The following is a 288358-nucleotide window of genomic DNA, read 5'->3' as shown; positions in this document are numbered from 1 at the left end:
TAATCATAAGAATCTCCAACATCACATTTGTCAATAAGAACCAAGAATGAGCTGCTACATTCTTTAAACAGAATATCAACCATTATAAGTTTTAGAGTGGCTGTAAAAATAGATTAAACATTTTTTTTAATCACTGGCTTGTACAAACAGTTTTAATGGCAACTATCAATATTTTGAAAAGATTGCCATTTTTTTAAGCAAAGTGTGGACAGGATTTTCTCAAAGACATTTTAAGTTTAAAAATTGATATCAAAAAGTTATGTTCTTATTCAGCAGTAAAGGAATGAAGTGCTGATACCTGACACAACATGGATGAATCTTGACAACATTAAGCTAAGTGAAAGAAGTCAGATACAAAAGACCATATGTTGCTTGATTCCATTATATGAAATGTCTACCATAGGCAAATCTATGGAGACGGAAGGTAGATTCATGGTTATCTAAGGCTGAGGGGTGGAGAAGATAAAGGTGATTGCTAATGGGAACAAGATTTCTTTGTGGGGGTGATGAAATGTTCTAGAATTGATTGTGGCTATGACTGCACAAGGCTGTGAGTATGCAAGAAACTATCGAATTATATACTTTAAATGGGTGGTTTATAGGTATGTATACTTGTTTTCCTGCACTGTTGTAACAAATCTGCAAACTTGGTAGCTTAAAACAGCAAAAATGTATTCTCTCACAGTTCTGGAGGCCAGAAATCCAATCAGTATCATGGGGCAAAATCAAGGTGTTGACAGTGCCATGCACCCCATGGAGGATCCAAGAATTCATCCATGCCTTATCTCTTAAAGCTTCTTCTTCCAACTGGCTTTCCTTGGCTTGTGTCTGCATCAGTCCAGTCAGCCAGCATCTTTACTCTCTCCATCTTCATGGAGCCTGTGTGTGCGTGTGTGTGTAGTTGCTCAGTCTTGTCTGACTCTTTGCGACCCTATGAAGTGTAGCCCACCAGGCTCCTCTGTCCATGGAATTCCCCAGACAAGAATACTGGAGAGGGTAGCCATTTCCTTCTCCAAGGGATCTTCCTAACCCAGGGATTGAACAGAGGTCTCCTGCATTGCAGGCAGATTCTTTACCGTCTGAGCCACCAGGAAAGCCTCCTTCATGTAGCTTTCAGTGTGTCACATCTCTCTCATAAAGAAGCATGTGACCTGCATTTGGAGCCTACTCCAGGATAAATAAAGGATAATCTCCAGATTTCAATATCCTTAACTTCATTATATCTATAAAAATTCTGTTTCTGTACAAGGTAACAATCATCGGTTCCAGGGATTAGAACCTAATGTCTTGGCAGGAGGTAGAAGGGGTCATTTTTTCAGTCTATCATGGTATGTGAATTACATCTCAATAAAACTATTTTAAAAATACATAGACTAAAATTTGGGAGTAAATAAAATTTAGTATACAGAAGAAAATCTATGTCCGTGTATACAAGAATGGAGGCTTAAAAGGGATATTAATCAATTGCAAACTTTGTTTTGATTTTATTTCACACAGACCAACAGTTAGAAAAGAAAAATTTTTTAGACAAATGAAGAAAATCAAACATGGACTGGGTATTGGATAATCTGGGGAAATTATTTTAATTTGTCGGAGGTCATAATGGTATCATGGTTATCCTTTTAACTCCTATCTGTTAGCAATTTATACTGAAGTATTTTCAGATGAAATAAAATGATGCCTGGGGCATACTGTTAAAGATTCTGGCAAAAAAAGGAAAGGTGGAATAGATGAAATATGAAAGGCAAAATGTTGATAACTATTTCATATAGGTCCTAAATATGTGATCGAGGAAAGTTGGTCATTTTACTCTGTTCTTTATTTGCGCATGCTTGACATTTTTCCACAATAAAAGTTATATTCATAGAAATAAGCTCAACTTTCTCATTTAAATATTTGAACAGGCTTTATTTTGAAGTTTTAAATAAATAACAATACATTCTCTAATACAATGTATACATTTTTATCACAATTATGTAACATAAAAATTAATTTTTTAATAATCCTCCTAGAAATGCTATCAAATTCCCTCTGGTTTTACCCCCAAATGTTCTTCAAATAATGTAATTTTTTGTGTGCCACGACGTAAAAAGATTGGAAACCTCTGCCCAGAAGAACTGATTTTGTGCAAAGGGCAGATAAATACAGGCTTTCAACGTCCTCCATTTCCAAAGCGCTCAGGGCTCCCTCTTCAGCATCTCTTTAAAGCACTTACAGAAAATGAAATGCTTGAGAATTAAACAGTCCCTGCAGCTGCAGCACCAGTTTCAAATGCCCACTATTTTGAAAGAAGATCCCTTTGTGCTGCTTTTTGTTTCCCCAAGGAAAAGCTAAATCCACCCCAGTGTTTTCATAAACTGAAAATGAATGGCTTGAGGGCTGCCGTTGAGCGGGACGGAAGAGGACATTTGGCAGAGCTGGCCTCTGTGGGGCTTTGGTCCCCCCCAAACCTCAGTCAATCAGCAACCTGCTGGGATGTGAGCCTGAAAGGGGACTTCAGAGGTGAAGCTCTGATACTTGTGGGACTGCCCAGACTGGGGAGCAACATGCAAGGTGTTCAGGGTGGGGGCTTGGTGGCTGCAGCCCCTTTGCTGCTATAGAGTCTGGCCAGACAGGGTGCACATCCTCATGGAAGTCCCCAGGTTGCACCCCAAGCTAAGCTGCACTTGCTTTTCCTCTGCATGGTTGAGTATATCCTCATCTCTGAATCTGGCTGTTTGGTTGTTTATTTAAATCTATAATACACAAAGTGAAAACATTTCAAAGAGGGCAAAAAGATATCCAATAGAAATAGTCAGTCTGTCAAGCTTATTTTCGGAGAAGGCAATGGCAACCCACTCCAGTACTCTTGCCTGGAAAATCCCATAGACACAGAAGCCTGGTAGGCTGCAGTTCATCAGGTAGCTAAGAGTCAGACATGACTGAGCAACTTCATTTTCACTTTTCACTTTCATGCACTGGAGAAGGAAATGGCAACCCACTCGTGTTCTTGCCTGGAGAATCCCAGGGATGGGGGAGCCTGGTGGGCTGCTGTCTGTGGGGTCGCACAGAGTCGGACACGACTGAAGCAACTTAGCAGCAGCAGCAGCAAGCTTATTTCTCCCATCAGTCAGTTCAGTCACTCAGTCATGTCCAACTTTTAGCGACCCCATCGACTGCAGTACAGCAGGCTTCCCTGTCCATCACCAACTCCTGGAGCTTACTCAAACTCATGTCTATCAAGTTGGTAATGCCATCCAACCATCTCATCCTCTGTCATCCTCTTCTCTTCCTGCCTTCAATCTTTCCCAGCATCATGGTTTTTTCCAATAAATTGGCTCTTCGCATCAGGTGGCCAAAGTATTGGAGCTTCAGCTTCAGCATCAGCTGACTGGTTGGATCTCCTTGCAGTCCAAAGGACTCTCAAGAGTCTTCTCCAACACCACAGTTCAAAAGCATCAATTTTTGGTACTCAGCTTTCTTTATGGTCCAACTCTCACATCCATACATGACTACTGGAAAAACCATAGCTTTAACTAGACAGACCTTTGTTGACAAAGTAATGTTTCTGCTTTTTAATATGCTGTCTAGGTTGGTCATAACTTTTCTTCCAGGTAGTAAGTGTCTTTTAATTTCATGGCTGCAATCACCATTAGTTTTCTGAATGTTGAGCTTTAAGCCAACTTTTTCACTCTCTTCTTTCACTTTCATCAAGAGGCTCTTTAGTTCTTCACTTTCTGCTCATACAAATCGAAAAAGGGATCTAAAGTTCCTCTTAACAAAATAACCAAAGGAAACCTCATGTAACAATCAGATAAACCCCTCCAATAGCAACTATGGACAAAAAATGCTTGATTCATTGACTTGAAAGAAAGTGGGCTTAAATTAATAAAATGTCAGGATAATGGACTATGAAAGAACTACAAAATGCAATCCTGGTGAACACTGAACTAGGGTAAGTTGTACCAACACAGAGCTAGTCTTAAGAAAATATGCTTTATATGAAAACTAGCATGTTTGAAGTCTTTATGAACACTTTATCCTATCAAGCAGATTAAACATTCCCAAATGAAATCCTGCTTATTAATTTGAGCCACAGATATCTTTCCTGCCCATTTTATATTAATTAACTTATGTTTCAAGTCTGAAAATACACGTGGTTTTAACCCTTTCATACGGTGGGAAATTTCCAATTCCCTAAAGACAGCATTTTGTTTGTTTGGAGGGATATTATCTATGTGAAAGCTAAGTACATAATATTGTGATCATTTGTAACTTACTGAGAGTCAAAGTCCAGAGGCTGACCCAGCTGTTTTCTTAAAGGCTACTCAAGACAAGGGTTTTCTTATCAGATACGGCCATCAGACGCATGCCCTTTTCCCAGACTGCTGTGGTTTAATTCATAAGAGATTATACATTGGGCTTCCTCCCAGGAATTCAGGTACATGGAATGATGTCATGTCCTCAGCACATGGCTGCTCTGTCCTCCCAAAGGGGTTCACAGAGCTCACAGGGGAGGCAGGAATGAGAAGAAGCCTCAGAACTTCAGAGGCCCGAGGGCTTACAAATATATTTTTTTTAATTTTTATTGGAGCAAAGCTGCTTTACAGTGTTGTGTTAATTTCTGCTGCTGCTGCTGCTGAGTCACTTCAGTCGTGTCCGACTCTGTGCGACCCCATAGACGGAAGCCCACCAGGCTCCCCTGTCCCTGGGATTCTCCAGGCAAGAACACTGGAGTGGGTTGCCATTTCCTTCTCTAATGTGTGAAAGTGGAAAGTGAAAAGTGAAAATGAAATCGCTCAGTCGTGTCCGACCCTTAGCGACCCCACGGACTGCAGCCTACCAGGCTCCTCCATCCATGGGATTTTCTAGGCAAGAGTATTGGAGTGGCTTGCCATTGCCTTCTCCAGTGTTAATTTCTACTGTACACCAAAGTGAATCAGCTCTACTTAGAAGCCTCCTGGAATGGCAGAGCAAGTTCAGACCTGCCAGGCTGTGACTCACAAATACAGTACCCCAGAGCTGGCAGGAGACTTGCAGGTCACCAATTCACCCCCTGCCCACACTCAAAAGCCCAGAAAGCATCACAGAGTTGGGCAGAGGCAGAACTTGGGCTAAAATTCAGGTATCTAGACAGCCTATTTCAAAGCAGAGACATCACTTTGCCGACAAAGGTCCATAGAGTCAAACCACACTAAAAGACAGACGTGGTAGGGACGTAGCAGAAGATATTAAGAAGAGGTGGCAAGAATACACAGAACTATACAGAAAAGACCTTAATGACCTGGATGGTATGATCACTCACCTAGAGCCAGATATCCCGGAGTGTGAAGTCAAGTGGACCTTAGGAAACATCACTACAAACAAAGATAGTGAAGGTGATGGAATTCCAACTGAGCTATTTCAAATCCTAAAAGATGATGCTATTGAAATGCTGCACTCAATATGCCAGCAAATTTGGAAAACTCAATAGTGGCCACAGGACTGGAAAAGGTCAGTTTTCATTCCAATCCCAAAGAAAGGCAATGCCAAAGAATGTTCAAACTACCACACAATTGTACTTATTTCACATGCTAGCGAGGTAATGCTTAAAATCCTTCAAGCTAGGCTTCAACAGTATGTGAACTGAGAACTTCCAGATGTTCAAGCTGGATTTAGAAAAGGCAGAGGAACAAGAGATCAAATTGCCAACATCCATTGGATCATAAAAAAAGCAAGAGAATTCCAGAAAAAAAAAATCTACTTCTGCTTCATTGACTACACTAAAGCTTTTGACCGTGTGGATCACAACAAACTGTGGAAAATTCTTAAAATTCTTAAAAGAGATGGGAATACCAGATCACCTTACCTGCCTCCTGAGAAATCTGTATGCACATCAAGAAGCAACAGTTAGAACCAGACATGGAACAATAGACTGGTTCAAAATTGGGAAAGGAGTATGTCAAGGCTGTATATTGTCACCCTGCATATTTAACTTATATGCAGAGTACATCATACAAAATGTCAAACTAGATGAAGCACAAACTGGAATAAAGACTGCCAGGAGAAATATCAAGAACCTCATGCATACAGATGAAAACACCCTTATGGCAAAAAGTGAAGAGGAACTAAAGAACCTCTTGATGAAAGTGAAAGAGGAGAGTGAAAAAGCTCAACATTCAAAAAACTAAGATCATGGCATCTGGTCCCATCACTTCAGGGCAAATAGATGGGAATACAATGGAAACAGTGACAAACTTTATTTTCTTGGGCTCCAAAATCACTGCAGATGGTGACTGCAACCATGAAATTAGGATGCTTACTCCTTGGAAGAGAAGCTATGACCAACCTAGACAGCATATTAAAAAGCAGAGACATTACTTTGCCGACAAAGGTCCATCTAGTCAAAGCTAGGTTTTTATAGTAGCCATGTTTGGATGTGAGAGTTGGACCATAAAGAAAACCGAGTGCAGAAGAATTAATGCTTTTGGACTGTGGTGTTGGAGAAGACTCTTGAGAGTCCTTTGGACTGCAAGGAAATCCAACCAGTCAATCCAAAAGGAAATCAGTCCTGAATATTCATTGGAAGGACTGATGCTGAAGCTGAAGCTCCAATACTTTGGCCACCTGATGCAAAGAGCCAATTTATTGGAAAAGTCCATGATGCTGGGAAAGATTAAAGGCAGGAAGAGAAGGAGATGACAGAGTATGATATGGTTGGATGTCATCGCCGACTCTGTGGACATGAGTTTGAGCCAACTCTGGGAGATGATGAAGACTGAGAAGCCTGGTGTGCTGCAGTTCACGGAATCGTAAAGAGTCGGACACGACTTTGTGACTGATCAACGAATCTTAGTCCCCAGGGTTGTGCTGCTCAGAGTTTACTGTGCTTATCAATCACCTGGAAGTTTGTTAAATGTGAACTCTGATTCAGCAGCCCTGGAGTAGAGTCTAAACGTTTGCATTTCTAATAAGTTTCCCCGTGATGCTAATCTTGCCAGTGGAGAACTATGCTGAGTAGCATTTTCTCACACCTCTAGTCTCAACATTTCTCGATTACAGAAAATCCAGAAAATAGTCCCTCTTGCAGTGCCTAGGAACTGATTAAAGAAAGTTCTTTTCTTAACTCTTCTTTACCAAACATACCTCAGACAGAGAAGTCTCACCTTCAACCTTCTCCACTGGAGACCTCCCAAATTACCACCCAGCCATTAACAGGTAGGGGAAAGGAAATCAGAAGACCTCTGATCCCCTACTCTCTAATAGGTGAGTTTTGGGTAAAACTGTTGTTCTCAAAGTGTGGTGCCCATACCAATAGCATCAGTGTCACTTGGGATCTTGTTAGAAATACAAATTCAAAATTTCTAGGAGTGACTCTTTGTGCGGCGAACAGGCGCAGAATGAAGATGGTACTGAGGTGGTTCCCTCGTCGTGTGCTACACAACCTTCCCCAAACTAGGGGGAGGCTGCAGCCTGTGCCGTCTTTGCACAGCTACCGGCATGCAGGCTCCTGATTCTCGAAGGAGGGTCCGAGGCACCACGAGGGAGTTAAAACGTCCACCGGTGTATTCTTAAAAGAAGGCCTGAGAGCTTTGGAAGCCCAGCCAGGGCAGTACCCCTTCACAGAGATTCCAGGCTAGCCTGGTGACTGAAGACCTAAGGTTTGGAATTCTCTTGGAGAAGCACTTTTGGGGTGGCTGGGATGTTCCTGCCACTTTAGCAACAGGCTAAACAGGACCAGGAAGTGGAGAGCAACGTGCCTTCTGCCTGGGTCCTGTGTTTTAGGATTTTGCTGACGCAGAGGATGTCCTACCTGGTGTTGGTCAGATCCTTGGAATTTCACGTGTTTCCTGCGTGAACCCGTGTGAGCAGCTGTCAAACTCCGGTGGAGATGGGGCGGGCTGCCTAGAAATTTGGGGACCAAAATCGATTAGGTGATCTTGATTAGAAAGATTGCAATAAAATGTTTTAAAGCAAATAAAAATAGGTGGGTCTGAGTAAAAACAAGAGGGTACAGAAAGATTTAGGGATGTAAAAGTGAATGAGCATCACCGTTGACATCTAGCTGTACCTCTTTCCAGCTACATTACAAAAAACTAAAATTAGGTTTGTCACATATTGACACCAATGTTGAGGCTTTCTAGATGGAGTACCATAATATTTTTAATATTTGAGGTTTTAATAATACTATTAACACAATCATCCAGTTTTCTTTTTTGATGAATTGGGGAAAACATAGGTTGTTTGGATATATTTTTAGAAGAATAATACTCCTGGTCATTGTCTGGAGCTGGGAATGAGGAAGTGAAGTAGTATTTAATGGGTATTGTTTCAGTTTTACAAGGTGAAAGAGTTCATGGGGTTGGATGGTGGTGATAATTGCTCAATGTTATTAACATAGTTATTACCACTGAACTGTATGCCTAAAAGTGGTAAAGATTTGGGGAGGGATAAATTGGAAGATTGGAATTGTTACAAACACACCACTAAGTATAAAATAGACAACTAATAAAGACCTGTGTAGCACAGGAAATTCAGTCCTCTGTAATAGCCTATAAGAGAAGATCCCAATGTGTTTGTATGTATAACTGATTCAGTTTACTGTATACCTGAAACTAACACATTGTAAATCAACTCTACCTCAATAATTTTTATTTTTTAATGGTAAAAAAAAAAAATTTCTAGGAGTGAACTCAGCAATATGAAGGGTTTTTTTAATTAAAGTATAGTTCGTATACAATATTATATAAGTTACATGTGTACAATATAGTGATTCACAATTTTTAAAGGTTATACTCCATTTATGTGTGTTAGTCACTCAGTCGTTATTTGACTTTTTGTGACCCCATGGACTGTAGCCCACCAGGCTTCTCTGTCCCTTCTCCAGGTTTCTTCCCAAACCAGAGACTGAAGCTGGGTCTCCCGCATTGCAGGCAGATTCTTTACCATCTGAGCCACCAGGGGAGCCCATACTACATTCATAGCATTTATATTACATGAAATATAGCAAATACCTATTTGCTATGTTATAGGGAATATAGCAAATAACTATAAATGAAGTATAGTTATTAGAAACATTTGCTATATTCCCTGTGTTGTACAATATATCCTTGTGGCTTATTTTATACATAATAGTTTGTACTTCTTAATCCCCTACCTCTATCCTGCCTGTCCCCCACTTCCCTCTTCCCGTTGGTAGCCACCACTTTGTTCTTTATATCTGTGAATCTGTTTCTTTTCTGTTATATTCACTAGTTTGTTGTATTTTTAAGATTCTACATATAGTGATATCATACAGCATTTGTCTTTCTCAGTTTGACTTATTTCACTAAGCATAAGACCCTCCTGGTTCAGCTATGCTGTTGCAAATGGCAAAATTTCATTCTTTTTTATAGTTGAGTAATACTCCATTGTATGTATATGGACCACATCTTCTTTATCCATTTGTCTGTTGGTGGACATTTAGGTTTCTTCCACATCTTGGCAATTGTAAATAGTACTAACATGAACATTGGCAAGCATGTACCTTTCAAATTAATGACTTTGGTTTTTTAGATATATACCCAGGAGTGAAAAATAATCTAAGTTTTAACAAACCCCCAGTCAATTCTGATGCAGGCTTAAATTTGAGAATCACCAAGACAAGACTCATGGCCAAGAGCCTATCAGTACTCACAGCTTTGTATCCAAAATAAAATGCCTGCAATATAATCATTCCCCTGTCCTAAGTCATGGCCTACTTGAACCAACAGATGACATATCATCATATCGTACACCAATCGATTTAGACTATGTTAGTACATGATTGTATGACCTGCATATGGCATCTCAAAGAATCACACAGACACTCAAATTTACTCCCTCAAGCAGGATCCCTCTCAAGCTTCCTGCCCTGCCAGAAGGCTCACCATAGTGCCTGGAACCACCTGCACAATCACTCTGCCTCTCAACCTGAAGAGATGATTTGTCTACCCAACTCTTTCAACCAGGTAAGAAGACATCTTCTTGTCATGTTCCTGTCGTGGGTGGGCGGGGGGGTGGGGGTGGGGGGTGAACTCCTTGACTATATATTTGAAAGAGACCATCTCAACCTGTCTTATAAGAAAGGTTGGGATACCAACATATTAGGCTTAGGTAACAGATCTGTGCTCTAATGCAATAATATTATGGCTATAAATATAATTCACAGCTCCTACCCTCCTTTGCACTTGCTTTGTTTTCTTTGAGAAAAACAATAAGAAAGTCTCATTAAACTGTTTGCTGTAATTTTTAAACTTCATAAAGCCAGCCCTAACAGGATAACATTTGTTTCTTTGTCTTGCATGGAAAGTCGTGATTCATCTACTGTGCAATTCCACCCTGTTTGTAAAAATGTTGTCATGGCAACATTTTTCAAGAACCAAGTAAATTGTGGAAGAGCATATACAAACAACTATAGGTAAACACTTCATTACTATCTACACAAACATTTCATTCATTGTACCCACTCTCTCCCCTTTCCATAAACCCAGCTCCATTAAGATCCAGTTTTGAATTCTTTCCTCCCAAGGACATGTGAAGACCTTGCCTCACCAGAAGAGATCCAAATCAAAGCAATCTGGGTTTGAATATTTTAAAATAGTTTTCCTTTTCCCATGGTTCAACTGGGCTATGATATAATAGAAGTTTTAAAAATCAAACAAGAAGTTAATAACCAGACTTCCCTTGTGGTACAGTGCACAACAACCTGCCTGCCAGTGCAGGGGACACAGTTTCGATTCAGGGTTTGGGAAGATTCCACATGTCACAGAGCAACTAAGACCTCGAGCCACAGCTACTGAGCCTGCATACTGCAACTACTGAAGCCCGAGTGCCTCCAATGCTTTGGCCACCTCATGCGACGAGTTGATTCACTGGAAAAAAATCTGATGCTGGGAAGGATTGCAGGTGGGAGGAGAAGGGAACAACAGAGAATGAGATGTCTGGATGGCATCACTGACTCGATGGAAATGAGTTTGAGTGAACTCCGGGAGTTGGTGATGGACAGGGAGGCCTGGCATGCTGTGATTCATGGGGTCACAAAGAGTCGGACACGACTGAGCGACTGAACTGAACTGAACTGAATAACAAAGTCCTCTGCATTCAAAAAGCAAAAATTCATGCTTTCCTTCTCCATGCAAATAGCACAACTCTTAGACTACACAGCAGTATTTTGAGTTGATTTCATAGCAGTTTATACCTGATAAAGTTAATTCATCTATCAATCAGTCAGTCAGTTCAGTTGCTCAGTCATGTCTGACTCTTTGCGACCCCATGAACCACAGCACGCCAGGCCTCCCTGTACATCACCAACTCCCAGAGTTCACTCAAACTCATGTCCATCAAGTTGGTGATGCCATCTAGCCATCTCATTCTCTGTCGTCCTCGTCTCCTCCTACCCCCAATCCCTCCTAGCATCAGACTCTTTTCAAGTGAGTCAACTCGTCACATGAAGTGGCCAAAGTATTGCAGTTTCAGCTTTAGCATCAGTCCTTCCAATGAACACCCAGGATTGATCTCCTTTAGAATGGACTGGTTGGATCTCCTTGCAGTCCAAGGGACTCTCAAGAGTCTTCTCCAGCACCACAGTTCAAAAGCATCAATTCTTCGGCGATCAGCTTTCTTCACAGTCCAACTCTCACATCCATACATGTCCACGGGAAAAACCATAGCCTTGACTAGATGGACCTTGGTTGGCAAAGTAATGTCTCTGCTTTTTAATATGCTATCTAGGCTGGTCATAACTTTCCTTCCAAGGAGTAAACGTCTTTTAATTTCCTGGCTGCAATCAACATCCGCAGTGATTTTGGAGCCCCAAAAAATAAAGTCTGACACTGTTTCCACTGTTTCCCCATCTATTTCCCATGAAGTGATGGGACCAGATGCCATGATCTTAGTTTTCTGAATGGTGAGCTTCAAGCCAACCTTTTCACTCTCCTCTTTCACTTTCATCAAGAGGCTTTTGAGTTCCTCTTCACTTTCTACCATAAGAGTGGTGTCATCTGCACATCTGAGGTTATTGATATTTCTCCCAGCAATCTTGATTCCAGCTGGTGCTTCTTGCAGCCCAGCGTTCCTCATGATGTACTCTGCATATAAGTTAAATAAGCAGGGTGACAATATACAACCTTGACGTACTCCTTTTCCTATTTGGAACCAGTCTGTTGTTCCCTGTCCATTTCTAACTGTTGCTTCCTGACCTGCATACAGGTTTCTCAAGAGGCAGGTCAGGTGGTCTGGGATTCCCATCTCTTTCAGAACTTTCCACAGTTTATTGTGATCGACACAGTCAAAGGCTTTGGCATAGTCAATGAAGCAGAAATAGATGTTTTTCTGGAACTCTCTTGCTTTCTCCATGATCCAGCGGATGTTGGCAATTTGATCTCTGGTGCCTCTGCCTTTTCTAAAACCTGCTTGAACATCTGAAAGTTCACGATTCACATATTGCTGAAGCCTAGCTTGGAGAATTTTGAGCATGACTTTACTAGCGTGTGAGATGAGTGCAATTGTGCGGTAGTTTGAGCATTCTTTGGCATTCCCTTTCTTTGGGATTGGAATGAAGACTGACCTTTTCCAGTCCTGTGGCCATTGCTGAGTTTTCCAAATTTGCTGGCATATTGAGTGCAGCACTTTCACAGCATCATCTTTCAGGATTTGAAATAGCTCAACTGGAATTCCATCACCTCCACTAGTTTTGTTCATCGTGATGCTCTCTAAGGCCCACTTGACTTCACATTCCAAGATGTCTGGCTCCAGGTGAGTGATCATGCCATTGTGATTATCTTCATCGTGAAGATCTTTTTCGTACAGTTCTGTGTATTCTTGCCACCTCTTCTTAATATCTTCTGCTTCTGTTAGGTCCATACCATTTCTGTCCTTTATCGAGCCCATCTTTGCATGAAATGTTCCCTTGATATCTCTAATTTTCTTGAAAAGATCTCTTGTTTTTTCTATTCTGTTGTTTTCCTCTATTTCTTTGCATTGTTCGCTGAGGAAGGCTTTCTTATCTCTCCTTGCTATTCTTTGGAACTCTGCATTCAGATGCTTATATATTTCCTTTCCTCCTTTGCTCTTCACTTGTCTTCTTTTCACAGCTATTTGTAAGGCTTCCTCAGACAGCCATTTTGCTTTTTTGCATTTCTTTTCCATGGGGATGGTCTTGGTCCCTGTCTCCTGTACAATGTCATGAACCTCCGTCCAGAGTTCATCAGGCACTCTATCAATCAGATCTAGTCCCTTAAATCTATTCCTCACTTCCACTGTATAATCATAAGGAATTTGATTTAGGTCATATCTGAATGGTCTAATGGTTTTCCCTACTTTCTTCAATTTAAGTCTGAATTTGGCAATAAGGAGTTCATGATCTGAGCCATAGTCAGCTCCTGGTCTTGTTTTTGCTAACTGTATACAGCTTCTCCATCTTTGGCTGCAAAGAATATAATCAATCTGATTTCGGTGTTGACCATCTGGTGATGTCCATGTGTAGAGTCTTCTCTTGTGTTGTTGGAAGAGGGTGTTTGTTATGACCAGTGTGTTCTCTTGACAAAACTCTATTAGCCTTTGCCCTGCTTCATTTCGTGCTCCAAGGCCAAATTTGCCTGTTACTCCAGGTGTTTCTTGACTTCCTACTTTTCCGTTCATCTATAGGGACCTACAAAATGGAGTTTACCTCCGTGGCCCTGTGCATGTCACAAACCTATACTTAAGACAGCCTCAAGCATGAAGGAACAAGATGGCGGAGGAATAGGATGGTGAGACCACTCTCTCCCCGACAAATTCATCAAAAGAACATTTGAACGTGGAGTAAAGTCCACAAAACAACTTCTGAATGCTGGCAGAGGACATCAGGCACCCAGAAAAGCAGCCCATTGTCTTCGAAAGGAGGTAGGAAAAAACATAAAAGATAAAAAGAGAGACAGAAGAAGTAAGGATGGAGCTCTGTCCCGGGAAGGGAGGCTTTAAAAAGAGAGAAATTTCCAAACACCAGGAAACACTCTCACTGGCAAATCTGTGGCGAGCCTTGGAAGCTCAGAGGGCCACATAACCAGGAGGAAAAAGAAAGAAATAATTAAAACCCACAGATTACCCACCAAACGGTAACTCCCAGTGGAGAAGCAACACAGATGCCTGCATACGCCATTAGCAAGCGGGGGCTGGGCAGGGAGGAGCCGGCTGAACTGCTTAGAGAGAGGACTGGGCTTGAATGCCGCGAGAACAATCTGAGAGAACTGGGGATAGCAAAGCAGACTGGGATAGCTTCCCCACGAAAAGGCGAAAAGCTCTAACCTAAGACTCCGCCAGCCCTGCTCACAGAACAAAGGACTGAGCAGAGCGAGCCGGCTGTGGTCGGCCCATCCCCCTTCTCCCCTCCGAGACAGGCAAGGGAGGGCAGCCAGAGCTGTAGGGGGCAATCGCGGCCCCAGAAAGGCATCGGATACCAAACTGCAGGCAGGTTTTGTTGCTAATCAAGACTTCTTGGGCTCGGGCCAGTCAATATCCGCCTGAGAAGGTGCGCCGGTTGTACACCCAGAAAACCAAGTGGCAGGAACTGGGGAGGCAATAAGTCGCAGCAACCGCGCTCACCAAACACCTGGTCACCTGAGCTGCTTGGACCAGGGAAGGCACAAAACACAGGCCCAACCAAGTCTGCGCCTTTGTGGAGTATCTGAGAACCTGAACTTGAGCCGCTCAGACCTGGGAAGTGCATACAACCCAGTGCCAGCCTCAGACAGTTCCCGGCAGAGCAACCTAGAGCCTGTGCAGTGTAGACTGGGACAGCACACGTGCTGTGAGTGGGGGCAAACCCAGTGTGGCTGAGACGCTGCGAGCACTCCCCACAGATGCCAGAGATATTTGTCTGCATTGTTCCTCCTTTCCCAGAACAGGACTGAACAACTGAGCCTTAAAAAGTGTCCACCCGCACCCTAGTGTCAGAGCGGAAATTAGACACTGAAGAGACCAGCAAACAGAAGCTAAAACAGAGGGAACCACCTTGGAAATGACAGATAGAGTAGTCTAGAGGCTACTCCAAGAATAAGACCAAAAACCAGAGGCAAGAGGCTTAAGTCCGAATCCTGAGAACACCAGAGAACTCCTGACTCTAAGGAACATTATTCGATAGGAGCTCATCAAATGTCTCCATACCTACACTAAAACCAAGCACCACCCAAGGGTCAACAAGTTCCAGAGCAAGACATACCACGCAAATTCTCTAGCAACACAGGAAAATAGCCCTGAGCTTCAATATACAGGCTGCCCAAAGTCACTCCAAACCCACTGACATCTCATAACTCATTACTGGACACTTCATTGCACTCCAGAGAGAACAAATCCAGCTCCACCCACCAGAACACCGACAGAAGCTTCCCAAACCAGGGAACCTTGACAAGTCACCCGTCCAACCCCACACACAGCGGGGAAACTACATAATAAAGAGAACTCCACAAACTGCCAGAAGAGGGAAAGGCCACCCCAAGCAAAGCAATATAAGCAAGATGAAGAGGCAGAGAAATACCCAGCAAGTAAAGAAACAAGATAAATGCCCACCAACACAAACAAAAGAGGAAGAAATAGGGAATCTACCTGATAAAGAATTTAGAATTTTGGTAGTGAAAATGATTCAAAATCTTGAAAGCAAAATGGAGTTACAGATAAATAACCTGGAGAAAAGGATTAAGAAGATGGAAGAAAGGTTTAATAAGGACTTAGAGGAAATAAAAAAGAGTCAATATACAATAAATAATGCAATAGATGAGATCAGAAACACTCTGGAGGGAACAAACAGTAGAATAACAGAGGCAGAAGACAGGATAAGCGAGCTAGAAGATAGAATTGTAGAAATAAATGAAACAGGAAAAAAGAAAAACGAATTAAAAGAAATGAGGACAATATTAGAGACTTCTGGGACAATGTTAAACACTCCAACATTCGAATCATAGGAGTCCCAGAAGAAGAAGATAAAAAGAAAGACCATGAGAGAATACTTGAGGAGATAATAGTTGAAAACTTCCCTAAAATGGGGAAAGAAATAATCACCCAAGTCCAAGAAACCCAGAGAGTCCCCAGCAGGATAAACCCAAGGCAAAATACTCCAAGACACATATTAATCAAATTAACAAAGATCAAACACAAAGAACAAATATTAAAAGCAGCAAGGGAAAAACAGCAAATAACACACAAGGGGATTCCCATAAGGATAACAGCCAATCTTTCAACAGAAACTCTTCAGGCCAGGAGGGAATGGCAAGACATACTTAAAGTGATGAAAGAAAATAACCTACAGCCCAGATTACTGTACCCAGCAAGGATCTCATTCAAATATGAAGGAGAAATCAAAAGCTTTACAGACAAGCAAAAGCTGAGAGAATTCAGGATCACCAAACCAGCTCTCCAACAAATGCTAAAGGATCTTCTCTAGACAGGAAACACAGAAAGGGTGTATAAACTTGAACCCAAAGCAATAAAGAAAATGGCTATGGGATAGTACTTATCAATAATTATCTTAAACGTAAATGGGTTGAATGTCCCAACCAAAAGACAAAGGCTGGCTGAATGGATACAAAAACAAGACCCCCATATATGTTGTCTGCAAGAGACCCACCTCAAAACAAGGGACACATACAGACTGAAAGTGAAGGGCTGGAAAAAGATAGTCCATGCAAATAGAGACCAAAAGAAAGCAGGAGTAGCAATACTCATATCAGATAAAATAGACTTTAAAACAAAGGCTGTGAAAAGAGACAAAGAAGGAAACTACATAATGATCAAAGGATCAATCCAAGAAGAAGATATAACAATTGTAATATTTATGCACCCAACATAGGAGCAATATGTAAGACAATTACTAATAAGTATGAAAGGGGAAATTAACAATAACACAATAATAGTGGGAGACTTTAATACCCCACTCACATCTATGGATACATCAACTAAACAGAAAATTAACAAGGAAACACAAACTTTAAATGATACAATAGACCAGTTAGACCTAATAGATCTCTATAGGACATTTCACCCAAAACAATGAATTTCACCTTCTTCTCAAGCGCACACGGAACCTTTTCCAGGATAGACCACATCCTGGGCCATAAATCTAGCCTTGGTAAATTCAAAAAAATTGAAATCATTCCAAGCATCTTTTCTGACCACAATGCAGTAAGATTAGATCTCAATTACGGGAGAAAAACCATTAAAAATGCCAACATATGGAGGCTGAACAACACGCTGCTGAATAATAAACAAATCATAGAAGAAATAAAAAGAGAAATCAAAATATGCATAGAAATGAAAATGAAAACACAACAACCCAAAACCTCTGGGACACTGTAAAAGCAGTGCTAAGGGGGAAGTTCATAGCAATACAGGCACACCTCAAGAAACAAGAAAAAAGTCAACTAAATAACCTAACTCTACATCTAAAGAAACTAGAAAAGGAAGAAATGAAGAACCCCAGGGTCAGTAGAAGGAAAGAAATCGTAAAAATTAGGGCAGAGATAAATGCAAAAGAAACAAAAGAGACCATAGCAAAAATCAACAAAGCCAAAAGCTGGTTCTTTGAGAAGGTAAATAAAATTGACAAACTACTAGCCAGACTCATCAAGAAACAAAGGGAGAAGAACCAAATCAATAAAATTAGAAATGAAAATGGAGAGATCACAACTGACAACACAGAAATACAAAGGATTATTAGAGAATACTATCAGCAATTATATGGCAATAAAATGAATAACCTGGAAGAAATGGACAAATTCCTAGAAAAGTACACCGTGATGAAACTGAACCAGGAAGAAATAAAAAAACTGAACAGACCCATCACAAGCATGGAACTAGAGGCTGTAATCAGAAATCTTCCAGCAAACAAAAGCCCAGGTCCAGACGGCTTCACAGCTGAATTCTACCAAAAATTTAGAGAAGAGCTAACACCTATTCTACTCAAACTCTTCCAGAAAATTGCTGAGGAAGGGAAACTTCCAAACTCATTCGATGAGGCCACCATCACCCTAATCCCAAAACCTGGTAAAGATCCCACAAAAAAAGAAAACTACAGGCCAATATCACTGATGAACATAGATGCAAAAATCCTTAACAAAATTCTAGCAATCAGAATCCAACAACACATTAAGAAGATCATACATCATGACCAAGTGGGCTTTATCCCAGGAATGCAAGGATTCTTCAATATCCGCAAATCAATCAACGTAATACACCACATTAACAAACTGAAAAATAAAAATCATATGATTATCTCAATAGATGCAGAGAAAGCCTTCGACAAAATTCAACATCCATTTATGATAAAAACCTCCAGAAAGTGGGAATAGAAGGGACATACCTCAACATAATAAAAGCTATATATGACAAACCCACAGCAAACATTATCCTCAATGGTGAAAAACTGAAAGCATTTCCCCTAAAGTCAGGAACAAGACAAGGATGCCCACTCTCACCACTACTATTCAACATAGTTCTGGAAGTTTTGGCTACAGCAATCAGAACAGAAAAAGACATAAATGGAATACAAATTGGAAAAGAAGAAGTAAAATTTTCACTATTCACTGATGACATGATCCTCTACACAGAAAACCCTAAAGACTCTACCAGAAAACTACTAGAGCTAATCAATGAATACAGTAAAGTTGCAGGATATAAAATCAACACACAGAAATCCCTTGCATTCCTATACACTAATAATGAGAAAATAGAAAGAGAAATTAAGGAAACTATTCCATTCACTGTTGCAACGAAAAGAATTAAATACTTAGGAATATATCTACCTAAGGAAACAAAAGACTTGTACATAGAAAACTATAAAACACTAGTGAAAGTAATCAAAGAGGACACTAATAGATGGAGAAATATACCGTGTTCGTGGATTGGAAGAATAAATATTGTGAAAATGAGTATACTACCCAAAGTAATTTATACATTCAATGCAATCCCTATCAAGCTACCAATGATATTTTTCACAGAACTTGAACAAATAATCTCACAATTTGTATGGAAATACAAAAAACTTCGAATAGCCAAAGCAATCTTGAGGAAGAAGAATGGAACTGGGGGAATTAACCTGCCAGACTTCAGGCTCTACTACAAAGCCACAGTCATCAAGACAGTATGGTACTGGCATAAAGACAGAAATATAGATCAGTGGAACAAAACAGAAAGCCCAGAGATAAATCCACGCACCTATGGACACCTTATCTTTGACAAAGGAGGCAAGAATATAAAATGGAGAAAAGACAGTCTCTTTAACAAGTGGTGCTGGGAAAACTGGTCAGCCACTTATAAAAGGATGAAACTAGAACACTTCCTAACACCATACACAAAAATAAACTCAAAATGGATTAGAGAGCTAAATGTAAGACCAGATTCTATAACTCCTAGAGGAGAATGTAGGCAAAACACTCTCCGACATAAATCACAGCAGGATCCTCCAAGACCCACCTCTCAGAATATTGGAAATAAAAGCAAAAATAAACAAATGGGACCTAATTAAAATCAAAAGCTTCTGCACAGCAAAGGAAACTATAAGGTGAAAAGACAGCCTTCAGAATGGGAGAAAATAATAGTAAATGAAGCAACTGATAAAGGATTAATCTCCAAAATATACAAGCAGCTCCTGCAGCTCAATTCCAGAAAAATAAGTGACCCAATCCAAAAATGGGCCAAAGAACTAAACAGACATTTCTCCAAAGAAGACATAAAGATGGCTAACAAACACATGAAAAAATGCTCAACATCCCTCATAATCAGAGAGATGCAAATCAAAACCACAATGAGATACCATTTCACACCTGTCAGAATGGCTGCTATCCAAAAGTCTACATGCAATAAATGCTGGAGAGGGTGTGGAGAAAAGGGAACCCTCTTACACTCTTGGTGGGAATGCAAACTAGTACAGCCACTATGGAGAACAGTGTGGAGATTCCTCAAAAAACTGGAAATAGAACTGCCATATGATCCAGCAATCGCACTCCTGGGCATACACACCGAGGAAACCAGAATTGAAAGAGACACATGTACTCCAATGTTCATCGCAGCACTGTTTATAATAGCCAGGACATGGAAGCAACCTAGATGTCCATCTGCAGACGAATGGACAAGAAAGCTTGGTACATATACACAATGGAGTATTACTCAGCCATTAAAAAGAATGCATTTGAATCAGTTCTAATGAGGTGTATGAAATTGGAGCCTATTATATAGAGTGAAGTAAGCCAGAGAGAAAAACACCAATACAGTATACTAATGCATGTATATGGAATTTAGAAAGATGCAAATGATAACCCTGTATACAAGACAGCAAAAGAGACACAGATGTATAGAACAGTCTTTGGGACTCTGTGGGAGAGGGTGAGGGTGGGATGATTTGGGAGAATGGCATTGAAACGTGTATGTTGTCATATGTGAAACAAATCACCAGTTCAGGATCGATGCATGTTACAGGATGCTCAGGGCTGGTGTGCGGAGATGACCCAGAGGAAGGATAAAGGGAGGAGGGAGGTGGGAGGGGGGTTCAGGAGGTGGAACTCATGTACAACCGGGGCAGATTCATGTCAATGTATGGCAAAACCAACCAATATAATATTGTAAAATAATTAGCCTCCAATAAAAAAAAAGAGAGAGAGAGAGAGAAAAGGACAGCCTCACCTACAGGAAACACCTGTCAAGGATACTTAACACACACCAGTTACAATTCTCCCAGTCAGCTAACTCACTTATCCTAAAATCTGGGACCTGTTTGCCTTAGAAAGAAATTCCCAACCTCCTGGCCAGTCAAGCCCCGGTTCCCGCTGCCTCTTCTCACACTCGAAAACTCAGTTTTTGCCCAAAACCTTCAGGAAGAGTGCTGCACTGCTTGTGAGGTGCTGTACTCCTCCCATCCATGAATTGTCTTCCCTTAAATAAAGGACATCAAACTTGCTACAAAACTGCTTTAGTTTCATCACTTGATACACTTTTATTGGGCATTTATGTACTTGTCTAACAACCTCACTAGTCCCAAGCCCCTAACAGGTAAGACATCTGTGTTACCCATCATCACTTCTGTATCAAGTGGCAAAATGGTCCCTGGATGCCCAGCCAAGCAGAGATGCATTAGAATTGCCCCGGAACTATCAAAAGTAGAGTCCTGGGTGTCATGCAAAGAATAGTTCCTGCTTGACAGCGAAGAACTGCTGGGAAAGCATACCCTAAGAACGGCACTTCTAAGAGTGAAAAGGGTGCTATTAATAATTTTACAAGGACATAGGCATAAACCAGAAGTTTCCTGGTAAAAGGGTTGCACAATGTTCTTACCAATAATTCTTCTTTGTATTTAATAAGATCTACCTGATTAGGTTTCCACGAATGGAGTTGGCTGCTTGTTTAGGTGAACATCTGATTGTACCATCTCTTTGGATAGATATGTTGATGCAAATCTGATTTCCTACTGTGGGCTTTTATACACTGGAAAGTGTATAGACTGTCACCAGCATAAATTGTAAAGACAAAATCGAGTTAATTGACTGCTGAGCTAAGGGAGAACATGAGCTTTGCATTACTTTTTGTCTAGGGTACCGGACGGTAGGTTGGAATTTACCAAATATTAGAAGCTTAAAGTTTAAGGAGGGTTTGATTAGGATTAAGTGAGTATCATGATACAACAGTCTAGCATCGGTGGAAACAGCAAGGTGAGTTGAAGAAAAGATTCAAAGAATCTTAGAGTACTTTTCACTGAAGCATTTATGGGTCTTTCAGGAAGTCCCTAAAATGAGCAATCAACTCATTTGCCTGGGCTGGAGTCTCTCTGAGTAGTAAAATGTTAATGAGGACAGTCGGATAGCACAATCATGTTAATGCAGACAGTGAACTGTATGAGGGATAGTCTGTTCCAGACCTCCGTGTCCTATTTTCTAGAAACAAATTTGCAACGTGTATAAATAAGTCTTAAAAACGTTCCCACCTTTTATATTGCAATTCTGTTCCCAAGGAGCTAAGGAAATAATGTGAAACCAGTACAAAGATTTATGGAATAAAGATGCTCATTATGAACTAAAATAGTTTAATAGCCCCAAATTGGAAATAATCCAAATGTCCAATAGTAATTAATAAAAGTGGTATATATAATTTCATGAAAACGTCAAAAGTTTATTTTTTAAAATGTAGCAACAATGGAATATACATGCTCTACATTTCCTAAGAGAAAAGAAGCCAAATTATAGACTCAGATAACAAAGAAAAAAGTTACTGAAAGAAAATATCCCAAATACAGCAAATACACCAAAATTATAATTCTGGTAGTTAATTAATAGACAGTTTCAATGTTCTTTTCAGTGTTTTACATATATATGTCTATATATATATATATATGTACACATATTCATATATATTCTCTGTTAAAAACATTTTAACAGAGAATATATATGTAAACAGAATATATCTTTATTTATAATAATTAACAAAGAATGTATTGCTTTTATAGTCAGAATGTTTTTGCATAAGCAGCAATATCATGATGTAAAAATAGAAAATATAGGCAAACACAAAAGAGAAAAACGTGAATTAAAATTATCTGTAATCCTCCCTCTCAGAGGTAATTATATTTCACCTTGTGTGAAAAGCCCTTTCTTGGTCTCCAAATTTTCCTTTCTTATAGCATCTTGTCGTTATTTCACTAATGCAATTTTATCTGCCTGTCTTTGTTTCCTGTTCCTTTTTCTCTTTTAATATCAGTCTCTCACATTAAATATTTTCACTTTAAGATATTTCCTTAATTACATGAATGATTCTTCAGTTCAGTTCAGTTCAGTCACTCAGTCGTGTCCGACTCTCTGCGACCCCATTAATCACAGCACGCCAGGTCTCCCTGTCCATCACCAACTCCCGGAGTTCACTCAAACTCATGTCCATAGAGTCGGTGATGCCATCCAGCCATCTCATTCTCTGTCGTCCCCTTCTCCTCCTGCCCCCAACCTTTCCCAGCATCAGAGTCTTTTCCAGTGAGTCAACTCGTTGCATGAGGTGGCCAAAGTATTGCAGTTTCAGCTTTAGCATCAGTCCTTCCAATGAACACCCAGGATTGATCTCCTTTAGAATGGACTGGTTGGATCTCCTTGCAGTACAAGGGACTCTCAAGAGTCTTCTCCAGCACCACAATTCAAAAGCAGCTACTCATTAATCTTTTATTCTCAAAAAAGCTTTGTGTTTGTGTTTCTGTTTGTGGATCAAGTTTGTAGAATGGTGGCTTTCAGCACAGAGTCGTTGGCACGGACCCAGCCATGACACTGGGGAACACAAATGTCTATTTCTATAGGTCTTTTCTCCTTACCTGGTCATTTTTCCCTCATACACCATTCAGTGTAAATGTCATACCTTTCTCGTCTCTTTAATTTATGTACCAAGAAAGAAACAGTCCAAACATGATCTCTAATAGCCTCTAGGGCTTTAAAAGAAAACCAAGGTCCCTTCCCACTGGAAAGGAATTTTCATCAGATGCCAAGAGGAGCAATGGCAAGCCACTCCAGTACTCTTGCCTGGAAAATCCCATGGATGGAGGAGCCTGGTAGGCTGTAGTCCACGGGGTCGCTACGAGTCAGACATGACTGAGCGACTTCACTTTCACTTTTCACTTTCACACATTGGAGAGGGAAATGGCAACCCACTCCAGTGTTCTTGCCTGGAGAATCCCAGGGACAGGGGAGCCTGGTGGGCTGCCGTCTATGGGGCCACACAGAGTCAGACACGACTGAAGTGACTTAGCAGCAGCAGCAGCAGTAGCCAAGAGGAAAACCCCTAAGGGAAGCTTCCAGCTACTGTTGCATGTGAGTGTGTGTATGTGGGTGTTTGTAAGCTAGAACATTAAAAGAAGCCCAGCAGATGCCTGAAAGAGAAATATGAGTGACAAAGGTGATAAATCATGACACACATCCAAGCAACAACTGATTTCCTGCCCCAACTCTTCTGGGCCGTTGGGGTCACCTGTTTCCTGAATGTGAATTCTTCCCAGCACACTCTCCCCAGTCCACTCATCTCTAACATCACACCCCAGAAAGGGAGGGCCTCTTTGTGGAAACTGAAAGTAGTCATTCAGAATTGGTTTTACAGAAAGGTTATAAATAAACTCAACATATGAAATGGCAACCCACTCCAGTACTCTAGCCTGGAAAATCCCGTGGACAGAGAAGTCTGGTAGGCTACAGTCCGTGGGGTCACGAAGAGTCAGACATGACTGAGTGACTTCACTTCACTTCATGGTATCATGAATTTAATAAATGATGTAGTTAAGAATTTACTTTGGTTAACCTCTAGTCTAGCACTGACCAGTAAAAAATACAAGGTAAGCCACACATGCAATTTAAAATTTGCTAGTAACCACATTAAAAAATATATAAAGAAATAGGTGAAATTAACTTTAATAATGGGCTTCCAAGGTGACACAGTGGTAAAGAATCCACCTGCCAACGTAGGAGACATGGGTTCGATCCCTGGATAGGGAAGATTCCCTGGAGGAGAAAATGGCTATCCACTCTGGTATTCTTGACTGGAAAATTCCATGGACAGAGGAGCCTGGTGGTCTACAGTCCATGCAGTTGCAAAGAGTCAGACATGAATGAGTGACTAAGCACACACACACATAACTTTAAGAATATCTTGATTAAACCCAGTATCTCAAAATATTATCATTTTAAAGTTTTAATATAAAAGATATTAATGAGATATTATCTTACATTATTTTGTACTAAGTTTGAAACCCCACGTGTATTTTGCTCCCACAGCACATCTAAATTCAGACTGGCCACATTTCAAGTGCTCCATGTTCACTTGTACTTGAAGCTTCCGTATTGGATAGCTCAGATCTAGCCCCTAAATTAAGAATAATTCAGGTGTGGTATACAACTCATTTCTCAAGTTTTAGAAGAAACTGAGGAGATGAAAGTCCATTTCCTGCTGATTAGAGTAAAATTTGTATTGGCGGTGTTCCAAATTCCTCAAATATCTAGAATGCATGAAATGAGATGAAAGTGTTCTCTGATCCACATATAGTAAACAACAAAAGCTTTAAAAAAATACTTTTTCCTGTGTTGAGGCAAAGTCTCTGACTGTGGCCAGGGAACAGTTCAACAAGGGCTGCAAGCTTAAATGCATTTAGGAGCCAGACAAGTCACATAAATTCGTGGGAACCAGCCGTGTGTGAGACATCAGGGAGTGTCAGCAACTGTGCCAGACTGGAAAGTGCATACTTTGTCTAAACATGCTCAAGTTGAAAATCTGCATAAATACCCTGTATGTCCAACAAAACCCATCTGTGAACTAGATTTGGCCTGCTTGCAACACCTAACTCAATGGCACCAAAAAAGGGAACATCAGAAAGGAAAGGCTTGTTTTATCCCCTGAGTGGAAGATTCTGTCTCTCTGCTTACACTGCCAAAAACAAAATTTTCTCCTCCTAATGATCAAGGCTTTTGTGATGTAAACGTGTCTCCACTTAGAGTTGCCTGTTAGAAGTTCAGACTTCAGAATTTTCAACGAACAGGAAACCTATTAGATATAAGTAAGTATATAAGATTCATAAGTAAGATTCATTACCATGAAATGGCATGATGTGTACAAATATCCTTGCTTGCTCTCCAGACATGGATTGGAGCGTTATGAGGCCACTCCCTAGTCTGGGGACTTCCGCTGTGGTCCAGTAGCTAAAGATTCCATGTTCCCAATGCAGGGGCTCAGTTTCGATCCCTGGTCGGGGAACTAGATCTCACATGCTGCAACTAAGAGTTTGCATGCCACAGTTAAAGATTCTGTGTGCTGCAACTAAGACCCGACACAGCCAAGTAAATAAATATTTTTTTTTTAAATGAACCCAAGTTGATCACAGCTATGATACTGGTCTTCTGCCCCCACTGACCAGCCAGGCAGCATTCACTGTGTAGCTGTGCTATTCAGCACAATGTGCCCTTTGACTACCTTCAACTCTGCTCTAACTAGAAGCATTCTTTGAAAGATGAGGAACATTTTAAAAGAAAAATTAAAAAGAAAAACCTAATCAACTGCCTTAGAACAATATTTTTAGTTCTGAAAAAAAAATCTTAGAATATATGACAAGATGTGCGTTCCAACACTTATTATTTGCCTTTTGGAAGGATTTACTAGCAGGTGCGTGCATGCTTGCTCAGTTGCTTCAGTTGTGTCCTACTCTTTGCGACCCTATGGACTTAGCCTACCAGGCTCCCCCGTCCATGGACTTCTCCAGGCAAGAATACTGGAGTAGGTTGCCGTGCCCTCCTCCAGGGGATCTTCCTGATCCAGGGCTTGAATCCATGTCTCCTGCATCTCCTGCATTGCCAGCAGATTCTTTACCTCTGAACCACCAGGGAAGCCCCTATCTAGCAGGTAATCAAAGATATTTCACCTAAGAGCACAAATGTGTTACAGAAGTATCCTCAATAAGAGAAAGTGAATACAATATTGTAAAGCAACTGAACTCCAATTTAAAGAAAAAAGACTTCCAAAACAAAACAAAACTTCTCACTACCAGCTCCAGGTTGGGACACACAGTTTTGAGGGCACTAGCCCACCATGGTCCTCTTTGCCTGGCAAAGCAATAAAGCTATTCTTTTTTACTTCAAAGAGAAAAAGTGACTGCCTTTTAAAAAATCATAGTACCCTTTTCTGAGTGTTCTGAGTGTTCATGAGATCATTCCTTTTGATGGAGTGACTCTAATCTGGACGTTGTCATCATAGCAAAAAGAGCACCCTCTTAAAAAAAAAAAGAATAGCACCCTCCTAATTCCCTTATTAGGAGGAAACAGTTTGGACATTATCAGATCACTCTTTTTAGGGAGTGCATTAGTTTACTTGGGCTTCCATAACAAAATACCACAGACTGAGAGGCTTAGACAAGAGAAATTAATTTTCTCATAGTCCTGGAGGCTAGAAGTCCAAGGTCAAGATGTTGGCAAGGTTGGATTATTCTAAGGCCTCAATCTGTGACTTGCAGGTGGACAACTTCTTGATACCTCTTCTTATAATTTGTCCTCCCGTGCCTAGGCATCCCTGGTGTCTCTCTCTCTTTTTAGAAGGACACCAATCATATTTGATTAGGGTCCATCCTAACAGCCTCATTCTAACTTAGTCGCCCTTTACAGGCCTTATCTCCAAACACCATTACTTCCTGAGGTACTGGGACTTAGGATTTTGACAATGAACTTTGGTGGGACACAATTCAGTCTATAACTGGAAGTAACATTTCCTAATAACAAAAATAGCTAACACTTATTGAACAAATCTTACATGTTATTAGCCATAATAAGCACTTTACATGTTTTAACTCATTTCATCCTCCCATCAACCCATGAGCTAGATACTTTTATAATCTCTGTTCTGCAGATACAAAGATTGGGCAGAGAAAGCATAACTTACCCAGGGTCTCATAGTTAGCAAGTGGCAGAGCAAGACTATGAAGACAAATACTTTGGCTACAAAACCCAAGCATTTGGCCACTTAATAGATAGAAATGCTTTTTCAGCAGAAAATCTACTTCAATCTATTTCAAATTGGTTAACAATGGTTCAATATTCTTTCAGGGACTAAATTATGTTCCCTAAAATTCTTATGTTGAAGCTGTTACCCCTAATGTGACTATAATTTGGAGAAAAGACCTTTAAAGAGGTAATTAAAGTCAAAAAGGGTCATAAGAATGGGGTCCTCATCCAACAGGACTAACATCCTTACAAGAAGAGGAAGAGACACCAGGGATGCATGTGCACAGAGAAAGGCCATGTGAAGAAAGCAAGAAGGCAGCCATCTGCAAGTCGAAGAAAGGCCTTGGGAGAAACCAACCCTGCCAACACCTTGATCTTGAACTTCCAGCCCCCAGAACTGTGAGAAAATTTAGTTACCATTGTAATTAAGCCGTTCAGTCTGTAGTATCTAGTTAAGACAGCCTGAGCTAACTAGAACATTGTTTTAATCTCTTTGTTAAGAGCTAGTGTGGAGAGAGACTGATTATCACAGATAACATATACAATTTTGGTTATAAGACATTGTCGAATCAGCAAAATTTTCAGTTAAGTGGGCTTCTCACAATGCTGGACCCTGGACGTAGAAACACTTTACAGAAAGCCCTGGGTTCTGCTTTCCACACCCAGGTTAGATATGGGTTTCTAGATTCTGCATTTGAATTAAGGAGCTATGAGAACATGATGCTGGTAAATATCATGAAAATTGAAGTACATTGATTGGGACTGAAGGGTAAAAGGAAAAAAAAAAGAGAGATTGAGAATGTTGACAAAAGGGCAATGGAAAAATAAGAAATTGAGTTTTTTAGGCTTGGTAAGATTCTACTTCAGAGGAATGCTTCAACTACCCATTCTGTTAGGGATTCTGGAGTCCAAGGGAAGCCATGATGAAGGCAACTACATCTGTTTTCAATGAATGTGAGGACCTCACTTCTAATAAGATCTATAATCCTTTGCTGGTTAAGTTGGACACTTACTCCAAAACTTCAAATGCTCGTGGATATCCACACCCTGCAGAACTGAACCAAGAGTGTTTGTGCATGTTTTAAACAATTATTAGAAATCAAGACAAGGGTTTGAAAAACAAAGTTTCACAACCTGCTGTGAGATAAAAATGTGATAAACATTGTCATCTATAAACTTCTAATTAATGAAAAGTGAAAGTGTGATAGTGTTTAGTCGCTCAGTAGTGTCTGAGTGACCCCAGGGACTGTAGCCTGCCAGGCTCCTCCATCCATGGTATTCTCTAGGCAAGAATACTGAAGTGGATTGCCATGCCCTTCTCTCAGGGAATCTTCCCAACCCAGGGGTCAAAATCGTGTCTCCCGCATTGCAGAACTTGGATATGGGGACAAATTTTTATCAAGATGATCTGGTATTTTTGTTTAAACAGTTTAGTAACCTGACACCCAATGAAATAATAAATAAATCAGTGAAAGACCCAGTGTAGACCATGCCAGAAGATTCAGCCTTACGTAAGAGAGCATTCATTCAGTGCATTTACTCAGTGACAATTGTTAGCAGACCGTTGCGTACCTCTGTGCCAGGTACTGGCTAGCCTGAGTTAAATAAGACATGGGAAATAGAGAAAAAACAAACAGAAAAGAAAGTGAACTCTTAAGATATGGGAGTGAAGGCAACAAGTCCTAGGAGTAATAGAAATAGCTTGACATTGAGGTACTTGGAAAGGAAGTCCTTGTGAACTGTTTAGTAGCATAAATTAACAGAGAGAGCAGACAGCCGGGCTTGCCAAATAGAGAAGAACTTGAAATAGTTAGGAAGAAAATCAACCCAAGCAAAAAGAGAAAAATGGGCTGGGTCACACCTAACCCTCCACGCTTGAAAACTTTATCAATCTGGGGATAAAAAAAGAATGTGCATGCTTACTTTTTTATTCACACGAGCTGATTACCGAGAGATCTCTGCAGTGAGTTCTATATGTTTCTCCCGATCACTCTGTAAATCTCTGTTGTGTTTTGAGCAAAGCAATAATTTGCTTTCATTTAAGATCTTCTTGTGAACCCAAAGAACACTGTATTGTTTATTACAGAAATACATAAATCCAGGTATGTCTTACCAACTTGCACACCTCCAAGGTGAGTGTGTATAAAAGGGGTGGCAATTGAGTGGTATTAGGGGTGTGTGCAAGGAAACCATGAACTGTAAGTGGGAGTGCATGCGTAGGATGCTGTGGTCAGATATAATAATGTTTTGAATGGTGCTGACAAGTCATGAGTCACTGAGTACACCCGGGAAGATAATAACTTTCTGGAGGGAAGAAATCACTTGGGGAAAAAACTGCTTCTGCCTTTGCCTTGCTGATTAATTTGCTAGAAGGGCAGGCACATGTCGAGCCCAGGGGTCGGGCAGCTGTGCGTGCCCCACTCTCTCTTCTGAGGAGATAGCAAATGACCACAAGACTGGCTGACATCAGGGACTGTTCAAGAAAACAAGTTCCAGGGCCTCTGGGACAAGCAGTCTGTGGCTTCATTCCCTGAAGCTCATGTCTGACATGACAGAACAGCCCTGAGGTGAGTTATGGCTCTGGGAGGGCCTGGAGATGAAATAGTGGTAAAGGACTTGGACTGGCCTGCAGGGAGAAAAATGCAGCAAACTAGGGATATAATAGGAGTCTGATATCTCTGTCTCTAGAAAACCAAGTTTATTGTATTTGTATAAAGACAAAAGAATAATTATTTTATCAACTCCCCCTATAACCAGGATTTGTTTGATTTGGGTTTTTTTGGACTTAACAAAAGCTATGTCATATTCACACCAATCGCAGCAGTCATTAAGTGGGCAGGGAAGATAAGTGTAAAGGCAGCTTCCCCACCAGCAACCCCTCCTTTCCACCCACTCCCCACTGCTGAGACTCATGGCTGTAAATGAGGCAGAGCTAAACTTTTCATCAGGAACCTGTCCATCCAATGGAGTCTGACTCTTAACGTGCTTGCGTGCATGCTAAGTCGCTTCAGTTGTGTCTGACTCTGTCAGCCTACGGACTGCAGCCTGCCAGGCTTCTCTGTCCACAGGATTCTCCAGGCAAGAATACTAGAGTGGGTTGCCATGCCCTCCTCCAAGGGATCTTCCTGATCCAGGGATCAAATCCATGTCTCCTATGTCTACCTGCAGGGACAGGAGCGTTCTTTAACACTAGCACCACCTGGGAAGCCCCCGACTCTAACAGGCATGTGCGCTTAATTCTACACATTTAACAGAGACTTGAGAAAGGGGTTGTGTGAACTGAGGAAAGGCACTGTAGGGGGTGTGAGAAAATATCCTATGGACCCCTGAGAAAGGAAAGCTCACAGTCTGCAAAAGGCTCAAGAAAGAGGAAGGCTTTGTGAAGCTTGGCAAGGAAGGAACAGACTCCTCAGTGCCGCAGGACATTAGGAAGCCAAGAGATGGAGTTGAACTGGACTAGCTAATACAAGACATGGCCAGAATTAGCTGAGACCTGAAATCATGTACCACTTCAAGCGGAGGATGCCCCACACAGTCATCAGGGGGGTCTTTCATCAAGAACTTATTTATCACAATGTGCCTCCTCATATGAGAATTTTTTAACAGTTAAAATTAATAGCTGGTTAAGATTTAAAACTCCGGTGCTGTGAAAGACAAAGATCCTAATCCAAGTTGCCACCCTGCAGTTTCATAAGCAATCATATGAGATTGTTGTTTTAACCCACTTAGTTGTGTTTTGCAGCTACAACTTACTAATACAACTTTACACCTAAAGTAGCATGGCTTCTATTTAAGAAACAAAGAAAGAGAAAGAGAAAGAAAGAAAAGGATATAAAAAGTACACTATTGGTGGGAATGTAAAATGATGTGGCCACTGTATGGCAGTTCCTCCACATACTGAAAACAGAATTACCATATGATCTGGCAATTCCAAAATAACTGAAAGTAGAGTTTAGAAGCCTGGTTGGCTGTAGTCTGTGGGGTCGCTAAGGGTCGGACACGACTGAGCGACTTCACTTTCACTTTTCACTTTCACACATTGGAGAAGGAAATGGCAACCCACTCCAGTGTTCTTGCCTGGAGAATCCCAGGGATGGGGGAGCCTGGTGGGCTTCCGTCTATGGGGTCACACAGAGTCGGACACGACTGAAGTGACTTAGCAGTAGCAGCAGAGTTTAGAAGAGATGTCTGTACACCCATTCTCATTGTGGCATTATTCACAATAGCCAAAAAGTGGAAGTAACCCAAGTGTCCAACAAGAGATACATGGATAAACAAAATATGGTGTGCATACAATGAAACATTGTTTGTTGCTGTTTAGTCACTAAATTTCTTCCCAGTCTTTTGCGACCCCATGGACTGTAGCCCACCAGGCTCCTCTGTCCAAGGGATTTCTCAGGCAAGAATACTGGAGTGAGTTGCCATTTCCTTCTCCAGCAGATCGTCTTGATCCAGGGATCTAACCTGTGTCTCCTGCACTGCAGGCACATTCTTTTACTCCTGAGCCACCAAGGAAGCCCAGCCACCAATGAAATATTGACATTGACATATGAAATGTTGACATATGCTACAACATGGATGAACTTTGAGCACATTAAGGGAAATAAACCAATCACAAAAAGATAAATAATGTGTGATTCACTTATATGATATACTTGGATAGTCAAATTGACAAAGACAGAAAAATAGAAGGGTTGCTGTCAGGGGCTAGAGAAAGGGGGAAATGGGTATAGAATTTCAGTTTTGCAAAATGACAAGAGTTCTGAAGATCGGTTGCCCAGTGTTAGCCACTCAGTTGTGTCCAACTCTTTGTGACCCCACGAACTGTAGCCCACCAGGCTCCTCTGTCCATGGAGTTCTCCAGGCAAGAATACTGGAATGGGTTGCCATTTCCTTCTCCAGAGGACCTACCTGACCCAGGGGTTGAACCCAGCTCTCCTGTATTGTAGGCAGATTCTATACTATCTGAGCCACACAGGGCCACCAGCCCCAGTGTATCTGTATAATGGAATATTATTTAGCCATAAAAAGGAATTTTGTTCTGAAATACACTACAATATGATGAATCTTAAAAACACACTAAGTAAAAGAAGTCAGTCAAAAAGACTTCATATTATGATCCCATTTATCTGAGAGAACAAAAGAAATATTTCTAAGAGTGCCTAACACAGCCCGTAACATCTATTAGTTACTGATCAAATGAATGAATGAATGAAAAATAATTACAGTATTCCATTATTTTGCATTGAATTTAAAAGAACCAATTGGATATCCTAGAAAATAAATGTTAATTTATAACATATTCCAATTGTTTTGGCTAATAAAAATAAACTGCAATCTGATGGGGGGAATATGTTAAGATGGCATGCATATTTTATGATATATATATTTTACTATAACTTTTTTACAAAACTAATTTTATAAATCCCAAAGTCTCTGTTCAGTATTCTCATCCCTTCTCACTCAAACTTGACCTCACAACATCTTTTGTCTTCAATTCCTCAGAGAAATCTCTACTCGGATACCAACTTCCAGTTTAAAGTCGGAAAAAAATAGAACACATGAAATTGTTACCCATTCTACGCAGCTCAGGCCCCAGGCACAGAAACTGGGTTGTTGTTGGGGGTTTTTTGCTTTTTTTTAACCATACAGGTCAGTTGTGCTTTGTCAGCAGGATGCCATACCACAACTTTACCACAAATTTATGGTAAAATATATATAACATAAAATATGCGTTCCATCTTAACATTTTCCCCTATCTGACTGTAGTTTATTTTTATTAGCCAACACAACTGGAATATGTTATAAATTAACATATATTTTTCTAGGATACCTATCTGGTTTTGCCTGTGACAAAACCAAACTGAACTGAATACATCCAAGATGACACACAAAGTAGATTGAGGATCACCACTTTCTTTGCCTTGATTTATTTCTGTGTTTCCAAACTAACCCCTGAGAGCAGAAGAACACTTGCCTGATTTATCTCTGTGTTTGCTTCCAAAGTACCTGGTGTTTGGCAGAGATGCTCTGCAGCTATACTGGGGGCAATAAATGCTTGGAGAGATACACAGTGGTCAAACACCCAGAGCTGGCTCTGACGTGACCACAGGAAGGCGCCTGCACAGATGAAACCTGGAGGTCTCCAAGGGTTGCCTTTGCTTCATCACCATGCTAACGTCTCCACCCAAAGCGGGGATTTGTACTCTGCTAGGTGCAACTGGTCCATTCTAAAGGAGATCAATCCTGGGTGTTCATTGGAAGGACTGATGCTAAAGCTGAAACTCCAATACTTTGGCCACCTCATGCGACAAGTTGACTCACTGGAAAAGAGTCTGATGCTGGGAAAGGTTGGGGGCGGGAGGAGAAGGGGACGACAGAGAATGAGATGGCTGGATGGCATCACCGACTCTGTGGACATGAGTTTGAGTGAACTCCGGGAGTTGGTGATGGACAGGGAGGCCTGGCGTGCTGTGATTCATGGGGTCACGGAGAGTCGGACACGACTGAGCAACTGAACTGAACTGAACTGAGGTGCAACTGGTGCCCATGCAAAGGAGTGTGGAAGGCTGCACATGACCAGCTGCTCCTGGAAATCTCCACCCCTTTCTAGAATCTGTCTCCTGACCCTGGAAATTCCCTGACTGCCCTCCCTCCGGGGAGAAGGTGCCTTTAGAGCATGAACTCCCCCTCTCCATTCTCTAGAGGTTGAATAAAAGTCTGTCTTGCTTGCACCAAACTCAGTTTTGTTATTGGCAGCATGAACTGGGATGGGAAAGAACTCCCTGACCAAGCTAGGGGAGCTTCAGTTCAGCTAGGGCCCCAACAGAAGGGCCTCACATCTAGTTTGGTTAAAAAAAACAACAAACCCTCTATCATATTACAGACTAACTTAATACAAGAAATTAAAGTTATTCTAGAAGTTTCCTCCATCATTTATTTCACCACCCTCAGGAAATTACCGCCCCATAGAACCTTTACTACAACCTCTTGAATTATATCCTTTCCCTCTTTTTTGCCTGACCACCTCTTTTAAATCTCACCAGTGACCTCACAGTGAAAACCAAAGGACACAATGAATTCTAAACAACAGAGACTCAAGTCAAATTACGCTTCTACAACACTATGATACTCCAGATCATAGAAACATTCTCAGAAACACAGTCCTTTTTAAAAAAAGTAATTAAAAACATTTTTAAAATTTGTTCTGCCCTCCCCGAACAAAAACTTCTTAAAGCTTTTCTAATATAAATCTTATTGCCTCTCCTGCTGCTTCTGCTCTCTGTGCTGAGCTTTATAAAATAAGGCCCAGCTGGGTAAGGAGGCAGAGGAAACTGTTTGGTGGCCAAGGCCACAGGTTTCTTTTTTGAGGGGTGGTGCAGATAGAGTATCCCTATATAACCTGCATGGCAGGTCTGATTCTAAGAAAAAAGACACATGTGGGGAAGTGAATACAAATTTTTAACTTACATAGTTCCTATGAAATAACTTTTAGATGAGGTTTATATTTAAACTGTACAAATTTCAGTTCCCAGAAAGTGTGGCTCTTAACATGAAAGCCCAAATGAGTTTGATCAAAGGTGTTTTCAATGGAGCACGGTTTGACATTTCTCATCCCAGAGAAAACAAATAGTGGAGTCTTCATTCATGGAAATCAGTTTCCCCCTCTAGCTCCTTCAGAGTCTTACCACCTCACTGCAATAGCACATGGCCTCCTCTCTGCATCGCAGAAGAAAAGTAAACCTCTTTCTCTGACATACCCAAAGGGTGTGCTGCTGGAGGAAAGGCCAGCTGCCTCCCAATGCTTTATAAAAAATATTAGCTAGAAAATGAATTTTTTAAAAATTCACTTTCATTTAAAGTGGCTGCTTGATCTCATTTCATAGAGACATTGAAATAATTACTAAGACAATGTCATCTGCCACCTCCCATTCTTAGCTCGCCAAATCTCCCTCTCAGGCTCTTCCTATATATTCCATTCCAAAAGTAAATGGCTTTTGCTTCCTAAACCAGAGTACCAACTTGAGTGCCACAAATGTATTGCATTACCCAGTTCTTGATGTTTAGTCACTCATTTGTGTCCGATTTTTTGCGACCCCCTGGACTATAGTATGCCAGTCTTCCCTGTCCTTCACCACCTCCCAGAGCTTGAGCAAATTCATGTCTGCTGAGTCAATGATGCCATCCAACCATCTCTGTCTCTGTTGCCCTCTGTCTTCTCCTACTCTCAATCCTTCCCAGCATCAAGGTCTTTTTCAATGAGTTGGCTCATTAGCTGGTCAAATTATTGGAGCTTTAGCTTCAGCATCAGTGCTTCCAATGAATATTCAGGACTGATTTCCTTTGGATGGATTGTTTTGATCTCCCTGCCATCCAGGGGACTCTCAAGAGTCTTCTCCAATACCACAGTCCAAAAGCATCAATTCTTTGACATTCAGCCTTCTTTATGGTCCAACTCGCACATCCATACATGACTACTGGAAAAACCATAGCTTTGACTATACAGACCTTTGTCAGCAAAGTGATGTCTCCGCTTTCTAACACACTGTCTAGGTTTGTCATAGCATTTCTTCTAAGGCGCAAGCATCTTTTAATTTTATGGCTGCAGTCACTGTCCACAGTGATTCTGGAGCCCAAGAAAATAAAGTCTGTCACTGTTTCCATTTTTCCACATCTATTTGCCATGAAGTGATGGAACCAGATGCCATGAGCTTAGTTTTTTGAATGTTGAGTTTTAAGTCAGTTTTTTCACTCTCCTCTTTCACTTTCATCAAGAGACTCTTTGGTTCCTCTTCACTTTCTGCCATAGGGTGTTGTCATCTGCATATCTGAGATTATTGATATTTCTCCCCTCAATCTTGAATCCAGGTTGTGTTTCATCCAGCCCAGCATTTCACATGATGTACTCTGCATATAAGTTAAATAAGCAGGGTGACAATATACAGCCTTGATTTACTCCTTCCTCAATTTGGAACCAGTCAGTTGTTCCATGTCTGGTTCTAACTGTTGGTTCTTGACCTGCATACAGGTTTCTCAGGAAGCAGGTCAGGTGGTCTTGCAGTCCCATCTTTTTAAGAATTTTCCACAGTCTGTTGTGATCCACACAGTCAAAGGCTTTAACATAATCAATGAAGCAGAAGTAGATGTTTTTCTGGAACTCTCTTGCTTTTTCTATGATCCAGAGATGTTGGCAATTTGATCTCTGGTTCCTCTGCCTTTTCTAAAACCAGCTTGAACATCTGGAAATTCACAGTTCACGTACTGTGGAAAACTAGCTTGAAGGATTTTAAGCATTACCTTGCTAGCATATGAAAAGAGTGCAATTGTGTGGTAGTTTGAGCATTCTTTGGCATTACCTTTCTTTGGGATTGGAATGAAAACTGACCTTTTCCAGTCCTGTGGTCACTGCTGAGTTTTCCAAATTCGCTGGCATATTGAGTGCAGCACTTTCACAGCAGCATCTTTTAGGATTTGGACTAGCTCAGCTGGAATTCCATCACCTCCGCTAGCTTTGTTTGTAGTGATGCTTCCTAAGGTCCACTTGACTTCACACTCCAGGATGTCTGGCTCTAGGTGAGTGATTACACCATCATGGTTATTCGGGTCATTAAGATCTTTTTTGTATAGTTCTTCTGTGTATTCTTGCCACCTCTTCTTAATATCTTCTGCTTCTGTTAGGTCCATACCATTTCTGTCCTTTATTGTGCCCATCTTTGCATGAAATTTCCCTTGGTATCTCTAATTTTCTTGAAAAGATCTCTAGTCTTTCCCATTTTATTGTTTTCCTCTATTTCTTTACATTGTTCACTTAGGAAGGCTTTCCCATCTCTCCTCGCTATTCTTTAGAACTCTGCATTCAGATGGATATATCTTTCCTTTTCTCCACTGCCTTTCACTTCTCTTCTTTTCTCAGCTGTCTGTAAGATCTCCTCAAACAACCATTTTTCCTTGTTGCATCTATTTTCCTTAGGATGGTTTTGATCACTGCTTCCTATTCTTCAGGCACTCTGTCTATCAGATCTAATCCCTTGAATCTACTTGTCACTTTCACTGTATAATCATAAGGGATTTGATTTAGGTCACACCTGAATGGCCTAATGGTTTTCCCTACTTTCTTCAACTTAAGCCTGAATTTTGCAATAAGAAGTTCATGACCTGAGTCACAGTCAGTTCCAGGTTCTGATTTTGCTGAACTGTATAGTGAAAGTGAAGTCGCTTAGTTGTGTCCAACTCTTTGCAACCCCATGGACTGTAGCCCACCATGCTCCTCTGTCCATGGGATTTTCCAGGTAAGAGTACTGGAGTGGGTTGTCATATCCTTCTCCAGGGTATCTTCCTGACCCAGGGATCGAACCCGGGTCTCCCTCATTGTAGGCAGGTGCTTTACCATCTGAGCCACCAAGGAAGTCACCAGGGAAGCTGACTGTATAGAGCCTCTCCATCTTTGGTTGCAAAGAATATAATCAATCTGATGCCCATGGTGCCTTGCAAATGCTACCTTTTCCTCAGGAGTCATCACTTGCTAAAAGTTGGGAAGAGCTGTCCTTTACATATTGTTTCTAGACTCAGCTTCCCTAGAAGCCTGGAAAGCCTTTTATCTATGTGATTTATACCCATTTTTTCAGATCCAGCTCTGGATATCTGACTTTTTCCTCCAGGAAGTCTTCCTCATCTGACCTAATCCACCATTTGGTATAGGTTATGTACTTGTCTATACTATGAAATACCCTCTGCACTAAATTCCATCTCCACACTGTAGTTATATGTAGCCTAGTAAGAAGTAGTTATATGTAGCCTAGTAAGAAGTAGTTCCCCCACTATGTCTTGCTTTGAGACCAAAGTCCTCATAACTTGTTATTCTACCCTTCAATGGAGTTAAGTCTGAATTTTTCAGTAATTTCTGTTAACCATCTCTAGGGCAAATCTCTATCCTTCAAGGCCCCATACAAAGGTATTCTCTGATCCTGCAACTAATACCTATTTGCCAAGAAGAGCCATAATTCGAATAAATTGCCAAAGAGTAAAGATACGTCAACATTTTTCCTTCTTTTATAAACTCTTAAATAAAAAAAACCTTTTGCTCTATGTTGTAAACCAGTGGTTCCTGACCTTAGGACACATCAGTGTCATCTGCAGAATTTGTCAAAACAGATTGGTGGGCCCCACGCCCAGAGATTTTAGCTCACTGGTCTAGGGTGGGGCCCAAGAATTTGCCTTTCTAACAAGCCTCCAGGTGATGATGACTTTGCAAGTCCCTAAATTAGATTTTGAGTAACCCTGTGCAAACGTAAGCCACCAGATAACCCAAATAGATCTTTGCCAGGTCTTACCTCACATGCACCTCTGATCCTGGACTGAATGAATAATCTTAAAGAGAAATGTATCATATAGCACTTACATGTCCTGGACCAAAAGGACCATTATTTTGTATCTAGCATTTTTATCAGTCTTCATTGCTGTCATTTTTATAAGATGGTCCAAAGGGAAGTAACAGTCAGTAAAAAGCGATGATGATAAATGTCCAGAATAGAGGTTAAGGGCACAGTCCTGGAGCCAGACTCCCTGCTACTAAATCCTGGCTCAGCTTAATCTCCGTGTTTCAGCCTCCTCTTCTGAAAATTAGGAATAATGACAGCCCTCCCTTGCATTGCTGCTGTGAAGCTTCAATGAGTTGATAGATGTAGCATGCCTAGTACAGTGCCTGGCACATAGCAAATGCTCCAAAAGTATTGGTTTTCATCACTATTAGTACTCTTAAACATTACTGTTTTTATACACAATATCAATTTAATCTTCACTAGCAGAAGATATTAAGAAGAGGTGGCAGGAATACACAGAAGAACTGTACAAAAAAGATCTTCACAACCAAGATAGTCACGATAACATGATCACTGACCTAGAGCCAGACATCTTGGAATGTGAAGTCAAGTGGGCCTTAGAAAGCATCACTAGGAACAAAGCTAGTGGAGGTGATAGAATTCCAGTTGAGCTATTTCAAGTCTTGAAAGATGATGCTGTGAAAGTGCTGCACTCAATATGCCAGCAGATTTGGAAAACTCAGCGCTGGCCACAGGACTGGAAGAGGTCAGTCTTCACTCCAATCCCAAAGAAAGGCAATGCCAAAGAATGCTCAAACTACTGCACAATTGCACTCATCTCACACGCTAGTAAAGTCATGCTCAAGATTCTCCAAGCCAGGCTTCAGCAGTATGTAAACCGTGAACTCCCAGATGTTCAAGCAGGTTTTAGAAAAGGCAGAGGCACCAGAGATCAAATTGCCAACATCCGCTGGATCATGGAGAAAGCAAGAGAGTTCCAGAAAAACATCTATTTCTGCTTCATTGACTATGCCAAAGCCTTTGACTGTGTCGATCACAATAAACTGTGGAACATTCTGAAAGAGATGGGAATCCCAGACCACCTGACCTGCCTCTTGAGAAACCTGTATGCAGGTCAGGAAGCAACAGTTAGAACTAGACATGGAACAACAGACTGGTTCCAAATAGGAAAAGGTGTACGTCAAGGTTGTATATTGTCACCTTGCTTATTTAACTTATATGCAGAGTACATCATGAGGAACGCTGGGCTGGAAGAAGCACAAGCTGGAATCAAGATTGCTGGGAGAAATATCAATAACCTCAGATATGCAGATGACACTACCCTTATGGCAGAAAGTGAAGAGGAACTCAAAAGCCTCTTGATGAAAGTGAAAGAGGAGAGTGAAAAGGTTGGCTTGAAGCTCAACATTCAGAAAACAAAGATCATCGCATCTGGTCCCATCACTTCATGGGAAATAGATGGGGAAACAGTGGAAACAGTATCAGACTTTATTTTTTGGGGCTCCAAAATCACTGCAGATGCTGATTGCAGCCAGGAAATTAAAAGATGCTTGCTCCTTGGAAGGAAAGTTATGACCAACCTTGATAGTATATTAAAAAGCAGAGACATTACTTTGCCAACCAAGGTCCATCTAGTCAAGGCTATGGTTTTTCCCGTGGTCACATATGGATGTGAGAGTTGGACTGTGAAGAAAGCTGATCGCCAAAGAATTGATGCTTTTGAACTGTGGTGCTGGAGAAGACTCTTGAGAGTCCCTTGGACTGCAAGGAGATCCAACCAGTCCATTCTAAAGGAGACCAATCCTGGATGTTCATTGGAGGGACTGATGCTGAAGCTGAAACTGCAATACTTTGGCCACCTCATGCGACGAGTTGACTCACTGGAAAAGACTCTGATGCTGGGAAAGGTTAAGGGTGGGAGGAGAAGGGGACGACGGAGAATGAGATGGCTGGATGGCATCACCGACTCTGTGGACATGAGTTTGAGTGTACTCCGGGAGTTTGTGATGGACAGGGAGGCCTGGCATGCTGTAATTCATGGGGTCGCGGAGAGTCGGACACGACTGAGCGACTGAACTGAACTGACAGCACTATAACCACAAGCATAAAATGCTTTTGTGTGGATCTTCCCTGGTAGCTCAGCTGGTAAAGAATCCGCCTGCAATGAGGAAACCCTGGTTTGATTCCTGGGTCAGGAAGATCTGCTGGAGAAGTGATAGGCTACCCACTCCAGTATTCTTGGGCTTCCCTTGTGACTTGGCTGGTAAAGAATCCAGCTGCAAAGAAGGAGACCTGGGTTTGATCCCTGGGTTGGGAAGATCCCCTGGAGAAGGGAAAGGCTACCCACTCCAGTATTCTGGCCTGGAGAATTCCATGAACTATATAGTTCATGGGGGTCACAAAGAGTCGTACATGACTGAATGACTTTCACTTTCTTTCACAGCTCTATAAACAGCTTGCCTAAGGTCATACAATTTAAAAGAGCTAAAACTGAGATAGAAATCAAGGTTTGGCTCCAAAATTCACATTTCTCTTTCTACTCATTCGTATACTTGAAAGCTTATTATAAGCTCAGATTTCTGAGCCTAGGCCAGTGAGCTAAAATCTCTGCTCAGATTTTTATCCCAGTCCATGAGGGACCCAAAAACCTGGATTTAAACAAGCATCTCAGTTTCTAAACTCTAAGTCTAATGCTAGTAGCTTAGGGATCATCTTTTCCACACACTGCCTTGCAGAATGGACACTAGGATTAATGAGAACAAGTGTAGGGCAGGGCTTTAGAAACTAAGCACTAAATAAATACTTTTGATATTATGAAAATAAATTGTTTTTCTTCAAATGTTAGAGCTATATCAAAATAAGAAAAAAAATTGTGTTAGAACACAGTTGAAAACTAAAAGCTGTTGCTCTAATATGACCAGGTAAATGAAAGCTAAAAATTCTCTGAAATAAAATGATTTAACAAAGGTTGGAACTTCTGTTTCTGGAGTCAGAAACAGTTCAGTTGGATTCCCAGTTTTATTTCTTATTACTGTGTGATCTCAAGCAACTTATTTCACGTCTCCAAACTTAAATTTGCTGAATGAAAATACGTACCTCATAGGATTATTACAAATACTAAAATAAAGTAATACATGTAAAATACTTACCATTGTGTCTGGAATAAATCAATAAGTTGTGCCATGATTATTCTTATTAATGTTAACAATTACAGGAGTTGCACAGAAAGAGTATTTGACAATACCACAGCTTTAACCATGGGCTAAAATACAATGCCTTTTTTAAAAACAGGGTAGCTCAATGGTATTTTACAAAATTTAAATGTTTAGGAAATTTGAGTGTTCACCATAATCTCTAACATATATGTGGAAATCTCAACATCACCATGTCTTTATAATACTTGGAGAAATGTGAGTGTGTCCACTAAAGTTTTTCTCTTCCCAAAAAGTTTTTCATAGTCCCCAGAATCTGAGGTAGAAATGGATGCTTATACTTGCTCAGCAGCTGTAGAGAAGTGAGAAATCTTCTCAGAAAGTTTTCCACTCACTGTAAAGCTCTCCTTATTAAACAACCCCATTCCCACAACCACCATCACCAACTCGCAGATTTCACAGGCCTTTGGAAAGAGCCTGCGGCCCACCCTCCTCCAGGGTCTGTCTTGGTTTGCAGGGAAAGAACAGGAATAAACAAGAAAACACATAGCACCTGTTTGGTTAACACTGCCTGTAAGCAAATTCTGAACCCGGGAGTGTGTATATACATGGGTGTGTTTCTTTGGAAAACAGAAATGTGGAGGTTAAAACTAATTCTAAATGCTTCAAAAGCATGAGCTGAAGTTACCTAGACACTATATTGCTGCTGGCATGTCATCAACTTGATTTGGTGTGAAATAATTCTTAGGAAACACTCCACCACAGAAAGAACAGAAATGCACAAGACAAAGAATTGCTTTGTTAGATCTGCTCATTTGTCAATTGAGTGAGTTGTGTTGCTCACTGGGTATGAAGGCCACTGTCAGCCCTAATCCAGAATTCTAAGATTCTATATATTCATATAGATAGATAGGTGCACACACACACATATATATATATATACATCCGTTCCGTTCCGTTCCGTCGCTCAGTCGTGTCCGACTCTATGCGACCCGTGGACTGTAGCCTCCCAGGCTTCTCCGTCCATGGGATTCTCCAGGCAAGAATACTGGAGTGGGTTACCGTTTCCTTCTCCAGGGGATCTTCCCGACCCAAGGATCGAACCCGGGTCTCCCGCATTGGAGGCAGACGCTTTAACCTCTGAGCCACCAGGGAATGTAAAATAGAAATTGTAATTGATTCCAAGCATATGATAAATGGTTTAATATTCTTAACCAGAATTCTCCATTCTTAGCATTAAGCTTATAATAAAAATTTCCTACCAAATGGAAAAATGGATTTTAACAAAAGTAAAATCACCCCCAACAATCATCACAGGATTTTGTCAGGTTAAATGTTAGATTGTTGTTGTTGTTCAGTTGCTAAGTCATGTTTAAAATCTTGCAAGTGCTGTCATGGTGAAACTTGGAAAATGTTACTCCATGTTTAATTAAACTTAATATGCCATGTGATTTATTTACTCATATTTTATATGCAGATTTTGTTTTTAAGGAAATGTCCTTCTTCTAAACCACACACAATCTAAAATTGGAAGTGTCAATGGAAAAAAAGGAGAAGGAAAGCTCCAAATACGCTTTCTAAAAAGGCAAGAAAGACCGTGGATCCATCAAGCTCAGGTTGTCATAGCTTTGTAAACAAGCCCTCTCTTCTTCCTCCTGGGCGGACCAACTCAACCCTCTGTCTCCATTCGATACAAGAAAGCGTTTTTCTTTTTTAACCAATGAAAGAGGATAGGAAAGTGCCTGGGTGGCTGTCAGGCCTCTCCTGCACCGCTCACCCGCTGGCAGGACGCGTCTCTTTCCTTCCCTTTCTCACTGATCCGTAACAAAAGAAGAGCAGGGAAGGCACAAGGGTAGCCGCCGTCATGAGTTTGGTCTCTGGGCTGCGGTAGCTAAATATCAGGGTGGGAAGTGCCAGCCCTAAGGGTCTGCTCAGAGTTATCTGCAACCCAAGCGGAGCAGGCACGTTAAGGCTCGGAAAGAGCAGGAAAATAAAAGCGCTGTAACAGGACGATGGACACGTTTTGCTCTCAAAATGGAGAAACTTCAAGACCTAATCCCAGTGATTTCCATGCTCACAGAACGCCGCCTTCTTTCTAGTGGTTTGCAGACAGTCCCTGCCTGGTGCGGGTTGGTTTTCCGACTCACAGCGATTCCTGTCCAGAAGAGGTTTGGGAACCGCCCCAGACTTCCAATTAGCCCTGTGAAGTTTCCCTACTTTGTGGGTGTCAGCCGCTCCCCTGTCCAACCTAACTCCCTCTTAATGGGGTGTGAGAGGAGGAGCTAGACAATAATGTTACTACTGTTTATATTTTTTAATTAACCCAGGAGAAATACAAAATAAAATAAGCCTTTAGGGGGCTGGGAGTGAAATGAATTCCCAAGGCAGATGTTACCCTGCTCTTTTTTCAGTGACCTACACCGAGGTTCTGACTTCAAAAGGTGCCTAAGCATTTGCTACCAGAGACTTTTTTTGGGAAAAAAAGGAAGGAAGGAAAAAAGGAAGAAAGTAACCTACAAATTAGCCATAGTCTCTCTTAGAAGATGAATAGCACAGATATCTTTGTTTATGTTTTTGCACATTTTCCCATGAAACCTCTCATAACCCTCTCCCTACCCCCTACTTCTCAGCAAACAAAATATTTGAGTAAGGAACAGTCATTTCTTAATGTGGGAACCCAGTTTTATTTATGAACATGAGCTGTGCTCCCTTGCCCTAGGGGATGCTTGCCCTAGGGAACCCTTTAAAGAGAGCCAACCTGGTCTTTGAGCAGGCCTGACTAGAAAGTGAATAAAACCTGAGTTCTGTGTGTACACAGAAGCACATGTTTCAGAAAACATGTGCTGTTGTGTTCCACATGCATTTGAGCCCTTCTTTTCAGTCCTGATTATCCACACCTTGTGTTTTCTGGAATGTTTGACACTGTCGACTTAAAAAATAGTCACTACTTATAACTTAAGAGTTGTGTTTTATTTGGTGGGAATTTTTAGGACTTCAAGCCCAAGAGATAGCATCTCAAGTAACTCTAACAGAACTGCTCTGAGATGGGGATGGGGAGCAGAGTCAGGTTACACAGAAGTTTGTAACAAAGGGCACATAATCTGAACATCAAAAGGTTATTGTTAATTAAGGAAAACCAGAAAATTAAGGAAAAGACCCTGATGCTGGGAAAGATTGAGGGCAAGAGGAGGAAATGGTTGGATAGCATCACCGAGTTTGAGCAAACTCCGGGAGATAGTGAAGGACAAGGAAGCCTGGTGTGCTGTAGTCATTGAGGTCACAAAGAGTCAGACACAACAGATATATCAAGTTAAGAAATTTAGTGCTTTTCTATGTATGGGAAGATGCAAGAGTCTGGGCTTACTGAAATCATTCCTTTCATATGCATCTCAGCTATCTGGGGCCAGAGTCTTTTGGTTTTCAGAGCTCACCTTAGGTAGCAGCCGCAGCCTGATAACTGTCGGATCACAGGTGTTCTCTTTCCTGGTTTCCCTGGAGAGCTGGAATCACTGATAACTGTTTACTGATATGGCAGGAAATATTCCTTTACTCAATACATTGGTGGTCTGCACTTGCAGATTATTTCATTAAATGTTAGCACTGGAAGGGACCCGAGAAGGTCATCCATTGAGTTAACCTTCTTATCTTTGCAAGGAACAGAGACCCTGAGAGGCCGTGACTTGGAACTAAATTCAAAAGATATAAACCCCTGAAGATAAGGGAAACCTAGAAAGTAACCAGCAAGTAGCAGAACTGCCATGTAAAATCCTCAAGGCAGCGAGCGGCCCTTTCACAGGGACAATGAGGTTTCAGGGCGGCGGGGGTGGGGATGGGGGGGAGCCCTACATCAGCATAAAGCACTGCACTGAGCCCTCCCCTCATCCTTTCTTCTTTGCTTCCTGAATCCTAGCCTTTCAGTTTTCTAATGAGTCCTGTCTGGGTACAAGGGGAGGAATAAAGGAACAGGAGAAAGTCTCATATGCACCAAATGCACAATGTCCACTTCAGCTAAACCCTCTTTACTTGCAAGAGGTAGCAAGCTTCACTTGAGTGTTAATACCATATGTGGCCCTGGTCAGCAGAGGGAAACAAGAAAGAGGAATGGCACTCAAATCAAAGCAAAAGCCAGTTGCCCCTTCGTTTCTCTCTGTAGACATAAACCAACACACAAGTAGGCTCTGTTTGGAGGCAGGAAAGGAAGTCAGGGAGAAAACACAAAAGAGGAGCCCTCTCCAATGGCATTCTATTTATTTATTTATTTTTTTTTTACAAAGGTGAAACGGCTTCTTTTGAAAGGTGAGCCTAGAATTTAAACCACTTCCCCAAATAAGATATGACTATCCGCAGGCATCATCTAATCCTCCATTGTGAATTTATCTAAAAGAAGTTAGTTTCCTCTTTAAAGAACCAACCTTTTTTAAAGTGTTTAAAATTTAGATGATTTTAGTTCTGCTAATGAGAAAAATTAGAACTTGTTGGGAAAAAAAAAATGGTTTCAACAGATTTATTGGTCTTCTCTGCTAAGATTTTTGGTTTAGAAATTTGGACTTCTGCTACATAAGACTCTTTGACTTTTGAGATGCCAAACAATGTTTACCTGATTTGGAGTTGGGAATCAGGTTTCTTCTCATATGAGGCTAAGCTTTCTCAGCCTACAACATTCCAGTTTCCAGCACAGGCTGCCTGAATCTTCATGTTTTCCCTATGAAGCTGGTGTGGAAGGCACAGTTTAAAGCACACCACTGTTAGAATTTGCACTACCTCAAATTCATGACTATACTTAATTTAGAAATGTAATTCAAATATTCACTTCTTACAATCATTGACTGTACTGATTGACAAAGTGAAAATGAGTCAAATTTCCCTGTACCTCATGTCAGTTCTGCTAATTTATGCCCTGAAAAAATTAAGAATAATAAACTTTCATCTGAGCACTCCCAAATGTTACATCCGAGGGCAGTTACAAAGCAGAGAGATTGATTAATCATGTGAGTCAAATGCAAAGATTACCAAAAGTTCAAAATGAATGATGTTCTATTCCGAAGGAAAACCTATTTTGAGCATCACAGCCATGAACTGGTAAAATTCTGATTTAGTTAATGAGTCCAGTTATATTTGAAATGTAGATTAATTCTCCTAAAAGCATTAATCAGTTTGGCAAGGACACCTCAATAAAGATACAGTCTCTTCACTGCTTCCATAGTAAGACTGTGCCCCCACAATCATAATCAGCTTATTGATACAAATACCTCTTTCCTTCAGTTGATTCAAACAGAACATTTCATAGGTACTTTCAGTTGATGGGATGGTAAATAACTTTTAGACTAAAAGTTGAAGTGGATTGATTAGAGGCAATTTTTTCTGTTTTGCACAATAAAAAGAGGAACTACATGGTTCGACAAGCCAATTTGCAGAGCAACCTCTCCTCTCTAATTGCTGCCAGACTAATGTAGTAGAAGCCGAGAGCTAGGAAGTAGAGAAAGCCATTTACCTAGCCATGACATTTAAGTAGCAAACACAAGTACTGGATTTTTCCATTATCCTTCATTTCAGCCCTGCTACGTTCCACCTGTGACCCTTATGTGATGAGGGCAATGTACTTTCATACAATTTGGTAACTGTAATAAAGGTCTACTTCAAAATGTTTGAGTGCAGACTAAAATCATTTTTTAGAAAAGCATAATTAAGTCCATAATCAATCTCACTAATTCCTGATAGTGTATTAGAAAACCAAGTTATTTGATAAACACTCTATAAATTTACATTATGCCGGGGGGAGGGTGGAAATTGCCTATTTCCTCTATCACACAGAACACAGTCTTTGTCACCAAAAGTCCCAATCTTGAATAGCACTTTTATTTTATACAAGACTTTATTTCAACCCAAGAAACAGCAAAGTTCTCCCAAAACAACCTGTGCTTCTTTGTTGTGTCTCTTCCAGAAAGAAATGGGAAAGAATCTTCAAACAGAGTCCATGTTGAAATATATGTCAAAAAAAAAACTGTATTTTTATTTTTCACAATTCTCCGAAGACATTTTCGTCTCAGCCAGTTTCCCCAGATAAATTATCATTGAATGGGAACAGAGAAGCTTCCAGGGATGTGTCATCCGGAGTATAGTTTCATACTTCGTGGTACAGGAAATAATATGTGGAAAGCAGTAGATGGCCCATAAATGTTGGCTGAATGAAGGATCAGTGTTTACAGGGCCCTTGGACTTTCAGGGTGAGAAAAAGACCAAAGCAATATTTTTAAATAAAGCAAAGTAAGTCAGTTGTATTTTGGGTTATTTTTTTCCCCAAAAGGAGATACTCTTGTCCTTCAAAAAAGAAATTATTAAAGAGAATTTAGGATTTTTACCTCAAATTGAGATTTCTTCAGTAATTCATAAACACTGCACTTGAAGCCAAAGCATTCGCTTCAGGGTTGAATTCGAAGCTGATTCCACATACACATAAAAAAAGAAATCAACCTCAAATATAGCATCTTCCACTTCAAACAACTCTGTGCAATGCCACAAAAAATAGAGGACAGTCCTTGGAGAATATGCTATCTGAAAGCTAAAAGCTTTACCCTTTTCTTTATTTCTGTTGTTTACTTAAATTGCTTTGGTAAAAGATTTATCCGCCAGTTCTTCCCAGTGTAAATTTAATAGCCCAGATATTAAAACCATCAAGTTCGAGGTTAGAGAGGAAAATGCCAACCTTGCTTTTTAATGACACCAGCCCACCCAAAGACGCTTAAATAACCATCAACAATATCCTTGATGCTTTAACAAGGGTACTTAAAAAGCAATTAAGTATGCCAATCTCAGGCTGAAAACAATTTTAAAATAACACACACATTAAGTTCCTGCTTCTTGACAAAGTAGTGATTTGCACTGACATGATTGAGATATTGTGCATTGTTTCAGCAAAGTAATTTCCATAAGGCAGGGAAGTGCATGCTTAGGAAGATTCATGTTATGGTAGGTTTGTTTTTTTCTTCCCGTTAAAAAACAAAACTGCATACAGTTGACTAACAGTTTGGAATCACTACCAAAAACTTCAACACTATAGGAAGCATTGATATTATCTAAGAACTAAAACTTAATATTTATTGGCCTTTAACTCTGTATTAAGACACAGGAAAGTAGAGGATAGTAGGCAGTCCAAGTCCAAGTGTTAGTCACTCAGTCATGTCTGACTCTTTGCAACCCCACAGACTGTAGCCTGCCAGGCTCCTCTGTCCATGAGATTTCCCAGGCAATAATACTGGAGTGGGTTGCCATCTCCTTCTCCAGGGGATCTTCCAACCCAGGGATGGAAACCAGCATATCCTTTATTGTCAGGTGGATTTTTTTTTTACCACTGAGCCACCTGGGAAGCCACTTGGCGGGGATGAGTAGCAGCTAATCCAGGATGTTGAAGTGAGAGGACAATGAGAAGATAGCTACCACCTGGACAGCTAAGTCTCCACAATAGGGTGATTATAAAGCCCACCAAGAGATACTTCCCATCCTAGGACTGACTGAAGACCTGTATTTGAGGGAAATCATTTCACAGGGATAATACAAGGCAAGGAATTCAATGGCAAACAGGAAGGAGCAACTCTCGATGAGGACTTCCACAGCCAGGTACTTTGGTCAAAGCAAGACCATGTGAATATAAAGATATCTGAAGATTTCACACTTTTCTGGAACTAGGGTGTCTGGGCAATCATCAAAGATCTGGGATTCCACTTGTTTTCTCAAAACTATTCTGTAATATGGTTACAACTCCTTTCTCAGATGGGATAATTTGACATCAACAAAGCCTGCTTCCTTCCTATTCAATGTCGACAATGCTTCAGGCTCTGAGAGTCACTTGAAAAATACCCAGATGTTTTTAATAAAAAGCAGTCATTGTGCATACCTTGTCAACAAAATCAGAGGCAGCAGGGTGGAAGTGTTAGGGACATAGGCATGAAAGCCACACAAATTAGCTTCCACCATGTATTAACTGTGTGACTTTGGGCAAGGTAATTAATCTTTCTGAGCCTCATCTGTGAAATTAGAACAACAAGTAATATGAGGATTAAATGAGTTAAACCACATTAAGAATTTGGCATAGTCCTTGACACTGTAGGCCATCTGGACAGAGGAAACTGGACAGAGCTAGAATCTTATATATGGGCCTCAAAGGCATAATCCTCCCAGTGTAAACCACAACTATTTTTCCATCTCAAAAAAAATTTTTTTAATATAGGAAGGAATAAATAAATAATTGACTAAATGTTGAATCTTCTGATTCTGAGCATTTTGCCTTTCCCTGTGGCCTCTGCCCATGTTCCAACTATTTCTAGACTGCTCTCCTTAGAAGCAGTTTGATGTATACTCCAGAGAAGTATTTCCTTAAATACAAGTTAAAACCAAATGTAATTAGTAAAAGCAAGCTTCTGGGAGAAAAAAATTGTATTGTGCATTCCAATGCGGATTTTCAAATTATTTGTTCGGTTGATGACTCTTATGCAGATAATTAAGCAATAGCTGCATTCTAAGCATAGACATTCAGAAACTAAAATGTGTCTATTGTCCACTCAAATGAGACAATGCCTACTCCTTGAGGGAAATGTCATTCTTCTTGGAATGTTCATAGCTACTCTAACCTAAGTCATTCCCATTGGTGAATTATTACATTCATAAGTGCTAGTTCTATCAAAACCTGTTTTTTCTCAAAGTAAATGATATACAGCTAGGGCCTTGAAGGAAAGGTGAGTTCTGTATAGGAAAATAAATTCAGAGAGGGAAAGAAGATCAGAGGCAGAGAGAAAAGGAACAATAGAAGATGAAGAGGGAGACGGCTAGATGATGGTCAGGCCGGGTGGTGGCTTTAGTCCCAAGTCCCCAACCTGGAAAGGCAGCAAATTCTCCCCATGCATCCTTTTACAAGTAGCTGTACCTGGATCCAGAACAATGCTGAATAATATCCAGGGGCTGCACATCAAAATAAAATAAGTCCCAGATGTGCAGATACCAAAAAGGGATTATTTCTTGAAAGGCCCCTTAGACTCCAGGTATAGGCACAATTCTCTAATAATTATCCAAGAAGCTGAATACAAGTTTCCCCACTCTTCAAAAGTAGAGAGCGCCTATCAAACCTTTCGTAAGCCAAAATGATGTAAATTGTATGTGTGTTCAGTCATGTCCAACTCTTTGCGACCCCATGGATTATAGCCTGCCAGACTCCTCTGTCCATGGAATTCTCCAGGCCAAGAATACTGGGGTGGGTTGCCAAGCCCATCTCCAGGGGATCTTCCCAACCCAGGGATCGAACCTGCATCCCTTGCATCTCCTGCATTGGCAGGCAGGTTCTTTACCACTGAGCCAACCAGGGAACCAAAATGGTGTAAAGCAAAGAATCAATTACCTTAGGACACATCTTATTGACAGGGACACACGAAATAAATGGAGATCAAGCACAGATGTTCACAGACATGGTTCAATCAAAGCCATGGCACCTTGAAGCTGAAATTCAGAGTGTAGCTCCTGGGGAAGGATCTCCGGGTGCTCCTCTCACCACTCAATGTGGAGTACATGCAGCCGCTATAACAGCTCATTGCAAAACAAACACTGGCACTATTTTTACTTTTCACCATTTTTAGAAAAACAAGAATACTCTTCAGATTTCTTTTGATTAACAAAAATGGGTACTAATGTAGGTCTTTTGTGATGTGGCACAAAGTGAATCCTGAAAAGCAGGGGATACCTATATGTCCATATTATTATGGACCCTGAATATTTCATTCTCTTAGACTTTCTTTGATCTTGGATTTTGGCTTTGTGTCTAACTGCCAACAGGTTTAGTAAAAGTGAAAGGAAGCTGGGACTTCCCTGGTGGTTCAGTGGTTAAGAATCCACCCTGCAGTGCAGGGGATGCAGGTTCAATCACAGAATCAGGAGTTAAGATCTCATCTGAGCAACTAAGCCCGTGCACTGAGCCCCAGTGCTGCAAGTAAGACCCAACCAATGGAGCCAAATAACTTTTTTTTTTTAAGTGAAAGGAAGTTTGCCATTGCTACTGAAGAGGAAGTTGGAGTAGGAGGTGGGCTAGCACAGTCAGGAAAAAGAATCTGAAGGCTGTCTTAGTTTCAGAGCTCAGGGACAAGGCTCTTTCCATTGCACATTATTTTAATAAGTTTCGGGAAAGGAATGTGTTTCAGAAAGGCACTGTAGAAACAAACAGTACTCTTTCTCAGTCATGTTACATACAGGTAGAGAGGACAACTGTTTTCAAACGTCCAGTCATATACATTAGCTTGAGCTCCAGACTTTAATTTTGAAGGAAAACTAGATCAGACCTAAATAATTGAAGGCAAGCAAGCAGAGGAAACATTTTAATAAAACTTTGTAATTTGACTCACGGTTCCTTGAGCCATTAATGTTCACTCTCATTAGATGCATGATTACCAAGCGATTGGTAAGTATCAGTTAATAATCTGAACAATTGCAGGGCCCTTTTATCTAGCTGAAAGCCGATTATGTTTATCAGAACTACATTCATCCTTCTTCCCCAACCTGAATTGCCCATTTATCCTCTGTTATTTTCTATCTTTTTAAAATATTATTTTTATATTACAATGCATGCCCAAAAAATGCCATACATTTGTATGGTGCTTCCACAGTTACTATCGAATCTTTATTATTTAACTTCAGTTTTAAATTAAATCTTTCACTGTAGATCCCCAAAAGATAGCGGTTGAGTTTGTATAAATTCTCTTGATACAGTTCATAATCAATAATATTTTTGATAATGATGCTTTTTTCTTAGGTAATGATATATCTGATTTTTAAAGTGTACCATAAGCAAAGACTTGTCAACTCTGTTCACAGCATAAATTTAAAAGACCATGACTCTTACAATCACACAGGACAGAATGGTTAATATTAATGAAGAAGATGAATGAACCAGGCCAAGGCAGCTGAAACTGTTCAATATTTGCAATTCTATAGTTTAATTTAATAAGTTTAATTAATTTGGTGAATAAGTGAGCTGTGGGCAAATCACCTGTTAGTCCTCTGAAACAAATTTGCCCTGAAATTATTAAGAGATGTTTAACTGATTTAACTGAAACTAAGAGGTAAAACACTTTGCATCACAACAGAAGCTTCACTAAAATGATTTGATGCACCCTGAGCCCTATATCCTGAAAAGAAGATGAACAAAAGCACACTAACCTTTATTGCCTGGTCCAGAAAGCCTCCTGAATGAGACGGGACCAACCAAGGAACTTTGTCTGATTCGGCTGCTGCTTCTGTCACCTTCCATATTATTTCTGCAAACACATAACAGCTATACCAATGACTGATTCCCCTAAGTGGGTATAAATCCAAAATAATTTTCATTTCTTTATTGTACCCACTAACAGACTGAGAGTATTTCTTACAGGAAATATAAATGTTATCATCATTTATATTTTGTATTTTATTCAGTTTTAATGACATACATTCATATGGTATAAGAAGCAAATAATATATGAAAATATACAGTGAAAAATGTCGCACTCACTCACCCCAGTTCCCATCACTACTCCAACAGGTAATCATTTTTATTAATTTAATTCTTTTGGAGTTTCTTTTGTATCTAGTAGCAAACATGAATATGTATTTTTATTTCCTTTTCTTTTTTCCACAAAACATTGCCTGTTATATAGTCTGCTCTGCACTTTTTTTAACAATGCAGTTTATCCTGGAGATCTTTTCATATCAACTCTTTTTTGTTTTTTAATGCTGTATGTTATTCCATTGTAAGAATTTGCCATAGTCAGGTTTGTTTGTTTGTTAACCATGTCCCTATTGATTTACATTTGGGTTGTTTCGATCTTTTCTCTTTTTTTAAGATTTATTTGTTTATTGTTGGTTGTGCTGGGTCTCCCTTGCTGTACTTAGACTTTTCTCTAGTTGCAGCGAGCAGGGGCTACTCTCTAGCTGTGGTGCACGGGCTTCTCATTGCAGTGGCTTCTCTTATGGAGCACGGGCCCTAAATACATGGCTTCAGTAGCTGCAGTGCGTGAGTTCAGTAGTGGCACACAGGCTTAGTTGCTCCAAAGTATGTAGGATATTCCCAGGCCAGGAATCCAACTGGTGTCCCTTGCATTGCAAGGTGGATTCTTAACCACTGGACTGCCAGGAAAAACTGTTTCCAATCTTTTGCTACCACAAACTGCTTTAGTGAGTAATGTTGATCCATTGCAATATTTATTCTAAGGCCATGGTTAGCCATCTAAATGTTTTAACCATTTTATATACCATTTCTCCATAACAATTCAGTATGGCTCAATAGATGCAGCCATGAGAATATGACAAGAACTAGAAGAAATAAGCACCTTTATGCTGTGATGTGAATCTTTTGTATCAGTTGCTAGATGCAAACCACCAGCCTCAGTAAAGGCTAGAGTTCTCATATTCATTATTTCCTTCTTTTGACAAAAATTTTCAAGAGTCTGTGATAGGTCAAGGCTCTGTCCTAAGCACTGGAGTTACTTCAGTGAATAAAGAAGGCAAAATCCTAATTTTGTGGTACTTATACCCTATTGGAGAAAGAAAATTTATAAATAAGTACATAGCAGCAGCCCTTTCTCCCTCATGAAAACCAGAGGTGACCAGGTTCAGGTTAAAATTTAGAAGGTCCTGATAAGTAAATTGCCCTTCATGCCCATGAAAGAGACAAGCAGTAGCCATTAAACCTCTGGCTCCCCTAAAGCTGTAACCTACATTTTCAAGTTACTTGTGGACAAGTTTTATCTTACCTGTTTATGACCATATTCCCAAATGAGAAAGCCCCATATTATAGGGATGTTGATTCTCAAAATTAATCTATACAAATATAATGCAATTCCACTCAAAATATCAACAGGATTTTTCATAGAACTTGACCAACTGATTTTAAAGTTCATCTTGCCCTACTTGATATGAAATATACTGCAATGCTACAATAATTAATACTATGTTACCAATAGGGACAGAGAAAGGAAAAAGGTAGGTGATTAAATAGCTAATCTCACTAGGGAATTATAAGTAGAAAAATCAGGGCGATCCCTAGAAGTGAATGATTACTCAAAAAAAGCAGGTTTGCTTAACCACAAAACCAAGCAGTCTGGTTTAACAACAAAACATGCAACAGAAGCCCCAAAACAATAAAGCAATGGTGGCATGAGTCCCACATTCTGTCCAGTGAGCTCAGTAAGTTAATAATCCTTAGGACATGCTCTTTCCACACATAAAAAAAAAAAAAAACCCACAATAATTTGTGAACCTAGCTTGACCATGGAGGGACAAGAAGACTCCCCTGCTCAACCTGGAGCAGGACGTGATGATGGAAGCATGACATCTACTCAAGAAAGACATAGAAATTCTTCTCTCTCCTCCCAACTTTTCTTTTTATTATAAAACTGTAGCTCAGTAAGTTCTCTGGGCATTGCATTTCTCATCTGCCCACTTGTAAACCTCAAAAGAATCATATTTTAATAAATTACTTCTTATCTATCTCTTTGCCTCCTGCTGAATTCTTTTCTGAACTGAGACATAAAGAACTGTAGTACTGGAGTTCACTGGAGTCCCTGAAATGACACCAAATGGCTTCATTATTGGTAAAGGAACATAGCTTGATGGGCAAGGATAGAAAGTTTATAAACATTCTAATATGTACAAGAAAACTTAATATTAAATTGACAGAAACTGCTGTTTTTAGAGACCAAAAATGGCTGAAAATTTCCAGTTGTATGTGGTACAGTCAAATATATGATAAGGGTAACATTTTAGATAGATAGATAGATAAAAGACAAACTAGCCCCCAAAATCAACTGTCCATTCTGGGAAAGAGGAATTTTAGTTAGATCTTGATCTCATACCAAGCATAAAAATAAGTTATTTATCAATGGTACTAAATATGTAAATATTAGAAACATATGCAAATATATATTAGTTAAGGTATTTAGTAGCTGTACTAACAGATAAATCCCCACATCACAGTGGCCTAAAAGTCTCCTTAAACTCAAAACACATATTTCTGATCAAGCAGCTCTTCTCCAAGGGGTGATTCAGATTCTAGCACTTTTCATATTATGGCTCCATCATCTTCAATATGCAGCTCCCCATTTCTCCCTGGGGGTTATATTCCTTACAAACAACCAAATGGGACACACAGGCAAATCGTGGAAAATGGCACACATTCCGTTAGCCTCTGTCTGCATCCTATTACTCAAAACTCAATAGCATGGCCATACCAGTTGCAAGGAAGGTTGGGAAATAAAATCTGGCTATGTGCTCAGAAGGAAAAGGGAAAGAGTTACTTGAACAGCTAGCCTGTGTCCACCTCATCAACATATATTATGCAGAAGAAAACTAGGAGCATATTATTTGTGAGCTTGTGGTAAGTAAGATTTTCTTAGGCCAAAAATGAAAAAGATGAAAGATTGGCAGACTTGACTTTATAAAGTAGAAAAACATAACTATGAAAGATACCATAAGCAAAGTATAAAGAACAAATGAGAAACAGGAAGAAAATATTTATAACATATAAAGCAAAAGATAAATATTACAAAATACAAAAGTTATAAATCACCAGTAAATATGTAAATAACTCAGTGAAATTGTACTTGTAAAACAGGGAAAGGATTTTTTACCTATCAGATTTGTAAAAAATCTTCAAATGTTTAAAATATCTAGTAATTCGTCTTCTAAAGAAGAGAAATGCTTCCCCAAATGTTCAAAGTGAAAAGAATTTTTTGCAGTATCATTTATATTAATAAAAAATTCAAAACTATATAAATGCTCATAGAGAAAAGAACAATTAAATAAACTTCAACATAATGGAATATTATATAGCAATTTTTAGGTAGATATGGACACACCAAATGGAAAATTCTCTAAATATGTACTAAGTGAAAAAAATAAGTTACAGAATAATATACATAGCATGGTCCTAATTTTGATGTATACACATGTGATTCCCATGTGAATATTAAATGTAAATATGTGGAAAATTGGGCTTCCCTGGTGGCTCAGACAGTAAAGAATCCACCTGCAATGAGGGAGACCTCCATTCAATCCCCGGGTTGAGAAAACCCCCTGGAGGAGGGAAACCCACTCCAGTATTCTTAAAATCCCCATGGACAGAGGAGCCTGACGGGCTACAGTCCATGGGGTTGAGAAGAGTCAGACATGACTGAGCAACCAAGCACATATGGAAAATTAAATATCTTGAAGGATACACACCAACCTGATAGATAATTGTTTTTTCCCAAAGGTGGGAAGTGAAATGACAGCACAGGAGGAAAGATTAAAAGGGAATACTTTCCTTACATAATTTGTATTCTTTGGATTTCTTTAGAAATATATAATGTACTATTTAGTTTTTTTACTTTAAAAAAATTTTCTTTTATAAACTATACACAAATAAGAAACAAAAAATTTGCTAAAACTAGAGCAATATGACTGAACATCTTTGTTTATATTTTTATTGAGATATAACTGACACGTAACATTAATTTCCAATGTATAACATAGTGATTGGTATTTGTATATGTTATAAAAGAATTAAAATAAGTCTAGTTAATATCTAACATCATACTTACTTGAAATTTTTTTCTTGTGATGAGAATTTTTTTTAACTTTATCAAAGTATAATTGATATACAATGTTGTGTTAGTTTCAGCTGTACATCAGTGATTCAGTTAGACACACATATATATTGATATATGTGTATATACATATGTGTGCACACATGCTCAGTGACTCACTTGTTTAGGTTTAGTTGCTCAGATTCTTAACTACTAAGCCACCTGGGAAACTGTATATACACGAGTTCAGTTCAGTTCAGTCACTCAATCATGTCTGACTCTTTGTGACCCCACAGACTGAAGCATTCCAGGCTTCCCTGTGCATCACCAACTCCCAGAGCTTGCTCAAACTCATATCCATCAAGTCAGTGATGCCATCCAACTATCTCATCCTCTGTCGCCCCCGTCTCCTGCTTTCAATATTTCCCAGCATCAGGGTCTTTTCCACTGAGTCAGATCTTTGCATCAGGTGGCCAAAGTATTGGAACTTCAATTTCAGTATCAGTCCTTCCAAGGGATATTCAGGACTGACTTCCTTTAGGATGGACTGATTAAATCTCCTTGCACTCCAAGGGACTTTCAAGAGTCTTCTCCAACACCACAATTCAAAAGCATCAATTCTTTGGTGCTCAGCTTTCTTTATAGTCCAACTCTCACATCCATACATGACTACTGGAAAAACCATAGCTTTGACTAGACAGAACTTTGTTGGCAAACTAATGTCTCTGCTTTTTAATATGCTGTCTAGGTTGGTCCTAACTTTCCTTCCAAGGAGCAAGTGTCTTTTAATTTCATGGCTGCAATCACCATCTGCAGTGATTTTGGAGCTCAAAAAAATAAAGTCAGCCATGTTTCCACTATTTCCCCATCTATTTGCCATGAAGTGATGGGATTGGATAGTGACCATCTGGTGATGTCCATGTGTAGAGTCTTCTCTTGTGTTGTTGGAAGAGGGGGTATGCTATGACCAGTGTGTTCTCTTGGCAAAACTCTGTTAGATTTGCCCTGCTTCATTTTGTACTCCAAGGCCAAATTTGCCTGTTACTCCAGGTATCTCTTGACTTCCTACTTTTGCATTTCAGTCCCCTATGATGAAAAGGACATCTTTTTTTGGTGTTAGCTCTAGAAGATCTTGAAGGTCTTCATAGAACCATTCAACTTCAGCTTCTTTGGCATTAGCAGTTGGGAAAATAATAGAATTGGAAAAAATAATAAAAACTAGAGCAAAAAATCAGTGAAAATGAAAACAGGATACTGCAGATTCTCTGGCAGTCCAGTGGTTAAGATTCCATACTTCCACTGCAGGAGGCATGGACTCAATGCCTGGTCAGGAAACCAAGATTGTGCATGTGGTGAGGCTAAAAGAGAGAGAAGAAAAGAAAACATGGTATCAACAGAGAAAATCAACAAAACCAAAGGGTAGTTTTTCAAAAGATCAGTAAAATTGATAAGACTCTTGCCAGGTTAACTAAGAAAAACAAAGAGAGAGAGGATACAAATTACCAATATTTGATATCCAAACAGGGGCTATTATTACAGACCCCACGGAAAAGGATATTAAAAGAATACTATATAAAACTTTATGCCCAGAAATTTGAGAACTTAAATGAAATGGACCAATTCCTTGAAAGACACAATCTGCTAAAAGTTCACACAAACAGAAATAGATGATTTGATATGCCTATATGTATTAAAGAAATTGAATCCATAATCAATAAATTTTCAATAAAAGAAAACACCAGGACCAAATGGATTCACTAATAAACACCACCAAACATTTAAGGAAGAAATTATACAACTCTCTATACTCCCTTTCAGATGATAGAAGCAGAAGGAATACTTCTTAATTCGTTCCATGAAGCCAGCATTACCTTAAAACTAAAGCCAGACAAAGACACTATAAGAAAAGAAAACCACGAGCCAATATCAATCTCATGAAAACAGATGAAAAAAATCAACAAAATATTAGCAAATCAAATCCAAAAAAGAACAAAAATAATTCTATGCATGCATGCATGCTCAGTCACTTCAGTCGTGTCCAACTCTTTGCAACCCCATGGACTACAGTCCACTAGGCTCCTCTGTCCATGGAATTTTCCAGGCTAAGATACTGGAGTGGGTTGCCATTTCCTCCTCCAAGGGATCTTCCCTACCCAGGAATCAAATGTATGAGAGCAGGCAGGGCTAACATTTGTTGAATGACCCAATGAGTAAATACGCAAAGGACCTAGAACCAGACATGGTGTATCACTGACACTCAGTACAGGTTCTGAGTGGATCCCATAGGTTCTGCCTCCAAAAGGCATTCTTGGTCTGTTTTTGTTTCTCCATCTTCACCAACTTTGCCTCATCCATGCCTCCATCACCTCTAGCCTGAGCAACTAACCAGTTTCTAACTGGCTTCCCAATTTCTACACTTGCCCTTATGGCTCATCCTGCCCACAATAGCCAGTCATCTTTGCAAAATGTGTACTGGAATTGTGTCCTTCCCTCCCTAAAACCTTCTGATAGCATCCCATTGCTTGTGGCCATGGCCTCCCAGGTCCTGAATGATTTGGCCCTGCCCAACCCACTAACCTCTCCTGGGGCTGTTCTGTCGCACTGGCCTCCTTGCAGTTGTTGGAAGAACCAGCTCTCTCCCGCCTCACGACCTTGGCCCTAGCAGGTCTCTAAGTCTGGATTGCTTTTCTCCACATCATCACATGTGGCTCCTTCCATCAATGTAGGGCTCAGCTCAAAGGTGTCACCTCTTTGGATAGGCCTTCTCTGAATCCCCTGTCTGAAGCAGCCCATCTCCCAGTCTTCTGTTTCACTTACCCAGGCATTTACTGAGCAACTACTGGATGCCAGGAGCTGTTCTAAGTGCCAAGGAAATAGTAGTGAACACAATTGGGGATGTCGCACCTTTCCACATGCCTCTGGATCGCTCAAAAAATCTCACAGCGTTGTTTGGGAACCTGCTTGTCTTTCTCATCAAGTGCCAAGAGGCCTGAGTCTGAGTCTGTCTTGCTCACTGTGTTCATCCAAGCACACTAGGTACTGGGTAAACATCTATTCAATAAAAGAACAAACCGATAGATGGATGGCAGGCAGGCCGGCCAACTGGGTAGGTATGCAGAGTAGCCAACACATGCTCCACCCTGGCACTTGGCTCTTGCTAAGGCCTCCCTGAGCTCAAATAAAGCTTTCTTCAAAGAAATCTCACTATCAGCCCACCAAGTTGACACTGCTGTTATGTCCTGCCCACCTTGCATCACCCTCCGACTGTGGTCATCTAGGTTAAGATAGGCAAGAGGAAGGAGTAAATGCATACCACAATACCAATTCTGATTTGTGGGTTTTTACTCTACACCAAGCAATTTCTGACACCAGCTGGGAGTCCTACAGGTCAACTCAATTCTAAAATAACTCAATTCTAACACTATCTACCCAACGATATTAATAGCATCAGATTCCACAAGCTGAGAGCTCAGTCCCACAAGACAGCCCCCATTTCAGATGACAGTTCCAAGTCCAGATTGTTACCTGGCCTTTCTAGGTTGCTCAGCGGTAAAGAATCCACTTGCAATGCAGGAGACACAGGTTCGATCCCTCGGTCAGAAATATCCCTTGGAGAAGGAAATGGCAACCTACCCTGGTATTCTTGCCTGGGAAATCCCATAGACAGAGGAGCCTGGCAGGCTACAGTCCACAGGGTTGGACATGACTTAGTGACTAAACAGCATTGTTACCTGTGCTTCTGACAGACTGTCTATAAATCAGTTTCCCATGCCTCTCCCTTGGATTTGATTAATTTGCTAAAGTAGCTCACAGACTTCAAGAAACCAGTTTACTAACTATATTACCAGTTTATTACAAAAGATAAAACCCAGAAACAGCCAGATGGATGACATACATAGGGCAAGGTATGAGAAAGGGGCAAAGCATTTCCATTCTCTCTGAGCACACCATTCGTCCTGAGTCTCCACATGTTCAACAACTCAGAAGCCCTCCAAACACCATTATTCTGGGTTTTATGGAGGCTTCATTACACATACATGGTTGACCAAATCATTGGTCATTGGTGATTGAGTTCAATCTCCAAGCCCTGTCTCCTACCCAGAAGTCTAGAAGGTGGAATTGAAAATCTCCAGCCTCTGATCACATGGTTGCTTTTCCTGGGGAATAAGCCCCCATACTTAGGTGCTTTCCAATTGTCACTTCATCAACAAAACAAAAGACATATTTTTCATTCTCATCACCTAGGAAATTCTGAAGGTTTTAGGATTTCTGTGCCAGAACAGGAACTAGGACCAAATATATATTTTCCTTATAAATCATAACATCACAACAACCAAGTAGAATTTATCCCACTTATGCAAGTCTGATCCAACATTTGAAAATCAATTAATGTAATCCATCATGGCAACAGACTAAAACAAAGAGAGAGAGAGAAATCATTAGACTAATAGACACTTGCCTCCTGAGAAAGCTGTGTGCAGGTCAAGAAGCAACAGTTAGAACTGGACACAGAACAACAGACTGGTTCAAAATTGGGAAAGGAGTACATCAGGACTGTATATTGTCACCCTGCTTATTTAACTTATATGCAGAGTACATCATGCGAAATTATAGGCTGGATGAAGCACAAGTCGGAATCAAGATTGCTGGGAGAAATATCAATAACCTCAGATATGCAGGTGACACCACTCTTACAGCAGAAAGCGAAGAAGAACTAAAGAGCCTCTTGATGAAAGTGAAAGAGGAGAGTGAAAAGCTGGCTTAAAACTCAACATTCAGAAAACTAAGATCACGGCATCTAGTCCCATCACTTCATGGCAAATAGATGGGGAAACAATGGAAACAGTGACAGACCTGACTTTCTTGGGCTCAAAAATCACTGCAGATGGTGATTGCAGCCATGAAATTAAGACTCATTCCTTAGAAGAAAAGCTATGACCAACCTAGACAGCATATTAAAAAGCAGAGACATTACTTTGCCAACAAAGGTCCATCTAGTCAAAACTATGGTTTTTCCAGTAGTCATGTATGGATGTGAGAGTTGGACTATAAAGAAAGCTGAGCACCGAAGAACTGATGCTTTTGAACTGTGGTATTGGATAAGACTCTTGAGAGTCCCTTGGACTGCAAGAAGATCCACCCAATCCATCCTAAAGGAAATCAGTCCTGAATATTCATTGGAAGGACTGATGTTAAAGCGAAAACTCCAATACTTTGGTCACCTGATGCAAAGAACTGACTCATCTGAAAAGACCCTGATGCTAGGAAAGATTGAAGGTGGGAGAAGGGGACTACAGAGGATGAGATGGTTGGATGGCATCACCGACTTGATGGACATGAGTTTGAGCAAGCTCCGGGAGTTGGTGATGGACATGGAAGCCTGGCATGCTGCAGTCCATGGGGTTGCAAACAGTCAGACATGACTGAGCGACTGAACTGAACTAAATACCAATAGATGTAGAAAAAGCATTTAACAGAATCCAACACCCACTCATGACAAAAAGTCTCAATAAACTAGGAATAGAGGGAAACTTCCTCAATCGGATGAAAATTATCTGTTAAAAATAAACAAAAACACTACACTTAATATCATACTTCATGGCGAGAAACTCAAAGCTTTCCCACTAAGATCAGACACAAGACAAGTGTCCCCTCTCACTACTTCTTTTCAACATTGTACTGAAAGTCCTTGCTAATACAACAAGACAAGAAAAGGAAGTAAAGGGAATACAGATTGGAAAGAAAGACAAAAACTATCTTTGTTACAGATGACATGATTATCTAGAAGATCTGAAGAGATCAATCAAAAACTCCTGGGATGAGTGATTACAGCAGGGTTGCAGGACACAAAAAAAATGAGTCACTTTGCTACATACTAAACAATCAGTAACTATAATTTGAATTTAAAAGCACAATACCATTAACATTAGCATGCCTAAAGTGAAATTTTTAGGTGAAACTTAACAAAATACATATAGGATCTATATGAGAAAAAATACAAAATTCTAATGAATAAAAACAAAGAACTAAATAAATAAAAAGACAGACAGTCAATGTTCATGGGTTCAGTTCAGTTCAGTTCAGTCGCTCAGTCATGTCCGACTGTTTGCAACCCCATGAATCACAGCACGCCAGGCCTCCCTGTCCATCACCAGCTCCCGGAGTTCACTCAAACTCATGTCCATCGAGTCGGTGATGCCATCCAGCCATTTCATTCTCTGTCGTCCCCTTCTCCTCCTGCCCCCAACCTTTCCCAGCATCAGAGTCTTTTCCAGTGAGTCAACTCGTCTCATGAGGTGGCCAAAGTATTGGAGTTTCAGCTTTAGCATCAGTCCTTCCAATGAACACCCAGGATTGATCTCCTTTAGGTAGGAAGACAATATTATCAGGATATCAGTTCTTCCCAATCTGAATTACAGGCTCAATGCAAACCTAATCAAATCCCAGAAATTTATTTTATGGATGTCAAAAACTGATTCTAAAGTTTATATGGAGAGGCAAAAGACCAGAATAGCCAAAACAATATTGAAGAAGAGCACAATTGGAGGACTAATGCTACTCAACGTCAAGACTTATTATAAGACTATAGTAATCAAAACTGCAGAATCAGCAAAAAAACACAAATAGATCAATGGAACAAAGTAGGGAGTCCCAGAATAGGACCACATAAACATAGTCAACTAATCTTTGAGAATGGAGCAATACAATGAAGCAAAGAAAGCCTTTTCAACAACTGGACTTAAACCTGTAAAAAAAAAGGAATCTAGACATATACTTTACAGTTGTTACCAAAGGTTTGGCCTCTCTGTATGTACATCAGTGCTGAATCAAATACTGAAGACAGAGTTTTGGGTGAAGTACAAAATGATAGCTTTATTACTTTGCCAGACAAAGGGAGACACACTGGGCTTCTGTCTCCAAAAACTATGTATCTCTACATATCTCTCTATACATACACAGAGGATTTGATGAAGGGTTTTCTAACAGTGTTTCAAAGGTGGGGTCTCTGATAAAATTAGGGTGTGAGAAGGGCTTGTAGTCCCTTAATCTCAGGTGGTCTGGATCTCAATCTTCATGAGCTTCTCTGGTCCCTTTAATCTTGTCTCAGGTGGTTTCTTGGCTGCTTCTCCCTTGATTAGCAACTGTTGGAATCCACCCTTTGGAACTCAGGGAAGGTCAAGGAAGCTGGAGTCTTACCTACAGGAAACGGGGGAGAGAAAGGGCTCTGTGCCTGGGAGCCCCTCAGGGCCCTACTCACTTTCACACCCTTCACCAAAAATTAACTCAAAAGGATAATAGACCTAAATTTTAAATGCAAAACTCTAAAAGTCTTAGACAATAATATAGGAGAAAACCTAAACGACCTTGGGTGTGGTGATGCATTTTTGGATATAACATCATAGGCATGATCCACAAAACAAATAATTGCAAAAGATTTGAAGAGAATGAGAAGACTAGCAAAAGGCTGGGAGAAAATATTTACAAAAGACATTTCCAATAAAGGATTTCTACCCAAAATACACAAAGAACTCTTAAAATTCAACAATAAGAAAACAACTCAATTATAAAATGAGCCAAAGAGCTTAACAGACACCTCACCAAAGAAGATATACAGATGAAAGATAAACATATGAAGATATTCCACATCATATATGATTAAGGGAAATGCAAAAGTAAACAACAATGATATACTACTACACATATGTTAGAATGGCCAAAATTTGAAACACAGAGAACACTAAATGCTGGTGAGTTTGTAGAGCAATAGGAACTGTCACAAATTGCTGGGGGGAATGCTAAATGGTAAGCCACTGTGCAAGACAGTTAGGTGGTTTCTTACAAAACTAAACATACTTTTACCATATGATCCAGCAATCACACTCCTTGGTATTTACCCACATAAAAATTTGCACATGAATGTTTACAGAAGTTTTATTCATAATTGCCAAAACTTGGAAGCAGCCAAAATGTTCTTCAGTAGGTAACTAGATAAACTGCAGTACATCCAGACAATGGAATTCTTTCCAGTGCTAAAAGAAGTAAGCGACTGAGTCACAAAAACAAGTGGAGAAAAATTAAATACACGTTACTAAGTGAAAGAAGCCAATCTGAAAAGGCTATGCTGCATGATTCCAACTCTATATGACATTTTGGAAAAGGCAAAACTATGGAAATAGTAAAAAGATCAGGGGTTGGAGGAAGGGAGAGATGAATAGGCAGAGCACAGAGGATTTTAGAGCAGTAAAACTACTCTGTATGATATTATAATGGTGGATACATCAAACCCATAGAATATGCAACACCATGAATGAACCCTAATGTAAACTAGGGATGTTGGGTGATAATGGTAACAAATGTACCACTTGGGTAATGGGGAAGGTTATGTGTATGTGGGAGCAGGGAGTTTATGGAAAATCTTTGTATATGCCCCTCAATTTTGCTGTCAACCTAAACTGCTCAAAAAATAAAGGTTTAAAGAAAACCATATATATATACATAACTTGCATACATATTTTTCAAAAGATAAAAGGCAGATTGGGAAAAATATTTGTAAGATGTTAAATGTGATTAATACCATTCATATCAAAGTACATCTATACATCAATAAAAAAGAAATTCAATAGAAAAATCAGTAATAGATTAGAATGCAATTTCACAATATAAGAAGTATAAATGGAAAATAAATATGATACATGAAAAAATATTTCCATGAATAATAAGAAAAATAACTTCCCAAGTTGTCTGCCCACACCTATTGTCCAACTGCCTGACTGAAATTTAAGACGATAACAAGCCACCAAGGACCCCAGAGGAGGAGATGGAAGCTTGGGGCCATCAGAAGATGTTTAAAGAAATGGTCTCCAAAGATATTAGGATTTAGGAAGGTGAGAAGCAGCAGCTAGCCGCAGCTTCAGGAGTAAGATATCAGAAAGGGCAGGGGTTAACAAGATGAGATCTTAGGGAAAAAAAAAAAAGATGAGCCCTTATATGTTAGCTAATATTTCTGGCTTCATTTTGTTGATTCTCCCCTTGTTGGTCTTTCTTTTTCACTCCTGGTTTGGTTTTCATAGGCCACTTTATGGTATCTTATTAATCTATAAACTGCCTTCCATATTTGCAACATTTTTAGAATGGTCAATCTAATGAACTTAGAATGTAGAATAAAATGAATGGATAATTTACTCATCAAATGGTGAAATGAATGAGTGGTTGAATAAAAAATGCGACCGAAGATAAATTTCCTCAAAGTGATTTGGTGGAATGGAAATGCCAGAGAGTCTGAGAAAGAACCACTTTAGCATTACTGGACAATAAGCAAGACCTCAGATCTCAAGAGAAAAGGATGCATGAGGATTAAGCGATATACCAGATTGCTGAAAGGAGTACTGGCCCTGTGTCAGCAGAACTCATAGCCCTGTTAAAATATATATTGTGTATGTAAGTGTAGAAAAAGCATAAGTTATAGTTAGCATAGGGCTTCCCAGGTGGTGCAAGTGGTAAAGAATCTGCCTGCCAATGCAGGAGACTCAGGAGACATGGGTTGGATCCCTGGGTTGGGAAGATCCCCCGGAGGAGGAAAATGGCAACCCACTCTGATATTCTTGCCTGGGAAATTCCACGGACAGAGGAACGTGGCAGGCTACAGTCCATGGGGCTTCAGAGAGTCAGACAAAACTGAGTGACTAAGCACACATGCACACATAGTTAGGATAAGTTAACCGCTATAGTGAATAAGCTCCCAAATATGTAATGGCTCAAACTCAATAGAATTTTATTTCTTATTCATGAAACAGGACTGAACAAGTGAGCATTTAGGGAGTCCAAGCTGATGGAGGTGCTGCGGCATTCAACAGAGGCTTCCAAGGTTGTTCTAGAATCAACTCATTCTAACCAGCCAGAAAGGGAAGAAGCATGAAACTTGCAAGAGGTTTAGATGAAACACCCTGGAAACATCAATTTCAGATAAAACTCAGGCACATGACCACACCTAACTACAAAGGAGGCAGGGAAACATAGTCTAGCTCTGTGCCCAGAATCAAGAGGAGAATGTGGATTTGGGTGAGTCCCTATTATTTCCTGTCACAGATCATTCAGTTCAGTTCAGTTCAGTTCAGTCACTCAGTCGTGTCCAACTCTTTGCGACCCCATGAATCACAGCACGCCAGGCCTCCCTGTCCATCACCAACTCCCGGAGTTCACTCAAGCTCATGTCCATCGAGTCGGTGATGCCATCCAGCCATCTCATTCTCCGTCACCCCCGTCTCCTCCCACCCCCAATCCCTCCCAGCATCAGACTATTTTCCAGTGAGTCAACTCGTCACATGAGGTGGCCAAAGTATTGGAGTTTCAGCTTTAGCATCAGTCCTTCCAATGAACACCCAGGATTGATCTCATTTAGAATGGACTGGTTGGATCTCCTTGCAGTTCAAGGAACTCTCAAGATGTCTTCTCCAGCACCACAGTTCAAAAGCCTCAATTCTTTGGCGATCAGCTTTCTTCACAGTCCAACTCTCACAGATCATTTGCAAGCCTAAAAAGTCAGATTTGAAAACAGAACCTCAATAAATACTGAGCTCCACATTGTGGTTCCTCTTCTCAGGAGACTGGGAACATGCGTAAAACAGCTGTTCAAGAGTTACTTTGGTAATAAATTCCGGATGAGAATTCTACCTCCTGAAATTCTACTACTGGGGGCTTTTTCAGGGAACTTCTCCCAGCCCAGTAGCTGTTGTTGTTTGCTAAATTGAGTCTGACTCTTTGCAACCCCCTGGACAGTAGCATGTCAGGCTTCCCTGTCCTTCACTATTTTTCAGAGTTTGCTCAAATTCATGTCTCACTGGGGCTTCACAGGTGGCACTAGTGGTAAAGAACCCACCTGTCAATGCAGGAGATGTAAGAGACACAGGTTTGATACCTGGGCTAGGAAGATCCCCTGGGGAAGGGCACAGCAAACTACTCCAGTTTTCCTGCCTAAAGAATCCCATGGACAGAGGAGCCTGGCAGGCTGCAGTCCATAGGGTCTCACAGAGTCGGAAACAAGTGAAGCGACTTATCAGGCAAGCACGCATGTCCATTGAGTTGGTGATGCCACCCAACCACCTCAATCTCTGTTACCCACTTCTCCTCCTGCCCTCAGATCAGTATAGAAACACAAGGAAGGCCCAACCCAACAGTGATGAAAGTGAAAGAGGAGAGTGAAGAAGTTGGCTTAAAACTCAACATTCAGAAAACTAAGATCATGGCATCTGGTCCCATCACTTCATGGCAAATAAATGCTGAAACAATGGAAACGGTGACAGACTTTATTTTCTGGGCTCCAAAATCACTGCAGATGGTGACTGCAGCTATGAAATTAAAAGATGCTTGCTCCTTGGAAGAGAAGCTATGACCAACCTAGACAGCATATTAAAAAGCAGAGACATTACTTGGCCAACAAAGGTCCGTCTAGTCAAAGCTGTGGTTTTTCCAGTAGTCATGTATGGATGTGAGAGTTAGACCATACAGAAAGTTGAGCACCAATTGATGCTTTTGAACTGTGGTGTTGGAGAAGATTCTTGAGAGTCCCTTGGACTGCAAGGAGATCCAACCAGTCCATCCTAAAGGAGTTCAGCCCTGAATATTCATTCGAAGGACAGATGCTGAAGCTGAACTCCAATACTTTGGCCACCTGATGCAAAGAGCTGACTCATTTGAAAAGACCCTAATGCTAGGAAAGATTGAAGGTGGGAGGAGAAGGGGATGACAGAGGATGAAATGGTTGGATGGCATCACTGACTCAATGGACATGAGTTTGAGTAAGCTCCGGGAGTTGGTGATGGACAGGGAAGCCTGACATGCTGCAGTCCATGGGGTCACAAAGAGTCAGACACCACTGAGCGACTGAACTGAACTGAACTGAACTGTGTATTTTAAGAGAGTCACCATGGTATGAAGGAGAAATCAGAGCTGGAAGATTGACTATAGTTGTCAATAGGGAAGGTTATTCTGTGCAGCCTTGAGGATTCATGGAGAGAATGCCATGCTGATGTCGATCTTTGTTAAACCACTGATCAATCTTTTGCAGAAGCACATTTTTTAAAAAATATTGTCTATTGTTCACTTCTGCCTTGCTGTGGTAAGGCTATTTCCACGCTGAGTGGGAGAAATAAAAGAACAGCTGCACCACATCTCTTAACCATGAACTTTAGTAGGCACCCATTTTGCTAAAAAGAAGAAATCAATTTTTTATCTTACAAGAGAGATAAAGCCCATTTAAAATGAAATACTAGGAATGCCTATTTAAATGCAAATTGAACTACAGCATTTATATGTGTCAATTAAAACTCCTCAAAGAATTTTCCTGAAATATTAACATTTACTTAGGTGAAATTTTTGTTTTAAAGAAAGAGATTCACAATTTAAAACTGTCCTGAATTTCATGGCACTTTTTAAAAAAATAAATCATTGTTAGTTCTGGTAATGACTTAAGGAACTGATTTAGTTTCAGCATGAAAAACATAACTCTTTGGCCCATCCAAGAAATGCCATACTGAGGATTTTGCCCCTGGTGGGCACCCTGTCAGAAAAACCAAGGTGAGCAGCGACTGTTGACACCCACAAGGCCACCTAAGAATAATGAAAAGCTAATATTCACTGAGTATCTACTGCTGGTGCCAGGCGTTTTCTTCTTCGGATTATGTCAGTTGGTCTCCACAGTCACCCAGAGAGAAAAGTGAATAAATGTTTCTATCCTATTTTAACAGATGAGGAAAACAAGTATCAGAGAAGTAGCAGCTGATCCTCAGTTTCACAACTAATAAGTGGTAAATCCAGAATTCAAAGTCGTGTGTGTTTTTTTACAAAGCCCATAGTTCTAATCACTCTTCTAAGCTGGTTGAATATTCATTGGAATGACTGATGCTAAAGTTGAAGCTCCAATACTTTGACCACCTGATGCAATGACTCAACTCATTGGAAAAGACCCTGATGCTGGGAAAGATTGAGGGTAGGAGGAGAAGGGGGTGACAAAGGATGAGATGGTTGGATGGTATCATCGACTCAATAAACACGAGTTTGAGCAAACTTCAGGAGAGAGTGAAGGACAGGGAAGCCTGGTGTGCTTCAGTCCATGTGATCACAAAGAGTCGGACACGAATGAGCAACTGAACAACAACAAAGCTGGTTCACATATGTCTAGCTTAGTGTCTTCCCAGTCATATGCTCTTCCTATTGTGTATGGAGGTCAAGACTCCTTGGACTGCCCTTGCAAGCTGTGAGTCTTTTTCAATGCTGTAATAACATTGAAATAACAATTGATCCTGCTAAGAAATTCCATCTGCTGACTGGAACAATATCATTTGAATGGTCTGCCATTTGAGCCTGTTAATCTCCTCTTCTAATCAAGGAAAGCTTTTATATTTTTACATACACAGACATGATTGGCCTTACTGGATATACAAGGAACCACAACTGGATTCTGCCTACCAGCACTCACTACTTTCCTCTCCCCAGAAGTTGCTTACAACTGCTTACTGACCCCAGCAATTCCTTTAAAAGATGATTAGGCCTTTAGTCCACAATTGCAGCATAGAATGATGGTAGAACAGATATGAGATAAGGGAAGCAAATTACCTTAAATTTATTAAAAAAAAAAAAACCTACCCTGACTATAGCAGATCTTTTTGCAGATAATACTTTTATGTGAGAATAGGAAAATAGTTAGAAAATAATACGATAGAACATCAGCTGGCTCTGCCTTTTCCCAGACCATAACAGACATCACTAATAGAATCCAGCACAATTTCCTTCTAAACATGACAATCTTCTCAATACAGCATCCTAATAATAGTTGATACGTATGATTGGACTGAATTTATCCACTCCAGGTATAAAAGGATACAGGAATCCTTCTGCATGAAAAAGTGAGTGTTCTGGGGCTACTGAAGCTGGCAAAAGCTGTGGAAAGGAAAGGCTGAAATCCCCATGACATATTTGACTGATTTCCCAATTTTGTCTTTAATCTATTGAGGAGTCATAACACTGCTCATGAAAGGCATCACTGAATTGAATACTAAACTATGTTCAAATAAGCAAAAACAAAAAAGGAAGGGAAGGAAAACAGGAAGGAAAAAACAGAACACAAATAACAAAATGATTGGTCCAAGTTCAAATATATCAATAATTACATTAAATATTCAAAATATACCAATTAAAACACAGAGGTTACCAAATGGATGATGGATTTAGAAAGAATAAAAATATGAGATTATATGCTGTCTATAAGAAATTCACCTCAAATATAATGACATAGCTAGGTTAAAGTGAAAGAAAGGAAAAGCGTCTACCTTATGAAAATGTTTGCAAAATACAAAATTAAATACTAGCAAATGGAATCCAGCAGTATATATACGTGTGTGTGTGAGTGTGTGTGTGTGTGGGGGTTTGTGTGTGTGTGTGTGCGCTCAGTCGCTTCAGTCATCTCAAACTCTTTGTGATTTTATGGACTGTAGCCTGCCAGGCTCCTCTGTCCATGGGATTCTCCAGGTTAGAATACTGGAGTGGGTTGCCATGCCCTTCTCCAGGGAATCTTTCTGATCCAGGGATCGAACTTGCATCTCAGCATCTTCTGCATTGCAGGCAAATTCTTTACCCCCTGAGCCACCCGGGAAGCCCATATACATTTTTATTTCCCAAAAAATCACTTCAACAAATTCAATATTCATTCATGGCAAAAGCTCTCAGCAACTGAAACAGAATAGAACTTCATCAACCTAATAGAAGGTAGCGTTATTGGCTGAATTGTATCCCTCACAAAATTCATAATTGGGAGCTCTAACCTCCAGTACCTCAGAATGTAACTACATTTGGAGACAGGCCTTTGAGGTGGCACACCATGATCTTATAGTGGTTAGTACTCTGCACTGTGGAGATAGGCGATTTAAAGAGGTGATTATTTTAAAATGAAGATAGGATAGGCCCTTATCCAATCTGGATGGTGTCTTTATAAAAAGAAATTTGGACACACAAAGAAACACCAGGGACGTGCACACAGAGGAAAGACCATGTAAGGACACAGAGAAAAGGCAGTCAGGGACAAGACAAGGAGAGAGGCCACACAAGAAATCAGATCTGCTGACACCTTCTGAGACTTCCAGCTTCTAGAACAGTGAGAAATAAATTTCTTTTGTTTAAGCCATCCAAATCTGTGGTATTCTGTTGCTGCTGCTGCTGCTGCTGCTAAGTCGCTTCAGTCGTGTCCGACTCTGTGCGACCCCATAGACAGCAGCCCACCAGGCTTCCCTGTCCCTGGGATTCTCCAGGCAAGAACACTGGAGTGGGTTGCCATTTCCTTCTCCAGTGGTACTCTGTTACAGCACCCTTAACACAAGATACCTACAAAATAATACAGGAACCTACAACTAACATTGTATCTAAGGATGAAAGACTGAGTGGCCCCCCAGCCTCCAGCCCAAAATCAGGAACAAGAATGTCTGCTCTCCTAATCTACTATGAATAGGCGTATGAAGAGGAGAGTCTGTGATTTATCAAGATAATTCCATAGATCTTATTCATCCCCTCACCTCAATCCCCTCCACCAGACCAACTCCAGTGCCAACACATAAATATACACACACAGACACAAATCATGCCTATTATTTGAATGTTCTTTTTAAAACTAATTTTCATCCAGATTATCAAAATAGTTGCTTCAATTCGCTTTGAATGGACATATGCCATCTTGGGCATAATGAGAAGAAGGAAAAGGGAATCAAATTAACAGCAAGATTGTGAGGTCTGCAAAAGGAAAATTCTTTAAAGAAAAAAGAATTTTAATGTGCTAATATATGAAAATTGCAACCCACACATCCCTGCCATGTTGGGAGGGTCAGGGTACATTTCTAACAGCACTATGTTCTCTGGTCATAATGTTATTATCTGAATCATAATTAAAGAAGAATAAAAATATAATGATTTAAAAAGTATAAATCTTCTTAGAAATCTCAGTTTTGGGCAATTTATTTGGAGGTTTCTTTTCTCCCCACATATAAGGTATCTGAGAAATATAAAACTGTGTCTACCAAGTCCCACTTCACACCTACTCTTACAAAATGTGAAAACTGCAACTGGAGACATAATATGTAGGCTACTTAACCTATGATTGAGCAGGTTTACACACATGTTACTCTAGATGGACATTGAAAAGGTAGTTTAAAAGAAAATAAGGATTGTGTCCTGAGATTATGTTTTCCCTAGAGGTTTTTTAAATAATGCCTTCATCTCGTCCCCATTTTCCAATTGTCTTCTCCAGTGCCACGACCATAATTTAGCAGTATTATGTGCTGTCACTTCTGTGTTAGTAAACACCAGGACTTGCTGAGCAATTATAAAATAACCTCATAATGAAATGCAGTGAAGAGTTCTAATTACATCTTAATGTTGCTTAACAACTATTCTACTTTAAAATGCGAATTTTCCAACCGTGTATCCTAATGAGTTATCAGAATGTATTATCTCTCTCCCAAAATGCACAAATGAGAAGGCAAACAGACTATTACCACCAGCATGCATGTGTGTGGGAACATTTATATAGTCAAAATTAATGTACTATCTTAAAAATTATTAAAATATAAAAGCACATCAAAATGCTGCAACAACTACAGGGCATGATTTTTTTTTGAAAACTCATATTTCACTTTGAAGGAGGAAAAAATGCGAAATTATTCTCCAACGCAAAAGATTACAGTTAAAGCTGTCTTCTTCAAATAGAGGACAAATACAAGTTAAACTAAAAGAAGTCCACACCTTTTCATAAAAACACAGAGCTAAAAGAACACTCACCGTGTGATCGAGGAAATAAGACTTCCCATTTACTTTATTCTTTAAAAATTTCCAAGAAGGACTCCTCCCATATTCTATTGTTCTGTCTTTTCACAGCATCCTTCTAAGCATTTATATAAACCCCTTAGTTATTGACATAGGAAGACATGGTAAAAACCTGTTACCCATCTCTTTACAGGAAAAACGTCACAATCCTCTCTTCTTCCCTTGCATTTCCAGGATAGACAAGTCTAATCCATTTTGTTTTTGGAAAACAACAATCCCCCAACTCTTCTACCACTACCTCCTGAAATCTGCTCTAGTTCCTCCTCACATTTCTTTTCATTTTATTTTTAAATATTTTATTTATTTATTTTTGGCTGTGCTGCATCTCCATTGCTGCTTTTCTCTAGTTGTGGAGAGCAAGGACTACTCTCTGGTTGCCGTGCACAGGCTTCTCATTGCAGTACCTTCTCTCATTGCCAAGCACAGACTCCAGGGCATGCAGGCTTCAGTAGTTGCGGCTCCCCGGCTCTAGAGTGCAGGCTCAATAGTTGTAGTGCCTGGGCTTAGTTGCTCTTCGGTATGTGGGATCTTCCCTGATAAGGGATCGAACCTGGATCTCCTGCATTGGCAGGCTGATTCTTTACCACTGAGGTACCAGGGAAGCCCCCCTCCTCATACTTCTGTCAAACCATTTAAATTGCTACATCTACTCATAAGGCCTAATTAATGCCCTTTCAGATAGAAAAAAATTTTAATGCAATTACATTGAGCCCAGTGAGGGTATTGCCCATAGAATTCTGCAAAATGTGCTCCAGTTTTGCACTTCCTATCAGCTTATGCAGAGCTTGAACATAAGTGTTGCCACTGATTCATTAGAAGTCTTTATTTCCATTATCCAAGTTTTTGGGTTATTAGAGATATGAGACCCTGAGTCTTAAATATCTCCCTCCATGTGGTTGTGTTCCCCACACTCACATAAGTTGTCAAAGCTGCTCTTAATGAAGGTATTTGTTTACAGGTGATTCTAACAAGATACACTGGAAACTTTGCTTCTCGGCCTACGCCAAGTAAATAGAAGAAATGACATCTCTTAGTTTTTTTGATTCTCTTTGGTCAAGTCTATGACAGCAACAAGACTAGAAGTTCTAAGAACACATTCTAAACACATTCAGTTGATGGGAGAAGGAAGGAAGGGGAGGAGAGAAGACACCTGGGGCCTCACTCAGACTTCTCATGTTCATTCCCTTAACTTTGCAGTGCGACAGTGGCTGGACAGGGAGCTTTCTGTCTGTGTGCAGAGAACTGTCCTCGTCATGCAGAACCAACATGATGTTGAACTCTGCTAGGCACCATCACCAGGCAGTTTTCAGCATCACAGTGCTCCAGGACACAAGCTTTGGAGTCACACTGGAGTTGAAGCTCAGCTCTGCTGCTTGCTAATTGCGTTACCTTGAGCAATATGCTTAGTCTCAGTCTCCATTTCATCATCTATAAACTGAGACTAATAACACTCACCTCACAAGATTATTGGAGATTAAACTTGAACAATGAATAAAAGTCGGGGGAGACATTTCAGTCTAAGAAAGCAACATAAGCAAGGGCAAACCTGTAGGAAATATATCATGTGTAGAGGATGCTGAGATCTAAGATGGAACTAGAGGATGGAGTGGGAAGGACAGAGCAGCAGACAAGATGGAAGCACTCAGGGGACCATTCAAAAGCAAGAGTCAGGCAGCTCTTCTTCAAATTCTGTCTCCACTCATAAAAGTCATGAGACCACAAACAAATTTCTTATCCTCCCTGAGACTCACTGTCCTCATTTGTAAAATATGGGCAGTTTGTGCTTCTATTCAAGCTGTCCTTTCAATAAGACTACCCATTCCCACTGCTCTCAACCTAAATCTAATAAGATCCTTTAAGGTCTAGGATGCCTGCCCTCCTTTGAATCTCTGTTGCTCGTACCCCTGGTATATCACAGTAATTACCTCTTAAATTCTAATTAATTAAGCAATTAACCAAACAAACTTTATGCCATTATAAATCATAATTTATAACAGATCAATTTATATCTCCTCTGTGCTGTGCTGTGCTTAGTCACTCAGTCGTGTCTGACTCTTTGTGACCCCATGGACTGTAACCTGCCAGGCTCCTTTGTCCATAGGGATTCTCTAGGCCATAATACTGGAGTGGGTTGCCATGCCCTCCTCCAGAGGATCCTCCTGACACAGGGATTGAACCCAGGTCTCCCGCATTGCAGGCAGATTCTTTACTGTCTGAGCCACCAGGGAAGCCCAAGAATACTGGAGTGGGTAGCCTATTCCTTCTCCAGAGGAACTTCTCAACCCAGGAATCGAACCGGGGTCTCCTGCATTGCAGGTGGATTCTTTACCAGCTGAGCTACTAGCTGTCTTCTCTACTAGACTACAATGATTTCAAGTCAATTTTTGTGGCCTTCACATTACATGTCTCATAAGGCAAGAGACAGCTAAGTAAGCTAAGCTTATATAAAGGAAGAGGAGAGAGAGAGACAGAGAAAGGGGATTGGGGGAGCAGATGTGTCCAAGAGGCAAAAGGAATCACCTGAAGTGAGTGTGCGTTGTGAGTTTGGCTGCAGTCTCCTCTCCCCACCAAATCCCTATAGAGTCTCCATCACTCATTACCTTCCGATGCAAGAGAATTCTCAGCAGTTCAGGGTGAGGCACTGGATTGGAAAGATGGTGGCAATAATTATAATCATAGCTATTATCTGTGGATGGTGTATCACATATCAGGCCCCAGGCTACAGTACATCTTTTCAGTATTATATACAATGTTCCTTTTTTAATCACCAAAATGCATGTCTTTGGTTGGTATAATGCTGTTATTTGAGTATTTTTTAAAAGTCTGAACTCTCATTCTGAGACTTAACCAGAGAATTACATACTGCATTAAAATAAGTACTCTAGTTAAGAAGCATTCATTTAGAAAATTTTCAAACTATATCCCTCCCATTTAAAACCTATAATCAATTATTTAACTGTTGTTTTAAATCCCTTTTTTTTTTTTTTTTTGGCTAATAACAAGGCCAAGCAACATTTTTTATATCATTAGTTATTTATACTTGTCCCACCAGTCTGTCAGAATCACTGGGGATGACCAGCAGACAGTGTGTGAGGGGGACGCAGGGAAACTGGTGTAAGGAGGGAGATCCCACCAACATGCCCAGCCCCTGGCTCAGAATCTGGATCCTATTTCTCCTTCTCTCCTCCACCAAGGCCAGCCCCTACCTCTCAGGATATTTTAACTGAAAACTTTCCAACAATTCAACCTGGAGATACTTAAGCCAGAGGACAAAAGATCCATGGTAGCAATCCTGGCCCACTTACATGTGAAAAGGACCTGGGGACAAAGTTTAGTTAACCAGAAATTCCTGGTTACATGAAATAAATACACAAATTACCAATATCATTAATCGACTTTGATATTTCCAGTCACTAGCCAGGCCTCTTGCTGAAAACTTTCTCTGAATTATCTATTTTGGTCCTCATGTTGGGGATGGGGAAGGTAACTGAATAATTACTACGTCATTAAGCAACAGAAAAGAATAAGCGGACACTTGTCTCTAGATGACCCAGGGCACCGAGAGTTCTGTTTTAGTTTTGATAAAAGGAAAATAAATTTTGTTATTCACGCTCACCCAGTTTAAGAAAAAAAGGAGGACTAACACTTCTTATTTGGGTTTCCCAGGTGGCTCAGTGGTAAAGAATCTGCCTGCCAATGCAGCTGAAGCAAGAGACACAGGTTCAATCTCTGGGTTGGGAAGATTCCCTGGAGGAGGAAATGGCAACCCACTCCAGTATTCTTGCTTAGAAAATTCCATAGACAGAGGAGCGTGGCAGGCTGCAGTCCATGGGGTAACAAACAGCTGGACAGGACTGAGCACAAACACATGCATGTATGCATGCACTTCTTATATTTATCAATATTATACTGATTTAAAGGAACCCCAAAGCCCTTTAGTACCAACAAAGTATAATTTCTGGGAACTTGGGAATGACAGTGAGGCTGGCACTGCAGGCCTGCTACAGAAGGCCACATGTGTGTGCTAAGTCACTTCAGTCATGTCTGACTCTTTGAGACTCCATGGACTGTAGCTCGCCAGGCTCCTCTGTCCTTAGGATTATCCAGGCAAGAATACTGGACTGGGTTGCCATTTCCTCCTCCAGGTTATCTTCCTGACCCAGAGTTGAACCTGCGTCTCTTATGTCTCTTGTATTGGCAGGCAGGGAGGCCATAGGGGCACTTAAAAACAGATGAATCCTATCACATCTCACAACGTACCTGGCAGAGAAAACTGTTCTTTCTAGGCCAAATTCCAGAGTCTATACCAAGCATTCATTTTGTTCTAATGTTAAATGTAAATAAAACTGCTCCCAGTAATAGACTTGCTTGTTTTTTAAAGTCTTCATTGATTTTTACTGCCAAAGCAAATAAACCACTCATTTACTCTTGCCGTGCATGACCTGAAGTTTCTTACTGGGAGCCCCTCTAGCCCTCTGCCCTCCAGCTTTCCTGACTGCAGGAGTGAGCTCACCACTGCGCAGACCAGCCTGGGAGGGAGATCATCAGCCAATTACTCCCTCAAGACAAATGGGAGATGAAACGTGAACAACCTGCTCAAGCTCCCCACAGTGGGACCATCTGAGGTGTGTTCTTCATGGTCTTCAGAGGCCCACAGCAGAACTGGGTCCCAGTTGTCCCCAGAAGCTTTAGATTGATCTCCTTCCTTTCCTTCTCAATTCCTTCTGCCTTTTGGAGTTTCCTGGGATCACCTCCCAGATAAATTGCTGCTGCTGCTGCTATGTCACTCCAGTCATGTCCGACTGTGTGTGACCCCATAGACAGCAGCCCACCAGGCTCCTCTGTCCCTGGGACTCTCCAGGAAAGAATACTGGAGTGGTTTGCCATTTCCTTCTCCAATGCATGCATGCATGCTAAGGCACTTCAGTCGTGTCCAACTCTGTGCAACCCCATGGACAGCAGCCCATCAGGCTCCTCTGTCCACGGGATTCTCTAGGCAAAAATACTGCAGTGGGTTGCCATTTCCTGCTCCACTCAGATAAACTATTGATGCGTAAATCCCCATTGGTGCATCTGGGGAAGTCCTACCTAAGACAATGCCCATGTATTTCTCAGCTCAGGCTGCCATAACAAAGGATCACAGCCTGGGTAGTTTAAACAATAGAAATTTGTTTTCTTACAACTCCAGAGGCTCAAGATCAAAGTGTCAGCAGGATTGGTTTCTTCTGAGGCCTCTTCTGTGGACATCTTCTCCCTGTGTCTTCACATGATCTTTCTTCTGTGTGTTTGTGTCCTAGTCTCTTTCTTCTTAAAGGACATTAGTTATAGTGGACTAGGGCCATCATTAATTTAATTACCTCTTTAAAGGCCCTGTCTCCAAATACTGTCACGTTTTGAGGTATTAAATGTTAGGGCTTCCCTGATGGCTCAGATGGTAAAGCATCTGCCTGCAAAGCAGGATACCCGGATTCAATCCCTGGGTCGGGAAGATCCCCTGGAGAAGGAAATGGCAACCCACTCTATTAAATGTTAGGACTTCAAAAATATGAATTTGGCGGGTGAGAAGAACATAATTCAGCCCATTAAAACTAAAACAAAAATAAGTACATAAAGTTAAAACATGTGAGCCAAATTCAACCGCCAACCTCCTCCAAAGGAAAAAGAAGAGAAAGAAAAGAAAAAATCTATTGTGTTTATTCTTCAGGCTCTTTCTCTGTGTGTAGTTGGAATGATGTTATAATGACAAACTCAGGCAAAGTAAAGATGACATCAATTTCCTTATTTTCCCTGATTCAATTTAAATGAGAACGCTTGTACTAGACAATTCAATCTCAACTGATCCTAGACACCTTTCCTTTCTTTAAGTCACCCAAGGAACTCAGGGACATGTGAGATCCTAGGAAAACATTAACAATCCTCACCTCAGTCCACTGTGGTCATTCCTTCTCTCTCCAGGTTCAGATTCTCAAAGACAGGCAGCTTTCATACTGGGCTTGGGACACTAGCTTCTCAGGGCCTCAGTGTAGTAATAGTGTTAGTTTCTCAGTTGTGTTGCCATTGCCATTTCCATTTCCATCTCCAGGGGATCTTCCTGACCCAGGGATCGAACCCTGGTCTCCTGCATTGCAGGCAAATTCTTTATCATCTGAGCTACAGGGAAGCCCCCAGGGCCTCAGTATCAAAGATCTAGTCTTGCCGACACATCCACTCCCCTTTAAGGTCCTGCTGGGCCAGGACTCAAAGCCAGTCAGAACCCAGACCAAGACTTGAACCCACGGTTTGTTTTGTTTTGTTGTTGTGCCACACAACATGTAGGATCTCAGTTCCCTGACCAGGGATTGAACCTGTGCCCCCTGCATTGGAAGCATGGAGTCTTAATCACTGGACCACCAGGGAAGTCCTGACCCCATGGTTTGGTTTTTAAATTGAGATCACACACCTGGTCTCAGGACTGAATGAATTTCAGTTTCTTCAGTGAGAGACAAAGTAAAGGTAAGAAGTGGACTACTTTAGAGAGAAGCACACTCCACGGACAGAGTGTGGGCCAACCAGAAGCCAAGAGACCCTGAAATATGGGGTGGATAGTTTTATGGACTGGGTAATTTCATAGGCTAGAGCTTCCCCAGAGACTCTGTGGTAAAGAATCCACCTGTCAATGCAGCAGAAGTGGGTTCAATCCCTGGGTCTGGAAGATCCCTTGGAGAAGGAAATGGCAACCCACTCCAGTATTCTTCCTTGGGAAATCCCATGGAAAGTAAAGCCTGGTGGGCTACAGTCCATGGGGTCACAAAGAGTTGGACACAACTGAGCACACATACAATGCATTATAATGTATTACAATCAGCATACAATATGGCTCACGGTCCACTGGAAGTCAAATTTCCCACCACCTTGGATTTAGTTGGTTCTTTGAGTTTGAATGAGCTCCGGGAGTTGGTGATGGACAGGGAGGCCTGGCGTGCTGTGATTCATGGGGTCGCGGAGAGTCAGACACAACTGAGCGACTGAACTGAACTGAACTGAACTGAACCAGTTTTTGTCAAGTCCTATGGCTAAGAAATTTTTAAAGGCTGTGCCCTGTCCCCTTCCCTCCTGTTTTACTACCATTCCCCCAGGTCACAGGCCCCACTGCCAGGAGGCAGTAGAGAAAGTAGCAATTAAGAGTATGAATCAGGAGGTTGGGCCACTGGGGAATCAGTACTGGCTCTACACTTTGCTAGTTATGTGACCTCGGGCAAGGTGCTTCCCTCTTGTGGTTCAGTTTCCTCATTTGAAAAGCTCTAAATAAAAATAATGTTTAGAAAGATAAATACTATATGATTTCACTTACATGTGGATTCTAAAAAAAAAAATGACCAAACATAACAAAACAGAAACAGATAATGATACAGAGAACAAATAGGTGGGTTGCCAGAGGGGAGAGGGGAGGGGAGAGGAAATAAATAGGTAAGGAACATTAACTTCCTGTTGCAAAATAAATGAGTCATGAGTATGAAACACGCAGTGTGGGAATATAGTCAATAACTGTAATATATTTATATAGTAACTGATCATAACTAGACTTATTGCAGTTATCATTTTGAAGTGTATAGAAATACTGAATCACTGTGTTGTGTAACAGGAACTAACATACTGTTAAAGGTCAATTACACTTCAAAAACAAACAAACTCATAGAAAAAGAGATTGTGGTTACCAGTGGGAGGAGGTAGGAGGGAGTGGGAATTTGACAAAGGCAGTCAAAGGGTAGTGCGTGTGTGCTAAGTTGCTTCAGTCATATATGACTCTTTGCAACCCTATGGACTGTAGCCTGCCAGACTCCTCTGTCCATGGAATTCTCTAGGCAAGAATACTGGAGTGGGTTACCACGCCCTCCTCCAGGGGATCTTCCTGACCCAGAGACTAAACCTGCATCTCTTAGGTCTCCTGCACTGGCAGACAGGTTCTTTACCACTAGCGCCACCTGGGAAGCCCAGTCAAAGGCTACAAACTTCCAGTTATAAGATAAAAATTAGGAATGTAATTTGAAGCTCAACATTCAGAAAACAAAGATCATGGCATCGGGTCCCATCACTTCATGGGAAATAGATGGAAAAACAGTGGAAACTGTGTCAGACTTTATTTGGGGGGGCTCCAAAATCACTGCAGATGCTGATTGCAGCCAGGAAATTAAAAGACACTTACTCCTTGGAAGGAAAGTTATGACCAACCTAGATAGCATATTAAAAAGCAGAGACATTACTTTGCCAACCAAGGTCCATCTAGTCAAGACTATGGTTTTTCCCGTGGTCATGTATGGATGTGAGAGTTGGACTGTGAAGAAAGCTGATCGCCAAAGAATTGATGCTTTTGAACTATGGTGCTGGAGAAGACTCTTGAGAGTCCCTTGGACTGTGAGGAGATCCAACCAGTCCATTCTAAAGGAGATAGATCCTGGGTGTTCATTGGAAGGACTGATGCTAAAGCTGAAACTGCAATACTTTGGCCACCTCATGCAACCAGTTGACTCACTGGAAAGGAGTCTGATGATGGGCGGGATTGGGGGTGGAAGGAGATGGGGACGACAGAGAATGAGATGGCTGGATGGCATCACCGACTCGATGGACATGAGTTTGAGTGAACTCTGGGAGTTGGTGATGGACAGGGAGGCCTGGCGTGCTGTGATTCATGGGGTCGCAAAGAGTCGGACACGACTGAGCGACTGAACTGAACTGAATGTACAATGTGATAAATATAATTAACACTGCTGTATATAATATATGAAAGTTGTTAAGTGTGTAAATCTTAAGAGTTCTCATAACAAGAAAAACAATTTTTTATCTATATGAGATGATAGATGTTCACTAAACTTGTGAAATCATTTCATGATGGATGTAAGTCAAATCATTACACTGTACACAAACATACAGCGCTGTATGCTAATTATATCTCAACAAAACTGGAAAAAATAGTCTCTGTTTCATGACTAATATTCGTATTTACCCATATAATCATTGCAATTAATCTTATCATGTGTCCAGATGAGAAAAATAAAGCCCTTATTCAGGGTCATACAGCTAGTAAATGACAAAGCTAGGATCTGTACCTGACTCTCAGACCACTGGAACCAACCTCCTGGAGCCAATAAATATCTGGAAGTTGATGTAAAAGTTGTTAAATATATTCTATTTTTGTGTAAAGCAACTTTATTACTAGACCATAAGAATCTGTGATAATGGGAAATTCTAAGAAAGTTATGTCAAATATTTACTACTAACATACGCCCATGATGACTTGGCCCAGCCTGTGGACAAGACAAACCCAGTAGGCTATGGTGAAATGCTCATTCTGAATTTGCAAAGGTTGGGGGCTACCTTGGATTCAGAGACCCGCTCATGTCTGGCGGCATAAAGCAGCCACCAAGATTAAGAGGTTTGCCCACAGTAAGGAATTTAATCTAGGTTGCATAATTCCAAATCCTTTTCCTTTATCCTTGAGTGATCAATTCATCCCAATAGGCTGCAGTCCATGGGGTCGCTACGAGTCAGACATGACTGAGCAACTTCACTTTCATTTTTCACTTTCACACATTGGAGAAGAAAATGGCAACCCACTCCAATGTTCTTGCCTGGAGAATCCCAGGGACAGGGGAGCCTGGTGGGCTGCCGTCTATGGGGTCACACAGAGTCAGACACGACTGAAGTGACTGAGCAGCAGCAGCAGTCCAGGTATTAGCACTAGGACATCCCCCATTCTCCAGATATCAGCACTAGGATAGTAGATCAACACCAGGATAGTTAATCACCCTTAGTCTCTCACATTCAAGGAATGAGGATGGGGAAATTGGGGTAAGTGGAACATGAGAAAGCAGATGACTGTTAAAGACTGGCTCACATTTGATGATTTCTGAGGTTGTTTCCAGTCTAATCTGTGCAAAGGAGCAAAGATGTTATCAGTTGCTTAGATGTTAATTTCATAATTTAGTAACTGGTAATATCAATAACCACAGATATGCAGATGACACCACCTTATGGCAGAAAATGAAGAGGAACTAAAGAGTCTCTTAATGAAAGTGAAAGAGGAGAGTGAAAAGTTGGCTTAAAACTCAACATTCGAAAAATTAAGATCACAGCATCTGGTCCCATCACTTCATGGCAAATACATGGGGAAACAGTGGAACAGTGGCAGACTTTATTTTCTTGGGCTCCAAAATCACTGCAGATGGTGACTGCAGCTATGAAATTAAAAGACGCTTACTCCTTGGAAGGAAAGTTATGACCAACCTAGATAGTATATTAAAAGCAGAGACATTACTTTGCCAACAAAGGTCTGTCTAGTCAAAGCTATGGTTTTTCCAGTAGTCATGTATGGATGTGAGAGTCGGACCATAAAGAAATTTGAGCACCAATTGATGCTTTTGAACTGTGGTGTTGGAGAAGACTCTTGATAGTCCCTTAGACTGCAAGGAGACAAAACCAGTCAATCCTAAAGGAAATCAGTCCTGAATATTCATTGGAAGGACTGATGCTGACACTGAAACTCCAAAACTTCGGCCACCTGATGTGAAGAACTGACTCATTAGAAAAGACCCTGATGCTGGGAAAGACTGAAGACAGGAGGAGAAGGGGATGACAGAGGATGAAATGGTTGGATGGCATCACAACTTGATGGACATGAGTTTGAGAAAGCTCTGGGAGTTGGTGATGGACAGGGAAGCCTGACGTGCTACATTCCATGGGGTCGCAAAGAGTCGAACACGACTGAGGGACTGAACTGAACTGAACTAAAGAAAGTGAGACCACACCTAAGAAAATCAGTAACTCTAGCAGTACTGTGGAAGGTCACTCTGGTGAAAATAACTCTATTCTGTCTTCACACTTCCAAACAGAATAGACTCTGCCATCCTGTCCCGATTCCCATACTGTACTCTATGGTCACATATGAAATCATCTACTGAACTTGTTTGCATGCTTCTTTGTCTTAATGGACACCAAAGTTCTTGGACAGACTGAGTACAATCCATCATTAAATACCCTGGCACACATCAGATATTTGTTAATTATTGGTTGATTAATTGAACAAATTAATGATCACCTTTTTCTTCTATATTTAATTCACAATACATTTTGCTACTGAAAGCAGCTTACCTCCAGTGTGTATCATGAGTATCTTGAAAAGAACATTATGTAATGACAGTATCTTCCACAGTAATCAAACTAATCCCATTAGTGGTAGAATTACTGATTACTGATGCCCTTCTATATCTGAAAGTTTTGCATTTTTATAAATCTATACTGTAGCTTTCCACATGAATCATGCAAGATCGAGTTGCACCATCATTACATTATAACCATTTTTCAGACAGGTGTGTCTCTGTTACTTCAAACTATATATCTAATCTAACAAGTAGAGGATTTCTTTACCCAGTGTCTTGTGTCTCTGAGGTTTTCTAATGTTTTTGATGGATCTGGTCAACATTTATTAAGTACCCACTAAATATTCTGTATGAATGCCACTGATTTTTCAACATACATTTTGTTGAATGTTCAGGACTAATAGAGTCTCAAAATGGTATAATGTAATCTCTGCCTTCTGTCTATCAGATCTAGTCCCTTAAATCTATTTCTCACTTCCACTGTATAGTCATAAGGGATTTGATTTTTGTCATACCCGAATGGTCTAGTGGTTTTCTCCACTTTCTCCAATTTCAATCTGAATTTGGCAATAAGGAGTTCATGATCCGAGTCACAGTCAGCTCCTGGTCTTGTTTTTGCTGTCTGTATAGAGCTTCTCCATCTTTGGCTGCAAAGAATATAATCAATCTGATTTCTGTGTTGACCATTTGGTGATGTCCATGTGTAGAGTCTTCTCTTGTGTTGTTGAAAGAGGGTGTTTGCGTTCTCTTGGCAAAACTCTATTAGCCTTTGCCCTGCTTCATTCTGTACTCCAAGGCCAAATTTGCCTGTTACTCCAGGTGTTTCTTAACTTCCTACTTTTGCATTCCAGTCCACTATAATGAAAAGGACATCTTTTTTGGCTGTTAGTTCTAGAAGGTCTTGTAGGTCTTCATAGAACTGTTCAAATTCAGCTTTATCAGCATTACTGGTCGAGGCATAGACTTGGATTACTGTGATATTCAATGGTTTGCCTTGGAAACGAACAGAGATCATTCTGTCATTTTTTAGATTGCATCCAAGTACTGCATTTTCAGACTCTTTTGTTCACTATAATGGCTACTGCATTTCTTCTAAGGGATTCCTGCCCACAGTAGTAGATATAATGGTCATCTGAGTTAAATTTACCCATTCCAGTCCATCTTAGTTCGCTGATTCCTAGAATGTCAGTGTTCACTCTTGTCATCTCCTATTTGACCACTTCCAATTTGCCTTGATTCATGGACCTAACATTCCAGGTTCCTATGCAATATTGCTCTTTACAGCATCAAACCTTGTTTCTATCACCAGTCCCATCCACACCTGGGTGTTGTTTTTGCTTTTGCTCCATCCCTTCATTCTTTCTGGAGTTATTTCTTCACTGATCTCCAGTAGCATATTGGGCACCTACTGGCCTGGGGAGTTCATCTTTTGGTGTCCTATCTTTTTGCTTTTTTATACTATTCATGGGGTTCTCAAGGCAAGAATACCGAAGTGGTTTGCCATTCCCTTCTCCAGTGGGCCACATTCTATCAGACCTCTCCACCATGACCCATCCATCATGGGTGGCCCCACACGGCATGGCTTAGTTTCACTGAGTTAGACAACACTGTGGTCCATGTGATCAGACTGACTAGTTGTCTGTGATTGTGGTTTCAGTCTGTCTGCCATCTGATGTCCTCTCAGTGCCTACCGTCTTACTTGGGTTTCTCTTACCTTGGACGTGGGGTATCTCTTCAGGGCTGCTCCAGCAAAATGCAGCCACTGCTCCTTACCTTGGACGTGGGGTAGCTCCTCTCGGCTGCCGCCCTCGACGCCACTTCTCTGCTGCGACAGTGCGGATCTGATAGACAGAATGCCTGATGAACTATGGACGGAGGTTTGTGACATTGTACAGGAAACAGGAATCAAGACCATCCCCAAGAAAAATAAATGCAAAAAAGCAAAATGGCTGTCAGAGGATGCCTTACAAATAGCTGTGAAAAGAAGGAAAGCAAAAAGCAAAGGAGAAAAGGAAAGATACCCACTTGAATGTGGAGTTCCAAAGGATAACAAGGAGAGATAAGAAAGTCTTCCTCAGGAATCAATGCAAAGAAATAGAGGAAAACAATAGAATGGGAAAGACTAGCGATCTCTTCAAGAAAATTGAGATACCAAGGGAACATTCCATGCAAAGCTGGGCTCGATAAAGGACAGACATGGAAGGGATCTAACAGAAGCAGAAGATATTAAGAAGAGGTGACAAGAATACACAGAACTGTACAAAAAAGATCTTCAAGACCCAGATAATCACGATGGTGTGATCACTTACTGAGAGCCAGACATCCTGGAATGTGAAGTCAAGTGGACCTTAAGAAGCATCACTACGAACAAAACTAGTGGAGGTGATGGAATTCCAGTTGAGCTATTCCAAATCCTGAAAAATGATGCTGTGAAAGTGTTGCGCTCAATATGCCAGCAAATTTGGAAAACTCAGCAGTTGACCACAGGACTGGAAAAGATCCATTTTCATTCCAACCCCAAAGAAAGACAATGCCAAAGAATGCTCAAACTACCGCACAATTGCACTCATCTCACACTCTAGTAAAGTCATGCTCAAAATTCTCCAAGCCAGGCTTAAGCAATATGTGAACTGTGAACTTCCAGATGTTCAAGCTGGTTTTAGAAAAGGCAGAGGAACCAGAGATAAAATTGCCAACATCTGCTGGATCATTGAAAAAGCAAAAGAGTTCCAGAAAAACATCTATTTCTGCTTCATTGACTATGCCAAAACCTTTGACTGTGTGGATCACAATAAACTGTGGAACATTCTGAAAGAGATAGGAATACCAGACCACCTGACCTGCCTCTTGAGAAACCTGTATGCAGGTCAGGAAGCAACAGTTAGAACTGGACATGGAACAACAGACTGGTTCCAAATAGGAAAAGGAGTAGGTCAAGGCTGTATATTGTCACCCTGCTTATTTAACTTATATGCAGAGTACATCGTGAGAAATGCTGGGCTGGATGAAGCACAAGCTGGAATCAAGATTGCTGGGAGAAATATCAATAACCTCAGATATGCAGATGACACCACCCTTATGGCAGAAAGTGAAGAGGAACTCAAAAGCCTCTTGATGAAAGTGAAAGAGGAGAGTGAAAAGGTTGGCTTGAAGCTCAACATTCAGAAAACAAAGATCATGGCATCTGGTCCCATCACTTCATGGGAAATAGATGGGGAAACAGTGGAAACAGTGTCAGACTTTATGTTTTTGGGCTCCAAAATCACTGCAGATGCTGATTGCAGCCATGAAATTAAAAGACGCTTACTCTTTGGAAGGAAAGTTATGACCAACCTAGATAGCATATTAAAAAGCATTTATTAGAGAAATGTAAATCAAAACTACAATGAGGTATCACCTTACACCAGTCAGAATGGCCATCATCAAAATAATCTACAAACAGGGATTTCTCTGGTGGTTCAGTGCCTAAGACTCTACACTCCCAATGCATGGGGCCTGGGTTCAATCCCTGGTTAAGAAACTAGATCCCCACATGTCTTCAACTAAGACTTTGCTTGCAGCAACTAAAGATCCCACATGCTTCAACTAAAGATCCCGCATGCCAAAATGAAGACCTGGCACAACCAAATAAATAAATAAATATTTTTTACAAATAAAATCTACAAACAATAAAGCTGGAGACAATGTGGAGAAAAGGGAACCCTCTTACACTGTTGGTGGGAATATAAATTGGTATAGCCACTATGGAAAAAGGAGCATGGAAATTCCTTTAAAAATTAAAAATAGAGCTACCATATAATCCAGCAATCCCACTCCTGGGCATATACCCAGAGAAAATGTAATTCAAAAAGATACATTTACCCCAATAGTGCACTGCAGCACAATTTACAATAGCCAGGACATGGAAGGAATCTAAATGTCCATCAAGAGAGGAATGGATAAAAAAGATGTGGTACACATATACAATGAAATACTGCTCAGCCATTAAAAAGAATAATGCCATTTGCAGCAACATGGATGGACCCAGAGATTATCATACTGAATGAAGTGAGACAGAGAGAGAGAATCATATAATATCACTTATATGTGGAACCTAAAAAAAAGGGGGGGGGTACAAACTTATTTACAAAACAGAAGTAGAGTCACGGATGTAGAAAACAAACATGGTTACCAGGGAATAAGGAGAGGAATGGATAAATCGGAAGACTGGGATTGACATATATACACTACTATATATAAAGTAGATAACTAATAAGAACCTGATGCATGGCACAGGGAACTCTACTCAATATTCTGTAATGGCCTCCATGGGAAAAGAATATTTTTAAAAAATGAGTGGACATATGTATATGTATAACTGATTCACTCTGCTGTATAGCTGAAACTAACACATTATAAATCAACTATACTCCAATAAAAAGTTTTTAAAAGAAAAATTAAAAAATGAAAAGAAAAATAACTTGTATATTTCTAACTTAAGGAATTGCAATGATAATAGCAATAACAACTAGCATGTAATAATCACTATAGGCAGTCACTGTGGCCAGGCTACCTCAACAACCATGCCCAACTTTCTTCTTTTGCACTCGTCTCCCATTACAGAGGCCAAAAACTAAACAGTTTCTTTCACAGCCTCTCTTACAGACAAGAGTGGACAGGTGACTTATCCTTGGCAATCAGATGTAGAGAGAAGTCCTTTGAGAGACTTCCAGGAAAGCTTTTGTTTTCTTGATGAAAGAGACAGTGGATGCTGGGCCTGCCCTTCTCCTTTCTTGCCTTGTGTGCAGATATGACATCTGGACCTGCAACACCTGGTGACCACAATGTGACAACCATGAAGATGATAAGTCAGCATCCTAAAGACAGCAGAGGGGAAAGTAGAAAGAAATGGGGTCTTTGGTGGCACCAATGAACTGATGCACCAAACCTGGAACTACCCACCTCTAAAATTCCAGTTATAAAAGATAATTAAACATGTTTTTTTACCTACAGTACTGTTAATTGGCATTCTGTTACTTGCAACATAATACAACCAAACTGATATAAACACCGACTATGTGTCGGGTACTGATCTAAGAAATTTAACTCAATGCTTTACAACAACTTGATGAGGAATGTGTTATTATTATCCCAATTATGCACATGAGGTAATTAAGGCATCAAAAAAATCAAATAATTTGGCCAAGGCCACCCATCTCATAAGTAGCAGGGCAGGGAATTAAAACTAGACAGTCAGCCTCCCAAGACTTCACCCTTTACCACTATATATCTAGTTTCTCAATATTGGTGAGAGTATAGATAGAAATAGGATGTTGGAAAAAGGTGTTAACAGCTAGAAATCCAAGTGGAAATGTCCATCAGGCAGTTGGAAATGCCAAGTCTGCAGCACAAGAACATTGAGGACATTATTTAGAACAAGGAGCCACCTCCATTGAAATGAGTTGATTTAGAAGCTACAAAAGTTCCAAATTGTCTATATATATATGGCAAACCTAACTTGGCCTGAATAATGACACTTTGTTGACAAAATGCCTTTGACTAGTCAAAAGTTGCCTCCCTTGTTAGTGCAGTATTTATGTTCCAGCTTAGGAGTACATTGTTTAAAGGAATGCTTATTGAGTGTTACTCTTCACTTTGTATTGCCAGAGAAGATTGTTGGTGGTGAGGAGCAATTTCCCAGTGCAGGTCAAGGCAGAATATGACCTCAGTCTTCCAGACAGCTGCCAGTTTGCAAGGCTGGGCTGACCTAGCCAAATTACCTGGAATCTGGAATAGGGCTTCCAGGACCGCTGATTGTCGTACCACCTTCAACATCAGGGCAGCCTGTTCTCAGAAAATAGAATGAATGTTGTTTACCTTCATACCACTGAGGTTCAGAATAAAAGATGTTTGTGAGAACCAGAGTGGGAGAAGGAGGGGAAATAGGTGACATTCCTTCCAAATAATGGTACTAAGAGCTTCACTTACTGAGCACTGGCTCTGTGCTGAGGGAGTGCCTTTTGTGCCTTATCTCACCCAAAGCAAGGTAATTTCTGTTCTGCTTCTATTTTAATGGAATCACAAAATGTCCAGAGAAAATTGTTGTTAATCACTGATAGTACCTTGGCACTTGCCAGTTGTTTTTCGTTGTTTTCTATCATTCCTCAAAGGCCTAATAAAAGTAAACCGCAACTAATGCCCATGACACAGTGATAATTCTCATACAAGGCTGATAACTAGGAAACTAGATCAGCCCTGTGGAAAACAAATTGGCCTGTCTGAGAGATCTGAGAGGTCACCTATATGAAAAAGATATACCTATGAAGTTCCCGCTGCCAACTTTGAAAAGTTGGTATTTACATGGTCCTAGAAATGGAGCCAACCTACTCCTACTGATACAACATAAGGTTATAAATACTTTGCTGCTTTGGAAAAGAACTAAAGAAGGGAAAGATATAAATTACACAGTCCAGGTACTGGCCAGAAGGTTTTGTCCTTTTCTTGGTGATGAGCTTCAGTTCTGATCTAGAAGTTCTGATCCTCATCACAAACCACAGATGACACTGGAACAATTTTATTATTATTAAATGCTTAAATGATGTGACAATCACTTAAGTAACTAGAGTACACATATTAAACCTTTAATTTATAATCTTTTTGCCAAGGCACTTCTGTTAGAACTTAATTTACTATTTCTCTAGATTCACACTCCAAGTCTAATCATTACAATTAATTCCAATCTCCTTAATTAAGGATGCATGTCTTTACTTATTCTCCCTAAAAGTAATAGAGATTATAAATGGATGGATTTCATTACTGTTCATGATTGTGGTCAGTTGTTCTCAGGTCCTTGGTCTGGCACCATTTCCCTCTGGGATGCTCTTTGGAAGCTAAACAATCATAGATTTAGCTGCTAATAACAACAACAAAAGGGAGACGGGGGAAAAAATACACATCACACTTACTGCAGAGATAAGAATGAAAGAGGCTGAATCACCACTGAAGGGGTCAGTAGCCCAAGGCTACTCATGCCTCCTGATTGGCAGCTGCAAAGGGTTCCCTCTGCCAAGCCCACTGTCCAGAGGCCAAGAGGTCAGAATAGCACAGATGCTGACTTGGAGAAGTGGCTCACCCAGCATTAGTGGCTAAAACTAGGCAGACTGGAAAAACACCAATAGGCGGGACCTAACCTATGTTTTTACATAAAAACATACAGGGCAGTAACTAGCAAGTCCTTCCACAATTCTGTAAAAGTTGATTATTTTGGGGACTTCCCTGTGGTCCATTGGTTAAGAGTCTGCCTGCCAATGCAGGGGACACCAGTTTGGTCACTGGTCTGGGAAGATTCCACATGCTGTGGGGCAACTAAGCCCATGTGCCACAACCACTGAGCCCACGCTCTAGAGCTGGTGTTCCACAAGAGGCAGTTCACTTGCAGCAAAAAACACCCAGTGCAGCCAAAAACAAATATAAATAATTTTTTTAAGTCAATTATTTTATGTCCCAAAAAAGAATGAAGAAGTAAATTACCTCTTAGACTTCAAAATCCTCCAAGATACACACCTAGTAGAGTACTACATGCAGAGGAGGAGATTAATAAATGTTTGCTGGAAGTTAACTGACATGTCCTATTGTTGACTTTATATGTCATAACTCTATGACAAAATAGTTACTGTTGTCCCCATTTTACTGTGAAGAAACTAAGACAAGTTTGGTAACTTGTTTAAAAGGAATAAAGTCAGGACTCAAACTCAAGTCTTTGTGGTCCCAAAGCTAAAGTTCTTTCTCTTGTGTCAATTTGCTGCAAACCATCTGCTTTTCTAAATTAAAATAACTTGGCATCTTTTCTAATTATAACTTTTCTAAGACTATGCTATATATGTAAAATCCCCTTCTATCCAGGTCTCCTTATTCCCCGCAGATGACCTCTTTTATTACTTCATTCAAAATGTGGACAGGCTTCCACATTAACACCACTTCTTTGTCTTTTCTCCCATCCTCCTTTCCTTCACTACTGTCTCAGAGAAAGTGGTGACCCTCCAGTTCTGGGTGAAATTTTTCTATTCTAGAACCAGGGCCCACGTTGTCCATAATCTCACAGAGAAGGCTCAAGCCCTGGTCAATGCTCCTGTGACTTCCTTGAAGCCTTGACTGGCCATATTTTGGCACTAGGTTAAAGTTGAGTTGGTTCCTCCAACTCTGCTGAGATCCCTATTGCTATTCAGAGGTTTAAAAAAATAGTCACTAGTGCTCAAACTAGTGGCTTCAAATAGCTCACAGTTAAATTAAGGAAGCTCCACTGAATGGTCTGGTGGCCACTGAATTGTTAGTGTGGTTTTATGTTGGTGAGATCATAGGCAAGTGCAGCATAATTGGTTATAATGTTTGAAAATCAATCTTTAACATCTGATTATATTTGGTTTATTATTTGAGTGTCATTGAACCATGTGTGACCAGACTGCTATTTGAATAAAGGTGATGTGTCAAAAATCAGTGTTTTCTCTATCAAACACTACATGACGGTCATGATATTTCTTGGTACTAAGTTAGGTTGTCTTTTACTTTGATACATTAATACAGCTCCAAATGTATATCTTTGCTTAGTCTGAAATTGGAAAAGATATGTGCAAATATAACAATGTAGTATATATGTATATGAGGATAACATTTTAATTTGATGATCTGAACTATATTATAATGTATATATTAAATCATGTCAGTAGTCATAAAGAATAAAATTTGGACTATTTCTTCTTGCAACATCACAGAAATACCCTTTCGATAATAGCTGTGAAGAAGGCTGATCACCAAAGAATCGATGCTTTTGAACTGTGGTGTTGGAGAAGACTCTTGAGAGTCCCTTATACTGCAAGGAGATCCAACCAGTCCATTCTAAGGGAGATCAATCCTGGATGTTCATTGGAAGGACTGATGCTGAAGCTGAAACTGCAATACTTTGGCCACCTCATGCGACGAGTTGACTCACTGGAAAAGACTCTGATGCTGGGAAAGGTTGGGGGCAGGAGGAGAAGGGGACGACCGTGAATGAGATGGCTGGATGGCATCACCGACTCTGTGGACATGAGTTTGAGTGAGCTCCGGGAGTTGGTGATGGACAGGGAGGCCTGGCGTGCTGTGATTCATGGGGTCGCGGAGAGTCGGACACGACTGAGCGACTGAACTGAACTGAACTGATGTCTATAAATGTTGGTGTACTTCTTATCAGTTTGAAAATAGTCTTGAGAGAGAGTAGCAGGCTGGTCTTCTAAATGTGTATCTTTGCAACATCTTTAGCAGTAGGACAGAGTCAATGAGAATCCTGATCTACATTTTAAATCTAAGTTTGATACATATTATATCATTAATCTATTCAGTCTTATGATTTTTAGAACCTATCTTGGCAAAATAAAATATCTAAACAGGGTTATACTTTAGTACCATGCATGGGTCTAAATAACATATTATATCCTGAAATAAATAGATGTGATTGTTATGAAGAAAAAGGAAAGAAAAAAGAAGTGATCTTCCTTTATCTCAAAGTGAAAGCTCCCTCTGTGTCCCTCATTCTCGTCCATTCTCTGGGGTCTAACTTCATCAGGAATCCCCACAACTTGACCAGATTTAACTACATCTCATTCCTTCTTCTGTGACTTCTTCCTGCCAATGTATAACTGTTTTGAAGTGCTCCCCATCTTAACACACACACACACACACACACATCCCCTCCACTCACCAGGCTACTCCTTGAATTACATTCCTGTCCCACTTCCTTTCCTTTACCACCAAGTTTCTTTGTCAGGGTTTCCATTTCCTCACCATCTAACCATGTGCACCCTCACCAGGTGCAAAAAAATTCTCTCTTGATAACCACCGAAGGATCAAATTCCATAACTTTTCCTTTGTTTTCATCCTCCTCAGATTCTCCGCAGCCAATCACTATCAGCTTCTATTTCTTCACAGTGTCTTCTCCCATGATTTTCCGTAATATGTTCACTCTCAGATCTAGTTCTCATTCTCCGATTCCTCTTTCTCCTTCTGACCCCAAAAGTAAGTACTCCCTTTGGTTACGTCCATGGTTCATTTCTCTTCTCTTCACATTCCTCCTTTGGGAATTTTACTCAATCTTTTCTACTAATCTTACGTCTTGACTAATGCTCAAGTCCACATTTTCAACTGCCTGTTGGACATCTGCCTATCCTCCTGATAACCCAAACTCAGTATGCTTAAAACATAGTGATCTTTCTTTTTGTACATATCTATTAATTATACTGTAAATACTATCCTCTCAATCACTGTAGAAAAAAATATTCACAAGCTAAGGCTATAGATGTCTAATGCTACAGACTCCAAATACTAACCATAGGAAGTCTAATATTCAAATAGGATTCTTCTTTTGTTTAAAAATTATTTTTCAAAATTAATGCATATTTTTCTTTAAAAAATTGTTCTTTTTATTGCATGCATCTTATGGACAGAGGAGCTTTGCAGGCTATAGTCCTTGGGATCACAAAAGGGTCAGACACAGTTGCACCTAAACAACAACAACATAAAACCTTACCCAGAGCTCATTCAGTGCTAACATTTTCCTTACGGGTGTTTGTAAAAAAATCAGAGACAAAACAAACAAAGAAAACAGAAACAGACTCAGATCCAGAGAAAAAGGTTTTGGTTACCACAGGGGAGAGGAGAAGGGGAAGGGGCAAAATAGGTAAAGGGGATTAAGAGTACAAACTAGCAGTTATAAAATAAGTAAGTCACGGGGATATATGTACAGCAAAGGGAATTTAGTCAATATTTTATAGTAACTTTGTACAGTGTGTAATCTATGAAAATATCAAATAGCAATGTGGCATCCGGTCCCATCACTTCATGGCAAATAGATGGGGAAACAGTGTCAGACTTTATTTTCGGGGGCTCCAAAATCACTGCAGATGGTGACTGCAGCCAAGAAATTAAAAGACGCTTACTCCTTGGAAGAAAACCTATGACCAACCTAGGTAGCATATTAAAAAGCAGAGACATTACTTTGCCAACAAAGGTCCATCTAGTCAAGGCTATGGTTTTTCCAGTAGACATGTATGGATGTGAGAGTTGGACTGTGAAGAAAGCTGAGCACTGAAGAATTGAAGCTTTTGAACTGTGGTGTTGGAGAAGACTCTTGAGAGTCCCTTGGACTGCAAGGGGATCCAACCAGTCCATCCTAGAGATCAGTCCTGGGTGTTCATTGGTAGAACTGATGTTGAAGCTGAAACTCCAATACTTTGGCTACCTGATGCAAAGAGCTGACTCATCTGAAAAGACCCTGATGCTGGGTAAGATTGAGGGCAGGAGGAGAAGGGAACAACAGAGGATGAGATGGTTGGATGGCATCACTGACTCAATGGACATGGGTTTGGGTAAACTCCGTGAGTTGGTGATGGACAGGGAGGCCTGGCGTGCTGCAGTCCATGGGGTCGCAAAGAGTCAAACACAACTGAGTGACTGAACTGAACTGACTTGATACCTGAAAATAATATAATATTGTAAGTCAAATATATTTCAATTAAATCATCTTTTAAAAAAAAGAGGCAATTTTTAAACATTGTAGCTGCCTGAGGTCATAGATAAGTTACATTAAAGTGAAAGAAACCAGACACAAAAGTCACATATTATATTTTTCCATTTATATGAAATGTCCATAATAGGTAAATTCAAAGAGATAGAAAGTAGATTACTGATTCCTTGGGGTTGGGAAGAAGAGGGAATTAGAACTGACAGCTTAATGGTTAAAGAATTTATTTTGGGAATAATGAAAATTGTCTGGAATTAATATGACACTCATGTAACTTTTGAATATATAAAAACTACTGAATTGTTCACTTCAAGTCAGGAAATTTTACGATATGTGATGTCCATTTCAATTTAAAGATAGCAATTTTGAAAATTATATGTACCCACAATTTCAATTGTTTAAACAAAAGGAAATTCATAAAAATAGTATTCATAATCCCATTATCCAAATATAATCACTATTAATATTTGGTGTAATTATTTCTAATCTTTCTCTACCGCATCAGTATTAGTACGCATTGGTTAAGAGTCCTCAGTTTGGACCCTCAGTCTGAGTTAGAATCCTGCACTTACTAATTGTGCACTTACTAATCAGGGCAAGCTTATTAACCTCTTGGTTTGTTCCTCATCTATAAAATGGAGATAATAATATTGAATTAGTTGTGAGAATTAAGGGGGGTTGAAAATGTAGAGCCCTTAAACGTGACTGGCATATAATAAGTGTTCAATATATGCTGGCTATTTTTATTACTGAAGAAAAAGCTTTGTGAATATCCTTGAATATATGAATATATCTTCTCATTTTTAAAAATTAATTCCACAAAGTGAAATTGCTGTTTCAAAATATAAGCACATGAAATAAAAGTGTTATTTTAAGGTTGTTTGAGAGTTTTCTATTACTGGAAATGGATATACTACTGAGTGTTCAGAAGTTTGGAAACGTGAAAAAAAATCAAAATAAAGAAGAAAAATAGCCCTGGAAGAAACAAAGACAATCAAGGAAGAATAAAAGAGATTTTTAAAGTTATATTTGCAATTCTCAGAGAGATTTAAGAAAGTATGAGTCCATAAAAATAAGGATGCTATAAGAAGAAAACAAGTTGTGAAAAGGAAATAGCTTTCGGAAATTAAAAAATACAATTTTCTAAACTAAAATTTATTAAGGTGATAGAAGATAGAGTTGAAGAAATCTCCCAGACTGAAAAACAAAAGGCAAAATAGAAAAAAATATGACAGAGGTAAGACACAGAGTCAATCTGAGACCCATCACATTTGACTGATAAGGCTCCAGCAAAAGAGAAGAGGAAAAATGTGGGATTATCAAAGACCCTGTACGATAGGTTTTGCCAAAAGAAGGACATTATTTTGAAAAAAAAATCGCACCAAGTATCTCACGGAATGAGTGAAAACAAACCTAGAAACATCGCTATGAAATTTCAAAACTCCAAAATGAAGGAAAGATCTTAAAACCTCCCAGAAGGGGGAAACGTATGCACCAGCCTGCTTATCAGCAACCCAGGTTTCTAGAAATCAATTTCTAGAATTGATTTAAATTTTAAATTAATTTTCAACTTAAAGTTCTATACCCAAACTTTCAGTCAGTATAAGAAAATAAGGATATCATCAAGCATACAAGTACTCAAATTTTGTTATTCTTTTTACTTCATATATAAAAGATAACTTCCTTGCAAATTATCTGAGGATGTACTCCAGCAAGATGAGGGAGAATAATAAAGCAAACAGAAATAAAAGAAGAAAATTTTTTAAAATGTTTAATATGATAACCCTACAGTAACTGTAGACATCGATCAATCTAGACTGGATCAAGAATATAGAGGCCTCTGAGAATCAGTGGTTTATTAGGGCCATCTCCTACCAGCTCACAAAAGCCCACTGTTAATTTTCAGGAATACTGCTGCTGCTGCTAAGTCGCTTCAGTTGTGTCCAACTCTGTGCGACCCCATAGATGGCAGCCCACCAGGCTCCCCCATCTCTGGGATTCTCCAGGCAAGAACTTTGGAGTGTGCTGCCATTTCCTTCTCCTACGCATGAAAGAAAAAGTAAAAGTGAAATTGTTCAGTCGTGTCCGACTCTTAGCAGCCCCATGGACTGCAGCCTACCAGGCTCCTCCGTTCAGGAATACTACAAGTCAGCTATTTAAAACATTTTAACATTTGTTATTAAAAATTAACTTCTGTAAATTTAGTTAAATAAGCTATATCAAAAAGTAAAGAAAATAAAAATGTAAAACTCAATTCCTAATTATTTTTGCTATTATCTATGCTTTTGAAAGCATTATATCTACTATGGGCAGAAATCCCTTAGAAGAAATGGAATAGCCATCTTGGTCAACAAAAGAGTCTGAAATGCAGTACTTGGATGCAATAAATGACAGAATGATCTCTGTTCATTTCCAAGGCAAACCATTCAATATCATGGTAATCCAATCCTATGCCCCAACCAGTAAAGCTGAAGAAGCTGAAGTTGAACGGTTCTATGAAGACCTACAAGAACTTTTAGAACACACAAAAAAGATACACTTTTCATTATAGGGGACTGGAATGCAAAAGCAGGAAGTCAAAAAACACCTGGAGTAACAGGCAAATTTGGCCTTGGAGCACGGAATGAAGCAGGGCAAAGGCTAATAGAGTTTTGCCAAGAGAATGCACTGGTCATAGCAAACACCCTCTTCCAAAAACACAAGAGAAGACTCTACACATGGATATCACCAGATGGTCAACACTGAAATCAGATTGATTATATTCTTTGCAGCCAAAGATGGAGAAGCTCTATACGGTTAGCAAAAACAAGACCGGGAGCTGACTGTGGCTCAGATCATGAACTCCTTATTGCCAAATTCAGATTGAAACTGAAGAAAGTGGAGAAAACCACTAGACCATTCAGATATGACCTAAATAAAATACCTTATGATTATATAGTGGAAGTGAAAAATAGATTTAAGGGACTAGATCTGATAGAGTACCTGATGAACTATGGACGGAGGTTCGTGACATTGTACAGGAGACAAGGATCAAGACCATCCGCATGGAAAAGAAATGTAGAAAAGCAAAATGGCTGTCTGAGGAGGCCTTACAAATAGCTGTGAAAAGAAGAGAAATGAAAAGCAAAGGAGAAAAGGAAAGATATAAACATCTGAATGCAGAGTTCCAAAGAATAGCAAGGAGAGATAAGAAAGCCTTCCTCAGTGATCAATGCAAAGAAATAGAGGAAAACAATAGAACGGGAAAGACTAGAGATCTCTTCCAGAAAATTAGAGATACCAAGGGAACATTCCATGAAAGATGGGCACAATAAAGGACAGAAATGGTATGGACCTAACAGAAGCAGAAGATATTAAGAAGAGGTGGCAAGAATACGCAGAACTGTACAAAAAAGATCTTCACGACCCAGATAATCATGATGGTGTGATCACTCATTGAGAGCCAGACATCCTGGAATGTGTAGTCAAGTGGGCCTTAGAAAGCATCAGTATGAACAAAGCTAGTGGAGGTGATGGTATTCCAGTTGAGCTATTTCAAATCCTGAAAGATGATGCTGTGAAAGCACTGCACTCAATAATACCAATAAATTTGGAAAATTCAACAGTGACCAGAGGACTGGAAAAGGTCAGTTTTCATTCCAATCCCAAAGAAGTGAAGTGGAGTGAATTGAAATCGCTCAGTTGTGTCCGACTCTTTGCGACCCCATGGACTGTAGCCTATCAGGCTTCTCCATCCATGGGATTCTCCAGGCAAGAATACTGGAGTGGGATACCATTTCCTTCTCCAAGAAAGGCAATGCCAAAGAATGCTCAAACTACCGCACAATTGCACTTATCTCACACTCTAGTAAAGTCATGCTCAAAATTCTCCAAGCCAGGCTTCAGCAATACATGAACCGTGAACTTCCAGATGTTCAAGCTGGTTTTAGAAAAGGCAGAGGAACCAGAGATAAAATTGCCAACATCTGCTGGATCATTGAAAAAGCAAGAGAGTTCCAGAAAAACATCTATTTCTGCTTTATTGACTATGCCAAAGTCTTTGACTGTGTGGATCACAATAAACTGTGGAAAATTCTTCAACAGATGGGAATACCAGACCACCTGTCCTGCCTCCTGAGAAACCTATATGCAGGTCAGGAAGCAACAGTTAGAACTGGACATGGAACAACAGATGGGTTCCAAATAGGAAAAGGAGTACGTCAAGGCTGTATATTGTCACCCTGCGTACTTAACTTATATTCAGAGTACATCATGAGAAATGCTGGGCTGGAAGAAGTGCAAGCTGGAATCAAGATTGCCAGGAGAAATATCAGTAACCTCAGATATGCAAAAGACACCACCCTTATGGCAGAAATTGAAGAACAAAAGAGCCTGTTGATGGAAGTGAAAGAGAAGAGTGAAAAAGTTGGCTTAAAACTCAATATTCAGAAAACTAAGATCATGGCATTCAGTCCCATCACTTCATGGGAAATAGATGGGGAAACAGTGGAAGACTTTATTTTTGGGGGCTCCAAAATCACTGCAGATGGTGACTGCAGCTATGAAATTAAAAGACTCTTGCTCCTTGAAAGAAAGTTATGACCAACCTAGACAGCATATTAAAAAGCAGGGACATTACTTTGCCAGCAAAGGTCTGTCTAGTCAAAGCTATGTTTTTTCTAGTAGTCATGAATGGATGTGAGAGTTGGACTGTGAAGAAAGCTGATCGCCAAAGAATTGATGCTTTTGAACTGTGGTGCTGGAGAAGACTCTTGAGAGCCCCTTGGACTGCAAGGAGATCCAACCAGTCCATCCTAAAGGAGATTAGTCCTGAATATTCATTCAAAGGACTGATGAAGTGAAACTCCAATACTTAGGTCACCTGATGTGAAGAACTGACTCATTTGAAAAGACACTGATGTTGGAAAGATTGAAGGCAGGCAGGAGGAGAAGGGGACGACAGAGGATGAGATGACTGGATGGCATAACCATCTCAATGGACATGCTGCTGCTTCTGCTAAGTGGCTACAGTCGTGTCCAATTCTTCGCGACCCCATGGACTGCAGCCTACCAGGCTCCTCCATCCATGGTATTTTCCAGGCAAGAGTACTGGAGTGGGTTGCCATTGCCTTCTCCACACAATGGACATGAGTTTGAGTAAATTCTGGGTGTTGGCGATGGACAGGGAGGCCTGGCATGCTGCACGCAGTCCATGGGGTCGCAAAGAGTCAGACACGACTGAGCAACTGAACTGAACTAATGCACATTTCCTAAGTTGTTTCATAGATGTGAAAAGCCCCTACCAAACGGAAGATGTTAACTATCTGATGACCATGAACCCATAGCCCCAGGCTTCCCAGAGCCTAAGGACTGATAATGTTAACCCCTGTGACACCATCCACCAATCAGAGAAAATGGGCAGTAGCTGACCACAAACCCTGCAACATACCTCCCTCACCTGGCCTTCAGAAATGCTTTGCTGAAAAGCTTCAGAGAGTACAGGGTTGGGGGTTAGGTAGATGAGCAAACCATCTCCTTGCATGGCTCTTCCATAAACCTTTCCCTGCTCCAAACTTCAATGTTTCAGTTAGTTTGGCCTCACTGTATGTCAGGCACACAAACTTGTGCTTACTAGCAAGATGAGATAGCCAAACATACATATAGAAAAATTGTAAGAGACATGCAAGTAGCCTGCAATCCTAATTTAGATTTATTATTTCTATTACTTCTATGGGTGAACACTCAAAATTGGTGTGACCCCCTTGTGGAATTCTCCAGGCCAAAATACTGGAGTGGGTAGCCTTTCCCTTCTCCAGGGTATCTTCCCAACCCAGGGATCAAACCCAGGTTTCCTGCATTGCAGGCAGATTCTTTACCAGCTGAACCACAAGGGAAGCCCCAGATAGTCTAGATGCATATCAAAAAATGATTTCAGTAAGCCCAGATTCCTGCATCTTCCCATACATGGAAAGCACTAAATTTCTTGAGATATCTGGTTTTCTTTTAGTAACAATAATCTTTTGATATTCCAACTATCTGGTATTTTGTTGCAAAAACTTATATCCTGGCTCTCCCTCTGCCCCCTGGCCCCTGACCCTTCTGTGCAGTCTCTTAGAGTTATCTGAGATGCTGTTTCCTGGGCTTGAACTCCTAAGAATGCCCACCAAATAAAATATAACTCTCAACCTTTAGGTTAAGCATTTTTTTTTTCAGTCAACAGTTTATTATTAGTGGGTTATCAGTCAGTGAACAACCACAAAAGAGTTGAAAACTGAATGTCTAACCATTGTAATTTACATTAAGTAAAAGCATTTTAATAGACTAATTCCTTAAATCTCTAGGTTGGAGGAAAGGGAAAGATTTCATTTTGTTTTGTTTTGATTCATTTTGGACATATATATGATAATTTGGGAGGGAGAAGCTGGTCAGGAGGTACCTTCTCATTGCCCCTTAGCTACATTACCACTCCATCATAGAAGACTCCTGTCTTCAGGAGTCTTGTTCTTGTTCTTCAGGAACTTGTTCTCCCTTCTAAACATTTGTGAACTCCAAGGACAAAGCCAAAACAGAAACACTTGATGTGCTTCTCTTTCAGTCTCCTTCCACCATCTACTCTTACTTCCCCTACCACCACTCAGAGTTAAACATGAAAAATTTTAAAAGCTCTTAACTAAATGGCTTGATTACATATAGTGATGTTCATAATATAAAATTACCAAGTACAATCTGTCACTATGGATTCCCCAAAAATGTAACCTAACAAAAACATCTCAGCTCTCTGGTTCTGTTTCAGAAAACAAAAAAGAAGAAACAATCAGATTAAATAAATTTGAGTTTATGCAGCTCTGTTTCATTTCATTAGCGGTGAGGTAGCTTCCCTGGTGGCTCAGAGGTTAAAGCGTCTGCCTCCAATGCGGGAGACCCGGGTTCGATCCCTGTTTTGGGAAGATCCCCTGGAGAAGGAAATGGTAACCCACTCCAGTATTCTTGCCTGGATAATCCCATGGACGGAGAAGCCTGGTAGGCTACAGTCCATGGGGTCGCAAAGAGTCGGACACAACTGAGCGACTGAACGGAACGGAACATAAAAATTGGCATAAAAACCAGGCCAACATGGAAAAGTAATGATGTCAAATACATACTTAAAGTTGATTTGTACTGAATCTTTTAAATGCACTGAGTTTGTTGCCCTGAATCTCAAAGCCACAATGAATACCAATAGCATAAATTCACAAATATAATAAAAATACCAAATTTATTGAATTTACTAATGGGATAAATCACCTGTCTTTCACTCCTAATTGTTAAAGACCTTCCTATTAATAAATAAAACCTCAGTGTTCTGTTGTGACTCTACCATAGCTTACACAGTAAAGAATCTGCCTGCCTATTGCTCATCTCAGTGTCTGAGAATTATTTAAGACTATAATCAAAGAAGACAATTCACAAAAGAAGAAATACAATGATCAGATCCGCAGTAAATTTTTTTCATAATAATTAACTTATAAGTATCTGAGATGTTGAGAAACCACAAACTCTTAAACACTCCAGGTAGGAATATGAACCAGAGAAACTGAAAAGAAAAGAAAAGAAAATAACAGCTATCACTGAGTATTTACCATGTGGTAGGTACTATGCTAACTGCTTTAAAATAACATTTTTACATTATCTCTGTTTTATGAATGAGGAGATAATGATGCTCAGAAAAGTTTACGTAACATACCCAAGAAAACAAAGATAGTGAAAAACAACAGAGCTAGAAGGCAATTTGGCAATGAATATTAAATATCTTTTAAATGTCTGTATTTTTAGAGAGAGCAGTTCTCCTTGGAGTTTATCATAAAGAAATAAGTAGTGAAATAAACACTATATTAATGTAATGATGTCCATTATAACATTATTTATAAGGGGAAGAGGCAACAACCTAAAGGTCCAATAATAGCCAAATGGCTAGTTTCAGTGTATTATGCATTGATGCAATGGAATATTGTATGGCCATTATAAATGATGGTATAACTCTATACTTATTGAAATAGAAATCTAGTCCATGTTTAGTGGGAAAAGTGAAATACAAAGTAGTATATATAGTACAACTATTACTAAAAATAGTGTTAAGTATGGATGGTGACTAGACTTACTGTAGTGACCGTTTTGTAGTGTATCAAACATCAAACCATTGCGTTATATATCTGAAACTAATATGGTATGTATCAATTATATCTCACTTTTTAAAAAAGCCTATTAAACCATAAAAAATTAGCATATGTATTTAAAAAACTAGAAGAACATATTCCAAAATGTTAACTTATGATGTCTTGTAGTAGGATTTTGAGTGATTTCTTTTGTTTACTCACATGTTTTTAAATATTTCTACAATAAAAATGGACCATCTATGTAAACATTTGTTTAAAAAGCCATAAGAGAATTCTAATACACTGCTCATGGGAATGTAAAATAATACTACCACTGTGGAAAACTGCTCAAGAGTTTCTTATAAAATTAAACATACATCTGCAATATGATCCTGTCATTCTACCCCTAGGTGTGTCTCCAAGAGAAATGAAAGCACATGTTTACACAAAGACTTGCAACAAATGTTCAAAATAGCTTTATTAACAATAGCCCAAAACTGAAAGCAATTCACATATGCATCAACAGGTGAATGAATAAACAAAACAGAGTATATCCACACAATGGAATACTAGTGAGCAACAAAAAAAAGCAGTGAAATACTGATATGCCTATATACACACCATGGATAAACCTCAAATTCATTATGCTGAGTAAAAGAAGCCAGACACAAAAGAGCACACATTATATGACAATATTTACATAAAAAGCACAAGAATGCAAACTAGTTTATAATGACAAAAAAAAAAAACAACAGATCAGTGATTGCCTGAGGCCAGGAGCAAGAGGGATAGAACTCACAGACACAAGAGGAAAATCTGCAGGGAGGATGATGATGAAAATGTTCTGTATCTTGATTATGGTAGTTTTTTTAAAGGTATATATAAAATTCATCAAACTGTACCCTTTAAAAGCATGCAGCTTATCGTACATACATTATACTTCAATAAAGTTAAGTTTTTAAAAAGCTTATAGAAGCTTAATTCTTCAAAAAAAAAATATATATATAATTTTTTCCTATACTCTGTATACAGGAATTTCAGGTCACCAAATTGATTTTAAACTTAATATAAGAATAACAATAGTTACAGCTTACATTTATAGTATTCAGAAACTATCCTACCAAAATCCTAATTGCATTTTCACAGAAAGAAAGAAATCTATTCTAAAACTCACATGGAATTTCAAGAGACCCCCAAATAGCCAAAACAACCTTGAAAAAAAATAGGAAAGTCAGAGGTTTCACATTTCCTGATTTCAAAACTTACTGCCAAGTTCAGTAACCTAAATAGAGAAGTACCGGCATAAAGATATACATGCAAAACAACGAAATAAAATAGAGACCCCCCTCAACTCCCCACCAAAAAATCCTGTATTTATGGGTTCTTGAGAGTCCCTTGTACCGCAAGGAGATCCAACCAGTCCATTCTAAGGGAGATTGATCCTGGGTGTTCATTGGAAGGACTGATGCTAAAGCTGAAACTGCAATACTTTGGCCACCTCATGCGACGAGTTGACTCACTGGAAAAGACTCTGATGCTGGGAAAGGTTGGGGGCGGGAGGAGAAGGGGACGACAGAGAATGAGATGGCTGGATGGCATCACCGACTCTGTGGACATGAGTTTGAGTGAACTCCGGGAGTTGGTGATGGACAGGGAGGCCTGGCGTGCTGTGATTCATGGGGTCGCGGAGAGTCGGACAGGACTGAGCGACTGAACTGAACTGAACTGAACTGACTGACAGGAATGTCAGGAATGCCAAACGCTTTTTGACAGGAGTGCCAAGATCATTCAATACCATTCCAACAAATGGTGTTGGGAAAACTGAATATCCACATGCAAAAGAATGAAGTTGAACCCTTATACACTATACAGATCATATGTAAAAATTAACTCAAAATAGGTCAAAAAACTAAATACAACGTGAAACTCTTAGAAGAAAACATAGGTGAAAAGCTTAATGATATTGATTTGGAGTTCAAGAATGATTTCTTGGATATGACACCAAGAGCACATGCAATAAAAGAAACAATAAATTAGACTACATCAAAATGTAAAACTTCTGTGCATCAAGGGACACAATAAATAAAGTGAAAAGTCAACCCACACCATGAAAGAACATATGTGTATCTTATAAGAGATTAATGTCCAGAATATGGAAAGAACTCCAGGGACTTTCCTGGTGGACCAGTGGCTAAGACTTCATGCTCCCAATTCATGGGGCTGGGGTTCAACCCCTGGTCAGGGAACCAGATCTCATCTGCCACAACTAAACAGACTGTATGACACAAGGAAGAGCTTTCATGCTGCAACTGAGATGAAATAAATATCAAAATATTTTTTAAAAAGAACTCTTGACAATTCAACAACAACAACAACAACAAAGCCAAACTAAAAAAATGGACAAAGGACCTGAATAGACATTTCTCCAAGTAAGTTATGCAAATGGCCAATACGCACATGAAAACATGTTCAACATCACCAAGCACCATAGGTCAAAAGAAATAGGCAACCATTTCCATTTATTATTAGCTACACTCAGAACCTAGTAGCAATAATTTGCATGGTATCTAACACATGACACCGGGTCTCTTAAAAATGTAGGTTTCTGTAAGTTCACTGGAATGCCTAGAGCACCTCAGCAAACAGTTTGGGAACCATGGATATAGATTATCACTAAGAATAGGAAAGAAATGTAAAAGTGAGGTTAAATACAACTCCAACTAAATTACATTCAAGGTTTTAGACTTGTCTGAAAACTGTGAAGTTTTTTAAAAACGTGTAGTCACAGTTTTAATAGTGCTACCATAATATGGGAAATCTCACTATAATATTAAACTGTGTTGCTCAGTCTTCGGCTTTGCCCTCTAAGTCATAAATTATTCTATTTTCTTCTTTAAAATGTGCTTGATTTCAGATTTCTACTCTACAAGATGTAACCTTAGGAGCCATTGATTGAGATAGTATTAAAAGCACTCAGATTTTTAGTTTACAATTTAAATTTAGTTTATAATTTAGATTTAAAACTCCCTGGGGTATAGTTGCAGTTATGAGCAGAAATGGTATCTGTCAGTTCTAGACAAAGTTAATTAAGAAACAGGCATGTCTTTACCACCCTTTCTTACTCTGCTGGCTACAAGCAGAGAACTATGAACTCTTGAAAGATATGGAAGAAGCCTGGGTCTCTGAATGAGTTCTAGAATAGTCATCTGCTGATGAGGAACATCCACATTGTACTGTTATATTAGCAAGAAATGTACTTCTATCTTGTTAAGCTACTGATATTTTGGAGTTGGTTTCTGACAGCAATTACACTCCAAACTAAGGTCCATTCCTGATATAATTGAGAGTGCTTTTCAAGTATTACTATTAAGTATGACACATGCTAAATTTCATTTGATACATCCTTATCACCACCTTGAGTAAATTCTTCATATTCCTAGGTTGGCTCAGTTCAGTTCAGTCGCTCAGTTGTGTCCAACTCTCCGCGACCCCATGAATCACAGTAAGCCAGGCCTCCCTGTCCATCACCAACTCCCAGAGTACACTCAAACTCATGTCCACAGAGTCGGTGATGCCATCCAGCCATCTCATTCTCTGTCGTCCCCTTCTCCTCCCGCCCCCAACCTTTCCTAGCATCAGTCTTTTCCAGTGAGTCAACTCGTCGCATGAGGTGGCCAAAGTATTGCAGTTTCAGCTTTAGCATCAGTCCTTCCAATGAACAGCCAGGATTGATCTCCTTTAGAATGGACTGGTTGGATCTCCTTGCAGTACAAGGGACTCTCAAGAGTCTTCTCCAACACCACAGTTCAAAATCATCGATTCTTAGATTCTTTTTATAAACAAGTGTATATGTTTATTGAATGTCATTTTGTCAAAAACTGTGATAGGTCTGAGGTTTTACATTATTTGCAATGGAATACTACTCAGTGATAATAAAGAATGAATTACTGATACACACAATAACATGGGAAAAATCTCAAAATCATTACATTGACTAAAAGCCCCACACTAAAGAGTGTATCAGTACTTCTTTCCTTTTTATTGACAAATAGTATCCATTTTATAGGTATACTGTATATTGCCAATCCATTCATCGGTTAATGGAGATTTGAGTGGCTTTCACTATGGGCTATTATGAATAACACAGCTACGAACATTCATGTACTTTAATTATAAATCAAACATAACGTCTGATTCCATTTATATTATGTTCAAGAAAAGGTAAAACTAATTTATGGTATTTTTAAGTCAGAAAAGTGGTTACCTAGGGGCAAGAAACTGATGTTGACTGAGAAAAGGCACAAAAAACTTTCAGGACAATGAAAATGTTACATTTCTTTATCTGGGTGAGGATCATGAAAGTGTAGATGTATAAAAAGTCATTGAACAATGAGATACCACTTCCCTCATAATAGAAATGGCTATAATAAAAAGAACAATAATAAAATTTAGTAAAGATATAATAAAGTGGTAGCCCTCACACATTTCTGGTAGAAATGTAAAATATTACAAACACTTTGGAAAATAGTTTGGCAGTGCCTCAAAATGCTGAACATAGAGTTACCATGTGACTCAGCAATTCTTCCAGGTCTCTAACCCAAGAGAAATATAAATATATGCCTACATAAATGTTCACAGTAGCATAATTCACTGTAACCAAAAAGTGGAAAAAGCCTAAATGGCCACCGTCTAATGAAGGGATAAACAAAATATGGTATATACATATTTTAGCAACAAAAAGGAATGAAATACTGACACTTGCTGCTGCTGCTGCTGCTAAGTCACTTCAGTCGTGTCCGACTCTGTGTGACCCCATGGACAGAAGCCCACCAGGCTCCCCCACTCCTGGGATTCTCCAGGCAAGAACACTAGAGTGGGCTGCCATTTCCTTCTCCACTGTGTGAAAGTGAAGTGAAAGTGAAGTCACTCAGTCGTGTATAACCTCAAAAACATTATGCTAAATGAGAGAAGACAATCACAAAGACTACATGTTGTAAGATTCCACTTAAAGGTCCAAAATAGACAAATATATAAAGATAGAAAGTAGATTAGCAAGTGCCAAGGGCTGAGGGGAAAGAGAGAAAAGGAGAATTGGCAGTGACTGCTAATGTGTATGAGGTTTTTCAGGGGGATACTGAAATTTTTCTAAAATTAAATAATGGTAACAGTTGAAAAATCTGTTAATAGACTAGAAATCATTGAGTTGTACATATTAAACAGTTGAATTTCATAGTATGTTAATTATATCTCAATAAAACTGGGTTTTTTGATTATCAAGCAATCTTTTAAATCTGTGTGTTAAACCACATGTAAACTATAATAAAGTATTGATCAAAAGGTATATTGCTTGTGCTCAGTCACCTCAGTCATGTCCAACTCTTTGCGACCCCATGAACTATAGCCAGGCTTCTCTGTCCATGGGATTTTCCAGGCAAGAATAGTAGAGTGGGTTGTTATGCTCTACTCCAGGAGATCTTCCTGACCCAGGGATGGAACTCACGTCTCCAGCTGCTTCTGAATTGTAGGCAGATTCTTTGCCGCTAAACCATTGGAGAAGCCCAAAAAGTATTAACATATTAAAAACCACCAAAAATAAGAAGAGCTGAATAATAGAATTAGAATTCTGTGAGAGGTAAAGATCTTTGAGATCATCTGGTCCAGCCTCTTCACTGTATATGTAAGGAAACTGGGGTTCTGAGAAACATGATTTGCTCATTCTCAATGGCAAAACAGGATGGAAAATCAAGGAGTCAACTCAATGGTCAGTGCCAGGATATACACTGAATATTCAAAACCAAGTTCTTGGCATTCAATATATAGGTTCAGTTCAGTTCAGTTCAGTCACTCAGTCATGTCCGGCTCTTTGCAACCCCATGAATCACAGCACACCAGGCCTCCCTGTCCATCACCAACTCCCGGAGTTCATTCAAACTCAGATCCATTGAGCCGGTGATGCCATCCAGCCATCTCATTCTCTGTCGTTCCTTTCTCCTCCTGCCCCCAGTCCCTCCCAGCATCAGAGTCTTTTCTAATGAGTCAACTCTTCGCATGAGGTGGCCAAAGTATTGGAGTTTCAGCTTTAGCATCAGTCCTTCCAATGAATACCCAGGACTGATCTCCTTTAGAATGGACGTTCAAATATACAGATCTCATCTAGAGTTTATAAAGTAGTATTTGCTGGTGTTAACCAGATCTCAGCATGGCTAGCTGGTTTTGGGTTGGCCAAAAAGTTCATTTGCAACATGTTACAGAAAACTTCAAAAAATCTTTTAGCCAACCCAATATATTTGTTTTACAGAGGTCCCTTAAGAATAAGGCTTTAGGGAAAATGATGTAAACAAACTTATGCTTAATGTATGCCACTTTAAGCCACCCCACTTCCACCTTTGCTACTGTTCATGTCTCCAAATGATACCTACTTTTTTCCATTGCCCTTCTCTGATTAAAAAAAATTTTTTCAACAGATTAAATAGCTCCAAATAAATCAAATAAAATGAAACAACTAACAACTGAATAAGGGGATGCAAAGTGGAATAATCCAGAACAAACATACTTTGATACATTTTAGAATCATCTGCCAAATACAGGCAATTTTAAGTCACATACTTAACTGGGTGTCTTCTGGGTTTTTTGTAAATAAAATCGTCCTAGATATAATATTTCTGCTATCTCCTAGGATATTTCTAAATGCCTTAGGATTTCATAGTAGTGAATCTAGTGAGAAAACAAGGATATAAAGCTCTGGAGTGGAACTTCTGGGAGTTTATTCCCATTCCATCACCAAATAGCTTATTTGTCTTAGAGAAATCTATTTAACCTCCTTGTGCCAATATTTCCAAATCTGTAAAATAGAATGGTATAGGGTTGTTCTAAGAAGTAAATAATGTGTTCCTCTTCAAGATGATGAAGAGCCGAATGCTTTTTGTTAATCCCTCTGAAAACCTTATTTAAATACATTGAAAATGAATCTCTAACCCAAGGGAAAAAATAAAACTCAAAAAAGCTTTGTGTAAAAAACTAAATAAATAAGCAACATTGAAAGTTATTTTCAGGGTTTCAGTTCAGTTCAGTCGCTCAGTAAGTCTACAAAATTTAAGAGGAAGAAAGGAAAGTCATTAGAAAACATGCTATTTTATTTATTTTTAAAAAAGATTTATTTGACTATGCCAGGTCTTCGTTGTGGTATGTAGAATTTTTAGTTGCGGTATGCGGGACTGACCAGGGATCAAACCAAGGCCCCCGGTGTTAGGAACATGGAGTCTTAGCCACTGGACCACCAAGAAAGCCCCAGAAAATGCTATTTTAACTAAGTTTTAGAAACAGAAAGAAGATAAAAGACTGATGACTAATAAAGTAAGACCAGAGGAAATACTACTTAGAATATGAGCAGCAAAGAATGTAGTGCACCAATCTTACTAAAGAAACCCAAAATGCTTAGAACCAGGATACTCTAACTAGGATGGACAACAGGAACTGGGCCTGAAAGCAGGGAAATTATTTAAAGCCTGAATATGGAAAGCATGGATTCTCCTCCCAAAAACCAGGGAGCAAAATATCCATCAGACAGGTGATTATTTTTTGGAGAAAAAATAATAATAATGAGGGAAGTGGTAGACACTAGCAAGTATGTTCTTAATCATGAATACTGAATGTGTTTTTGTTTTGTTTTGGTTAACTTTCACAAAAAAAGGAGGTGAAAGACCTGCAGAATGCAAACTATAAGACACTGATTAAAAAAAACTGAAGACACAAATTAATGGAAAGATATTCCACACACATGGTTTGGAAGAATTAATATTTTTTAAATGCGTATTTTACCCAAAGCAATTTATAGATTCAATGCAATCCTTAGCAAAATTCAATGGCATTTTTCACAGAAATAGAATGACCCTAAAATTTATATGGAATCACAGAAGTCCCCATATAGCCAAAGCACTCTTAAGAACAAAGTTGGAGGCATCATGTTCCCGGATTTCAAACTATATTACAAAGTTATAGTAATCAAAACAGTATTGGCATAAAAACAGACACATTGATCAATGGAATAGAACACAGAGCTCAGAAATATACCCACATATATAGTCAATTAATTTACAACAAAGGAGCCAAGAATACATGATAAAGAACAGCCTCTTCAATAAATAAGTCTTAGGAAAACTGGAAAGCAACATGCAAAGAAAGGAACTAGACCACTATTTTATAGCATACAAAAAAATTAACACAAAATGGATTAAAAACTTGAATGTTAAGACCAGAAACCTTAAAACTCCTAGAAGAAAATATTGATAGTATCTCCATGACATCACTCTTCGAATTTTTTTTTTTTTTAATCTCACTCCAAAGGCAATGGCAACCAAACCAAAAATAAACAAATGGGCTGACATCAAACTAAAAAAGTTTTTGTATGGCAAAGGAAATTATCAACGAAACAAAAAGACAATGAATAGGAGAAGCTATTTGCAAATCATACATCCAATAAGTATATCCAAATAAATATAGAACTCATATAGCTCAATACAAACAAAAAAATTCAATTTTAAAATGAGCAGAGAAAATATAAAAAAATTAAAATGGGCAGAGGATCTGAATAGACATTTTTCCAAAGAAGACATACAGATGGCCAGTGGATCATATCTATATGAGATACACATAATACACATATATATCTGTTATTTATACACATAACATGTTCAGTTCAGTTCAGTCACTCAGTCATGACTGACTCTTTGCAACCCCATGAATCACAGCACGCCAGGCCTCCCTGTCCATCACCAACTCCTGGAGTTCACTCAAACTCATGTCCATCGAGTCGGTGATGCCATCCAGCCATCTCATTCTCTGTGGTCCCCTTCTCCTCCCACCCCCAATCCCTCCCAGCATCAGAGTCTTTTCCAGTGAGTCAACTCGTCGCATGAGGTGGCCAAAGTATTGCAGTTTCAGCTTTAGCATCAGTCCTTCCAATGAACACCTAGATTGATCTCCCTTAGAATGGACTGGTTGGATCTCCTTGCAGTACAAGGGACTCTCAAGAGTCTTCTCCAGCACCACAGTTCAAAAGCATCAATTCTTCGGCGATCAGTTATCACCACTACCTAATTTCAGAGCATGTAAATCATCCCCCAAAGAAACTTGGTATCCATCAGCAGTCATTCACTGATCATCCCTCCTGCTCTGGGCAACCATGAATTACTTTGTCTCTATGGATTTAACTATTATGGATACTTCATGTAAGTGGGATCATACACCGTGTGGTGTTTTGTGTTGCTTTTTCCAGTTTGAATAATGCTTTTCAAGACTCATCTATGTTGTTCCATTTACGAATATTTCATTCCTTTTTATGAATGGTTTTCTATTGTATGTACCACATTTTGTTTACCCATTCATCAGTTGATGAACATTTGGGTTGTTTCTACTTTTTTGTTATTATAATGCAACTATGCATATTCATATACAAGTTTTTGTATGAACACTTTCAATTTTCTCAGGTAAAAATGTAATTGCTAAGTCATATCACAGGCTGTTTTACAAAAAAGCTGTACCATTTTATAGTCCCATCAACATATGAAGGTTCCAATTTCTCCACATTCTTGCCAAAACTATCATTGTCTTTTTTATTATAGCTAGTGAGTATATAGTATCTCACTGTGTTTTTCACTTGCATTTCCCTAATGACTAATGATGTTGAGCATTTTATGTACTTACTGGACATTGACAGATATTCTTTGATGAAATATCTATTCAAACACTTTGCCCATTTTTAAATTGGGTTGTCTTTTCATTGATGAGGAATTTTAGATAGTAGTCTTTTATCAGATATATAATTCAAAAATATATTTTCTCACTCTTGAAAAAGTTTTTATTTTCTTGATAGCCTTTTGAAGCACAATTTTTTAAAAACTTTTACTGCTTCTACGTTTGTTGCCATATGTAAAAAGCCATTGTCTCATTCAAGGTCACAAAAACTTACAACTGTTTTCTTCGTTTTAAGTTATAGTTCTTACATATGAATATTCAATCAATTTGGGAGTTAATTTTGGTATATAATGTGAGGTATAGGTTCAACTTCATTCTTTTGCATGTGGCTATGGAGTTGTCCCAACACCATTAATTGAAGACTATTTCCCCTTGTCAAAAATAACACTACTTTAGCAAATATGGAATGGTTCAGATTTGTCTTTCTTCTGTCTGTAGTTTTCCAGGTATTTGATCATTTCATCTAAACTTCAATGCCTCAGCATTGTTATTCATAATATCCTCTTAGATTTTTAATGTATGTAGAAGCAGTGATTATCTCCACTTCATTTCCAATATTTGTGTCTTCATAATTCTCCCTTCATTTTAATCTTCTCAAAGCAGCAACTCTTAGCTTTGTTAATTTTATGTCTGATTCCTATTTCAGTAAATTAAGTTCTTCATTTCTTCCCTCTTCTTTGTGCTTCATTTGCAGTCTTTATAACATACTAGGATAAATGTTCAACTCACTTAGGACTTCCCTGCTGGCTCAGACAGTAAAGCATCTGCCTACAATGGAGGAGACCCAGGTTCGATCCCTGGGTTGAGAAGATCCCCTGGAGAAAGAAATGGCAACCCACTCCAGTACTCTTGCCTGGAAAACCCCGTGGATGGAGAATTCTGGTAGGCTACAGTCCATGGGGTTGCAAAGAGTCAGACACGACTGAGCAACTTCACTTTCTTTTTCACTGACTTTTAGCCCTTATTCTTTTCTAATAAAGATATAAAGTGCTTCTCTAAGCAGTTTTATCCACACCTCATAAATTGATACTTTATTTTTAAATGAAATATTTTCTTTCATTGTGGATTCTTCCTTAACCCAAGGTTACTTTGGAGTATGTTTTGTATTTTCTAAACATATGGCATTTTCTACCCTCCCCCCTGTGTTGTTGTTTTTTAATTACAGTCAAAGAATTATGCTCTGGTTACAAATGTTTTAATCTTGTTTAGATTTGCTTTCCAGTATAGAGAATTGTCATTTTTGTAAATGTTCCATGCGTCCATGGAAAACTGTATTATCTATTTGTTGAGTATAGTAGCCTATACATGGTTATTAGGTCAATAGTATTTTCTGTAACTCTACCAAATTTGGTTACTATGTGATCTTCCTCTATGATTGCAGATTTCTCTATTTCTCCTTGCAGTTCTCTGATAAACTTAGAAACAATATATTGAATTCTATAAATTTAGAATTGCCAAATCTTCCTGTTGAACTAGTCTTTTCAACTCTCTTTACTACTAATAAGTCTTTGGCCCAAATTTGTTTGATGTTAATATAGCCATAGCAGCTTTTTTCCAGCGTTTATATATATTTTTATATCCTTTCTTTTTTTGCATCCTTACATTTTATGTGTCTCTCTTGTATATACAAGCATACCTCAGAGATACTGTGGGTTCAGTTCCACACCTCCACAATAAAGCAATTATCACAACAGTGAATCAAATTTGTTTTCCTAGTACATATAAAGGTTATGTTTACACTGTTTAGTTGCTAAGTCATGTCTGACTCTTTTGCAACCCCCATGGACTGTAGCCCACCAGGCTCCTCTGTCCACGCAATTTTCCAGGCAGTAACACTGGAGTGGGTTGCCATTTCCTTCTCCAGGGTATCTTCCTGACCCAGGGATTGAACTCACATTTCCTCCATTGGCAAGAAGATTCCTTACCACTGAGTCATCTAGGAAGCCCATGTTTACACTGTACTGTAGATTATGTGTAGCATTATGTCTAAAAAGATGTATATACTTTAAAATAAGTCAGAAAAATGGTGCCAAAGACTTGACACAGGGTTGCCACAAACCTTCAATTTATAAAAGCTGCAATAAAGCAAAGCACAATAAAACAAAGTATGACTGTAATTGGATTATGTTACTGACAATGTTTGTCTTTTATTGGAAGACTCATTTACATTTAATGTAATTCCTGATCCATTTGGATTTAAATTTACCACCTCACCAAATGTTTTTCCTATACACCATTTCTTTCTCTTTCTTGATTTTTGTATTGAGCACACTTTTTGTTGTTGTTATTCTTTTTCATTCCATTAGTATATAGTGATAAACTTTTATAAGTCTTTCAGTATAGATACTCATTATTATAACATAAAACTCTGAATATTCAAGTCTAATAAAAAACTACAACTTTAACCTTTTCTCAGACATAGGACCTTAAATACTTTTATTCCTCACCCAATTTAAATGCTGTTGTTTTCATGTAGTTTAGTCCTTTAGGTTTTTCTGGATTTTTTTAAACCCTCAAGACATTATTTCCATTTCAAAATCACTATTCATCTAATCCATATATTTACCCTTTCAGTTGTTCATTCCTTCTTGCATCTCTAAGCTTTCATCTGGTTATCATTTTTCCTTCTGCTTAAAGACATTTTTGTGTAGCTTGTTAGGGGAAAAAATTACTTCTGGGTATGAAATTTTCTTAATTTTACCAGTTTCATCCTTACTGTTAAGGGCATTTTTGTTTTCTATAGAACTCTTTAAGTTGGTACTTATTTTTTGTCACTTTGAAAATGCCATCCCGTCTTTTGATTCCCAAATTTTTTAACTGAAGTAAAATTGGCATGTAAGTTTCAGGAGGACATCATGATTCACACTGGGTGTTTTTGGTGCTTTGAAATATGCCTTCTTTCACAGCTCTGGATTCTGGATTTTTTTCTTTTTTTAGCTTTCAATGGTATTGATATTTGCACAGGTATGATTATTCTGAATATATTCTGCTTGAGGTTTGTGGGACTTCCAGAATTTGCAGCTTGATTTCCCTAAATTTTAAAATTTCTTAAGCAGTAACTCTAAGTATCCTCTATTTCCTCTCTTTTGGGGGGGACTACAGTTACATTAATGTTAGCCCTTCTTGGTGTTATATCATTTTTTGGTTCTTTTCTATCCTCTTGTCTCTGTATACTCTGAATTTTTTCTTCTGACCTAATTTCACTGTCTTCAGCTGTGTTTCATCTGGCATTAAACTCATTGACTTTTCAAAATTTCAGCTGTTATAGTCTTTTAGTTTTTTAAAATACCCAATCCCCTGTTGATATTTTCAATCTTTTCTCTTTTGTTTTCCTCTTGCACATATTAAGTCCATGCGTGTCTGAGCATTTCTTTTATTGCCTGCTAACTCCAGAATTGAGCAGATATACCCACCAATCACAAGCAGTGGTGGACTAGTGATCAATACATATAAGATATACAGAATGTAGGAGCAAAGAACATACACGCTCTGAAAGCAGATTCACTCCTAAGAAGTTAATCTGATTATGCCCATTTTTCCCCTTTCCATTTGCTTCTGCCAGGTTCCCACAGGGTCATTCTTTTTTATGTTAAATTCTCGGTTGGAGATTATCACACAGGTAACTTTAAGTGTCTGCTTAGTCTCATATAAGAACAGACCAAGTTTTCCTGGTAGCACAGTGGTAAAGAATCCACCTGTCAACCAACTGGACCTCAGGAGACACGGTTCAATCCCTGAATCTGGTTAGATCCCACAGGCCGCGAAGCAACTAAGCCTGTGAGCCACAACTACTGAGCCTGTGCTATAAAGCTGCAAATACTGAGCCCACGTGCTGCAACTCCTAAAGCCAACGCACCCCAGACCCCATGCTCTGCAACGAGAAGCCACTGCAACGAAAAGTCTGCACACCTCAATGACAGAATAGACCCTGCCCACCAGAACCAGAGAAAAGCCCGCACAGCAGATGCAGCACAGCCAAAAATAAATAACAACAACAATAAAGAACAGTCCTATAGCTACAGATCCTCAGAGAAAACTGTTTTTCCCCTTCTATTAGAATCTAGGTGAAGTTAACCAAGTTTTTTTATAGCCTCCCTTTGCTATTGGGCAGATTTTTCTAATTTATTCTTTCACTGAAGATACCTGAGGAGCCATGCATAGAGGTTTGGGGGGCTTTAAATACCATGCTATTGAACACATAGAGAAATCACTGAAAGATATTAAGCAAGGGAACACAGATGACATGATTCATTTATAGTAACAGTAAACATTTAGTGGAGTTACAAAGGTAATGAATTAGCCACACCCTCAAGCAGCTTATATTTCACTACAGTAATGGTTCTCAACCCAGGGCAATTTTGTCTCTCCATGAATATTTTGTTATTTATGGAAAGATCTTTGCTTGTCACAACTGGAAGGATTGTTTAATTGGAGGATTATTGTTTTACAATGTTGTGTTGGTTTCTGCCATACAACATAAATCAGTCATTTTGTTGTTGTTCAGTCGCTAAGTCTTGTCCAGCTCTTCAGACCTCATGGGCTGTACTCAGCCTGCCAAGTTCCTTCTGTCCATAGGATTTCCCAGGCAAGAATACTGGAATGGGTTGCCATTTCCTTCCCAAGAGGATCTTCCCTACCCAGGGATAAATATACATATTTCCCCTCCCTCTCACCCTCTCCCATCCTACCCTTCTAGGTTGTCACAGAGCACCAGGTTGAGCTCCCTTTGTCATACAGCAACTTTCCACTAGCTATTCTACATATGGTAAGGGATGTTTCAATGCTACTCTCTCAATTCATCCCACCCTCTTTCCCCCAGTGTCCACAAGTCTGTTTTCTGTGTCTCTATTCCTACCCTGCAAATAGGTTCATCAATACCATTTTTCTAAATTTCATTCTGTACATTTTCAGTTCTGCTCAGTTCAGTCGCTCAGTTGTGTCCGACTCTTTGCGACCCCATGGACTACAGCACGCCAGGCTTCACTGTCCATCACCAACTCCTGAAGCCTACTCAAACTTATGTCCATCGCATCGGTGATGACATCCAACCACTTCATCCTGTCGTCCCCTTCTCCTCCCACCTTCAATCTTTCCCAGCTAAAGGGTCTTTTCCAATGAGTCAGTCCTTTGCATCAGGTGGCCATAGTATTGGAGTTTCAGCTTCAGCATCAGTCCTTCCAATGAATATTCAGGACTGATCTCCTTTAGGACTGACTGGTTGGATCTCCTTGCTGTCCAAGGGACTCTCAAGAGTCTTCTCCAACACCACAGTTCAAAAGCATCAATTCTTTGGCGCTCAGCTTTCTTTATAGTCCAACTCTCACATCTATACATGACGACTGGAAAAAACATAGCTCTGACTAGAGGGACCTTTGTTGGTAAAGTAACGTCTCTGCTTTTTAATATGCTGTTTAGGTTGGTCATAGCTTTTCTTCCAAGGGGCAGGCATCTTTTAACCTCATGGCTGCAGTCACCATCTGCAGTAACTTTGGAACCCAAAAAAATAGTCTCTGTTTCCACTGTTTCCCCATCTAATTGCCATGAAGTGATGGTACCAGATGCCACGATCTTAGTTTTCTCAATGTTGAGTTTTAAGCCAACTTTTTCACTCTCCACTTTCAAGAGGGTCTTTAGTTTCTCCTCGCTTTCTACCATAAAGGTGGTGTCATCTGCATATCTGAGGTTATTGATATTTCTCCTGACAATCTTGATTCCAGCTTGTACTTCATCCAGCCCAGCATTTTGCATGATGTACTCTGCATATAAGTTAAATAAACAATATAAAGCCTTAACATACTCCTTTCCCAATTTGGAACCAGTCTGTTGTTCCATGTGCAGTTCTAACCGTTGCTTCTTGACCTGCATACACATTTCTCAAGAGGCAGGTCAGGTGGTCTGATATTCCCATCTCTTGAAGAATTTTCCAGTTTGTTGAAATCCACATAGTCAAAGGCTTTGGTGTAATAAAGCCAATAAAACTAAAGTAGATATTTTTCTGAATTCTCTTGCTGATCTAGCAGATGTTGGCAATTTGATCTCTGGTCCCTCTGTCTTCTCAATGTATGTTTTAATATATGATATTTTTCTTTCTGACTCCTTTACTCTGTATAACAGGCTCTAGGTTCATCCACCTCAGTCCAGCTGACTCAAATTCATTCATTCCTTTTTATGGCTAAGTAATATTTCATGTGGTATATATGTACCACAACTTCTTGATCCATTCATCTATAACTGGAAGGATTCTACATCATATGTAGAGGCCAGGATGTTGCTAAAGGGTGCCCATGACAGCTCTCTACAAAAGAATTATTCTGCCCAAAATGTAGCAGTAGAATACAGGAAGCAAATAGGTATAATAAAACATAAGTAATAGTCTATACAATATACAAAGGGCATGAAAGTGGATAGGGAAATTCATGAAGCACTTCTATGGGCATCTAAAGCTTAAGCTGAGTGGAAATCTGCGAGGTAGGGTTATTACTATGAGCTTAAGTATGAGAAGTATGAAGTATATTCCCCACATCTGGGGAACAACTACGACTAAAATTTTACTGGCAGACGAGGTAGGAGAAGAATAAGGAGGCAAGGCAAGGCTAGGCTGAAAAGGCAAGCAAGGACCAGACTGTAAAAGGTCTTACATACTAGATGAAGAGTTTGGAAAAGGTTGATATCAGAGGGCAACAAAGAGTATAAAACAAGAAGTCTATTAATAAACAAGACTGGTCAGAAAGATCATTCAGGCAGAATTATGGTTAAAGGCTAAAGGACAAAATAAGGCACAGGTCAATTAGTAATCCTACTGGAAGACTCCAGACCAGTCAAGACTAGAGTCAGAAACAAAGCTCCAATACAGAAGAAAGGATTGATAGTGGGGAGGTGGGGTATGTGTGGTGTGTGTGTGTATGTGTGTGTGCGTGTCTGTGTGTGAAGAAGCTTCAGTCGTGTCTTTGCAACTTTGACTTTTAGCAACCATATGGACTATAGCCCACCAGGCTCCTCTGTTCATGGGATTCTCCAGCAAGAATACTGGAGTGGGTTGCCATACCCTCCTCCAGGACATCTTCCTGTCCCAGGGATCAAACCCACACCGTTTATGTCTCCTAAATTGGTAGGTGGGCTCTTTAACCACTAGCGTCACCTGGGAAGACCGTTAAGTACTATACCCAGTCTTCAGTAACTGAATATGAAGAGAAAATAAAATTTAATAACAGCTTTCAAGCACTACTCACAGAGACAGAGTACAGGAGAACACTTAGAAGAAAGATAATGAAAGATAATGCCATCCATTTAGACCTCTTGTAGTAAAAAAGCTATGCAAGGACATAGAAGTGGTTATTATCAGAGGATATAGCAGCAAAATCCGGATTGTGCCTTGAACTCTGATAATCATCCTTCAACCAATAATGACAAAAGATTTTTAGAATATTTTTCTGCTATATATCCATATCATATTTTTATATATGTATTTATCTTACTTCCAGGTATTTCCTATTATGTTACTTTAAAAATGCCATGTGTTCATTTTATTATTTAATGTTTTAAAAATCAAGGTACTTTAATTTACATTTTAAAAAAGAATATAATAAAAATAACGTAACCTTTCAAATATGACTTTTTAACAGCAAAATGGGAAAGTGGGAAACAGCCTCCCTTAAAAAAGAAATCAGCACTTCCAACAAAACTAAAGGAAGACTTACATGTAAAACTAATCCAGAAAGGAGATAACAACTAAAGACATAGATATACATCTTACTTTAATCCCCCTAAAAGTTAACTGGATCTTCTTAATAGATTATCCTTGAAAATCAAGTTTTTAACTATTCAGTATAATCTTTGAAATGGTATCGAGTTAAGACAGTAATTGCCTTAAATATACCAGACAAAATATTTACAATCAGCAAAATAAAAACCAGCAAAACAATTAACATCTGAAAGTCTAACATTCTACTTCACTGGATTTACATTCTTTCCTAAGAAAAATATTACAAACAAATCTTTTGGGGAACAAATTAGAAGTACTCAACTACCTATTTATAATTGTTAACCTTCTTTCAGCAGTATGACTCATCAGTAAACACCAATACAATACTTTACCAGTCACCTTATGTGAAATAACAAGTGGAAAACAAAATTTCTCAACAATAGTGGGTCATCAGCAAACACTTACTATAAAAAACTTTATTAAAAAAACTTAAACACACAATCATGATTAAGCATTTTAAAATTAAACTGAAATCAGTTATGAAACTTCCTTTTCAAAAAGTTGTGAAAGTAAAAGGACAAATTTAATTCTAAATATTTCCCTGCTTATTGAAATTGTTTTAAAATACTATTTCAGTAAATTATTTCTTTAATCTCCTCTTTAGGTTCTCAAGGTGGTCCATATTAACGTCTTGTAATGCCAGTACCATCGCCTTAGACAAGGAGGGATTAAATGAAATAGTCATCAGACAGCACAAATCTATTAGATCTCTCTGACATTTCTGCAAACCTTCCAGGAACCTTTGGTATTTACAAGGATCCTTTTTTAACCGTTTCATTTCTGATACTGAAAACCCTATCAGACTAGTAAGTATTTCATCTACAAAGTCTACATCTAGATATGCAGTACCATCAGAAATTTTTGCTCTGACACTCCAAATGCCACCAGAACTTGAGAGATTTCCAGTTAAGGTTACAATAAATGCTTTGACTTTCACTGTTGTAACCTCCTTTGGTTTGCTGGCCATTAGAACAGACAAATAGATAAAGGGTGGAGAATTCAAGTCCATGGTGATAGAAAGTCCAGTGCTATTCTCTGACAATCGTAAAGAACAAGTCTGTAAATGGTGTTCATCTTCATTAGGAACGTCTGAACTCCTTTTTGGTACATTACTGACCAGCTCTCCATTGAACATTTTATTATTTAAGGAATGTCCATCTGAACTGCTAATTTGTTTTATTTTATATGTCTCTGAGCTCTTATCTTTATTTGTAAAATCATGGGGTAGGGGTACATTATGATTAACTGAAAGACTACTACTGTTTTGGTCTCTAGTAGATGGACAACTAACAGATTTGTCTTCACTAGTCATTTGTTCAGATAAATTTTTTTCACTCCAATTATTATTTCCATTTTTGCAAATAAAAGAAAAACTATTTAGAGTATTAGATCTATGTGAAAACCTCTCTATACTTTCTGTAGTTCTGTTCAAAGTCAATAGTTGTAATTCTTTGGTCTCCATTTGTTCTTTCTGGACAGCTTCTTCTAAAAGCAAGGCCTCCTCCAATGAAAAGTCATCTAATTCCTCATCAGTAAAAAGCATAGATTGGTTTCGTGGTTTCCCCTTTGGCCTTGGAGAAGTAATAAGTTCTGGTTCAAAATCTGACTGTCTGATGGGAACAGTATTTGAAGAATTACCTATGAAACAACTTCTTTCCAAAGAGGTAGTATTATTTGCTGCAAGCTCATCATTTTCATCAAGACTTGCCAAGAGTTCTTCATCAGAAGGTCCCAACGCAGGATCTAGAACATCCGTAATTCTGGGGATGCTTTGGTTAGAATTATTTGCTATGACTGAAACTATAGGATTAGGTTCCCCAATTAATCTTGCAAGAACTTTTTCTTGGGCATATTCCTCTAAAAGAGCATCGACTTCTCCTCCTAACACTTTCACATTTTCTGGTTTCAACAAGAGAACACCAAGACGGAAAGAAATATTTCCATAAATCAAAATTTTTGTACCTGGAGGAAGATCACTATGCAGAGCTGGAATAGACTGATATTCCATTCCTTGTATTTGTACAATTCCATCAGTTAGCTGTAGCATCAACATCCGTGAAGGCTTTGCTTCCCAAGGTTTGGGGGTTACTTGTGTTTCAGCTGTAATTAGGTCATTGGTTGTATTCTTTCCTCTCAACTTTTGTATCTGGGCATATGCAGGCTGACTTACATCAACCAATGAATTAATCTGCAGAGCAAAAAATCCATTCAGTTCTCCTTTCGGAGTTTCTAAAATGCCAGTAGGTAAAAGACGATGCTCTAAATCTCTCAGATCGGTAAGGAGCCACTGCTCAAACACTTGTTTATTCATTTGTGCCTGACTCAAATTAACATTATCATTGTCTTCTTGGATCCAGTTAATACAAGCTTCTAGCCACGTTAAAGGCACTTTAACATGCCATGTAGCTGAAAGCCAGGTTTCAACTCTTAATGCAATACTAGTTACACTCATTTCTTTCACAAAAGGAAAATATTAGGCATCTATTACCTGAAAACAAACAAAAAAATTATGGTAATTCAGTACATCTAAATAGAGTTTCTATAATTCTCTACAATGCACAAACAGGAGTAGCCAAACCTTTAGACTTTCTCTCCAGCATGTCTGTAATTCTTTGACTTTCTACATAGCAAAAATTCAAATGCCACAAGTAATCAGATGGTATAATGAGAAAAGCAAAAATGTGAGGTTTAAAGACTAGCTCTGTCAATTATAAGGTCTACAACCTAGCATAAATTTCTTAACTTCTTCTAACCTAGCTTTTTCATCTATAAAATGTCAATATCACCTCCTACCTAATGGGGTTGTTGTGAGGATTACATGATTAACATTTGTAAAGCACAATGTTAGACTTACGCAATACATACAACGTTAGTAGTTATTAATATAATAATCAGGTAAAATTATAACAAGTAAGATTCTTAGCTGATGTAAAGCATCTTATTTATCTAAATGATTTTCAACATTCGTATCATGTAAATATACTTCTGATTTTCTCAGTATGATAAAAAAAGTAGCAAAACACTAAAAAGACAGCTTTTCTCACAAATTAAATTTTTTCCTTCAAGAGAGGAAGACTTTGAATTTATAAAAGTTTTAATATGCCCATAAGAAAACTTACCATTTGGAATAGGATTTGATGAAAGGATTTAGAACTGGTTGTTCAGTGGAGTACTTGTAACCTCTATTGCCCAGAAATGGCCTGAGAGCTAAGACAAAAAACAGTAAGGGTTATAAGAGGAAGGTGCAGAAACAATCACTGGCCTATTTTCATAAGTGCAAGAGTTTGATGATATGGTTTTGAAGGTTCCTATTATCAATCAGGGTAGAGTGGAGGTAGTACACAATAAAAACATGAGGTTTGGAATGAAATAAACAAAAGCAAGTGACCACAAGAAACTCAGACACTGTACCTTAGCTTGCTTCTTCGCCTATATACATACTTCAGAGGGCTACTGTGAAAATTAAAGGATAGGAGAAGATGTCGGAGGTTCACAAGCAACCTAAGGCCAAAGCAGCTGAAATTGAAACTGATCACTTACAGAGGGAGAAGGTCTCAAAGTCAAAGAAGCCAGAGCTCTGAATGCCATGGCAGCTGCAGCAGTGAGGTGGAAAAGGAGACCCAGGGATGCCTATCCTTCAGGTCTACTTCTGGTAAAACAGGGATGAATCCTAGATAACCTCTTGGCCTTTGTCTGCAACATCTGGCAGATCCATAAAAACTACCACATAAATGGACCAGGAAAGAAGTCCTCTCCTATGGACTAGTTCAAGATATATTCTTGTGAAAAGGCATTAAATTATTTCTGTATATTATATAATAGGTCCTCTCGTTTTCAGAAAATAGTAAATCTAGCTTCCTTGTAAAAACTTAGAGCTTATCCAAATGCTTCATTTTTTTTAACCTTGCATTTCTTAGAAATTTAATAGACATATATTGTCTGGTTTCCTACATCTTTTAGCTCAAGCGACAAATATGTGACTATACATATACATATGCACACACACTGACTTTTTTAATATGTATAGGTTTTTTTTTAATTTTTAACTTAAAAGGGGGGATTAATTTTTTTCCCCTAAAGCTTTCTGAAGGCCAGGGGCTTTATCTATGAAAAAATAGTAAGTAGTTATTTGTAACCTGTACTAACCAGCATCTAGCCTTAAAACAGTCCTTTCTGGCTAAAAAAACAATGAATGCTAGTAAAATTGTTTGGGCTACTTTCAGCATTTTTTAATCAAAATTAGTAGATGACAGAATTCAAGAATTTGTTAACATGTTACTATTTGATATACTGATAGTCATTTAAAAGTAAAAACCCTTTATGGTGTTAAAAAAATGAAATAAAAAAAGGAAACTAATATATAATCCAGAGGTTCAGTGCACAAGTCTGGTAAGTAAAATTTCTTTTACTTACAAGCTCTGTGACCCTAAATAAGTAGTCACATTACTAATTCAACAAATGGTTAAAATTTAAAGGAAGAGTTACAGTTATTATGAGAAATACAATAATAACATTTTAGGAGGAAGAATTAAGAAGGTCATAACTACCAAACTGATGTATCTTTACTTTGAAGAAAAGAATTAAGAGTACAGATACATTTTAAATCATATATGAAAACCAATGTGAAAATATGCAGGAGAGGTCCATGCCCATTCTGATAAAAATGAACCATGTAGAGTCAAATCAGCATGTCTCTTTAACAAAGAAACCAACAATCTCTACACGAGCCCTCTGATTTATGAAATGGAAATATTCTCCAACTTGTTGCTAAGAAAAACAAAACACAGTATGCTAACTTTTGTGTACAAAAGAAAGGACAATAAGCATATTCTTGTTAACTTTGTACATATAGGACCTCTATCTAGAAGTATATACAAGAAACAAGATAAAACTTTAAATACATAGCTACACTCAATAACAAAGAGTAAAATCTTGTGGGCCAGGAACTCAGTAAGATGCCCTGAAGAAGGGACAGGCTACCCACTCCAGTATTCTTGGGCTTCCCTGGTGGCTCAGCTGGTAAAGAATCCACCTGCAATGCAGGAAACCTGGGTTCAATCCCTGGGTTCAGAAGATCCCCTGGAGAAGGGAACAGCTACCAAGTCCAGTATTCTAGCCTGGAGAATTCAATGGACTGTACAGTCCATGGGGTTACAAAGAGTTGGACATGACTGAGCAACTTTCACTTTAGAGTTTTAAGTGGGCACTAAAGCCGCCAGGAAAAGGGGACTTGCAGGCTAAAGCTCCAAGGCTCTAAGGGCCCAGTGTGCCAATTATAGGGCACAACAGACTACTCGCTAGAATTGTGCCAAAAAATGTTCTACTCAGCACCTACCTATGGCCTATGGACAGAACAGAGATAATCTAAGAATAGATTATATAGAGTATACAACTTGTATAGAATACAGCATGGTCCAGAACGAGGCTATTCACTAAAGTAAATACCCAAATCTCTAAGGACACAGCTGATCGAGACCTATGCCGGTCAGAGGGCAGGTTGAAGCAACTCCAAAACACACCAAAGGGAAAAACACACATGGAAAAAACCTCTATCCAACATGAGCTCTCAAGCCAAAACTATATTTGAAGAAAATTACCACCATGAGCCATACCAGCACACACAACCAAGAGGAGAATTGATACCTGGAGGTTTGTTTTTAAGTGAAGAATCTTAAATGTTTAAAAAATTAGAATAAAGCAACTATGAAAGAATACAAAAAAATTAAAAAAATAAAAACTATTATTAATATCCTCAGAGAGGTAGGGTATCTCCATACACAAAAACATAAACCGCAACCAGTACCTCATACCGTATACAAAAATTAACTCTAAGTGAACCACAGATATAAATGTGAAAACTAAAAAAGGTAGGAGGAAAAAAAAAGCTCATATATGACAGAGAACAGATTGACAGCTGCCAAAGTTCAGGGGTGGGCGAAAGGGGTCACAAGGTACAAACTTCCAGTTATAAAATCAGTAAGTCATAGAAATGTAATGCACAGTATGGTCACTGTAGTTAAAATACTATATTGCATATTTAAAAGTTGCTAAGAGAGTAGATCTTAAAAGTTCTCATCACAAGAAATATAAAATTGTGTAAGTGTGGTGACGGATGTCAACTGGGCTTAATTGTGGTGAGTTCTGCAATAATAGGGATCCCCTGGTGGCTCAGCTGGTAAAGAGTCTGCCTGCAATGTGGGAGACCGAGGTTCGATTCCTGGGTCGGGAAGATCCCCTGGAGGAGGAAATAGCAACCCACTCCAGTACTCTTGCCTGGAAAATCCCATGGATGGAGGAGCCTGGTAAGCTACAATCCATGGGGTTGCAAAGAGTCAGACATGACTGAACGACTTCACTTTCTGCAATAATACAAATTATCAAATTATTATGTTGTGCAACTGAAACTAAAATGTTATATGTCAATTATATTTCATTTTTTTAAGGGGAAGAAAAGTTAGGAGAATAATCTTTATGATCTTAGTTTCTTAAAAGTTTCCTCAGATATAACACTAGAAGCAAACATAATTCATAAAACAAAGTAACTAATAAATTGAGCTTCACCAAAATTTTAAAATTCTGCTCTATGAAAGACTGCTAAAAGTATAAAGTCAAGCCAAACAAACACAAAAGACAAGCCACAGACTGGGAGAAATACATAACTAACAAAAGACATATTTAGACTACAAAAAGAATTTTAAAATTCAATAGGGGGACTTCCCTGGCAGTCCAGTGGTTAATACTTCACCTTCCAATGCACAGGGCATAGCTTTGACCCCTGGTGGGGGAGCTAAGATCTCACATGACCCACAGTCGAAAAAAGAAAAGATAAAACAAAAGCAATATACAACAAATTCAATAAAAATTAATTAAAAATTGTCTACACCAAAAAAAGAAAAAAATCTTTTAAAAAATTCAATAGGAAAACAAACTAATTTTAAAAGGAGCAAAAGAGCTGAACAGACATTTCACCAAAAGATATGCAAAATGACAAGACATTAGGGAAATGTAAAATTAAAATCATAGCTAAAAGAAAAAAACAACTGATAATTCCAAGTACTGGAATTCTCATACATTGCTGGCTGGAAAGCAAAATAGCACAATCACTTTAAAAACCGGTTTAGCAGTTTTTTAGGAAGAAAAACAGTTTAGCAGTTTATTAGGAAAAAAACAGTTTAGTATTTTCTTACAAAGTTAAATATACACTCAGCATGCAACCCAGCATTACTAGGTATTTACTCAAGAGAAATGAAAACTTACACTCATTAAAAATCTGTATGTGAACATTTACAGCAGCTTGTTTCATAATCACCAAAAATCAGAAACAACCCACATGTCCTTCATGAATGGACAAATTACAGTACATCATTACAATGAAATGTTATTCAGTATTTAAAAAGAATACACTACTAAAAGATGCAATAACAAAGATGAATACTGCTACAGATACTATCCCTCAGAAAATTCGTATGTTGAAATCCTAATACCCAATGTGATGGTATTGGGAGGTGGGGCCTCTGTATAAGATTATGAGAATGAAGCCCTCATGGAAATTCCCTGATGGCCCAGTGGTTCAGACTTCCCACTTCCACTGAACGGGGCTTAGAGCTGTGGTTGGTGTATAAGATCTTGCATGCCACACAGTGTGACCAAAATAAAGAAATAAAGTCAGAATTCTGAAAAGATATTAATAAAAAGAAAGAACTTACAACTCAGTAACAAAAGAAAGAAACAATGGAGATGCTTCCACACAGTTACCTGTCCCTTCTGCCACGAGAGGTTACTATAAAAAGACTGTCATCCAAGAACCAGAAAGCATGTCCTTATCAGACACCCACAAAATCTGCCATCACCTTGACCATGGACTTTCAGTTTTCAAATAAATTTCTGTCATTTATGAACCACCGAGTTTATGCTATTTTATCACAGTAGCCCAAATAGTGGAGAAGGAAATGGCAACCCACTCCAGTGTTCTTGCCTGGAGAATCCCAGGGACAGGGGAGCCTGGTGGGCTGCTGTCTATGGGGTCGCACAGGGTCAGACATGACTGAAGCGACTTAGCAGCAGCAGCAGCAGCCCAAATAGACTGAAACAAATAGCAAATGCAGCATGCTAGGTAAAAGTTCGACAAAGACTGTATAATTCTAGTTACATGGCATTAGGGAAAAGGTATCACCAACTTCATGGACATGAACTTGAGCAAACACCAGGAGACAGTGGAGGACAGGAAGGCCTTGCATGCTGCAGTCCACGGGGCTGCAAAGAATCAGACACAACTTAGTAACTGAACAACAACAAAGGAAAAGGCAGCACCACAGTAACAGGTGACAGCAACAGTCATGCGACTGACGTCTGTCGAGGTTCGCAGAACTGTGCATCAGAAAGAACACAAATCTTACTGAATGTAAGTTACATCCTTAACAAAAACACTGAAGACAAACACCGAAATGATAGAAATACAACAACTGACTTTCAAATTTGCTGAGAAAAACACAGAATAAAGAAAATAATCCACAAGAAGGCACAAAGGGAACGGGGCTGTGAAAGTGCTGCACTCAATGTGCCAGCAAATTTGGAAAACTCAGCAGTGGCCATAGGACTGGAAAAATCAGTTTTCATTCCAATGCCAAAGAAAGGCACTGCCAAATACTCAAAACTACCGCACAATTGCACTCATCTCACATGCTAGCAAAGTCATGCTCAAAATTCTCCAACCCAGGCTTCAACAGTACATGAACTGTGAACTTGCAGATGGTCAAGCTGGATTTAGAAAAGGCAGAGGAACCAGAGATCAAATTGCCAACATCCGATGGATTATCAAAACAGCAAGAGAGTTCCAGAAAAGCATCTACTTCTGCTTTATTGACTATGCGAAGGCCTTTGACTGTGTGGATCACAACAAACTGTGGAAAATTCTTCAACAGATGGGAATACCAGACCACCTGTCCTGCCTCCTGAGAAATCTGTATGCAGGTAAAGAAGCAATAGTTAGAACTGCATATGGAACAACAGACTGGTTCCAAATTGGGAGAGGAGTACGTCAAGGCTGTATATTGTCACCCTGCTTATTTAACTTATATGCAGAGTACCTCATGCAAAAGGCTGGGCTGGAAGAAGCACAAGCTGGAATCAAGATTGCCAGGAGAAATATCAATAACCTCAGATATGCAGATGACACCACCCTTATGGGAGAAAGCGAAGAGGAATTAGAGACTCTTGATGAAAGTCAAAGAGGAGAGTGAAAGAGCTGGCTTAAAACTCAACATTCAGAAAACTAAGATCATGGAATCTGGTCCCATCACATCATGGCAAATAGATGGGGAAACAATGAAAACACTGACAGACTTTATTTCTGGAGGCTCCAAAATCACTGCAGATGGTGACTGCAGCCGTTAAACTAAAAGACGCTTGCTCCTTGGAAGAAAAGCTATCACCAACCTAGACAGCTTATTAAAAAGCAGAGACATTACTTTGCCAACAAAGGTCCGTCTAGTCAAAGCTATGGTTTTTACAGTAGTCATGTATGGATGTGAGAGTTGGACTATAAAGAAAGCAGAGTGGGGAAGAATTGATGCTTTTGAACTGCGGTGTTGAAGACTCTTGAGAGTCCCTTGGACTGCAAGAAGGGTCAACCAGTCCATCCTAAAGGAAATCAGTCCTGAATATTCACTGGAAGGACTGATGCTGAACCTGAAACTCTAATACTTTGGATACCTGATACAAAGAACTGACTCATTTGAAAAGACTCTGATGCTGGAAACATTGAAGGCAGAAGGGGATGACAGAGGATAAGATGATTGGATGGCATAACCAACTCAACGGACGAGTTTGAGTACGCTCTGGGAGCTGGTGATAGACAAGGAGGCCTGGCGTGCTGCAGTTCATGGAGTTGCAAAGAGTTGGACACAACTGAGCGACTGAAGTGTACTGATAAACAGAAATAAACAAGATGGTAAAAATAAATCTATCAGCAATCATAATGAACATAGATTAACTCACCTCTTAAAAGATACTCTCAAACTGAATAAACCAAGTTCAGCTGTATGCTTAAAAGATGGACCTAGAACAAAATACCATCAACACATGAAATTAATTAAAATAAGACATGTTAACATCTCCAAGCATGATTTATGAGGCCATAGTTGAGTGACATCTTATCTTCAAGACACAGATCTATACTTTATAGATCTATTTTTATCTGTTGACATTATTAACCTCAAAAATTAAGCTACATCCAAGGCTCTCAGTTGTACTCATTCAGTAAGTTACTTTATTTTCTTCATTGAAATTTAACCAGCACAACACTGGCAAATGGGCCTAGTATAATTGGCAGGGGTGTTGTAATGAGATGATAGTCATTAAGTAAACTGAAATCAAGACAAAGTGTACTTTCAGTAGTTAGAATTATTTAAACGAATTAGCAAGTATAAATGCCGCATCAATTAAGTTGTTTGCAGAATGTTTTGTACTATGAATTACTCAGGATATACAGTATAGTATATACCCATATACACTCCTAACTTATTACATGCAGACACTTAACACAAATGCCATTTTCTACCTGAACCTGTTAAATAGTAGGAGTTAATATTGTTAATATTTCTAGGAGGAGGAAGAAACCAATAACAAAGGAAGACTGATTGACTGTGAATTGAAAAGGTCAAGGCTGGATAGAAAATGAAATGAAAGAAATGAATTTCAGTGGTGTCAATTCTATATAGCAGCAGTATAGCTGTATAAACAGAGAACTGAAGAAAAGGGTTAGAAAAAACTAAAACTTCTTATTTGTAAGATTTTAAACTTTTTCAAAATACATTAATTTACATCTGTAATATTACCTAAACCTCAAAATAGTCATTTATGATAGAAAGGGTAGGTACTGTCATCTATTTGGGTGAGAATGAAACAGGCATGAAGATTAAAGACATAAAGATCATACACAGTAGCAGGCTGTGAACTAGATTCTGCTAATCTGCATTCCTATATCTTTTTCTAGATACTGTTTGACTCCAAGTGAAGAGAAAGTAAAGTCAGTCTCTCATTTACATATACCCACTTGCATATAAAACACATTCATAAATGGCTAGTTTATAACAGCACTACAGTATTAACAATCAACAGATTTTGATCTCATATAAACGACAAGCTCACCTAGTACATTCTAAATTATTTCATTTACAAAGTTAAAGTAAAGAAACACATCTACTGCATCTATCTTTGTAACAGCTTCAAAACAGTGTTATAAGTATTACTTTTCCTTTTGTTATAACTCTACTAAAGTACCACATAAAGTAGTTTTAATTTTTAAATATCACAAATTGATATTTTAAGACTTATGTATTATTTTTTTAATTTTGTACTTATTTCAAACATGCATTTCCTTGTTTGTGTTGTTGAACACGGCAAGTGACAAAAATTCTTTCAGACAGTAGTCTGGACAAATTCCTAATTAATAATTTTCTCAAAAAATACTACCCTTAGGATTTGGATCTCCACTTCCAGAGATGTACTATATTTTTATAATAACGTTACCATAACTAAATGCACATTTGCATAGAATATGCATAGAATTCTTCATTTAACAGCAAAGAAAGTAAGGTGGAGGCCATATTGATATAAAACATAATTTACTGCATGTTAAAACAATTTTATAAAAAGATGCTTCTAACATATAAATTTTTTTTCTACAGGTAAAAAAGAAAAGCTTATTAAATTGCTAAATGGAAAAAGTATTACCATATGAAATTATAAAGTTTAGACTGGGTTTCAATAACTGAGCTCCTTAATAATTTAGTAAATTGTATTACTTGCATCTATTCCTTCAAGAGAATTTTTAAGGTTTTTGTTCCTCCTTTTCCTGAGAAATTGAGTAACCATGGTCACTGCAGGTAAGCAACTCAGAGGGGAGGTGTCAGCTAGAGCACCGCAACTTCCTAGCCCTTGATCCTCAAGAACATCAATGTCCATGAAAAGAATATAAAAACAGTATACATTGCTGAAATTGTACAGTAAGAAATGTTCACACCATATGATCTACTTCTTTATTTTCAAAGGTTAATCTTAAGAAAACAATCAGAAATAAGGACAAAGATTTATGTGCCAGAGTGTTTATCACAAAGCTTTTACAGTGTGGAAAAAACAAACTAAATGTTCAACAGTAAAATAAATAAATACATAATCACACTGGATCCAGGAAATAGTTTTTTAAAGAAACATTTTTAAGGACTATTTAATGACATGAAAATGTTATTTTATTTTGTTAGGAAAAAACACCGTATGTAAAACTACATTAATCTCCATTAATTTTATAATCATTTTTTTTTATTTTACAATATTATATTGGTTGGTTTTGCCATACATTGACATGAATTCGCCCCAGGTGTACATGAGTTCCCCCTCGTCATTTTATTTTGTTAGGAAAAAACACCATATGTAAAACTACATTAATCTCCATTAATTTTATAATCATGAAAAAATTGTTTTTTGAAAAACTGAGTTACATCTTGTTCCTGCTTAACTTGGCTGACACAGCAATCTACATTCTAGATCTTGGCTGCAGGAACTGAGCACAAGAGAACAGAGTAGGAAAATTCTATAATATCATTCATCACTACTAAGATTTACACAAATTTCACCTATAAGTTAATTTTCAGTCAGCCTCACATATTCCAATTCTTTAACAAATAGAAAAAGAGGCAGAAGTACCATCCTTTTAGACATGGTACGTGGCATTCATTCAATAGTTAAGACTTAGAAGCACTAACAAATATTTAAGTTATAACCGTTTCATGTTTCCACTGCCTTCACCTTAAAAAATACACATAAGTCTGTTTTTAACTCTTGGGGATAACATTAAGGTAACACAAGAATTTTGAGAAGACACTTTCTGAAAATTATGGAGAAAAATTTACATTTAATGGCTGAAATCAGAAAGAAGTAATTAGTGGAGCTGCTTGTGGATCCTCCATAACCTAATGCAACAGAAAGACAAAAAACAGGTATAGGAGTCAAATTCCCATCTCTGCTTTGTGACCTTAGCCTTGTTCCTTAACTTCTCTTTGTCTTATCCACAATTTACACACAGAACTGTAATAAGCATTAAACTGCCAGCACAAAGTCTGGCACAAACTCAAAAAATAATAGTTACAAAATTTAAATAATCATCCAGCTGACTAGAGTACAATCTCAATTATATTCGTTTATCTAATGTAAATTCCACAGCTTAAGTAATACCAGCCTTAAATTCATCAGGAGTCCAAATAATCATACAATTAATTACCCAAGAGCCACAATATGTCAATCAAGTTGGTAAGTCCTTGAATAAACACAGATATTAACAGCTTGGCTGAAAATAACAACGGATGAAAGAAAGGTTGGCGAAAAGACAGACCTTCCTCAAACTGGCAAGTCTCTGAATGAAGCAGGTATAAAATAGTTTGTTTGAAAACACGGTGAAAAATATAGTCTTTCTTGTTACTTAACAAGTAAACCTAAACAGCAAATTTTAAAAGGTAAAGGAAGAAAACAATTAGAAAAAGAAAAAAAAAATCTAGAAAATGTGAATAAGAGCTTTCAGCTTTGAGAGTCCAGTCAGAAGACAGTGAAACCGGGAAGTTCTTAGAGCTGCTTACTTTGCGTTCCTGCTCACCAGTCATCACTGTTTATCAAGGCAGAAAATGATGGTTTCAACAGAAATACTAGTTTGAAAGAAAGCACCCTTAGTACATTATCCTATATGTTCCTATTTGTGTTAGTGCAGTGTCCCTGGTTTTGAAAGACAGACTCTATTACATGTTGCAAATCCTGACACGCATTTTAAATCTCTATAACCCGAATACCCCCAGCCCCTTCATACACTCAATCAACTTTTCTTGAACATTAAATAAAAATTTGAACTATGTATCATAAAACCAAACGCACATTAAGTTTTACTTCCCAACAAGACTATAATATTCTTCATGATGGGGGCCATTAAAAAACTACAACTCAAAGAGCCTTTTATAAACCCCACAATCCCCGACACTATTCTCCAACAGTACTTAACTACCCTTCCCGCCAGTAAATATTTGGTGCTTCATGAAATCCTCTTCAGTCGTGTCCGACTCTGTGTGATCCCATAGACAGAAGCCCACCAGGCTCCCCCTTCCCTGGGATTCTCCAGGCAAGAACATTGGAGTGGGTTGCCATTTCCTTCTCCAGTTCCCCCTAAAAAGAGTTTTCTTCCTAGTTAAGCAAGTAAAATAGATGGTCAAAATCACAGACACTTTCTAAAGATGCTGGTTACATCTAATTTGCAAAGTATTCAAGAGAGAAATCAAATTACAATGGAATGAATCAGCACAAATTCATCATTAGCCAAAAACATGTGTATTCTAACGGTAAATTTAGCTTCATGTGTAACTTATAACATTTTTCACTTTTCAACACAAGTTTGGGGTTGTGGGTGAGAGCTGGAGGGTTGAGTCGGGATGCGAAGACTGGGTACTGCTACTGCTGCTGCTAAGTCACTTCAGTCGTGTCCGACTGTGTGACCCCATAGACGGAAGCCCACCAGGCTCCCCTGTCCCTGGGATTCTCCAGGCAAGAACACTGGAGTGGGTTGCCATTTCCTTCTCCAAGACTGGGTACTGCTACTGGCAATTTCCGAGGTTTGTCACCGATTCTGGACCTAAGGGCCTTAACAACAACGACAAAAAAATCATCAAAGCCTGACAAAGAGGCCTTAGAAATAGCCGAACACAAAGTAAGTTCAACCTGAACGATAACATATCTATATGAGGGCGAGGGGTTTAGTCTAAGTCACTGCCGACATACCGTGGGTGATTTAAGAAGGTGAGTGAACGGAAAGCGGATGTCTCCAATTCATTTTGCGATTTGCATTCATCGTAGGAGATGAAAGCAGTACTTTCAGAAATTTTTCACATGGAACTACAGCAAAGACACTATAAAATACTCGGATCACAGGCCCCATTAATAAAGAAAAGAAAGGAAAAAAAAGTTTCATCAGAACGCAGAGCCCGGTAAAGACCCTGGGAGCGCAGGCTCCCGGCCGGAAGCAAAGGGGGCGAATAGTGCAAGACTCTAAGGCTCGACCGCCAGAGCCCGGCGGGACTGCCGGCGTTTCTCGGAATCCCGCCCGAGCCGCCAGCCGACCGCGGACCGCAACCTGCCGGCTGCGCCCCCTGCCCGGGCCACGCCTGAAGAGCGCTGCGGCCCGTTACAGACAGCGGGTTAGCGCGGCGTGGGCCGGGCCGGCAGGCTGGCTGCACTTACCAACGCGCAGCTCGCCCTGCAGCCTGGGCGGGAGGGGAGTACCGGGGAGGGAAGAAGACGCGAATGTGGGCTGTGGAAACGGGGGCATTCGTCTGGCCCTACACCGACCTGGGCGTCCCGCCTTCCCCTCGCGCAACAGCAGTTCCCGGGCACGCAACCGTGAGACTAGGAACCGCCACAGCGCGCGCCCTAATCCTTTTTCGCTGCTTCCCGCCCGATTTGCCGCGCGCTCACGCCCCTCCTCCCACCCCTGAAGACGCCTTCAGGCCCAGAGGCGCCCCCTACACCCGCCCCTCGCTGTGCGCGAGAACGGGACAGCCTTTAGTTCTCGCGAGAGGCTCCCTCCCCCCACCAGCCAGTGAGTGCGCGAACGAGAAAGGAGGAGGGCGCTTCAGGCGAAAGCTCTGCAGACGCCATTATCCTCTGTTTCTCTGCTGCACCGACCTCGACGTCTTGCCTACTTCCCGCCTATTTGCGGCCTATAGGTAATTAGAGTTATTGGGGCTTGGGCATTGCGGGTTTGGGCAGGGGTTTGGCCTCCCTAAAGGCTGCGTTGACTTTTTCGAAGTCTGATTTTTCTCGGGCCCTTAGCGGCCTTACAGCATGAAGGGAGGCGCCGGCGGGGGGCGGGGTTGTCGCCTACCGACTCCTTGATTGACGCGGCCTAGGGCCAATCGCTTCGCTCTCGCGCCACCGCTGTAGCCGGTACAGCCAATCGGGCCCGGCGGCGGGGTAGGAGAGTGCGTGGAGGCGGGGGAGGGCAGTGGGGGCCTACGCTTGTTCTCTGTCTAGCTGTGACCGGCTGAGGAGGCGCGGCGGCATAGGGACGGTACCCTTGCCGGGTGAGGAATGGGGCTGGGAGAACGGCGCGTGGGGATGAGGGCCGGAGAGTACTTTGTCCACTTGAGGGAAGGCGTTTGGGGGCTTGGTGGTGGTTGGCGGGATCTGGGAGGGAACGTTGCCGGGTTTCCCCTCCCCCCCACCTCCGCCATTTCCCTGAGCGTATATCTGCAGTCCGCGTTGTGGTACTAGAGGCTTCGGAGAGTCGCGAGCCTTGTGCCCGTGAGACGAGTTTTGTTGTGTTGGGAACTAGGCCTTGTGTGGGAAGGAGAGGGAGCCGGAGGGCGGTAGAGAACGCCGCCGCTCTCTCTGTGTGGGGCCCGCCGCACTTAGGACTCCGGGCCTGGGTCTGGAACGGGCGAGCTGGAAGGGTCGGGGCTGCCTTCGTTGCTTTGTCTCCCGCGGTGGGGGGAGGGTGCGGGGGACGAGGTCTCGGGACCGCGTGGTGGGTGGGGGAGGGGGTCCGCGCTCGGCTCCGCCTAGTAGCACGTAGTCGCCATTACGCGGGCCGCCATTTCCTGTCGGATCGGGCTGAGGAGAGGTGCGGCGCTGGTGCTCTCGCCTCGGGAGCGTTCTCAACTCCTGTTGCTTGGCGGTTGCCGATCCCGGTTTTGGGCGTTGAGGGAAGGAGGGCATGTTTGCGCTTGGCTGGTCGCGCATACACTTAGCGATTTTTGGGGTCTGGCGACTAAAGCACTTGGAGGATATTGGGTTTATCATTATAAACAGCCTGCTGTTTGTAGTCAAACCACTTTATCTAAATCTTCCATAGCACCTCTGTATTTGAGTGTTGGGCCAGATTGGCGTTTCAGTTACTGGGAAGAGTGGAAGGCGTAAATACTGCCATGACTGTGAGCTGTTGAGCTATTTCTGTTATAACGGGAGCCGCATGTCGTCAGGAGAGGGGAGCTAAAAGGCAGTTCACAGTCATATCGCCAGTCTGGTGGTGCTGAAAGAAATTGTCAGGTTATACAGCTTTTAACGTAATTTGAAATATCCCGCTAGAGATGTTATTGGTGTTCAAGGGTTCTGTTAGTCGAGTAGTACAGGCAGTTTGGGTGTACTCCTGTTTCAGGTTTGACTGTTTATCGCTCGAGTAGATTGGGCAGACGGTTGGGTATGACTTGAATTTAACTATATATTTCAAGTCACCGGTGGAAGGAAACCCAGAAGTTCAATGTAAAAATAATTTGTGTCTCTTTATAAATGTATACTTTCGGAAACATTACTCGAAACTTATTACTCGGGGGCTTAAATGCCTTATGCGTCTGGTTTCTATGTATTTATATAAAACATTGTGGTGGAACCTGATCCAAAATTACGGTGTTTTTGCTTTTACAGAAAAATCAGATAGGTCTTTTGGATTGTGTTTAGGGCGGTCCTTTGGAGATTTAAGATCCTAAAACAAGTTTTAGAAATGGCTCTTTTGTTGTGTTCAATTCTGTAGTCATTAGTATTCGGTAATAACCAAAAAAGAAAAACTGATTTGTGTTGGTTTTCATAGGCTACTACAGCACTAGGGTGTCAGTTGGTCCCGCCCAGAACACTTCAGTTCTGCCCTGGAAGGATATATTTAATAACTGGTACGTTCTGGAAAGTCATTTCTTTCCCGTGTCTTTGCACGCTGCACAGCCTACTTTCCAAGAAACCAAGTGTACTAGCCTCTTTATTTTTTAACAGATTGGTGTGTCCCTTAAATACAAGAAAATGGAAACTGAACAGCCAGAGGAAACCTTTCCCAACACCGAAACCAATGGCGAATTTGGTGAGAAAACATTTTAACAATTTCTTTTTGTTTTGTTAATTTCATCATTACTTTCCCTGAGATCCTTATTAGTTACTTTTTTGAACTAGAAGTAGCTGTCATTTGTGTAGGTGAGGAAACCGATTAAAAGAAAGCTAGTAAATACAAAACTTAAGTTTTTTTCTTGCATTTAGAAATTTCTAATCCTTTGATGTGCTGTCACAATAAATCTCGTGTTTAGAAATTTAAGGGAGTATTTTGATTTAAAAGTTGAAGATTGAGTGCCTTTTTTTTAACAAGCTTCAACAACTAATCCCTTCAAAGGGAATGGAGTTAAATGTTAATCTCTAGGTTAAAACTAAAATGTAATTAAAGGTACCCTTTCTTGAAGATGCTGGTGCTCTCTGAAACCTAAACTGTTAATTTTTAGGCAAACGCCCTGCTGAAGATATGGAAGAGGAACAAGCTTTTAAAAGATCTAGAAACACTGATGAGATGGTTGAATTGCGCATTCTGCTTCAGAGCAAGGTATAGATTTTATTCTTGAAACTGGTTCTTACTCAGAGTAGAAATTAAAACGTTTGATTGAGCCTTCTGGGAAGCCTTCAGAAGGCTGCAGAATGTAAAATATTTGTGTGGCTCTTTCTAAACAGACTTAGACTTTTAGGCCATGGTAATTATTTTGCTAATGATTAAAATGAAAGCCCTTAACATAGTGAACTGCTGCAAGCCTAATGAGGAGATGGGTGTGGATGGTCCTTATAGCATTAATGCCTTAAAGATAGTATATTTTATTACATTGTGGGTTCATTAGATAACATCCTGATTGGCAACTTACCTGACTGATAATATAGCTTAAAATGTGAGTATCTGCTAGAATTTAAATCAATTGACTTGCAGAGGGGAATTGTAAAATTGGTGCCAGTGCTTAAGGTTTATACTCAGTATATTTCTGGCATTGAGTATTTCAAAGCTCTGTCTAGGTATTTAGTCCCCAGAGCATGTAACATAGACTCTTGGTTTTAAACCTAGTGGTTTTAATATCACCAAATAGATTTCCATCGCTATAACCAAACAAGAGGTTAGATAGGCTAGACTTGTGTGGTGTTTTTGACTAAACAGTTAAGAAAACACACTAAGTTTTTTTTATCTTCTCCAGAATGCTGGGGCAGTGATTGGAAAAGGAGGCAAGAATATTAAGGCCCTCCGTACAGACGTAAGTATTAAAGAGTTTAAACTAGTACACAGGCAGCTTCAGTTTATGTGTTTTTAGAAATTTAAAGATTTGCATCATAGAAATCATTTAATAGCCTAGATACAAGCCTTTTATAATAATTGAATACATAGATAATTCTAAAGATTTGCCATTCCTAACAAAGCCCAGATTGAGTTGGGGAGGGTCTATATTAAACCTCTTCACTTTCTAATAACTTTACACCAAATTATTCACTTCAAGATAACATCTTAATTAGAAATAACAGTATAAAACCCCTTAATTGCACCATTTCCCATGTGTGAATCAAGTATAGTAGTACTGAAAACCATTGCAGGTGGCTGATTAAACTCCAAATTTTTATTCCCTTTTTTCCCCCCCGACTTGCCCATCTGTTCTTGAACAGCTTGCACATGGAGCACAAAGAAATTGAGGTTGCATGATTTAGATATGGGTAAAGAATAGAGTAGGCACTTAATAATTTTGTAACTGGGAGACCGTCTGTCAATGCTGATAATTTGTGTCTTCATATTTTATAGTGGGTTGACTCTTGTGATTAGACACATTAAATGTTGGTATCACCAGAAGTGAGTGTATTTATAGGACTTGGCTACACCAAATTTCTTAATTTTTTTTCTCATGTTACACACTCTTTTGATGTTTCCTTGCTGAAGTTGAGGCAAATAAGAACTTTGTGTTGAAAACTTATTTGATAGTATTTCATTTCTCTCTTGGTCGCAGATCTTTGTATGTTCCTCTTGATTACTGTAAACTGAACTTAAAATTTTAAATTTTACAAACTTGCCTGTTAGGATCTAGGAATGCATTTTAAACCTCCAGGAACCAAATTAGTCTTTTAAGTTTAGGATTTTTGGTGGTGTGGGAATTTTTGTCTTTTATAAACCTCTTTCCTCTTAATCCAGATGTTCTATATAATTATCTGGGTTAATAATTTCCCCATTTCCTTAAGAATTCAAGTCATGACAGGTTTTGTGTCTACCCTCATGAGCCAGCCTGCTACTGAAACATCGTTTGTTTTTTAAAAGTACCATCATTAAAGGTCCTTAAATGTTAAGCCACAGTCAGATATAGAGAAGTCCATTATTGTGTTAGTCTTCAGAACAACTTAAGCTTGTTTCATTAATTGAGAGTATGAGTATAGTTTGTATTAAATTAAAATTTATTGCTTTTCCCCCTTTTCCCTCTCCTTGTTTTTTTGGCCATATATCTCCGTTGCCCATGTACTGGATCGACTTACCCCTGCGTTGCCCACCATGACGTTGGCCCATCCGCCCCTGAACGCCCATGTGAAAACCCTGGTTGGCTATGCCCAAAAATGTGCTCGTTGCCAAACGGGTACCATACTTGACAACTTCTGATTGAATGCCCATGCCCAATGCCAACATCCACGAACGCCAATGACCAATGCAGTACAATGCCAGTGTTTCAGTCCCAGACAGCAGTGGCCCCGAGCGGTATGTCCCAACAGTTTATGCCTCACTGCCTGATTAGAAAGAGAGAAATGTATTTTATTACCTGCCTTTTATATAATTAAATAGTATCCCCTTTAGACGGTGTATTGTTTTTCAAGTTTCTGTCTTATTTTCCCCATTAAGTCTTTTTGTCACTGAACTTTTACCGTGAGTTGCCCACCCAAACGATCCACTAATTTTATTTCAATGGAAGGAGCACAGCTTCAAGTGTTGCATATTTGCTGCATTGTAAATCAAATTGTTACCGAAACAGTCTCTCGCTCTGTCTTTGTGGCCCACCTTGCTTCCCAACATTGCCTGTTCATAATTTTTTCTGATGAAAAGCTAACTCTGGTTCACTTTCCTTCACTTCTCATTTGTGTTGTCTTTGTTTTTGTCTCGCATTTGTATTTGTTTTCTTGCAGAGCCCATTAGTGATCTAATTTCTAACTGGTATCCATAACCTTACTCCAAATACAGTGTTTACCACTTGCATATTCCCCTACTTTGCCTGAGAGAAGGTGTGCCAGTTTTTCCAATGTAACAGCGAGGGTATCCTTAATTAGTGGTGGCGGGGAACATAAATATTCAACTCTGCTTCAGTTCTGGTCAATTTACTGCCCACTTAATCTGAGCCCTTCCAAGAGCCCATTCTCTCTGTCTCTCTGCAAGTCTCCTAATATTGTTACCATGTTTGTATTGGGCATAAAACAAAATGCATGTGAAAAATGTATAAATAGGCTACTTTAAATGGGGGCTATTAAATAATTGTATGTTCATCTCTGTAAAAGTTTGACTACTGATGATGACCACAAAACTCATTTATCTTTTCCACCTTTTTTTTGTACTATCTGGTATTTGTGGTGTTTGACAGCATATTGAGTATCAGTGCTGATATTGAAACGATTGGAGAAATTCTGAAGAAAATCATCCCTACCTTGGAAGAGGTAGGCTCATTTTTTAAATGTATTTCGCAATGGGGGGTGCTTAATATTTAATGGGACAAAATGGGGGAGGCAGAGACACACTGGATCTAATAGTTCTTTAGCAGCAATGTGTTAACACTCTGCTGCTTAAAGCACAGAGTTCTTTCACATCCCACATTACTTGTTTAAAAATGTAGTCTAGCCATTCTGGAGTTGATAGGAAGGAACTACCTGTGGTTGTGCACGTTCGTGGAGTTTAGCATGTATATTACGGGCTTTATTTTTAGAAGAGGTTTTGAGTTAGACTACTGGCTGTGAGACTGTTGGGAAAGGACTATGTTTGATCTCGTTTGAGTATTTTTAAATTCTGTGTAACCTTGTTTGCTTAGGTGTACAGAGAAAAGCATTGTATGTTGATTGTTAGTGTAGATGAGCAATTTCTTGTTATTTAATGATAGTCATGAAATATGTTGTAGTAGCTTTACCAATATATGCGACAATAGCCTGATCACACTAGACACTTAACCTATTACTCTTATTTTTCTACTTTCAGGGCCTGCAGTTGCCATCACCCACTGCAACCAGCCAGCTCCCGCTCGAATCTGATGCTGTGGAATGCTTAAATGTATGTCATAGTGCCATTGAACCCCACTGAAGTATGGAGCCTGGCCCATAGGATCGATTTTATTTTCAACATAGTGTACTTTTCCCGTCTCTATAGAAAAAGGCTTAAAAAGATGATAAATGAATGGTCTTACAACTCACTGTTGACCCTGCTCCATGCTGCAGTGGGAATTAACTACATTTGCAAAGTGCTTTGCAGTCATTTTTATTATGGTGTTATTTGAATGTTAATAATAATTTTGTGGTAACAGCGACATGCTAAATGGCTGCAGTGTGGGTATGGTGTTGCAGGACCTGAAAATAAAATAGTTTTTTAAGGTGGTGCAGAATGTCCTTTTTGGGCCTGGCTATTGAGGATAATAGCACATAACTGGTAAAGTTATTGAAATATAAATTCAGGTTGCTCACTGCAACAGTATATTGGTATGCTTATAGCAGATAAGTGTGTATTGGGGAATCTTTGATTTGGAACTGAAATTCTGTAACTCCCTCCACAGTACCAACACTATAAAGGAAGCGACTTTGACTGCGAGTTGAGACTGTTGATTCATCAGAGTCTGGCAGGAGGAATTATTGGAGTCAAAGGTGCTAAAATCAAAGAACTTCGAGAGGTAAAGCCAGTGTTCTGTTTTCTCCTGCTGAATTACTGGAAAATAGTTGTTTATAAGGATTTGATAGGCTTTTCTCATTCCCTCTTTTGAGTTTCCTCCCCCTAAGATTATGTAGTTTGCTAATTAAAATATAGCAGAATGGCTTGGCCATTCTAGACAAGTTTAATTTACCAAAAGTGTATTGCAAAGCCCAACCCTTACTAACAAGGTTTTTACATTGGGGGGGAATTTTACTCAAATATAAATTAAATCTGTCTAAGCCTGGAACTTTTTTTTCTTCAGTGCATTTCTTTTTTTTTCTGATAATTAATGCTGCTTATTTTGTAAACCTATTGCAGAACACTCAGACAACGATCAAGCTTTTCCAGGAATGTTGTCCTCAATCTACTGACAGAGTCGTTCTTATCGGAGGAAAACCTGATAGGGTTGTAGAGTGCATAAAGATCATCCTTGATCTTATATCAGAGGTACCTTCAGAACACTTTTATTTACATTTAATTTCAAAAAACAGATGTCTTACTCAAAAGTAATTTCAGAAGGCAAAGACGGATTACTTTTCCCTAACAATTTTCTATCACTCTGCTTTCCCATCAATTTAACTTAGAAATACTTGGGGAGAATCTGTGTGGTAGTCTTTAGATTGTTGATGAGGGGTGTTTTTTGTGTTTTTTTAATAACTTTTGATCATTCAAATGCAGTTTTTATGGTTCCTCTATAGTACTAGATAGTGATTCCCTCTGGGTAGTAACTTCTTTATAATCCCCACTTTGAAATTGAAAGGAATTTGTGGTCTGTTAACTCTAAGGGTAAAATTAAACTGTTGCCTCATGAACAGTAAAACTCCCAATTTTTTTTTTATTTCAAACTCACCAGAAATGCATTGTTTTTAAAAAAATTCTATTTATCATGTTTGGATATATCCCTGTCCCTGTCCTTACCACAAGTACCTCCCAACAAAAATACAAAGTAGTTGAAGTTTTCTGTTAAAAGAATTGTCAGTGTGAACTAAGGTTTTTTTCCTTAGTCTATAAAGTTGCTGTGTTTTTGTTTCAGTCTCCCATCAAAGGACGTGCTCAGCCTTATGATCCCAATTTTTATGATGAAACCTATGATTACGGTGGTTTTACAATGATGTTTGATGACCGCCGTGGACGTCCTGTGGGATTTCCCATGCGGGGAAGAGGTGGTTTTGACAGAATGCCACCTGGTCGGGGTGGGCGTCCCATGCCTCCCTCCAGAAGAGATTATGATGATATGAGCCCTCGTCGAGGACCTCCTCCTCCCCCTCCTGGGCGAGGTGGCCGGGGCGGTAGCAGAGCTCGGAATCTTCCTCTTCCACCACCACCACCGCCTAGAGGAGGGTAAGTGTCTTTCATCCACACATTGCCATGCAAGAAGCAGCACTTCACAGATAGAAGGGGGTAGCTTTTCATTCAGTTACGTGACCAGCTGAGATTAACAACAATTACTATGCTTGCAGAGATCTGATGGCCTATGACAGAAGAGGAAGACCTGGAGACCGTTATGATGGCATGGTAAGAACTTTGATACTTCATTAATGTATTTATGAGAGCTAAAGGTGTGAAAGTCAGATAGCTAACATTTTATTGAATGTGTTAACTGAAGAACTTGTCTTAAAAATAGACTCTGTTAGTCACTTAAATCATTGTTTCTGTTTGTTTGCTGGGATATTAGGACTTGATCCATCTTTAGTTGCCCCCACAATACATGGTTACTGAAAACTTACATAGAGATGTGAAATAGAAATTGATGTATAAAAATGGTGGCTCTGACAAATACTGTGCAGGTTCATGTTAATAGTTTTCTCTCTCAACACAGGTTGGTTTCAGTGCTGATGAAACATGGGACTCTGCAATAGATACATGGAGCCCATCAGAGTGGCAAATGGCTTATGAACCACAGGTTGAGTATCACGGGTGTTTATGTTAGTAATAATCTTAAAATGCTTGTTTACTCACCAATTAAGTATTTTATTTTCCCCCATATTACATTTTTGTTTCTTGGAACGCTGTGTACCTGAATGGTTTCTTCCCCTGAAGATTGTTTTCTGAAATTGGCTTACTAGGGAAGAAATGGGAGGGCTTTGGTTACTAATAACAACTGGGGGTTTTTTCGGAATGTGTTTAATTACCTGAAGTTTGGAAGGCAAAGTAATTTTCTGTTTTTGTCTGTTCTGTTTTTAGGGTGGCTCTGGATATGGTAAGTTTTCTTCTTTCTGAAATCAAACATTATTTCATGCTTTGTATGTGAACTTAATACTCATTATTTAAATCAGATTATTCCTATGCAGGGGGTCGTGGCTCATATGGTGATCTTGGTGGACCTATTATTACTACACAAGTAACTATTCCCAAAGATGTAAGTATTTTTAATACTATAAAAGACATTTACGGAGTCATTTTTATGAATTTTCTGACTTAACGAAGGTTTTAATGAAAGTGTTCCCTTTTAGGATTAAAATTGTGTTTCAAGGACTTCAGTGAAGTGATCTCCAGTTTAAGCCTTGTCAAAAACTGTTCAGTACTATTAAAAGCAATTATCAGGGGTTTGAGCCCCTGGTTCATTTATTAAAGGAATGTCAATGGGTGGTGTAAATAGATTGTAATTCAAAGTTTGACTGTTTGGAAGGCATTAAATTAACACAGTGTAGTCAATAAGTTTTTGTACAAGAATGCTCTTGATGGTCACTGAACATACAGGATAAACTTTTTAAGTATATCATAAACACTTGCTTTTAAAAATCTTTGCAGTTGGCTGGATCTATTATTGGCAAAGGTGGTCAGCGGATTAAACAAATCCGTCATGAGTCAGGAGCTTCGATCAAAATTGATGAGCCTTTAGAAGGATCCGAAGATCGGATCATTACCATAACAGGAACACAGGACCAGATACAGAATGCACAGTATTTGCTGCAGAACAGGTCAGTTTGTTTAGCTTTATGTTATTAGCCTATACATACTAAAACCTTAAGAAGCTTCTTTTTCTCAGCTGATTTTTCTTTTAGAAGCCATGGTGTCTCAACCTTTTGGGGACCTAACTTCTAAACATTCTAATAGCTTTGCTTTAATTTTCTTCTGCCTTCTTGCTAAAACACGAAGACTAATCTTACTGGAAGAAGCCTTAACCAAGCAAACTTCTCATTTTTCTGGTGAAAACTGCTGCCAAAACCACTTGTTAAAAATTACACAGAGCCTGTAGAAAATGTAGAAGATTCAGTGGATGTTGGTCTAGTTCTGTGTGGAAGACTAGTGATTTTGTTGTTTTTAGATAACTGAATCGACAACAAATCACAGTCTGCCATATGGCACAGGCCATGCCTCTACAGGACAAATGATTGGTGCTGTAAAATGCAGCATTTCACACCTTAACTGGCATTTCTTTGTCTTTTCTACCATATATTAACAATTCTGCTCTACTAATGTCTGATTTACTATTAATCTTTTTTCTTGAATTTTACATTGCTCTATTTTGTAATTACTAATGTTTTAGTTCTTACCTCTAATTGTGTAATGGACATGTTTATCATTTTAATTTAGCATTGAAATTGTCTTAATGTTGATTAAGATTGATTAAGATGTTACGAACAAAAATTCTAATTCGTACTTTTTTTTCTTTTCTTTTATAGTGTGAAGCAGTATGCAGATGTTGAAGGATTCTAATGCAAGATATTTTTTCTTTTTTATAGTGTGAAGCAGTATTCTGGAAAGTTTTTCTAAGACTAGTGAAGAACTGAAGGAGTCCTGCATCTTTTTTTTTTTATCTGCTTCTGTTTAAAAAGCCAACATTCCTCTGCTTCATAGGTGTTCTGCATTTGAGGTGTAGTGAAATCTTTGCTGTTCACCAGATGTAATGTTTTAGTTCCTTACAAACAGGGTGGGGGGTGGGGGAGGGTGTGCAAAAACTAACATTGAAATTTTGAAACAGCAGCAGAGTGAGTGAATTTTAATTTTTGTTCATTGTTGGTGGTTTAAAGAAGTCCCCCCATGTAATTATTGTGAACACTTTGCTTTGTGGTCACTGTAACATTTGGGGTGGTGGGACAGGGAGGAAAAGTAACAGTAGTCCATATGTCCCTGGCATCTATTCAGAGCAGTGTGCAGAATGTAATGCTCTTTTGTAAGAAACGTTTTATGATTTTTAAAATAAATTTAGTGAACCTATTTTTGGTGGTCATTTTTTTTAAGATGGTCATTTTTCAAATGGCTGAGTTCCCTCCAACCTACCCCCAAACGGAACACTAATTTTCAGTCTTCTGTTGGATATAAATAAATGGCATCTCTTCTTGGACTTAGGCAAAATACTTTGACAATACTCAGTTCTGGTGATTCTTAATGATTTGAAGTCCATTGCTTGGGAGGAAATTCCACCGCACATTCATGCTTATAATAAGCTGGGGATTTTTGTTTGTTTTTGCAAATGCTTGCCCCTACTTTGCAACGATTTTCTGTTCGTAATTCTGAAGAACCAAGGTGGGGAGCAACACAACCGATGGAATAGTGGTATAAGTTTATACCAGAAGCTTAATGACAAGTTTTATCAATCAGAATAATACTTGGTTATGGAAGTGACTGATGCTAAATAAATTCTGATTATTTTTTATTAGATAATTTCTCACATATAGACTTAAACTGTCAGCTTGGTAGTGTCTATTAGTTAAACTTTGTAAAATATATATATATTCTTGTTTTTCCATTGTATGCAAATTGAAAGAAAAAGATGTACCATTTCTCTGTTGTATGTTGGATTATGTAGGAAATGTTTGTGAACAATTCAAAAAAAAGATGAAAAAAATTCCTGTGGATGTTTTGTGTAGTATCTCTTGGCATTTGTATTAGTAGTTAAAAGTTCACTTCCAAATAAAACTCCCATAATGCTAGATTTGATGTGTGCCCAATTTTGAACAAGGGTTGATGGACACCTGTAAAATTTGTTAAAACGTTCCTCTTGTAAGGAAATACAATAATCTTAAATTATGTATTTTTTGTGTGAAGTGTTTTTCTAGCATTTATAAATCAGATTTCATGGGGGATGGTAAAGGGAAAACTTCAGTAGATGGGCTCTTAATTTTAAAAAGGAGTTGAGCATAGAGCTGAGTCATACCAATTTTATAAGTCTTCCTGTTCTCATACTACCTGTGATATGCTTGCAGATTATTAGGTTTCTATCTTTAAAATAGCTCTGGTTTGTTGGGAGAATTTTTTTTCCCCCTGGTTCTTGGCTCATAAATCTTTAATAACCTCCAACTTGTCTAGAAAGACTGAGCAATGCAGCAATTATGTGGGAAAGAATTCGTGGATGCAATTCTAAGTTTCAAAAAAACGTATATGATAGGCTGAAGTGAGCAGAATTTTCTGAAATATGTGTGAGTAGTACACACGAAGGTATTTAATATTTTAGTGATAGCCTTCAGTTCAAGGTTGGGGAGGGGAAATGAGTGTTCTCTTGGTAAGTGACAGTGGTGTCACAACATTACTTAATGCTACCTGTGATGAGGTTTCCTCAAAGATGAAATTAGTCTGAATTGCCACCTGGGTGTTGGTTAGCTTTCCACCTGTATTTTAAGCATGAGTAAGCTTGGGTTGCTAAGGGTAGTGTAACCTATTCATGTTGATATGAGCCCTTCTGGAGAAAAATTATATATTAGTCAAATTGCAATTCCTATTGGAAAGTACCCCTGAAGAGAGTACAAGCTTTCAAAGTTTTCACTTGTCATTCAGAAATTAATCATGTACATAGACAGGTGAAAGTGTTCCTATTTTTGCCTTTGAAAGATCAGACTTTGAACATAACCTACTGAAAAATAGGTTGAAGGATATCTTGAGGGTAAATCCAGAATACAACTTCGGAGGGAGAGACCTTTGTCGTTTCCGTTCTTAACCGCTAAATAGTGTTTGAACGTGAGCTGGCAGTTTGAGAAAATTTTCAAGCTTGAAAGAGGCACTGAATAAAATGGAACATTAAACCAGTTGTATAGGCAGATGCATTGAACTTTTAAAACTTAGGTAGTTTCAAAAGTGGTTTTAGCTTAACTTTGTAAATTATCAATATGCCAACAACAATGTTGTAAACCAGATTGCACCAAAGTTTTTTCAGGAGTGAGAAAAGGAATTTAAAATTTTTACCTGCTAGTCAAATATTAATAGTTTGAATAATGAGTCTATGCACAGTACTTTAAATTTTTTTGAATGAATCAGCAGTTACTCTTAAGTCTAACCACTGGAATACACAGAATCTTTTAGGAAAATCAACAGTTTTTCGCTTAACCCTATCAATGATTATCTTAAAACACCTTACATTGTTGGTACTCTGAAGGGAATTACTGTTCCACGTAAAAGATTAAATCTTGATGTGTGTTGTGTGTAAGTTGAAGTAGCCTTAAATGCTATATTTATCAAGGTTTGCCTATTGTTGGCAAATTTGAAGTGAAACTGACCCGACCTTTTTTTTTTTTTTTGGCTATGCCATGCTCTAGGCAGGATCGTAATTCCCAACAAGGGATCTGAACTCAACATCCCCTGCAGTGGAAGCGCAGAGTGGTGTTAACCACTGGACTGCCAAGAAAATCCCAGCCTAGCTTGTTATGGAGCCTCTGAACCCTTAGGAAGCAATATTGCAATGTTTCTCAAACTATTCTAGGACCACCATCAAAATCAACAGTGTTTGTTAAACATAAAAATTTTTGGATCACACTAGAGCTCTACTGACCCACCTGTTCTATAGAGAGGTGCCAGGAATCTGCATAATTTCAAGTGAACCATAAATATCCATACCTTTTTACTATTTACTTCCTGAGGTGTACATTGCAGCTCCTGAAGAGGCAGTGGTTAGCAAATATATTTGGAGAGACCAATAATTACAACAGTAAGCATAATGGAGCAAGAAGCTTCATAGTACTGCATGTGTTTAAGAAGCAGAAACCAACGTTCGTTCATGCACTTGAATGTATATACATTAACAAGCATGTTGCTTAAAACGTCAAACTAGGGGAATTAGTGTACTGAATAAAATTATGCCCTCTGATCCTCTTAGATTAAAAAAATGGGGCATGTATACACAGATTAACATCATTTACCCTAGCCAGACCTCAGTACTTCCAGTCGTTTGAGTTGTGAGAAATGGATACCTGGAAAATAAAAGCCCAGGCATGTATATGTTTGTCTATATTTAGAATGGGGAGCTAATCTGAAGGTGGCTGAATGTGCAAGTACACACTGGAAAACATAAAATGCAGACATTTTGTGGGGTTGGGCTTCCTTGTTTGCTAACTGAACAACATGCACTAGCAACAGTTGGCGGTAAAATGATATACTAGCTACCCTATGACCTCAAAGCTTTCTAATCTCAACCTCACTTTGTCCAGAACCAGTAAGAATTTCCTAACGTCCCTCTCTCTAGCTCTCCTGGCTATTTCTCCCTGCTTCCCCAAACTAATGCCTTTAACCCAAGAACCTGTAATTAGGAATAAAGGTTTGGTCACCAAAACCTCAGGCTTTTCAAAACCTTCAATGTTTCCCCCTCCACCTCCCCCCCCCCCTTTTTTTTTTCCTTCTAGGCATTCAGGCAGGCTCTTAGTTTCCTGACAAGACTAAACCTGCATGCTTAAGCATTGGAAGCTCAAGAGTCCTAACCACTGGGCTGCCAGGGAATTCCCCATTTTCCCCTTTGGGATATCTTATTCCCTTTGCTCCTTTTTACCCTGAAATCTTGCTACCATTAAAGATAGGCTTCATTGGAAAGGAAGGGCCACCTTGTTTACTTAGTAAGAAGAAAGGATATATATAGTAGGGAGGGAAAACATATAATATGTGCTTCTCAGACCAAAGGAGGATAACTGATCTTGATAGTAATGAGGCAGATTTGGCAGAAACAGAGTAGAAAGTGCCAGCTAGGTCCCTCCAAGACCTCTCTAGGCTTCAGCCTGGGGCAGGCCCTCCCTAGGCTTCAGCCTGGGGCAGGCCCTCCCTAGGCTTCAGCCTGGGGCAGGCCCTCCCTAGGCTTCAGCCTGGGGCAGGCCCTCCCTAGGCTTCAGCCTGGGGCAGGGCAAGTGAGAGCAGAAATTTCAGATAGGTTAAGTAAGAAGCCAAACACAAGATTGACTTCTATCTGGAACCCTGCTAAGTGTTCCCATGACCACATAAACTAGTAAAGCACAGCAGAATGAAGGCATATCACGTTTGGCAGAGAGAACCTGAGATTTCTCTTTTGTTCTCTCCTCAGAATTCCCTTTGTTTCCTATGTGGCATAAGAGGAACACCAGTTAGGGGCTTTCCATAGGGCCACCACGATGAAAGGGGGCAGTTACTATATAGCAGGAGCTATATGGTAGACAGCTCAGCTAGGGACTGGTTGGAGACAGAGCAGGATCTCAAAGGATTGTCAATACCAGTGAAATCCAAATGAGATCAAGTTGGTCAAGGAAAACCACTGAGCTGAGTGCTGGAGAAATCAGACCACCAGTTACACCAGGTTTGGTTATTCAGTGGTAACCATAGGGAGAATAGATGCCAAAATTAAGAACTAGACTGCGCCTCAGAGGTCAGAGTTTACTGACAAGGCCCTTCACTTTCATTATCAGAAAACCTAAACCTGCAGTCAGACCTCAAAAAGTCTTGGAAAAGTGGAGGTCAAGAGCTTTTAGTGAAAACAGCCTTAAAGGTCAGAACTTGAACTGAATAATTATCTACCTTGAATTAGATCATTTTAAACCAGTCCATTCTAAAGGAGATCAATCCTGGGTGTTCATTGGAAGGACTGATGCTAAAGCTGAAACTCCAATACTTTGGCCACCTGATGCGACGAGTTGACTCACTGGAAAAAGACTGATGCTGGGAAGGATTGGGGGCGGGAGGAGAAGGGGACCACAGAGAATGAGATGGCTGGATGGCATCACCAACTCGATGGACATGAGTTTGAGTGAACTCCGGGAGTTGGTGATGGACAGGGAGGCCTGGCGTGCTGCGATTCATGGGGTTGCAAAGAGTCGGACACGACTGAGCGACTGAACTGAACTGAAACTGGAAGAGATCAACCTACTTTTACTTGGCAAGTTCATGTGTTTCTTCTGAAGTCAATGGGAACTCAAACTTACCAAGGAAGAGGGTATAAGGGAATTTGGACCTCTAGAAATCTCTTAAAAGCAGAAGAGGTCAAGCTAATACTACCTTACCTACGTATGTTCCAGGTGGAGGTGGCCCCAGTTGGGTTAGAGCCTTTATTTGGTAAGATCATGTGACCTTTTAAATCTAAATCATTTGTTCATACCTGCGTTTCAAACTGGCACCAAATCTGTGTACAGTTTGGACTTCAATACTCTGCGGAATCAGACTGAGACCACATCATGGCTTGACTGATTCCCTGCCTTATCCTGTTGCCCTCCTTTTATCTGAGAGCAATTCCCCATCAAATCCCTGGCGCAAGAATCCCTGGGTTGGGTTCTGCTTCTAGGGACTTGATCTAAGACAGCTGATCTTGAGCTAGAGCAAAAATGTATTTCACTTAGACATCCTTGACAAAGATTTTGATGAAGTAAGTCATGAGGCATTGAATTATCTCCTGAAGAAGGAGTGAGAATTTTTTTTAATTTAATGAGAAACAGCTGCATTCTATTAGGCAGGAGTATTTTTGAAGGTATATATATGGGAGTAAAATTGTTTTTGATGCTGAACAGCCATAAGGGTGAATTTTGTTAAATAATACAGCATCAGTTTTTTCTTTTCTAATAGAACCCAGGTTTCTTTTTAGACTTTTTCTCTCCCAGTTGTATATAGACTTCATGAGACAGAAATCTTAGTCATTTGAGATACCTTATAACCCAAAAGTGTAGGCATTTGACTCAGGCTTGCCCAACAATGCACTTTGTCCTGGGAATTTGTACTTTAAACAAAATAATGGAAACAAGGTAAAATTATCATAGTTTTTCAGCAGCATAAGTAGAACCTTGGGTGGTTTCTGCTCTCAATATTCTAGAACTGCCTGATTTCTGTTTACATATCTCATTCCCCAGCCTTCCCTTCCATCCCGAGAGATTTTTCACAACTTTCTCATTTTTTTTTTATATTTATTTTTATTTGTTTATTTGGCTGCACCAGATCTCAGCTGCTGCACATAGGATCTTTAGTTGAGTCATGTGAACTCTTAGTTGGGGAATCTAGTTCCCTGACCAGGTATTGAACCCAGGCCCCCTGCCTTGGGAGTGCAGAGTCTTAGCCACTTGATCACCAGGGAAGTCCCATTCGTGACTTTTTTAAAAATTAATTTTCCTTAAATTAATCAGCTGATCACTTGCTATTATATGCAGCCCATCAAATGAAGAGACTTTTAAATTAATTTTTATTGAGACATAGGTGATGTACAATATTATATAAGTTGCAGGTATACAACATAGTAAGTTACAATTTTTAGTTATACTCTATAGTTATTATAAAATATTTGCTATATTCCCTGTGTGTATAGTATATATCCCAGTAGCCTATTTATTTTACACATAGTAGTTTGTACCTCTTAATCCCAGTCTTGTCTCTTCCCTCTTTCCCTCTTCCCACTCCTAACTACTAATTTGTGCTCTATGAGTCTACTTCTGTTTTATTATATTCAATAGTTTGTTGTGTTTTTTAGATTCCACGTGTTAGTGATATCACACAGTATTTGTCTTTCTTTGTCTGCTTATTCCACGAAGTGTAATTTCTCCAAGTCCATCCGTGTTGTTGCATTAAGGGGCTTTTCTTGTACGGGCAGCATTGCTAATTTCAGGGAGGAGAGCCACAAAGTATGGGTGAGAGCTTCCTGCTCCACCTCAGCTGCCACTGCTGCAACCAGTGTCACTTGGACCTTCACAGCGATGCCATTTTGGGCATAAATCAGTCATTTTCTAGGAGAGTCCCAGGCCCTATCTCAAGACTGCCACTGAACATACAGAGCAACTAGCAATGTGTCCCAAGTTTCTGGCTTTCTCTTTCACTTTCAGACTTTGATAAAATACCACACCTCACAGGCAGTGGATCTGCTTTCCCTAACAGTCACCGAAGTGCTGGATGATGCAATCTGAAATGCTAGTGGAGTTAACTCCCATCAGGAAAGTTCAGTTCAGTCGCTCAGTCATGTCCGACTCTTTGCAGCCCCATGAACTGCAGCATGCCAGGCTTCCCTGTCCATCACCAACTCCTGAAGCCTACAAAAGCTCATGTCCATCGCATCGGGGATGCCATCTAACCATCTCATCCTCTGTCGTCCCCTTCTCCTGCCTTCAATCTTTCCCAGCATCAGGGTCTTTTCAAATGAGTTGGGTCTTCGCATCAGGTGGCCGAAGTATTGGAGTTTCAGCTTCAGCATCAGTCCTTCCAATGAATATTCAGGACTAATTTCCTTTAAGATTGACTGGTTGGATCTCCATGCAGTCCAAGGGACTCTCAAGAGTCTTCTCCAACACCACAGTTCAAAAGCATCAATTTTTCGGCGCTCAGCTTTCTTCATAGTCCAACTCTCACACGCCCAGCAAGGAAATCTCTGACCAAAAGGAAATAGAAGAGAGATGCTCACTGCCCACTGATAGATCCTCTCTGGCCAACTCCACCCATGCTGCTACCTGAAGACACCTGGAGGTAGGTGGTCAATTTCAGCTCAGGCCACCAAGCTACTGAGCTCTGTGTTGTTAGAGATATAGAAAGAATTATTAGGCCACAAAGGAGCTGGCATTCATGTTCTTGAAATGAGCTACAGACTATCAGCTTTAGCTAAGATTATTAACAATATATAGAATCTTGTGCAGAAATTGTTAGCCATTCCAGACAATGATTTTTGTACAAAGAGGAGGGTTGGTTGAGCCAGTTCCATGCTGTCCCCTTGAACCTGATTGACCTGAAAGTGGGAAGGTGTGCCAGCCATTTGATGACAAGAGCTTGATCATCTAAGGCCCCAGAAAGCTTGAAGTTGGGGAACTGTGAATGTCATCCATTCTAAACTTAGAAGTTACAGGAAAATTCTGAATCCAAGCCCCTGGAACCTCAATCAGGTCACCTCCTGCATGTATTACTGCACAAATGAGACCAGGCCCAGAGCAGAATTTTACTTTGTTCCTGATGTCACAGGAGCAGTGACTGCTTTTTGACATGTCCTCAAATTTCCCATATAAACCAGTTTGATGTTTAAAAGTGTGGGGTGATTTTTGATGGTGTCCAGAAGAATGCTGGCTCTGTAGGGGTCACAGTGGTGATATTTCAAGATACTCTGCTAGGGTTTGCCCTCAGAGAGTGCCCTTCCATTGTGGAATACAAAGTGCAGACTGGAAACAACACTTTATTCAACACATCTCCCTACTTCGCTTCTACAGGATCACCTTGGTCTTGGAGTAGATCAAGAATAACAGTGGCAAAAGCAAAAGAATAACAGTGGCAAAGGACTTCCCTGGTGACCCAGGGGTTAAGACACCATGTTTCCACGACAGGGGTGCAGGTTTGATCTCTGGTCAAGGAAGTCACCCCCTCCAAAAAAAAAGAATAACAGTGGTGAAGCAGCCATGAAGCTTAGTTCCATCAAATCTCAAATGATTTATCATATTATTGATAATTCTTAAGGATTCTATGTATAGTTAGTGAAATCCAGAATAGAAGCAAGACGAATATTTCACTCTGCATTGGCAATGCCAAGGGAGATGCTGCTTTAGAATAAAAGATTTCTTGATAAAGCTCTTGAACTCAATATAATCTCCTTGAAAGGGCATGGGTCTGTGGGAGGTATCATGGCTTCTCTGAATAATGGTGGCAGGATAGAAGATATTCAGAAGTTGGTAGCCGCCATGAAAAATTCTTTGGAGATAGATCAGTGATGAACACATCCTAACCAATATGCACTCTGTCCTTGAATAACGTACAAAGTTTAAAGTAACTTGGGAATTGCTCCAAAACACCTTAACAAACATGGCATTTTTCTTGAATGGACATGTTTATTATGGTTTCCCATGTGGCTCAGTGGTAAAGAATCCACCTGACAATGGAGAAGACAAATGTTCTGTCTCTGGGTCTGGAAGATATAGATTCTTCTTCTTCAAGGAACAACAGCAAAACATCCACAGCTGGTGGGACTTGCATGCATGTCATCAGTTGCTTCAATCGTGTCCAGCTCTTTGCAACCGCATGGACCATAGCCCACCAGTCTCCTCTGAGGGATTTCCCAGGCCAAGAATACTGGAGTGGGTTGGGTTGCCATTTCCTCCTTCAGGGGATCTTGCCAACCCAGGGATCAATCCCACATCTCCAGCATTGCAGGCAGATTCTTTATCACTGAGTCACCAGGGATCCCCCACTTGAACTGAAGTGTTTTAGAAATCTTCCTCTTGCTTTTCTAACAGACTAGCTTAGGTTGCCTTTGCTGCTACTTTTTCTAGCTAGATCTCAGTATTCAGACTTGATTGTGGACTTAATTATGCAAATTACAGTTAATTGTATCTCGAGGCAAACAAACACACAGCGTGGGGGGTGGATGGTGTCCTCTAGGACCGTAATTCTTGATCCTTTACAAAATGACAGCAGTGGGGTCTTTTGGGTTCCAAAGATGTTAGTTCAGGGCAACACCAACGGCGTGCCGAGTGTTCAGGAATTCCAGACTAAAGGGCAAACTGGAGATTGTTCTCTGTACTGTTATTCTCATCAAGAGATTAAAGTGACATCCTACATGTTTATATAGCAAAGTCGGTTTTTACTACCAAATAGTTTATATCCCTATGCATTTTTATTTCCAATAATGTGCTTCTCGGTAATACGTTTAGAGATTTTTAGAATCTGATAGAATCCTTGACTTCTTGCGTTATAGTATTATCTTAGCAACGGTTGTGGCCCTCTCCTCTTCCACCCTCCCTTCCTTTTAAAAAAAGATTTAGAAGTTCTCAGGTTCAGTTTTGTTTTCCTTTGAAAGAGTAGAAAAGAAGGTTGGTTGATTGGCTCTTTTTTAGTTAAGCCATTGAACTAAAATTCTCTGTTAAACTCTCTTATCCTTTGTTAATTTGAATGTTTTCTTTATAGTATTTGAACAGAGGGATACTGTGAATTCTGAAAGATCTTTCCTGAAGGGTCTTTTCCCCTATTGTTTAGACACAGTCAGAAGTTTATGTTAAAAGGTAAAGAACATTAAAATCTTAAAACATCAAAAAAAGAGAGAAAGGAGAATTTCCTCTCCTTTCTCCCTCCACAAACTGCTCTGAGGTACAGTTTCTTCGAGTAGTTTGTCCAGTGTGGTGTAGACGGTTTCAAAGTTGCGTCTCTTCCAGGCCCCCGCCAAAGCAGTAGCCAGCACACATACCATGTCACTTCCTATTACTTGCCGAGCAAACCTCCTCTTTCCCTCTCCCTCGCTGTCATTGCTCTCAGACTACACCTCATAGATAAAACATTAGCACTTAACCCCTGCCTCAGGTTCCCTCACCATAGTATCTTTCATGTCTATTTATTTTTGCACTTTTTAATAGCAGATTTTTCACATATGTTAGTGTTGTGAATCTCCTCTCTGCCCACACCTTTTTTTCCCCACTACTATCTAAGTGATCTCCTGCCAACTGGCACCAATTCTCCAAATCAAAGTATGCATTGCAAATACATTTGTGTGATCCTTTACTAAAAAATACACCAGGCAATCTGTCTATTTCTGTTCCTCAGAGTCTCTCCTGAATATTTCAGTGTTTTTTTTTTTTGTTGTTGTTGGTTGGTTTCTTCCAGTTTTATTGAGATATAATTGACATGCAGTGCTGTATACGTTTAAGGTATACAGCATAATGATTTGATTTACACACATCGATTTTATTGTGAAGTGATGATCATAAGTTCAGTTGAACATCCATTACTTCATATAGGTGCAAAATTAAAGAAAGGAAATATGTTTTTCTTACAATGAGAACTCTTAGGATTTACTCTGTTAACAGCTTTCATATATAACATCCAGCAATGTTAATTATATTTGGCATGTTGTACATTAAAATAGTACTTATAACTGGATGTTCATAACTTCTGGTTGCCTTCATTCAATTTCTCCCCCCTACTTCCACATATTTGAATATAGTTCTGGAAACTTCTTTAGCTTGTCTTTGAGCAGTGCAACAACCCCTTTCTTGATGATTTCCAGACTCCATTCCACTGACAGCTCAGCTCCAGCTTGTAGCAACCTTGAGCTAATGGTGATTACCAGACCAATATTTTGTGTTACATCCTGAAATGAAATGTGATGAGTTCAAAATTGTTCAAAGAGGCCACATGTGCAAAGCAGTGCATACACCAAGTCTGGATGGTGGTGAAGAGAATTTGGCAGGCAGGCAGGAACAGATGATCTCTAATATTATTCAAATCACTTCTTCAATAACACTTAAGTCTTGTTTGTAATCTGCTAAAGGAACATCACTGGAACTCAAAAAACCTCTGAAGGACTGTCTAGCTTATTCCAGAACTTTGTTGTGTAATCTGTACACAGCAAGGAAAGTAGACTATCAGTTTACTATAAAAGGATACAACACAAGAACAGCCAGATGCAAGAGATGGATGGGGCAAGGTATGGAGGAAGGGATGTAGAGTGCTCGTGCTCTCCCATCATGTTACTTTCCCTGAATCTCACCAATCTGGAAGCTCTGAACTGAGTTGTTGTTTTGTTTTGTTTATAATACTTACTTCTTCCTCCAAAGTATGAAATATTAATATTTCACTAGATAAAAGTAAACTATGGTTCAAAAAAATTCTAACTGGTTTTGAAAAATAGTAAGAATGATAATGATCTATAATGGAAATGATATAGTTATCCTCAAGAGTTTTCATCAGAAGGAGTCCATTCTGTCCCTAATCCAAGCCTGTAGGTGGGATATTTTACATACAATAAGAATAGAATAGGAAGAGAAGAGCCTTCAATGATACTAAGAAAACTTGGATAATTCCCTGATAGCTCAGTTGATAAAGAATCCTCCTGCAATGCAGGAGACCCTGGTTTGACTCCTGGGTCAGGAAGATCTACTGGAAAGGGGATAGGCTACCCACTCCAGTATTCTTGGGCTTCCCTGGTGGCTCAGCTGGTAAAGAACTTTCACAATGCCCTAGAAGTTGAGAGTGAATTTTAAGAAAGTAGTCAATTTTAAGGGGCTTCTCAGATGGCGCCAGTGGTAAAAAAATAAAAAACCCACCTGCCAATGCAGGAGATGTAAGAGATGGGGGTTCTATCCCTGGGTCAGGAAGATCCCCTGGAAGAGGGAATGGTAAGCCATTTCAGTATTCTTGCCTGGAGAATCCCATGGACAGGGGAACCTGGCAGGTTAGTGTCGAAGAACTGGACACAACTGAAGCGACTTAGCATTCAAGCATGCAAGGATGTTGAGTAGGTAAAGAACTCACTTTTTGTATTCCCAGCATCTTGCAAACATACTTAAAAAAAAAACAAACTCCACCTACACATGCAAAGTCTACACTCTATCTCAACAAGTTCCTTGAGAGAAGGAAGCATGTTTTACTTCTGTTATACTACTCCTGTGTCTAACTTAATAGCCTGAACATAGTAGAATTCAAGTTGTTGATTTTTCTGTCAACAAGCCTCAGAAAATAGCCTAAATTATTTAACCTCTTGGATTCTTTTGTAGATTGCTAGAACTTCTTCCTAATCAATCAACTTTTTTTTCTTTTGGCCACATGGCTTGCAGGATGTTTAGTTCCCCACCAGGGATTGAAGCTGGGACAACGGCAGTGAAAGTGCCAACTCCTAACTACTAGACCACCAGGGAACTCTGTACTAATCAACTTCTTTGACTCCCAAGACTTAGAAATGCTGGGATAGTCAACAGGTGGATATTTATTCGATAACTGTGTTACTGTAACTAGTTACTTTTTCAGGGAGAGCAAATTGTTGGAGAAGGCAATGGCAACCCACTCCAGTACTCTTGCCTGGAAAAGCCCATGGATGGAGGAGCCTGGTAGGCTGCAGTCCATAGGGTCACTAAGAGTTGGGCACGACTGAGCGACTTCACTTTCACGCATTGGAGAAGGAAATGGCAACCCACTCCAGTGTTCTTGCCTGGAGAATCCTAGGGAAGGCAGAGCCTAGTGGGCTGCCATCTATGGGGTCGCACAGAGTCGGACACAACTGAAGAGACTTAGCAGCAGCAGCAGCAAATTGTAGTGAAGTTCTTAAAGCTCCTTTTTCTCATCCAAATGGAGAAACTAGAGGGATGAAGATGTTCTGCTTTTCTAGGGGCACAGTTGTCAGACTTAAAAGTTCCAAATCCTCCCCAAATTTAGTAACTAGAGATGACTACTGATGATTGTTTTTAATAGTCGATTTTCAAAGATGTGAACATGTAATATGATCCATGGAAATATAAATCTCTAAAGGAGAAAAAAAATATTTGCTTCCTTTCTAAAATGTCATCACTAGGCAAATTTGGGTCATTGACTTCTAAAATTCTTTCCTCATCCTACTAGAAAGTTTGTGTTTTGTTTTTTGTTGTTTTTAAAGTTTGGGATTGTGAGGGGATACTTATATATTCTAATAATGTCTCCTCAGTTGATTAGAGCCACTGACATAGTCCCTACTTGACCAGGATAGTTGGCATTGCTAAGCTTGGTTCACAGAAAGAGGCTTTGACTTGGAGATCTCATCTCAGCCTAGACCACTGCTGTGACCAGGGACTAAGCACTGAACTACTCAGTTTCTCTTGCAAAAACGGGGATTACAGTTGCTGCTTTTGACATGGCCCAAGACTAACTGGGATCCAGTATTTCAATATTTAAGCACAAATCCAGACACATAATATTAATTTAACAATTGAAATGGATGTTTCCTCACCCATTTCTCCAAACATTCCAACTAATCCTAAATCTCCCAGTGGGCCAGGTGTGCTTATTTGCTCAGTCATGCTCGACTCTTTGCAACCCCATAGACTGTAGCCCGCCAGGCTCTTCTGTCCATGGGGATTCTTCAGGCAGGGAATACTGGAGTGGGTTGCCATTTCCTTCTCCAGAGAATCTTCTCAACCCGGGGATCGAACCCAGGTCTCTCGCATTGCTGACGGATCCTTTAAAGTCTGAGCCACCAAAGGGGCCAGGAATACAGCAAAATAAAGAGGACTGCTTGGGGGATAAGGGTTGGGGGGACCGCCAACCCGTGTCGCAATCTTGGGGTGGCTCGGTCCCCGACACGATGACCCACGGCCACGAAGTTCCTCGAGTCCCAGGAACTTGGCTGCAGCCTGTCGCCAACAGTCTCCTGCCCACACTTCGCCCTCAGTAGACAGACAGGAGAAGCGCGGGATCCGAGTCAGAGCAACACAGTACACCGGTTGGAGTCGTTGAAACTCGGGCAACAGCGGTCTCGCAGGCCCACCTGTCCGGGGGAGGGTGCACGGGCAAATCAGCTAAGCCCTCCGGTCTCAGGTTGGGCAACTCCCAGTAGGCGCGCGACCGACGCTTCGAGGCGGTTTCCGGACCTTCAGGACCGGAAGCGGGTCTCGGGCGCGCGCCCGGCCCCGAGTGGGCGGGGCCACCCTCCCGGAAGTGCCTGCAGCCTCTGGCTGGTTTTCGCTGTGCCCCGGTGGCGCGCGCGGAGCTGTAGGGGCTTGGGGACCGTCGGTTCCCTTATCCTCTCTGAGAGGGCGGGAGCCTGTTAGGGCAACGATCCCGCGGTCGGAAGGGAAGGAAAGTCGTAGGGGACCCTGGCATTTGTCCCTGCTAGAGAGGGAAGGGCGTTTGGCCAGCCCGAGGGCGAAAGTGTCGGTTCCTGTCCCACAGGAGAAGTGCGGGATGGACGGGCTTCTGACTCCCAGGGAGTCTGCAAAATTCATTGCCGAGAACAGTCGAGATGTGTTCATTGACGAAGGAGGCGTGCGGAGGGTGGCCGAGCTGCTGCTGGCCAAGGCCACGGGGCCGGAGCTGCGCATTGGGGGCTGGAAGGCGATTCACGAGCTGAACCCTAGGGGCACCGACGAGGCCGCCGTTAACTGGGTGTTCGTGACAGACACGCTCAACTTCTCCTTCTGGTCGGAGAGTGACGAGCATAAATGTCTGGTGGGGTTCGGGGGAAAGACGTACAGTGGGTACTGGTCCCTGTGCGCCGCGGTCAACAGAGCTCTGGAGGAAGGTTGGTACCCCTACTCCCGATCAGACCCAGTGGCGTTGAGATTTCATTTTACTGGGAGGGTCCCACAGAGTGGGTTGGGACATGGAATATATTGATAAGCCGAATTTATTGCCGATACCTCTGCTTGTAATAAAAGTACGAGAAGAAGCTGGCATGAAATCTTTGTTCAGTGTGAAATGATTCTAATACTTATCACTGTTGCAGCTAAGGCTGAAAGTCAGTTTTCTTAGGAACGCCACTGATGACATCTCAGGAGCAAAGGGACAAATATTATCCCACACTTTACACAGTCAAAATAGATTTGATGTAATATTACAGTTGTTAGAAGTGAATGAGTAAGTACAGATGAGCAAATACAGAATGAGGGATCTGTTTATGATTTTTAATTATTCATCTACTTTTAATTCATTACCGTAATACTTAAGTGGTTTCATTTTAATTGTATGTTGTAAAAGCAAGGGCCTAACGAATGTAAAAGTATGACACTGTTCCTCTGCATGTGCTTTTCTTCCTAAGGGATCCCCATAACTAGTGCTTCCTACTATGCCGCAGTGACCCTTGATGAGGTTCGGCATATACTCCGGTCTGACACAGATATCCCCATGCCTTTGATAGAAGAGAGGCATCGGATTCTCAATGAAACCGGGAAAATTCTGCTTGAGAAGTTTGGAGGCTCTTTTCTTAATTGTGTCCAGAAAAGTGATAAAAGTGCTCAGAAGTTATTGCACCTGGTAGTTGAAAACTTTCCTTCTTACAGAGATGTGACTCAGTTTGAGGTGAGTTGCTCCCCTTCTGGAGATTTTAGAGTTCTTAATTATCTTCTCATAGATAACTCTTTTACTTTCAGAACTCCTTTCGAGAATAAAAATTTAAATTCTGGAATTTTTTCCTAATGGAACCAAGGAACAGTAACAAAATTGTTAAGCAGTGTTTCAAAGACATTACTTCTCTTAATGTTTTCTAATCAGTGTTTTTGCTTTATTCTTTTGTCCTTTACAATGTTTCAAACCTAAGAAAACACTAGACTTAGCAAGATGTCACTTAGGGATAGTGAGATCCTTTTTAGTACTTCAAAAACTTAACTTCATTGGATGAGAATCAGAATGTATACTAAATTTTCTGTTAAAAAATTTCTTGCTGAGTTCTAATGTATATATACTATGTATTTTCTTTTTCATGCACAGGGTAGTTTAACAGTATTATTTGCTCTATGGTACAAAAAAATTTAAGTAGGCATACTTTTAAAATGGTGAACATTTTGTATACTCTCCTAGTATACACCTGGATTTTGTTTTTGTATCATTCTTTTAGAATTCGTTATCACTGTGTATTTTAACTGTTAAATAGAATTGAAAGTAACTTAGAGGGACCATATATATAAATCTCTTGACTAAGTTAATAAGTACTTACGTCAACTTGAAATTTTAAAACTACCCTTTTGTAATCACAACAACAAAAATGACTGGTAATATTGTTCAAATCTCTCTTTATGGTTTACAAGGTATTTGCATGCACACACTCTCATTTGATCCACAGAACAATTCTGTAGGGCTAAGGACAAGGAGAATTATAGTCCTATTTGTAGACCTGGAACCAAAGTCTCAAAAATAGAAAGGTTAGCTAATGTACAATATCTTAGGTCGCTTAGTCAAGGAATAGCTAGCTTTTCAGTTCTACTGTAAAGTGAAAGATGCCTGATTATGTATGTTAAGATTCTTTTAATTGCAAGTGACAGACACAAAACAAGATTTGGAGATAAATATCCAGGATCAGGGACTCAAAGCCATCGGGATTCAGTCCTCTCTTCTTTGTTTCTCTTGACTCTGTTTTTCTCTTACTGCAGACCTACTTTCTCCATGAAGTAGAAAAGTAAATAACTGATAGGATCTACTGTATAGCACAGAGAACTGTACTCAGTACTCTGTAATAGCCTACTGTGTAGCTCTACTCAATACTCTATAATGGGAAAAGAATTTCTCATGTTACCACTTTAGCCACCAGGGAGAGAGGGAGGAACTCACTTGCTTCCAGTTCTAAAACTCCTGCACAAGGACTGATTGACCTGGCATGGATTATGACCAGTTAAGTGTGACTGTGGAGAATAGTATGGATGGGACACAGGCAGTTCTAGGAAAGAGACCCTAGGCCACTGTTGAATTTCATTCTCTTCTGAGGAACCATTTTATTAATGCAGAGGTTACTATGAGCTTTATCATTGTCTTCAAAGTATGTCATTTCAACCTTGTTTTTCAGGAAATTTGGATCAAGTTCCTTATTCATCATGCTGGCCATATTAAACAGTGTAAAAAGAAATCAAACTGTCATTCAGGTGGCTTGGAATCTGTGTATTCCAGAATCAACATGCTTTTGTAGAAGAAGGGCCAAGATTAAATTTAACATGACTTTAGGATGGTGGCTCAGTTGGTAAAGAATCTGCCTGCAATGAGGGAGACCTGGGTTCGATCCCTGGGTTGGGAAGATCACCTGGAGAAGGGAAAGGCTACCCACTCCAATATTCTGGCCTAGAGAATTTGATGGAGTGTGTAGTCCATGGGGTCGAAAAGAGTCGGATATGACTGAGCAACTTTCACTTTTCACTCACTTACTAGGATGGAATGAATTCAGGACATCATGGAGTTGTTTACTTTCAAGTTGTCCTGAATTTTTGTGAGAGAAAGGAGTGAATTTTTTTGGTAGATAAGAATGAGTTAGTAAGCATTTGCTGAAATTATCTTTTATTTACAGCAGAGTGCTTTCTTTTGTTTTGTTATATGTGCTGAGAAGTTCAATTAGAAACTGTACCAGGATATAGATTAATTTTAAGGCTGCTAACACATTTTTTTTTTTCCTTTTTGGCCACACCATGTGGTATGTAGGCTTTTAGTCCCTTATCAGGGATTGAACCTGTGCCCCCTGTATTTGAAGCTCAGTCTTAACCACTGGACTGCCAGGGAAGTCCGAGACTGATACATTTTAAAATGAAAATTAGTACCTGAGCCATTTCCCATCAGTACTCATTTCTAAAATACATTCTTATAGAAAATTCCCCAAAATGTAACAAAAATCAAATTTAAACATTTTAGTACTTTCTTAAAGGAGTATTACTACATTTTTTCATTTTTCATTTTATTTTCATAAGATTATCATTATTGTTACCCCAAAACACTATATTTCTTGAATCCCTGTGATTCCTCACATAACACTGAGTTTATAGTGAGGACTCACTTAATCCTTTGATTAGTTAATTTTAAGTTACCTTTGCATATTTATTTATTTATTTTTAAAATTTTTTATGGAGTATAGTTGATTTACAGTGTTGTGTTAGTTTCTGGTGACATAAATAATTCACGAAAGGGAATCAGTTATAGATATATCTACTCTTTATTATTTATTTTTTTTGTTCACTCTTTTTTAGATTCTTTTCCCATTACAGAATATTGAGTAGAGTTCTCTGTGCTACACAGTAGGTCCTATTAGTTATCTACTTTATATATAGTAGTGTGTATATGTCAATCCCAATCTTCCAAATGATCTCCCCCCCACCAACTTTCCTCCCCTGGTAACCATAAGTTTGTTTTCTACATCTGTGACTCTGCATATTCATTTAAATGATAAACAAGTAATTAAACCACTTTGCTCAATTCCAAGTCTAAAGGAATTCTGATGAACTTTTGGTACTGCTGCTGAATTCAGAAAGTGATACGATCAAATGTATTTTTAAAAATTTAGTTGGTTATTTATTGGCTGCACTGGTCTTTGTTGCTGTGCTCGGGCTTTTCTCTAGTTGTGGCAAGCAGGGGCTCCTCTTTAGTTGTAGTGCAGGGCTTCTCATTGTGGTGGCATCTCCTGTTGCAGAGCACAGGTTCTAGGTGTGTGGGCTTCAGTAGTTGCCGCACTTTGGGCTCAGTAGTTGTGGCTCATGGGCTGTAGAGAGTGGGCTCCACTGTCGTGGCACATGCACTCAGTTGCTCTGAGGCATGTGGAAACTTCCCAGGCCAGGGATCGAACCCATGTCCTTTGCTTTGGCAGGTATATTCTTATCCACTGTACCACCAGGGAAATCCTCAAACGTCTTTCTATCCATATTTTTAAAATTTTCTAACTGCAAAAGTAAAACAAACTAATTATAGAATTTGGATAGTACAGAGAATCAGTCTTTATTCTGCCAAGAGGTAACCATTGTTCACAATTTGTTATTTTTCTCTCTGTGTGTGACTATATATATATGTATATATATGAGCTGGGAAGAAATATGCTATATAAACTGTTTTAAAATTTAATATATTATGAGCAACTATGTCAGTAAAAATTCTTTCACAGCACAATTTTTTTCCATGCTACTCTTCTTAATGGCTTCATAGTACTCCACTGTATTGATGATTACCATAATTATTTGCCCAAACTATTTTACCACAATAGCTGTGATATAGTTTTATTTTTAAATTTTATATCTTACTGTTTCCAGTTTTATGTAAAAATAAGCAATATTGCACAGCAGTTTAACACCCATAATTATTTCCTTAGAATGGATTCCCCATAATGGGATTACTGAGTTAGAGTGTGGCCAGGATTTTCAGACTTATTATACATAAAATGGTAACTCTTCTCAGGAAAACTATAACAAAGATGATCAGCAGTAGCATATTAGAGTGTCCTTTTCCCTACTCCTTCATAATATGGTCGTAATATCAATTGCTGTATTTTTTAATCTTCAGCAAGTTACATAAAAATAATAATTGTTTTTAATGTTACACTTATTTACTGAGATTATCATTCGTTTTTCGACATTGTGAACAAGTTAATGAAGTTAGAGAATTTGTCTAAATAAGACAGATTAGATGAGTGATTTCTCAACCTGGCTGTGCCCTAGAATCAGGAAACTTCAGAATTCAGGTACATTTCCAAAGCACCACCATCAAAGATTCTGATCTCTGGGTAAAAGAACTTTATTTTTTAAAGCTCTCAAAGTGACTCTGATTTAGAATATTCAGTAACTATTGTTTAGTTGCTGAGACATGTCTGAGTCTTTTTCAACCCCAATGACTGTAGCCTGCCAGGCTCCTCTGTCCATGGGATTTTCCAGGCAGGAATACTGTAGTGGGTTGCCATTTCCTTCTCCAGGGCATCTTCCAATCCAGGAATTAAACCTGCATCTCCATTGTTGGCAGGTGGATTCTTTATCACTGAGCCACCAGGGAAGCCCATTCAGTAACTATATAAAAGCCCTAATTAACAGATCAACTTCATTTATGCTGACATACCAATAAATATACATGAGAAGCTTGAGCTTTTCTCCCCTGTTGGTTCAGAATCTGCCTGCAATTCAGGAAACCTGGCTTCGATCCCTGGGTTGGGAAGATCCCCTGGAGGAGGGCATGGCAACCCACTCCAGTATGCTTGCCTGGAGAATCCTCATGGACAGAGGAGCCTGGTGGGCAACAGTCCATGGGGTCACAAAGAGTCAGACAGGACTGAGTGACTAAGCATAATTGATAACATGTTACATTATTCTTAAGCATTTGTAATTCTTGACCTTTCTAGTTTGTTCATGATAAGTTTGTTGCAGAAAATCAACTCATGATTATAGTGTTTTACATTGATTAAAAGGTACTGTTTTGAAAACATTTTATTTGCAAAGCTGTGTTACGGAACATATGTGTTGTGTGCTTAGTTGCTCAGTCGTGTCTTACTCTTTGCGACCCCAGGGGCTGTGGCCCGCCAGGCTCCTCTGTCCATGGGATTTTCCAGGCAAGAATACTGGAGTAGGTTGCCATGCCCTCCTCCAGGGGATCTTCCCAACCCAGGTCTTCCGCCTTGCAGGAGGATTCTTTACCATCTGAGCCACCAGGGAAGCCCTATGGAACATATAGGGAATTGTAACTAGAGGATTTACTGGTATTTTCAGTGATATCAGTTAATATTTTAGAGATGTAGATTTGGTTACTAAAATTATTTGACTACTAAAAACCATATTCCGTTCCATTCAGTCACTCAGTCGTGTCCGACTCTATGCGACCCCGTGGACTGTAGCCTACCAGGCTTCTCTGTCCATGGGATTCTCCAGGTAAGAATACTGGAGTGGGTTACCATTTCCTTCTCCAGGGGATCTTCCCGACCCAGGGATCGAACCCGGGTCTCCCGCATTGGAGGCAGACACTTTAACCTCTGAGCCACCAGGAAAGCCATATTAGCTTGTTAAAAAATGCTTTATAGGTGATTTGAATTTATTTTTAGATTCTTTTCTTGAATTTGTTTTTGTTTTCATTTTAGGGTATTATAATCTAACCTTCTTGATATCCTAGTTGGCTACCATGGAAACAGTGCCTATGATTGACAATTTGTGTTTTGTTAGATGCTGGCACTGATTTTGTTATATAAGTCTGGCTCCTAGATTTTTCCTGTTTGCTCTATGCATGCATGCATGTTAAGTTGCTTCAGTTGTGTCCAACTCTTTGTGACCCTATAGACTGTAGCCTGCCAGGCTTCTCTGTCCATGGGAATCTCCAGACATCGTGCTCTCCTCCAGGGGATCTTCCCAACCCAGGGATTGAACCCATATCTCTTATGTCTCCTGAATTCGCAGGAGGGTTCTTTACCACTAGTGCCACCTGGGAAGCCCTTGCTCTATGAATCTTGTTAAAAATAGGAGACAGTAACTTCTATTATAATACATATTGTGATTAATACTTCTTTTTGGAACAGTTTTGTGAATTAAGTTTTATGCTTGCTGTTCAATAAAGTTGACTTGAATTAGAAATCTAGTTACCATCTACAAGTCCAGCATTCATAAAGGAACAATTGCCAGGTTGTCATATCTTGGTAGGTTTAGGAATATAGATTATTCCCAAATGATATAGAAATATTTCTTAGTGGTGATTTCTTCCCCCATCACTCAATGTAATTTACAGACTTTACACCAAAAAATGAGTGTATGTGTTTGCCTTAGAAAACAAAGTACTCAGTTTCTTAGTGGTGGCTTTAGAAAATTTAGTTTAAAAAAAAGATGGAAAACTTAGTTTATCTAGAAAAAGTACGTCTGGATTGATTGCAGGAGATATTCTTTAAGGTTAAACAATATTAAGTTATTTCTCATTAGGATTGTATAGCAATATTTTGAAAAGAAGTAGTTTTAATAGAGGTCTTTTTTAAATAAATAAAGGAATCTGTATTATCATCTTAACGAATTTTTATATGGAGTCTATCCTTGAAGAATTTAATTTCATTTTTTGTTTACTTCTTTATGTCATTTACTGATTAAAACATTCTCCAAGGTGGTCAGAATGTGTTTTGGGAGCCAGTGATACTTATTCACGGTTAGCAGACTCACAGTTATAAAAGATGATTTGAGGTCATTAGCCTTGGTATTAAGACTAGGAGTAGATTGTAATTATGTTTTTCCATAGTCAGTGCTAATGAGCATTTGTAGTTTTATAGAGAATTTTTGAGTTAAATTATGACCTATTGTCTTATAGTGCTTGGTTAAATTTGTTTCTGCCATGTATAAATATAATTGGTATCTTATTTCGTTATATGGGCTTAAATATTGACTTGGACAGTTTCCAAAAATGGTTGACTTGATAAGTTGATCAGCTGTTGATCAGCTGTGTCTTTATCTCTGAAATAAGTTAATCATTTTATCTGAAAGAAACCAGTTAAAAAATGGATATTGTAATTCTCTTCAAAAGTGAGTTCGGGGATGATTAATTTTTCTTCCATGTGCTTCTATATTTTATATAATTAATGTGAATTATGTTGCAGTCAGAAAAGCATATATATATATTTTAAGAAACTTTCTAAAGAAATGCTATCTAGCCCTTAAATATAGTAAGCAGATAAATTATAGTGGCACAGAAATATGTATATGAAGTAATGTCATTGAAAAAGAATACTAAGTAATACCATGATGACATGAGTTGTATTTTATGTGCTTTGAAAAATAAAGGAAGTAAACCTGGAGTGATAGAGATAATTTAGTATTTATAGACTCCCTTTTTTTTTCTATAAAAGACCTATAAATTCTTACCAAAGAGTAAGATTATTTACCCTTGAAAAAATGTTTTTGATGTGTACCTTTTTTTAATAGCATACATAAAGCTTTCAGATACCCAGGTAACATTCATATTCTCTTCATTCATCAGGGGAAAAGAATTTCTTTTTACAAAAGGGCCCAAATCCTGGTGGCAGATACATGGAGTGTATTAGAGGGGAAAGGAGATGGCTGCTTTAAGGACATCTCCAGTATCACCATGTTTGCCGACTATAGATTGCCTCAGGTTCTTGTTTACCTGGGAGCCCTGAAATACTCCGATGAACTACTGGAGAAACTTCTCAAAGGTTTGCCAACTTAATTAAGACATTCTTTGTTATACTGTGAATTGTTCAATCTTTGTCATTTCTTTCACAAAAGGTCTTCCCTTAAAAAAAAAACAAAGCACTATTATTGTTAAAAGCACATGTAAAGAATGCAAGGGCAATTAAATTATAGAAAAATGGTTTTTGTTTTTTACACCATGGAATATGGTTATTGCTAGAAATCACACTATCTGGACATCATCATTTCAGAGTCTTATATTAAAATGACACCTAAATTTATGTCACATGAAGGTGTGCGACACTAAGACAGTTCAGGTTTGTATTCAAAGTGTTATTAATTAAGCTTAAGAGCACACTACACTGTGAAATAAAAAGTGGGCTGAGAGGTAAACAATATGTACTGGATTTTGAGTGAGGAGGCTCCAAGGTCTGCCCCTGGTTTATCTTGCACAAGTCACTGACTTTTCTAGGCTTATTTATTTACCATTATTGAGTTTGAATATTCATTCTCAAGAGTGAAAGTCTTATTATGAGTATAGATAATTGTGTTTGTATGAAAAGTAACTCTTTGCTTTTTAAATATTCCTTTGCATAAGGAAAATAATTATACTGTACAATTTTCGTGTTCAGTTCAGTTCAGTCGCTCAGTCGTGACAAACTCTTTGCGACCCCATGAATCACAGCAAGCCAGGCCTCCCTGTCCATCACCAACTCCCGGAGTTCACTCAAACTCATGTTCATCGAGTCGGTGATGCCATCCAGCCATCTCATTCTCTGTCGTCCCCTTCTCCTCCTGCCCCCAATCCCTCCCAGCATCAGAGTCTTCTCCAGTGAGTCAACTCTTTGCATGAGGTGGCCAAAGTATTGGAGTTTCAGCGTTAGCATCAGTATTTTCAGCTACTTTTTTCTTTATTTTTAAAAGAAGTTGTTTTTATGATTGAGTAATTTTCTCCTGTGAAATAGATTTCAGTCACCCAAAATAAGAATAACACAGAATATAAAGGTACCACTATTCCTATGGTTGCTTCTACCAGATTTTTATGCAGCCTTGGGCAATCCATTTTGCCCATTTCCTCATTTGAAAAATAGCAAGCTGTTTTATGTCGTAATACTCATGTCTGAGATCATTAACTGTTGAATATCTTTAAAGGGACAACCTTTAGCATTCAGGGCTTCTCCTACATACAGCCATTCAGTTGATCTTTTTTTGGGGGGGGTGGAATACACATTCCTATCTTTATGAACACTTTTTTGCCTGGTTTCCCCCACCCAAATTTTCTTTTGTTCAGTTCAAATCCTACACATTCAAAAAGGCTTAACTCAAATGCTAAGCCAGTGTCTGTTCCTCTGTCTGCCCCGAGGATCAGAGATAGACATATGGAAGGGACACAGGTAACACTATTTAAGATCCCAAGTGACAGAGTAGAAGCAGTGGGGCTAGGGCATGTCCCCTAGGTCTCAGTGGATCACAGGGCTTCTTAGCTACTGTGAAGCCCTGTGCAAAAGTACCGATTGGTGGCCAGAGGCCAAATATAGCTTGTAGATGTGTTTGGTTTGGCTTGAACAGTGTTTTAAGCAATTTTTAATTACTTATCAGCACTTGACAATTAGATTTCACATGAAATTCAATTTTCTGATTTCTAAGAGAAGAAAAATGCTCAAACTTTGGGGTCTGTCTACCTTGACATGGGTCAGCACATGCAGTCTTATTGACCACATTTTGCGTCCAGCTGCTGCATCCACTTACTCTATCTGCCTCATCTTTATAGACAGTTGAGTTGCTGAGCCCAACTCTAGTCTCTCTGGCAAAGCACTGCCAGTGTCCACCTTGCAGGATCAGATATACTCTGGAGGTGAGCACTGAATAGACTGCAGTTCCTGTAGGAGCTAGTGGCTCTGTATTCAGGCAGAGCTGACAAAAGGATTCTGAGTCCAAAGAACAAGCATGGTTTTCCTTGCTCAAGCTAAGAACTTTGATCTCCTAGGTTCTTCTTGATGTATCTGGAGTGTCCCCAAGACAACATTTAGTTCTCAAGGGTAAAGGAGGTGCTGTTTATTTGGCCCCCTAGGAGTCCTCCAAATTTTGAAGTAATTTTTTTTCTCCGACATCAAACCCAAATTTTAAATCCTCTCTTTTAAATAATAATCTTGTTGTCATATTTTAAAATGTATGGCTCACCCATATTCAATTAGCAGATATTTATTGGGGAGCTAGTATATGCAAGGTGCTATGCTAGGTCCTATGAATATTGAGACAATCAAGTCAGACACGATCCCTGTCCTTGTGGAACTTAACTTGCAATTTTGAATTAATGCCAGAGTTTAGAAATGGTTTAAATTACCAAAAATAAATAAAGTCTGAGATTTACAATTTTAAAATGAATGCTATTTAAATACTGCATTTTGTCCTACAGTAAAGTTTTGAATACATTTTATTTCATTGACTATGAGTGCTTATTTTTGTTTTTCCTCCTTGCAGGAGAAATGCTTTTTTATGGGAATAGGCAAGAGGTGGAAATCAGAGGGTGCTCAGTTTGGTGTGTCGAGCTGATTCGGGATTATCTTCTGGAGCTTATTGAAAAAAAGGGTGAAAAAACTACTGGAGAGATCAATTCCATTCTTCTGGATTATTACTTATGGGACTATGCCCGTGATCACAGGGAAGATATGAAAGGAATTCCATTTCATCGTACACGTTGCATATATTATTGACCCATAGTGTAAACTGATCCTAAGAAAATGCCTTGCGTTTTTTATATCATAATTTTTTATATAATTCTGCTTTGATATTAAGAGAAGGTGGTAGAGGTTACAGCAACAAGAAAATTGATTAGCCAGACTCTTTTAAAATATTTTCCTGACATATCTCCCTGTATTCCCAATTTTATCCTTTGTTTGCTTGTTTAGTTTTGACTGTATTTTCCCTTTCTATAGATACATGAGGGAAATAATGAAGAAAATTTAGTGCTTTCTTTAAATCTCAGATTTCTTAAAATTAATCATGCCTTATAATGATCTTTAGTGATAATATTTCATTCATCCAATCGGTACCTTTTTTCACAGTATAGTAATTTTCTGTGTACCATAATCATTTGATATGAGAGAGAGTAGGGTCTTTGCTGTATTGAATGCTACCACTCTTGTAGAAATCAATCTTGACAGATATTTAAAAACTTTTTGTTGATAAACATAATGATATTTAATTTAGGATATCTTTTTTTTTCCAGAGTAAATACATTGGAATTTATTGAATAAAGATTTTTTAAACATTTCTTAAATATGGAATGAATTATTTCATTAAATAGAATTTACCACATATATTTTTTTAAAGTTTACATTGAATTTGTATGTTGTAGGACTCTCATTTCTCAGCTTCACCACCACTTTGGTCTAATATGCTTAGTCACTCAGTCATGTCCAACTCTTTGTGACAGCGTGTACTGTAGCCTGCCAGGCTCCTCTTTCCATGGGATTCTCCAGGCAAGAATACTGGAGTGGACTGCCATGCCCTCCTCCAGGGGGTCTTCCCAACTCAGGAATCAAACCCAGGTCTCCTGCACTGCAGGGGGAATTCTTTACCATCTGAGACACCAGGGAAGCCCTTCATCTAACATAATCTTGATTTTTGTTAATTATCTACCTTGTCACCTCACTGTGTGTAAATTAGGGAAAGCTGTCCTTTCTCCAAGCACTTTACTGCCATCTGCTGGAAGCTTGTCAGAGTAACTTTACAAATGACAGTGAGTTGGGAATGTGAACGGGGCACCCTGGAGTCCTATACTGCACTTTTTTTTTTTTTATTGGAGTGTAGTTGCTTTACAATGTTGTATTAGTTTCTATTGTACAGCAAAGTAAATCATTCATATGTTTACATATATCCCCTTTTTGAATTTCCTTCCCTTTTAGGTCACCACAGAGCACTGAGTAGAGTTCCCTGTGCTATACAATAAGTTCTCATGGGTTATCTATTTTATACATAGCAGCATATATACATCAATCCCAATCTCCCAATTTATCCCACTCCTCCCCAACTTGGTGTCCATACATTTGTTCTTTACCTCTGTGTCCCCTGCATTGGGAGCACAGAGTCTTAACTGCTGGACCACCAGGGAAGTCCCTCTTCTTTTTTTTAAAAAAAAAAAAAAATTTTTTTTTTAAACTTCTCAGCCCTTTGATGGATGTTATTGCCAAAGACAAAACCTGAACAAGTAAGGAAATTGATCTCATCCAGTTAATTATAATATGGAGAGCACCCCAGATGCCAAGATTAGGACTTCTTGGCAGGTGGTATTACCCTACTGTTTTATGGGGAGGAATATACAAGTTACAGGTGAGAGATTCATAGGCGGTTGTTCTGCAGTCATGAGGCATCTCAGTAAGTTGGCTGAACAGGAAATGTTTACCTTTGTATCTAGCTAATTTGAGGCAGACCAACAGTTCTAATCGCAGCTAATCATTCATGAGACGAGGAACTAGAGAGTTTGTGTCTGGCCTTGTCAGGTTTAGGCGAAAGGGGAAAGGTCTATATTTGGTCTTGTCACAGTCACAAGTCAACAAGGGAGACAGGAAAAAGAGTTGTCAGTCCTATCTAAGTCACACAAAGAAGGGTTATCCTGTTGGGTATACTGTTTCCCAGAACACAAAAGGGTAGGGGGTTTCAGATAACAATGTTGGGGGAATTTCTTATTGTCATTATTTTTCAAAAGTGCAGAGCTCAGCCAAAATTCAACATTTTCATCATCAACCCTTTCTTGCGCTTGTGCTGTGTTTTCACTGGGAACAAAAAAGGCTGTCATGGCGTAGGTAACATTTTTATTTGCTCTCAAACCATGGGAGGTAATCACCCCCAAAGTAAGGAAGTCCAGAATTGTGAGTTCTCCACAGTATAAAATGCCTAGTGTTAAGATCCAACACCCTCTTCCAACAACACAAGAGAAGACTCCACACATGGACATCACCAGATGGTCAACACCGAAATCAGATTGATTGTATTCTTTTCAGCCAAAGATGGAGAAGCTCTATACAGTTAGCAAAAACAAGACCAGGAGCTGACTGTGGCTCAGATCATGAACTGCTTATTGCCAAATTCAGACTTAAATTGAAGAAAGTAGGGAAAACCACTAGACCATTCAGATATGACCTAAATTAAATCCCTTATGATTATACAGTGGAAGTAAGAAATACATTTAAGGGTCTAGATCTGATAGATAGAGTGCCTGATGAACTCTGGACGGAGGTTCATGACATTGTACAGGAGACAGGGACCAAGACCATCCTCATGGAAAAGAAATGCAAAAAAGCAAAATGGCTGTCTGAGAAGGCCTTACAAATAGCTGTGAAAAGAAGACAAGAGAAAAAGCAAAGGAGAAAAGGAAAGATATAAGCACCTGAATGCAGAGTTCCAAAGAATAGCAAGGAGAGATAAGAAAGCCTTCCTCAGCGATCAATGCAAAGAAATAGAGGAAAACAACAGAATAGGAAAAACGAGATCTTTTCAAGAAAATTAGAGATATCAAGGGAACATTTAATGCAAATATGGGCTCGATAAAGGACAGAAATGGTATGGACTAGCAGAAGCAGAAGATATTAAGAAGAGGTGGCAAGAATACACAGAAGAACTGTACCAAAAAGATCTTCACGACCAAGATAATCATGATGGCATGATCACTCACCTGGATCCAGACATCTTGGAAGGTGAAGTCAAGTGGGCCTTAGAGAGCATCACGACAAACAAAGCTAGTGGAGGTGATGGAATTCCAGTTGAGCTATTTGAAATCCTGAAAAATGATGCTGTGAAAGTGCTGCACTCAATATGCCAGCAGATTTGGAAAACTCAGCAGTGGCCACAGGACTGGAATAGGTCAGTCTTCATTCCAATCCCAAAGAAAGGCAATGCCAAAGAATGCTCAAACTACCGCACAATTGCACTCATCTCACACGCTAGTAAAGTCATGCTCAAAATTCTCCAAGCCAGGTTTCAGCAGTATGTGAACCGTGAACTTCCAGATGTTCAAGCAGGTCTTAGAAAAGGCAGAGGCACCAGAGATCAAATTGCCAACATCCGCTGGATCATGGAAAAAGCAAGAGAGTTCCAGAAAAACATCTATTTCTGCTTCATTGACTATGCCAAAGCCTTTGACTGTGTGGATCACAATAAACTGTGGAACATTCTGAAAGAGATGGGAATACCAGACCACCCGACCTGCCTCTTGAGAAACCTGTATGCAGGTCAGGAAGCAACAGTTAAAACTGGACATGGAACAACAGACTGGTTCCAAATAGGAAAAGGAGTACGTCAAGGTTGTATATTGTCACCCTGCTTATTTAACTTGTATACAGAGTACATCATGAGGAACGCTGGTCTGGAAGAAGCACAAGCTGGAATCAAGATTGCTGGGAGAAATATCAATAACCTCAGATATGCAGATGACACCACCCTTATGGCAGAAAGTGAAGAGGAACTAAAAAGCCTCTTGATGAAAGTGAAAGAGGAGAGTGAAAAGGTTGGCTTGAAGCTCAACATCCAGAAAACGAAGATCATGGCATCTGGTCCCATCGCTTCATGGGAAATAGATGGAAAAACAGTGGAAACAGTGTCAGACTTTATTTTTTTGGGCTCCAAAATCACTGCAGATGCTGATTGCAGCCATGAAATTAAAAGACGCTTGCTTACTCCTTGGAAGGAAAGTTATGACCAACCTATATAGCATATTAAAAAGCAGAGACATTACTTTGCCAACAAAGGTCCGTCTAGTCAAGGCTATGGTTTTTCCCGTGGTCATGTATGGATGTGAGAGTTGGACTGTGAAGAAAGCTGATAGCTGAAGAATTGATGCTTTTGAACTGTGGTGCTGGAGAAGACTCTTGAGAGTCCCTTGGACTGCAAGGAGATCCAACCAGTCCATTCTAAAGGAGATCAATCCTGGGTGTTCATTGGAAGGACTGATGCTAAAGCTGAAACTCCAATACTTTGGCCACCTCATGCGTCGAGTTTACTCACTGGAAAAGAGTCTGATGCTGGGAGGGATTGGGGGTGGGAGGAGACGGGGACGACAGAGAATGAGATGGCTGGATGGCATCACCGACTCGATGGACATAAGTTTGAGTGAACTCCGGGAGTTGGTGATGGACAGGGAGGCCTGGCGTGATGTGATTCATGGGGTTGCAAAGAGTCGGACATGACTGAGCGACTGAACTGAACTGAAGATCCAAGTGTCTGGGCTGTTCTAAGGAGAATCATCATATGCTCATTGTCTTGGTTCTATCATCAGCTTTTGAACAAATCAGTTAAAATCTTTATTCCTATTTAATTTACATAGGCAAGAGGATAGTCTGAGTCTCTGGTTCTGGTTCTAATTTTCATTTTGTATCATTTTATAAAATATATGCATGTCTCTAGCTATTTACCGGTTGAGGTAGGACAACACTGTGGTGGTTAATTTTATGTCAGCATGACTAGGCAAGGGTGCCCAGTTGTTTGGTCAAGCATTAGTCTAGATGTTGCTGTGAAGTCATTTTTCAGATATGATTAATATTTATAATCAACAGACTTGAGTAAAGCAATTACATGCCATAATGAGTGGGCTTCAACCAATCAGTTGAAGGCCTTCAGGGCAAAGATTGAGCTTTCCAGAAGAAGGAACAACTCTGCCTTAAGGCTAAAACATAGAAATCCTGTCTGAGTTTTCCACTTGCTGCTCTGCCCTGAAGAGTTTAGACTCAAGACATCAACTCATCTGAAGTTCCAATTTGCTAGTTTGCCCTATGGATTTAAGACTTGATAGCCCCCACAATCACATGCTGCTGCTGCTGCTGCTAAGTTGCTTCAGTTGTGTCCGACTCTGTGCAACCCCATCGACGGAAGCCCACCATTTCCTTCTCCAACGCATGAAAGTGAAAAGTGAAAGGAAAGTCACTCAGTCATGTGCAACGGTTAGCAACCCCGTGGATTGCAGCCCACCAGGCTCCTCCATCCATGGGATTTTCCAGGCAAGTACTGGAGTGGGGTGCCATTGCCTTCTCTGCCACAATCACATAAGCTTATTCCTTAAAATACGTCTCTCTTTCTCTCTAGATAGATGAATGGATGGATGAATGGTTGGATGGATTGATGGACAGATAGATATAGATTATAGGTCTAAAGTTTGATCTACATCTCTCTCTCAGTATATCATATTGGCTCTGTTTCTCTGGAGGACCCTAATACACGCATGAATAAATAATATGGCAAAGTAATTTTTGTCTAATTTAGGGATATCAAATATAAAGTAAGAAATTAATAAAACATAATGGGGTTAAGTAATTTGTATGATTCCTTTCAGGTATAAGACTCACTGACTAAAACAATGGGAAGTTTGGAGAATTTATTATAGTGGCATTCATCTAAGTTTCTCTTTTTCCCCATTCACTATATCCTTTCTTTTCCTTTTTATTTTCTTTTCCTTCTTTTCCTTTCTGTTTTGATTTCTCCCATTGGCTTAAAGATGTTTTAGTTTTGAGTGAAAAAAAACAGACTCAAACTAGTTTAATGAAAAAGGAAATGTAATGATTAAAAAAAAAAAAAGATAAATCCAGGGAAAGAGCTGGTCTTAGCAATGTCCAGTTATGGTCAATGGATTAAAATGCACAGATTACACATTTTTTTCTCTGTTGGAAGAGATGACGCTAATAGCTAATGATTACAGGCAACAGAGTGCAAATCTTTGCCAATAGTCCATGCAAAAAAATCTGTAGCTTGGCTAATTAGCCTGGCTTGAGTCCCAGGTCCCCTGCCTGGGGCCTGGGGTAAGAGCCAAGTGATTGGCTGGCCGAGCAGGTGGAGCAGGGGTACATGCAGCACAGTTCAGTTCAGTCAGTTGTGTCTGACTCTTTGCAGTCTCATGGACTGCAGCACACCAGGCTTCCCTGTCCATCACCAATTCTTGGAGCTTACTTAAACTCATGTCCATCGAGTCAGTGATGCCATCCAACCAACTCATCCTCTGTTGTCCCCTTCTCCTCCCACCTTCAATCTTTCCCAGCATTAGGGTCTTTTCTAATGAGTCAGTTCTTCAAATTAGGTGGCCAAAGTATTGGAGTTTCAGCTTCAGCATGAGTCCTTCCAATGAATTTGCAGGGATACATGTGTGCATGCTAAATCGCTTCTGTTGTGTCTGACTCTGTGCAACCCTCTGGACTGTAGCTTCCAGGCTCCTCTGTCCATGGGATTCTCCATGCAATAATACTGGGGTGGGTTTCCATGACCTTCTCGAACCCTGGGTCTCCTGTATTGCGGGCGGATTCTTTACCATCTGAGCCAAGGAATAGGGGTAGTTCTTGAATAAATAGAGGAGGTCTGCTTATAGAAAGGAAAAGGGATGGTAGGCAGTCCAAACAACTTTGTCTTCTATACCTTTGTGTAATCAGAATTCTTCACCAGGTGGGGATCATTTCAATTTGGGAACCACTGAAGAGCTAGGAAACAAGTCTTATATTCTGAGTTGGTCTAAGGAAGGAACTGACTGAATTTCCTAATGGAGTTGGAAAAAAATCTAATAACTTTCTCCCTTCCCTGGCTATTTCTATTTCAACATTCTCAGGAAGACTGAGGGTTGGTTGGCATATAAATTAATCAGTATTTTTTGGTTGTAGGAATGGAATTCAATGATTAAAACTTGACAACGTTCATGAAGCCCGGATTAAAATGAAAAGAAACAGTAAGTCACAGTGGTACTTAATAAGAAGTCTAGAAATACTTTGAAGGGTGAAAATGGTATTTGGAAGGCAAATAAAAAGTATAAAATTCTATGAGTTCATAATCACTCCTACCCAATTCAAAAAAAGAAACCCTGTTGGTCAACTTTGGAGTTTGGTAGGGATCAATTCACTATTCTCAAAATGGATAAATAGAAGAGAAAAAAATCAAGCATGGGTCCTCTACTAACTGTATTTTAGGATAATTTGATAGAGGGAAACTTCTTTATAGAACAATTCTAGCTAATAAATGCAAAAAGGAATATTAGAATTAGAACATTACCATTTTGGAATTCCTAATGAATGCCTAATAATGGATCTATAAAATAAACATCAATGGTTCTTAAAACCATTAGGGGAAATTTTAAATGGATGGATTAGGCTGAAAGCACCTGAACTCACTAGTAATCTTAACATCACCAGAAGTGGGACAGTCAGACATTATATGCCTCCTGGTGTGTTGAATAGGGAAGTACACTGCCCTGTCTATGACTTATTCTTGCCAGAAAAATTGAGCCTGAATCTAATCAAGAATCTAGATCTACAGGAAATGTAGTTTACAGAAAATGTAGGAAACAGAGGAACCTGTTAAATGGTAACACAAAGATGCAATTGCCAAATCTAGAACGTGAGACATTCCAAAGGACAAATGGCACAGTTTCTTCAACAGATAAGTGATTTTAAAAAGTGGGGTGGCAGGGTTGGTGAGGATGTGGAGAAATTGGATCCCTTGTGCACTTCTGATGGGACTGTAAAATGGTAGAGCTGCTATGAAAACAATTTGGCAGTTCCTCAAAAAATTAAAGATAAGACTACCACACAATCCAGCAATTCCATTCGGAGTATATACCCCAAAGAACTGAAAGCAGGATCTTGAAGAAATAGTTGTATTTTTGTTCTTAGCAGCATTATTTACAATAGCCAAAAACTGGAAGCAACCCGTATCCAACAAGAGATGAATGGATTAACAAAATATGCTACATCCATACAATGGAATATTAGCCTTAAAAAGGAAGGAAATTCTGACATATCCTACAACACAACATGGGTAATGCTTGAGGATATGATGCTAAGTTAATAAGCCAGTCACAAAAAAAAACAAATACTATAAGATTCCACATATATGAAGTACCTAGGGTAGTCAAATTCATACAGACAGAAGTAGAACGGTGGTTTCCAGAGACGAAAGGGGTGAATGCGGATTTGTTTACTGGGTAGAGTTTCAATTTTGCAAGACAGAAAGTTCTGGAGATTGTTGAACAACAATGTGAATGGACTTAAGACTACTCAACTGCATACTTAAAAATGGTCAAGATGATAAATTTTATGTCATTGTGTGAAGAAATGAAGTTGCTCAGTCATGTGGAACTCTTTGCGATTCCATGGACTGTAGCCTACCAGGCTCCTCCGTCCGTGGAATTTTCCAGGCAAGAGTACTGGAGTGGGTTACCATTTCCTTCACCAGGGGATCTTCCCGACCCAGGGATGGGACCCAGATCTCCTGCATTGCAGGCAGACACTGTACTCTCTGAGCCACCAGGGAAGCCCAATGTTATTGTGTATTTTACCATAATTTTTTTAAAAAGTGGCAAATGACTTACTAAAAGAGAATTAAGGAACATGTCAACCAAATGCTACATGTGGATCATGTTTGGATTCTGATTTGAGTAAATAAGGGGAGAGAGAAAGACACAGAGAAAGAGAGACGTGTCGTGCATTATGTAGAAAGCTATAGCTGACCTCAGTCTCTGAGGAGCCAGTGTTGACTTTGTCAACTGACACATATAGGCTTCAGTCTCGCCTCTGCCACTTACTGACCATATAGCCTTGAGCAAATTACTTGTTCTCTGGGGTTTTTATTTTTTTTAATTCCCATAAATATTTATTGCGTCTCTGCAATGAGCTTAATATTTACTGTATATTAAATGCTGACTATGTTCAACAATGATAAAATATAAACAAATAAATGATAAAAATAAAAAATAAGTGACATAAAAATAAATGATATATAGTCTTTGCTGATGCTGGAGAATTAAAATGTGAGGCAAGAAATAGCAGGGGGACTTCCCTGGTGATCCAATGGTTAAGAATCTACCTTCCAATGAAGGGGATGCAGATTTGATCCTTGGTTGGGGAACTAAGATCTCATATGCTGAGAGGGAAGTACGTTCATGTGCTGCAACTAGAGAAGCCTGAGTGCTGCAACAGAAGATCCAGTGCCACCAAAATTTTAAAAATAAAAATAAATAAGTTACTATATCTTCTTAAAAGAAATGTAGAAATAGCAGGGCATCTAGAAAGTTAAGCAAAAAGCAGATTATGAAAGGCCTTGTATATTATGTCAAGAAGAGTGGACTTTATCATGAGAAACATTTTATCTTTTTCATAAAGAGCCATGAAATTTTTACATTTAAAAATTTGTCCTCTATGTTTATAAAAGTAAAGTTATAGGTTTTTAAAATTTAATTGCAATTCCAATTAAACAATCTCAGTGGAATTTTCTTCTGGAAATATCAAAATGATTCAAACTGGAAGAGAAATGTAAGAATAGTCAAAAAAAGTTAGAATAATGAGGCACGGCTTGCCCTATCAGTAAAATATAGGGCAAAGCTATACTAATTAAAGCAGTATGGTATTGGTGCAGAAATAATAAATTAATGCCACAAAATAGAGGCCCCTTCAAATAAACTCATGAATATGTAGAAGTATGTTCTATTTCACCAATTCTAAGACTGATTTTTCATATTTCATTTCAAGTTATATGAACTGAAATATATTTTCTTAGTCAAGTGGCATTGCCACTACTTATAACATAAAGCATTTTAATGATACACTTTTCAATAAATTCTTTCTTTTTTCTTAAGTATTCCAAAACTGGGTTTTGTTCATTGAATCAAGACCCTAGTTGATTAAATTATAAAATGACCTTTAACTCAGTTTTAATGATGGTTGTTTTGATGAACTTTGTTGAACATTTTAACTATTTTTTGCTTTTATATATGTATATATGTGTGTATGTTTCTCCTCTGAACAAGTTTGAGAAAAATGCCACCATCATTCTAGGTACCTAATAATTTTTGAGTCCTTGCTTTACCATTAGTTCCACTTTTCAAACTTCACAACAACTCTATGAAGTAGGGATGACTTCTATTCCAGTTCTTTAGATGAGAACACTAGATAGTATTTCATATGCTTAATTTGTAGGGATTTTCCTATATCAAATTCTTGTAAAATTGAATTTCCATATGTACGTAATATTCTCTTTTATAAATGTACTATTGTTAATTTAGGGATATCTTTCAATGAACATACATGTAACTTCAAAGTTTTTGCTGTTACACATACTACCATAATGAATATCCTTCTACATGATTCTTTATTTATATTTTTATTTTCTTTGGAGAGATGACAAGAGGTGGGATTATGTATAAAAACCTGCCTTTGGGACTTCCCTGGTGGTTCAGTGGTTAAGACTGCTCACTGCCAGTGCAGGGGACATGGGTTTGATCCCTGGCGAGGGAACTAAGATCACACAAGTCAAGTGGGGCAGCCATATGGCATAGTCAAAAGGTTTAAAAACAAGTCTGTCTCATTGAATGCTTGCCTGTTACATTATAAAAAGTTGTTACCAACTTTATAGGTAAAATGGTTTGTTATTTTAATTTACATTGCTTTGGTTTATTAGTGAAGTAAAACATCACTGACATGTAGGCCAGATTTTAGCCTTCTCTGCCTTCTAGGTTCACGTGGTTTTTGTACAGCACCAGACTTGACTTAGAGGCTGGCAGATCTTCAAGTTGTTACAAACAATTTGTGTCACAAATACTTTGGTTAGCGGTGTATACTTTACTGAATATTTTGCAGGGGAGAGTGAGGAAGAGGTTCACCGTCCTCATAGTATACAACCTAAAGATCCCCTTTAGCCATGTCTGTTCTCCCTGGATTCCTTAATTAGCTAGCCTTTCCGTCCTCTCTGATTCAGCCTCTCAGCCTCTTCCTAACATCTCAGGCTTCCTCCGTCTTTCTCATTCCTTCTTAAGAACAGTCAAATAATTCCTCTCTAGGTTCATATGAGCATCACCATCCTCTTCTCTGAAGCCTGAATACCTACCAAGTCACTTTCAGGAGGCTTAACTTCCACCTGGTGTAGGCTAACAAAGCATCTTCTCAGCAAAATTGTGCCTCTTCATACATGGATTTCTCATTCCAGCTGCTAAGTAGTAATATTCTCCATAACACTGCAAAAACAGTATAGGCAAAAGGTAGATTTGTGGTCAGGTTTGTGTCCTGCATAGCAGGTGTACAGGATAGATTTGTGAGGGCAAGATGGAAAACAGGAAAATCACAGGTTCTTGCCCTAACGGATGGTGGTAGTGTAGGCTGTTCCACTCCAGGGCCCTCCCTGTGCTGCCATTCAATTACTTTGCTTCAGGCTAGAAATACAGACAGCTTCCTCCCCCAGCCGTGTCCAACCAGAAGGTCGCTTTCCACTTGATGTCATTTCCCTAGACTCTCTGGGTCACTCTTACAGCCTCTTGAGAGAGAAGGTCTATACCTTAAAGAACTGAAAAAAAAAAGACATTAGACAGATACCTGTATATCATGTTCCTAGCAGAATTATTTATAGTATTCCCGAAGTGGAAATAAGCCATGTGTCCATTAGTTGATAAATGGGTACATAAAATGTAGTCTGTCCTCATGATGGAAGATTATTCAGCCTTAAAAAGGAATTAAAGTCCTGATACTTGCTACTACAGGAGTACACCTGGGAATTGTTTTTCAGAAAAAAAAAAGACAGCACAAGGCCACAAATTGTATGATTCTCTGACTATGAAATGCCCAAATCAGGTAAATCCTTAGAAAGGTGATTAGTGGTCTCCAGTGGCTGGGGGAGAGAGGAATACGAGGAATGTTGCTAACCAGTATGGGGTTTTCCTTTTGGAATGATGAAAATGTTTTGGAAATAGAGGTGATGGTTGCACAACACTGTGAATGTCTAAAATGCCATTGAACTGTACACCTTAAAATGGTTCATTTTATGAACTTAACTTCAATAAAAATAAATAGAATTGGTAGCTACAATACTGAAAACAGTGTGAATCTTTCTCATAATCACTTTACAAATTCGTGGAGGGTTACTTCGGCTGATGACTGTGGGAGGGGTCCCTGAGTTTTACTGGGAGGCGGCCGGTTCTTGGCTCCTCCCTCACGGGGCGGGTCCAGGAGCGGAGCTTGGCAGCCAGGGGCGGGGCCCGAGAGCCGTCGGACGCCCTGACGGGCGGGGGCACGTCAGCACGAGCTTCGCCGGTTGCCGGGAGAACCCATAACAACAAAAGGCGCGGGCGGCTGCGGTAGCGGCGGCGCGGCGGAGTGAAGTGAAGCCGAGAAGTCCTGCGCTGCGCTGGCCGCCTGAGACGGGCTTTCTCGAACCGGTCTGTGAGTGGCAGGCGGGCCGGGCCGGGCCGGAGGTCCGGGTCTGGTGCGGCGACGGCGCGTCTTCAGCAGGCCGTTGGGAGGAGAGGGTGCAGGCCGCGGGGCTGGGACCCGCCGAGGCTTGGCTGGCGGGGTGGGCGGTTGGGGCGTCAGCAGGACAGAGGAGGGCGCCCGAGGGGCCTGAGGGCGTTGCTGGGGTCCCCCGGCCAGTGGCCGGGGAAGTTGGGTGCCCCGTGAGCTAGAGGGGCTTGAGGAATAGGGACGCGCGGGAACTCCGGACCGAGGAGCACGAAGTCGGATCTTGTGTATTGTGTTCATACTTCCAGCTATGGGATCTGAAGAGGGACGGGAAAGGCCCACCCTCCTTGGGGGTTTCGTTTTGTCACAGGCCTCCTTTTTCCATTGCGGATGTTGGAACTTTGCTGCATTCTAAGCTCTGCAGAAGTCTGAAAGCCCTCTCCCTTACAGCAGGAGATAATTGAGAGTAAGGGTACCCAAGTTCTTTCTTTGAAACATTTAAAAAATAAAATGTCGGCCCCTCCCAGTTTGAAAAGCTTCGTTGTTTCCCCATCTTTTCTTCCTGTCTTCTTCGCCTAGTTCTTTATGCATTTGGGGCCTTTTCTGAGATCCTTATGAGACTCACTACTCATTTGCCAGAAAGTTTCTTACGAGAATATTTATTACTTACAAACTACAATTTTTAGATAATCACTGCTATTGAAAAGCCAGAGGCACGAATGACTACGGTATTTGGAGACACTTTTCTAATCAGTAAGGGCATCAGTAATCAAACATTTCTCCTTCTTTTGCTCAGATTTCAAAACTCCAGTGAGTATGCGTAAATATCACCAGTCAATCATATTTTAACCTTTCTTCAAATTTATTGGTGAGATAATATATATGCTTCTGATGGCTGTATTTTATCAGTATCTAAAGAAGTATGAGTACTATGGATTTTTTAAAAAAAGAAAATTCTTTTATACTGATTTTTTTTGCTAGCTATATGTTTATGGGCCCTTATTGGTTTTTAGTTTTTTCTGTTGCCTTTGAATTCAGATTCTTTATAAATACTCCTATTTAAAAAATCAATAAAGTGAAAACATCTCAATTACACTTGTACCTTTTATTAGCAATTTTATTGGAAATAGTTAGGTTTAGCTTAACATAGATTGTTTTGTTTTAATGTGATGGTATAAAAAAAACTAATCTGTGCGATAAAAATTCCTAATATAGGTGTTCAGAGACATTTGGAATTAGTAAATCATACTACATCCCTGTAGTTTCTTTGGAAAAGTTTCCAATACCAAATGTTGTATAGTCCTTTACTATCTAAGAAAAGATTCACCATATTTATGAGTATTGTTTTTTCAGTGCAGAATTTCACTAGAATGGTTAAAACCACGAAGGTTAAGTGCATCTCTTTGGCCATTAGTTTGTTGACTCTGTTTTGGGATTTTACAGCCCAGGGGAGCTGATATTTTTTTAACTCTCATTGGGCTCTTAGTACAGTGATGTAAATGTTTTTTTGTTACTGTGATCCTTTTCAGACTGTCCACTCACCAGATTATAGATGCACAGTGTTGCTGCAGAGTTCTTTTTAAAGGCTGCTGCTGCTGCTGCTAAGTCACTTCAGTCGTGTCCGACTCTGTGCGACCCCGCAGACGGAAGCCCACGAGGCTCCCCCGTCCCAGGGATTCTCCAGGCAAGAACACTGGAGTGGGTTGCCATTTCCTTCTCCAATGTGTGAAAGTGAAAAGTGAAAGGGAAGTCGCTCAGTCCTGTCCGACCCCCAGCGACGCCACGGACGGCAGCCCACCAGGCTACTCCATCCATGGGATTTTCTAGGCAAGAGTACTGGAGTGGCTTGCCATTGCCTTCTCCGTTTCAAGCTAGTGAATACTAAATGTGTCTTAATTAACATTTTCATTGCATGTAGTGCTGAAAATATTATTTTAGTCCATTAGTCTGCTCGGTTACTAGAGAGCTCTTCTCCATAGGGCTCAGCCCCACCCCAAACTGATTACTTTTCATCTGCATTTAAACATAGATTGCTTGTTTGTTACTTCCTTTTTCTTTTAACTTTTATACTAACAAGACTGTGAACATTCATTTACAACTTTTTTTGTCAACATATGTTTTTGTTTCTTTGGAAAATATACTTGAAAGTAGCATTACTGGGTGAAGTGGTAACTGTGTGTTTAACATTTTGAGGTACTGCCAGCCAACTCCCACGGAAGGAGGGCATGGCAACCCACTCCAGTATTCTTGCTTGGAGAATCTCAGGGACAGAGGAGCCTGGCAGGCTATAGTCCATGGAGTCGAAAAGGGCCGGACACAACTGAAGCAACTTTGCACATGCACACAGACTGTTCCAAAGCGGCTGTATCATTGTATATTCCCATAAGGGTTCCATATTCTCTACCTTCTTGCCAACACTTATGTGATTTTTTTTTTTATAACTATGTCAGTGGGTGTAAAGTGATACCTGATTGTGTTTATATATATATAAAATTTTATATAAATCAAATTTATTTATTATGGGCTTACCTGGTCGCTGAGATGGTAAAGAATCCACTCGCAAAGCTGGAGACCCAGGTTCAATCCCTGGGTAGGGAAGATCCCCTGGAGAAGAGAACGTTAACCCACTCCGATATTCTTGCCAGGAAAATCCCATGGACAGAGGAGCCTGGTGGGCTACAGTCCTTAGGGGCACAAAGAGTCGGACACAACTGAGCAACTAACCACTACACCACATAATTTTATTTATTTATTATTATTATTATTTTTTGCTTGTCTTTGTTGATTTGCCCTGGCTTTCTCTAGTTGCAGTGAGCTGGGGCTACTTACTCTTTGTTGCAGCACAAGGGCTTCTCATTGTGGTGGCTTCTCTTGTTGTGGGCTCTAGGCCAAGGGCTCAGTAGTTGTGGCACACGGGCTTAGTTGCCCCGCAGCATATGGGGTCTTCCTGGACCAGGGATCAAACCCATGTCCCTTGCGTTCCAAGGCAGATTCTTAACCACTGGACCACCAGGGAAGCCCCCTCGCCATTTTTATATCATCGTTGAAAAACTCCCTTTTCAGATCTTTTGCCCACTTAAAAATTTTTTTTTCCTGAATTGTAATAGTTCTTTATGTATTCTGGACACAAATGGTTATTAGATATATGACTTGCAAGTATTTTCTCCTCTGGCTCAGCAGTATAGGATCTCTTGCCAATGCAGGAGATGCAGGTTCGACCCCTGGGTCAGGAAGATCCCTTGGAGAAAGAAATGGCAACTCAATCCAGTATTCTTGCCTGGAGAATTCCAATTCATGGGGTCACAGAAGAGTCAGACATGACTGGTGACTAAACAACAGTAGTATTCAATGAATTGTCTTTTCACTTTTTTCTTCTGTTTTCAATATTGTATTTTATTATTTTTTATATTCCTTTTAAAAATTTTTATTGGAGTATAGTTGATTTACAATGTTATGTTAATTTCTGCTGTATAGCAAAGTGATTCATATATATATATATATACATTCTTTTCCATTATGATTTATCACAGGATATTGAATACAGTTCCAGTGCTATACAGTAGGGCCTTGTTGTTTATCCATTCTGTATATAATAGTTTCTATCTACTAACCCTAAACTCCCACTCTGTTCTTCCCTCATCCTCTCTCCACCTTGACAACTGCAGATCTGTTCTCTATGTCTATGAGTCTTTACCTGTTTTGTAGATGAGTTAATTTGTGTCATATTTTAGATTCCACACCCAAGTGATACCATATGTATTTGTATTTTTCTAATTTACTTCATTTTGTATGATAATTTCTAGGTCTATCTATGTTGCTGCAAATGACATTGTTTTCCTTTATTATGGCTGAGTAGTATTCCATTGTCTATACATACCACATCTTCTTTATCCATTTATCTGTTGATGAATATTTTGTTATTTCCATGTCTCGATTGTTGTGAATAGTGCTACTATCTTTTCATTTTCTTGGTAGTATCCTTTGGGGTACAAACTTTTAATTTGATTGAGTTCATTTTATCTACTTTTCCTTTTACAGCTTATTGCTATTGCTTTTGCTTTTGGTGACATAAATGAGAAACCATTGCTAAATTCAAGGTTACAATGAAATACCCTTGTGTTTTCTTTTAAGACTTTTGTAGTATATATTTGCTTTACAATGTTGTTTACAATTGCTTTACAATTAGTTTCTGCTGTACAGCAAAATCAACTATTTTGTTGTTTAGTCACTAAGTTGTGTCCAACCCTTTTGTGACCCAATGGACTGTAGCCTGCCAACCTCCTCTGCCCATGGGATTTCCTAGGTGAGAATACTGGAGTGGGTTGCCATTTCCTTCTCCAGGAGAGCTTCTTAACTCAGGGAATGAACCCGCATCTCCTGCATTACAGGCAGATTTTTTACCTCTGAGCCATCAAGGAAGCCATACATCCCCTCTTTTTGAGCTTTCCTTTCCATTTTGGTCACCACAGATCATTGAGTGCAGCTCCTTGTGCTGTACAGTGGAGTCTCATTATCTGTTTTATACACAGTTTCAGTAGTGTACATATGTCAGTCACAGTCTCAATCTTCCAATTCGTCCCACACACCCCTTTTCCCACTGGTATCTATATGTTTGTTCTCTCTGTGTCTCTATTTCTGCTTTGTAAATAAGATCGTCTATACCAATTTTTTCAGATTCCACAAATATGTGTTAATATATGATATTTATTTTTCTGACTTGCTTCACTGTATAGGTCTTTAGGTCCATTCATGTCTATGGAAATGTCCCAATTTTGTTCCTTTTTATGTCTGAGTAATATTCCATTGTATTTTGTATGTGCCATATCTTCTTTATCCATTCCTCTGTTGATGAACATTTAGATTGATTCCATATCCTGGCTGTTGTAAATAGTGCTTCATTGAACATTGGGGTGCATATATCATTTTGAATTATGGTTTTGTCCAAGTGTATGCCCAGGAGTGGGATTGCTGGATCATGTATGGTACTTATGTTTTTAGTTTTTTAAGAAACCTCCATACTGTTCTCCATAGTGACCATATCAGTTTACATTCCCACCAACAGTGTAAGAGCATTCTCTTTTTCTTCACACCCTCTCCAGCATTTATTGTTCATAGATTTTTGATGGCCATTCTGACAGTGTGAGGTGATACACTGTTATAGTTTTTATTTGATTTGCACTTCCCTAATTAGTGATGTTTAGCATCTTTTCATGTGCTTTTTAGCCATCTGTATATCTTCCTTGGAGAAATGTTTATTTAGATCTTCTGCCCATTTTTTGGTTGGGTTGTGTTTTTTTTTTAATCGAGCTGCAGAAGCTGTTTGTATACAGTTTTGGAGATTAATCCTTTGTCAGTTGCTTCACTTGTCAATACTTTATCCCTTTCTGAGGGTTGTTTTTTCGTCTTGTTTATGGTTTATTTTGCTGTGCAAAAGCTTTTAAGTTTAAATAGGTCTCATTTCTTTGTTTTTGTTTTTATTTTCATTACTCTCGGAGATGAGTCAGAAAAGATCTTACTGTGATTTATGTCATAGAGTGTTCTGCCTATGTTTTCCTAAGAGTTTCATTGTGTCTGACCTTACATTTAGGTCTTTAATCCATTTTGAGTTTATTTTTGTGTATGGTATTAAGAAGTGTTCTCATTTCATTCTTTTACATTAGATGTCCAATTTTCCCGGCACCACTTATTGAAGAGTCTGTCTCTTCATTGTATGTTTTTGCCTTCTTTATCATAGAAATTAGGTGACCATATGTGGGTGAGTTTATCTCTGAGCAGTCTGTCCATTTATTGATCTATATTTGTGTTTTTGTGCCTGTACCATACTGTCTTGATTACTGTTGCCTGTTTATGAAATTGGGGAAGTATATCCTCCAACTTTGTCCTTTTTCAGTATTGTATTCACTATTCTGTGTCCCTTGAATTTCCATGTGAATTTTAGAATCAGCTTTTCAATTTCTACAAAGAAGTCAGCTGGGATTTTGATAGGTGTTCTGTTTAATCTTGAGAGCAATTTGAGGAATATTGCCATTTTAAGCTTTCCAGCCCATGAACATGAGATGTTTTTCCATTTATTTAGATCTTCTTTAGTTTCAACAATATTTTGTAGTTTTCAAAGTGTAAGTTTTACATGTTTTTTGTTAAATATATTCCTGAGCATTTGATTCTTTGTAATGTTATTGTTAATGGAATTGTTTTCTTAATTTATTTTTCAGCTTGTTCATTGTAAGTATAGCTACCAGTTTAATTTTTAGTGTATTAATCCCACCAGAGAATTTTAGAAAAAGTACCACATAATTTATGAATGAAACAACAGTTTTTCTGTTAGTTTTGGTTATCTTTGAATAAAAAGTTTCATTTTAAATTTACGTTGACTTATAGAAATCCTTTAAACTGTTTTCATGGATTAATTTCTAACATTTGTGACAATGGGGAGATGTTATTTTTCAGTACATAGCTGTAAAGTCTCATATAAGGGTTTGCTTTGTACTACTTGCGTCAGTTCAGTTCAGTTGCTTTACCAATTTCCTTGCTGTATGTTTCTAACTCCCCAATTATTCAATATTTAGATAAATGAGCTGGGAAACATATTACCATTATAGAAAGAATGGCATGATTGAATCCCATTCACTTATCACTTTGCTTTATTATTTACTAACTCATGGCTCCCACCCCCTAAATTATTTTGCTGCAAAGCTGGACATCGTATTGTTTCATCTATAAATTATATAGGTATGCTTTTTCTAGACAGATTTACTCTTTGTAGCTATCTTATATTGGAATAAAGCCTGCTGTAATTGACTTTGCTTTAGAAGATGGTTAGTTTATTAGGAAAGAAGAATAACTAAATTTTGTTTTTATTTTGATACACAGGGGTCCAGATCTTACTTAAAATGGATGTGTCTCACACTAGATGATGGATATTAAGTAGAAAATCTATTTAGTAAAATCTAAGCTGCCATGGAAGAAATACCAGTTAAAGTTGCTATAAGAATTAGACCTCTGCTGTGCAAAGAAGTTCTTCATAATCATCAAGCTTGTGTGAGAGTTATTCCAAACACCCAACAAATTATCATTGGGAGAGATAGAATCTTTACTTTTGATTTTGTTTTTGGCAAAAATTCCACTCAAGATGAAGTTTATAATACCTGTATAAAGCCATTAGTGTTGTCACTCATTGAAGGCTATAATGCAACCGTTTTTGCCTATGGACAGACTGGATCTGGGAAGACATACACCATCGGAGGAGGCCATGTTGGTAAGATTCTCATACTCTGACTTTTATTTGAGATAGTAGAAAGAAGTTGAAATACTGCAGTGCCCAACACATAGTAGGTGCTTAGCATATTGATTGAAATAATGAATAGGATAATTATATGTGTTCATAAGATCATTTTTGAAAGATTTGTTTTTAAATATTGAAGTTTCATTAAACAGTTTAATTTATCATTATATTTGCTTGAGAAAAGACCTTTAAGATAATATTCAGTGTTCAGCTCTTTGTCATTTTTTCACAGTTTTGAGATATAATTGACTTGTAACATGGTGTTAGTCCAAAGTATATAGCATAATGATTTATCTATATATTGCAGAATGATATAGCTTAACATTAGTCACCTCATGTAATTACATGTTTTTCTTGTGATGTGAACTTTTAAGTTCTACTGTCTTAACAGTTTTCAGATATGCAATACATATTGTTAAGTATAGTCACCATGCTGTGTATTACATCCCCAGAACTTAATTATCTCATAGCTGAAAGTCTTTACCTTTTGAGTACCTTCACCCATTTCACCACCTCCCAACCCTGGCCTCTGGCAACACTTGCTCATTTTGAAAAGAATTTAAAATAAGAGAGAAATGAGTTAACATGATCAGATTTTGCATCTTTAGTATTATAAATGTTGAGAGTCCTGCAACTAAGACTTAGAGGCAGTAGAAGAAACGTATTATGTAAAGTGTTTTTAAACATTTTCTAGCCAGATTTATTTTATTTTTCTAGCTTTAATGAGGTGTAATTGACAAATACAGTTGTAAAATATTTAAAGTGTTCAAGACTTAGAGGCAGTAGGAGAAATGTATTATGTAAAGTGTTTTTAAACATTTTCTAGCCAGATTTCTATTTTATTTTTATAACTTTATTGAGGTATAATTGACAAATACAGTTGTAAAATATTTAAAGTGTACAGTGTCGTTATTAGATAAATGTATACATTATGAAAGCATTCCTCCCATCCAGTTAACATATCCATCACCTCATGTATAAGCAGATTTTTACTTTTATAACTGAATATTTTTGGATAGAAATTCTCTTGTTTATAATTCTAGTTGAGAAAGGTGGGATCATAGGATTTTCTTTAGAGCTGGAAGGAACCTTGAAAATAGTTTCTCTTCCTTTCTTTGGCTCCAGCCAAAGAACAATGAAGGGCTTGTTCAGTTAGGTGGCTTGTGATTGAGCTGAGATTGAAAGCTAGGTTTTCTGCTGATATTTACTATATTGGTTTTTTTTTCCCCACTAAAAACAAACTTTGAATGTTGTGCATATATATCATTGTCTAAAATTATTGTTAATATTCTGTCTATGTGTAATGATTCTCAGTGTGTTTGCTTTGATGTTTCTCAAACACTAAATACGTGACTTTCAAGAACATCTCTTTTTATAAGCAGGGATTGGTAGAGAGAGTTGGAGGGCAGCTGTGTTGTCCAAGGAAGCTCTCATTCCAAGATTAAATGGAGGAGTCATAAGTGCCCAATATATCCTACCCCTTCCCGTTTTTTAGAATCACAGTGATATACAGTTAAGAAATTAAAGATACTAGATTATTTTAGGGTCTCATGACAAATAATTCAATTCTTTTCTACTGCAAGTTGTGGGTTTTCTTGAGGACTTAGCTTTGTTTTTTTGATTGGCGAATGTTTTATGTTCTTTAAGACTCAGTATATACCTTATACTAATAAGAGTTATAAAATTTTCACAGCTTAGTGACATATGGCTAGATTGTTTTTTAAAAGGCCATGAATCCAATTTTAATTCCTTAAGGGAAAAAGTTATTAAAGTTATCTGTTCTAAAACATTTTAGTTGGTCTAAAATACTTTGTTCCAGAAGAAATATCACCATTAGGAACAGTTTTTGATGTCCCCCCCCTAGTTAAAAAAATTAATGTTCATTGTAAAAAGAATTACTTCTGATGCTTAAGAAATCAAATTGAGCAAATGAAAGCTTCTTTCATTCCTAGGAAATAACAGCTTGCTGTGTACATTGCTGACTAGAGTCCTCTAGACATTTTCTAGGCTTATTACAAGTATTCACACATGTAGTTTTTGTTTTTTGTTGTTATTTGTCTATTTTGGAGAAGACTCTTGAGACTCCCTTATACTGCAAGGAGATCCAACTGGTCCATTCTAAGGGAGATCAATCCTGGGTGTTCATTGGAAGGACTGATGCTAAAGGTGAAACTGCAATACTTTGGCCACCTCATGTGACGAGTTGACTCACTGGAAAAGACTCTGTTGCTGGGAAAGGTTGGGGGCGGAAGGAGAAGGGGACAACAGAGAATGAGATGGCTGGATGGCATCACCGACTCTGTGGACATGAGTTTGAGTGAACTCCGGGAGTTGGTGATGGACAGAGAGGCCTGGCGTGCTGTGATTCATGGGGTCGCGGAGAGTCGGACGCGACTGAACTGAACTGAACTGAACTGAGTGAGGTATTTTATACCTGTAATTCTGTAACTTTCTTTTTTCATTTAACAGTATAAAATATTATTTCATTTCTTCCCATTTAGGTCATAGAATTTCACCTATTTTTTTTTTGACTGCACATATAATATTCCATAGTTTAAATGGATCATAGTTCATCCATTCCAGCATTAAGGGACAGTATTAATGATCAGGTTTGATTTTTACTGCTATAAAAAGTTGCAAGGGGTTTCCTGGTGGTCTAGTGGTTATGATTTGGTGTTTTCACCACCATGGCACAGGTTCAGTCCCTGGTCAGGGTACTTAGATCCCACAAGCTTCGAGGTGCCCCCCAAAAAAGTTGCAGTGTATATCTTGGTACATTTAACTTTGGATCCATGTGCTAGTACTTCTGTAGAATAGATTCCTAAAAGTAAATTTGCTGAGTAACGGGTGCGTGCTAAGTCGCTTCAGTCGTGTCCAATTTGGTGCAACCCTATGGACTGCAGACTGCCAGGCTCCTCTGTCCATGGGATTTTCCAGGCAGGAATACTAGAGTGGGTTGCCATACCCTCTTCCAGGGGATCTTCCCAACCCAGGGATCGAACCCACCTCTCATGTCTCCTGCATTGGCAGACTGGTTCTTTATCACTGGTGCCACATGTATGCACATTTAAAATGTAAATAGATAGTGACAAATTATCCTCCAAAAAGACTGTATCTGTGTATATTTCCACTACCAATATATGAAAGCCATTTATTTGCTCTTATCCTTGCCAGTCATAGGAACTCATAAATTCAAAATATTTCTCTCACCATCTGGTAGGTGAAAAAGTACACTTTGTTTGAAGTTGCATTTCTTGATGTATTTGTGAAAATAGCATTTTCAGTTTCCCAGGCTACCTATAGAACTGCAATTCTAGGTCAGCCATTTGATTACTGACCATGCAAATAATGTTTTTTTCTCCAATAAATGATTGCATTTGCAGTGGCTAGGGCTTCCCTGGTGGCTCAGATAGTAAAGAATCAGCCTGCAATGTGGGACACCTGGATTCAGTCCCTGGGTTGGGAAGATCCCCTGGAGGAGGGGATGGCAACCCACTCCAGTATTTTTGCCTGGAGAATCCCCATGGACAGAGGAGCCTGGAGGGCTATATAGTCCATGGGGTCGCAAAGAGTCGGACACGTCTAAGCGACTAAGCACAGCACAGGGTACCATATTAGGCACTGAGGCAAAATGAAAATCTGTTATTTTTCAGTGTAATACTTACTGAAAGTCATACTCATTTTCCTGTTTTTCAGAACCTTGAGTTTACCAACTTTTACCAAGCATAATATCTAAAAACTTCCATTTGCATACTCTTTAAATAGTGTATAAAAGCTAAATGATGGCTGTTGAAGTGTAAAACTTTATAGTTTCTTTCTGAAATAGTCTGTTTCAGGAATATAAGTGACATTGAACATGTGATCTTTCAGTTACCAGAATACATTTTGAAGCTTTATTTATAAATATTATTTGTAATTCAGCTTTTTGATACATCTTTTGAATTGCTGTGCTTTGTTATCTGTTGAAATGGGAAATGAATGAGCTATTTCTGATCAGCCTCATATTCTGGCTAAGCTCGAATGCATATATAATACTGGAGTTTATAGATAGTGCTATTGGCTAGTTCCTGGAAGGTCTCTAGAAGGAATTTTCACTTTCTTGTACTGGAAAAACCTGCAGATTCCTTCCCTTGCCACACGATGGTGATCTTGCATCTTTTTCAGGGTTTTTTGGTGGTGCCCTGGGCAGTGAAAGCGCAGTCCTAACCACTGAACCACCAGGGAGTTCCCCTGTCTTGCATCTTGAATTAGGTGAATGACTGTCCAGGTTAATAAGGCTCAGGTTTTTAGGATGTCTGTTGCCTAAAATCTGAACACTGATAATCTTCAACTTGGAAGCAAATTGTTTTTAAGTTTCATTTATAAGCCATTTATTGGTAGCTTGGAATGTCTTTTCTATGAAAGTGAAGGTGTTAGTTCCTCAGTCGTGTCCAACTCTTTGCGACCCCATGGACTATAGCACACCAGGCTCCTCTGTCCATGGAGTTCTCTAGGCAAGAATACTGGAGTGGGTTGCCATTTTCCTACTCCAGGGGAAACTTCCCTACCCAGGGATGGAAGCCAGGGGATTCTGAACTACCAGGGGAAAAAAGCTCAAGCTTTTTTCAAAATGTGCTTTTTGGCTAAGTGTCAAGAAATATGACACCAATTTTTTTTAAAGGGTTCTTGCTAACATAAATGAGTTGCATTCCATTGATTTGGAATACAATAATAAATAGTCTACCTGCATTATAATACATAGTCTAAATGGTGCACAGGACTGTGAGATCAGTTGACCTAACCTGGGCTCAGTTTCCACTACCTCTGTTTTGAACTTCATTGGTACCAGTTATGCCTGTTTCATTCCTGGGGCTTTCAATGTTTCCTTATTAAATCTTTTACTTTTGCCTTAAACTGTTACATAAGTATCATTTAGGTTTTTGTTGTTGTTGTCTTGTCATTTGATTGTAAGCATTTTTGTTTTGTGCTTTTTCCAATTCTATACAGCATATTTAGTTTATTTTTGTAATCTATATTTAAAACTTTTAGACTATATATGTATTTCTGAAGGTAAAACTTCAAGTATTACAACTATGAAAGTTTTCCTTTCTTTTCTCTCCCTGTCCTAACTCCCTAGAGGTAACCATTTTTTGTGAATTTTTTCAGAAGTACCCTTCACATAGATATGTATGTATGTTTTCTTTTACCCAAGTGAAATTTGCTCTGCAGTTTCTTCTTTACTTATTGGATCTTAGATGTCTGTTTAAAAATAGATGCATGGTATACCATTGTTAACCATTTTCCTACTAATGGATTTGTTAGTGTTCGGGATTTTTTCTCAATTACAAGACATCTTTCAGTTCATTTCAGTTGCTCAGTTGTGTCCAACTCTTTGCGACCCCATGAATTGCAGCGTTTCTCATGATGTACTCTGTGTATAAGTTAAATAAGCAGGGTGACAATATACAGCCTTGACGTACTCCTTTTCCTGTTTGGAACCAGTCTGTTGTTCCATGTCCAGTTCTAACTGTTGCTTCCTAACCACATACAGATTTCTCAAGAGGCAGGTCAGGTGGTCTGGTATTCCCATCTCTTTCAGAATGTTCCACAGTTTATTGTGATCCACATAGTCAAAGGCTTTGGCATAGTCAATAAAGCAGAAACAAGACATCTTTGTTGGTCCTTATATAACACATTTGATTGTATGTGCATGTATGTCCGTAGAACTATCTCTGAGTCAGAGAGTGATTATGGTTTCAACTTTTGATACTATCAATACTAATGGTTCTCCAAAAAAGCTGTCCGAGTTTACATTCTCATTGTGTTTTAGAGGACCAATTTGCTCACCTTGAGGAAATGGGGCATAATCAATTAAAACAATCTTTGCTCACATGGTATTTTAAACAGTGAATAATCATAGTGATCAGATCATTGTGAACACAGTCTTTCATCAGTTATAACAGTGTGATTTTAATAGTATTTTAGTGTTAATAACAGAGAATGCTGGGTAGCCCAGTTCCGCTCTTCTCTACCCACTCCACCTGCCACCCACCATCCCACTTCCCTGCTCCCCTTTGTAGCAGGACTTTGAAAGTGTCATTCTTCTGTGGCTCATGCTGTCAGTTCTCTCCACTGACACGGCAGTTGTCAAGATGTCACAGATGACCTTCACTTTATTAAATTCGTTGGTCATTCCAGTCAAACTGGCCTTTCAGCAAACTTGATACATACTCTCCACTTGGATTTCAGGTCACCATATTCGTAGTTTTCCTCCTACTCTCTTGCTAGTAGTTCCTCTTAAGTGAACCCACAAATGGTTAAATGCCCAGAGTTCAGTCTTTGGTGCTCTTCTCTTCTGACTTTCAGCGTTTCCTCTTGATCTCATCCAGCCCCATGATGTTAAATGCTATCTATATGTAGCTACCTGACTTCCAATTTTTAACCTGCAGTCCAGACTACTGTCTTGAACTCGGATCTCATATGTCTAACTGCACCCTTCTTAGTTGTATCCCTAATAGATACCTCACACTTAATAAACCAAAAAATGAACTTCTGCCATTTTTCCCTTAAACTAACTCAACACACACTCTTCCCTTTCTCAGTTGATGACAGCTCCACTCGCTAAGGACAAAACCTTGGAGTTGTCCTTGACTCATCACTTTCTCTCACATTCTGCCTCCAGTCTATCAGGGAATCTTAATGGCTCTCCCTTCAAAATAAATCTGGAATCTGGTCACTTGTCAATCTTTCTCTGCTGCCAACTTTGTGTCACCATCATATCCTCCTCTACCTTGAACTCTAGATTCCTGGGTTAGTGCACTGGTCTCCTAAGTCATCTCCCACTTCTACCCCTGCCCGTCTATGATCGATGTAAAACCCAGCAGATAGTGATCTCTTAAATTCTAGCTTACTGCTCTGCTCCAGTGACTCTCATCTCACTCAGAATACAACCTAAAGTCTATCATGGTCTACAGGCACCTACATGCTCTGATTTCTGTCAGCTCTCTGACTTTGTACCCTGCCTCTCTCCCCTTGCTCCCTCTGCTCCAGCTGCACTGGCTTCCTTTGTTTCTGGATCACACTATTTTAGCACATTCGCCCTTGCTGTTCTGTCTAGGACATTCAGATATATATATGGCTCCTCTGCCACCTCATTCAAGTTTCTCCTCAAATGTCAGCTTTTCTGTGATGCCCACATTATGACTTTCCAATTTAAAGTTGCAATTGCCTTCCACCCAAATACCCTTAACGCTTCCAGTCCCCCTTACCTTGCCGTATTTTTTTCTCCAGTCATACCTAATGCCTTTTAACATACGATATAATTCACTTATTCTTCTTTTGCTGTCGTCTGTCTCTCCTAGTACAGTTCCATAAGGGCAGGGATCTTTTCCCTGATTTGTTCACTGTTGGTTCCTGGGGTCCTAGAATACTGCCTGGCACATAGTAGGTACTATATAAATATTTAATGAATGCATGAATGAAGTTTGAGTAAGCGCATGCATGTGAAAACTTTTGCTTCTGAATTTTGTAGTTACGGTTTTAAAAAATTTATAATAGAAATTTGAGAAAGTAAATTTATTGATGGTATTTTTTTTAATTTTTAAAAATTTATTTTGAGTGGGAGGATAATTGCTTTACAGTGTTGTGTTGGTTTCTGCCATACATCAGTGTGAATCAGCCATAAATATTCATATGTCCCTTCCCTTTTGAATTTCCCTCCCACACTCCCCACCCTATTCCCACCCCTCTAGTTTGTCACAGAGCTCTAGATTGAGCTCCCTGATTGTAAATTTATTGCTTGTAGCTTTTCTTATATCTTAAGTTTCAGATGGGCTTTCTTTTTCTAAATTTTCAGCTTCAGTTGTGGAGGGTCAAAAAGGTATCATTCCTCGTGCTATCCAAGAAATATTTCAAAACATCTCTGGAAAGCCTAGCATTGACTTTAATATAAAAGTGTCTTATATAGAAGTATACAAGGAAGACCTAAGAGATCTTCTAGAATTGGAGACATCAGTAAAAGATCTTCACATCCGAGAAGATGAAAAGGGAAACACAGGTGAAGTAGCCTACTTAATTAATAGCCTTCATTAGCAAATGAATATGATCTAGTTCAGTTTCTGGACATTTTTCAAGGATTCTTTAAAAATAGACATAGAAACAATTAATTTGTTTTTACTTTTAAATGGAGTAATTTACTGATTACCAATAACAGCTAATTCACCTAGGTGAAAAGTAGAAGTTCAGAGCACTTGGTATGATGAAGTTATTAAGTTATAATTCAAAATATAGCTGACCCTTGAACAATGTGGAGGGGGTTGGCAGTTAGGGGTGTTGACCCCCTATGCAGTCAGAAATCCAAGTATAACTTACAGTCAGCTTCTGTATCCAGGTACTGCATCAGTAGATTCAACCAACCTCAGATCGTGTAGTACTGTAGTATGTTACTGTTGAAAAAAAAGCCACATGTAAGTGGACTTGCACAGTTCAAACCCATGTTGCTCAAGGGTCAACTGTATTTATTTCCAATAATCTGCTCCCTTCCTGGTCTGACCTTAAGAAAGACTATGACCTAGGCTAAATTAGTTTTGTACTTTTTTTTTTTTCCTCGCAGAGTTACCCTGAGATTGGGGATGGCTTCTCCCTTTTGTGATCATCCAAGTTGATCCAGAACTGTCCTTTCAGCCTTTCTGATTTTTGTCCCAACACACCTATTGCTTCCTCTTTTTTTTTAAAAAAAATTTAATTTAGAATTTTTGTGTTTGCTCCTTCATACTGACATTTATCTGTCCTTTGTTGTGCTTCTCAAGGTCTGACTTTCTGTGCTGTCAACTTGTTAATATCATTAAAATCTATTTGTTTGGAAATAGAAGAAGGTGAGAATGGGAAGGTCAAAATACAAGTATTTTAAAGAATAACACTTTCCACTTTTTTGTTTTAAAAGGTAATATGTTCAACATAAAACATTTAGAAAACATAGTTAAGTATAAGGAAGAAAGTTAAAGTTCAGAACTCAATTTTGGTGTGTTTTCTTCCAGATTTCTTTCTCTATTTCTTTCTCTGATTTTAAAAAATTAGACTTGCTACTCCACGTATCATATTATATATTATATTTTTACTTAATATTTATATTGTAAGAATTTTCACATCATTAAATATTTTTCAAATTTATGACTTTATGTGGTAATTTTATCTTCTGAATATATAATCTATTTGACCAACAGTCCGTTGTTGGACATTTAGGTTTTGGATTTTCCCGATTATTAGTAACAATGACTGTTATTGCATGTCTTGTGCTAGAAAACACATTTTAGTAGAATCTTTCTGGAGATAAAGGATCCTGCCAGAGGAATGATCCGTGCCTGAGGAATTTCCTAGCAGTTAGGAAAATAAGATGGTTAGCTCCTTCAGTAGCCTGCAGGGGGCAGTAAAGCTTGCCAACTTGTAGGCCCTTTCTTTGCAGCCCTGGCATTCCTGAGTGTTTGAAGGAATTGGCTTTTGTTTTGTTTTTTAGAAAGAAAATATACATGGTACTCTGTGGCCTTATTAGTAATTTTGTATAGTTTGTCTTTTCTGGACAAAATTCAGACTGTTGTTTTGAGCTTCTGTATCTTATAAAATGTAATTATTTAATGTTTTTGTGTTTTATTAAAAGTTACAAAAATAATACATGTTTGTTGTAAAATAGAAAGTACAGAAGTGTACACTGTCACTCCTGATAAGCTTAATGATCAAAATACTTCATAACTGATAGCAATCCTGCAAAAATTTTAGTAGAGTGTAAGTCTTAAGACAAATTGCTGCTTACCTTTTAAAATGTCCCACTCACAACCCAAATGCATTTGTTTGACATATGTATTGAGTTTCTCTGTGTTAAGTGGTAGTTGGTATCCAGCCTGGATGCTGCACAATTAGTGTCACCTTGGAAGTTTTCTTTTTTTAAAGCATTTTTATTTTATTTTTTTGGACTGTGCTGGGTCTTTGTTGCAGCATGCAATCTTCTCTAGTCATGGTGCAAGGGTGACATGTGGGATCTAGTTCCCTGCCCAGGGATTGAACCTGGACCCCTTGCATTGGGAATGCAGAGTCTTAGCCACTGGACCACCAGGGAAGTCCCACCTTGGAAGTTTTTTAAGAAATATTGATTTCTGGGCCCCACTTTTCACAAATTCTGATGAAGTAGTCTAGGATAGGGCATGGGTGTTGGTAGTTTCCCTTTTATAAAGGTCCCATGTGATTTTCAGCTGGGTTTGAGGACCATAGTTAGTGCTAAGCTATAGCCTAACATTAGAAAACTTTTTATAAAAGTCATGCTATGATTTATGTTTACATTGTCATATTTTATAATCACCATAGTTTAGCACTCCTGTTGTGGTACAGGTACTTTAGAAATTTAAATGAACTGGGCTGTTAAGAAGAGTTGTCATGTTGAAAACAAGGCAAAAAAGTGAATATTGTTTCAAGAAAGAGTGACATGTTAGGATCTCATTAAAGAGGAAGTATGATGCTGTAACTTGAGTACAGATTTATTGCTGTGATTCAAATCCAAAATCTACCTACTCCTTTTTGAAATATTTTTGGATATAAACAAATAATGCATGTAGTAAGCTTTGGTTATTTTGGGTTCTATTCTACCAGTGAAATAGAAGCTTTTTTGCTTTTTTTGAGTTGCCTTGCACTCTGATGTTACATAGGGGAAACCTGTTTTTTGGAATGAATAACCAGCTTTATTTATACTGAAATATTCATTTATCACTGGTTATGTGCTAAAAACCTTAAACCTTAGGATGGCTTGAATATTAAAGAAACTCAAAAGGGACTAATTTCTTTCAACTAATTTACTACTGATTAATTCTTTTGAGTTATATAGATAATTAATCTATAATCTTTTAATCAGTATGTTAGGCTCTACAAATCAAAATACTGGAATAAAGAATTTTTCTTTTGTCACCCATCTTAAAGAATTGAGTGTGATTTCAAAAATAAAAACCCCAAATTGTTTAAAACATACATGCATATATTACATCTTTTAGAATTTAAACATCAAAATGAATGCCATCTATTAAAATAGTCCTGTTAGAAGGTTATCTAACATTATTTAATGATGTTGCTGATGTTACTTTTTTCTTTTAATGCTACTGATTTTTTTTTTTTAAAAAGCTTTGTATTGGAGTATAACTGATTAATAGACAATGTTGTGATAGTTTTAGGTGAACAAGGAAGGAACTCAGCTATACTCTATTCTCTCCCCTGGGTCCCATCCAGGCTGCCATATAAATTGATCAGAGTTCCATCTGCTATACAGTAGGTCCTTGTTGGTTATCCATTTTAAATACAGATACTGATTTTTTTTTTCAAAGGGCCTGTCTTAGCTGGGCAGCTTAGCAAATGAAAATTGTCGTGTGGTTAACTTAACTCTACTGTACTTTGATTAAAACTTGTTTTACAAACTTACTGTTGCTATTTTAAGTGATTGTTGGGGCCAAGGAATGCCAGGTGGAGAGTGCAGATGAAGTGATGAGTCTCCTGGAGATGGGGAATGCAGCCAGGCATACGGGTACAACCCAAATGAACGAGCACTCCAGTAGATCACATGCGATTTTCACCATCAGCCTTTGTCAAGTGGACAAAAGTAGAAAGGCAGCTGAAGATGGATCATGGCATTCCCATCGGCATATTGTCTCAAAGTTCCACTTTGTGGATTTGGCTGGATCAGAAAGAGTAACCAAAACGGGGAATACTGGTGAACGTTTCAAAGAATCCATTCAGATTAACAGTGGGTTGCTGGCTTTAGGAAATGTAATAAGCGCTCTTGGGGACCCACGCAAGAAGAGTTCACATATTCCATACAGGGATGCTAAAATTACCCGGCTTCTGAAAGACTCCCTGGGAGGCAGTGCCAAGACCGTCATGATCACTTGTGTCAGCCCATCCTCCTCAGATTTTGACGAGTCTTTAAATTCCCTCAAATATGCCAACAGAGCACGCAACATTAGAAACAAACCCACCTTAAACTTCAGCCCCGAGTCAGACCGTATGGACGAAATGGAATTTGAGATTAAGTTGCTTCGAGAAGCTTTGCAAAGCCAGCAGGCTAGTAGCAGCCAAACTAGCCAGATCCATCAGGAGGGGACTCCTGATAAAAATAAGATCCATTCTCTTGAGGAGCAAGTCACTCAGCTACAAGGAGAATGTCTGGGTTACCAAAACTGTTTAGAAGAAGCTTTTACCTTCCTGGTGGATTTAAAAGATTCTGTGAGACTAAACGAAAAGCAGCAACACAAACTGCAGGAGTGGTTTAACATAACCCAGGAGGTCACCTTGTTCAGAGGACACCGGGGCATTGGAAACCTGGAAGAAGGACCACAGCATATTACAGTTCTCCAGCTGAAGCGAGAGCTTAAGAAATGCCAGGTACTTAGACACCACCTTAGTAGGTAACTTGTTTAAAGACTAAATTTATTTGGGCAAATAAGAGTCATTTTGGGGTTTCAGAAGTTTTTTTTTTTTTTTTTTTAAGAGTTATATGTAAAATCTCATTTGCCTTTACTCTGTTTTTTTCTCCCATTTCTTTTCCTGTTACCCTTTTTTTTACTGTTTTCTTTTCCTCGTTTTCTTAGCTCCTCCTCTTTTCTCCTGATATTTTAATTTGTTGTATTTATTAAGTAGACTCTTGTGAACCTGGTCATTAATTTAGAGAATGAAAAGAAACAGTTTCAGAAACAAAATTTAAGTTATAATCCCCCTTTAGGTCAGTGCTTTTTGAAAGAAAAATACTTCATCTCTTGAGTTTGGAGTTTTGATTCTTTAGACAAATCATCATGTTTGATAATATTTAAGGAATATAGCTATGTACATGTATACATATTATACATATGTTAAACTAAGAGTTACATTTCTCTACTTTTCATTCATAAAGACATTTATTATTTAAAGATTATGTGTCATTGGGGAAATAACGGAGAACAGACATACCTATTTATGTTTATGTGGCATTTACATTCTGGTAGGCAAATGGATATTCCACCATTTTTTTAAAAAATAGGAAAACATATAGGTAATAAGATAGCTTTCTAGTTAGAAATCTTTCTTCAGTATCTTTTTTTATGTGTATTAGAAAGAAACCTCTATTACAGCAATTCTTGAACTTTTTTTCTCACAAGGCTACTTTCTTCAAATTGAGGTCCCCTGAAGATCTTTTGTTGATGTAGTTTGTATCTATTCATATTTACCATATTAGAATTAAAACAAAAATGTAAACTACTAGTTCACTCAAAACTAACAATAATAACCCAGTTAATGTTAACATAAGAAGCATTTTTTCATGAAAAATAACTATTTTCAAAAACAAAAAATTTAGTAAGAGTGGAATTGTTTTATATTTTTGCAAATCTTTTCATGTCTGACCTAATAGAAGAGAGGCGGATTCTCATATCTCTCAGCATTCAATTTGTTGAAATATATTTAGTTGAAGTGTGTGAAGAAAATCCAGCCTCATCTAGATTTGTAGTTGGAGGGGAAGAATATATTAGTGATTTTTTCAGGTAATTGTGAATATCCTTTGATATTACATCAAAACTCAACAAGTAGAAATTTCCTAAAGGTTACTTGTGATGTGGGATTTGATACCATTTTGTTAAAGTTCACTGATTTTTATCTTACATTTTGAATGGATCTTTTATCCACATGTGATTTTGAATCAGCATGCATTGGACACTTGAGGAATATTTGTTTACTAAGTTATGAAGATTTTTCAGTGTTAACATACTCACGATATAATATTAGAAAATTACATTTATTAATATCATCTCTGATCTCATCTCCTGCAAAATCTTTAAGTATTGGGAGCTGTCAAGTTTATAGTAGCAGAAATGTTTTCCAAAATTCTGATTTTTGTATGAAACTTGAATTTTATCATTTGCAGTAAATACTGTTAGTGGTTTTCCTTGAAATGATGTCACACACCCAAGTGTGAATAGCTAATCTGTTGTTCTTTAGAGTAAAAATAGCACCCTATGAAAAATGTGGCTAATTTAGCTTGTATCTCAACAATTGCACAAGATTTTTTGCACCAGGTAACTCTCACCCTTCAGTATACAGAACTACTTTATGCCTGCCCATTTTGACACAAAGAATACTAAATGCTCATGTGCTGAGATTTAATAAAATCACTTTTATTGCTTCATCAGGATATTCTTAAGTGATTCTCCATCCCCTCATAAATACCTCTTAAGGGACTTTGTTGCTTTTTTCCTCCATGATTTGAACACAGGAGCAGTATGTGAACATGAATATACTCTACAGATAAACACTTTTTAAAAACACTTTTAAATAAAAAATAATAAAGCTGTAGTTAATAAACTATATGTAACAACACCATATGCAGCACTGGGAGAACAATTACATTGTAAGCTCTCAGGCTGACAGTTAATTGCCCAGAGCAGAGGATATGGGCTAATGAGAATTATATTTTATTTTAAAAAGAGAGAAGTCATAAAGGTCACGTAAACAGGGTTATAAGGGCCATCAGGGTCATGCATCTGGTCCTATTTGGTCATTCGAACATCCCAAGCAGAAAAAAGAAGAAACTCTCTCAAAGCCCCGAGGGAAGGCTGTGGCAAAATCAAGGCTGGCCTCAGTCCATGAGTTTCCAGTGGAGAGGCCTGTCTATCTCCATGCCACCATGCTGTGCTTTTGAGAGTGCGATTTTGTTTGTAAATCAGCTACTCGTTCTTCTCTTTTCCTGTGTCTTAGTGGAAAGAGCACAGGCTTTGGATCAAGACAGGCCCTGAGATTGACTGTCAGGAGTTTGGTTTATCTACTGTGTTGTCCTGGAATGGTGTTCACTCACTAAACTTTAGTTTCTTCATGAAAATGTTTAATTTCTTCAATGAGATGTTTTTAATATCCCAAGTTACAATCTAGTATAAAGTAGACCCTTGACCAATGTTGATTTTATATTTAGTTCAAAATTTATTTTAAAAGTATTATTTGCATATTCCAAGTTTATTTGGTGACAGGAATAATTCACTAGGAACTAAGAAAATTATTTCCAAACATCTTCAAAATATATCTCTTTGTAGTGAAAAGGGTACAAAGTTAGCAAATGTTCTTCATTTAAATATCCATTATATAGAGCATTCTTATACTATATAGGTCAATTTGGGAAATGTGACCTTTTTGATTTTTGAAGACCCACATTAAAAATCTCATGGTAGTTCTAGAAAACTTGTAAACACCTTATTGAATGTACTATAGAATTTGAATAACTGGCTTCAGTCTTAAAATACAAGAAATAAAAATAAGAACTGTCTTCCTATCTCTTTGGTGACTAATTCTTAGGTTATACCAGTGATAGGTCCTCTCAGCTGTTTCTACCTTCCTTATAATAGAGAAACAAGAAAAAAAAGGAAAGAAGATTTTAAGAGTCATTGTCAAGCTGTCATTAAACCACAGTTTTTGTGGTATTATGTGGTTTCTCTTGAATATTTTCCATGGTGACTCTCTCTTGTGCTTTCTTTCCCCCCTTCCAGTGTGCTCTTGCTGCTGATGAAGTAGTATTTAATCAGAAGGACTTGGAGGTGAAGGAGCTAAAGAATCAAGTGCAAATGATGGTGCAGGAAAACAAAGGACATGTTTTTTCTTTGAAAGAAGCACAAAAAGTGAATAGATTGCAGGTAGTGTTAATGTACCTTGCTCTGTGTATTTCATGGGAACAGTACCTGACTAAAACAGCATTGTAAATGATAAGTAGGAATGTTTGCAAAAATAGGTTTCAGTTGAAGAGTTCTGAACACAAGCACCTGAGTTATTACAGTTTTCCCCTAAATTGGTGTAATGGGAAAACATTTTTATTGTTGGCTTGACATATTTCACAAATATAGAGCCTAATACCCAGGAATTTAATTTGCAAGTCATGTTGTAGTTATCCTTTCTTTACACTTTCCCTTCTGTTGTTTGCCAGAGTAATAGGCAATGGGATATTGTTAAGTGCTGGAAGGTAAACACATCATTTAAAATTTTGATTTGTTAGATTACTGTTTTATACTCCATTAGTGATTTGCTCATTCGGTTTGGCTAAATCTTTCAAATTCTCTCTCTTAGCTTTTCTGTATTAACATGGATGTGCCTGCATTGTAACATGGCATGTCCCTAAGTATTGGGTTGGCTAGAAATTTAGTTTGGATTTTTCCATAAGATATTTTTGGCCGACCCAATGTTATACACCCTGGCTGTGAACCCTCCTGTCTCCCATACAGTTCGGGGGAGCCTGGTGGGCTTCCATCTATGGGGTCACACAGAGTCGGACACGACTGAAGTGACTTAGCAGCAGCAGCAGCTTCCTATCAGAGTAACTACTGTCCTGAATAATGATCTGATCCAGGAAAAATTAGACTTTCATTTTGACATTACTTTTTTCTTTTTTTTTTTAACCATTCTATCTCTGTATTAATTTAAAAACATAGCAAAAGTAGTGTTAGTCATTCAGTTGTGTCTGAGTCTTCAACCCACGTACTGGAGTCCGCCAGGCTCCTCTGTCCATGGGATTCTCTAGGTAAGGATACTGAAGTGGGTTGCCATTCACTTCTCCAGGGGATCTTCCCAACCTCGGAATCAAACCCAAGTCTCCTGCATTGAAGGTGGATTCTTTACTGTCTGAAAACGTATATAAACTAAAATGTGCTGTTCAGTGAATTATCACAAAGAGAACAGCTAGGTAACTACCACCAGTTCAAGAAACAGCCAAGTGCTAGCCCCAGAAGTCCGTAGTCTCTACTCAGAGAGCTGCTCTCCTAACTTTGATAGTGATAATTTCCTTGCTTTATTTTGTGGTTTTACTATGTATCCTTGAACTCTGCAATTTAAGTTTTGGAATTTTTATAAATTTAATCATTCAATATACATTCTTTAGAATCTGGATGCTTTTACTGAACATTTTGTCTATTCTGCTTCATCCACGTTTTTGTGTGAAGTTGTAGCTTGGTTAGTTTATAGCTGTATAGGATATCATTGTATGACTATTTCACAATTTATTTTTCTTTTTACTGTTGATAGATTTTTTTCCTATGAATTTTCTCATACATGTCCCCTGGTGCACACACACACGCATTTCTTTTGGATTTGTGCCTAGGAGTTAATTGCTAGGTCATATAGGGTAGGCAAATCTTCAACTTTAGTAAATAATACCAAACTTGTTTTCCAGTTTAAACTTGCACCAGCACTGTATGAGCATTCCTGCTGTTCCACTTGCTTGCTAACATTTGTTATTGTGAATTTCTTAGATCTTAGGCAATCTGGTAGGTATGTAATGTTATTTTATTGTTTTTAAAATGTATTTCTTAATTAAAATTTTTTGTTTATTTATTTATAGCTGGGCTGGGTCTTTTTTACTGCACATAGGCTTCTCTATTTGTGCAGAGTAGGGGCTACTCTCCAGTTGCAGTGTGTGGGCTTCTCATTTGCAGTAGCTTCTCTTTTTGCAGAGCATGGGCTCTCAGGTGCATGGGCTCAGTAGCTGTGTATGGCAGGTATGTAATGTTATTTTATTGTGGTTTTAATTTTCGTTTCCCTGATGGCTAGTGAAGTTGGGCACTTTTTTATGTTTTTTCTTTTTTTTTTGGTCTTTGGGTACCTTTTTTTTTTTTTTTAAAGTATTTTTGGCCGCACTGGGTCTTCGTTGCTGCACCTTGGATTTCTCTAGTTGTGGCAGGGGCTACTCTTCATTGCAGTGAGGGCTGTTCTTTGTTGCAGTGAGCAGGCTTCTCATTGCAGTGACTTTTCTTGTTGCAGAGCATAGGCTCTAGGCACTTGGGCTTAGTAGTTGTGGCACACGTTCTTAGTTGCTCCGTGGCATGTGGGATCTTCCCAGACCAGGGATCAAACCTGTATCCCCTGCATTGCAAAGTGGATTCTTAACCACTGGACCACCAGGGAAGTCCTTGGGTACCTTTTGTGAAATGCTCATTCAAGTCTCTTGCTTGTTTTCCTATTGGACTAAGTCTTCCATTATTATGTTTGCCTCTCACATTTAAGCTCTATAGTCCTGAAATTGATTTTTGTATGTGAGATAAAGTAAAGGTCAAATTTCAGGTTTTTTTCAGGTAGATATCCATTTGTTCCAGCATTATTTATTGAAAAGGTCATCTTTTCACCACTGTTATGAGTGCTGTTTGTCATAAGTCAGGGTTCATTCATGCATGAATGTATTGTGTATTTCTGGGACTTCTGTTGTACCCCATTGGCTTGGCGGTTCTTGTACCAGTGTCACATTTCTTATTTATTGTAGGTTCCTGATAAGTCTAGGTATTCTGTAGAGCAAGGCCTCTGCTCTGTTTCCCTCCTCCCCAAGAATGTCTTAGTTGCTCTATATAAATTTTAGAATCAACTTTTCAAGGACCACACAAAAAAAAACCCACACTTTTTTGTGATTTTGTTTGGGATTGTGTTAAATCTCTAAGATACATTTGGAAAGAATCAGCATCTTTTGATCATGAGTCTTCTCGCTAACGCATGAACTTGGTCTATTCCTCCATTTACTCATGTTTTCTTTGGTTTTTCTCAGTAATGACTTTTTTGTGTTAATGTTTATGTATTGAACATCTTTTGTTAGATTCATTCCCAGGTGCTTTATTATTTTATGTGACTATGAATGGAATCTCTTCAGATTTTCATTTTCTTAATTGTTTGTTGGTATGTGTAACTGTATTGGTTTGTGAATATTGATAGCTTGTACCAAGCAACTTGATAAAATTCATTTTTAAATTCTGAATTTTATGTAAATTCTTTTGGATTTTCATTTTTAATTGTGTCATCTGCAAATGATGACATTTTTATTCCCTCGTGATCCTTATGTCTTCTTTTTTTTTTAACCTTTCTTCATTGACTTTGATCTTCAATACAGAATTGAATATAAGTGGTGATCAGAAATGTTCTTGTCTTGTTTCCAACTATAAAGGAAAAGCTTTCACTGTTTCACTATTAAGTATCATGTTTGCTGTACGTATTTTTTAATTTATTCTTTATCAAACCAAGGAAAAATTCTTTGCTGAGAATTTTTATTATGGATATTACATTTTATCAAATGATTTTTCTTTATCATGATTTTCCCACTTTGTTCTGTTAATGTGAATTGTAGTGATTTTTCCAATTTTTACACCAATCTTATATTCCTGAAATAAACCTTTTTTTTTTGGTCACGATGTATTGTTATGCTTGGGGTCCCCAAGACCACCCTCAGGTTGAATGCTGTACTTGGAGGACTTAGCATACAGTTGTGCTTATCAGTTCAGTTCAGTTCAGTCGCTCAGTCGTGTCCAACTCTTTGCGACCCCATGAACTGCAGCATGCCAGGCCTCCCTGTCCATCACCAACTCCCGGAGTCCACCCAAACCCATGTCCATTGAGTTGGTGATGCCATCCAACCATCTTATCCTCTGTCGTCCCCTTCTCCTCCTGCCCCCAATCCCTCCCAGCATCAGGGTCTTTTCCAGTGAGTCAGCTCTTCGCATGAGGTGGCCAAAGTATTGGAGTTTCAGCTTCAATATCAGTCCTTCACCCAGGACTGATCTCCTTTAGGATGGACTGGTTGGATCTCCTTGCTGTCCAAGGGACTCTCAAGAGTCTTGTCCAACACCACAGTTGAAAAGCATCAATTCTTTGGCACTCAGCTTTCTTCACAGTCCAGCTCACATCCATACATGACCACGGGAAAAACCATCCCCTTGACTAGACTTATTAGGCATGGGCCTAATAAAAGAAAGCAAAGGGAACAGGGACATAGAGTGAAGTCCAGAAGAAATCAGGCACAGGCTTCCAAAAACTGTCTCCCAGTGGAGTCACCCACATGTACTTAACTCCCCTAGCAAAGATTGTGATAACTCACGTGAAGTGTTGTCTACTGAGGAGACTCAGGTTTTATTGAGAACTGGCCATGAAGGCATTCTCTGACCACCACCTACCAGAATTCCAGACTCGCAGAAGGAAAGGAGAGCAGGTGTTCAACATAAACCACCTTGTCTGCACAAACACTTTGAGCACAGTGAGGCACTCTTACTCGATAGGATATTGGGAACCCTGTTAGGGTCCAAGTTCCCAGACACCAGCCAATGAACAATATTGTATGCAGGTCCTTCAAACGATAGCAGTCAAGTCTTCTGTGTTAATTTACTCTTTTCTACAAATGTCCTTGATTTGGTTTGTAATTATTTTGCTTAGGATTTTAGCATGTCTATTCATGTGCATATTTTCTTTTCTCAAAATATTCTTGTCAGATACTGTAAGAAATTAGGTTAACCTAATCCAACCAGTCCATTCTAAAGGAGATCAATCCTGGGTGTTCATTGGAAGGACTGATGCTAAAGCTGAAACTCCAATACTTTGGCCACCTCATGCGGAGAGTTGACTCACTGGAAAAGAGTCTGATGCTAGGAAGGATTGGGGGTGGGAGGAGACGGGGACGACAGAGAATGAGATGGCTGGATGGCATCACCGACTCGATGGACATGAGTTTGAGTGAACTCCAGGAGTTGGTGATGGACAGGGAGGCCTGGCGTGCTGTGATTCATGGGGTCATGGAGAGTCGGACACTACTGAGCGACTGAACTGAACTGAACTGAAGGCAATGGCAAGCCACTCCAGTACTATTGCCTAGAAAATCCCATGGATGGAGGAGCCTGGTAGGCTGCAGTCCGTGGGGTCACTAAGAGTCGGACACGACTGAGCGACTTCTCTTTCACTTTTCACTTTCACACATCGGAGAAGGAAATGGCAACCCACTCCTGTGTTCTTGCCTGGGGAATCCCAGGGATGGGGGAGCCTGGTGGGCTTCCGTCTATGAGGTCACACAGAGTCGGACACGACTGAAGTGACTTAGCAGCAGCACAGCAATAATATCGTTTAGGTAGCATTCCTTCTTTTGCTATACTTGGGAAGAGTGTGTGAAGAATTGATGTTATTTCTTCCTTAATATTTGGTTGAATTCACTTGAAAAATATTTGGGCCTGGAAAATTTCTCTGTGGAATGTTTGATTATGAATTCAGTCACATATTCCTTTTGCCCCCTTTTTGGTAAGGTCTGTTTTTCTAAGAATGTGACAGCTGTTTCATATTTCAATAAATATGTAATGGTATCCCGTTTTTCATTCCTGGTTATTTGTGCCTTCTCTCTCTCTCTCTTTTTTTTTTTTTTGGCTTAATCAACTTCACCAGAGGGTTATCAATTTTTTTTAGTCTCTTCAGAGACTAAGTTCTTTTTTTAAAATTATAGTTTTATTTACTTACTTATTTTTGGCTGTGCTGGGTCTTCATTGCTTTGCTCCAGCATTTCAGTCTAGTTGTGGCAAGTGGGAGTTACTCTGTAGTGCACAGACCTCTCATTGCCATGGCTTCTTTTGTTTTCGGGCACAGGCTCTAGACCACATGGGCTTCAGTAGTTGCAGCACCTGGGCTTAGTAGTTGCAGTTCCCGGGTTCTAGAGCACAGGCTCAATAGTTATGTTGCATGCGCTTAGTTGCTCTGCAACATGTGGGATCTTCCCAGATCAGGGATCAAACCTATATCTCCTTCATTGGCTGGCAGATTCGTTACCATGCAGCCACTGAGGAAACCCACAGAGAGCCATTCTTGACTTTGATGATCTTCTCTGGTATATGTTTGTTTATTATTTAATTAATTTCTGAGAAGACTCTTGAGAGTCCCTTGGACTGCAAGGAGATCCAACCAGTCCATTCTAAAGATCAGTCCTGGGTGTTCATTGGAAGGACTGATGCTAAAGCTGAAACTCCAATACTTTGGCCACCTCATGCGGAGAGTTGACTCACTGGAAAAGACTCTGATGCTGGGAGGGATAGGGGGCAGGAGGAGAAGGCGATGACAGAGGATGAGATGGCTGGATGGCATCACCGATTCGATGGACATGAATTTGAGTGAACTCCAGGAGTTGGTGATGGACAGGGAGGCCTGGCATGCTGTGATTCATGGGGTCGCAAAGAGTTGGACACGGCTGAGCGACTGAACTGAACTGAACCCTTATCTTTAATATTTAGTGTTTTTTTTTTTGCTTTTTTTAGGGGCATAGAATCCTATGCTATCTTTCTAAATTGTTTAGATGGGTGCTCAGTTCATGGATTTTTAGCTTTTCTATATATTTTTAACCATCTATAATATATGCATTTAAAATTACATGTTTCCTCCTAAGCTTATCTTTATATGCATTCCTCATTTGGCTCAAAATTTTTCCTGCTTTTTATTGTGAGTTTTTTCTTTTACCTGTGGGTTATATAGTTAGTTATTTTATTTCCAACACATGAAGGATTTCTTTTTATTAATTTTTAGCTTAATTGCATTGTTGTCCATACGACTTCAGTTCTTTGTGTTGAGATTTGCTTTATGGCTCAGCATAAGGCCAGTTTTTGTAGATATTACAGATATGCTTGAAAAGAATTTGTATTCTGTAATCATTGGGTTCTCCTAATTCTGTTAATCCTCTTATTCAAATCTATATTTTTACTCACTTTTTTGGTCTTTTTGTCCTATCAGTATTTTAGAGGGATGGTAAGATCTCTTGTTATAATTTTTTGGATTTGTCTTACAAATACAATTTTTGCATTTTATATATATTGAAGCTGGGTTACTAAGTACGTAGAAATGTAGAATTGTTACAGCATTCTGGTGAATTGACCTTTTTTTTAAAATATTTTTTTAACTTCATTTTATCTCCCAACAGTTTTTGCATTTAAGTCTATTTCATATTAACATAGCTATACTAGCTTTCTTTTGATTAATATTTATATGGTATCTCTTTTTCCAACTTCTCTTTAATCTTTATTGATTTTAGTTATGTTTCTTGCAATTAGCAAGTTAGACAATTTTATAGTTCTTTCTGGTAGTCTTTATCCTTTAATTGGATTGCGAGTTCATTTCTGAATTTAATATAATTACTATAATATTCTGGTTATAATCCCACCATTGTAGTTTTTACTTATTGTATCTGCTCTATATTCATTTTTCTCTCCTTCTTACCTTTTTTTGGATTTAATTGCTTTAAAAGTTGTACTTTCACTGTTTTTAGTGGTTATCCTGGAGAGTATATATCATGCACCCTTGACTTAAAACAGTCTAATATTAGTTGGTATTTTTACCCTTTCCCTGGAGAATAAAAGGACTCCATTTAGTATCCCCCTTCAACTTATATGCTATTGTTTTATATTTTAATTATCTGAATATGTGGTTTTTAAAATAAAGTTACATTTTATAGTTCAGCATTAACACAGTGAAACTTTAGGGTTTGCTTTTTTTCCCCCTATCTAAACATTACAGTACATGAGAAGTATTTAAGATGAATAACCTTTCTTTTTTATATAATTTTGTGCTTATGAAACAAAGCTTATGTACTTCAGAATTTTTCTTTAGAGGATACACAGAAAGCAAAACCACACATAGTGTCTCTCTGTCTCCCCCAAGCACTCATAAACAACTTATTCTGCCTTTGATTTCCAAGTTCTTTCTCCCACGACTCTCAGTTGCCTATCTTCTATCTCTGTTTGTGGCTTTCTTTTTCACTGAGTAAAGGCTTTCACTTCACTGCACCTGTTACCACTTTCTGTCTCCTTTGCTGTCATCTTAGCTGTTTGCCATTTTCTACACTTTTCAACTTTCTAGTCTTTTGTTACTTCTTGGATTTCACTCTGAAAGTTCAGACTTTTATAAAGATCAGCTAATCGTAGAGCTTCAGGTGGGCAGGCTAACCAATCACAGTGTATGGGGCAGTATCTTGCACTAACTCATTAGCTGTATTTGTTCCTGCTTACTATTCAAAAGTTTTTAACACTCAGGACAATCCTAAATTCTTGTGAACAGCAGAAGGCTAGTCTTTGGGGGGTGTTTTGTTTGTTTGTTTGGTTGGTTTTTATAATTTTTTTTTTTTTTTTGACTGCGCCTTATAGCATGTGGGATCTTAGTTTACTGACCAGGGATTGAACCCATGCCTTCTGCAGTGGAATTGTGGAATCTTAGCCACTGGTCCCGGAGAAGGCAATGGCAAGCTACTCTAGTATTCTTGCCTAGAAGATCCCGTGGATGGAGGAGCCTGGTAGGCTGCAGTCCATGGGGTTGGGAAGACTCGGACATGACTGAGCGACTTCACTTTCACTTTTCACTTTGACACATTGGAGAAGGAAATGGCAACCCACTCCAGTGTTCTTGCCTGGAGAATCCCAGGGACTGGGGAGCCTGGTGGGCTTCCGTCTATGCGGTCACACAGAGTCGGACACGACTGAAGTGCCTTAGCAGCAACAGCCACTGGCCCACCAGGGAAGTCCCAGAAGGCTAGTCTCTGGATAAGTTAGGTTTTATTGTTTTGTTGAGGTAGTTGTGATTTTGTGATCAATGTACAATTTATTTTTAATCATTAACCCATACTGAGGCTCTCCATTTTTAAAATTCTTCTCTTTCTTCTATAAAGAATGAAAAAATAATAGAACAACAACTTCTTGTGGATCAACTGAGTGAAGAACTAACAAAACTTAACCTGTCAATGACTTCTTCAGTAAAGGAAACTTGTGGAGATGGGCCAGATGCCCGGATACTTGAAAAGAGACCATACACTGTACCATTTGATACTCGTTTGGGGCATTGTATTTATAGTCCAGCAAGATTGGATTCCAGGAAGGTAAAGTCTAAGCATTAATTTCTTTCTTTTGAGGTTGTATGCAATATAATATCACAGTTTATTTATATAGTCTTAGCAGGTTTTTTTTTTTCTGTTTGGTTTCATAGACTTTTGTGTATACTCTTTTTCTGTTTGTTATGTATACTCTCTTTAAAATCATGTTTCTTGTCAATAAAATTAATGATTAAGAGAAGGTATAGTTGTATTCGAAAGGAAGAGTTGAAGATAATGCTTAGATTTATCAAGGAGAAAAAAAAGCTACTCTTTGCCATCATATTGATATTTTCAGATACAACTAAGTCTGATATCTTCATAAATTTTTTTCTTTCTTTAATCACACCAAGTTGATGAGGTTGGAGGTATTTATTTTGACTTATTTGGTCTGTCTATTTTCAAAATGATATCCATGTATTAGTCAGTCTTGTCTGATACAATTGCTGCTGTTGCTGCGAAGTCGCTTCAGTCGTCTCCGACTCTGTGCAACCCCACAGATGGCAGCCCACCAGGCTCCTCTGTCCCTGGGATTCTCCAGGCAGGAATACTGAAGTGGGTTGCCGTTTCCTTCTCCCTCTGACATAATTAAGACTGTATAAAAATCAGTATGAAGTTTCATTTAATTTTTAAATTTTACTTTATAAATTTTATTTATAAAATGTGTATATATATATATATATGTGGATGCACAGATTTCTCTTGAAAAATAAAAGTCACGGAATATCCACCATGGAAAAGACTAATTAACAGACTGATGAATCTTGGTTTCTATTTATTAATTTTAGGAAAGGAAATGATTTATTTGAGATCGATGTTTTGGATACAGTCCAAGGGATAAGAAACATGAGAGGTGTCATAGACTTTGCAGTCAGACAGGCTTGGGTGTGAACACCAGCTCTATGATGTAGGCCTGAAGGGATGACTAAACCTGTGTGAACCCCAGGCTCCTTATCTGTCAGAATGGGGGACCTGTGAGGGGTATAGGGAGGACTTACATGAGATGGTGACTCCAAAAGTGCCTGGCACACTGTGTCCTAACACATGTTTATGGGGTACCTCTCCTGTGTCCCAGGCTCTGTGTCTCAGAGTGAGTAAGACAGATGCTACTGTTACTGTATAGTTTTCAGTTGTGACTGGTTGGATCTAAAATTTAAACTTTTGCTGCTATTAATTTCAGTTGAACTTTCTAGAGTTATTGATATTTTCTTTTTGTTGAATGTATGGTAAATTTTCATAGGACATTTAATAAGAAAGATAAGTTCTTTATAGAATTGAAATTAGATACCTATTAATTCTACTTAATAATTATATATCAAATCTATAATTTTTTTTTAACTCTTGGCTAGTAATGAGAATTTCCTGTTTCTGTGCATTCCTTTATTTTATAAAAATAACATTTTTTTCTGATTATAAAAGTTAGACATTTATTATCTCAGTGTCTGTTTCTTTCTCTTTTTTACTAGACTTTCACACACACACACACACACTCGCACACACATTCTTTGAGGAGACAGCTCCACAGGGTATTGAGAAGGAGTTAGGCCCCTTTGTTCTTATCTCTAGTTGTTTGATTAGACCTGAAACAGCCATGATTGGAATAAAGACTTCCACAGTTATTGTTTCAAACTGACAAATTCTTTTTTTTTTTTTTAAATTTTAATTAATTTTATTACCCCCTTTCACTTTCAAGGGTTCTAGTTTGGAAAACATATTGTGTGGTTACCATAGTTTAGGAGAGGGCAGATAAACTATAAGACTTGTAGCTCCTCTGTGGTTACAGGTGATCTCCAAGTTTGCTTGTGACCAAGTGGGATTAAAAGGTAACAGGAAGAAAGAACCAGTGAGTTTGCCAAAAGATTGCTATGACACGGAAGGAAAAGATCCTGACCAGAGACAGCCCCTTCTGTTGACAAAGGGAAACACTTATTCCCAGTGCTGTTTCCTTCACTATGGATGGACATATGTATTCAAATTAGCAAATTCTTAGTTTTGTTTTTAAAATTTAGTGGCTTCCAGCCATTAAAAGAAGGGGAAAAGGGAGAAAATGCAAAGGTAATATAACCAGCAGTTTTGAGAGTTCTCTTTCTCCTGTTGTGTGTCCAGGACTCTTGGCCCCTCTCTTGCTTACACTGCTGCAGCAGACACAAAGGCTTGTATGGGAAGACACCAAGCCTTGTTCAAGTCTTGTTTCCTGTTAGATTGTTCTAGAGTGAAAGGAGGATTTCATATTAAATACCAAAACTAGCTAAATTAAGCCAAAGAAGACATCTGAAATACCATTTCATTTTTTCCCTGTATTTCTGTCTCCTTGGCAGAAGTTGGGCTAATATTTTCCAGCTCTAATATTTTCTTTTGAAATTTAGCTCTAATATTTTCTTGAAGTAAAAACACTCTGACAAGGGAAATATTTCCTCAACTTAAAATTCTCTCAAAGAAAAAGGGGGACAATGGCTTAATCAGTTTTAAAAAAATATTTATTTTTGGTTGTATTGGGTCTTCATTGTTGTACTTGGGCTTTCTCTAATTGTGGTGAGCAGGGCTTCTCTTACAGCAGAGCACGGGTTCTTTGCACATGGTCTTCAATAGTTGCAGCATGCAGGCTCAGTAGCTGTGGCTCGTGGGCTCCAGAGTGTGGGCTCAGCAGTTATGGTGCACAGGCTTAGTTGCTCCATGGCATGTGGAATCGTCCCAGACCAGGGATTGAGCCCATGTCCCCTGCATTAGCAGGTGGATTCTTATCCACTGTACCACCAGGGAAGTCCTTAAATAAGTTTTTAAATTGATTACAAAAAGAGTTTGATTTTATTTACTGTGGTTTAGTTGCTAAGTTGTGTCCAACTCTTGGATCCCATCAACAGTAGCCCTCCAGGCTCTCCTGTGCATGGGATTCCCCAGGCAAGAATACTGGAGTGGGTTGCCATTTCCTTCTCCAGGGGATCTTTTCGACCCTGGAATTGAACCTGGGTCTACTGTGTTACAGGGAGGTTCTTTACCAACTGAGCTGTGCTATGCTGTGCTTAGTTGCTCAGTTGCGTCTGACTCTTTGCGACCCCATGTAGCCCGACAGGCTCCTCTGACCATGGGGATTCTCCAGGCAAGAATACTGGAGTGGATTACCATGCCTTCCTCCCGGGGATCTTCCCAACTCAGGGATCAAACCCAGGTCTCCCTCATTGGAGCGGATTCTTTACCGTCTGAGCCACCAGGGAAGCCCACCGACTGAGCTACAAGGGATGTATTATATATTGGAGGGAAACAGTGAAAGGATGTTATTTACTTTAAAAGCATGTTACTGAGACTTCCCTGGTGGTCCAATGGCTAAGATTCTAAGCTCCCAATGCAGGGGGCCTGGGTTCAATCCCTGGTCAGGGAGCTAGATCCCACATGCCACATCTAAGACCTAGTGCAACCAAATAAATAAATATTTCTTTAAAAAACATATTACTTATATGTGTATGTATACATATATATGTACTTTTTACATTTATTTTTAATTGGAGGAAAATTGCTTTACAATGTTGTGTTGGTTTCTGCCGTTCAGCAATGTAAATCAGCCATAACTATACATATTTCACCTCCCTCTTGAACCTCCCTCCATTCCCCTGATCCCGCCCCTCTAGGTCATCACAGAGCACAAAGCTAGGCTCTCTGTGTTACATAGTAATTTCTCACCAGCTATTTTACACATGGCAGTGTATATGTCAATGCTATTATATACACACACACACACATATTTTATGTTTGTTAATACTAAATTGCTGTTTAGATGCACCTACTTTGGACACTTTTTAAAATTTATTTATAACTTATCAAGTTCATACAAAAAAAAAGAGTAAGGGGCTCATTTGTTTAAACAGATACTGGAAACTCATCTAATGAAATGTAAAATTGACCTAGATTTAGAATTTAAGGAAAAAGTGTAACAGAGGTTTCTGTTTTTTTAATGTGATTAATATGATATAATTAAAGCCAAATGCCACTGTTATACACACCAAAATGGTACTTTGGAAGGAAAAAATTACGAAGCTAGTACCAGTCATTATATAAGTTTAAAATAACACCACATATGCTGATGATGCTACCATTTTTCATTGATTATAAGCCTCATTTTTTTTTTTCACATTTTATCAACTATGATGGTAGGATATGTTTTACAGTTGATGGTATTTCATAGATGATAGCTTTCCTTCTTTCTTGATGGTATAAAAATAGTAGTGTGTCTTAGTTGATGATATTTTAGATTTGATGAAATATGGCATTATGAAGAGGAAATAAAAGCAGTAGGTAAATAATATCACTATCAATAGTACTTGACATAATTGTTAGTAAGAAAACCAACTGGAATGTTCTTAAGGGATATATTTTTAAAACATTATGGAATCTCCAAATTCACAAAAGTGGTAATACCTGTATAATCTTTTCTTTTTCCTGAATGAATTATATTTTTATTGAGTCACAAAATTCTTGTGCAATAAATCCCTTACACTAAATGAAGTCAGCTGCCTTTTTAATTTTCACTAAGATTTTATCTTTCACACAATGGCCATTTCCTCCCCCCCAAATAATTAATTTTGCTTTTTAATCACTTTTTTGTATACATGGTTGCTCATGATGAAGCAGAGCTATGTGAGATGTGTCTGCAAAGGTTCTCTTGGCAGGTTCCCTTGCCAACCAAACACTCTCATGAACCTTTGTGGAACTTTCAAATTCAACTACAAAATTAAATATGTGAAAGCCACAATCTATGGTAAATGAGTTGCAGCACATCTAATGAAACAAAATCAGATGCATCACTAGTGAGAAGAGATTATCTTAATGTATGATGATCGAGAGTATTACTTTCAAGTCTGGGTATAACACCTTAAGTCAAATTAGATTATTTTTGGAAAACAACCAAGTTACTATAGGACCTTAGGGAAAATCTTGAAGTAGCTCTAGATTTAGTCTGAATTATAGGGGACATAATGACTGCTTAGCTATTTGAAGGTTTATCATTATTGTTAGACTTTGTCTCTAGAACTAGGACCAGTGAGAAGCAGTGCTAAGGGAATATAAAGAGGGATTTATTAGTGAAAACTGTCAAAATAATATTTGAGGTCTCAGGGCTTAATAACCCCCCACAGTGAATTTGTTTAAGCAGAGGCTAAATGATAATTTGCAGTATTACAGAGAAGAGTTAACCTGGGATGAGTTGAACTCTAATATTTAAAGTTCTGTCCAGTCCAGTTGCTGTGTAATTCTCAGAAAACACAATTAGAATAAAAAAATTGTTTTCTAGTTGGCTGCACCTCAATTATCTGAATTATTACCCAGCTTATTGAGTACTTACATTATGACCAGAATTATTTTGGGTATGGTGGAAAATGCAGGCATATTCTTTGGGGAGCAGGGAATGCAGAAGCAACTAAAGAAAGCAGGACCCAACACTTAAGGTAGCAAGGGAACAGATTATAGAAGGCTTTATGAGCCAGAAGGGGTTAAAAACCATTCTTTTGTGTGGAATGACTGCTAAGGAATTAGTTTTCTGAATGTTACTCATTGTGGCAAAACCTGTTTCATTATTAAGCTGGGTCATTTGATTTTCTTTGTAAAAAGAACATTTGAAAGCAAGCTGAAATCCTAGAGAACAACACTTGATTCTAAATAAAAAGTTTTATTTGCTCCTGAAATAAACCCCTCCTCAAACCCCTACCCATATCCCCAACAAAGAGAAACCTTGAATTCTGTTGGTTATAATGCAAATGGCCATACTTGGTACAATGTGCTTGTTAGATAAATACTTCTTGAGTTGGTTCCTCTGTAAATAAACTCCCTTGCCCTCCCCCATATTCCAGAATTGGGAGGCCACCTAGAAAACTTTACCCCCATTCATCATGGTGCTGATGTGACACATGACCTTATTAGGTGACCAAGAGTGGAGGCACAAAAATCAGGTATTAAGAAATATCCAGTATCAGATAGGATTTTCTGGGAGGGGATGTGTAAGAAACGTATATCAGTTGAATCTTGAACACCATATGGTATATACATTTTTACTATATGTTGTAATTTTAATAGCTTATAATAGTTTATATTAATAAATTGAATGCCTCCTCTGAGATCTTATTGTTTGCCTTTTTGGATAAATTACCTTGAGGTTTGGTTATAGAGACAGATAGGTGGCTCAGATGGTAAAAAATCTGCCTGCAATGCAGGAGACCCAGGTTTGATCCCTGGGTCAGAAAGATTCCTGGAGAAGGGAATGGCAAACCCACTCCAGTATTCGTGCCTGGAGAATTCCATGGACAGGAGAGCCTGGTGGGCTGCATACAGTCTGTGGGGTCACAAAGAGTCAGAAGTGACTGAATAACTAACACTTTCACTTACAGAAACATGGTTAGAAAGGAAACATTTGGTAACAGAAATTAAAATAAAGGCAATTTCTAATTCATCGTTGTTTTCCAAGGTGAATTTTTGAGAACTTAAGGCCAATAGAAGCATGTTATAATATAGAAACTTTGCAGGCAGTCCATGAAAATCTTATCCCATGATACATATTAAATATGTCACTAGGGCATTAATCAACTATCCCTGACTACCACATGTGAAGCCTGAGTCTATACTTTTGAATTTCCAAATCAGGAATATCTTACCCTGGCAAAGCAAGTGGCAGTGGTTCTGGATTTCTTCATGTGGTGGGATGTGGATTAGGGGAGAATTGCAGATCCTTAACAACACTGCAGTTCTCCAAGTGTTCAGAACTGGGAAGGCTGGGGGCAGGGCAACAGTTGTGCCCTATTACACTGTGTATGGGCTTCACATTGGTTGGGGAGTGCCTGAGCTATGTTCAAGAGCTGTGATGTTTTCACTCATGCCTCTTTTTGAGTGCTGTTTTTCCCTGAAGTTATAACTGAAACCAGAAGAGCTTTTTAGAAGAGGAAGAACTGTGTAGATCTGAAAGAAGTGTATATCCATGAGACACAATAGTATTGTGAAATGAGTTTTGACTTTTTTTTTAGGCAGTGGAGGGAGGGAAATGTATGTTTTCAGTGATTGGCTCTTTTAAGAGTACCTAATAATGTCTTAGAAAACACATTTTAAGCAATATGATAAAAATAGACACGTTAAAAAATCACTTTTTTTTGTTGTTGGGTGGGGGGAATCACTTGTAAGGTCCACACAAGTCCTTCTGTATACTCTCTGGATCGACTAGTTGCGGGATTTCGAACACGAAGTCAGATGCTGCTGGGTCACTTAGAAGAACAGGATGAAGTCCTCCAATGCCAATTTTCTGATAACAGTGATGATGAAGAGTCAGAAGGCCAAGAGAAATCAGAAATTAGGTATGTTAATATATATATTAATATTGACTGATTTAATAAGCATAATTACATGATGCAGTAAATATATACAGAAATAGGGTTTTTTTATATTAAAAAAATTTTAGTAGAAGAGTTAGGTGGTTTTTGCTACATGTACTGTCAACTAATGTGTTACGAAACCAGTATTTGAACGTGTCAGTCTAACAACTGTGAAATAATTGTGGTTTTAGAATATTTATGGTGATTGCAGTTTAATTTTCAGAGAAAAAGATTTTGGATTTCCTAATTCTGCTGCCATAGTGGCAAAAAACATGATGAATTTTCCACTGGGTCCAGCATGGTGGGGGGTATCTCTTTACTTGGTGAAATATTAGTAAATTCCATTTATTTTATGTAAGCCATAATTTAAAGAGTAATTTTGGGGAAAACTAATTTGACGGCAGATTAAAAACGACTGACAGACAAGTTAACTTTGGTCCTGGTCTTTTCCTTTTTTAGACGTAGAAGTTGCTCATGGATTCAGAAGCCAGGCTCTGTTTGTTCACTTGTTGAATTGAATGATATTCAGGATCAAACACAAAAGTCAGGTTTGGAGAATGAAGGTACACAGACTCTCTCGAGTACTTTAGATTAATATTTGTAAGACACTTCTCTTTTTCTTCAAGCAATAATTTAAGAAGCATCTAGCGATTCTCAGAGACAGAAACTTGATTTGGAGTGCTTTCCTGGCTTTTCCTTTATGTTCTCTGCCTCTGTGCTCTTATTTCTTGTTCTTTTTTACTCCTTAGTAAAACTTTTTCACCAGTCAATTCTAGACAGAGTTATAGGCTAAATCTCTCAGAATGGGGATTTTATATTCAAACTCGAGTTTGACTTCCCACTCTTGCCTTCTTTAAAATCCATCTTAAGTAATTTACTGGGTGTTTCTTCACTGCTTCACTGGCACCCATGCCTACCATTAGTGATGTATTTGGCATTAGAGTCAACTTAGTCTAGCAGATGCTTGTAATGTTCACAACTGATGAGAATTTTATGCATTAAAAAATGGCATAAAAGATGTTTATGTTGCAAAAACTGAATGAGGAGATTTTAGCTCATTTCTCTTGGCTTATGAGTGGTGAAAACACGAAGAGTACAGAGAATATAAATAACATGACAAATAAGCCCTACACTGTGAAAATAGCATCTTTTTAAGAGCCTATGCATGTAATATTGAAACATGAAATGAAAATAGATTTTAAAAGTGTATAATAGTATAGATAAGTGCTACAGGTCACCATCCTTGAACTGTTTGTTACTGGTCTACAACCAGGTAAGAAACTTATGTCAGAATGTAAATCAGTGCACCAACTCCTTCATTGAGGAAGTCTCACTATGAAAAAAGTCTCAGCTGAACTAAAACAGTGAGGTAATTGATTTATATTCTGGTACAAGAAAGTAACAAACAGTATGGGGCCACGTTCTGATTAGTCTGAGATAGAATGCATTCTCTGACTACAGTAAAACTACAAGTTAGTAGAAAAAAAAATGAAAACCTCCACCCATCTGGAGATTTAATAGCTTTTTTAAGTAGCTCAGATTAAAGAAAAAGTCAAATTGCAGAATATCTAAGAGCAATGAGAAACTGTCAGAACCTGCAGGATATGACTAAAGCATATACATGTTTTAAGGAAAGGAAAACTCACTGTAAGCTGGAAAACTAAAATCACAATTGCCATGTTTTTTCCTTCTCTCTTTGTCCCTTCCTCTGGTACTTCTAGACTGCTTCTGTGTCTGCTTTTTTTTATTTTAAACTCGACTTCTGTTAAATGTTTCTGAGCAGATAATTTTATTTCTCAGCTTTGTTTCTTTTATTTTGAAGATTTAAAGATTGAATGTCTCCAGGAGAGTCAAGAGTTGAATTTGCAAAAATTAAGAAATTCAGAACTCATACTTACTGAAGCTAAACAAAAAATGAGAGAACTTACTATTAACATCAAGATGAAGGAAGATCTGATTAAAGAATTAATTAAAACAGGTAATAGTATCTCGTGAACCAGCTTATATGAGAAAGAAAAGCTTCTAAAGGTGCTTCTGATGTTGTAACATTTGCTTTAATTTCTGATACTCAAGACTATCCACGTCAGTCTGTAATTTGGTATAGCAAGGTGTGCTCTAAAGCCAATATGTGGAGGTTAATTATCAAAAGAACTGTATTATGTTCTATTTCATCTATGAATTGTCCTAACCAGTGTAAACTGTGTGTTGTCCTGAATCTCTGTGGCCGTTAGTGTTTTTTTGTCGCTTTTTAAAGAAATATTATACTTGGCATTTGGAAATAAGATGTCCGAGATGTTTTCCTAACTCATTTTAGTAAATACCTATTTTAAATTATTGGTCTTTATTTTCTTGAATAATTCGTTTTTAACATTAATTGCAAGCTTTGTATTTTAACTGCAGATAACTTTTGTTTTTCTAAAGATGTAAGGATTTGTCCCTGAGAGCTGGCCTCTTGAGTGAGCCAGGCTTTCAGCTCCTCCCCTTAGTCTCAAATTCTACCAGGTGGGGTGTATATGCCACCACCTTTCCTCAGCATCCAGCTCCATTAGGCTTGCTCTAAAATGCACACCTCAAGTTTTTTTGGTTCCCCCAACTAATATACTCAAAGTATAAGCCTTGACTACTCTGAAATTCAGTAAAGAACTGAAGGAATAAGACCACTAACATTTCTTTTCCCCAGTTCCAATGCAGAACAACTCTCTGGTCTCTTGTGGGAACTGAAGGAAAAACTATTAGTACCTTCCTCTTCTTCAAGCCCAGGACTATAATCACACTCAGACTACACAAATTGCGGGTATCAGATCCTCTGCCAGCAAGGAGAAACTTGCCTCCCCTCTCCCTCCTCTTTCTTGCAGTCTTGCTTTCTAGCTGTCAGTCTTCCTTTCTCAACTTCCTTTCCCCTACAGTCGGACATGACTGAGCACATACACACACACACACACGATTGAGCACACACACACACACGATTGAAGACACACACACACACACACACTCCTTTCCCCTACAGTCGGACATGACTGAGCACATACACACACACACACAATTGAACACACACACATACACACACACACTCTCCTTTCCCCTACAGTCGGACATGACTGAGCACACACACACACACACACACACACACCCCACACACACACGCTGTCCAAAGCATTTCCGTTTCTCATTCCTGGCAGTGCATCCTTCCAGCTCCAGTTATTCCACGTGTTTGATTTTGATTGTGCTTATAGGCAGGATCGATGCCAATAAAACTCTCTTAGGTGAATCTAGGGAACAGTTTAGGGGTTTAAATGGCTTCTGCATTCCCATGATTTCAGGGTAGTGTGCATAGAACTTGAGGATATTTACTGCTCTAAAATAAACGATTTTCTTTCAGATAGGTTATCCTACCATGGGATATCTAGCAAGCACACTTTTGTAGCCTGGTATACCCATCCTGGTTACCTTAAAATAGAGGATATCTGTACTTAAACTGAGCAGGTTCTCTTTTTGCTCAGTAGAATGGAGGGCAATTTGGAGCTTCCTGAAGACCCTTAGAGATGGTGTTTAGAAGAAGGATCAATGTGTACTTCCTTTTCAAAGCCCTTTCACTGAAGACTTCCCCAAACAGTAGCTACTTCAGCCAAAATGAATAACAATGACAATTACACTGTATTTCATCAGTTTTAATATACACTTTTTCACATTTTAATATCTCTTAAATCAGAATGCATCTTAAAAATCAGTGGCATTTTAGCATTTTATCATGGTGTAATTGGTACTGTAGTTTTTCTTAGTGGTTCGTAAAATATTGGTGTGTTAAACAATTTTTGGGATCTTAGAGTCACTAAAACATTGTCATGTATATTTTAAAGTTAGTCAGAATCAGAATTGTAGAGCCAGAAGACAACTTACATGTACTTATTTATAATTAATTAATTGAGATTTTTAAAAAGATTTTAACATTTTTTACTTTAAAAAAGTTATTAAAAAATTAAAAGATTTTATTAAAAAGTTAAAGAATTTTAAAATTCAGAAATTTATTTTAAAATTAAGATATTTTAATTTATTAAAATTAATAAGCTTGTATTAAAAATTAAGAGACTTTCAGTATACCAGTATAACAACTGGACCCTATGATTATTCCTCCTATTAGCTCTAGGCTCTTACTTCCCACTGCCATGGGTTTGCTAGTCCAGGGATTGCTGACTGTTCAGAATAAATCAGAACCAAGTTTTCAGGGTCAGTAGGTGGGCTTAGTGGAGAAGGAAATGGCAACCCACTCCAGTGTTCTTGCCTGGAGAATCCCAGGGACGGCAGAGCCTGGTGGGCTGCCGTCTATGGGGTTGCATAGAGTCGGACATGACTGACGCGACTTAGCAGCAGCAGCTGGGCTTAGAATAAAAAGAGATACAGAAACAATATTTATATTCTGTTTTTCTTTATGTTCTAAATATTCATAAGAAAAGCATTTCAAAAAAATTTATCTTTAACAAGTTCAATTGAGATGAAAAAGGAGAGGGAGCCAGCTCTAGATTAAAGGATTCTTAAGAAACATAACAATAAGATGTATTGTGACCTTGTTTGGATTGTGATTAAAATAGACTAATAGAAAAAAAAATAGGCTAATTGTAAGACATTTTGAGACCATTGGGGAAGTCTGAATAGGGACTGGTAGGTATTAACATTGTTAGGTATGATAATGACTTTTTGGTTATTTCCATACTCTGTATAAATGCTTATTGAAGTATTAATATATATAGGTAATGCTATGACATCTGGAATTGTTTTAAAGTTTTTAAGTAAATTAAAGAAGAAAAAAGGCATAGATGAAAAAGCAGTGGCAAAATCTTGGTAACTCTTGAATCTGGGTGATGGAGATTCATTATAAGGATTATTTCCCTACTTTTGGTATGTTGAAAAATTTTCAAAATAGTGATAAAAAGAGAATTCAGAGATAGATTATGGGTAGTAGGAAGACAAATTATAGTAAGCCAGGAGCCAAAGAGTCACCCCAAATACCTTTCTAACTGGAGTTTGATGCCAGCAAAGGTAAACTGCAAATTCAGAACAAAAGATGAACCAGAGAGAAGATTGAGTGGCACCAGATGGGAACAGTCATTAAGGATCTAATTCTCAAGAGGCCAGATGACAAGTTGTGTTTGACTGGGATGTGAAGGGACAGCTGGGTTTTTAATGCTATACCTTAAATGGTTACATGGCCAGCGTTTTAAGAGTAGGGAAATTTTATGTTTTTGGTGTTTTACTTAGTTTTTAAACATAATTTATAATTGTCATTACTATTATTATGAAGGTAATGATGCCAAGTCTGTAAGCAAGCAGTATTCTCTGAAAGTAACAAAACTTGAACATGAAGCAGAACAGGCAAAAGTGGAATTAACTGAAACGGAAAAGCAACTACAGGAACTGGAAAACAAAGATCTTTCTGATGTTGCTTTGAAGATAAAATTACAGAAGGAATTCCGTAGAAAGATGGATGCTGCTAAGCTAAGAGTCCAGGTAATTTTAAAAAATGTAATTGAGAAAACTTACTTAAGGCTTCCTGCTTTTGAGGATTCTTATACCTAGTTAGGAAAGAAGTAGGATTCAGTTTTTACTAAAAGAACTGGAAGGCAGGTTTTCTTTTCCAGTATGCTGGTGGGTTTGCATAGTTTTAGTCTGTGTAGTACATTTCTTCATTCAAGAAGTGTATTTTAACCTTTTTATCAAAACCACATAATTATAAATGAAGATAACCACAGAAATAGTGTTATTTTCTGAAGGATAAAAGAGTAACTAATGATTAAATAATCATATATAAAGCATCTGGTATGTATGTAGCACTTTCTTGACATTCAACAATGATAACTTTCGGATAGTTTTCTGAAATTATAACTGATTGGTTTAAGAAAGGTTAATAACTGAGTATTACTACATCTTATTCTTAATTTCCTAATGCTGGACTTTACTATAACCTCAAATATAGCTAGAGTTAAAAACTTATATTCTATGAGAAATACTCCATTACAGAGAGTTACTGTGTATGAAGTTATTCCCAAATGCTTTTGGTATGGTTGGAGTGCTTTTGTTAGTCTGCTTATAGTGAATTTGCTAAAACTTTTCCATTTCTTTTGATTCATAATCTGTTGCTTTCATATTGTTTCCACTGTAGGTAGAATGAAATTGTAGTTAACCTAGTCAGCTTATTAGTTGTCTGTTTTTTAACTGTGCCACAGTTATTTTCTTTAAACAAGATAAGTGTTCATTGCACACCTCCTGTGTACCAGGTTCTTGTCTAGATGGGGATGCAAAACTGAATAGAGCAAGAGTCCCTCCTCCTAGAGTTTTTAATGCTACCTCAAATATATGGATGTTGCCATTAAAGTTTCTTTTTACTTAAGTAGCCTCTAAAATCAACACCAAGTTAAAATAACATGACTTGACACTTTGCACTTTCCTTCTGAATACATATTTTCCCTTAGCAATTCACCTCAGAGAGTCTTGGGATCAATTCTTTTTTATTTCTCAACCATTTAAATTAAGGCTATTATATCTAACAAAGTACTCATTTTAACAAAACATTAGTAGAACAAAACAATTAAGAATTTTCCTTTGTGATTATTATGAAATTAATAATTTCATAGGTTTATATCCTACTTTTAGTACTGATAGTAATTCTTATACTCAGAATCAACAAGAACCAGTCTCGTGGTAAGCAGTCTATTCAGAGTCTCTATTTCTTCATGATCCAGTCCTGGAAGATTGTAGGTATCTAGGAATTTATCCATTTCTTCTAGGTTATCCAATTTTGGGGTTTATAATTGTTGATCGTAGTCCATTATGATCCTTTGTATTTCTGTGGTTCAGATCAGTTCAGTTGCTCAGTTGTATCCGACTCTTTGAGACCCTATGGACTTCAGCATGCCATGCCTCCCTGTCCATCACCAACTCCCAGAGTTTACTCAAACCCATGTCCATTGAGTCGGTGATGCCATCCAATCATCTCATCTATCGTCCCCTTCTCCTCCCACCTTCAATCTTTCCCAGCATCAGGGTCTTTTCCAATGAGTCAATTCTTCGCCAATTCAGGTAGCCACAGTATTGGAGTTTCAGCTTCAGCATCAGGCCTTCCAATGAATATTCAGGACTGATTGCCTTTAGGATGAACTGCTTGGCTCTCCTTGCTGTCCAAGGGACTCTGAAAACTCTTCTCCACACCACAGCATTTCTGTGGTATCAGAATACACATTCAGAAACAAATTCTCTTTCATTTCTGATTTTATCTCTTTTTTTCTTGCTGAGCCTGGCTAACTTGTCAATTTTATTTATCTTTTCAAAGAACTAGCTCTTGGTATTGATCTTTTCTGTTGTTTTCTTTTAGTCTCTATTTCATTTATTTCTGCTCTGATCTTTTATTATTTTCTTTATTCTACTAACTCAGGGCTTTGATTGCTCTTCTTTTCCTAGTTTCTTTAGGTGTAATGTTAGAAGATTGTTTATTTGAGATTTTATTGTTTCTTGATGTAAGCTTGTATCACTGTGCACTTTAATCTTACAACTGCTTTTAGTGTGTCCCATAGATGTTGGACAGTTGTGTTTCCATTTCATTTGTCTCAAGGTATTTTTGATTCTTTTCTTTGTTGACCTGTTGGTTGCTTAGTAGCACATTGTTTAGTCTTCACGTGTTTGTTTTTTCCCAGTTTTCTTGAGATAGCCAAAATTATTATTTTTCTAAGGAGTTTATAGCCAAAATAACTATTTTTCTATGGAGGTAATTATATTTGCCATATAAATCTATGGCTTAAACCTTATTTGTGGATTTAGCAAAGATTATTTTTTGATTGAGATTAAAAGAGTACATGAAGGATAATTTATAGTGTTTGTGAATCATCATGTCCTTTTTTGTTTTCCGTGTTTCTTGCTGTGTAACTTTTTCTGCTGAAAGTACCGATAAGGAAAGGAAAGAACTTACTTAGTTCAAAAGAAACTCTGATAAGCCAAGGACTGAAACAAGTTTCCCATGTAGTTTTAGAAATTTCTGTGCCTTTGCCATATGCATCCACAGCTGGGGATGCTCAAGATGACAAGGATGGTGGTAGGAAGAAGGAGGCGGGTGATAGTTAAGTATCTACAAAGTGCTCTGTACACACGAGATGTTTTATATGTATTATTTAATCATTATTTAATCCTTTGAAGTGTGTATTTTTACACGCTTACAAATGAGGAAACAGGTTTATGAAGGTAAAATAACTTACTCATAGTCATATAATTGTGACGATAAAAGTGGTTTTTGGTACACTAACATTTCATACCATTTAAAAATATTGAAATACTAGTTGTTTTATTGGTATAATGAAGCTACTTTAGTTTTTAAAACTTAAATTTGTTCTAATTAAATCTGAAATCTGTGTTCTTTGCCTTTAGATATATATATATAGCATTATATGTTATATTAATATTTTAATGCTAACAGAGTTCACATTCCACATTTGAGCATCTGTGGAATAAGCACAAAAGACAATGACAACCTATCTTACTTTTAAATAAGATTATCAGTACTTATACTGATGTTTTCAATATCATGTGGAAAAGACACTACAGTACTAATATTAAAATTTTTGCTTCAATATTGCAATTACTGTTAAAAATAAGTGACAAAACCAGGGTCCAAATTCAGGCTTGGGAAACTTCAGAGTCCTGTGGCATCCAAGCTAGTAGTACTCAAAGTAGTCCACTGCAGATTGTTCATTATTGGTCTGCAGCAGGATAAAGGTAAATAAGAGCACAACTTCCCTCATCAAAAAAAGTCTTGCATGGAAACACCATCAGCTGAATCTAATAATGTCCTTCATGGTGCAGGCTGACAGCAGTCTGTGACTGGTACTGGTCCACAGACCACCCTTTCAATAGCCCTGCTCCTAAGCTACAATGCGTCTGTGAATACTTAATTAAAACAAAATGTGTTTTTTTCCCCCAGTAGTTTATTGCCAAGATAAAAGAAATAATTAATTGTAGTCTGCATAACTAACAAATAACCTCACCTTAACTTTATTTCATCTGAGATGTACTTAGTGCAATGCTAAAGTACGTAATACAAATCTATGTTTGTTTGATCAAGATTAAATTGAAACACTGGTATTTTATATTAGTACAGTAAACTCTTCACAAATGTTCACAGATTTTTAGTGCTGTCTATGGATAACTTTTGCTAGAGAGGAAAAGCTTTATTTATGATAATTAATAATTATAATGGTTACTCTCTGGGAAAATGGTATCATTTCTGATCATTTTAACTCAGGGATTAATGACTTAGGCTATAGCTGGATTTTAAATATGAGTACAGTAGAATACTATGCAGTCACATAGAAAGAACAAATCTATGTGAAAAGACCTCTAAGATAAATTATATAGAAAAAAAAGGAGGTGGAGAATAGTCTACCTAGAATATATATACATAAAGTTATTGATATGCATATAAATTATTTCTCAAAGAATACTTAAGAAATTGGTAATTTTGTTTCAGGAAGCAAGACAGGTAGATTAGGCATCAGAGATAAGAGTCTTTTTAAATATAAGTTCAGTTTTGTATTGTTTTAATTTTTATTATGTACATAAAGTATTTTTAAATTAAAACACTCCCAAAAAAAGCAGCGATTTTGGTTTTGTTCTGTTTGGCTGCCAGCACCAGGAAGGTTCATCATTCTTTACATCTTGTGAAAATTATAATAGTTGACCGATTGTAAAAGTAGAAATATAGAAAACAATTGTGAAACTGTCAAGAATAAATTAAAATGTAGGAAGAAATGCCAACATGCGTAATTAAATGAAAAGTTTTAAGTTCACTGGAAGGATATGAGAAATGCAGTTTTTCATTTTTAAATATTCCATGTGATCCAGGTCTTACAGAAGAAGCATCAAAATAGTAAGAAATTGGCATCACTGTCAATCCAAAATGAGAAACGTGCTAATGAACTAGAGCAGAATGTAGATCACATGAAATGTCAAAAGGTACAGCTGCAAAAAAGACTTCGAGAAGAAAACGAAAAAAGGAAGCAACTGGATGCAGAAATTAAGCGGGATCAACAAAAAATCAAAGTAATATTGTCATACTTTCCTGCTAATCATAATATGAAATGTTCAACGACTCAGAGCTAATGAAACCCAGGTCTTGATTCATTTGGCTTGTGAGGTATCTAACCTTGGCCTGTCCTTGGCTGCTGTTCCCATTCACCTTAAAACTTTGTTGATCTACATAGTAAAAGCTATTTATTGAATTCTGAGTACTGTCTTGAAGGCTTTGACTTCACAAAAGAAAGTGCAATGATAATTTCTCTAACTAGGACCTTAACTTCAGTTGAGACTGTCAAAAACATAAATTTATGAAGCTGACTTTCTAAAAAATATCTAACATTTGACTAGGATTTCCCATTTTCAAAGTGCTTTGAAAATGTCCAGGTGTCAGCATAAGAAAAAGTACAAGGTAAAAATGATGGTACCATTTCATTCCTAGTGTGCAGAAAAGTGATCAGACCTGTGTGCCTAGCAGTTCTAGGCTGTGAGGAACTACTGGTATCAGCCCAGGCTCTGGAGCTTGGCTAGTGTGCATTCAAATCCCAACTCTCTCATTCTTGGCTGGACCATTTATTGGGAAAATCACTTACCCTCTCTATGTCTGTTAATTCTTAAATATCCTTATCATACTTGCCTCAATAGGGCTCTTCTGAAGAAAAGGAGGCTGATAATAATCATAATAACCACAACAACGAACACTTATCTAGCACTGTGTACCAGGCTCTGTTCTATTGAAATATTAAGCCTAACCCAAGGTTTGGGACATAATTGGAGGTTAGATTTTAAACTTAGGAAAGTAACATATTCTCAGACCTTAGAAAAAAGAATGACAGAATTTAGACATGGAAGGGAACTTAAAGAGCATTTAAGCCAAGTTACTGATTCTTTATTTTTTTTTAAACACTTTTATTGAGATGTACTTCACATATCATACAGTTTACCAATGTAAAGTGTATATAGTTCAGTGAGTTTTGGTATATTACATTATTGATTTTTATAAACTGTGGTAAAATATAATATGAAATTGAACATTTTTACCTTGTTTAAGCATATAATTCAATGGCATTAATTACATTCACAGTGTTGTGCAACCATCATCTCCATCTTTTTTTAAACCTTTTCATCACCCTCAGTAACCATTAAGCAGTGAGTCCTTTCCCCCCTCTTCCGCCCAGTGCCTGGTAATCTTAATCTACTTACATATTTATGAATTTACCTATTCTCAACATTTTATAAAAGTGAAATCATACAATATTTGTCCTGTGTCTGGCTTATTTCATTTAGCATAAAGTTTTCAAGGTTCAGCCATGTTGTAGTATATATCAGAACTTCATTCCTTTTTCATTCCTTTTTATGTCCATTACATGCATACACAACATTTTTTTTTCTACATTTATCTGATGGACACTTGGGTTGTTTCCACCTTTTGGCTGTTGAATAGTGCTGTGATAAACATTGGCATACAAGTAACTGTTCAAGTCCCTGATTTCAATTTGGACTTGAAATACCTTGATGTGGAATTGCTAGGTCATATGCATCACTTCATGGGAATAGATAGAGAAACAGTGGAAACAGTGTCAGACTTTATTTTTTGGGGCTCCAAAATCATTGCGCATGCCGATTGTAGCCATGAAATTCAGTTCAGTTCAGTTCAGTCGCTCAGTTGTGTCCGACTCTCCACGACCCCATGAATCACAGCACGCCAGGCCTCCCTGTCCATCACCAACTCCCGGAGTTCACTCAAACTCATGTCCACAGAGTCGGTGATGCCATCCAGCCATCTCATTCTCGGTCGTCCCCTTCTCCTCCCACCCCCAACCTTTCCCAGCATCAGAGTCTTTTCCAGTGAGTCAACTCGTCGCATGAGGTGGCCAAAGTATTGCAGCTTCAGCTTTAGCATCAGTCCTTCCAATGAACACCCAGGATTGATCTCCCTTAGAATGGACTGGTTGGATCTCCTGGCGGTACAAGGGACTCTCAAGAGTCTTCTCCAACACCACAGTTCAAAAGCATCGATTCTTCGGCGATCAGCTTTCTTCACAGTCCAACTCTCACATCCATACATGACCACGGCAAAAACCATAGCCTTGACTAGACGGACCATTGTTGGCAAAGTAATATCTCTGCTTTTCAATATATTATCAAGGTTGGTCATAACTTTCCTTCCAAGGAGTAAGCGTCTTTTAATTTCATGGCTGCAGTCAGCATCTGCAGTGATTTTGGAGCCCAAAAAAATAAAGTCTGACACTGTTTCCACTGTTTTTCCATCTATTTCCCATGAAGTGATGGGACCAGATGCCATGATCTTTGTTTTCTGAATGTTGAGCTTCAAGCCAACCTTTTCACTCTCCTCAGATGCTTACTCCTTGGGAGGAAAGTTATGACCAGCCTAGATAGCATATTAAAAAGCAGAGACATTACTTTGTCAACAAAGGTCCGTCTAGTCAAGGCTATGGTTTTTCCCATGGTCACGTATGGATGTGAGAGTTGGACTGTGAAGAAAGCTGATCGCCGAAAAATTGATGCTTTTGAACTGTGGTGTTGGAGAAGACTCTTGAGAGTCCCTTGGACTGCAAGGAGATCCAACCAGTCCATTCTAAAGGAGATCAATCCTGGGTGTTCATTGGAAGGACTGATGCTGAGGCTGAAACTGCAATACTTTGGCCACCTCATGCGACGAGTTGACTCACTGGAAAAGGCTCTGATGCTGGAATGATTGGGGGCGGGAGGAGACGGGGACGACAGAGAATGAGATGGCTGGATGGCATCACTGACTCGATGGACATGAGTTTGAGTGAACTCCGGGAGTTGGTGATGGACAGGGAGGCCTGGCGTGCTGTGATTCATGGGGTCACGCGGAGTCAGACACGACTGAGCGACTGAACTGAACTGATGCTAATTCTATGCTTAGCTTTTTCAGGAACCACCAACTGTTTCTGATAGTGACAGCACCATTTTACATTCTCACCAACAATGTTTGAGGGTCTGATTTCTCATCTTCATCAACACTTGTTATTTTCTGTTTCTTTTTTATTATAGTCATCCAAGTACATGTGCAATGGAATGTCATTATGATTTTGATTTGCATTTCCATATTGACTAATGATATTGAGCATCTTTTCATGTGCTTATTGGCCATTTGTATATCTTCTTTGGAGAAAAGTCTTTTGAAGTTGTCTTTTTTAATTGGATTGTCTTTTGTTACTGAGTTGTGGGAATTCACTCTGTATTCTGGACATTAAACTTTGATACATGACTTCCAAATTTTTTTTTCCATTCTGTAGATTATCCTTGAATTTTCTTGATAATATTCTTTGATATTCCAAAGTTTACATTTTTATGACGTTCCAGTGTATCTGTGTTTCCTTTTTTTCACTTTTGCTTTTAGTGTCATATCTAAGAATTCATTTCCAGATCTAAGGTCATAAGGATTTACCCACCCCTGTGTTGTCTTCTAGAGTTTTATGGTTTTAGCTATTGTGTTTAGGTCCTTGGGCCATTTTGAGTTAATTTTCGTATGTGGTGTGAGATAGGGGACCACCTTCATTCTCTTACGTGTGGAAATCCAGCACCATCTACTGAAAGACAGTTATTTTTCTGTTGAATGGACTTGGTACCCTTGTCAAAAATCAGTTGACTATAGATCTATGAATTTGTTTCTAAACATTCAGTTCTATTCCATTTGTTTCTGTGTCTGTCCTTGTGCCAGTACACACTGTTTTGATTACAATAGCTTTGCGGTAGATTTTGAAATCGGGAATTAAGTCCTTCAACTTTGTACTTTTCCAGCATTGTTTTGGCTCTTCAAGGACCTTTGCAATTCCATATGAATTTAAGTGTCAGCTTTTCCATTTTGGCAAAAAGATCATTGGAATTTTGATACAGATTGTGTTGACTGTGTAGGTCTCTTAGAGTAGTACTGGCATCATGGCAATATTAAGTTTTCTTCCACAGGAGCATGGTGTGCCTTTTTTTATATATATATTTTCTCCGTTTTATTTATTTATTTATTTCATTTTCTGGCTATGCTGAGTCTTAGTTGCTCTGGGTTTTTTTTCTCTGGTTGTGGTAAGTGAAGGGCTACTCTTCATTGCAGTGAGCGGGCTTCTCATTGCAGTGGCTTCTCTAATTGAGGAGCATGGACTCTTGGCACAGGGCTTCATTAGTCGCAGCGTGTGGGCTCAGTTGTAGTTTCTGGGATCTAGAACACAGGCTCATCAGTACTTGTTCTGCAGGGGCTTAATTGCTCCACAGCATGTCAGATCTTCCTGGATCAGGGATTGAACCTGTGTCTACTGCATTGGCACGTGGACTCTACCACCTAGCTATGGGAGAAGCCCTGGGGTGGTCTTTTCATTTCTTCTTTAATTTCTTTCATAGTATTTTAAAATTTTTAGTGTGCTAGTCTTTTACCTTCTTGGTTAAATGTATTCCCAGATATTTTATTCTTTTAGATGTTACTGTAAATGGAATTACTTTCTTAATACTTTTGAGTTGCTCATTCTTAATATTGTGATGATTATTATTATAGAAAATAAATAACATTTATTATTTATCTTTATTCAATACTGTGCTAAGCACTTATGAGCTTTATCTCATTTATGTCTTTTTCTGTTCCTATATTTCCAGCTTTTCTTTTTCTGCTAGATTCTTTCTTTAAACAGCTTAGATTTTTCTCATCCGAAAATTATTCTTCATCAACGTTATACTTCTGTCTCTCTCTCTTCTTCCCTTTATAACCAAACTGCTTGGAAAAGTTTACTATATTTGATTCTGTTTCTTTTCTTTTCATTTGTTCTCTTGTCTTCTCCAGTCTGGTTTCTGGGTCTTGGCGGTACCATTCACTTCAAAGCTCTTGAGAAGTACATCAGTGCTCTCTCTGTGACTGAAGTCCTTAACACTGCATTCAACATAGTTAACCACTTCCTCCATCTCGAGATATTTTCCTTTTTGCATTTGTGAAGTTATATTCACCTTGTTTTTTCTTCTCCGATTGCTTGTTCTTTGTCTTTGCTAGCTTATCGTACACTATCATTTCTTTACTTATGGGAATTACTCCAGACTCTAGCCTATGTCCTCTTTATCTTCCATACTTTGGCCTGGGTGACATCTCATCTCTTTTCCTGTGACTACAGTTTAACTCTGACAACTCCCAGATTTAATCCTTAATACCAGATTTGCCATTAGAGCTATGGATTCACACATCCAACCATTGGCATCTTTATAGGTTGTCTTATAGGTGATCCATACAGTCAAAGGCTTTGGCATAGTCAGTAAAGCAGAAGTAGATGTTTTTCTGGAACTCTCTTTCTTTTTCAATGATCCAGTGGATGTTGGCAATTTGATCTCCAGTTCCTCTGCCTTTTCTAAATCCAGCTTGAACATCTGGAAGTTCACAGTTCACGTACTGTTGAGACTTGGCCTGGAGAATTTTGAGCATTACTTTGCTAGCGTGTGAGATGAGTACGATTGTGCAGCAGTTTAAGCATTCTTTGGCATTGCCTTTTTTTGGGATTAGAATGAAAACTGACCTTTTCCAGTCCTGTGGCCACTGCTGAGTTTTCCAAATTTGCTGGCATATTGAGTGCAGCACTTTCACAGCATCATCTTTTAGGATTTGAAATAGCTCAGCTGGAATTCCATCACCTCCAGCAGCTTTGTTCATAGTGATGCTTCCTAAGGCCCACTTGACTTTGCATTCCAGGAGTCTGGCTCTAGGTGAGTGATCATACCATTGTGATTATCTGGGTCGTGAAGATCTTTTTTGTATAGTTCTTCTGTGTATTCTTCCACCTCTTCTTAATATCTTAATACCAAAGCCTTTGACTGTGCGGGTCACAACAAACTGTGGAAAATTCTTCAAGAGATGGGAATACCAGACCACCTGACCTGCCTCCTGAGAAATCTGTATGCAGGTCAAGAAGCAATACAACTTCACATGGAACAACAGACTGGTTCCATATTGGGAAAGGAGTATGTCAAGGGTGTATATTGTCACCCTGCTTATTTAACTTATATGCAGAGTACATCATGAGAAATGCTGGAATCAAGATTGCCAGGAGAAATATCAATAACCTCAGACATGCAGATGACACCACCCTTATGACAGAAAGTGAAGAGAAACTAAAAAAGGCCTCTTGATGAAAGTGAAAGAGGAGAGTGAAAAAATTGACATAAAACAACATTCAGAAAACTAAAATCATGGCATCTGGTCCCATCACTTCATGGGAAATAGATGGGGAAACAGTGTCAGACTTTATTTCTTTGGGCTCCAAAATCACTGCAGATGGTGATTGCGGCCAGGATATTAAAAGACGTTTGCTCCTTGGAAGAAAAGTTATGACAAACCTAGATGGTATATTAAAAAAGCAGAGACATTGTCAACAAAGGTCTGCAGTCAAAGCTGTGGTTTTTCCAGTAGTCATGTATGGATGTGAGAGTTGGACTACAAAGCTGAGCATTGAAGAACTGATGCTTTTGAACTGGTGTTGAAGAGGACTCTTGAGAGTCCCTTGGATATCAAGGAGATCCAACCAGTCCATCCTAAAGGAAATCAGTCCTAAATATTTGTTGGAAGGACTGATGCTGACGCTGAAACTCCAATACTTTGGCCACCTGATGTGAAGAACTGACTCATTGGAAAAGACCCTGATGCTGGGAAAGATTGAAGGTGGGAGGAGAAGGGGACGACAGAGGATGTGATGGTTGTATGGCATCACCGACTCAATGGACATGAGTTTCAGTAAACTCTGGGAGTTGGTGATGGACAGGGAGGCCTGGTGTGCTGCAGTCTATGGGGTCACAGAGTCAGACACGACTGAGCAACTGAACTGACTGACTTATAAGTGAATTCAGGATCTTCCTTACTTATCTCCCCGCTACTCTTCCTCCCTGCTCCCTTAATGGGGGAGAAAGTATAGTTTTCCAGTGTACTTTACATGACATTTCAGTGCATTCAGTTGAGTAAACTAGAAATTTATCAATCATTCTTGACTCTGTCCTCTTCCTCCTTACCTTTATCCAGTGAACCAAAAAGTTCTATAGACAATCTTCTGATGGTCAGTTCTAATTTCATTGCCAACAACCTAGTCTGTTTGTTGCAGTCCTTCTTCCATTCTGAGGAGCAGGCCTAACTCTCAGTCCTGTGGTCTTTGGGTCTCAGCTGCTCATCTCTCGTGAACCCTGGCTTAAACCAACAAGACATAGGACTCTCTAAATCTCTGTTTAGGGAAAAGAAAGAAGCTTTTGAGTAGAACACATAGTCTGCTGAAATGCAACTCTTCTGGTAACTAAAACTTTGCACTTTCTTATCTAGGGTAATTTTGTTCCTTCTAGCCATTTCTCTCAGTATTCCAGGAAAAGAAACAGTCTGCCCTGAAAATATATTGAAATTTCTATTACTTCATGCAAAAACAGCATCTGCTTAGAGTCCTAAGGGACATCTTGCTGTTTTGGAACTAGCTTTCTAACATTTCATTTTTCACATGACTAAACCATTTCCAGTGAATACTAGGACTTCTGCATAGGTTTTTCTTAGAGCAGCAGTTCTTAACTGAAATAATAAAGAAAAGGTATGGGAACCCCTGAAATTGTGGATCAGTGTGTGATATGGGACTTTTACTTCTCTAAGCACCAATTTCCTCATCTGTAAAATGGGATTTATAATGGTATCTGTTTCATAGGATTATTGTGAGGATTAAATGGGATAATTAAATAGATGTAAAAAGCATAGCACAGTACCTGGTAGACAGCTATTTTAATATTATGTTAGGGATTACAATATATGGTAAAGGTAATGTCTAGAGCAACATACAGAAGAGGGGATTAGATCACCTGTTATATACTTTCAAAGCATGTGTAGAAAAACGAATAGTAGAGAGTCAACCCTGGTATAAGGTGCCTTTATTTCAGCATCCTAAAGTCACCGTGACTGTGACAGGAGCTGAATTACAACTGTGAACAAGCAATAGGTAAGCATGAAAAATTAATAGTAAATATAAGAGGGTCTAAAATTCACTCATAATTCAACTCAAGTGGGCATAGAAAATTTCTTTATTGAATCTATAGTAGCCTCGTGTTCTTTATGACACTCCTCCCACCCTGCCCAGCCCAATCCATGTCATAATAATTGCTGGAAATATCATAGGAACTAACCAACTATCCAATCTGTTCAAACCTTATTCTGATAGTTTAGACATTTCCTTCAAATAATTTTCAGTTCTCTTGAACAAGAATATTCACTTTCCTCCTCCCTATGCTTCTCAAAGATAGTCTCTAGTGTATGTGGTGTTCCATTGTGTGGCTTTATTGCATCACATGGAGTTGAGAAGGAGGGACTTCCTGAATTTCAGTTGATTCTTGCATGTGACTGGCTGGAGTCTGCTCTCCCTTGTCCACCTTTCCCTCCTGGCCCCTGGTATGAAGCCAGTATAGTCTATAGACTGGTCTCACTTTCAGTGTAGAGAGTGGAGGAGCTTTGGCTTCATTTCTTTTCCCTATTTGTCCTCAATTCGTCATCCTCATTCTCCAAGTGCAGGGAGTCCAATTAGTCGCTGTTCCCTGATCGTAGTTGTATTCTTTCAGCAAGACTGCGTGGACCTTTGTGGGTGTGAAGCCTCTGCACTGCAGTCCCCATTCTCTCTGCCCTCAGTGACACCTTTACTTATCATCCCCTTCCTAGGTCAAAACTCAAGAGGAGAACTGGGACACACATTTCTTACTCTCTTTTTCCTCCTTTCTGCCATTTCCAGACCTGGAAAATGGTAGACTTCCCTTTTATTCCCTTTTTTTCAGTACTTCCAAAATTCCCTATAGAAAAGGTACAATTTGGGGGTCTTCCCTGGTGGCTCAGATGGTAAAGAATCTGCCTGCAGTACAGGAGACTCAGATTTGATCACTGGGTGGGGAAGATTGGAGAAGGGAATGGCAACCCATTCCAGTATTCTTGCCTGGGAAATTACATGGACAGAGAAGCCTGTAGCCTATAGTCCATGGGATCGCAAAGAGTTGGACGCAACTGAGCAACTAACACACACACACACAGAGTACAATTTTCATTTTATTATGAATTTGTCAGAGCCCAATACCTTTGTAAAACAAGAACTAGTAGAAAAATGTAATAAAAATTAAAATATACAATAAGTCTATCTGTTAATTATTAGATTCAATAGACATAAAATTATTCTGTTAAATTGTTGTAAAAGGTTCTAAACACTTACTTTTAATTTCTGTACTTATTCATCATGGACCAGTAAGAAATAGCAGTGCGGACCAGCCCACTTTGAGTTCATGGCTTCCTTCCAGATTCCTGCTAAGCCTTGGTGGTGGACAGTAACATCGTCTGTAAACCCCAGTAGAACACATGGGCCCTCTTGACTTGACTCTTAAGATGTGATGTGAATAGAAACTGAAGGAATTTGGAAAATACTCTTCAGAGGACCATGATCAGTCTTGAAAGACTATTCTCATGCTGCAAAATCTCAGTTTTGAATGCTGGAACCTGAGTATTTCTTTTCTTTTTACATTTCTCCTGTGATAAATTCTAATATCCCTGTTGCAGATGGGTACCTTGGGTGGACTCACTGAAGGTAATGAACTCAGAAAGGCAAGAGAAAAGTGGATTTATAATTTTCATACTCTTACCCCTGTTACTCTAATTTGTAACACTGGTGAAAAATGAAAAAAATACCTAGCTTTTCTAGTAAATGTTAATTTTTGCTGTGACATTTTATTGCTTGAATGAAGGGCTAACATTATTTTCTTCCTTAATAGCCCCAAGCTTCATCTACTTATTTTCTTTCTCTTTGCAACTAGGAAAGTAAATATTAAAATGATTATCTGCATAAATACTTAATGATGGCCATGTAGTAAAAGCAATAAGGTGATTTTAATTCCTGTTTTCTATAGGAACTACAGTTAAAAACAGAACAGAAAGATCTAAAACTGAAAGCTGAGGACCTTGATGCATTTAAGATGAAAAGGAGAGAAGGTTCGTTTGGAAGTATGGACCAACTCCAGGTTTGTCGATTCTGTTTAGTGTTTCCTGGTTTCTTTTCGATTTGATGATTGTCTAAGTAGAGGTAAAAAGAGGTGGACTCTAAGTAAATATTCAAACACTAGACTTTGCCACTGGAGTACAAAATTTCTTCTGAAACTTTTCTGTTATTAAAAATTAATTTCTCATCCAGAAATGTGCTGTACTTTTTTTGGTTTTGTTTTGTTTTTAATTTATTTATTTTTAATTGAAGGATAATTGCTTTACAGTATTGTGTTGGTTTCTACCAAACATCAACATGAATGCTGTATTCTTACTTCAGCAGAAATGAGTTTATTTGAATTGTGAAATGAAAACATGAAAACTAGATTCTGTTTATCCTTATGTCAAGACTGGTTTATTCCCCCGGAAACAGATATATTTCTAAAGATAAGCGCTCTTTACTCAAACACAACCAAATTGTATATGCACCATATGTAATATATTAAAAAGCTATTGTCTTAATGCCACATTTAAAAAATGAAATTCATAAATTAGTATCAAAGTTCAAAAAAAACAAAATTTTATGTAAATTAGGAACGGCAGTACTAAAAGTCTTAAAAATTACTTAAAGCTATGATTACCCTCAAATGCAAACGCATCAACCTAATTCTGAAAAAATTATTTGTTCTTCTTAAATCTTATATATTAATATTTTAACAGTAAGATTTAGGACTTGCATGTATTCTCAGTTATTTTACTGGTGCTTTTTAGAAACTGGTTAAAGAGCTTTCTCTCTGACATGCCTGGTAATATTATTTCTGGGTGGAAGGGTATGTGGAGGAGTAGAAGAGGTAGGAAAGCATAGAATAGTTAGCGCCACTTTATAAAACATTCAGAATCTAAATTTAAATGAATACAATATAGGTTCTCACAGCCTGCATTGACTTTGTTGGGTTAAAAATAATAATAAACAACAACAACAACAAAAAAAACCCCCTGCTTTTTAGTGTTCTAAAACAATATTTTCCAGAATTTGACTCTTAAATAATATTATAAATTAATCAATTTGACTATCCAAAAAGCTTATAATAGGACCTTGTTTTGATATGAAACTCTTTTATAAGAAGAAAGTATTTAAAATTGGCACTGTGGTAGGACTGTTTAAGAGAGAAAAGACAAAGTAAGAAATTTTCAAAAAACTTACTAAGATACTGTGAATTGCACAGATCATAACTTTATTATCTCCAGTGCAGGAAAATTCATTCAATTATTATTGTTTCTCTAAAAAACTTATTATGTTAGCAGACTGCTACCCAATCCTCAAGGACTTCCCTGGACCTGGCGGGCTACAGTCCATGGGGACGCAGAGTGTCCAACGCGACTGAGTGACTAAGCACAGCACAACACCCAGTCCTCAAAGCACAGCTGAAGTATTGCCTACTCTGAGGCGTTGATGTTACTTTCATTTCTCAGACGGAACCGATCCCACCCTCCATTTTTGCATACATATACCTAGGAGTTAGCTGTATACAGCATTTATTATCAACAGTCATCATTTTCTGGTTTCTCTTTTATTGGAATGGAGCTTACAGAAGATCTCTTACTTAACTTTCAAACCCCACTCAGTCAAGAAATGTTTGTAGAATATGTTTTAGTTGCTAGTCTTCATAGGGTCTCATGTGTGGAGTTTCTAAGATACAGCTGGATATAACAAAACTAAAGTATTTCTATCGTTGTTCTGGGATATCCTTACTGTTGTAGTAATTGTTCAGTTCAGTTCAGTCGCTCAGTTGTGTCCGACTCTCTGCGACCCCATGAACCACAGCACGCCAGGCCTCCCTGTCCATCACCAACTCCCGGAGTTCACTCAAACTCATGTCCACAGAGTTGGTGATGCCATCCAGCCATCTCATTCTCTGTCGTCCCCTTCTTCTCCCGCCCCCAACCTTTCCCAGCATCAGAGTCTTTTCCAGTGAGTCAACTCGTCGCATGAGGTGGCCAAAGTATTGCAGTTTCAGCTTTAGCATCAGTCCTTCCAATGAACACCCAGGATTGATCTCCTTTAGAATGGACTGGTTGGATCTCCTTGCAGTACAAGGGACTCTCAAGAGTCTTCTCCAACACCACAGTTCAAAAGCATCAATTCTTCAGCGATCAGCTTTCTTCACAGTCCAACTCTCACCTGGTATTTTAGGGTTTAGTATTATTCAGATGTGCTGTTGCTTATAGGACCATACTATCTAGGTCTGGATGAAAAACTACAGAGCTCTGGACGCTGGATCTCACTTTGCCTTGGTCACTTTGCTCACTTTTTCTCGTGTATATTCACTGTCTTATTGTCTTAATATAGATTTCTGGGAAGTTTTTTTTTTTTATCAAGTTTGAAAAGAACTGGAAAATAGTACTATATTGATTTGTTTTCTTGTTATTTAGGAAGCATTGCTAATTTGTCCCAGTGCAGATGGGCACTTGGTAGAGTCCATCTTGGACAGTTATTCCGTTCACATTTTTGTTTGTACTTATTTCTAGATACCCTTAGCTCAAGATAATACTGAGATGCTTGTTTTGGAAATCTTAACAGTTCAACTTATTTTGTAATTATTTGATGTTGACAGGTTACAATGCAGAGTAGATTTTCATGCCTTATTACCTGTGTTTTTTCACTATGTCTATTCATTTATTCACCTCATTGGTTAATTGAATCAGAAATTCATTCAGTCATTCATATAACATTTTATTGAAAGTCAATCATGGGCCAGGCAGTATAGCAGGCACTGGGGCTAGAGAGGCAAAAAGCTTTGCCCCTGCAGTCAGGCAAGGAGCTCATTCATTAGTGCTTAGATGGAGGTAAGCACCTCTGGAACAGACAAGATTTCCAGCATGTTCTCAGAACTGACTCTCAGTATATATAAAGAAAATTGTCAGCCTTAAAAATCCCAGACCCAAGCATTTTCAAGGAATACATTTTAACTCCTTATAAAACAACACAGGAAGATGTTAACTTAGAACCACTTATTTCTTGACAGTTTTGGACAGACACTATTTTGTTATTCTCACTGTTCATTTAAGATGTTCCAGATAGCTTTTAAATGTTCATTTAAGGTGTTTAGTCAGTCTGAAGTTATATTATTACCATACAAATTTTATGGTGAAGAAAAACAAATTGTAACATTTCTTTGGAATTTTAATGTAGAAATTGGATAAGCAAAAGAAATGGTTAGATGAAGAAGTAGAGAAAGTTCTGAACCAACGCCAAGAATTAGAGGAGCTGGAAGAAGACTTAAAGAAACGGGAGGCCATAGTTTCAAAGAAGGAGGCCCTGTTACAGGAGAAGAGCCACCTGGAAAGTAAGAAGTTGCGATCTAGTCAGGTATTCTATTTAATATGCTCTTTGATTCCGGTTTTAAGCCATATAAATTGAGATTTATTTTTCTATAAGGTAAATCAAACGACTGTGAAGTTAGAAACCAAAAGAAAACTCTTTGGTTTGTATTTGGCTTGTTAGTGCTTATTTAATGACCATCACTAAAATCTATTGCAGTTTTGAAGTAAAATGTTCAGTGTTCTACCAAGTATGAGTTATCTGTTATTAACTTTTGGTGGTATTTAAAAAATTGTAGTGTGTTATACATAACATAAAATTTACCATTTTAAAGTGTACAATTCAACAGCATTAATTATATTCAGTGTTGTGCAACCATCATTGTTATCTATTTCCAAACTTTTTATTATCCCAAACAGAAACTATGTAACCATTTAGAATAACTTGCTTGCCATTTCCTATGGAAGCCTCTATTATTATTCTTAGTGGATATTTTAAAAATAATCTGTACCATTAGAGAGTGAACATTGGTTGAATGTTGAGTGAACATTGGTAATCTGGAAGAATAGACTTGAAAATGGTCTAACTTAAAAAAAAAAAATGATCTAACTATACTACTACTCATGATTCCTATAAAAGAAAGAAGACTTTGTATAATACAGATTTGTTTATTTTTCTACTTATAAAGACCTGAGTATCTTTACAAAAATTTTTGTTGTAGGACTTGGGTTTTATGAGCCATTCAGACAAGTGGTTTTATGAAGGACTTTGCCTCAGTTTCAGGTTTTGAAAAATGACTGTAGAAGTATTATAAGGACCTGAAGTTTTTTTGATAATAGCAGTAGCAACAATAGCATCTGAAAATAAAGCCGACTTGCCCTAGACTTTAAAAAACTTTCTCTACAAAGAGAAAGACAAGTCCCATATGATATCACTTGCATGTGGAATCTAAAATATGGCACAAATGAACCTATTTACAAAACAGAAACAGACTCATAGACTTGTGTTTGCCAAGGGAGAGTGGGGGAGGGAGAGGGATAGACTGGGAATTTGGGATTGGTAGATCCCAGCTATTACATTAGAATGGGTAAACAACAAGATCCTAATGTATAGCCCAGGGAACTATATTCAATATCCTGTGATAAACCATTATGGAATATATAAAAAATAATGTATATATGTGTATAACCGAGTCACTTTGCTGTACAGCAGAGATTGGCACAACATTGTAAATCAATTATACTTCAGTTTTTAAAAATTGTAAAAGACTTTCTACACAAACCTTTGCCTCCAGCTGACCTTGAGTCTGGGATCAGTCATGGAATCATGGAATAAGCTCTGCCTCTTTATTAAAAAACCTGCCTTTCATCCAGCATAGATGTACCACTAGGTCTGGGGTGATGGTGAGATGTTCTTAACTTCTCCACCTTAGTGTAACATGTGGACAAGATCTGCACTTACCTCTGCTCTGTGTTCTGTTTCCCAAGTATGTCGAGATAGCTTTTAGCAGCAGGCTATTGGACACTGGGGTAGGGGCAGCCCTTCTAACCAGCCTAGTTGCTGGTGCTCCATCCAGGTAACTTGTCCACACTGCCTGTCAGGGTCAGGTTTTAGAAGCTGCCCCCCACCCCGCAAAAAGAAACATGTAATGACAGCAAAGAGGATTTACAAATCAATGTAGCAAGTGAATAAGTAGAAGAAAATACGTGGGACCTTTATGATATGTTCTGTATCAAAAAAGACAAAAAGAAAGGAGTGAGAAGGAAACTCTTATTCCTGAAATACATTTACTTTATGATGCAGGAAAAACAAAGAAAAGATAATAGGTGTTTTCTAGTTTCAATGAGATGTACTATTTAGGAAGTAAGAACATACTGAGGTAAGCATAGAGTGCAAATAAATGAAACCCACAGTAGATCATGGCAAAATTGATTCTTTGAAGATAGTTTTAATTAAACAGAAGAGAAACTTGAGACATATTTCAGGGTTCTTTTTGAACAAAGGATATTGCAAAGGATAAAGCAAAGCATATTGCATATTTTTTCAGTATTTAAGAAATACTATAAGATGTGATGGTATGCATTTCAGACAAGAAACACAGTATAAAAAAGCCTATATTCAGGGCTTCCCTGGTGGCTCTTTGGTAAAGAATCCAGCTGCCAGTGCAGTAGACACAGGTTCAATCCCTGATGCAGGAAGATTCTACATGCAGTGGAGCACTAAGTCTGTGTGCCACAACTATTGAACCTGTACCCATAGCCCATGAACTTCAGCTTCTGCAGCCCACATGCTAAAGCCCGTGGTACACAACAAGAGAAGCCACTGCAATGAGAAACCCTCACTCCACCACTAGAGTGGCCCGCTCTCACCACAACTAGAGGAAAGCCCATTCAGCAACAAAGACCCAGCACAGCCAAAAGTAAATTAAAAAAAAAAAAAAACATTTATCTTAAAAAGTCTATATTCATACCATATACAGATAAAATGAATCAAAGACCTAAATGTAAGTGCTAAAACTATAAACGTAAGAAACGAAAGAAACATAACTTTTAGGACCTTAGGTTAAGCAGTGGTTTATTGAATATTACACCTAAAACACAAACAACAGAAAAAATTAGATAAATTGGACTTCATCAATATTAAAAGCATTTGTAAAGAACACCATCCAGAAAGTGAAAAGATAACCCATAGAATGGGAGAAGATGTTTGTACATCATTAAGTCTATATTTAGAACAGATGTAGAAGTCTTTAAAAGCTCAGTAATAAAAAGGCAACCCAGTTTAAAAACGGGCAAAGGATTCAGATAGAGATTTCTCCAAAGATTTGCAAATGGTCAGTAAGCACATGAAAAGATGCTCAACATCATAGCCATCTTGTAAATGCAAATCAAAATTTAAATGAGATACTGCTCCATACCCACTAGGATGACTGTAATCAGAAAAATAATTTTAGTGAGGATATGAAGGAATTGGAACTCTTACACGTTGCTGGTGGGATTGTAAAATGGTACAGTTACTTTGGATAACATGTTGAACATAGAATTACCAAATGACCTAGCATCCACTCCTAGGTGTACATTCAAATCAAGTGAAGACATAAGTGCATACAAAAACTTGTACATGAATATTCATAACAGCATTATTCGTAATAGTCAAAAAATGAAAGCAACCCAGTGTCCTTCAACTGATAATGTATAAACAAACTGTGGTACACGTTCATATAATGGAATATTATTCAACAGTAGAAAGGAATGAAGCACTGATACATGCTATAACATGGACGAACCCCGAAAACATTATGTTAAATGAATGTTAAATGAAAGAAGTCAGTCAGAGTAGACAATTCCATAGAGACAGAAAGTAGAATACTGGTTACTTAGAACTGGATCAGGGCTTGGCGAGGAAATAGAATGAGTGCTAGTGGGCATAGGGTTTCTTCTGAGAGACTGATGAAAATGTTCTAAGATTGATTATGGTGATGATTGCACAAGTTTGCAAATATACTTAAAACCATCAAATTATACACTTTAAATCGATGTATATGAACTATATTTTAGTAAAGCTATTACTCAAAAAAACCTATAAACACATAAAGGGAAAAAACAGTAGGGGAGATAACAGAAGACAAAAGGTTACCAAAATAATGTAAGCTGGAAAGCAGATAGATAAGTGGTTACTGGCTTAGCAGAACAGAAAAAGCTGAAATCCAAGTGCCTAGAAGAGGGACACCAATGAGAATCAAGCCTTTATATTTAGCTTTTTTAGTTACAGCTTCACAAGCTATAATTCACATAAACATGAAAAAAAACTCAGAAATGAAGGGACCATGAATTTTAGAAGGGAGGAGTGAGGCCTAAGAATGAAAGCAGGGCATGGTCAGAAAACCATCCTTTTCTAATTCTGGACTAGATGATTTATTTTCTGAAGATTGAGAAAGTATAGCAGAGGGCTGGGGTAAGTCAAAATAAACAGGGAATGAATGAAAGTCTGAATCCTGAGATACCCATTTCCTAACCCCTTCATATATCCCAAAATGCAGGCAGTCAGACTTTTACTTCCCCGCAGAAGATTGGTAGATTTTTCTGAAACAGTCCCAGGAAAAAATACCCTAAAAACTTACATTTGGGAGCCCTCAACTAAGTGTCCAGGTTCTAGGTATATCCTACTGTCATATATCTTAACCCACCAAAGTATCAGCATTTTAATACCTTACTCTTAAGTATGATGGAAATCTCAGGAATGCTACTAACATTAAAGATGGAGGCCAAAACAAAAGAAAAAAAAAAAGAAGGTGATCAGAGAAATTAGAGATAGAACAAGGAGCTGAAAAAACTTTAAAAATCTTACCACCAAGGTGGTAAAAGCTGATACTTCAGCCATAAAGCAAGAACTACAGGCTATAAAACACATGAAAAAACTTTTGGAAATTAAAAGCTTTGAAGAATAATGTTAAGAGACATCTCAGAAAGTAAATAAAAAATAAATAGAAAATAAGAGGAATAAAATTTAATTGACAGATAAACCCACAAAGTCCATCATCCAAGTAACAGGAATTCCAGAAAGATAAAACAGAGGAAACAGGAGAAGAGGAGATTATCAAAGACATAATACAAAAAAATTGCCAACACTGAAGATAGGAAACTCTGGGTTGAAATAGTTTATCAAGGGCATAGCAAAGACTACCAAAAGCATGCCATTGTGTAAATATTGAGAGTCAGAATGGCATTGGAGTTCTCAACCTTCTTCATTAGAAGACCTGAAGCAGTCTTAAAACTCATAAGGAAAATGGTATCCAAACAAAGATTCTCTTTTTAGACTAATATAAATTAAATGGGAAGGTAGAATACAGACATTTTCAGGTGAAAAAAATTATCTTTATAACCTAGCCTATCTCAGGAAACTACTAGAGGATGTGCTCCTTAAATATGAGGACACAAGCTATGAAAAAGAAAGACTTGGGACCCAGAAAATGTGCTCGAACTGGAAAGTTTCAATAGTACCAAAGGAAGTCCAGGAACAATAGTCTAGTTTGGAGCTGGAGGATGGAGACTCCGGGCAAAATGTTTCCAGAAGAGAAGGGAATGAAAATATTCCCTGATTAAGTGTTGATCAACTGAAAAAATAATGTTGAGAGGAATTTTATAGTTCTATTGGGAAAAAAATTAGTTATAAGGTAACAAAAAAAATTGTTCCAGATGGAAATATGATCATTTTGTCCTAGATAGTTCAGTTATGAATAATATTCACAAAGTCATGTAAACTATTGATTCAAATAAAAACTGTAATACAACTTAAGTTGGGAGAATACAAGGAGGGGAAATACAGACAAGGAGGCATAAGAGTGCTAAATCCTTATCTTCCATAATAGACAACCAGCAGACAGTATCTACAGTTGGTAATATTATTTAGAAACATGGGCATAAACCAGAAGAAATAGCTTGAAAAGTTAAAGATGGTCGTTTCTAGGGAGCAGGAATCAGGGGAAAGGGTAGCGTAGGAGACTACTTTTTTTTAAATTTATAAACCTTATGGTAGTATATACATGTAATTATTTTGATGAATTACCAAGACCAGGCACAGCCAAATAAATAATTAAAAAAAAATTTTTTAATCTCCACTTTAAAAAAAAAAAGACATTCAACTTAAGACTTAGAAAATGAAGCCCTCCAAAAAAAACCCATGGGAGAAAATAATAATGTAAGAGCTAAAAATATGTTCACATAGTAGTTTTCGCTCTGTTTTTTCCTAATTTATTTATAGTCTGTATTTCTAGTAATTGACCTTAGGGTGTCTGATTATCTTTTTAGGCTTTGAACACAGACAGTTTAAAAATATCAACTCGCCTGAGCTTGTTGGACCAAGAGTTGTCTGAAAAGAATGTGCAGCTCCAGAGCAGCACAGCTGAGGAGAAAATAAAGATTTCAGAACAAGTACAAGCCCTCCAGAGAGAAAAGGATCAGCTGCAGAGACAAAGAAACAGTGTGGATGAGAAACTTAAAAATGGTAGCGTGTTGTCACCTGAAGTAAGTCAGTATGCTTTGGAACTGGAAGTACTGTATGATGGATCACTTGGATGATTTCCTTCACCTCTCTTACCTAAACATAAAAATGATAAACCTGATCAACTTTGTTTCCTTGAAACTTTGTCAGATGTACTGAATTTCCTTGGCACCTGTTTGGTGCCATGAGCCATGCTTTACTAGATAGAGACTGTGATGTCCTGTCATGGAGGTCCATAAATGTGGCCCCTTCCTAGCATTGCCGGGGACAGGGAGACTCACACTTGCCTTGAGTATGGCCTTTCTCAGCTGAGGTTTTCACAGAACACAGAAAATGATTTGAGGGACTCTTTTTCTCATTTCTTCTAAAGAGGGCACCTCTTCTTTATGCATCTCTCTTGGATGATACTTAGTAATTCATCATCTATAACAGAGGCCTAGAGCATTAAGGGTTAATTGTTTTAGAAGGTACGGGAGCATTGTTCCACACTAAGTCCTAGCCAAGTAGATACACAAAATTCAACCCCCAATAGAAATATCTTTTAGGAGTTTTCATTTAGGGGAACATGTGGCTTCTCTTCATCATTATTTTTTTAACTATGTAAAAGGTGTTGCATTTATTGGCTACCAAATTGTCCCAGACTTTGTCTTTTTTCAAAATTTTATTTCAGTTGGCAGTGGTAACCATAACTTATTATCTTATCAGACAAAGATGAACTTTTGAGTCAGGATTTTCTCTGCAAATATTTATGGTCAATGTCCAAAGTAAGGGAAAGTTGCTAACAAAAAGTAAGTGGCTAGGAATCACACACCTTGCTGTATCTTGTAGTGTTTTAGATTTGAGCAAGTATGAGAAGAAGTTGAAGGGGCTGGTTAAGAAGGAACAGGGGAGAGGATTTAATGACATTATTGTTTATTGAGTTGATGAAACAAATTGAAGACAAACTTGACTGGAGGCTATGTGACATTATGAGCTTCTACTGCCCTATTTTATAACTTAATTTGGGTAGTTTTGCCAAGGACTACAGAATGAGGTTTTCCCTTCAAGGCTGTCAAAATCAGTCCCCAGCCCTGCAGATCTAAAGGTCTGAGAGCCTAAAATTCAGCAAAACATTTGAGCATTTAAGGAATTCTTGATTCCTGGGCCCAATGGAAGAAACAAAATGGTAGAAAACATTATGCTTCTCTTGAGGAATTCTACTCCATCTGAGGAGAAGAGACAGAAAGATGAGAAAACTCTAAATCTTGTTGAATATAAAAATCAAGTTATCGATAATGTAATAAAGCTATTTTGTTGTTGTTTAGTTACTAAATCATGTCTGAGTCTTTTGCGACCTCATGGCCTGTGGCTCGCCAGGCTCCTCTATCCATGGAATTTCCCAGGCAAGAATACTGGAGTGGATTGCCACTTCCTTCTCCAGGGGGTCTTCCTCTCCCAGGGATCAAACCTGCGTCTCCTCATTGGCAGGCAGATTCTTTATCACTGAGCCACCAGGGAAACCTAATAAAGCTATACTTAATACATTATTTATCCAAAGCAATGCAGTGATCATTTGGTGGAAGACTGAATTAAGGCAGCATTGGTGAATCAGAATCTTGAGCTGGATTATGAAAAATATGGTATGTATTGATAGATATAAGAAAGAAGGTCATTTTAGATAAAACACTGTTAAATAGGGTATAGAGATAGGAATGAGCAAATTATGTTTGCAGTGTGGTAGAACGTCCATTTTTAATTTTTATTTATTTTTTAATACAATTTTTAAAGATTATACTCCATTTACAGTTACTACAAAATATTGACTATATTCCCTGTGTAGTATAATACATCCCTGTGGACTGTCTTACTCCCAATTTATTGTACCTCCCACTCCCCAACCCCTATTATGTGCCCTGCCACTGGTAACCACTATCTTGTTCTCTGTATCTGTGAGTCTGCTTCTTTTTTTTGTTGTTATATTCACTAGTTTGTTGTAAGTTTTAAATTCTGCGTGTAAGTGATGGAACATTTGTCTTTTTCTCTCTGACTCACTTACTATAATGCCCTCCAGGTCCATCCTTGTTGCTGCTGCAGATGGCAAAATTTTGTTCTTTTTTATGACCAAGTAGTATTCCTTTGTGTATATATACCACATCTTCTTTATCCATTCATCTGTTGATGGACACTTAGGTTGCTTCCATACCTTGGCAACTGTAAATAAAGCTGCTATGAACATTGAGGTGCATGTATCTTTTCAAATTAGTTTTTCTTCCCAGATATGTACCCAGGAGTAGAATTGCTGGGTCATATACTAGTTCATTTTTAGTGTTTTGAGAAACCTCCATACTGTTTTCCACAGTGGCTGCACCAATTTACATTCCCACCAACCATGTATGAGAATTCACTTTTCTCCATATCCTCACCAACATTTGTTATTTGTGTTCTTTTTGATGGTGGTCATTCTGACAGGTGTGTATCACATTGTGGGTTTTTGTTTGAATTTCCCTGATGATTAGCAGTGTTGAGTATCTGTCTTCTCATATACCTGTTGGCCATATGCATTAACATTTGAGTTTCTATTTTATGAGGAATTCTGTAACTAAAAACACGGTAATGTTTTGTGGTAAAAATACAGCACAATGTATGATACTTATTTGGCAGCCACCATGGATCAGTTTGAGGGAAGGGTAGAAGAATGGTAATGTCCATTAGACCCAAATAGCATAGTAAGATCTTAGAATATGACAAAGTCCAAGTTATACCATTTCATTTAAAATGAGTGATTTCTATTGTGTTATATCTAGGAAGAACATGTTCTTTTCCAACTTGAAGAAGGGATTGAAGCTTTGGAAGCCGCAATTGAATACAAGAATGAAAGTATCCAGAGTCGCCAGAACTTGCTCAGAGCTTCATTTCAAAACCTCTCTCATAGTGAAGCAAATGTCTTAGAAAAACTAATTTGCCTGAGTCCTGTTGAGATTAGAGCTGTTCTTTTCAGATATTTCAATAAGGTTTGTTTTTCAGGGACAGAGGGTTTTCTTATAAATAGGGATCACAGTGGGTATACAGCTCACATATATGTAGACTTTACAGTACTGAATGTTGTCATCTGAAATCTTTGTGCTTATCCAAGTATTGTAGGCCTAACTTTTAGTGAGGTTCTTAAAATTGAAGGGTCGCTTGAAAGGAGGATGGTTTTTGAAATAGTTTTAAGATCCAAAGAATTTAATCCAAATATTCTTCAGGCACTATTCGTTGGATGTTTTCTAGATTTGGTTGTTCCTACTTAGCATTCATGAAAAATCAAGAGACCCACCAGGTTTGGGTTCCGTTTCTTTCACTGCTGGGTAGGGGTACCTATATACTTTCTCATCATACTCTGTGAACTGAAATAGAGATGAAATGGTCCATCAGTGACAAAGATAGTGATCGATTTTAGCATTAACCTGGATGTGCTTAATATAAATTAAGATATTTTATACAGATTTGACAGTTTATTGATAGAGATGTTTCATAACATTGAAAATTATATCTGTCTTTTCTCCAGTGTCTTCTCTTAAGATACATATTATGAAATGTTAAAGAAGTAGATTTCTTCTTTTCTCTGAAAAATATATTCAGTTTAAGATAATAGACAATTAATGAAAAATGAAACACTGAAGTTTTAAAATAAAGTTCTAATTCTGTGAGACTAAGTGAAATAAAGATGAACAAATTGATGGAAATGTTATACACAGCCCTCCTCTTGGATAATGACTGTCAGAAGTACGCTTCTATCATTGATGCGAGTGCATCCCATCACTGGTTGTTTGGAGGGCAGAAATAATGGTACATATTGTCTGAGGCTTTGATACAGATAACTCTTTTGTGGTGGTCTTAGTGCAAGGGCCGAGGTCAGTGGATTTTTCTTATCTTAAAAAACCTTCGTAAAAATTAGTATTTTTCTGGAGAGAAGGTCTTTACATTATTAACAAGTGCTATGACACAGATATTGTCTGAAGTGTTTTTACTTTATATCAGTGCAGAGAAGAACCCACTGGACTAAAAGTACAGTCTCAGGCCAAACTCTGTTTATAGCTGAAAAAATTCTGTCACTTATTTATAACATTCACTTTGGAGTTAAAAGTGAGAATTATCTAGATGTTACAAGAGTCTTTAGAATTCTTGATATTTTTTTAGACTGGGAAAATATTTATAGGATTACAAATGTAAACTACAAGGATTATGTCTAAGAAATGACGGAGGGGCGATGGTTAGACCAACATTATATTTAAAATGAAGTTGTTACCAATTCAGAATCCCAACAAATTAAAAACGCTGTTAGGTTATTTTGTGGGTTTGTTACAAAGCATTTGCCTAGTTATACCATGGTGATTAAGGGCGTTCATCTTTATGAAGTCTAAGGAGAAGTAAATTAATCTATTATATTAGGCCATCTAAAACAGTTAAAAGGTCAAAAAATGTCTTTGCTAGGTGGTTAATTTGCGAGAAGTTGAACGGAAACTAAAGTTACAGAATGAAGAAATTAAAATGAAAGTTCTAGAACGGGATAACGTGGTTCGTGAGTTGGAGTCTGCACTGGAACATCTGAAATTTCAGTGTGACCGGAGACTGATCCTCCAGCAAAAGGAACACGAGCAAAAAATGCAGCTGCTGTTGCATCATTTCAAAGGTAACTGCCCCTTCTCATCAGCTGTGTAAAGATGATGTAGAGGAGGGGGGTCGGGAAAGGAATTGGGTCAGTTAAAGCCTAACTTGCATAAATAATTACTACTAACACGTGTTTTGTGCTTTGTGTGTTTGGGTCCACATGCTGGGATAGCCCTGTGGATGTAAGGCACTTCATGCCTGAAATGCCATCTCTTCTGCCTATCCCCAGCGACACACAGAGAACTGCTGCAATCCTGTTAGTTATTGGTCTAGTTACTATGTAGGAATGTGGGATGACATCTGGCTTGGTGATATATAGCTGGAAAGTTCCCCATTTCTAGGATATAGAACCTTGATATTTAAATCACTTTATAAAATTAAAGTGATAGGTTCTGTAAGATTTCTGGTTACAGTTCTCCTTTTAGTTATATCAGTTGTAAATTTTATGCATTAAAGATTATAGCTTAGGTCAAAATTAGGCTACCATTGATGGGCACATACTGTTTCTTAGCACACAGTAGTTAGTTCAACTGTCAGCTGTGATGTGGAAAGACTTGTCATAGCAGTTGGTCTTCGCAATACCTGGGCTTATGACTGGTACACAAACAGTTCTTATGGCAACAAAATCACTGCGTGGCGATAACTTCAATACCTGGAATGCTTCAGTTCAGGCAGCTTAGCTGTTGAGTCTTCATTCTCGTGAATCTAGAGCTGGAAATGTGGTAAAAGGGATCTGGAAGAAGCAACCCAAGTAAGCAGAAAATTGGAAAATCTATGCATTGGAGTGTTGAGGCAGTCTGCCTGTAAGTTAAATTTTATAACCAATTAATTAGCAACTAGTTGCCTGATGACGAGACTTCCTTGACTGGATTCCATATGTTATTTCGTTCAAACATGTTCTCTTTATATCATGTTATTCTGTCTTACATCTCTAAAAGTGATATTTTAATAGAATTTTTAATTTGTTTTTTCAAGTGATTGGCATTTTACATAAAAGCTCATACTTTAGCCAAATGAGAACATTTTAAAAATCATTCATTACTATAGCTGGGATAAGTTCTTCATAACCAAGTTGTAACTGAAAATATTTATGTAGGAAACATCCTGTGCAAAATTTTTAAAGAGATGGGAATACCAGGCCACCTTACCTGTCTCCTGAGAAACCTATATGCAAGTCAAGAAGCAACAGTTAGAAGTGGACATGGAACAACAGACTGGTTAAAATTGGGAAAGGAGTACGTCAAGGCTGTATATTGTCACCCTGCTTATTTAACTTATATGCAGAGTACATCATGCAAAATGCTGGCTTGGATGAAGCACAAGCTGGAATCAAGATTGCTGGGAGAAATATCAACAACCTCAGATATGCAGATGCTACCACTCTATTGGCAGAAAGTGAAGAGGAACTAAAGAGCCTCTTGATGAGGGTGAAAGAGGAGATTGAAAAGCTGGCTTAAAATGCAGCATTCTAAAAACTAAGATCATGGCATCTGGTCCATCACTTCATGGCAAATAGGTGGGGAAACAATGGAAACAGTGACAGACTTTATTTTCTTGGGCTGCAAAATCACTGTGGATGGTGACTGCAGCTATGAAATTAAAAGATGCTTGCTCCTTGAAAGATAAGCTATGACAAACCTAAACAGTGTATTGAAAAGCAGAGATAATCATTTTGCCGACAAAGGGGTGGGTCCGTATGGTCAAAGCTATGATTTTTCCAGTAGTCACGTATGGATAAAGAAGGCTGAGTGCCAAAGAATTGATGCTTTTGAATTATGGTGCTGGCGAAGACTCTCAAGAGTCTTGGACAGCAAAGAGATCAGTCCTAAAGGAAATCAACACTGAATATTCATTGTAAGAAATGATGCTGAAGCTGATGCTCCAATACTTTGGCCACCTGATGCAGAGCTGACTCATTGGAAAAGACCCTGACACTGGGAAAGATTGAAGGCAAAAAAAGAAGTGGGTGACAGAGGATGAGATGGTTTGATGGCATCACTGATTTAACGGACGTGACTTTGAGCAAACTCTAGGAGATAGTAAAGGACAGGAGGCCTGCATGCTACAGTTTGTAGTGTCACAAAGAGTCGGACACAACTGAGCAACTGAGCGCAGGACTGTTTTATAGATTTACCAGTAGGAGAGAGTAGGTCTGAAAGAGTGTATTTCTGAAGATCAATAAACTGTATTTTACTGGTTGTAGAACATAAAGGGGACAGTTGTAAACATTCTTAAATATTAATTAGAAGTTTTAAGTTATATTGTGGCATAAACTAGAGGTTTACTTATGGCTTTTTCCCCTCTTCTTTTTTTCTGGTGGTTTTTCCTTTGTAATTTAATCTTTCAGCCTCTTATGACAGGTTTCTGGTTTTTCTGGTTGTATATTTATTTTTTATTTTCAATTTTCTTGGCCACGCCACACGGCATATGGGATCTTAGTTCCCTGACCAGGAGTGGAACCCACGCCCCTTGCATTGGAAGCACAGAGTCTTAACTACTGGAAAGACCTTAGCTGTATGTTTCTTTCTTTCTTTTTTTAAGTCTTTTTTTCCTTAAAGCTTTGCATTTATTTTTTAAAATTTATTTATTTATTTTTGGTTGCACAGGGTTTTTGTTGCTGCACAGGCTTTCTCTAATTGCGGAGATTAGGGGCTACTCTTCATTGCGATGTGGCAGGCTTTTCATCACGATGGCTGCTGTTGTGGAGCACAGGCTCTAGGCGCAGGGGCTTCAGCAGTTGCAGCACACCGGCTCAGTAGTGGCAGCTGACAGGCTCTAGAGCACATGCCCAGAAGTTGTGGCGCATGGTGTTAGTTGCTCCTCGGCATGTGGAATCTTCTTGGGCCAAAGATCGAACCAATATTGGCAGGTGGATTCCTATCTACTGTGCTGCCAGGGAAGTTCCCTGGTCATGTATTTCTTGGGCCTATAAACCTTAGGCTTATGACATTTATATTTCCACAGTTCCTGATATAAACTTTAAGACAGTGATGCAGCTGGACAGAGTTCCAAACGTAGACCTTACTTCTGATGTTCTGGGGATAAATCTAGTTACTACTCAAAAAGTGCTTATGAATCATGAAAAATACATAGTTTTAAGGGTTAGGATGGGGAAGGGCTCATCTTACTTTGAAAACATTTTATAGGCAGAAGAATCCAAATTGTAGCTGAAAACAAATCCATTCAAGGAACAGATACATGTAACGTACTTCTCATCCTTTAAATAGAGTCTGGGAGCTCTGTTAGGATTTTCAGTCATTTATTTTAAACTGATTTTAAATGTAAATTTCTGTTTTATAGAGCGAGATGGGGAAGGCATTGTGGAAACTTTAAAAAATTATGAAGATAAAATCCAGCAGCTGGAAAGAGATCTTTATTTCTATAAGAAAACCAGCAGAGATCTGAAGAAGAAACTCAAGGAACTGGTAGGAGAAGCAATTCGGCGGCAACTAGTACCATCAGAAAGTAAGAGATGCATTACCTGTTGCGCCAACACCATAGCATGGTTTGCCATGGAGCCTGTCCCAACTGATTGGATTATTTAGAATTCTGTCTCTGTAACAAAAATAGTTGTCTAGTCTATGTGTAAGACAGAACCACTGGATAAAAGAATAAAAGAACAAATGTATATGTGTATAGGAAATCATCATTTATTGGATTGTCTACCATGTACCAGGGGTTCCTATATTTTCTAACTGAAGCCTTCTGATTATCATAAAAAAGTAAAATAAATAGAGAATAATAAAAGTAAAGGTAAAATAATATCGTATGTATTTCTAAGATCAGTCAGGTTTTTCCATATTGTGACCTCTGGAAATTCAAAAATATAATAAAGCCATTGTTGAGAGTAGGATGTTTTCTTGCATAATTATAAATGTAGATATGTAGAAATACCTCCTCAATGAAATGATAAAACATGACAAAGAACTTTGTAAAAGCAAAAACTGCCATGAAGGTGATATATCTATGATTAAAACATATTGTCTTTAAGCCCACCAGTAGAGAGCAACTAATATCTCTAAAATAATATATTCTTTTTATAAATTTATTTTTAGAATATATTTCTCTTCCTTTAGAGAAAGTATTCTTGTAATAACTTAAAAATGGTTTTGAAAGTTGACTTTACAGTCTTTTTTAGGAACACAGCTATTTTGTACCTGTAAAGGAAACTACTGGGTTGGTCAAAAAATTTGTTCAGGTTTTTCTGTACCAGCTTATGAAAAAACCCGAACGAAGTTTTTGCCCAATCCAGTATTTAAAGATGATTACAACAAGAGATAAAGAGTACACCTGAAACTAATATAATGTTATATATCAATTATATTTCAACTTAAAATGATAATTATAAAAACTGAAACCATAAAAAATATAGAGTCCAGTAGAGAATGATATATATGTACAATGAAAAGATGTGTGCTGAATATATGATGTAAGCAGAATTAACATAGTTTTAAATCTTTAAACTCAGTAATATTTTATTTTTCTGTTACTGTTATTTTGTTTTTTAAATTAATTTTAATTGGAGGCTAATTGCTTTACAATATTGTAGTGGTTTTTGCCATACATTGACATGAATCAGCCATGGATGTACATGTGTTCCCCCCATCCTGACCCCACCTCCCACCTCCCTCCCCATCCCATCCATCAGGGTCATCCCAATGCACCAGCCCTGAGCACCCTGTCTCATGCATCGAACCTGGACTGGAGATCTGTTTCACATATGATAATATACATGTTTCAATGCTATTCTCTTAGATCATCCAACCCTCACCTTCTCCCACAGAATCTAAAAGTCTGTTCTTTAAATCTGTGTCTCTTTTGCTGTCTCACATATAGGGTCATCGTTACCATCTTTCTAAATTCCATATATATGCATTAATATACTGTATTGGTGTTTTTCTTTCTGACTTCCTTCACTGTGTATGATAGGCTCCAGTTTCATCCACCTCATTAGAACTAATTCAAATGCATTCTTTTTAATAGCTGAGTAATACTCCTTTGTGTATATGTACCACAGCTTTCTTTTTTTTTTTTTTAAAGTTAATACCTTTTTATTGTCTTATAGCCAAGTTAAAATGTCAGAGAATGCATGTATTGGGCAGGACCCAGAAAACGCTTGCCATCCTCCCCACTTTAATTCTGTGAACGGGCCTAAGGGGAAAGAGCTGGAAGAAAGGTGTCTTTTGTAGAGAACATTCTTGGCTCCCCTGGAGAATATGCTCTGAGGAAAGTTGTACCACTTAGGGAGGAGAGGGGCAGGTTGGAACCAAGTAGACCAGACATCCAAGATGCCTTTCCACATGGGGTGATGTAAGGACTTCCGGGGCACTCAGAGACACCTGGAGGAAGTCACATTCCCCGTTTATGACTGGTCCCCCAGGGGGGCAGCTAGCCACTGAGAGAGGAACTGATGGGGTTGAGGGGGGCGCAGAAAGGCATCCATGACAGATCAGTCCTGATGACCCTGCGTCAGGAGTAAAGGACATCTGCTCTTTCAGAGGCTGGTCCCCATCATGTCACAGTAAAAGCACTTAATGTAAAACTTAGACATAACCATAAACAATTCCTGCGATACTGAAATGTCAGCATGGATAGATCTGAGAGGCTGGCGCGGTCATCTTCCTGCGCTGAGGGAAAGGGGCTTTCCCAAGTGTGAAAAGCGCTCAGATTCCTGCTCCTCTTCTTCCCCCTTCAGAGTCAAGGTTATGCGGGTGGCCGGGAGAACTGTGCAAAAGCCAGGGAACTGGCTATGTGTGTACCACAGCTTTCTTATCCATTCGTCTGCCAGTGGACATCTAGGTTGCATCCATGTCCTGGCTATTGTAAACAGTGCTGTGATGAACATTGGGGTACATGTGTCTCTTTCAATTCTGGTTTCCTCAGTATGTATGCCCAGCAGTGGGATTTCTGGGTCGTATGGCAGTTCTATTCCCAGTTTTTGAAGGAATCTCCACACTTTTCTCCATAGAGGCTGTACTAGTTTGCATTCCCACCAATAGTGTAAGAGGATTCCTCCCTTTTCTCCACACCCTCGCCAGCATTTATTGTTTGTAGACTTTTTGATAGCAGCCATTCTGACCAGCGTGAGATGGTACCTCATTGTGGTTAAAACTCAGTAATATTTTAGAAAAGTAGTTCTAATGCTACCTTATATTTACTGTATATATCATTTGTAGGCATTTTCCCAAACAGTTCTGTTTAGTCCTAAACTCGGTAAGCCGGTATATGCTAACCCCATTTTTAGATGTGGGAATTAAAGCTTAGCATGGCCCATTGACTCCAAAACAGACCAGTAAATAGAACATGGTCTAAGGTCCCTGGTCTTCTAACTCCTGGTTCTGTGTTTAGTAAAATCATTTTAGGATAGAGATGTGATACAGACATACCAGTTCTGCCAAAGAGACCAAGCTTTCTGATTTCAGAGTAGTAATACAGAGGTATTTACTCACATAACTAAAACATATACTTGAAATTCTGCCTGTGACATAAAGCTGAACCTTTTACTTGAAATGCTATCTGCAAAAAATTAAAATGTAAACAGGTATTAAGTAGGAAACAAAGCAATTAGCGTAAAGCCATTTTTGCTTTAAAAATACACTTTCAAATTTGAGTTATCTGAAATTAGCTGTTTACTGTTTAAATGACCCGTTTTTATGCTCCTGAGTGCACTAGACATCTCTTAAAATGACAGTGTGGTAAAAGGTGGTAAACAGGCTTAAAAAAACCTAGATCTTCATCATGCTCTTTAATGAAACACAAAAAGCTAAAAAGAAAAAAGTTAAATAATCTTGGAGATGTGTAAAGTGAGGATAACTCATATCTTACCAGCTTACCTGGGAAGTCTAGTCTTTTTTTTTTTACCACATCTTGTAACTTGCAGGATCCTAGTTCCCTGACCAGGGATCAGACCTAGGCCCCTGGCATTGGAAACTCAAAGTCCTAACCACTGGACTACCAGGGAATTCCTGGAGGTAGACGTCTTAATGATGTTGAAGATGTTATCTCCGCTAATTTGCTATTTACCCTAGAAAAATCTTAAATATCTTTATTTTTTAGCTATAAAAAGTAATATATAGTCATTATATAAAACTTTGAAAATATAGAAAAAAAATCAGAAAAAATCACCCATAATCCTACCCACAACTATTAATATTTCAGCATAATTCTTTTCAGTGATCTTCTTATGCTTTAAAAAAAATTCATTTGGATTCATATTGGTGAAATAGCTTGTGCTGCTGCTGCTGCTGCTAAGTCACCTCAGTCGTGTCCGACTCTGTGTGACCCCATAGAAGGAAGCCCAACAGGCTCCCCCGTCCCTGGGATTCTCCAGGCAAGAACACTGGAGTGGGTACTTTATCCTATTTCAAAAACTCTCTGTCTATATATATAAACTATATGAATGAAGTATTACATGCTTAATAATCAGTATCCTAGTTAACACATAACTGTTTTAGTATTCAGTTGATTGGGTTTCAGTAGTCATCTTTTCATTGTCTGCCTGCCAGACTTTATACGCTTTGAATATTTTTAGTATTTCCAAGTAGCAAAAAATTACCCTTTTGACTAAAATATCTTGGTCACTTCTTGATCATGCTTCTGGCCCAGTGCATCTGTTTTCTAACATTTTTTGAGGATAAAATCAGTTAATATGGACATGCAATCTATGTACTTGTTTAACTATTTAAAACTATCCTTGTATCAATTAATTTATTTAAATGTCACCCATTAATTAAAAATCTAATAGGCTTAGCTATGAGTGATGGATGACCTAAAGCTGAATGGAACTCAGGTCCTTGTCAGGGAACTGATAGTTTCATGGCGGGTTCAGTTGTAAACCAGAGCAGAGCCAGTAAATGATCTCCGTTCCGTTCCGTTCAGTCGCTCAGTCGTGTCCGACTCTTTGCGACCCCGTGGACTGTAGCCTACCAGGCTTCTCCGTCCATGGGATTTTCCAGGCAAGAATACTGGAGTGGGTTACCATTTCCTTCTCCAGGGGATCTTCCTGACCCAGGGATCGAACCTGGGTCTCCCGCATTGGAGGCAGACGCTTTAACCTCTGAGCCACCAGGGAAGCCCAGTAAATGATCTACCAGAGGTTAAAGTCTGAGACCGTAGTCTTCCTCAGTGGGCCTGAGGTAGGCTTCATGGAAGAGATGGCCACCCTGGTGCAACTGATATTGACAGACTATCCTCATATCAATTTAAATCACTTATAAAACTCTATGTGTTAGGATATTAGAATCAGAAGATCTGGTTGGGATCCTAATTTCTTTTACTGCCTGTGTAATTATGGATGAGTTAAATCTTTGTTTAGTCTGTTCCATTAGTGGTGAAATTCTGGAAGAGGGAAACTGTATTGTGAGGAATCTAAGTGGGCTTGGGAGTGAACCTTTCCAATGAGCCCATCTTTGCCCTTTCTCTTATGATCTTTAAAAACTAAGATACCTGGCTTCCTCCCCCAGACACTATGACCTGGGCATCAGGATTTTTTTTTTTCATTGAAATATTGTGTTAGTTTCAGGTATACAGTAAAGTGATCCAGATACACACAGATACGATTCCCTGATAGCTCAGTTGGTAAAGAATCCATCTACAATGCAGGAGACCCTAGTTTGATTCCTGGGTTGAGACGATCTGCTGGAGAAGGAATAAGGCTACCCACTCCAGTATTCTGGCCTGGAGAATTCCATGGACTGTATAGTCCATGGGGTCGCAAAGAGTCGGACACAACTGAGTGACTCACTTATCACTTATATACACACATACTCTTTTTCAGATTCCTTCCTATTATAGGTTATTATGACTTTTAAAAGTTTCCAGGTGACACTAATGTGCAGCAAATTTTGGAAGCCACTGTGATTAACTTTATACCTGCTAATTCCATTTAAGGATCTATGTCATTTGCCAGTTCAGGTTTTTTGTTTTTGAGAATTTTAAAAACTAGAAAATCAATCCTTTTTTTTTTTATTGAGGTAGAGTTGATGTATGATGTTATGTAAGTTTCAGGTGTACAACAGAGTTATTCACAATTTTTAAAGGTTATATAGAAAATCAATTATATTTTAAACCAGGTTCACAAACTAAAATGGCTGCAGGAGCCAGGAAGCCAGAGTGAGCAGTGGGGCTGAATAGCCGTCCACACTGGCAGTCTCCACTAGCTGCTATTGCCAGGCAGAAATTGTCAGTTTCTCTCCTTTTTCTATAAAATCCGGAAATCTTCATTTTTATGTGAAACTTTCCACTTTTTAAATTTTGCATCACATGTTATTTTACAGGCTAAGTAAAACAAATCTGTGGGCCAGATTTGGCTTTGGAGCTGCCAGTGTGCACCTTCTGTTTTTAAACTTGCTATACGCAGGACCAGAAGTATACTAATTGCATCATCAACATATGTTAAAGTTGGCATTTTTCTTTGTGTTAGGTCTAGTACCTATATGGATTTTCTTTAAGTTTTGTCTTTGATATTAGATGATTCTATGATTTGACGGCCTCAAGCTTTGATATCTTCACTCACTCCTATCACTCATTCCCGTGAGATGGTCCCCTCTGAGGGGTATGCTGTCATTTCCATTTTGATGGTGGGAGCTGTGGTATGTACCCCAGAGTACGCTCAGATGGAAGAACCCTGCTCTCTTGCTTGGAGTCCCAACCAAGACTAGATTTTCACACATATATGCCAAGTCAGAAGATTGCCTGGAAATATGACCAGGATTTGGGACTTAATTCACCAGTGGCAAGCCCAGCAGAGGCAGGTGTGGAAGGGCTCCACAGAGGCCAAAAGCACTCCTGTGTTTCTGTGGGTGCCAAAATCTCTAGAAAACTTTCAATTTTGTTCCATTAATAAATAATTATGAGTTATTCACATGCAAATGCCTCTAAGTGAAATAATTCATTTTTACAGTTAAGTCACATAACAACACAAGCTGGAAGACATAATTTGTACTGCATGATACTATGATTAAAATACCTGTTTTTAAGGAAACCTCTAATTATTTTTCTGCTTTTTTTTTATTATTTTTAGATCATGATGCTGGAGATGGAGTTCAGAACCCAGAAAAAGCCGGCATGGTTTCAGAAGAATTAAAATGGGCATCCAGAACTGAAAGTATGAAATTAAGTGGAAGGGAAAGACAATTAGACAGTTCCACAAGCAGTTTAAGAACACAGCCAAATCCTCAGAAGCTCTGGGAAAATGGCCCAGAATTACCTCCAATGTATAGCTCTGTAGCACCCACTAGTGGGCATTTGTTAAGCAATGAGGACAAAACCGAAATAGATGAAAATCAGTTTACAAAATCTAACAGTCGACCATCATCCCAAATTCAGCCAGTCGGAAATGTGAGACAGCTGCATGGTGTCACACCTGTAAAGTTGTGTCGCAAAGAGTTACGCCAGATTTCTGCCTTGGAACTATCATTACGACGCTCCAATCTTGGAGTTGGGGTTGGATCTATGACTGTTGATTCTCTTGAAGTAGCTGGGAAAGTGAGTGACTTAAAAACTTAGGCATTTAATAAGAAAAACTTTAATTTAGCAGATGTGTAAGATTCCTTTTTCTAACCTGTTAAAAATTAAAGTTTAAGTTCACTAGCTCTTCCCTCAGGATAAAGAAGGGGAGGAAGGAATCCTTTTGTATACTGTGAATGTGTGTTTTCTTACAAGATTTTTTTGCTCTAAATATTATTATATAATATAAACTTCAGTTTGGAATTAAGAACTAAATACTGATTTGCCCAACAAATACAGTTTGTACATTTTCATATTTTTCAATCACAGAAAATATCCCATTTTACTATTTTGTTATTTATGTTATTTTTGTTACTTTTCCAAACTTTCACTTGTAAAATAAAGTTTTTTCTTAAACTAATGTTTGAGTGGAACAGCAGCAAAACCACCCTGATTGATGGAAGTCTACTCCATTAGAGTAACCCACTGTCTTATTGACTCCAGTTTTTCTTATCTGATGCTGCTAATTTTTTCTTTTGTTCTTTCCTCTGTTGCTATCGACCCTGACCGTCTTACCTGGCATCCAACTGTTGCCCTGTGCTCAAAGACTTCTAATTTCTAGCCCCGAGGGAGTAGGATTCCTTGGTCTCACTGGTAAAAACCAGTTCCTATAGGAAAAGAAAATCAAACCAAAACTAACTTCTAAATTGGTGAATAGTTTTTATATCTCTAAAGTATGGTATTAAAAATAATTTAAATTATGGATTAAATAGACTTCTGTGGACTTATCTGTGAATGGAACCATAATATATAATGTCAGCCAATTAGAAACTGCTTCATCCAGCAAATTTACAAAGTTAAAATTTTATTTGTAACAGGGACTATTTGAAGCCAGACTGGTTTTAAGCCAGTTTTTTTTTTTTTTTTTGTCTTGGGTTTGTATGATATATACTTAATATATACCATATATAATGTGTGATATATGTGTATTGTTGTTTTGCTAAGTCATGTCCAACTCTTTTGTGACCCCATGGACTGTAGCCCACCAGGTTCCTTTGTACATGAGATTTCCAGGCAAGAATACTGGAGGGGTTGCCATTTCCTTCTCCAGGGAATCTTTCTGACCCAGTGATTGAACCCACGTTTCCTGCATTGGCCGGCAGAATTTTTACCACTGAGCCACAGGGAAGCCTGATATGTGTACAAAATGGCACAAGGCCAGTGTCTTAAAAAGCATATCAATCATATATTTAGTAATAAGTACAGGTTTATTAATGAAGGTCATAATTTTAAATTCCTTATAAGATTAAGTAATATTTAGAAATAATTCATATAAGAATGTATTTTGACTTCGGAATTCTGCTGCCTGCCCAAAAAATTGACACATACTTGTTTTACCTGTGCAAATATAAATGCATTTTCTAAAAGCCAGCTCACTAACAAAGCAATAAAATTTATATTAAACCAACAATGAGTAGATTTAATAATGCAAATGCGAACTGACTTCTAAATAGCAAATATATAATTTTTCCCCTTTTTGGTTAAACATATATCCTTTATATGCTATGATGGATTTCATGTACATACTCAAACACACATATGTTAAGAATGTCCTGAATAATATATTCTAGGAATGAAACTTTTGTCTTTCTATTTAGTCAGTGCACTCACAAAGGAAAAAAGAAAAATTTTAAGGCACCTCCCCAAAAGCAAGTACAATTTTTCTTACATATACCACTAATAAATTTTACTCTTATTTCACATGCTGTCCTTAAGTCTGAACATTTTGTCATTGTGTTTGCCTTTTTGCATGTGTATGAAATATGTGGCGGTTTTTTTGTTCATTATATTTTTTCCACCTATAATAGCGTTTGGAAAGAAACATATTTGCTTCCATAAAGTACTAGTTCCTTCCCTAACTCCAGAGTGTTGTAGATAACGGAGTTGGAGAACTCTGTGAATATGGGAACTGTGAGTAACAAGAACATCAGTGAAGGTGCTTTTGTGCTTTAATGATTGTTTTCTTTTGCTAATGTTTTTTTCCCCCTCAGTTCTTCATATCTTCATGAAGTCAGGGTCCAAGAAGTCAGCAAAAAATATATATATATGATCTTCCGTAATGTGGACTTGATTGCCATTGGCTTGTTTGTAACAGCCCAGGTCTAAAAGTGATAAATGCTAATTTAAGGATGGGCATCTTATATTTTAAAACAAAGGGTCTTATACAGAGTCTTAGAATGAATTGCTAAGGAGTCAAGTCCTTAATGGGATTTTGATTCTGTAGGCACAAATTCTTACACATTAAATGACATGACATATGTCATTAAAGTATGACATGTTTTGCTCATTCATTTATTTCCTTAGGCACACAAGATTTTTATAAAACACTGGAGAATTAATAATGAAAGTTCATTGTCCACTCATGTACATAATTCCTCTCAACTTCTCTGGAATCTTTTAAAGTACTCATGTGTATTTTACCTTTAAAGATATACCAGGCTCCCTTGACTAGTACTGATAAAACATTTATATTTTCAAAAATTGAGAGTGAAGCTGAGTGAGATCCTTCCATGATAAATACCTTAAATGCATTGGGAATACAGTATGTTGAGCTCATCTGGGCAGTAGTGTTCAAAGAGTGGGTATGGGAGCATCGGTCTAATGGGAGAAGTATTTTATCATTGTCATTGTTTCCCTGATGCTGATAATAAAAAACTAGACTGTCTTTTCATAAGTTTTATTGGTTTTAAATTCTGTCCAAATAATGCACCCCTTAGTGCTTGCAACAGGGGTGACTACTTCCATTCCTTGCTTTGGAATACAGAGCATATGTGACACCACATATTGGAATGGTGTTTGATTTTTATAATGCTATTTTCATTTTGACCCCAACAATACCCCAATGTGGCAATAATTAGAACAAGAGAAAAAGAAAGCTCGGCGAAACTTGATGTTTAGTATTGGCTTTTAATATTTTACATAGTTCTTATTTGTCCCTTTTTAATATCTCTTTTCCTAGGAATTTCCACAATGCATCCACTATTTGAAATGCTAGCAGTGTAATTTAATTGAACCCAAATATATTGACTTAGATTTAGGTATTAGTTTCTGTTGGTAAATTATTACACAACACACTACTACTGAGTTACCTCTGCACTACCTGAAGAGAAAAATACAACAATCTCACACTTTGTTATAATGAGCAAGATCCTTATATGCCCAAGGAACAAAACCATTCGCAACAGAAGACTAGAAAACTAAACATTTAAAAATACTTGTGATTAAAGCAGAACAAAAGCAATGTATCAATGAAGTGAAATAATATTTGCACACTGTATTATTGTGTTTTCAAGCTTATTATAGTATATGTTGTTTAGTTACTAAGTCATGTCCCACTCTTGTGATCCTATGGACTACAGCCCTCCAGGCTTCTCTGTCCATGGGATTTCCCAGGCAAAAATACTGGAGTGGATTGCCATTTCTCCAGCAGATCTTCCCAACCCAGGGATAGAACTTGCATCTCCTGCATTGCAGGCAGATTCTTTTACCACTGAGCCACCAAGGAAAGCAAGATATGATTTTTTAAGTCCAAAGTGGTAAATACTGTTCAAAATTATTTGATCTGAGAGATATCTTAAAAGAAACACTTCTTGGGAATTCCCTGGCAGTCCAGTGGTTAGGACTCCATGCTCTCACTGCCAAGGACCTGGATTTGATCCCTCGTTAAGGAACTAATATAAGCCTTTCAGCGTAGCCAAAAAGAAAAACAATTTTTGAACCTTGCCCCAAGTAACAACAACAAAATATAGGTAAATTATAGCTTATTTACCCCTCACTCCCCACAGAGTTCCAGGATTCAAAAAGCTCTGATAAAAACAGGAGAAAAAAGAGCTTTATTTTAAAGCATTCCATAGGCCAGCAAGGAATTTTCAAAAATATTTTGAGAGAATATATTTTATCTGTCTTGCAACAACACAAACTTTTAGCTTCAATCATGCTGCTGCTGCTAAGTCACTTCAGTCGTGTCCGGTGCGACCCCACAGATGGCAGCCCACCAGGCTCCCCTGTCCCTGGGATTCTCCAGGCAAGAACACTGGAGTGGTTTGCCATTTCCTTCTGCAATGCCTGAAAGTGAGAAAGTGAAGTCGCTCAGTCGCGTCCGACTCTTAGTGACCCCATGGACTGCAGCCTACCAGGCTCCTCTGTTCATGGGATTTTCCAGGCAAGAGTACTGGAGTGGGGTGCCATTGCCTTCTCTGTACTTCAATCATGGGCTGTCTCTAAACCCTGAAGAATACTCAAGTTGGTACTGAATTTGCCATTTAAAAATACACATCCCATTTTTTACACCAATTCCTCCTCTTATGAATACTATTCAGGATTATGTGAAAAGACACTCTAAACAGAATCTGAATGGAAATTGTGGAGCCATTCAATAGAGAATTAATTACAAGAAACATTATTTTGGATAAATTTTGTCAGCCATAACAAACAAGAATAGGACTTAGATGATTACCACCAAAGAACCACAAATAGTATCCCAAAGCAAGCACTGTAGGCAGAATTTACAGAATTTATCTTCACAAAACAATACTTAACCATTTTGCTTAATTTTTCTCTGCTAAAATATCCCTAATTTTTTCTACTGAAAAATAGTCTTCCATTTGTGATAACAAACCATCAGCTATTAGCCTTCCTTGAGAGGCTGAACTTATTTTTGTTTGTAGCCTGCAGTGGAGTATCACTGTCCACCAAGAAAAGGGAGTGAGGAGTTAATCTGAACTCAACTGACTGATAATTTTGGTAACTTACAAGTATTAAAATTGTCAGATTAGGCAGCATTTGAATTGTTCTATTAGAACCCTGGGACTAAGCCTGTTTTACAGGACATTTTCCCAGCCAGCATTGGGAGTCCCTTGGCTGTAAGATGACCAGAACACGATCAGAGTGATCCAGGTTATAATCTTATTAATGGAGTACATTAAATAATATTTCCTAAAGCACCAAATAGACTTTTTTTTTAGAAAAAGCAATTTATGAGTCACTCCCTTATATTTAAAATCAAAATGTTATTTTTCAAGTGCAACTCCATTTAATAAATGGGGAGCAAAACTACTATTTTTACTATATGTATGGATGTGAGAGTTGGACTGTGAAGAAGGCTGATCGCCGAAGAATCGATGCTTTTGAACTGTGGTGCTGGAGAAGACTCTTGAGAGTCCCTTATACTGCAAGGAGATCCATCCAGTCCATTCTAAAGGAGATCAATCCTGGATGTTCATTGGAGGGACTGATGCTAAAGCTGAAACTGCAATACTTTGGCCACCTCATGCGACGAGTTGACTCACTGGAAAAGACTCTGATGCTGGGAAAGGTTGGGGGCGGGAGGAGAAGGGGACGACAGAGAATGAGATGGCTGGATGGCATCACTGACTCTGTGGACATGAGTTTGAGTGAACTCCGGGAGTTGGTGATGGACAGGGAGGCCTGGCGTGCTGTGATTCATGGGGTCGCGGAGAGTCGGATACGACTGAGCGACTGAACTGAACTGAACTGAAATAGTCTGTTGCTTTATCAATTAAATATATAAAAACACTTTGAAGATGAAAGCGTCATATATGTTTATGGTAGAATTATTAGGTTTTCCATAGAGCTGACTGTGAAAATGGAATAACTTTAGGACAAATGTGGTTGCTTAATTAAATATTTTAAACTCTCAGAGGTTTAATTATATATGTTAGCAATAGCAGAAATAACTATTCTGTGGAAAATTTCATGTGAATTCTATTCTCACAAGAAAATATTTTAAAGATTTGGCTGTCTATAGGCCTAAGAAGTAGTTCTTACGGGCTTCCCTGGTAGCTCAGACAGTAAAGAATCCAACTGCAATGTGGGAGACCTGGGTTCAATCCCTGAATTGAGAAGATCCCCTGGAGGAGGGCATGGCAACCCACTCAGTATTCTTGCCTGGAGAATCCCTATGGACAGAGGATCCTGACAGGCTACAGTTCATGGGGTCACAAAGAATTGGACACAACTGAGCGACTAAGCACAGCAGCACAAGAAGTAGTTCATGACTATTTCTTTGATTTATGAACAAAAAATATGTTTTTCTGGGTTTTTAGCCACCAGTTTTGGGCTGTTTGTTTCTTATTTCTTTAGTAACAATTACATTTTTGAGTTACTTATGATCCCTCTGGCTAGAAAATAACTTCCTTAAACTGAAAAGTCTGCCTTCCATTTGGTAAATATTTTAAGCTCAATTTTTCACTCTGGGAAACTGAAGAAGTTAATTTTTTGGTACGTGAATAGGTATGTGATCAAATTAACAGCAAAGTCAGGCTTTTGAGGGATTGATACTCTTAGCTACTATATACGAGAAGTATATTAGAATTAAATCTGACATTACCAATGGTGAACTTCTATGTTAATATCCTGAAGAAAGCTCATTTCCCTTAGTTTGCAAGTATCTGCCAATGTTAAGGAATATTTTGTCTCTAATTTGATCAAAGCACCCATAACCTGTGCAGCCAAGTAGTCAAAGAGAAGGCCAAGACTTTAAGAGTAATCAGAATACTACAATCAGAAGTATTCCAGTGGATTGTGAACAAATAAATCAGAGGGGAAGAATACTAATATATGCTTTTCCTAAAAGAGTTACCTTCAGTGGGTACTGAGGTCCTCTTAGTAAGATTTATTACAAAGTTCACTATCTCACTAGTCACTGAGAAGGGAAACTAGATGTAGTGTGAGTTTAATTGGCCAGGCTTGTGCTTAGTTGCTCAGTTGTGTCCTACTCTCTTGCTCCAGGCTGCTGCTAAGTCACTTCAGTCGTGTCCGACTCTGTGTGACCCCATAGACGGAAGCCCACCAGGCTCCCCTGTCCCTGGGATTCTCCAGGCAAGAACACTGGAGTGGGTTGCCATTTCCTTCTCCAATGTGTGAAAGTGAAAAGTGAAAGTGAAGTCACTCAGTCGTGTCCGACCCTTAGCGACCCCATGGACTGCAGCCTACCATGCTCCTCCATCCTTGGGATTTTCTAGGCAAGAGTACTGGAGTGGCTTGCCATTGCCTTTTCCGCAGCAAACCAAAACACCCTTCAGAACCAGGCCAGTACCCCAGGGTTTAATTCTCATGTTGGGGAAGAATCTATGCCTATGTCAAAGGGTGGGTGAGCTGATAAAGTGACTCATATTCTGAAAACATCACAAAAGTATCTGCAGACAACAGAGGGAAATTTTCTGCAAATATTTAATTTATAGGCATTTTCCCTGCTATATGTTTTCTATTAAACTTTTATTATTGAGGATAGAACTGGGAACTAAAAATTCTGTCACTCAAGGTAGTTACATTCTGGTGATAACATTCTGTGGAGGAAATAAAGCAGATTCATGGGGTCGCAAAGAGTTGGACACGACTGAGCAACTGAACTGAAGGGAACAGATAATCAAGGATGGTTTTTTTTTTAAGATGGAAATTGTTTCTGAGTTAGGCAAACACAAAGTTGTGAAAACTAGATGTAAGCTCACTGACTTAAAGCTTGCTTTTCAATTGACCTAATTCATGCATGCTCAAAAGGGGCAAGTATCATAAACTGCATCTGAACAAAAATCACATCTAGCCAGTTTTTGTGGGAGAGGAAGAGCACTGACTAATTTTGCTGAGCCATTTTGTCCTTTCATAAATAGGAAATTGTTCTAGATCTACTTCTTTGATCTCTACAATTGCTTAGGACTTATTTCAAGTTCAGGATCACATTTCACTTAAAAATTTTAAAATAGAGATGTAATTTATGTAACATAAAATTTACAATCTTAAAGTGCATAATTAAGTAATTTTTAGTATATTCACTATGTTATGCATCTTTACTAATTCCAGAACATTTTCATCATGCCCAAAAGTGTCTCTGTTAGCAATCAGCTCTTATTTCCGTTTTTCCCCACCCTGATGCTGGGAAAGATTGAGAGCAGGAGAAGAGGGTGACAGAGGATGAGATGGTTGGATGGCATCACTGACTCAATGGACATGAGTTTGAACAAACTCAGGGAGACAGTGAAGGATAGGGAAGCTTGATGTGCTGCAGTTAATGGGTTGCAAAGAGTCAGAGACGAATGAGCGACTGGACGACAACCATCCCCTGGCAACCACTAACCTCTTTCTCTCTGTGGAATTGCCTATTTTTGACATTTCATGTATCCTTTAGCGTATGACTTCTTCCCTTAGGATGTTTTCAAGATTCATTCATGTAGCCTAAAACAATATTTCATTCTTTTTTGTAACTGAATAATAATCCATTGTGTGGATATACCACAACTATGTTTAGTCATTCATGCGTGGATGGACATTTGTATTGTTTCTTTTTGCTATTATGAATAACTATGCTATGGAATGCTATAAACATGTGTACAAGTTTTTATGTAAGTATGTTTTCAGTTCTCTTGGTTATATGCTTAAGAGTGGAATTTCTGATTCATGTGGTAATTCTATGTTTACCTTTTGAAGAGACTGAAAAACCATTTTTCACAGCAACTGCACCATTTTACATTCCCACCAGCAGTTACAGTGGGTTCCAGTTATTTCCATTTTCAGCAACACTTGATATTGTCTGTCTTCTTATTTTAGTCACCCTAGTGAATGTGAGGGAGAAGGCAATGGCAAGCCACTCCAGTGTTCTTGCCTGGAGAATCCCAGGGATGGGGGAGCCTGGTCGGCTGCCGTCTATGGGGTCGCATGGAGTCGGACACGACTGAAGTGACTTAGCAGCAGCAGCAGTGAATGTGAAGTGGTATCTCACTGTGGTTTTGAGTTACATTTTTCTAATGAATAATGATTTTTTTTCATGTGTTTATTGGACATTTGTTTATGTTTTTTGGAGAAATGTCTATTCAAACCCTTTGCCCATTTAAAATTGAGCTGTGTTTTCAGCGTTTTAAGAGCTCTTTATATATTCTAGATATAAGTTCCTTATCACATATATGACTTGAAGATATTTTCTCCAATTCTATGTTGCCTTTTTACTTCCTTGATGGTATCCTTTGCATTGCTGAAATTTTTTCTTTTGATGAAATTCTATTTATTTTCTTCTTTTGGTGGTTTGTGCTTTAGTTAGCATATCTAAGAAACCACTGCCTAATTCAATATCACACAGATTTATACCCATCTTTCCTTCTAAGAGTTTTATTGTTTTAGTTATTACCTTTATGTCTTGGGTCCATTTTGAATTAATTTTTGTATATGGTGTGAGGTACAGGTCCAACTTCATTCTTTTGCATGTGGATATAAAAAGTTGTCTCAGCACCATTTATTGAAAAAAACTATCTTTAATTTATCGAGTTGTCTTAGCACCCTTGTTAAAAACCAGTTGACCTTAGATGTTTGAGTTTGTTTATGGACTCTTGATTCTATTCCACTGGTTTGTGTCCTTATGCCAGCATCACACTTATTTACTGTAGCTTTGCAGTAAATTTTGAACTTGGGAAGTGTCAGTCTACCAGCTTTGTTCTTTCTCAATACTGTTTTGGCTATTGGGGGGATCCCTTGAGTTTCAACATAAATTTAGGGACAGCTTATCCATTTCTGCACAAAAGGCCATTGTAATTTTGATAGGAAGTACATTGAATCAGTTGCCATATTTGGGGAGTATTGAGATCTTAACAATATTAAGTTTTCCAATCCATAAACATGGTCTTTCATTTATTGAGATCTTCTTCAGTTTCTTTCAACCATGTTTTGTAGTTTTCAGTGTGCAAGTCTTACCCTTCTTTGGCTAAATTTATTCCTAAATATATTTTTCTTTTTGATGCTATTGTAAGTGGGCTTGTTTTCTTTATTTCAATTTCAGATTTTTCATTGATATTGTGTAGAAATATGACTAATTTTTCTATATTGATCACAATTTGTGGTGAATAGTAAATTTGGGTTAGAAACACATGAATCAAGGAACTTGGGTAATGTTCACTCATAAACTGACTTAATGAGCAGAAATCCAACTTGTTGTTATTGTTGTTGATGATAACTTTTTAACTGATTATTTTAAGATTATTCCTTCAAGTATTCCTTCTGTTTTTCTTATTGCTAGGTGAGGAGTGAGTGGTAAGAGCATAGAGCACCAGCAGGTAATTTGGCTTTTGCTGTCTGTAGTCTCAGGTCTTTCACATGTATTTTTCCTATTTAAGTAAAACACCATAGGAACAATTCTCAGCACCTTGTCTCTCTGTATCATGAGGATACATTCTGTATATTCCTCAGTGCCATATATTGTAAAGATTAATGGTGATGCAGAGAAAGCTAATTTATTCAACCGATTTCTATGTTCTAGGTCTTATGCTAAGTGCTAAATGATAAAGAAAACTCAAGGATCAAACCTGAGTCTCCTGTGTCTCCTTCATTGCAAGCAGATTCTTTAACCACTGAGCCATTGGGGAAGCCCAAAGAAAACATAGTTTGATAAATCACAAATCCATCCACCAAGGAGCACATAGTTTGCTGAGTAAAGACAGTAACATTTTGACCATTTGAATGTGTGAAGGAGCATGGCACTGTAGTAGCATACAAGTGAGTTAAAGGCCAGGTTTCTATTTTAATGGGGCTCACAATCTAGAGGAGAATATAATGGTTCTGGTAAAAAAAAAAAATGGCACAATGGGAATATGGACAAAGGGCTTTTAACTTTCAAGGGTACGGGAAGGCGTCCCTAAGAAGGTGCCTGTTGTGTGTGGACAAGTTGGCTTTTAGAAGGTATAAGAACAAGAGGAATAGCATTTTAGACCAAGAAAACTCATTGCAAAGGCTAAGACAAGATCATATACTCAGGGAACTGTAAACAGAGAAGTAATTGTCCTAGTATAATGGAGACTCCAAATAAGGGTCTGCTGAGTGACTGAATTTAGCACTGCATGTAAGAGATAGCTGGAGCTGAGGATAGCAAGGTGGCTGAGATCACTGAAGGACCATACCAAAGAATTGAAAGGCTATGGAAAGCCTGTTGCATTTATTCTGTGCAATTTACACAGGAATTGGACTGGTTTAACTTGCTGCCCCAAATCTTTTTTCTTTAGACACAGTACAGATGATGTACAAAATACCAGAAGAGAGTTTAAAACCCATTTAGTTCAGTTCAGTCGCTCAGTCGTGTCTGACTCTGCGACCCCATGAACCGCAGCACGCCAGGCCTCCCTGTCCATCACCAACTCCTGGAGTCCACCCAAATCCATGTCCATTGAGTTGGTGATGCCATCCAACCATCTCATCCTCTGTCGTCCCCTTCTCCTCCTGCCCTCAATTTTTCCCAGCATCAGGGTCTTCTCAAATGAATCATTTCTCTGTATCAGGTGGCCCAAGTATTTGAGTTTCAGTTTCAACATCAGTCCCTCCAATGAACACCTAGGACTGATCTCCTTTAGGATGGACTGGTTGGATCTCCTTGCAGTCCAAGGGACTCTCAAGAGTCTTCTCCAATACCACAGTTCAAAAGCATCAATTCCTCAGTGCTCAGCTTTCTTTATAGTCCAACTCTCACATCCATCCATGATTACTGGAAAAACCATAGCCTTGACTAGACGGACCTTGGTTGGCAAAGTAATGTCTCTGCTTTTTAATATGCTGTCTAGGTTGGTCATAACTTTCCCTCCAAGGAGCAAGCAACTTTTAATTTCATGGCTGCAATCACCATCCACAGTGAGTGTAGAACTAATTACTTGCAAATAACTAATAGGTGATATCTATGTCTATATATTACATTGATTTCAAGCAAAGCTCCTGAGGAAAATACTTTTTTTTTTTGGTCTAGTGTGAGAGAGGGTATTTTAAAAATTATATTTGAAGTATAAAATAGCCTTTCATGAAACAATTCCATATTCATGTAGGTCATTTTTCAAGTTAGTGACATTTGAATTCATATAAATAGTACACTATAAATAACACCACAGTAAGGGCAAGGGAAAAAGGTAGCTAAGTCAAAATACTATCAAAGCCATATTAACATTTCAGTTTTGTAGTGGGCATTGTGAAGGTGGAATGAGAAAGTTTAGCCTTTAGTGCTTTGATTTATCTAATTCTGGAAAAGGTATTTTTTTAAAGTATTAATCAGGAGTAGTTCTACTCACAATATTACTGTGGGATGATTCATGGTCAAACAATTAAACTAACTGAATTAAAAACAATAAAACTACAACCTTTCCCTCTTCTCGCTTGGCATTAATTTTTTTCTTAAAGAAATGTAATTTTAATTTTTTCAGTGTGACAGTGATATGGTTTGAGTCATATAATTGCAAGGTTCATACAAGAAACAGAAGGGCCTGTTTCATTGGCCATTACTCTGATGCCCGTTTCCCAAAGGAGACTGCTGTCCTGCTATTTAACTCGGTGTTTCTAAAGAGCATCCTTCTACTGCCATGTCTTAGTTGCTCCATTTTAGCCATTTTATTCCATTTCCTAATTTCCCAGTATACATATATCATATTGTTCAGTGTTTACTGTATATGTTTTAACCCCTATTTTATACATTGTCCACCGCATCCCATGTTCTATCTGTCAAGAGAGGTTAGTACTGCTGCATTAACAAATTACCACAAAAACCTTGGTGGCCTACAACAATAAAGGGTAACTTCTCATGTACACTGCATGTCAGCAGCAGGCCAGCTGCAGTTCACTCTGGAGTGTCAAGCACTTGGCACTCTGATGGCCAGAGGCAGCCTTTAATAAGTGTCTACCTTGTGGCAGGCCAAGAGACGGGGCTCTAATGCTTCTGCCCAGAAGTGACACATTCACCTGTGATTCTATCTCCTTAGCCACCATAATTCACACTGCCAGGTCTGACATCAGTGGGCAGGGAAGTTTAATTCTCCTCCAGGGAAGTAACATTAGGTATTCTCAAACAGTCCTACAGTCCACCATACGTTTTGTTTTCCCTGGAATTTATAGTCCCTTCTATCTTGGGTTGCTTAGTGTTCTCTAGATGTATCACCACTTCATCTATGTTCCACCAGAGCTGTGAAACATAAGGTTCAAACACGTTAGGAAACTGATCATGTTGTGTGGGGGGTTTCGGTTGCCACTGCTTTGTTTTTTCTCTTGGAGACATCCCTCCTGGAGCCCTCCATTCTCTGTGTCAGAGCAGATGGTTTGAGCTCCAGGTTGGCTCCACAGATGTCATCCTCGAACAGAATTCCCTTCACCTTTATCTCAGGAATTCTTCCTACTTTCTCCTTTGTTGGTGCTCCTGGTTAAGAGGAAAACCAGGTGCATTTTCTTAGTTTATACCCTTATTTTGATGAGATACCTCTCTGTGAGGCTTCCCAGGTGGCGCTAGTGGTAAAGAACCCTACTGCCAATGCAGGGGACATAAGAGATGTGGGTTTGATCCTTGGGCTGGGAAGATCCCATAGCGGAGGGCAAGGCAACCCATTCCAATATTCTTGCCTGGAGAATCCCACGGACAGAGGAGTACAGTCCATAGGGTCACAAAGAGTGGGACATGACTAAAGCAGCTTGGCACACACCACTCTCTAGTAGATTCCTGAGCACACGCAAGGAAAATTTTTGCTTTGACATCTTTTTCTGCTCCCTCATTGGTTCTATTTCCTTTCTTTTCTCTTCTTTCCTTTTTTCTCTGCCTCTCTCTCTGCCTTTTTCTATTTTTCTTTCTTTCTCCTGTTTGTTCATTTCAGGCTCTTTCATGTAAAGAGGTGTCTTCAAAAATCTGGAGACCCTTGACTCCACCCTTGTTTAAGAATGAGATGATTAAAAGTTGATAAGAGTCTCTGTGGGTGGGACTAGGACTTGTCTACTGTCGGGCTTCACTGTAAAGAGGTGAAAAGCCACATTCTCCATTCTCCTCAATTATCAGTATTTGTGTGCCTTTCCTTGTGTACCTGTTGGTTTTCCACCCAGAGGAAGCTTCTAATTCCCTGACAGGATCACAGCACGAATCTGAATTTGGAAAAGAAACTGGTGGGGGTGTGGTGATGGGAATATGTCTCCTAATTCAATATGCACAACTTCGTTTAATTCTGCTTTTCTAAGGAGTGAGTCACCCCTGCCCTCAGCTCTGCCTGGTATCCAGAGGGGCTCTGAGTCAAACCCTCCAGAAAGCAAACTTCCTGAATGCAGAGTTAAGGCAGCAGGGAGTGGAGATAGGGACTGGGGGTAAGAAGGAACCCACTGTTCTTCACAATAACACATAATACAAAACTTTCATAATACATTTTCATTTCCAGGCCCACTCTACTGCTTTCAGAGGTAAGGGCAGCTCTAGTCTCAGAGCCTTTCCAGGGTCTGGGATGTGAAAAAGTTCACCCTGGCTGGCTCAAACCCCTCCCGGAAGTTTAGGAACTAAATTTCTCAGTTTGAGTAAACTAGTTGATCACTCATCCATCTCCTTCCATGTTCCTAAGTTTGTTGACATCCTTCTTCAGCAGGGATCTCTTTTCCTGTTTGCTTTGTCTTTATGGGTTTATACCTTTTTTAAAAAAATCCCTTCTTTTTCATTTTAATGAAGTATCTATAGTGAGAAAAGAAAAATGTATGATAATGAATCACTTTTAACGGGAAGTCTCCTTACCATTAACATCATAGATGTAATGAACATCTTTTCTAAGTAGGAAAAGTCCAGGTATGACTATAGGCAGTTCTATAAGACTTAGATATAAGTATAATAATACACCTAAATTTTATTGAGTGCTTAATATGTGCTAAATGGTCCTTTAAAAAAAATTTTTTTTTGGCTGTGTTGTACAACATGCAGGATCCTAGTTCCCTAACCAGGAGTCACATCTGTGCCCCCTGCATTGGAAGCATGGAGTCTTAACCACTGGACCACCAGGGAAGTCCCTAAACCGTCTTTTAAATGCTTATTTGTATCATATATATATATATATATATATACACACACACACACATATTAATATTTTATCCTCACAATAACCCTGAGATGGATTCTGTGATTCAACACCTAGCAGTCTGACTCCAGAGCACCTATGCTATATAATGTGGTACATCATTTCTAAACTACAGGAAATCTTATTTTCAACTTGTCAGGTCTCTAGTCAATCCATACTTATTGGTAACTTAAGCTATAGCTGAGGTTTTGCTCATAGACGTTGAGTATTTACAGCACATTATTTGTTGAGGCAAGGCTAGCATCACTTTTGAAGTGTCTATTTGAAGATACACGTTGGAGGTAGAAGAGACTAAATTGACAAATTCTAAAGCAGAATCATTTAAACTGGGAATCCTGGCATGTGTTTGTTTTATAATACAGACAGATGGGCCTTTCCTCTTAAAGAAAGCAGTTACTGTCTGTCATCTGAGGGGTCAAAGAGAAGCAATTACAAATCCCACATTAGTAACACAACACTAAAATGCTTGGGTAAACGAAACATAACTGCCAGAGTTTAATATCTTAAAGCACTGATGGCCTTGAACAACCTAACTCAGAGAATTCAGCTCTTCATTCTTTGTAAATTTTAGGAAAAGATTCACTATCACTCTCTACAAGGCTACTCATACTCCAAGTCCATTGTCACTTCTGCAGATAATTCTTTGCAAGATATAGATATATCTTTCAAATCCTTGCTGCTAAGTCACTTCAGTCGTGTCCAACTCTGTGTGACCCCATAGACGGAAGCCCACCAGGCTCCCCCGTCCCTGGGATTCTCCAGGCAAGAACACTGGAGTGGGTTGCCATTTCCTTCTCAAATCCTTACTGCCTCTCAATTCCTTGACCTCTCTTGGAATGACCTTTGCCCTGAGCTAGCTCAGGTACCCACTCTTATGGTCATTCCCTATACTTTGCCATTACTTCCTCTGTTCACGGAATTCTCCGGGCAAGAATACTGGATTGGTAGCCATTCCCTTCTCCAGGGTATCTTCCTGACTCAGGGATCAACCCTGGGTCTCGTGTACTATAGACATATTCTTTACTGTCTAAGTCACCAGGGAAGCCCTCACTGTACTGACTGATCTCATTACAAATTAATGTGGGCCCTTAGTAGTGCCTGGAAATCTTACCATGTTTCTCTCAATTCCCTCTCCCACACTCACAGACTGATATTTCACCTCTCTTCCTCTCCCCCTCCCCCATTAATCCCCCTCACTGCTGCTGCTGCTGCTACGTTGCTTCAGTCGTGTCCGACTCTGTGCGACCCCACAGACGGCAGCCAACAGGCTCCACCGTCCCTGGGATTCTCCAGGCAAGAACACTGGAGTGGGGTGCCATTTCCTTCTCCAATGCATGAAAGTGAAAAGTGAAAGTGAAGTCGCTCAGTCGTGTCCGACTTGTTGTGACCCCATGGACTGCAGCCTACCAGGCTCCTCTGTTCATGGGATTTTCCAGGCAAGAGTACTGGAGTGGGTTGCCATTGCCTTCTCCGAACCCCCCTCACTACTTTCAGTTAATAACTATACGAACCAGAGTAAGCTAAACTCCTGCAACAAACAAAAATGTTATAGCTCCCACCCAACAGAAATTTGTATCTTGCTCACATAATAATCCAGAGTGGGTATTCCAGGTCAATGGGCAACTCTCCTTCATCTCTACACCTTCTTTCTTACTGTCTGCCAATCCCAGGGTCTTGTAGTTACCTGCATAATCTAGCTGGCAGGAAGCAAAAAACGAAAGAAGGAGGCATAGTGGCCTGGAAGTAGCCCACAACATCTCTGCTCACATTCCAGTAGCAATAACTTCACATCTGACCTTACCCAACTGAAAGAAAGCCT

At 38.7% G+C, this 288358-nt stretch overlaps 4 protein-coding genes and 1 pseudogene across 23 annotated transcripts; 4 read left to right on the top strand and 1 right to left on the bottom strand.

The window, feature by feature from the left end:
• Window positions 1-108760: 108760 nt before the first annotated feature.
• RMI1 (RecQ mediated genome instability 1) lies at window positions 108761-138177 on the bottom strand. 4 transcript variants are annotated; one of them, XM_055427381.2, is made up of 4 exons: window positions 138033-138177; window positions 132651-132711; window positions 125774-125861; window positions 108761-124842 (listed from the first exon to the last, which is right to left on the bottom strand). In XM_055427381.2, the coding sequence occupies exons 3-4, from the start codon at window positions 125774-125776 to the stop codon at window positions 123235-123237; spliced, it is 1611 nt and encodes a 536-aa protein (XP_055283356.2). In that variant the 5' UTR covers window positions 125777-125861; window positions 132651-132711; window positions 138033-138177; the 3' UTR covers window positions 108761-123234. The 4 variants fall into 4 exon arrangements, with proteins under 4 accessions (XP_055283356.2, XP_055283352.2, XP_055283353.2 ...); XM_055427377.2 differs by having other exon boundaries at window positions 108762-125142; window positions 138033-138176; XM_055427378.2 differs by having other exon boundaries at window positions 108762-125142; window positions 137925-138150.
• A 98-nt stretch (window positions 138178-138275) lies between these two features.
• Window positions 138276-150352, top strand: HNRNPK (heterogeneous nuclear ribonucleoprotein K). 8 transcript variants are annotated; one of them, XM_055427387.2, is made up of 17 exons: window positions 138276-138409; window positions 140269-140347; window positions 140445-140529; window positions 140939-141036; window positions 141668-141724; window positions 143153-143196; window positions 144068-144140; window positions 144673-144744; window positions 145241-145354; window positions 145693-145821; window positions 146408-146715; window positions 146835-146889; window positions 147194-147277; window positions 147559-147574; window positions 147666-147733; window positions 148126-148295; window positions 149001-150352. In XM_055427387.2, the coding sequence occupies exons 3-17, from the start codon at window positions 140472-140474 to the stop codon at window positions 149032-149034; spliced, it is 1380 nt and encodes a 459-aa protein (XP_055283362.1). In that variant the 5' UTR covers window positions 138276-138409; window positions 140269-140347; window positions 140445-140471; the 3' UTR covers window positions 149035-150352. The 8 variants fall into 8 exon arrangements, with proteins under 8 accessions (XP_055283362.1, XP_055283361.1, XP_055283357.1 ...); XM_055427386.2 differs by having other exon boundaries at window positions 147651-147733; window positions 149061-150352; XM_055427382.2 differs by having other exon boundaries at window positions 147651-147733.
• A 4093-nt stretch (window positions 150353-154445) lies between these two features.
• LOC129557168 (phosphoserine aminotransferase pseudogene) lies at window positions 154446-158195 on the top strand (annotated as a pseudogene).
• Window positions 158196-163873: 5678 nt separating this feature from the next.
• Window positions 163874-176024, top strand: QNG1 (Q-nucleotide N-glycosylase 1). The gene is made up of 4 exons (XM_055427376.2): window positions 163874-164461; window positions 164978-165237; window positions 172600-172795; window positions 175254-176024. The coding sequence occupies exons 1-4, from the start codon at window positions 164125-164127 to the stop codon at window positions 175484-175486; spliced, it is 1026 nt and encodes a 341-aa protein (XP_055283351.1). The 5' UTR covers window positions 163874-164124; the 3' UTR covers window positions 175487-176024.
• An 11777-nt stretch (window positions 176025-187801) lies between these two features.
• On the top strand, window positions 187802-276945 carry KIF27 (kinesin family member 27). Of its 10 annotated transcripts, XM_055427366.2 has the most exons (20): window positions 187804-187938; window positions 188266-188423; window positions 194828-195212; window positions 203074-203274; window positions 204026-204091; window positions 206686-207629; window positions 210749-210892; window positions 219676-219882; window positions 227029-227198; window positions 227676-227779; window positions 229039-229194; window positions 232513-232718; window positions 237096-237293; window positions 247176-247286; window positions 250439-250615; window positions 256375-256590; window positions 259351-259557; window positions 261020-261218; window positions 264497-264661; window positions 271218-276943. In XM_055427366.2, the coding sequence occupies exons 3-20, from the start codon at window positions 194915-194917 to the stop codon at window positions 271700-271702; spliced, it is 4254 nt and encodes a 1417-aa protein (XP_055283341.2). In that variant the 5' UTR covers window positions 187804-187938; window positions 188266-188423; window positions 194828-194914; the 3' UTR covers window positions 271703-276943. The 10 variants fall into 10 exon arrangements, with proteins under 10 accessions (XP_055283340.2, XP_055283341.2, XP_055283344.2 ...); XM_055427365.2 differs by lacking the exon at window positions 188266-188423 and having other exon boundaries at window positions 187802-187938; XM_055427368.2 differs by lacking the exons at window positions 187804-187938; window positions 188266-188423 and adding an exon at window positions 202580-202661 and having other exon boundaries at window positions 195000-195212; window positions 271218-276944.
• Window positions 276946-288358: the final 11413 nt, after the last annotated feature.

This window comes from Moschus berezovskii, chromosome 7 (assembly GCF_049115385.1).
Source record: "Moschus berezovskii isolate FMDL1 chromosome 7, NW_MosBer_1.0, whole genome shotgun sequence".
NCBI lineage: Eukaryota > Metazoa > Chordata > Mammalia > Artiodactyla > Moschidae > Moschus > Moschus berezovskii.
This window is presented reverse-complemented; position numbering and strand designations above follow the sequence as displayed.

Excerpts from the sequence above, each read along its gene's own strand:
- RMI1 (XM_055427377.2), bottom strand. The coding sequence starts at position 125,106 with ATGAGTGTAACTAGTATTGCATTAAGAGTTGAAACCTGGCTTTCAGCT.
- HNRNPK (XM_055427383.2), top strand. The coding sequence starts at position 140,472 with ATGGAAACTGAACAGCCAGAGGAAACCTTTCCCAACACCGAAACCAAT. Across the intron at positions 146,716-146,834 it reads CCACCACCGCCTAGAGGAGG|AGATCTGATGGCCTATGACA; the intron begins GTAAGTGTCTTT and ends CTATGCTTGCAG. Across the intron at positions 147,734-148,125 it reads AAGTAACTATTCCCAAAGAT|TTGGCTGGATCTATTATTGG; the intron begins GTAAGTATTTTT and ends AAATCTTTGCAG.
- QNG1 (XM_055427376.2), top strand. The coding sequence starts at position 164,125 with ATGGACGGGCTTCTGACTCCCAGGGAGTCTGCAAAATTCATTGCCGAG. Across the intron at positions 164,462-164,977 it reads CAACAGAGCTCTGGAGGAAG|GGATCCCCATAACTAGTGCT; the intron begins GTTGGTACCCCT and ends TTTCTTCCTAAG. Across the intron at positions 165,238-172,599 it reads GAGATGTGACTCAGTTTGAG|GGGAAAAGAATTTCTTTTTA; the intron begins GTGAGTTGCTCC and ends TTCATTCATCAG.
- KIF27 (XM_055427365.2), top strand. The coding sequence starts at position 194,915 with ATGGAAGAAATACCAGTTAAAGTTGCTATAAGAATTAGACCTCTGCTG. Across the intron at positions 203,275-204,025 it reads AGATGAAAAGGGAAACACAG|GTCTGACTTTCTGTGCTGTC; the intron begins GTGAAGTAGCCT and ends GTGCTTCTCAAG. Across the intron at positions 237,294-247,175 it reads GGGATCAACAAAAAATCAAA|GAACTACAGTTAAAAACAGA; the intron begins GTAATATTGTCA and ends TGTTTTCTATAG.